Source organism: Lissotriton vulgaris, chromosome 6 (assembly GCF_964263255.1).
Source record: "Lissotriton vulgaris chromosome 6, aLisVul1.2, whole genome shotgun sequence".
NCBI classification, from domain to species: domain Eukaryota; kingdom Metazoa; phylum Chordata; class Amphibia; order Caudata; family Salamandridae; genus Lissotriton; species Lissotriton vulgaris.
The window spans coordinates 1,385,790,818-1,386,079,175 of NC_141694.1; the positions used below are offsets into that span (position 1 = coordinate 1,385,790,818).

The following is a 288,358-nucleotide window of genomic DNA, read 5'->3' on the forward strand; positions in this document are numbered from 1 at the left end:
CACCCCATCCCCCCATATCTAGGCCCAAAAAGATGGGCCATCACCTACGACGAACCGACTAGTTTCTCGCGCTCACGGGTAGGCACAGAACCCAGCCCTCCCAAAGTGTACCAAACAAATGAATTAAGAGAGAAACATTCCAGGACCATTCAAGATAAAAGACCCAAAGTGAGAGAGTACCCCCACTTGTGTTACTAGCATGGAGGCAATATTATATTCAAGATTAGAAAAAAATCCCTACCCAATTGAAAACAGGAGATATTACACAGGCCCCCTGCAAATTGTAATAGATGTGACCAACAAGGACAGTATGTAATTTCACAGGCCGCTACTTATGAAGCAGCTCAGAGACCTTAGCCCCTATCAAAACAAAAATACTGTTGTTCATCGTATTTCATCCATGAGAGAAACTGCTGCCTCAATATTCTGTGGAAGAGAGACATGCTCCCGCAGCTGCCACCGTAGCACCACAGTTTGATGGCAGAACGCATGAAAAAGTTCAAATCCACAGGCTCTTATCAGTGACCTGGGACGGGCCACCCAGTAGACCTCCTGCCGCAATATGAAGTTATTGGCATAAATGAAGATGGCAAGGGGATGATGGACGTACCTGCCCTGGTTGGTTAGATGGGATGGAAAGTGATGCACCCTTTGTATCATGCTATCCATATCCCAATCATTTAGAGCAGGGAAGGATTCTCTAAAAAGACAGACAATGTATCCTTTGGTTCGTCTCCTCCTGACCCCTCTGGAATGCCCAGAAGTCTAAGATTGTTCTTTCAAGATCTGTTCACCAGGTCTTCAACCTTGAACAAAGACTAGCTAGCTGGGAATCATGCTGCAGGATAGAAACCTGTTTTCACTTGTTGATGTTTGGAGTGCAGCCTGAGACTCCTCAACCTCGCTGAAATGAGTGTGAATGATGTCCATATTCCTTGACAGCTTTCTCAACACCACCTGGATCTTCACATGAGCAGATTGCAGTGTGAGAGAATCCTTCCTGCCCTCCCCCCTGTGCTGTAGAAGAAGATTTTAAGTAGCAGACAATGTGGGAGCAACATTATCTGTTGAGTCAACCACTTCAGTTCCTGCACTGAGAACTGAGTTGAATTGCAGTCACAGGGGAAGTAGGAGTAACTGATGCAGGAGGAAGGGGATTTGTAGTCGTAAGTTCAATCCCATTAGAGTCCCAGGGCAGACATTCCTCAGCAATTGAGAGTGCAGGATCGAGGACCTCATGGTTAAAGACCATTGTAACCAGATCCTCCAGTTGAGTAGCTGTCATATGAGCAGCGGCAGTCATTGGCCTACTGCTTTTAGTGGAGCATACACCGGAGGTGTCCTCAACACTGTAAGACTCCTGGATCTTGAGGACCCCCCAGCAGCATGTAGCAAGGCCTCCGGGTGGCACTGGGTCATTGATGTCAGACAGACTTCCAGAGTCAGAAAGCGAGTAAAATGCCTCAGGGATCATCTATGCAATGGTGCCAAGAGGCAGGGCCGGATAGTCCAAAGGGGCACTTTTCCCCTGCGAATACATCTGAGGGGTATCCTCCAGAGACACCCCAAGCCTAGTTGGTTGACCGATCAGTACTCCAGACAGGTTAGACATGATCACCTGGGATGTCAGACCCATGGACAAGTGAAAGCTTTTCAACCTCTTGGTGAAAGGCTCAACCAGTGTAAGGTTGGAGATTGATGGCACAGGTTTACCAATCATGGTTCTTCCACTGCATACATTTCCAATGTTGCAGGAAGATCCACAGAACAACCTTCACTAAATGCATCAGGGAGAAGCATTACTTTTTCATGCATTATCTCTTTCAACAGTAGTGAGGGGTGAAAATGTAGCGATCAATAGTCCTCTGGGAGAAAGTTGACACAGAACCTGAACTTACCCCAGAGGGTTTTTTCATCTAGCTTTAACAAGCCAGGTTCAGTGGTGGCGCGCCGAATGTAGGGAATGGCCACACCAACCGAGGTACCGGGTTTGCGAAGGTTTCAGAATTCTTGTTCTTCATGGGCTAAGGAAGCAGGCAGAGGGAGTCTGTCTGAACCCACCCACCTCTGCTGCCCCCTTTACTGGCATTCTGAGGCAAGTGCAACAGGCTGGCACAGCAGAAGACAGAATGAAAATCACTGTGGCACACAGATGAATCAAGACGATATAGTCCCCTTTAAGACACCGGGGCTGCAGTCGAGGGTCTCTGAGAGCAATGTTTCATTGACATGTCCAAGGCTCGCATAGAAACAGTGTATCAAGTAGCAATATTGAGGGTTGAGAATCCTATCAATACTGCTGAAGGCAGTATAACCCTACCACTGGTCCAAGGAGCACTCCCCCAAGCGCAGCTGATGCTGGGCTTCCATTCCGGCAGAGAGACTCTGATGCCCGCTGCGCCGCTGCAAGTGTAATCATGGAACACTGTGGGCTCTCTCCTACGGCCTGTGGCCTGCCACCTGTGCAGGTATATCCGACTCCCACATTCAACCATGGGGTGCAACAGCACTTTGAGGACCTCTAGACCTCATCTGGGGGGCAAAACCACACAAAGACGGAGGCCCGGCGCTCAGATACGACTTCGGATGGCTAGTGTCTGCCCGTGAACAGCCGTGTGCTGCCATCTTACCTAATTTGAAATTTGAAATTTTCCTATCAAGGCATTATATATTAAACCAGAAAAGTGATTTTCACTTTTTACACACGGAGGCCTTATGGATCATTCTTAAACAATGCATTTATGATTGCAACCAATTTTCAAATGGAGAACAAGATTTTGATTTCATTGGAATGCTACAGTTTTATTTACTTGTATATTAAATCATAATCATTTTATGTTTTTCGAAAGTAATAGCAAGCTTTAAATATACATAAATATACAATGCATAAAAACATATTAACTCATACTTATCCTAAGTGATTTATTGGTCTGCTTATGGGCCTAAGAACATAATACACTGGCTTAAGGGGATTATATCTGTCTTTACAGAACTTTTAATCAAGTACGGCGAAAAATCCAAGTGAGTTAGGCGATCAAATCTGATATTTGTGAGCCCCAGCAGAGTTTATCCTACCTATTATGATTCTAGGTCAATTCATTAAGCTTATTTTATAATTAACACTTGTTATTTACAACCCTGAGCAATGGAAAAAGCAAAACGTTAAAACTAATTGCTGTTTTTCTTGCAATTAATTGGTATTGACAGCAATAGTCTCTATCATATGGCTGAGATACCCGCCACCCCCTCTCAACACAATCCCCAAAGGAGGGAAACCGGAAACAGCTCTTAAAGTTTTTGGAAGAGGGAGGGAGTGACCCTCCCGGCCGTATTTATTAAAACAAAAAATTAAAACATTAAACAGTTCATATTAATGTACAATTTCATTACCACATTGCGATGTTTGGCTAACCTTAACAGATTCTCTAATACAGAGGTTCTCCTAGCCGAACTAACATCCTACAAAACATTTTCTTGAAATATTGAAATTGTACATCCTAACGTTTAAGGGCCAACGGCAAGGTCGTAACCGGTGTCAAGATCCCTAACCAGAAATACCCCCCCCACTTGGGAGGGGCGACAGCACTGAGGCGTACCTCAAGTGCAAACTACCAATTTCCCTTGACTTGACGGGGGCACCAATAAACTCGACGCCAGTTAAAGGTCGTTCGAGGACTCGTGTGAGGTTATCTAGAAGGTATCGTAGACCTCCCCCCAAACCCCGCACAACTTACCACATCTGCCGTCGCAGACGTTACTGGCCCCGGGAAATTCCCCAGGAGGGGGCTGTAACCCCTCCTACACAGGAAGGGGCCTTGACCGCCTTTCCTTTTCTTTCGGCGACCCATCCTTAGAAGGGACCGCCTCCCCGTTGAGGGGCCAAAGGCCACCTCTCCCGAGCGCTCCCATCCGTGTTGGGTGACGCCCACTCATAGGGATCTTCCAATTAGTGCTCACCGATCATGACCTTACCGCCCGACCAAAATAAATACGACAATTCTAACTAAATTACTAAATGACTCAATTACTTGAAAGACAGTAACAACAACCACTTTATTAAAACATGCTTACTGATGAACACTAAAGCAGGATTACTTTATTTGCAAAACATACCACAAATTGACCATTCTTTATTGCATATTCAACGTTATCACGATACTAATCACACCTGTAAACAAAGAATTAGAGTTACCACATCAAACTTTATTCAAAACAACTTGCTGTCCTCAGGGGCTGGTGGGTGGGTCAAAATTGGCTCTTTGTTCCGTCTCGAGCTCTCGTACAGCGAGGAGGTGCAGCTTCAGAGCACAGGAACAAGAGGATGCCTTCAGGTCTTGCGTCCCTTTTTATCCGTCTTCAGGGCGGGCGTAAACCCGCCCCTGCCTGCCCCGAGGGCGTGGCCAGCCGCGTCAGTGTCTAGGCCAGCCCACTCTAGGGCGGGAAAAAGCGCGCCCCGGCTACGCCGCTTCGGGCATACCAGCCGAGACGCGCCTCCCGCCCAAAATGGCTTCCCGGGGGGATCGAGGTACTCTGCCATACGTTCGGGGGGACCGAGTGGTCGCCCCTTTCCATATGGCTGAGATACCCGCCACCCCCTCTCAACACAATCCCCAAAGGAGGGAAACCGGAAACAGCTCTTAAAGTTTTTGGAAGAGGGAGGGAGTGACCCTCCCGGCCGTATTTATTAAAACAAAAAATTAAAACATTAAACAGTTCATATTAATGTACAATTTCATTACCACATTGCGATGTTTGGCTAACCTTAACAGATTCTCTAATACAGAGGTTCTCCTAGCCGAACTAACATCCTACAAAACATTTTCTTGAAATATTGAAATTGTACATCCTAACGTTTAAGGGCCAACGGCAAGGTCGTAACCGGTGTCAAGATCCCTAACCAGAAATACCCCCCCCACTTGGGAGGGGCGACAGCACTGAGGCGTACCTCAAGTGCAAACTACCAATTTCCATTGACTTGACGGGGGCACCAATAAACTCGACGCCAGTTAAAGGTCGTTCGAGGACTCGTGTGAGGTTATCTAGAAGGTATCGTAGACCTCCCCCCAAACCCCGCACAACTTACCACATCTGCCGTCGCAGACGTTACTGGCCCCGGGAAATTCCCCAGGAGGGGGCTGTAACCCCTCCTACACAGGAAGGGGCCTTGACCGCCTTTCCTTTTCTTTCGGCGACCCATCCTTAGAAGGGACCGCCTCCCCGTTGAGGGGCCAAAGGCCACCTCTCCCGAGCGCTCCCATCCGTGTTGGGTGACGCCCACTCATAGGGATCTTCCAATTAGTGCTCACCGATCATGACCTTACCGCCACAGGCCGGATAGTTGACCGGCTATCCGGACCCCCCCACAAAGCTCCTACCTAAAGGTCATGTTGTAACGTTTTTAACCATGCTAAGAAGTCTCCTATGAGTAACTCATTCCCCACCCGAGACAAATGCACACCATCCCCCAAATACATACTGTCATCATTAATACAGCCATGCGAAATAGAATGCAATGTCCTGGAACGGAACAACCTACTCACTTTGTTGTTAAGTTTTCTAACAGAATGATTCAAAGCGGAAATAGAAATAGCCCCCCGCCACACCTTTCGTGGGATCATATGGGACCATGCAATTGTGCACCCCGGAACTCTCCTCGCCAACCAACTTACAGTGGAAAGCATTGCCTCCAGGAGAAGTCGTCTACCGGTGGTGACCAAATCATTGCCCCCTAAATGCACTATAACTATAGCCGGCGGTGACCTCGTCCGCCCTAACAGACCCTCGAAAAATGACTGAAACTGGTCAATACAGAGACCGCCTCTTCCGTGGAAGGACACCCTGTACCCGTATTCCCCAGCTACGTGAATCATATCACCTGCTTTGAATACGTCCGCGGCACGCCTCACGTATGAGTGGCCCACGACCCACACCTCCTTTTTCACAGCCGGTGATGTCTGACCGCTGGCCCGGTGTTGGGTCGACTGCATAGTCCGCCCCGCCTCGTAGGCTTGCGTAACTGAAAACCAAACAAAAACAAGAAGCGTGAGTACATTATTACAGCTTCACAACATGTGCAACCGCACGTATCTCTTATAACAATTGGAGGACCAACGCCCCACTCGTTTCACTTGTTCAACATTAAGACCCCTGGCTGTAGCTTCCGTAGCAGCCCCTATCCGAAAGGAATGGGTCCCAAATTCGCCCGGGTTCAAGCCCGCAGCGGCAATTGACATCGCAAGCACCCGCTGAAACTGAAATTTCGTCAGTGGGGTGGCGTCTGCGTGTCTTAACAAAGTCCCCCCCCATGATGCCACCCTTCGTGCTAGGTAATCTTCTAAACACTTTACCGGACACATGGAGGACCCGGGAATCCTGCGTATGATTACGCAGTCACCCATCCCATCTTGATCAGTCTTGGACCTTACAAAGGAGACAGTCATTGTTTCTCCCCTGATCTGAACGTGTTCCTGGCACAAACCCCCTGCCACATCCAGTTTGTTCCTTGCAACTAGTTCGCTTACCCGCATCGCCCCGTGAAATGCTAGCGAAAAAGCGGCTCGGAACAGCACCGCCTCAAACTGAGATGAACATGTGGCCGGGAGTGCGGCCAACAACTGGGACAATCTATCCAAACCTATCGGGCGCCTTTCATCTAATCTGCGACCCTCAAGGCGTTGCCACCCACGCAGCGCTTTCTGTACAACGAAAGACGCTGTCGGGTCCTGGATAGCGTGTGCTCTGGCAACAAAGGAAATGGCAGCACGATGCCTCTGGGCCGTAGCCACCGATTTCCCAGCCCTACGTAATGACATCAGAAAATTCACTACCCATTCCTCGTGACCCCAAAGCCGCTCTCTATCAGTCCCCAAAAAGGCTAAATAGGACCGAAACGCCCCTTCGTATGCCTTCCTCGTCCTTGGTGCTAGACTCTCTCCCACGAGGTGACGAAGTTCGGGGCACCGAGAGACCAGAGAGCTTCGGGAAAGGGTGCCGGCTCTGGGTCCGCTGAGGGAAGGAAACCCGAGAAAGCCTGCATTTGAAAACGAGACAGTGCATCAGCCGCCTGATTCATTACCCCTGGGACATGTTTTGCTCTGAATAGCACATTCAGTTGCATACACAGTAAAACAATTTCTTTGAGCAGTCTTAAAATCAGTTTACAACGTGCTGCCTGACTATTGATGCACTCAACCACGGTCATATTGTCGGACCAAAATATGACAGAGTGATCTTTGAACCCTTCGGGCCAGGTTCTCAGGGCCACCAAAATGGGAAAAAGTTCCAGGAAAGCAATATTAGTTGTCAGACCACTGTCATGCCACCATGTCGGCCATCTCTGTGCCGACCATTTCGTGCCAAAGATGGCACCAAAACCTATGCTTCCTGCTGAATCTGTCCATAGCCCCAGCTCGTCAGAGGACACGGCTGGTTTGTTCCAGACCACTCGACCATTAAAATCCGCCAGAAATGCTAACCAAATACGCATGTCCTGGCGGACCTCAGCTGATAGTCTCGTGCGATGATGGCCCTCCTTTAGGCCGCCCATAGCTTGGGAAATTGACCGGGAAAAGGGGCGGGCCATTGCTATCACCCTCAGGGCAAAATTCAACTGTCCCACCAACTGCTGTAGTTGATGCAGCGTAACTTTAGATGCATTTATACATACTTGCAGAGTTGCCCTGAACTTCCCCACTTTGTCAGCTGGCAATCGAAAACAACCCTCACTGGAATCTAACTCGATCCCCAGAAACTCAAGGCAAGTCGCAGGACCCACCGTCTTACCTGGTGCCAATGGCACACCAAACTGTTTCATTAACACACAAAATTCGGCCAAGGCCTGGCCACATTCGAGATCCCCGGCTGCCCCAAGGAACAAAAAATCATCAAGGTAATGCATTACATGTTGGAAACCCGTCTTCTGTGTGAAGACCCATTGTAGGAAACTACTAAATTTCTCGAAATAGGCACAAGATATAGAGCACCCCATCGGCATACACCTATCCATGTAATAACAACCCTGAAACATGAATCCCAGGAGACGCTGGTCGTCTGGGTGTACCGGGAGCAGTCGGAACGCTGATTCGATATCTGATTTCGCCATCAGCGCCCCGGGCCCCAGGCGATTCAAAATGGCTACGGCCTCATCGAAGGATGCGTACCGCACCGAACACACTTCTGGATCTATTGCATCGTTTACAGAAAGACCACGTGGAGCTGATAAATTATGAATCAGTCGGAACTCGCCTGGATCCTTCTTGGGGACCACCCCTAAAGGGGAACAAACAAAATTCTGGACCGGGGGTACACTAAACGGGCCGGCGACCCGACCTCGAGTCACCTCTTTCCGGATCTTATCCTGTACTACGGTCGTATGCTGCAGGACGGAAAGTTGATTTTTACACTTTTCCACACCCTGAAAGTCCCCTACCGGGATGCGGAAACCATACGAAAAACCGTTCCGCAGCACCCCAGCAGAAGTACGATCCGGGTATTCACTGAGCCAGGGAATCATCGCCAAGGTATCAATCGGGGTAGGTAAAGGCGCCCCTCGGACTATATTAGACCTGTTTGGCGCCTCCTCTCCCCCCATTATCACCCGTTTTGGCTCTGCACGTGGACTCAGGATGGGACGACCCGCATCCACTACACTCATGTTTAAATTTACACGATCCCTGTGGCCTAGTACATTTACCTCTGTTGAAATTAAAGCAGAACCCCCTTTTTCCTGTATTGCCGGCAGGTCTCGAGTAATCTTCGGTACCCGTACCTGAACGAAAGGGCGTTCCCCCATAATGGCGGGAGGATTCGCCAACATTACTTCCTACCAATGGCATTTTCAACATACCCGTCTCCTTCATTTTATCCCATGTCAAAGAATCGTAACAATCCCAGGTTAAGCTTTTGTTATGCTCCTTCGCCTTTCTAAACAGATTATCGTAGCAGAACCAATGGTTACCCTGGTGTGATGTCGAGTACCCCATGATTCGCGACTGATAGGTTGGCAACTCGGAAAGCAACTCAGGCCTACGTTCCCCTAAGATCGACGTAAAAATTCCCCATGCCTTGCCCCAATTGCCAATATTCTCGTTCACTTTAAAGGCGGCCATTTTCGCGCGCCAAACACTCGGGTGCATGAGATCCTTCTGACCCTTAACATGCTCCACCTCATAATGATCAACAAGCAACGAGAAGATGTTCACATATTCCCCTGCCCAAATTTTTTCCTTAATCGCCAAAGGAACATGTTGACCCAATCTTTCTCTACGAGAGGGTGCTGACTCATCCCTCGCAATCGGCAATGGCCGCTTACCTGCACCGGACGCTGCCTCTGCGGTCGCACCCGTCCCTGGTGTCTCGTCCACTACTGCAGCCGGCACGGACACCTTGGCTGCCTCCCGTTTCTCACGCAGTTGCTTCATCAGCGCCTGCGCGTCGACAGCCGTGGCGCCCTCGGTACCTTTACCCAACCACGCTGCCAATTGTGCTGCCAGCTCGGGCGGCATATCGTCCTCGGACACGGGGGTGACCACAACGGGTATCGGATTCCCCTCCTCCGGCACGGGAGTTGGTGCCTCGAGCGGGGCACTGGGACCCGGGATGTCTTCTCCCGCTGCTCCCCTCCTGGGCCTCTTGTTTTTCCCTCCCGGGGCTGCTCCCGCCAAAGGACGTTTTGGTCCCCCTTCCTCGTTCTTATCCACCCGCTTCTTTAGTTCGGACATCTCCTTCATGAGAACACGCAGCATCTGTTCAGTAGTCATGCGTTTTCCCGCCTTCTTCGGCATTCTCCAACAGAGTAACTGTAAAACAAACAAGAACGATTAAAACGCTCAAAATTGGCTCTTTGTTCCGTCTCGAGCTCTCGTACAGCGAGGAGGTGCAGCTTCAGAGCACAGGAACAAGAGGATGCCTTCAGGTCTTGCGTCCCTTTTTATCCGTCTTCAGGGCGGGCGTAAACCCGCCCCTGCCTGCCCCGAGGGCGTGGCCAGCCGCGTCAGTGTCTAGGCCAGCCCACTCTAGGGCGGGAAAAAGCGCGCCCCGGCTACGCCGCTTCGGGCATACCAGCCGAGACGCGCCTCCCGCCCAAAATGGCTTCCCGGGGGGATCGAGGTACTCTGCCATACGTTCGGGGGGACCGAGTGGTCGCCCCTTTCCACTTTGCTTCTATCCAACACAGAGCAAAAATAATTCTCTCCTGTCCAAGGCTCCTAAAACTCATCTTCATGTTAAAAGTACAATGGGAGCAGCTGTGTACAACAAAAACTTTTGCATTATAATGACCTCTTTGACATGGGTTGTTTACAAGTGTAAAATATCTATCTGATCTCACTGTGCAGCATTGTTTGACCTAAATGTGCCCCTCCTGCCTCTAGGTTATTAGTTGTTTGTTGCATCTAATCAACAAATACGTGTGTTGCCAAATTTTTGTCTGGCCCATCTATTCACTTTACAAAAAAGACTGCTGTGCGACCTAATGAAATCAGAATCCCTTTCCGAAAGAAAACTGTGATAAGCAACCCTTTGAGGAAAAAAAAAACTAAATAGAAGACTGAGTTTGGATCACGGGATTTGCACACATAAGGCCGTGCTCCAGCAAGAGATATCTAGATAATATCCTGACTCCCCACAAAAGGTCCGATTGCCCAAAGATCCATGAAATATAAAATGTTGCCCAGGGCAGGGCAGTAAAATGTTGCCTAGATTGAGGTGGCAAACAACTTAGCATCAGCCTTCCCTTTTCCCTCTCTCTAGGAATTGCACGAAATCCTGCAGGTGGAGAACCTATTATATACTCTTTAATATAAGGATAAATATGCACAGAAAAAAAACGCATATCAAATTTTTTGGGTTCAAACTTTTTTCATTAAATTTCTGCTTTTAAGATTTAGGGCCTCTTTTTTAAGAAACTGATGTATGGCAGCGCCGCAGGTCTTCCTCAGTGCTGCCCTATGCCAATGTGAAAGGGCAGGAATGCACCATATTTATGAAATATGATTCATTCCTGTCCTTTCCTCCTGCGCTGGCACACAATTTGCTGCCTAGGGCCAATAAAGGCAATCTTGCACCATGGTGAAAGGGTGCCTTTGTTGCAGGCAGGATTGTTTCTGTGCAGGAAGGGGCGAGAGGTGTATTCCTCTTTCTCTGTGTGCTGCAGAATCCAGCACATATGAAAAGAGGAACAAACAAAGCAAAATACAAATATTTCTCCTCATTATGGCTGCTCTGGGAGGCGTAAGGTTGTGCCACTACCCCAGGTTTATGTGATTAAGTCAATCTAGGGCAAGGTCAAAAACCCATGGGTGCTACATGGGAAAACCCACCACAATGCCCATGGAACGCCTCCTTGAAGCAAAGTAAGGCAAGACAGTGACTTGCGCTGCTTTGCCTTACTCCATATCTATAAGGCCTGCAAAGCCATGAAGAGTGGCTTTGTGTCTACTCATAAATATGACTGATAGGCTTACGCTGCCAGAGCATAACAAAATGATGCTCTGGCAGTGCAAGCCCCTCATAAATAAGCACCTTAGTAAAAACAAGGCATTACAACCATAGTACAGTGAATTTGCCACATATAGAACAAAATGTATAAGCCCAAATCGGACGCTGGTGTTCATGTCATCTGTTATAACATAGCATCACAGAAAAAAAAATTGAAGAAAAAAATAGAACAAATGCAGAGAAGGAAAGGGAAAAGAGAGAGTAGGGAAGGAAAAAGAAGAAAAGGAAAAATTGAAAAGTTAAAGGAGACTGAAGACATTCAGAGAAACCATATGTACACATCAGTTATTGCAAGTGATGTGTAACTAATCCCGCAGGACGACTACCAACTTAGATTGTACAGATATTAATGTGGCCTTTTACCAATGTGTGTGAGTTGTATAAAGTGTGGTATTTGGCTGGGGAACAAATGTGAGACCTATAGTGATACAACAGTCTCAAAGTGGGAGAAGATGTCCACCCAGGACAGGGAGGAAAGGGTGGGACATCATGCTGCTCTGTTATGTACCGGCTATTTACACCCAGGTTGCTCACCGCATGTTTCTCCAACTATTGGTGCGCAAAGTTGAAGGAGGCTTTCTGTCATCATTTTAAGGAAAGTTTAGTATCAATGTATCCCAGATGGTTATTTCAGCATGGCCATGTCATAGCCTCTGTTTATTTGCGATTGCATAGTGCGCAGCTTCCACTCCCTGCTCCATTGCTCTCATGAAGAGTGAGCCACAGCCTTCCATTTCAAGCTACATGGTCAATGTTTGGTTTAATATTTTTACTTGCTGGGGATGGCATTTGACCAGGGTTAGCTTTAGTGTGGTGCAATCGGTGTAGCCGCACCTGGCGCTGACTTTGGGGGGAAGGGCCGTGTTTAAAAGTGACATGGATTTGAAAGTACATGCTGCATAGTCACTTGTGTGTCTAGCAGTTTTCAGGCAACAATCAAAATATCAAGATAACTCTGCCGGTTAATGTTCCTGCTGGTGAGAGATTAGAGTTTCGTCTAGTGGTGGCTTTGACTCATCATAAAGTAGTGCAGAGGGTTAATGTGCCTGCTGCAATGAACATGTATTGTGTAGATCACAGAACTGAGTGTAAGAGAACTATGAATTTATAAAGTTGTTCCTTGGCACACCCTCCACCTTACAGTCTCTCCAATAGATTATCCGACCCTGGTGAATGTTACTGATGCCAATGCAAAGCCTCCCCTTCATATCTTGCTTCAGTGCTTTACCTTCTGGATAAGTGAACTGAGATAAACATGATATGGGTTACAGTATGCTTTTCTTTGAAGGAGTTCAACTAGATGGTCTTTTTCGTGATGACCTTAAGTTGCTGCTGACAAATAGTGCCAGCAGCCACGGTTTTAGACACATCTCGATCCACAGGTCCACTTTTGGTTCTTTGCTGTCTGTGTGGATTGCTCGTCAGCAACACTCGGGGCAGATTTACAAGTTCTGGCGCATCTCGGCAAATCATCAGGGATGTGCCAGAACAGACGCAATTCCCTCCCTTCGCCACCACAAATGCATCGCATTTACAACGCGGTGCACCGTGGCGCAAGGATAGGGCGATGCGTGTCGCATCCTGTGGTGTAAGGGCGGCGCATTGCTGGAGTCGTGTCGCAAGCGTGACGCGGCTCCAGCAATGCTCAAGGGCGCCCTATGACTAACATGCTGCGTCACTTCTTACGGCTGCTTCAAGCAGGCTCAGGGTATTGACGCAGCATGGACGTAAAAGTGACTCAGTGAAATCTTGTAGATTTCACTGCGTCACTTTTACGAGGCATTCCTGCGATGGAACGCCCACACTGCAGCGGAACGCCCACATGAAACCTAATGCAGGTTTCATGTGGCGCAGAGCTTTACAACGTGACACATCTCTCTAGATGCGTCACGTTGTAAATAAGGCACAACGTGGTGCATGGTTTACGCCTCTGCTGCGTCACAAGGGTGATGTAACGGCGGCATAAATGTGGCGCATGGGGCTTGTAAATCTGCCCCTCAGAGTCTCCAGTGAAAGAGGAGTGCCTGTAAATCTTTAGCAGACTACCTCAATGCTCTTTGATATTTCCTTAACTGCAATGGCAGGCTGTGGTGTGGCTCCTAGGGTAAATGCGTACTTAAAGACCCCAAATCATAAGCTTTTGACTGCATCTCCAGTGCTTGGTTTGTTGATATATAATTAAATCTGGAGACACTTCTGTATCCTCCAACACTACTGCCTTGTGGCTGTGAGCTTTTCTGATCTTAATGAATCCAGGTTTCACCAGCAGGTTACTACTCTGCATCACTAATGTGATCCACAACCTTGCTACTAACTCAGTGCATTTTCACCTCAAACTAGCCAAGGACAGTCAAAAAACAGTTACTGATGCCAAGGAGTGTGTTGCAGCTAATCAGTGCTCACTTTTTACTTGGCGTTTAGAGATTGGGGCCATAATACCAGAAACGTTATGCCTCCTGCTGACAGCATGAAGCATTTTACAAAGAAACATTTAAGAATCTGTGAATTAAACAAATTGCCCCAAGGCTGCCCAGACTGTCTTCCAGGGCCATAGGGCATCTGTCTCAGCAGACAACAAATGGGTTCTGGGTACTGGCCCTCTCGTTGACAACCAACTGAAATGGACAGGGGATATTTGATGGAAGAAGATGCTGGTTACTGCATTATTAAAAAGAGATGAAGTGCTTCCAAAGTGGAAATCTGATAGCTTGATTGTAGCTGCTACCTGTGGCTGTAGGTTTCTGCATGGCATCACCAAACATCATTGAATCCTTACAAAGCAGTTACAACCAAACATACCCAGGGCCCTAGTAACAAGAGGGTCCTCGCCACACAATCCTTTGTGTTGCACTACAAGCAGGCTCACCCACGGCACAGAAAACGATTCACTAACCATTGCGAATCAGCGCAGTGGGACAAAATCAAAGTATGCCAGCCCCTCTACACCCACCCATCGGCAGAATGTGATGAGGGCCCCTTGCGTCACCTATATTTTGTAAAGATATTCATTGTCCTTTGGTTGACCAGGAAACCCCCTTGAAGAGTTGGGGGCCACCTGGAGTGTCGGGGGTCCCCACTGGATCACAGGGGCTGCAGAGACCTGCGCTACACCCCTGAATCAAAGAGGCTATGCACCTTGAGGTGCTTTGCACACACTCACAGGATGGGACATCAATCGTCTGTGCGCTTCATTGCATCTGTAATGTTAATGGGATTTATTGAGCGCACTGTTACCCTTAGGTGTCCTGGCGCTAGTTCACTGATTTGGGGATGAGTGGATCCCTAAGGGAAGTTCATTCCAGATCGCCACTGTTCCTGTAAAAAAGCTTCTTCCGCCCCAATTCATTTTCTTGAACCTTGGTACTACCAGAAGTGTAGTGTTAGCCGATCTCAGTGATCTATTGGAGATATACCAACTGAACTTCTGAGCCATGTAGGAAGGTCCCTGATTCACATAGGAGTGAATACTGAGATGTAGGCCAGCATTGCACAGCAGGCCTTCATGGTACAGGAGCCACAACTCCACAAGATGCACCACAGCGCTAAAGGAACCTGGAACGAGCAGGTAGAAGTCCAACAACAACAGTGACTGCTCTTGCTACCTAGAGCCTGAACAATTGAAGTTGAAGCAGTCAGAAATCCACACCTTACAGTTGGTGAATGCTTCCCATCTGCCCTCGGCATCAATAATCATTATATGTTGCGAGACCTCAGAAGCGATCTCAAAGCATTTTTGTTCAACGAGTTGAGTAGCAAAAAGGAGGGAAATGTCCTTTTGCATAAATGTGATATTTAGCGCCATAATGGATATTTTAAGGTTTTGCTATTTAATTTCATTATTCGAGTCTGTCAATATTTCTTTGCGGTAGTAAAAATCTATACCCACATTGTATATCGGTACCAAATACGAAAATTGTTTTCTGCTGTTCAAAAACTGTATATGCGGTGGTTAAAAGCTCTAAAAATGTAGGGGGAGATTTACAAAATCTCCATGCAAAGCGGCGCAGCCCCCGCAATGCTGCGCTGCATTGTGCGACAGGGAGAGGGAGCTATTTTCAAAGAATTGGCTCTCTCCTCCCCTTTCCTTGCGCCGGTGCTGATTTCAGCTGCTATGCGCACACCTTAGCTCCGTAGCACTAGAGTGTGTGCGTGAGTGTAGCATAGGTTTTGTACAGTAGGGGTACGCTTCCTGTTCCCAATACTATGCTAATTAAAGAAAAGAGGATGCCACGGTATTTACTTCAGAAAAATTATTTATCAAGACAAACACTACTAATTATCTGTCTTATCACAACATAAGTTGTATGATATCTATCTGTCATCAAATATAACGTTCATCTACTGGATTATTACCAACAAATTAACAAAAAAAAATAATACAGAGACAAAAAACAAATTGATTCGTAATTTTCTCTTAAAGATCCTTCTTCATTGTATACATCATAAATACAAAGCAGTAAAACACGCAATATTTAGTCTTGTGTGAAAATACTTTTCAAAATTCAGAAGACAAATTATTTACTTCAAGGTCCACGAGGTAAAATATCATGTTATTGTGGACCCTTACTCCAAGGGTTATGTAAGCAGCCCAATACGCTTCCTGTTCCCAATACTATGCTAGGCAGGCACGATACAAACCTTTCCCCACTTTGCATACGTGCTGCTCAGTGCAGCACATATTCAAATTCGGAAAAGGAAGGAGAAATTAAAGCATTTCTCCTTCTTTGCGCCTAGTTTAAAAGGGCGCAGTTTTCTCACGCTAAACCCAATCTACTGTTTTTAGTAAATTGGGTTTAGTGTGAGTAACCTTGGTTGGTTGCATGGGAACGCCCATGCACCACCCTTGGTACGCCCCTATGGCGCAAAGTAATGTGAAGCAGTGCAGTGCGCTGCTTCGCATTACTTTTACGTTATTTCCAGTGCTAAACTTGTATAGCGCTGGAAAGTTAATTAGTGAAAAAAGATTTTGTGCCAATTTGCCTCACTTTTGTGAAGCTAACTCAGCGCAAAATCTTAGTAAATCTCCCCCTTAGTGTAAAATAGCACTACCGGACGGTTTGGTAATCTGGCCCGAGGTTTGACATCTGCAAAAAACTTGTATCACAAAATGTCTGCGAAAAATCCTCGAAAATTGATGATTTTTCGCATGTTTGACAATTAACATTTTTTTCAGTGATGGTTTTGCGCCTCCTTTAGAAACAATTGATTGTCTGCGCCCTGGAAACCATGTCTGAAATATTATGACAACGTACAGGAAGATCTTAATGTTAAACCTGCTGGGAGAGTCAGAGTTGCACCCTGCAAGCTTTCCCTAATGCTGCCATGTTTTCATGCTACTGGCAGGAAAGCTGTGTCATCTTATTTACACATAATTGTGATTTCGGGGATGTTCTGGGCTTGCTGCACACACACCAATAACCGCAGGAAACCTAGTCATTAGATTAATGATACTGTATTGCAAGAGGAAAAAACTAAAAGCACCACCACTCCCCTTAATGCATGAGAGCAGCTGGAAACCGCTATTAAAAGCATTCCTTTCCTGCTGGCATTAAGAATTGCTTAGGGGGAGAGAGAAGCAGGAAAAAACAATTTCCATAACTTCCTGTATACAGTTCGACTTTAGTTTGTGTGCTTCACAGGCAGATTGTGACTTCAGAAGAGGTTTCATTAAAGCTTTTTAATACATTTTGACACATACCTAGTTGGATTGTGCAATATTTAAATAAAGATCAAAACTGCTCTCCCTGGCTAAGCAGATGAGATCAAAAGTCAAAGTGTGCCTGTGGGTGTGTGTGTGTGTGCCTTTTTTTACTTTGACATTTTATATCTTGTAGGGTTATAGGCATCAGATTATCTTATAATTTTGCTAGAATAATAGTAAAAAGGGCTGCCTTACTGCAACATAGCTGAGTGCAGTGCTTAATTTGTAAAAACTTAAATGTCAGGGCCCTCATCAGGAAGCTAATGTAGTCTACACCACACATTGCCCCTGCTAGCACTACCAATGACATTACCAAGCTAGCTACTAACCATCACACTCCTACAAGTGTGATAGTTCAGATCATTCCAGGCCCACAAAGCTATAAGATTAGCATGGACAGCAGGTAATAGTAATTTTTAACCTCATCGATCCTCAGGACGGCTCCCGGCCATCATGAGTCACGGTAGTCGTGTGCTCATGACGGCTGGGAGCCGTCCGACCGTTGCCGCTCCGCTTACACGCGGTTAATTCCCCGCCTGTGCGGGCAAATAATTGGTGGGTGGAGTTCGGACGGCTACCAGCCGTCATGAGCACATGACTAACGTGACTCATGACGGCCGGGAGCTGTCCTGGGTACCTGAGCGCCACGCCCAGCCCTGCCCCCCCCTTGCACCGTGGCAGAATTTGCCACGCGGCAAAGGGGTTAACATATATTGAATTAGTAAACAACTGTTGTTTTGCTCACTCTAAATCAGACAAACAGCCCACCATGTGGCTGACGGTCATAAGTGCATTTACCGAGCGCCAGAAACCACTGGCTCAAATTAAGCACTGGCTGCGTGTAATTACCACTGTTTGTTACCGATCTCAACAATTCTTCAGCCTTTAAAGAAAGAGTGCTTGGCCCACTAAGGCAGATACACCCGCCTTGAACAAACCAGTGGGTGACACAAGGGTCTGGGCCAACCACTGTCCTATACTAAATGCACCTTAATTCAATTCAGTTCTTGAAGAAAAAGTCCAGTGGCAGAAATAGCAAGACGTGAACTGACATGCCCTGCTCCATGACCACCAACCTGGTTTCATGCTTTAAGAGACTGGTAATCATCAGAGCCATTCATAGAGGGTTGCTTTAATATCTCAGTGATTAACGCCCAAAAGCCTTGGTTCTTCTTGATCTGTCTGGAGAATAATAGACTATGGCATTCTAGAAAAACTGAGTGAAAAAAGTGAGGCATAAGCTTTTCCTGGGTTTGGATCTGAGCATTCCTCTGCAATCAGAGTCCGCATATGTGAATAGGAGTTTTTGCATGCTTTAAGAGTGGCCACTATTTAGGGTCAGATGTATCATTCTTTCCTGCAACACGATGCAGCAAGATAATTTGCACCACTGCATGAATGGGAGAGGGCAGGAATGTTCCATAATTAGCAATATATAGCGCATTCCTGCTCTCAATCTGCGCCAGTCCACAAACTGCTGCCTAGCGTCAATGCAGGCACCCTGGTGCCATGGTGCAAGGGTGCCCGCGCTGCAGGCAGGCTTGTTTTTACCTGCACAAAAACAATCTTCTCAGGCTTTTACCTCTTTCTTGTTGTGCTGCAGAAAGCAGTGTAACAAGAAAGAGGAAACAAAGAGCAGAAATAAAGATATTTCTCCTCCTTGCGCCTACCTTGGGAATGCTTAGCATTTTGACGCCTTCGCAGGTTTACCAGTGTTGGTACATCTGGGAATGTGCTCAAATCCATGGGTAGATGCATGGGAACACGGACGCTCCACGCTTGGAATGTCATCCCTGGGCAGAGAATTGCAAGGCAATGAATTTCTCCGCCTTGCATTTCTCTGGATTTATCAAGCACCGCAGAGCAATGGAAGGTGACCTTGAGTTGCTTGGTAAATCTGACTTAGGGATTGCAATGCCCATGTGACACTCTGCATGACTCAAGGGCAGCCGACTCCCCTGAATAATCTGGACCTTAGACTTTAGAGATCCTCCACAAGACAACTTTTCAGCATATACCTGTGGTCACTGATCCAATAAGTTAACCAGTGTAAACTACTGTTCCAGACCCATACATTTTTGTAGCAGTTTAAAGCAATGCTCCTTTTTGTGTTTTGAGTCAGGATCCAATTATAGCATCCGAGTGGAGAAGTAAGATCCAGCAGCCATGTAATATCAGTGACCAACCCGTAACCACATAAAATGAGTAATTAAATGGATTCAGAAAGAAAGAGGGATTAGATATTCTCCTTCTGGGTCTCAAAACTGGGAAATCATTTATTACCTCAAGTTTGAAAGACCAACAAGCTAATGCGTTTTTTTGAAAGGGATGTAAATGTAGCTGTTTTAATTCTTCTTTCTGGTTGCCTGGCTGTAGCACTTGGTTGCTTTCAAATAGATTTAACATTATGCAAACACTGCGGAAATGGAAAAAGTGTATCCTTGCCTAATGAGAGGATAATGATGCATGAGGTGAATCACAATCAGTGGATTACCCTGCTGATATAAAAAGTGAACCATGTGTAGATGGTGAAAATTCTGGGATGAAGCTTTGAATCCAATCCCAGTAACTGATATGATGTTACTCCTTGTATTTTGAAAGGCTAATAAATCACTTTTTATCCTCATCAGTGATTGGATGCTGTTCTCAGATTTGCCACCGGCACAATACAAACTCTTCAAAGATAACATTGATGATAAGATGCTGCATGGATATGAATTTATGAATTCATCACAGTTGTGGAGATGATGAGTAGCTGGGAGCATACCGTTTTGGTTGAGTGAACATGCACTGAATGGGAATTGTGTACTGACACTATCATGTGCTGAAAATGAGTGCATTTGTTGCTCTTTGAGTTGGTAAAAAAGACAGAAAGCCAGGAAATGGCTCTGGATTACACACAGTATTTAAATTACAGATAGGGCATAATTGTGAAATTTAGAAAAATTTCCCATGAACACATGTACAGAGAAGAAGCAAATAGCTCAATTTCTTTGAAAGAAGCTTGGATTTTTTTTGTGAAAAGTTATGTTTCTCTGGCGAGAAATCTCTAAATATCCCAGAAAAGACTGTTTTCGTTTTCAGCAATTTTTAGCACTTAGAAAAGTAACATTAGAAATTGACAGAATGGAGACAGATACTAATCATGCAAACAAGCACGTTTAAAACAGCTTCTTAAAGCAGCTTTTCAACAAAAAAGTTAACAACAAATAAAAGAGCATACGAGATAAGCTTGAACACATTATTACTATGCCCCCCCCTTGTAAGGTCAAGAGAGAAATGAAAAACGTGGAAATGTTTGTCAATGGAAAAGAGTCATAATAGATACAATAATGGTATCCAATGTTGTCCATTTTCAAGACCATGTTGGATGCTATTTCCCAAAACTATTCTGTACACTGATTCGGAATAGCTTAAATAACTATCCCATTCCCTGTGCAGTGGCAGTGCATTTTACATTAATAACCTATTTTAAAGTTTAACCCGTGAATTAATTAGCTTCTCCACATGGTGTTGATGCATATTCCATTTTTCATGAAAGAAGGCAATGTTTCCCTGACGGCCATTTTTAAAAAAGCATCTGCTGCACTGTCAATTGCTCTTCATGTCATTTTTTCTCCGCTGACATTCTTAGCCTTCTGTTCAGCTGATCCGCACCTGCTCAATATCTATAAAATTGCCTTTCTGTACTCTTAAGAGTTTATGTTGCTTATCTACACACAGTTTTATATGTGGAAATCTGGACCTGAGAATCAGGATAACCACTTATCCAAGGAGGATGTTAGACCTGTCAGCAATCGGGTGGTCTTCCCCCATACGTTTTGCCTTCCTCCCCTTATTTTTGCTGATCACCTTGTTGATGGCCTCAATACTTTGGGCACTTTACCACTGCTAACCAGTGCTAAAATACAAGTGCCCTATCCTTAAAACATGGTAACATTGTTTATCCCCAATTGGCATATTTAATTTACTTGTAAGCCCTTGTAAAGTGGCACTTCCTGTACCCAGGGCCTGTAAAGCAAATGCTACTAGTGGACCTGCAGCACTGGTTGTGCCACCCACTTAAGTAGCCTAGTAAACATGTATCAGACCTGTATGTGCAGTTTTAAACTTTAATTTTGACCTGGCAAAATAAACCTTTGCCAGCCTGAATCGTGGGTTTGAATACATATAAGTCACCGCTAGGATAGGCCCCTAACAGTCCAGAGGGCAGGGTGCAATGTATTTAAAAGGTAGGACATGTACGTTTAAGTTTCTTATGTCCAAGTATTGAAAAATACGTGTTTTATGTCCTAGTAGTGAAAAGTCCATAAATTCACTTTTTACTACAACAAGGCCTATCTTTCATAGATTAATAATGGAGTAACATTATTACATAAGTGGAATTTCTAAATGGGAACAGGTAACCCATTCATGTTTGGTGTCTCTGCAATTGCAATTTAAAACCCTAACTTATGGTACAGTTGAATTTTTAATTACATCTTTGTAAATGCCACTTTTAGAAAGATAGTTTTTTCCTGCCTTAACTCTTTAGTGGCTGTAAATTGTCTCGGAGTCACATGACTATGTGCAGTTGACAGCTGAGTTTTGTGTATTCCTCCTAGACAGCCACACACAATAGAGATCATAGGTGTACCTGGATGGGCCATCACTGGCAGGATGGAAGGGAGGAGCTGGTTCCAGCCCTACTTACACTCAAATAGGCTGTATCTTACCTCCACACAAAGGGCTGCATACCCCTTGTAGTTAGTTTGGAGCCGGGGGAGCTTCTCACCCACTTCAAAGGCAGAACTGGATATAAATATTGGACCTTAGACACCAACTTTTGGATACACTTTTGGACGTGTGGATACTGTGCCAGGAAGAAAGACTGCTGTGCTGCGGAAGGGACTGACACAATTTTGCCTGGGGGACTGGGCTGTTTCAGGACTCCATTGCCCACAATTGCCAGCGCCAGGAGGCACCAATGTTGTCCTCCCGCCTGAAGCACTGAGAAGCAGGCTTCCAACCCGTTGTGTGGTAGGCCACAATTCTGCCTGGGTGACCAGGCTGTTTCAGGACTTCATTGCCCATAATTGTCTGTGCCAGGGGGAGGCAATGTAGCCCTACCACCTGAAGCACTAAAAAGCACACTTCTAAATCCAACCACTTTCGATCGGTGGGACATGCGCAGGCTGTGCCCAGGCAGAGCCCAGGCCAATGGCGGGCCCATCCTGGGCCCATTCTGTGCCTGTGAGCACCAGGAAGAGGCAGGGCCACCCCTTGGCCATGCGGGGGCTTCTGCATGACTAGTAAGACCTTCAAGAAGCACTCCTAGCACTCAGGGTCTTTGCAGACTTTGTATGCCAATCCTCTTTTCTGCATTGTTTGGTTGGGCAGGACAGAGATCAGAGTGCTCAATTTCCACAAGTGGCTATGAGAAACCTTCCTGTGCAGTGTGTTACTTGTGGAGAGCTCTGCTAGGGGTCTGTGTTCTGTGATTGTGAGCTTGATTTTTATCGTAGTTAGACTCACTAATATGTCAGTGCCTCAAGGAAGTGGGGAGTCCCCTGACAACAGTCTGGTTGACTGACTGCGAAGGCTCCCTAAGTCAACCTGTTTATCCGGCGGACTCCAGTGGGACACTTCTTTTTGTTCTCTGATGCATGATTTAAGGCACTATACAAACATCTGTTCTTCTATTCTATTGATTGGGACCATGCAACAGTGTATTTTGACATCGCCTCTGACTACCTCCTCTGGTCAACAAGGATTCATCATGTTTGGTTTCTGAAGTTTTCAGTTTTTTTGTGAGGCAGGGAGTTCTCCTTGGTGCAGGCCTCAGAGAAATCATTGTTGTTCCCTGATAGTCTGTTTGTTATGACTGTGTGTGCTCTCTTGCTGCAAATGTAGTTGCTACAGATAGTAGATACCCACATCCCAGATACAATAGGGGAAGGGAAAGTAGAGTGACTTAACGTATCGGACAAACATCCTAGCACTGACAACACAATGTTGTCCTTCCTTTATTACTCAGCTCTTGTGCTGAGCCGCTTATCCATTCAAACCGCCATCGTCCGCATCTTTGCCAGGTCATAGACGTGGACCATGGCGGTTTGAATGGATATGCGGTGCGGCCCAAGAGCCGAGTAATATTGAACTTACCCTGTATACAAGAGGGATCAGTTCAAACGAAAGACATACACTGTGGTACAGGCACCTAACAGTGTTGTTTTAAATACCAGCAATAATTGAAGAACATAACTAGATATTATGCCCTGAGGAAGCCCACAGAAGTTGAATGAAACTTGTTGGATTTTTGGCTGTTTTAACTAAATGTTGAAGTGAAGAATAAAGACATTTTGCAATAATAATTATTGGGTGGACAGAATCATTTTGGAACTCGAAATTGGTGGTGCAATCCACATTTGTGATTGATTCAACATAGGTCTTGGTGACTGCTCTCTGGAAACAGCGGGAGTGGTGGAAGTGCACACCACATTAGTGTAATACTTGAAACATTGGACTCATTGTGTGGGATTTGTTACATGCACATTGGTATGTAGATGTTTGGCTTGATGTCTTGTCTTGGTATTGAATAGACTATAACTTTGTCAATCTGCTTAGTAAAAGTACCCTAGAGCTAATTGATGGTTTACCAACTGTTAAGGATCAAGGGTAGAGTTCTATTATTGATTATATTTTCATATCCAAGAGCTTTTTCCCTACTCTGTTTAGCTTTGCAACAGATGGGATGCCCATAGTGACCATAATCTCCTGGTCGCTATTTTCTAATGAGAAAATAAGCAGTCAGATAATTGCGTTCTATAAAAAACCCTGGCCATCACCAAAGACAAGGTTGGCAGACTTGAATGTGATTAGATCATCCCAGATGCCTTTAATGCTGATATGGTACAGGCGTGTCAGACGGACTTTCGTACCTGCCACGAGGACTCAGAAGATTATATCCTGATGGAGTTTGACTCAATTTTTGAATATATTAAACTAGCTGTTTCTAAGCCAGGGGTGGAAGGTCCGCTTTTCCCATTAGATGGTTCAATAGAAAATGTACAAGGGACAGGCAGCTATTTCTGGCAACCTAAAAAAATATTCCCAGTGATAGCCTAAAGGTTAAGAGGTGCAGGGCTTGTTATAGAACCGTTATCAGAGATAGGAAGCATCAGATAAAGAATGAATCCTGGGAGGACTTGGTGAGAGGGAGCTATCTGAAGGACTGCTCCATGTTTTGGAAGGTTTTGAATTACCCATTTTTCAAGAAGACCAGCTTTCTAATCAGGCAGTAACAGTCTCTCCACAGGCCTGGGTGGACCACTGTTCCACCCTCTATAATTATGAGTACCCAGAAATGTCGACCCAAATTATCCCAAGAGTTGATAGGCTTATAATTCAGTGGGTTGAAGTGAAAGACTCTATTTTATCTCTACCCTTGCAAGGAACCAGGAGCCAGTGGTGTTCCGGGAGACTTGTTGAAGTCTCTAGTAGATCTGTGGGCTCCCGCTATTACCCTCCACATAAATGCTGACATCAGAGGACCCTTACCTGATGTGTGACATTAGTTTGTAAAAGGCCCAGTATATAAAAAAGGAGTCAGAGCTGATCCCACCTGCTACAGGCCTATCTCTTGTGGATGTAGAAGTAAAAATCATAGGGAGTGTCACCCAGGAGAGACTGATTAGCTGGGATAATGAGACTTACAATATGGGTTCGAGCCGGAAGAGGAACGGTAGAGCAGAACTTCAATTTATAACTCCTGATCTCAAAATACACTAAGGCCCGCAGAGGTGCTGGACATTTGGCCTTTATGGCCTTTAACTCTGCCTTTGACAAAGTCAACAGATATAAGCTCTGGGCTGAGCTGGGGTCCATCTGGGTTTATTTGGCTCTAAGAAAACTTCATAGTGGTTTGACAGGAGTGGATAGAAATGGCACCAATGGGGAATGAACCCAGCCCTTTCGACAGAACAGCATTTTCGCGCCATTCATATTTATTATGTATTTTAATTGACAGGAGGGGGTATTGTCCAATTGTGACCTTGATGGCCCTAGAGTAGGTGTTAGAGCGATTCCCCCACTTTTATACGCTGATGATGAAGTTCTAATTGCTTACAAAGCCAGAAGTCTTAATGGTTTTTTTAACGTATTTTTTATTTTGATGGATAGTTTAGACATATGTACAAATTTAAAAAAAATCTAATTTCATGGTGGTTGGCCCTAAGAATACAAAAACCTCCATTTTGTCAGCATTAGGCCATACCTTGGTAGTCTACAAAGGGTAATCTCTAGCCTGAACAACTTTGCCAGTTGCCTGGGGCGCAGACCTCCAAACTATTTGACAGATATACACATGGCCAAATGTATCCCTATAGCAACATTTGGGTACAAAATCTGGGGATGTGCAAGATCCAGGTGATGGAAAAAAGTTTTTGAGGGGCCTTTTGGCCTTGGGACAGGTGACCCCAGCTGAAAATATTGATGAACAATTGGGTATGAATTTGATCACAGATGTGTTTCGTCTTGGTCCACTTTTACATTGGTGCTCAGTATGGTACAAGGAAGAGCTCATTTAAAACAGGCTAAGTCTCCCGGACTGTTTGTTCCTGGATAGTGTATCCCAAATACCATAGCTCCAGTACATGCAGTCCACTTTTAAAGATCTAGGGAGATGAGGCCAATTATCAGATCCTGAGGGCATTACAAAATAAGATCTTGTCTGGGTGGAGCAGACTCTCTCACACAGCATGGCAGCTGAACAGGAGGCCACTGCTTTTTCTAAACAGTTGATGCATAAATACATAATGGTTAAATGTGTTAGTGGGATTGAGCCATACCTCCTCTTTGAAATGCCCCACCACCATTGTCGCATTTTACCTATTTTACATTGAGTATATTTCATCAGCCAATGATTCCCAAGGGAGACAGTTCCAAATCATCTAATTTACCTCTTTGCATTGGTGATAATGCATCACTCTGTGAAACTATTAACCTAGTACTTATCTGTCCCAGATTTACTACCCTTCGCCATAAATATATAAGGACCCTATGGGTTTAAAATAGATTAGACCTGCATTTTTATATCTGCAACTTTTATCCACATGTTAACTGTGTTTTTATGAATTATAGTTTCTGGCTGGTGTTAGTGCAGGTTTTTAGTCTTCTTGTGCACTGACATTAGTTTAATGGCTGTCATGATTGATATTCTTCTCTGTGATCTGATCTCTGCTTAGGTGTGACCGTAAGTGTCCATCAGGTTTTCCAAAGACTTTTTGCCTTTTTGGTCTTCTGTTTCTGACCGGTTTTTGTTGGTTTAATGATTCTGAGCACTTTACCACTGCTGATCAGTGCTAAAGTGCATATGCTCTCGCTGTAAATAGTTTTTGTGGATTGGTGATTTGGCAAGTTTGATTTACTGGCAAGTCCCTAGTACAGTGCACTGTGTGTGCCCAGGACCTGAAATTCAAATGCTGCTAGTGGACCTGCAGAACTGATTGTGCCACCCACATGGGCAGCCTGTAAATGTAACGCAGACCTGCCACTGCAGTGTCTGTGCGCAGTTTGGTACTGCCATGCCTACCTGGCAAGTGCACCCACTTGCCAGGCCGTAACCTTCCATTTTCTTACATGTAAGACACCCCTAAGGTTGGCCCATGATACCCCTGTGGACAGGGTGCAGTGTATGTGAAAGGTAGGACATGCCCTGATATGTGTGTCATGTCCTGATAGTGAAGTACCGCCAATTTAGTTTTTCACTATGGAAGGCTTTCTAGGGCGGGGGGTAGTAATGGATGGATTATGGACCTTAACAGGTAAGTTAACATATATATAAATAAAACGAATTTCGTTGCGTGCACTGCATCACCAAATGCGATGCAGTGCGCACAGCGAATTTCGTTTTATTTATTTATGTTTACTTACCTGTTAAACTCCGTAATCCATACATTACTACACCCCACCCTACCCCTCCCCCTCCTCACGTCACCGCCCGCTGGTATTCCCACCACCAGCCACGGCTGCTGCCCCTGTGTTGTGTGCTGTTGGCGTTGGCTTGCAGTTGTGGCTTCTGCCTTGGACAGGGAAAGGACTGGGCTGTGCTTTCATTATCCTGCTATTAGAGCTTTCTCCAAGGGCTTAAAGTAGATCTTGCCTCCTGCTGGAAGTCTCAGGGATAGAAAAGACTTTAGGGATCACTTCTGGGAATCAAGAGGAACCTTTGCAAAGGAGAAGAGCTGTAGAAACTGAGGACGAATACTGCCCCTGTACTGTTTGTTGTCTGGGGTTGGCCTGCAGTGGCTATTTCTGCCAAGGAAAGGAGAAGGGTTTTGCTGTGTGCTAAGTCCCCTGCTTGAGGAATATCTCCAAGGGCTTGAAATAGAGCTTGCCTCCTGTTCTGAAGCCTCAGGACATATAGACTTCACCCCCAGTCTCCACTGAACTCATTTGCTGGGAGTTCTGACCTGCTGAGAGGTGCCTGCCAGTGTTCTGAACCTCTGGAGGTTGTTTTGGGACTGGAAACTGCAAGCACTGTGAAAATCGATGCATCTCATGTTTCCGACGCATTGCAGCGGTGACAGAAGAATTTTCTGACACATCGCAGCCGCCGAAAAATCAAGCAGCGCCTGTTCGCGGCTGAAGTGTCTGCCGTGGGATGAATTTTGTGCACCGAAGTCTGAGATCACTACACCGATTCTGATGCAGGCCCTGTTGGAGAAGAACCAACGCATCGAGAGGATGCGGCTGAAGTCATCGTAGCCCATCCTGGGTCATGCATAAGATCTTACCTGATCTTCACGCATCGCATTGAGCGCCAAGTCTGATGCATCACCTCCTCACGCAGTAAGAAACCGAAACATCACCTCCTCTCCGGTAAGGAACCGATGCATCACCTCCCCTGCGCAGCAGTAAGGAACCAACACATCACCTCCCCAGGAGCAAGATACCAATGCATCACCTTCCCTGAGTGTAAGGAACCAACGCATCACCTTCCCTGTGACCCTTTTTGCTTGCCTTTTCCGACGCATCCCAGGTACTTTGTGTAACGGTGTTGCATCCCACATTTTCTTGGAACAGAACTGTTTCTATCTTTTAAGAATCATATTTTTAGTACTAGATTTTTGTCGTTTTTGGTTTTGCTTGGTTTAGATAAAGATTACTTATTTTTATAAACTGGTGTGGTGTCCATTTGTAATGTTTTCACTGTATTGCAGGATGTGTTCAGAAATGCTTTACCAACAAGCCTATCTGCTCATGCCAAGCAACCAAGGGGGTGAGCAGGGGTTATTTTAGAAGTGTATCCTACTTACCCTGACTAGGAATTAGGGTCCCTACTTGTACAACTGTGCAAACCATTGCCAACTAGAGACCCCCATTTCTAACCGTAATCAATTGTATTTTATTGATATTGTTTGATGATACAATTTTCATTGATTAACAGGTTTTTATATATTTCTGTATCAATATCTGGGTGATGACATTATAATGTATACTTGTAAGATTTTTGCCCAAAAAATAGAATAAAGGTTTGATGATGGTGATGACTGCCACTCTGCTGGACTGCTGTTCGAAAGGAACTGCTGCTGTGCTGCCCTCTTGCCTGGGTGCGAAGGTCTGCACCTTCATCTCTTGAGCCCAGAGCCAAGAGTTACTCCAAAGGCTAGATGGTTGTCCTCCAGAACTGAAGCCTCAGGTACAAAACTAGTTGTGGCCAGTGCAGGTAGGAGCGGTGAGGCGAGGCCGGGGCCGGGGATGAGTCAACAGACAACGACAAGGGAAAATCACATTTAAAAAAAAGAAAACCACTTACCTTCAGTTAGTCAGATTTCCGACACGGCAAGCGCAATGAAGTGTTTTTTAAAAATTTTATTTTCCCTTGTTGTTGTCTGTAGATTCGCCCCCGCCACATTCCGCCCCACCATTCTTACCTGCACTGGCTGCAACTGGGCAAAACAGGCTTCCAGCAACCTTGCACCTGCACCTGGACTCTCACATCTTTGAGTCTACTCTGCCAAGTGGTGCCACCCCAGGCACGGACCCTTGGAAGTGGGCCTAGGGTAAATGCCAGCCTCTGTGGATCCAGCAGCACCAATGCATCTCCTCTGATGCATGGCACACTCCCAAGCAGAACCAGTGCATCATCACTGCTGCATGGATTGGAGCCATCGCAAAGACTTAAATCATATCACAACACTTTGGAGCCCACGCATCACCCCAACTGCATGACACATCCTCAGTGCAGGCCCTCGCATCCTTCATTGACGGCAGTCTCGACGACAATGCCAGTACTTTGGAACCGATCCATCGGCCCAACTGCACACCACTACTGCTACCTCGACACCAGACTTTACATTGCAAGCCCCATCAACGGAATCATCGACAACAGTGCAGGTCCTCGCATCGGAGCCTTGCTACATCTCAGAATCGACGCATCGGTTCAGCTGCGTGACACATTTTCTACACAGATCCCGCAATGCTCTGCAAGCTAGGATTTAAGGTACTTTGTTCAGAAGGCCTAACTGGGACCATGTACTCAGCCCTACTGCATCGCGGTCAGCCTGAACTTGTGACTTTGTCCTGGTCCAGAGTGACCAGGTATCCACAGTTGGCAGTTTGTGCTTATTGGCACAATGTTACCCAAATCTTTACATTTTCATACCTCTGGATCTAATAATATAATTATTGTCATTTTGGTCTTGATTTATTTATTAACCCCTTCCATGCTGGTGACGAACCCCAGCCGTCATGCACTACGGTGCTCGTGTGCTGATGACGGCTGGGGTTCGTCATGACCCGCCCCTGTTCGTTTGTTTACCGCACGGGGGCGGAATCGGGCCAGCAGGGAAGGGGTTAAAGAAGGGACTGTTTTTCTAACTTGGTGTGAGATTGATTTTTTGGGTGGTGTTTTCCCTTACTTACTGTTTGAAGTGTTGCAAAAATACTTTACATATTGCCTCTAAATTAAGCCTGACAGCTCTGTGCCAAGCTACCAGCTGGTTGAGCACAGGTAAATTTAGGATTGGCTTGTATCTCATCCTGCTAAGTATTGTGGTTTCTGCTTGACCATTTCTTACAGAGGAGTCTTTTTTTAAAACAAAATTTATGTATTGAAATTTGCCTAGTTTAGAAGACAACCTACAACTATGGCTTATGTGGAGTGCAGTGAAATTAAAGGTCTTCCTTGCTGAATTGGACCGAAGCAGCTCACTCCAAAATAGCGTAATTTTGGAATTGTTTCTAAATGAGAATCACAGAAGGAAACTGCTTTCCTTCCATTGTTGTCTTGGAAAATAATTCACTCTACCAGATTGCAGCCTGTTGTCCATAATACCTATTTTTTGGGATCCTAGAGAATAATAATAAAAAGGTTTTTTATCGCTATGTTGGTAGCTCAATTTGTTACAATGGAACACTGGAGAAAACTCAGGAATATGCCCATATGATATGTGGAAAAACAAGTTAAAGGAGAGAGGAATTAAAGATGGGACATACTTAAAAATATATAATTTATTGTGCAAATATGAAAAACTATTGACATTATATTTAATCTTTAAAACTCTGAATAATGAATAGCAGATTTTTAAACGTATTTGTAAATTCAATGAGACGGTTAATTTATTGTACTTTTGTATTCCTGTATTTTTATACATCAAATGAAAGCCAAAATTACAAAAAAAGAAAAAAAAGAAATCAAATTGCAGTCTTAATATTTCTGTGTTACCATTAACACCATTGTGCAAGGGTGTCTGTGTTTTTGGCAGGATTGTTTTAGTGCATGAAGAGACACCTTCCTGCACAAAAACAATAATTGTTTTTCTCGTTCCATGTGAGCTGTAGAATGGAGCACATGTGGAAAGAAGAAAACATGAGGAGAAATGTCAACTTTATTTCTTGTTACGCCTGGTCTAAGTAGTCGCAAGGTTTTGGCACTGCACCAGGTTTACGAAATATAGCAAATCTGGGGCGCCGTCAAAGTCCCTGGGCGTTGTGTGGGTAAGGCAAGGCAGCGACTTGCACTGCTTTGCCTTACTCCATATCTACAAGGCCATGAAAAGCTATGCAGCATGGCCTTTTCAGATATGGTTAAGCCCTCTGTGCCACTTGAGCGCCACAAAATGTGACATCCTGGTGGTGTACAGGGCTTGTAAATATGCACCTTAGTTTGTGAATACCAAACAAATTGTAAACTTACACAAAAGTGTAAGTTTACCTTTGTGAATCAGGCCCATAGCTAATCGAGTCCATAGCATTTGTCACTGAAAATCCAAACACATCCGAGTGGGTCTTGAATAAGTTCAAAACCTTAAACAACTGCGTCTACCTGAAGGCCATGGTAGATATGGTAACTGCACTTTGAGGTAATGAAATGTGAATATTTTGTTGTTTATTGTTGAAGTAGAGCTACCTACAATAAAAAGACTCTCTTCTGCAAAACTCTGATTGTTCGGACTAATGCTAATGGCATTCAACAGGTCACATCAATATATTTATATGGCACCAGCAGAAATGGGTGGAGAAGCTAATGCGTTTAGCTAACACCTCTTATCCCTATGATGCTATGTCAAACCCTTTGGTAGGACAATTCATTATTGTGACTCCCTTTTCTTGTAACCATTGAACCCACAAAATTATTTTGATAAAGTCCTGTTTAACTGTGTTTTGCACAGTGGCTTAGCAAGAGTAAAATGGGACCCAGAGCAAGCAAGGAAAATTGGTCCTCAGACTGCTGGGTGTGGAGTAAAATGCAGCATTTATCAGGTTGCATGCCCCTCCTGAGGCGACTGGGGCCAGGCACCACTGCACCACCTGCGGCATTGATAGCTACCATTTTGCATCAATTCCACACTTGTTTTTGCCTATTTAAACTTCTGTGAGTAGGGGAAAAGGTTTTTAAAAATATTTTTAATTTAAACTTTTGGGATAAGAACAGCAAATCTGTACTACTATTATAAAGAGAGAACTTGCACCTTTAGGCAAGGTAAACTCGGGAACCACAGCGCCAATCTACACACCCGATACACCGTTGAAATCGGCAGGGTGTGTAGATGGTCATAGGCTTTAAAATTTTTAAAAATAAACGTTATTTAAAAAGTTACATTTTTACAAAAAGTAGTTCCCCCAAAGTAGCGCCGGCCGCGACTGTGCGTCGTCACGTCAGGAGCAGGGGAGGAGCAGCGTCCCAGGAGCGGCGGACATGGCGCGCAGGGGAGGAGCGGTGAAGTGAGGCCAGCGGCGGAGCGGAGAGGCAGATATGGCGCGGGGAGGAGCGGCGGCGGACAGGTGGTGAGTGGCAGAGCGGCGGAGCGGAGAAATATGGACCGGCGATGTGAGCAGCAGAGGCAAGGTAAGAATCCGGGGCAGCCAGGGTCGGGCGGGTGGGCGGGGCACGGGCTGCTGGGGAATGTCAGGGCAGGCGGGGGTAGGGGAAGTCAGCATTTCAGGTTTGCGTGCTCTCCCACCCCGGCCCCCGCCCGCCACAACATTGTCCGGGACACAGACAATGTCGTGGCGGGCGGGGGCCTGGGCGGGAGAGCACGCAAACCTGAAATGCAGCCCCCAGCCCCCTTCTACCCAAGGCAATGCTGGGTCGGGCTGCTAGTAACTGAATATAGCGCTTCATGTGGACAATCAACTAACAGGAGGGCGTTTTTTTATTTTTTAGAAACACATATCAAGACCATACATAAAAGAGGAACTGATATGTCAAGAATTTCTTTATTTAATTACGTAAATTCTGGTTCCTATTTTATAAAAAGCTCTTTAATCAAAAGAAAAATGACAGCAGTTTCATGAGAGGTGCATTGTGATGTATCTTACTAAAGATTTTAATATATCTTAGTTCCAGTACACTGCAGCAAACTGTCTCACTTTGGAACCAGAGGCATAGCAAGGGGTATTGGGGGGTGATCTCTATCAACTTCCTGCTCTTTAATGCGGCCACCATGGGGCGCAACGCAGAGACCGCCAGCACCAACACCCCCCCCGCTCTTTCACCTGGCCACCATGGGCAGCAAAAGCAGTGATCGCCATGGGTGGTACAAGGGGTAGCAATGCCACTACTTGGAACAAGCACCACTTTCTACTTATAATGACTACACACAGAAAACCTAAATACATTTGGGGAAAGTAATAACAATTGACAAGTAAACCAAAAACTCCATGAAGTCAGGCCCGTTGCCTACGCTGCATCACATTTGGCGATGCAGCGTAGGCAACAAAATTCATTTTTTTTTTTTTTGTTACTTACCTGTAATGGTCCATGTTCCGCATTTTAAAAAACCCTACCCTGCCCCTCCCCCACCTGACGTCACCGCCCCGGTATAACGCCCTGCACGGCCCGGGCCTGCATGAAGTTACTCTAACTGGATATTCAGATGAAATTGACAGGAAGGCGTTTCATTCACATTGCATATGCTCATCTAAAATCTTAAGAGTGAAATTACAAAATATAGGTCTTATTTGGAGTATTCAGCAATGTAGTAACAGAAATGTCGGCAGTGCACCACAAATGCATGGTGACAGCCTACAATTTGAGCTATAGGCTCAACATTAGAAACACAACTAAAATAACACACCACCTATGTTGGTCAAAATGTATTCTCATGTCTCTGACTTCAGCAGCTTTGATTGTGGTAATAATTGAATCCCAGGCACCAGGGGCCATATCATGATCATGGGCACGGACTCCACACAGAGCTGAGCACCTTTTTTTGCATCTGAGGATTTAAAGTTCATACATATAATGCAGACATTTTCAGAGTTAATAGAAGGACTTTAGACAAAACAAGTCGCAAAGGATGGTTGCCTGTTTGTTTCTGATTTCCCTGGCAGCTCATTATGATACAACTCCAAACCTTTTTTACTACAACGGTTTAGAACTCATTGAGAGAATGAAATGAGGGCCATATTTTTTACCCCATTTCAATCGCGTTTGCACCACGCAATGTGGTACATGCATCATGCAAACCTTAAGTGAGATTTATAAAGCCACGCAAGACCACTTTGTATGACCCTGAGTGGTACCAGAAATCTGGAGTAAAGCATGACAGCACAAATCACCATACTGCCTCAGCCCTAGGAATGTCTTCCATTGGCATTGCATGGGTGCTCCCACACAACTCCCCTGGATTTTGACAAAATCCCAGATTTACCACAAAAACAAACAGGGCCTCGGCCATTGTAGGCCATGGAAACATGTCCCTGGGTTCACATGTTGTTCCCCCACTCTCCTCTGTGCACCGTGTACCATGCACAATATGGTGCATGGCATAAGGTGCACGTACATGCAGGCGGTGCTGTACAGTGGCCACAGCATGTCCCCACCATGGTACCACTACCAGCCAGGTAGTCACATCAAAATACGGTGGTCAGCCCGCCATATGTTCGTCAGGCGGTCTCCCAACCGCCGCAATATCGTCAGGGAGTCCAACCGATGCCCTTGTAATGTAATGTAATGTAAGGGACATTTCTACCGCACGGCTTTCACTCCAAGGAGTATCTTGGCGCTCACACAACTCAGGTGGAAGAGTTGGAAGGGAAAGGGGTGACCTAAGTTCTACACAAACATTACACCAAGGTCCTACAAGTAGCGTCAGGCAAAGAGAAAATCCAAGTTTTTAATGCCTTCCTGAAGGAGGCTTCTTGAGAAAATGACCGCAAAAAAAGAGGAAGCTTGTTCCAGGCCTTAGTGCCCAGTACAAAAAGGGATTTGCCACCCTTTGTGGCCAGCTTGAAATGAGGGAGGGTAAGTAGGTTCTGGCTTGCAGATCTCAGACAACGCGTTGGATGATATCTTTTAAACCTGTTGCGTAAATAGGTTGGGCCTCGTTGGTGAAATGCCCTAAAAGTGATTAGAAGAAGTTTAAACAAGATTCTTTTACCTATTGGCAGCCAATGGAGAGTGTTTAGTGCTGCTGAGGCTGATGACTTACGGGGCAGACGCAGTACAAGGCGGGCTGCCGCATTTTGGACCATTTGTAATTTGTGGAGAACAGTTTTATTAGCTCCAACGTGTAGTCCATTACAATAGTCCAGCCTAGAACTTATTAAGGCCACTGCAACTGTTTTCCTCGCCGACAGTGGGAGCAGATCGAAAAACTTCCTTAGTGCTTTTATGATCTGAAAGCACATGCCTGCTACTGCTACAGCCTGGGGTTTGAAAGATAGTAGGTTGTCAAATTTGATGCCCAGATTGCGGGCGGAAGCAATTGTATTGGGGGGCGCTTCGGCTTCCGCTGGCCAGCACATTGTTGGGGAGAAAAGATTGTGATTCCTTATGGGTAGAATTTCGGTTTTTCCGGTTTTCCTTGATACTTACCTGCAAAATACTTACATTTACATTTATCTTAAAACCCATACCTACCCTTAACCCTAAAATTGCCTATATATATGTACATATATATTAAAAAATACACTTCATACTTTCCTGAAAAATGCTTACATTTACATATGCCTTCACCATTCATGCCTTTGCAATGATATTCATTGAAAAGGAATCCGAAGTAAAGACATACTCGTGGTCAAAAATGTTGTTGTATAAACAGTACAAAGGTAAGTCACATAGGGCCTGATTACAATGGCGGTCAGACGAGCATCTGACCGCCATCGTTTCGTGCATATGTCCGTCCGACAATGTGTCAGCGGTCCCACCTAAATGCTTTTTTCAACAGCGGCTTGTTCTGCGACACAGAAAAATTGTTGAAACACGAGCATCTGTTAAAAAAATGCACTTTGTGCACATCCATGCACCGTGTGCCAGGCACCATGTGGAGCCTGGCACACAGTGCATGGATGTACATGAGAGTACCACGGGTACCCCCTGGGACACTCTACAGTGAACCACAGAGGACAGGGGGCCTTCAGAGGTTCCCCAAAGTCCATTTCTGACAGCCTGTAAATGGCAATCTAACAACCATGAACAAGATGTCAGAACAGGACATCCTAATCCCTACGGCGGTATCTCTGCAGGCACTGCCCTCATTGTTAGAATAACAATTTGACCATCGACCATGTGGGATCCTTGATCCTGCCGGAGGCGGCGGTCTTTCCCCTGGACAGCCAAGCTCTGACTGCCTGCATCTTAATGTGACGGTTGGAGCGATGGGCTAGATGTCGATGGGACCACCGCCGATGGCCAGTTGGTGGCGGTCTCACCACCATCATAATCAGGCACAAAGTCTGACAGCAAAATCAGGATGAGGCCCACAGATTCCAAAGTGTATCATCTTGGTTGTTAGTGCTTGCCTAGCTCTCAGGCTGATCCATCTTTATATTTGGATCATGATCCTTGCCGTATGGCACACTGATGTAATCAAAAAAAGAGATGCAGCATAACATTTAATCAATGCACCACAAGAACTTATATCCCCATGTACCTTCAGTCAATATACATTGTGTATATTTTTCACTTTAATTTAGAAAATATTTTACCCAATTGGTAGGGGAGAAAGTGGTGTACGATAAAAGTATACTCTGTAGAACTTAAATAAGACCCTGAAAGAACACATTGTTAATACCCCAAAAGGAATTTCCATTCACGAAGACCTGTTTCAATACTTTTTCTTTCTCATATTTTTCAGTATTTATCAATCATCATTATTATTTACAGCTCATCTAATATCCATATGGACCACCAGCACATCCTTTTTCTAGTTTAGTTTTGAACAAATGCTGCAAGATAGCCTTTACATTCATAGATTATTTTTGCATGAATTTAAAAATCCCTGTAACTCAAGGGATTTAACAAAGTATGTTTGATGCAGGAAGTCATATTCCATTGAAGCCAGTCGTCCTGTAATCTACAATCATTCACAATTTGGCTATGTCATTCAATACATTTTACTACACCAAAAAGCAAATCTATCATCTGTGATGTAGAGAGTGAAATTTGGTTTCTTCTACAAGGGACTGCACAGATCAAACTCAAAGACAAGAAGATACTCAGAATGTTACAGAAATAGCCTCACAATAACTGTCATTTATTTTGGTAAATAACCCTTGGTGATATCCCTTTAAACAGATTTTGAATTATTTATATTGCACAGACATGTATCTTATGATAGAACAGAAATAGGGCTTTGCAAGCATGAGGCCATTCACCTCGCTTAAGCCCTGCTAAGACTTCTCCCTGCAGGAAGTGAACAGGGGTGCAAAAAGGAACAAAAGCAATGGAAATAGATAAGATAGTAAGTATATAATGTACAGAAAAGTAAATACTAAGATTAATAAGAATGTATTTACTAATTAGCACAAACAATAATGATCTAATCTACATAGAAATAGGGCCATTTGTCCAAAGAGAATTTATTTCTGAAGCCATATAAGAAATGTTGTTCTAGGAGCCTAGTAAAGTCTATACAGTACACAATTTTCAAAAGAATAGTCTAAGTGTTGGTATGAACCTTGATTGCAGGATAAAGTTCGGAAATTAGCCAGAACAAGGGAGGCCTGCCTGGTGTGCAGTGGAGGATGGCGACATTGGACAACCTTGTACATAGAAATATTTACCCAGATCTGTTCTCTCAAATGATGTTTGATGAAGTGGTTGTCTCCAAGCATTGGCTCGATGTATGCCAGCCATGAAGAACTTAAAGAAACTGCTTGGGTTAGGAGCAGATGGTTCCAGGGGCCGAAGCAGAATGAGGGATGCTTGGATTGTTCCATCAGTCTCTCCTAGTCAGTTCTTTATGGATTTTCTTTGTTGAAAGAAGTTCTCTCAAGTGGGAACTGGTTGTAGGCAATCTCCAAAGCCGTCTTGATGCCCTCATCTTTCATTCAGAAATTGTGCTCTCTATTATGACAGCAATAGAAAACGCTTAGTTAAGTGTGGCTGAAATAGAAATGACCAAAGACGCTTTGATCAAAATGGAGCATGGGAGAGCAGGTGGAGTGCTGTGGGGTCCTTACAAGCATTTCCTATAGAGGTCCTCATTCCTTTTTTTTAAATTGGCCATCTCTTGTATCCAATGGCCTATTGACAAAAAGTCCAATTGAAGGTAACACCAATGGACAGTTGGCACAGCATTCCACCACATCCCATGGCGGCTCTGCTAAAATGCGGGAGTAGTGAGTTAATGTAATTTCTTGACTCTGTACATTTGAGAGGTGTTATCGCTGCATTACAGAAGAGCAATTTTATCCTCACCTGCAAAACAGATAAAGGATGTCAATCAGTCTCTTATAGGTATAAATGTTTATTTGATATGACAAATAACTTATCATTCTTTTTGATACAAGTTTGTATGCAAATAAACAAACATATTTCTGTATGTCAGACATGTTCTCACTGGGAATATTGTGCTATACATGATTCGTGTGCAATTGAATCCATTGTAGGCTCATATGAGTCAGGGCTCTCTATTTTTTGAGGGACTGATGCTTTTATATCTCTGTGGCAAGGTATGTCAAACTATTCAACATTAGCACTCCCCATTGTCTGTTTTGCTCACTAATTTTTATATTTTCCTCTGCTGGAAGTCAGTAAAAACATGATTTTACTACAAAGAAAATTCAGAGGAGCAACTACATTGTTAGCATTTCATTTTAATATTCCAAATATAAATTGATGGCCAGGTTAGGTAAGTAGATTTATCATTACTCATATAATTCTTCATGTAAGAAATAATAAAGCAGTCAAAATACACCTTGACTAATCAGCATCTTCATGGAAGTGCATTTTGGCTGATTTCAAAGTATCCAACTATCAACTGTCTTAGCTCTTGCTACTCAGTAGATACAAGGCCCCATCGGTGGGATTGGAGGTTCTGTCACCTCCACTGCCTAATGTAAACAGATTCTTCCAACTGATTCTTGTGAGCCACCTATTTAGATTTATATGGCGAACAACAATATGGTCTGAGCAGGAGCTGATGGCACTGGGCCACAAAGTGATATTTTATTGCAGCTCACATTCAAGATGTACACTTGCTTAAAATGAATGAAGTGTCATTACATTTTGGATCCACATAATTTTACTGGTGGTAGAAGAAACCATAAAATGATTTGACCAAGGTGCATGGGAAATGGCTCAGATAAACTTATGAGGAAATTGACTATGGCAGAGGTTGACTTCTGTGCATGTAGATGATGGATTAGTGAAGAAGTTATTGGGAAGGTTAAATCATAATACAATTGAACAGCGTTGGAAGTTGAAGCCTATGTAGTAGGCATATCTATGCAGTAGGTATTTATTTTTTTCTTCTTTAGCATTATCTCTGAACAACTTTATAGAACATCTACTCAACACCCAGCGAGTGAAGAATTATTCAAGTATTGCGCAAAGTCTGGTTGACTTAATTCAGAACATATCTAATTCTGTAAGCAGCGTATCTGTTTTTATGAAAACTAATAGACAAAGTAGAATGTGTACATTTTGGCATTGTAATTCAACAGTATGATTGAGAGGGATGATTTGCAACGTTTGGGATCTATGTTAACTTTTAATAAAAGTGACAAAGTGAATTCCAACCTAGCTAAGCCTCACTGTTAAAAGGAATTTAAAAAAAATTTCAGTGTCCCTTCTAAGGGTCTGGAAAGCTTTATTGAAAGAGGCAGTAAAGGCATCTATTTTGAGGTCCTTTTTGTTCAGCGTCTGGGAAATAGCACTGCACACCTCCTCTTTGAAGAAGGATTCCCTACAAAGGCTAAGCTCCCAGGTCCATTGTCTTGGAATTTACATCTTGGAGATATGAATTCTCCTTTTCTGTGTCACATCCTTTAATCTGGTACAAATCTAAGAGATTGTTTTGAAATATTTTGCCTAAGTCTTTCGAAATTATGCTTAACTCCTTGGCTGCGGGGCACATTCCCCTGCTGTGATGGGGGGAGGGGAGGCGCGCACAGCGCCCCGGTGCTCATGACGAGATCAGCTAGTCGTGAGCCACGGTTCTCGTGTGCTCATGATGACCAGAGCTTGTCACGACCACGCCCGTTTAATGGAACGGTCAGCACAGCAGGGGAATTAGCCCCGCATGTGAGTGTTTCACCACTCATGATGACCTCAGCTCCTCATGAGCACACGGGAACCGTGGCTCATGACGAGCTGAGCTCGTAATGATCATGGGAGGGATTAAAGAGTCTTTTCAACTTCTGATTTTGTTAATGTGACTTCAGGTCCTGTCTAATTATATAAGTTAAAAGCATGGCTGCCTTCCTCCATTTTAGTATAGCTGCCTCGAATTTAGTAATTTCTGTGCTCTGTCTTTCAATAGTAGGGCCTAGGGCATTGTTCCCTAGTTCTGTATATGTTTTCCATGACCATGTGGCCTTATATTGAGTACCTAACTGTAATATTTGATTTTCATGATGGACCTTTTTCTGCTTTGCATGTCTGACAAACATTGATGTGTAGGCTAGTCACTCATCACATGCATGGCAGCTCATGCTCCATGTCATCCACTCCATGGGGTTCTCTTGAAGGAGTGTGTTTTGATTATCCCTATATTCTTTTTTAACACCATCACACAATATGCTACTGTAACAAATTTGCCTTTTCAGCTTTTTGAACTCTATTTGGACTTTGTGACCTGTGACACTGCTAACCAGTGCTACTATACTTGTGATCTGACCCTAAAATGGTGCTTGCAAAATTGGTTTCAACCAATTGGACTATCAAATTGTCCTGTAAGAACATTGTAAACAGCACAGAAAATGTGCCTATGGTATGAAAGTTAACATATATGGACTGTGTATTTACACCACCCACATATGTGAGAAAATATGTTTGACAGGAGTAGCAATGTGCTCAGGAAGGGCTGAATTTTAAAGCTACTGCAGTGATGCACGGCAGGCAAAAGCTATATTTTCCAGGTCTAGAGGGCATTACATTTGTTGTTTCATATCTCTGCTGGCAAATGCTAGAAAAATGCTTCAACGTTATTTCCTACTTAATTTTCAAAATCTGGTTTATTGGTCAAATCTTATTTTTTATAACTTAAGTGGAAAAGTAGCTTTGTACAGATGACATTCTCTTCCTTGGCTGACCAGTTTCACAGTGTACAATAATCGTAATAGGATACATTTATCTTATCTACCTCTAAAATCTAACCTGATATTAGATGGCATTTTTCCAAGCAGGCTCTTCAGCTGTATAAAATCTAATATGTCATTAAAATAGTAACCTTTCACTGGGAAGGGATTTATAACAGATTTTTAGTGTGCAGATAACCAGGGAAGCAAACACCTACAGCGGAGGTAAATTCTTGCCATTCAGCACAGATTTGTTGTGTACAGGTAAACAGAGAAGCAAAAAAATGCAAGAGAGGTCATTTATTGCCATTTAGCACCCCTATGGTAGGTGTGAAAGGATAATTTATATTGGTCTAGCCCAGCTATGATGTCTAGCAAAAGTTATGGACAATTGTGTATGAAATTTAAAAAATGCGTAGCTTGTGCTTACACTATTCTTCAGCTGACACGTAAAAGTAATACTCACACCATGTCCAGGATGTGAGGAGATAATACCGACAGCCTGCATGGTGGAGATATATGTATCTGAACAGAACTTGCAGCATCTTGCTGCTTCAAGGAGGGAGGGCTACAGAATCAATTGCCCCAAGAGCACTGTAGGAGAGATGAGCCGCATGTTGGCTCCTTGTAAGGGATTTCTTTTGGTGTGTTGGGGGCTGAACTAGGTCGGTCAGAAGTAAAGGTGGAAGGATGGTAGGAACTCTTCTCATCTGGGACAGGGGGTTACCAGTTTGGATTTTGGTATATGGGACTCTAGAATAGTTATGATGCCAGAAGGCAATAGCAGAAAAGCCTGAGTATCTTATTAGGATTAGAAAGATCACGTTTGCACTATGCAAGCATAATAAATCAATCTTAGTACCAATGATTGTGTCGTTTATGGATACCCAGCTTGACAGTCTCAAAAGAGAGAAGCTACCTGGATCAGAAAATGAGGGGAAACTCCCCTGCATGGTAAACTGAAGATTTCCTGACTGCTAACTAGTACTTATTCTAAAGAGTTGCTCTTGGACTGATTGCTGGATGACTCACAAATCCAGAGAGGGCCAAGAGCTTAAAGGTGACACCTTCTTGTCCCCCCAGACTTTCCCTCTTGTGCACTTACCTCCTATAGCCCAAGCATGCAAAAGCCTTGAGACAGCTGAAGTTGTTGCCCGCATAGATTAGGTTCAGAGGAACAGTTGGAATTGGACACTTCTTGCCAACTGTGAAGTAGAGCTGTCAGGACTTGTGCTACCACAGAACCATCTTGGTGTCTAGGGACACCAGTCATGAAGGCTTAGGCATTTTCTTTAGACAGGAAATAGATGTGTTCAAAAGGAGCCAAAGGCCAAACCCATAATCACTGCCCAACAATATGGCCAGGATATACATTTTTAAACCAGTTAACCGTGGTATACAAACCGTTCACGGACACTGCAGTACCTCCTCAGTGCAGGGAAAATGAACAAACTGTTGAAGTGTGTGTCCACTCTTGTCTCAGGTAACAGGCTAAGCCACCCAAACTGTGAATTGTTTTTATCGGAAGAAATGTGGGATTGTTGGGTGGTAGCATTTTTTAGGATCCCTGCAGATTTCAGATTTTTGGCTCACAAAAATGTAAGGAAAATGTGAGATGTTAGACAATATTTGAGGGTTGTAGGTTATTCTACAAAATAACTTTTAGTGGGGTATAAACAAGTCACACCACCATGGACTCCGCTGGGTGTATAATCTTCAGACATTTTTGGGTTTAGTAGGTTTCCCAGGGAGGCAGGTGAACCTGGGCCTAAATAATTCAGCTACCCACATCATCAACATTTTCAAGACAAATATTTAATGCCTCCACATTGCATTTTGAGTCTTTCCAGTCATAACGGAGAGGCCCACCCACACAAGTGGGTAGTTTTTATTGGGATACCCTTTGTAACACAGAATAGTAGAACATTTGTTATTATCTATTGAATTAATCTCCATTTTTGCTTCCAAATGTATTCCACTGGGCTAATGAGAACATATTTCAAAATGCCTTCCAGATCACATGATAGTATAGGTAGCCTTGAATTCAGGGTTGTGAAAAAAGACAACTATTCTAATCTCAGTATCTAGAGCACATTAATCATGTTCATTTTTCATTCATTACATTTTATCTTATAAATTAATGCTTCATTGATATACAATGAAATATTATTTAAAGCTGCAGCTCAATTATTGGCTCCCGGTATTGTCTGTTTTTGGAAAACTAACAAACACTATATATTCCTGCAACTAGAAGGGCCTGACAGATGCACTGGTCTATTGCTTTGTAAATTGACCATCAGGACAAAGCATTGCTGATGAAAATGTTGTCACATGTTGCTATTTTGTCCTTATTGTCAACATCTTTTGAGTTCAACAATTAGTTTCTTTAGGAAAGTCTTGAGAGAGCTACATAAATGACCCATTGCTAAATGTTGAATTTTGTCTACTTTTCCAAAACAAACAGCTTTCCAAGTTCACCCATTGTTTTCATATATGTATACACAAAAAACTACAAGTAGGTAGTAATCCTTCAAAAATTCGAAAAATGGACTTTAACTTAGAAAAATTCAAACAACCGGGAAATATAAAATGTGTTTTTACAACCCTGCTTGCTACTGAAACCTGGGAAGATTATGAACCTGGCACAGTACACTATGTGGCCCTATTATGATGTTGGGCGAACTTAAGTTCAGCCAACACCGTTTCAGTGTGGGAACCGACCCACCATAGGTCGGCGGTTCCGCACACTGTATTATGATGTGACCACACATGGTGTGGACACAAACTTCCAATTCTCTATGGGAGCTTGTGCTGCTGGCAGTTTCTGCCCGCAGGACAAGCTCCCATAGAGAGAGTTTGTGTAAATCCCTGCACTGTTTTGCAGGCACCTGACCGTGCCGGCCACACGGTGAAGGGATTTACAGGCGGGCACCATAGGTACCCCCAAACCGGAGGCTGCAGAGGATTGGGGGCCCTGCTAGGGGCAACCAAAGTCGCTTTCCGACAGGCTTTTCATGTAGGTAAGCCCAACATGAAAAGCCTGTCAGAAACCGACATCATAATCCCGACTGCAGAAATGCCGTATTTAGGGGATTATGCATGGCATCTGACTTGTCGACAGACTCCCTGAGTCCGTTGGAAGCCAGTCGGTCCAACCAGCCAGTTTGAACTCCGACCGACTACATTGTAATTAGGCTTTCCGACCGACATCCTACTCAGCCCCTCTGTGTTGATGTCATTTTCAAGAAAATGTGCATTTACTTTCTTGCACTGCACTGTTTACAATTTTGCCAAAAACTAAATACAATTTTGACATACTTTGGCTATTTTTCGTGATATCCTTCCTGAGAATCCAAAAACCATGGGTACATTCAGATTTCCCAACATGTGGGAAAATCAAACACAAATTTGGCCTGGATTCCTTTTGGGGAAAACAGTTTTGAAAGATTTTGTGTGTGTCACACCCCTGTTTCACGACCCTCTAAAATGTTCTTACACTCTTAGCATCTAAGGGGTGAAGCCAGGGCTTAATTTGTGCTGGTGGTTTCCGGTGCTTAGCACCTGCTCATATTAGTGAATACCAGCTGTTCTGACAGACCTCCACATGGGGGCGCTGTTTCTCTTAATTTGAAATGAGCACAACAACAGTTATATAATAATTTAATATGCAATAAAAATGAAAAATACCTGCCGCCCAAGCCATTGTTATAGCTTTTAGTGGCCTGGAATAGTCTGAACTGTCACACTTTTAGGAGTGGGATGGTTAGTAGGTGTACAGCCATTTGCAATGCCGGCAGGAGCAATGAGTGATGCAAGCTGAAGTGGCCTCTTGATAGGGACCTGGTACGTATGTTTTTTTTAGCAGATGTTGCTGTTTGACATACACACAGGATGCCCACTTTGTTTATGCAGATAAAACCATAACATTGGAATGCTTTAGTACCTAAACGATCCATTAGTGGATGAAATGATAAATAAATAAAGAATCCCTGACTCCTTACCACTGTTTCCCCATATTAACTTTGAACCCAGCTGCAAGTTTTGTAACACAGTGAAATGACCGAGCAAGTCCATCTTTTTTTTAAATCTGGAGGCCATGTTTGATTTCTGGCAAGCTTTCCATCCTTCCGAGGTCGGTAAATCGAATATCATTAAATTGCACAACAAAAGCATAAGGTATTCACAGCGCTTAGAAAGGGATGATGTACTGTGTATAAAACACATTATTATTATTATTATCATACCTTCGCCCCCTGCCCCCACATGTATGACGCTCATTTGGCTACAAAAAATAGCTAAGACTCACAGGTCATGTACAAACACGTGTTTCCAAATTCAGAAAAGAACCACTTTATGTCAAGGAAGGGGAATAGAAAGTATAGAAATATGTCCACCGCGGCTGATAGAATATGCTTTAAGCGGCAGCCAAGGTGAAATTAGTTTATTAGGTAATAGTTTATGGAACACGGGGTTTCTTTTTCCTTGGATGTTAGCTGTCAGGTGTTTTCAAATGTGAGTAGTAAAAGGCAAGAAAGGAAGAAGCCATTCTCACATTTCGAAAATCTGACGCTTATATCAAAGTTAAATAACAGAACAACTAAGTATGATTCGTTATTTTTAAGCTGAGTAGAACAAAGGCCGCCTGTCAGATGCAGCAAATAGTAAGGTGGTGCTCTTGTAGTTTTCCAGGTACTATTTTGACGAAACCCAGAACGAGTCCTGAACTTCTCTTTTAACGAAATACGCCCATTTACTAAAGCAGTTTTCAGGAAAATGCTTCAGGAAGAGACTCACCAAAGTAGGAACATTTGTTTTTGATATGTAACCATTGCAGGCATGATGACTGAATGTTTGCCCTATTTTTGCCCAATTGCAGTATTCATCAATTTCAGCAGCAGCACTGCTGCTCTGTAGATTGGTCTAAAAACGTGACGTAATGATCAAGTAGGCACTGCGGTTGGCTTACTGGATTGATGCAATTAGTTAATTTTACTGTCAATTGCGCATGTCAAAGTACTTTCTGTAAACCTAAAATTATGAAAGCTTAACACTAGGAATATAAAGGTAACTAAAAGGATAGTGCAAAACATGTTTACAAATGTACAATATATTCTAAAATAGTTACATGAATCCCTTTTTTATTAATCAAGTGCATTCTGCTTTATCAATTTTGACCCAAACTATTTTCAATTATTACAGGGTATTCGGTCTTTGCTTATCTTCCGCCTGTTCGATCCTTCCCCCTGAGATTAGGGGTAGCAAGTGGAGTTCCAGGGGTCCCAAAGGATGAGCCATGGGGAGCAGTTGCTATCTCAGTCTAACCTTAATCAGGGCCACTGGAACTATGCGGCAGGGAGGGCCAAGATATACGGCAAGGTTGACTGAATTATGCGTCAAGAAATGGCAAATTTTGTAGCCTAATGCGGCACATTTTGTGATAGTATCACTTCATTATTTCCCCAATTTTACAATTGTTAGCACTATCTGGGGATAGGATGCTCCTCAGTAGTACCTGTTTAACACCCAAATATAGCAATAAGCAACAGAAATGTGATCAGTCAACTTTTGCAAAGAGCCTTCCACTGCGCCGCAACATGTTTCGCTGCGTTTTTGGTAACGTTTGAAACCGTTTGAGCTAGAAACATATTTTTTGTTAAATCTGCAGATTGTGAGGCAGTTGATGGATTACGTGGCAAATACGGCAAATCCATAATTATGTTCAAAATGCCACTGTGGCCCTGCCCTTAATAGAAGTCCATTTACTTAAGCTAATTATTGGCTTATCAAACAGCCACAAATCAGCCATTAAAAGTTCAGTAGACACATGCTGATTACCCTCCTCCCCTTCCCCAGCAGTGCATAGCACTATGTTTTCAAAGTTTCTGCTTAGACATCCTTGGTACCTTTTACTCTGCAAAGTGCTATACATTCTGATACAATAGAGGAATATGTTTGTTGCCTGATTTTGGTTGTTTTATTGCTGGGGTTCTGTGGGCACTTAAAACGCTGATTTTCCTGCAGCGAACTACTCACTTTGAGACCTCTCAGTACTGGGGCCTGTTGGGATTGTCTCCGGTTTTGACTTGTACCTTTTTACATTTAATGGATACAGACGATTGTAAAGGGACAGTTTTTTTCTGGCTATTTCTTTTCTCCATAGGATCCATGATTCACCACTGCCACCTATAAGTGGCTTCAAACCAGAAAACAAACGTTCAGACGCTAAACTCCTGAGTCTTCAGGTAATCATCTACGAGGTGCACCTCATCATGCAAGTGATTGCAGCTGCAATGTACACTGAAAGCCAGGGTCAGCATGGGGCAGTAAACAGGCCTGGTCTGAAATAAAAGTGTCTCCCATTAGTGATTTAAAAAGCGAATAAAAGTGGCCTGCGTTGTACACGGTGGTAGTTTTTAACACTGTTTATGTGTTTTGCAAGGCATGGAAGACTACATGGATTTGATGTTGCTGCAGACAATGTTTGCTTTAATATCAGGGAATTCAACAGTAAAAACCGTCTCAGCAGATCTTAAAACAGACCCATAAACAGCCAAGACATTGGCTCAGACACTGTCTTGTCAGACCAGTCCGTCGGGCACTGCTGATTGCCCTATATGTCAGAAAGACCCTGCTGGACTAAATACAAGTAGTTATGCTGCCCATGGGAGGTAGTGACTTTGCCATCTACCCCCTATAGTGCCTTTCTGTCGGCCCTTCTTCTCCCACACTAGATTTAGGGACAGACAGCTTTTTCCAAAAAATAACTCTTACTTACTACCTATTTTATGCTATATTGATTTGTATAGCACAGTAATCACCTAAGAGGGTATCCAGGCACTTGGGCAAGGTGTGTAGGTGTGTGGTCCCCAAAGTGCTTATGTGAGGAGCTAGGTCGTCAGCTTCTTGCGGAACTCAATATGTGAGGACGAGGCTCTTATGTGTCGAGGGAGGTCATTTCATGCTTTGGGTGCGATGAAGTAGAATGATCAACCTCCAATTTTGCTTTTGCAGATGTGGAGTCTTTGTGCGGGTGAGAGTGTAGGTGTCTGGTGGGTTGATGAAAGTGTATGGAGCTGTACAGGTATTTTAGTCCTGTGTTGTGAAGGGCTTTTTATGTGTGTTCTGAGGTGCTGTGTGAGGCACTTATGCCTACTACCTCTTCTGAGGTCTACAGCCCAAAGAAAAGTTCTAGGTCTTAGCATGAATTACTTCTGCCCGCTATTTACAGAACATCTTATTTATTTATTTTTTAAGAGTTTTATGAAGCATGGACATGACCCATCCGGGTATCAGAGAGCTAAACAAATCGCAGACAAGTTATACAAACAAAGTAAATGGCAAACAGTTATAAGAAAGAATGCAAGAACTGCAGAGCATCCATCTAGCAGGTTGAATCATGATCAGATATATTATCAACATTAGATTCATCATGAATCTCTCATCAGGGTTGTTATTAGAGATATTTGTTAATCATAAATCTTTTCATTTCTGTTTTGAAGGTGGTAGTTGAGGGGTTGATTCTGATTGTGGGTGGCAGTGAGTTCCATATTCTCGGGGCTAGGCCAGAGAATGAACGGTTGTATGTTGTCTTTTTATTGAGCTTCTGCAGTTTCAGCAATAGGGATTTGGGACTTCTGAAGTAGCGACTGTCACCTGACCATTCTAGTGTATTGGCCAGGTAAATGGAAGTGTTGTGGTATAGACCCTTATGAGTCATTTTGGGAACACAATTGAGATTTGTAAGTTGTTTAACCACTTCCATGCTGATGACAGAACGGTTCCGTCATCAGCGCCGGTTGAGCTGTGCTGATGACGGAACCGTTCCGTCATGACTCCGCCCGCGCAAGGCGGAGTCAGCACAGGCGGGGAATACGCCCCGCACGCAAGGGGTTAAGACATTACTGTACAGGAACAGAGCAGTTGTGGGGGATGATCAAGACGAATTCAGTTTTCAGGGTGTTGAGCATGAGGTTGCTGTGAGTTAGCCATTGCTGGTATTTCAGAGGTTAAGGGCCATATGTATGAAACAAAATTTTGTTCGCAAACTCTATGCGAATTTCGGCGTTTGCGATTGCAATTCAGGTAAGTGGGATGTGACAGCCTCGCAAAATAAGGAATCGCAAAATAGCGATTCCCTATTTTGCGATTGCATTTAAGAATGCAATGTAAGAAGCACAGAAAATGTGCAATTTGGCCATAAGGAATCGCAAATTACCACCAACTTCAAGTTGGTGGTAATTTACAATTTCTTTGAAAAATGCACTTTTTTGCATTTTTCAAACTGTCATGTGGCACACATACATGCCCTTAGGGCATGTATGTGTGCCACATGCGCACATATGTACATTTCAGGGGTGCAACAGGGTGTCCTTTTGGCACCCTGGCACCCTTGAATTTGCATTCACAATTTGCGATTCTCTAATTGAGAATCGCAAATTGTGAATATCTCCCCATTCATTCCTATGGGCCTCTAGGCTCATAGGAATGAATCGGGAGGTATTCCTTAATTGTGAATCGCAATTTGCAATTCACAATTAACCGCATCGCTGCTGCGGTGATATTTGCGCTGTGCGGCTGTTTTCCCTTTTCCGCGTTACATGACGAGCTCAGCTCGTCATCAGCACACACCACCCGTGGCTGATGACGAGCTGAGCTCGTCATCAGCGTCGAAAGGGTTAAGGAATATGTAGGATTCGCACAAATATTTGCTAATCCTACATACATAGCATTTTGCGATTCGCAAAATGACTTTTTGATACATATGGCCCTAAGAGTCTTAACGTCCTCTGGGGCAGAGATTTTCAAGTATAATTGAATGTCTCTTAGCATACATGTGATAAAGAATATTTTAGTTCTTTAAAATTTCAGTGAGGGGTTCCATAAACAAATTGAATAGCGTAGGAGAGAGCGTGGAACCTTGAGGTACTCCAAGGTAGACCAGAGTAGAGTCGGAAAAGGTATGATTGACTTTTATTCTTTGAGATCTGTTATATCGGAATGACGCAAACCAGCTTACAATAGGTCCAGATAACCCCATCCTTGCCTCCAGAAGGCCGATCATGCTGTCATGTTTGACTGTGTTGAATGAAGAGGTTAGATCCAAAAGTAAAAGTAGGCATGATTTATTCTGATCAAGCAGTCTCGGGGCATCATCAACAATATGTGTTAGTGCTGTTTCAATGCTATGTTCCTTTCTGAAGCCAGATTGGCAATCGTCCAGAAGATGAAACTTTACTATATGGTCACAGAGTTGCAAGTGCACACATTTTTCTAGGACATCTGCTAGTGTGGGAAAGTTGGTATTGAGGCGGAAGTTATTGAAGTCAGACTGATCTGTATAAGGTTGTTTGAGTATAGGAGTGACCTGTCCTATTTTTAGACATTCTGGAATCGGGCCCTGAGATAGGGATGCATTAATTATCCTAGTCCAGAGCGGTAGAATGGAGGATTTCAGCTCTTTGGTATGTTTAGCGGGCATAGGATCAAAGAAATGGTTGGAGGGTTTTAGCGATATTATTATGATGGTTATGTCTACTTTGCCTGGAAATTTGAAGGCATTCCAGGTAGCATTGTTTTTTTGTGGAGAAGCTGGATTGGGGGTACTCCCAAATTGTTGAATGGGGAGGAGATTGGAAAGGGAATAGTTTAGTAGATGTTGGGAGGCAAGATGTAGTTCTGATTCAATCGCCTTGATCTTTTCCTTGTAATGGGCAGAGAAGTCGTTTCCACAAGGTGGTGATCCCTTATCTCCCAAATAGGAGTTACAGTTGCGGTTTCTTGTTATTTGATAAGTTCAAATAGTTTTTATGATCCATTTTTTACTTCATCTAGTTGTGTCTTAAAGTATTCTGCTTTAGATCCTTGAATGTGTTTATTGTAAGCACTTCTAGTCGATCTTAAATGCTTGAGTTGACAGAGGGAGGGAGAGATTCTCTAAGTTCTCTCAGCAAGTCTTACATTGCGCCTTTCTCCATTAAGTTTGCAGTTATACCAGCTTTTTGGATTTTTTGCAAGGGGGTCTAGTTAGCTCTTTCAAGTCTGACATAGATTGGAAATAGTGATCGGTGAGATTGGTAACATTCACCAGATTGCTCAGTTAGGTTAATATTTCTATGGTCTCTGGTCCATTGTTTGGTTTTACCAAGATGAGGAAGGAAACTAGATTGTAATTAGACCAGTCGCAAGGGGATATGGATTCCAATTGTGTGATATTGTCTTTGGAGATGATAAGGTCGAGGGTGGCTCCTCTATTATATGTAGGGCCATTATATGATTGGGTGAGGTTGAGGTCCAAAATGAATGCTTTGATGGTGTTCAGTAAAAGATCATTAGTGTCATTCAAGTGAATGCGGAAATCACCAAGGAAGATCAGGTTGATGTCTTGGTTTGAGTTGGATAGATGTTCTCCAATAGTTGTTCAATGAAAAGAAGAGTGTTGCCCTGGGAATGGTAGAGTGTGTGTAGAGTGCATACTGTCTTATTGTTGTTCCATATATCGATACCTGGGTATTCACAAGAGGGCATTGGAGCAGGTTGTGCTTGCTTCAGGGTGAGCAAGGAGTGGAAAATGCATGCTAAGCCCCCTCCTGTTTTTCTTGGTCTGTCTAATCTGATGATGTCAACCTTAGGTGTAACTAGAATGTCCGTAATGGGTGAGGATGTATAATTGAGTCAGGTTTTCATAAAGATTAGGAGGTCAAGGTCTTGTGAAAGGATGAGATCAGTGATGTCTGCAGCGTCTTTAACCACTGACCTGCAGTTGGGAATCATGGACTTGATGTGAGAATTGGTCGTTAGTGCCTTTTGATGAGTATCTGATGAGTATCTTTATGAACATCTGAATTTTCTCTCTTTTTGGGGTACAAGTTTGAAAGTCACACTTAATAAGAAGAGCACATGCTCATCTGTGTAGTACTTGTACCGTTACTGTACAATTACAGCATAATATCTTGTTGTCTTCCAAATACGACTCAGAATGTTGTTCTCCTATGGATTTACCTATGGCCCGGAATAAACAGAAAGGAATAGCACAAATGCTTTGCATTTAGTAGACATCAACTGGGAAGGGTTTACAGGGAAGGTCAACGTAAATCTGTTAATCCATCATAAGAATATATCATCTTTGGGCTCTGTATTAACAAATGAAAACATCTCAAGCTTAAGTCTATGTTGTCAAAGTTGTGTTTTTACAATTACAATAGCTTTGCTTATAATATATCAACCAGTACGCAACAACTTGGCATAGTTCACCATGACACACTGCATCAGGTCATTCGGGAGGCTGGAGAGGTGAAGTAGCTCTTCAAGTAGAAGGTGGTGGTGCTTGAGGGTTATTTTGAAAGTGCTGTGTTGCTGGTGCCATATTTCATGACCACAGTTAGAGGGTGTTGTAGTGTGAGATGCTCAGAGAGAAAGTTAGACAGTCTTGAGAGCAGAATTAACGAACTATGGGGCAGTGTTAGGTGTGTGCTGCGAAGGTTATCTTTGAGTGTAAAGAAGGTATTTGTTGGGAAATGGTAAACATTAGTAAAAGGAACTTGGATAATGATTACTTCCTTTTGGAAACCTACTCTGTATGCACATTTTGATGCATCAATTTAGACATGTGTGTTGCTGTGTTACACTTAGGTCCTACTTATGAGTTATGATTGGCTTATTAAATTCTGTGGCGTGTGTAAACTCCTACTTATGCAGGGAACGGAATTGTTTGGTTTTATTTATAATTTTCGGATGCCTTAAATAATCCAACATTTGTTAAATTTCAGCAAGTCAAGCCAGCTGAAATTTTGCAGGGGAAAACATGCGGATGCGGATACATTACTGTATCATGTGGATTTTGGTGCGCCAGCCACCAAAATCTGCATGTTAATTCTTAGCCTTGGCACTGCTCTCACCCCCTGGTGCCATTTCCCCCAAAAAATAACAGCACTTGTCCAGCATACAATGAAGTACTTGATAGGTCTCTCTCGGATCTGCGCAAACACATCACCTGCAATTAAGATTATGCTGTTTTCAACCCCATTAAGTGGGTACCATCTGCTGTCCATCCTGATTGACTTTACCTGAGTACACTGCTAAAGAAGTAATGATCATCAATATAATTTGTGTTCCTCGGTTGACAAGTCTATTTAACTCTACCTGCTTCCTGACACCGAGAACTTGTTAGCTACACACAATTTTTGTGTGTAAAGTATTTCCATGTGTCTCCCATGCATAAACCCACCTCAATCATTCTTCTCAGAGGTTGAGTGGATGGATCCTGAGCCATTCCCAGCCAAGGTTGGCCTGAGATAAAAAATGGCCCCAGGTATCAAATAAAAGTGACTCCAATTAGCAAACCAGATAGCTAGAAAGTAACCTACATTTGTAAATTAGACCAGTTTTGAGCTTGTGAAGGCACAATGTATGGGTATTTCACAACTTATAGGAGGTTGCATGCATTTGTGCCTACTACAGGCAACATTTGTGGTGGCATCTGGAAAATCAACTTTAAAAACCCGCCTACTTGGCTATAAAACAGGTACACAAACTGCTACAAATCAACAAAGATCTGTCAGACCAACCCATCGGGCACTGCCTGATTGCTCTATAAGTTAGTACGACACTGTTCCCGACTCTCCCATGCATCCTATCAGCACTTGCTTTCTCAAATCCACACGTCTAATTTAACATGGTCCATAGATTAACCTGAATACGTTTCAAAGATAGATTTGTGCAGTCATATCTAAAGTTAAAAAATATTCAAGTTCACAATGTGTTAAAATATCCAGCTACAGGAACTATTGATAAAGAAACCAGTATATCTTTTACATTGCTTCGTTCTGTTCTTGTAAGATTGATGGTGGGTACCGTTGTGGGGATTCTATTCTTTATTTTCTGTTATCTAGCATTGTTTATCCCCTACATTTGTGTATTTGTCTCACGCAACAGTTTATAAATAAAGACATTTTATGATAGACTGTTAAAGTGCAGAGCTGCAATGAACGGTCTGAACCTACAAAACCCAATAAATCACATGCTACAATAAACACTAGTACAGATAAAAATAAAAAACAATCAATTCCTCTTTACAGCTTTTCACATGATTTACTGGGAATGGAGATAGTTTATGATTTCTAAAAGGTGACTGCTAAAAGAAATTCAACACATCAACAGAATGCCAGGTAAATGTCAAATGAGCAGAGTCTAAGGAGCCTAGCATGGGCTTAGATTAAATGCATATTACTAAGAAGTCAAACCCATAGCTGTTTGCGCTGCTATGTGAACCCCACAAGAACAAATAGCGGCATTCATGAGAGCAAAATCTCAGTGATGTTTTGCTCTTAAAAATGCATTTACTCACATCTGAAATTTCTAGTGCTTGTGAGATTTTAAGCATCAGTAAATTTATTTGAGAGAAAATGGTGAAATTTTAAATGTGAGCAAATCAGCCCAATGGGGCGCGAATTGGGACCTGATTTTTGGAATACATAAACATTTTGCCCCTGGTTTTCAAAACTCAAAAAGATCAGAGTTTTACTCTTGTTAAGAGCAAAATTAAATCAGTTATTATGGCAAGAAAGCTGAGGGAGCAACACAAAAGTAGCGGGGATAGCTTGGTGAATTGGAAAATGTGTATCTCCATGAGTACCTTTTCTCAAAGAGAATTTTTTCAAAAAGTTAATCACGGCAAACGCACTTGAAATGTACATATTTTCATGCAGCAATGTGGATATTCTTCTTTTCTGTGTGCGGGTATGCTTACTAGTTCAGTGATCTTGAATGCTGTCAGCTTTTGCATATGTTCAGAACTACACCAAGAAACTTGCTCCAAACGTTGAAGTACCCCTACTAGAAGTATCTTTGTTAGTTTCCCTTCTCATCTATACTACTATAATAAAGGAAGAACTTTCAGCATTTGAGGCGAGTAAACTCGGGAACCACAGCGCCAATCCACACACCCGATACACCATTGGAATCATCAGGGTGTGTAGATGGTTATAGGCTATATAAATTTAAAAAAAAACGTTATTTAAAAAATTTACAGTAAAAAAAAAGTAGTCCCTCCGAAGTAGCACCGGCCGCAACGTGCGTGCTCACGTCAGGAGCGCGGAGAGGAGCCACGTTCAGGAGCGCGACGAGGAGCGTCGGACATGGCGCAGGGGAGGAGCGGTGACGTGAGGAGCAGCGGACAGGCCAGCGGTGGTGCGAGCAGCGGACAGGCGGGAGGAGCAGCGGCTGAGGTAAGGGGACCCATGTCGGGGCAGGCGGGGGACGGGCTGGGTGGGGGCCCGGGCTGCAGGAGAAAAGAGAATGCAGGCGGGGTTGGGGTAGGTGGGGGTCGGGGCAGGCCGGGGGCGGGCCGGGCGGGAGCCCGGGCTGCTGGACAATGTCGGGGCGGGCGGGGGTCGGGGAAGCCTGTTGCTCCCAGACAAGGTCGGGACGGGCTGCTAGTTAGAATATATTATTTTTATAGGCAACATTGCCTGCAATACCTGCGGTAATGATATTTGACTGTAGAAAGCACACATTATTTTCCCTCCATAATTCATCTTTTTTAATTTAAAGTAAAATGATTAATAAAAAATAAAAACATAGTTTGTAGCATCGCCTTTTGATTAAGAGGGTAATTATCTAGACTTGTTGTGGGACTGGGCATGTTAATCAACCAAAACCTAATGAGGCAGATTTCATAGAAAACAAATTAGTTTTCATTCGCTTGTAGGTTTGTTTAAAAAAAATCATTTTTGTGGGATCTGTATGACTCACTGATGAAAAGATATATGCATCAGCCCAAAAAACATTAACACACTAAAATAGCCTAGGATCCAATCTAATAAGCATTTCAACTGTTACAAATGCACCAATTTGCAGGATGCAACAGTTAAAATGCCTTTCCGACTCCTAAAATGGGACTGCAAAGGGATACTGATTCAATATCTGTGAAAGGCATGTTGGTGGCGTCCCTTCCAAATACAGAATGGGTACCTAACGTATCAATGTTTTGACACCAAAATCCAGTCGAGAAAATTGATATTTTACTGACACCTCAAAGGAGGCAGTAATGCATTTGTAAAAGGGAAGTAATCTCCTTAGACACCTTCTCCTTTGTGAATGTAAAAAATAAAAGTTGGAGTTGTAGGCAATTGTCCACAGGACAACTGCCAATTCAAAAACAAACACAAAAAAGATTTATTTTTAACTGCATTCCCCAAAACAAAGTAGCAGGCCTTTTCTATGTATGCACCCAGGATCTGGAACACCATCCTGTTATCCATGAGGACTGCTCCAATTTGGTAAAGAGTTGAAGACACATCTCTTTGAAGAACAGTACATCACGATGAATGACTTGTTGACTTTATGCTTGCCTTATAGCCTCTCTGCTGCCTTTTGACTAGGTTTGTGCTATAAAATACCAGATATATTTCTACATACAAGATGGGGAAGAAGTTGGAAATTAGAGCAATACCTTACAAAACAGTTGCATATTTGCTATTGAGTACATATGGCTGAATGGAGATTTAGGGCCTTATTACGAGTTTTGAAATCTATGAACTGCTGTACCCGTGGTTGTGCTCCAACCACTTTGAGCTCAGCTGTCAGACCACTGTATTACGAAATTGTTGGATTTCCTAAGCAAAATACGCGGTCGAACCGCTGACACCTACAGCACACCGCCTGGGTCATAGTCAGAGACAAGCAGCTGCCATCGGGTGGTACTGAAAAGTCTCACTGCTGCCTGTATTATGAGTTGGCTTTCCGATGAGCCGACCGCAGCGGTTGGACCACCGTCTTCAGGTAGGCGGGTATTAAGGATTTGGGGTGCATACTCACCCCTTTCCTGTACTTCAAGGCACAGTTCAATGGATCCCTATCTCCAGGTCCCCCCTTCACAATAGCATCTTCACCCCAAGGAATACGACCCTGTTTGCGGTGAGCTACAGGTAAGTCCTTTTTGTACCATATACACATTGCCTGGACTGCCCACATATGGGCCAGAGTCCGGCAACAGGTAGGTGGTATTTTTCCACATGTATTATGCATATGTGTCCATTCGACACCCATGCAGTCAAAATGCCCACATAGGCATTGATATATACGGAAAACCATACCCTGCCGCAAGACCGCTGCAGCCACACCACTGGCACTGTGATCAACATGTAATACGGCAGTCAGAAGACTGCCACCACTGCAGTCTTCTAAAGGCCATAGCATTTGGGCGGTCGGACCGCCAAACTTGTAATCAGGTCCCTAGTGTACAAATTGACTGAAAAGGTGGGCCTTGAGATGCTTCTAAAAAGTGGGGGTCAAACTTCAGAAGTTGGTGCCATATAGTTTTGTGCTATGGTTTCTGCACCAGAGGTGGCCGTTTTTTGTACTCTAGAGATTCTAAATTTGGGAATTTGGGGAGAAGGGTAATATGAATTCTGACATCCCTTGAACCTATAGAAAAGGCAAGTAGGTTCACCATGCTCAGATATTGCAATGGATAGCTTTGTGAACAAGGCAACAGATTTTAAATTGGATTCTGGCCTTGATGTGGAGAAAAGGGACATCTCAGAGTATTGAAATTGCGTATTTGAATTTCCTTGCTGAGTGAACCTGCTTCACAGCAAGTGGAGTACTACTTTGAGTCGTGTAGTCGATTGTTAGTGGCTTTTGCTCATATGGCATATGACAATTCCAATATCTCATCTCGAGATGACAAAGTTTACAGCTGTTTTGAAATTATCTTAGCTTAAATGAGGTGACATTGTTTTCAGGGTGTGAACATAAAATTTGCTGATTTTGCTATATTGTTGATATAACGGAAAATTGTGAGCCAAATCAAGAGTAAAAATGAATGAATTGAAAAATTAGGTTGATGTGGGTGAAAAGCCATCCTGTTAAAGCAAGTTCAGTAGATAGGGGTCATATTTATTCTTAAGGCGGTGGTGATAGAAAAATGAATTCCATTTTTTTTTCTGGAGGTTTTGTTGAAGGAGGTCTTTATGCATCTGTTTGTAGTTAGAATATACAGTTTCCTAGGATGCATATTTTGTTGATTATCTACCCTTATTGACAAAGATGTTATATTCAAGGACATAAGGCTTCAGTGACTCAAAGTTGTTATGAAGCAGAACAGTTGTTATGAAGCAGAACAGCTCCAGGCAGTAATCAGCCCCAATACCCCTAAGCAGTAATGATCATGACTGGCTCTGGGAAGTAATAAGCATCAGTAATGGTCCATCATTAATATGCATTAGTATTGGTCCCAGGTAGTAATGAGCACTTGTGCCCATGGGCAGTAATGAGCATGAAAATGTGCCACAGACAGTAAAACGCATTAATAGTGGCCTTTAGCAGAAATGAGCATTAGTAGCCCCATGCATTTATGAGCCATAAAGGCCCAATTAAGAAAATTGCCTCAATGGTCCCAGGCCATAACAAAACTCAATCCCCCCAGGCTGAATAGTCATCAATGGCCCCAGGCACACGGTAAATCAGTATTGCAATGTGGTAAAGAGCATCAATTGCTCCAAACAGTGATAAGCGTCAATGGATCCAACAGCTAATGTACAATGGCTGCCCCAAGACATAATTAATGTAAATGGCCCAAAGGTAGTTATAAGAATCAAGATTGGCCATAGGCAGTAAGAAGCATTAAAACTGGACCATTGTAGAAATGTGTATTTAATGACAATATTGAGCCTCAATAGGTCCAATGAAGTAAGGTGAATCAAAGGCCACAAGCTCTAATGAGCTTCAATCACCACACACATAAATGATCATCAATGGCATGAGGCAGCAGCAGAGTACACCAAGAAATGAGCCTCAATTTCACCAAGAAGTAATGATCCTGAATGGTTGAAAAAGTGATAAACGTTAATGATCCCAATCATTAATGAGTATTAATAGCTGTAATGAGCATCAGTGGTCAAAAGCAGAAAATGAACCTTAAAGTCCACAAGTAGGAATGATTATCCATATCTGTGTTGATCAATGGATGCATTTAGTAAAGAGCCTCAATTGCCCCATGCAGTATTACATCTCAATGGCAGCAGACAATAATAAGATTCAGTGGCCCTAGGTAATAATGAGCATTAAAAGCCACAGTCAGTCATGAGGCTCAATGGCACCAGACAGTAAAGAGTATCAAAGGCCCGCACAGTAATGAATGTAGATTACCCATAGCAGTAGTGAACCTCAAGGGCCACAGGCAGTAATCCCCATTAATTGCCCCTGGCAACAATGAGCATCAATGACATCAGGTAGCAATGAATATCCATGGACATATAGACCACTGCAATATAACACTTAAATGCACTGTAAATAGGAAAATGTCACACTTAAGCAGGCTGAATCTTGAAAGCCTACACTTGTTTCAATACTGAGTCTGTGTGCAAGTGCTGACTTCTTGCACCCTGGTTACATGTGCAGGCTACATTCTACACAGGGATGGGAACTTCAAGTTCTCTGATATTTATCACACACTCACAGGTTTCCACTTACTAATTCCAGCTGGTCAAACCTGTTGACATTTACCAGGGAAAAGGCTTGTAAAACACCAAAACATGGAATGCGGTGTGTTTAATGCTGCTTCTGCATGTTATGCTTCATTTGCAAGTTAAAAACTTGGAAAAGGAGGTATTTACCACACATGGTAAATACTTCACGAGTGCTAAATACCTCACCTATTCCACCTAACCTGCAATGAGGGCCAAAGTGGGCTATTGCACCACATTCTCGGATTAATGGCAGCAGGACAACACTGTGAGAGCCACACCAATGTCCCCAAGCAGCTGTCTCCGAGCAGCCTGGACCACTTATTGCACTGCTGTCCTATATGTTCCCTGTGCCAACGGAAGTCAATGGCTCTGCAGAGCTGCCAGTAGTAGTCACTCTCTGGCTATCTGTTTAACCCCTTCACTGCGAGTGCAATTCCGCCGCAGAGCTAGGGGGTAGGGGGGCGCGCGGCGCTCGCTTGCTGGTGACGGAATCGCTCCGTCATCAGCCTCGGTAGCGCTGTGCTTATGACGGAGCGGTTCCGTCATGGCCCCGCCCGCTCAATAGAACGTGCCGCGCAGGTGCGAAATCAGCAGGCGGGGCGAGCGGGCCATGACGGAACCGCTCCGTCATCAGCACAGCGCTACCGAGGCTGATGACGGAGCAGTTCGGTCATCAGCGCGGAACGGGTTAAGGAAGACTCAGGCCTGTACGATCTCTGAAAGCGCATTCCGGGGAAGGTGGTGAGGGAGAGGCAGCACAGCTCAACAATGCTGTACTCTGCAGTGGTGAGCTATCTTTTGGACGATCCGTGATCAGGATGTGTTGCTCCTGATTGTGTGTGGGACAGGCTCCTTTGTGTTACGGTGTTTGTTGCTTCATATAATGACTCATGCAGTGTACAGAAAAAAATCCATATGTTATGACTGACAATTATCATAGCCTAAAGCAGATGAATGTAGGTTCATCCAAATGTGGTTGACCTAAATATTGTGTCCTACATATCATTTATAAAGATATCATCCAATTAATAATAGAGATGTTATTATAAAGTCCAATGGGCGGTATTTCTGTAAACAATATTTAGGGCACAATATTTATTTTAGACAGTATTCTGCTAATCATATTCGGGTACCATACTCCACCACCTAAGATGGAGTGGAAATGATGACAGTGCCATTACCCTACTGATAAACGTGAATAGAAACGTTTACAGCTACTACTGGGTTCAAAATGTGTGTGACCAATCAATTTCATTCTTTGTACACGTTCTTGTTTTTCAGACATGATAGGTGCAGGCTGCTGGGGTTATTCCTCTAAAAGCTTGCAGAGAGTCAGAAGATTTGTAAAGAGGACAAGTCACCAAAGTGATCAGCAAATCCACCCACACATCTGGACTGTTAGGTGTGATCAAACTAAACTTCTGGAGGCCCAACTCTTTGATCTCACTTTATACGTTCTGAAAGGTCTTCAACTGCCTTACAACCCTAAGAGTGATTATCCTATATTTTTAGTATGTCTGGGCTCGGATGCTCTACTTTTATTACACACTGACCATATGCTAGTATCTTTGATATTATGATGTGTATTGCATGTTTTATACATTATCTGCCATATTTTTGGAAAGATAGCACTCATTGTGTTAGGAGATAGACATGCTATTTGCATCACAGGCTAAAGTTAAATAGCCATATTTTTAAATCGTGTCTGCCGATACTTGTTGACAACACCGATGGAATGAAATTCTGCTGGGCCATGATATCTGATTTAAAGAAGGAATCGGAGAACAGGAGGGCCAATGTACTATTAATTACAGAGCTTTATTGATTAATTAGGTAGCATTAGCACATATCTAATTGTTCCAGTACTTGGTCTTCACAGAAAACGATCAGCGTCAAATACACACTACGTTTTACCTCAACACAGAGCAGCAACCAGGCTTGACATGCTGCATGGTATGAAGGTGAGAAAGCAGAGCAGTGCCTTTATTACGATATGGTGCTGTATCTCCCTCCCCCTGCACTGGCGCACTTCAGGCTGCCTTGCGCCAACGCATACCGCCTTGCACCCTAATGCAAGGATGTGTGTGTGATGGTTTTGTACAATCCTTCCTATACAAAATGCCATGCTTGGTGATAGTTGAAATGATTTCAAACATTGTATGTAGGTGCTTGAAAGCATACCTGCAAACTGAGAAATATATTGAGAAAAGAAAACTCCCACACTTTACCCCTGCCTCAAGGAGATGTAATGTTTGGTGCAAAGCCTTGTCTACCTTTCTCTAGACAGGAATTTGAATAAAAAACTAATGGAAGGTTACATGGGAACGCCCATGCAAGACCCATGGCATGCCTCTGAGATGGAAATTACAACAAAGTAGTACTTAGAGCTAATTTGATTACTTTAATTTTACTTTTAAGTGCAGAATACCTTTTGTACTGGAAAGTAAATATCAAAGAAACACTTTCTGCCAGCTTGCACCACTTACGGGAACCGAACCAGACACAAACAATTAGTAAACCTGGGCTTCAGTTTCTATCAATCTAGTCACCTTGGCAGAATTCCCACTTACTTACAGTGTCAATGCCCAGGGTCAGGGAGGTTAGAGGTGCTTGGTACGCCTTTCAAAGTAATAGCTAAGTAATAGAACATCTTGTGGTTGACTGCAGATCCCTTTTCTCCAGCAAGGGTGTAAATTATTCTAATTTCCAGTGTAATAGTGGCATTATTCATTCTTTCAGCAAAATACCAACTGGCTTTGTAAATATGGCCCTTATGTATATATGTAACATAAAACAAGCACCAGTGGTTTCTCTAGAGGAGGGCCAGATGGGTACAGCGCCAGATGGGGACTGTCTCAAAGTTCCATTTGTTTTGCCCCCCTCCTTGTGCCCCACCACGGCAACTGTTGAATTTGCTGGGAGGTGACATGGAAAAAACACAACAGACAATGCACCTTGCCACACACAATTTGTCTAACTACCTTTTTCATGCAAAGCAAAGACTGTCTGAGGAAATACTTGAGGCCACATTTCCTTAAAATGTTTAAATCTGAATTTGAATGTAGTATGTATACCTGTATATAGATATACGCACACATACATATATCACATGCACACACTCTTTATGAGTATCCTTTGTAGGTGGTCCCCCTAGTTTTATCTGTGGCCCCATTCCTGCTTCCCTAAAAATCACTTCTAGGGATGCCCTTTTATAAGGGCATTTATCAATATAACCGAGATTGTAAAATCAGCGGAATTATTGAAGCTCAGCGCTTTCTGGAGAGATGTTTATATTCGGTTCAAGAAGAAGAAGAAGCTAACGTTGAAATTAAATCCAAAATCTATTAGCACAATTTTAAATATTCATGCGTGAATTAACAATGTTTATTTAACACAAGCGAAGTTCGACCGCCCAGTGAAGCAACAATACTTTTTGTAAGCTTCATTTCATAGTAAACACGCCTCATCATTTCTGGACTCACTTTGCATTTAATAAGCCCCAAGAAATAAAAGCTGCATATGAGCCAGCATTAGACATGCCTGCAGGAATAAGTTGCACATTTTTGAGACATAATTGTAATTAATCACTGAAGCTAAGTTGAACTTGCACTGATAAGATACACAGAATTTACAGTCTATGGGGCACAAAATAGGATTTCTACATTGTATTGGAAGCAAGTCGATAAATGTATGGGGTGTTACTTGCAGCATTAGCCTGGTTCATGGGAAGGATGTCAGAAGTGACTTCTAAGTGCCAATAAAAAAATAATTCTAATTTGTATTTTATTTTCATCAAATGGAGAGAGTGATTGGGTTATTGCAATGAGGTAAAGGTTTCAGGATAAAGTCTGGCATAGTGGCTAAAAAAATGGCTGTGATAGGGCGTACAATTAGTAGTGAGCCCAATCAAATGAACAACTCGGCCAAGTTCCCACTGGAATTCTACAACACATGCCCCCAATACCTAAAAAAGGTATGACCTGAGAATGACTACACGCTTGCAGACCCCTGAGCCAACTAATCAGCAACAACTGTCCTCTCTCTTGGACCAATATGGAACCCTCTCTAAGGGGTCCATTCTGATTAGGGTGAAGCTGTATACTGCCTGCCTTATTCCAACTTTTACTGGATGCAGAAAACCGCCATGTAAAGCCACGTGGGTTTCTGGATATTCTTTCCTCCTTCTAAATGAAGGGGGAAAATTTGTGCAGACAAGGCCCTAAGTATGGGGAAAACATGTGAACCAGGTCTGGTAATTCCAGAGAGATGCTGGCTGGAATCATTTCTCCAGCCGTGTCAAATCCGCCTCCAGTAACCAGTCCACCTAGAATAGATCCTAAATAGATAATTGGACGGTTAAAAATATGATGGGAAGAGGGACTTTTAAGTTACAGCATCGCAAATGAATTACAAAAAATGTATCTTAAATAACTACTTTTTCTGCGTGAGAGGGAGATGAGAGAGAGAAAGAGGTGCAGTATATTTACTCTCATCACAGGTTTTATCCCAAACACATGCAAAACAAGCTGAGAAAAATGTGTTCCCTGGTAGAGGAAGGATGTACTCAAACAGTCAAAAAGCAGGTTGAAACCTATATCCTCCATGGGTGTGCCAAACATAAGAATATGGAGACACACCATTGATTCAGGAGCAGGGGATTGAAATAGACACAAAAGCCATCCAATCTGAAGCAAAAGGCAGATCCAAAGCCCACTCTAAGCACATACATATTGCCTGATACTCACAAGACGAGATTTGATCAGCAACTGGGGGAGAAACAAGGTTCCAATGGTAAAGGAATGAGAATCTAATGTGGATTGATGTAAAAAAATTGGTATATCAGTCCTGGATGTTTTCCAAAAAGTTTAAGAAAGTCTGGGGTCCATGGAGAGACACCGAAGGCCTAGGTTCCTAATAGTCACCAGGTTATGTTATGTTATTCAAACTTGTTGAGCGCACAAATACCCTTGGGTGTCTTGGTGCTGAAGCTCAGAAAAAGAACACAACTAGAACTAGGGATTAATTCTAGAAGAGCCACGTTTTAAGCCCCATCATAAAGGAGAGCAGTAAATGAGATTATCTAATATGAAAGGAAGAGTGTTCCATAGTTTCACTGTTGCGCAACTCAGGCTTCATCCTCCGCAATTATTTTTTTAAAATCTGGGGTGAGTCATATATTTGGCTTCGGTGGCACGAAGGAGTCAACTGGGAAGCTACCATTTACAGACATTTTAAAAAAAGTGGGGCCTGTATTGTTCGGAGCTTTGTAAGCCAGGCATTAAGCCATAAACTTAATGCGGATTGCCACTGTGAGCCAGTGCAAATTCTGAATTTCTTTGGAGACCGATTGAAATTTGAGCAGACGAAGCAAGACACTTGCAGCTGCATTTTGTGTCATCGTTTGTTTTTTCTTATTTTTTTTATTGAAGTCCAGAAATTGCAATACATTAAATCCATTAAAACCATTACATCCATAAAAAGAGATTATCTTAAGGCAAACATAACATTTCCAAAGGTTCATAGGTAATACATAAAGCACTAAGAAGTCAGGGACATATACAAACAAAACAAACAGAAAATAGTTTTTTGACCACATACATAAGGTAATCACCCCTCCTAATCCTAATCAAAATACGTAGCCCATATTTTTTCAAACTTCCTAAGAACCCCCACACGTAGGGCATAAGTGCGTTCACTTCTTCTGACTGCTTTCATTTGATGGGCCCACTCCAGGACAGAAGGAATCGAGTCGGTATGCCATTTTTGCAATAAAAGAGATCTAGCTACGGCCATTGCAATGTATAAAAATATAACCAATTGGTCAGGGAGGAGAAGGTTTGGATGAAGGCCAATAACAATTAACAAATCATTCACTGCTAATTGAATACCACAGTCATTCTCCAGATAACAAAAAATTTCCTCCCAGAACGTCTGAATCCTGGGGCAATGCAACATAATATGCGACCAATTGGCTGAAGGATGATTAATACAGCGAAAGCAGTGCGGTGAATGATTGGCATACATTTTCGAAAGGGAAAGAGGGGTTCGGTAAAGTTGCCATTTACTAACCAACAGCATCCTTCGCCAATTTTCACCTCTAAGCGTACTGGAGTTAAGTTTATTGATAGCTGACCACAAGTTGACATAGATTTTTAGATCTTCATAATTTATCAATTTTTTAATAGCCTTCTACCCAAGATCCAGACCCCTAACTGGCGCTAACCGCTTTTTCCATGCCCCAGGTTTTCTGCCGGATGCATCCTCTAAAAGTTCATTGGCTAGCTGATGTTGTTCGCTAATTTCGGAAACATCTAGCTGAGCAAGAAATTTAAGGAAGATGTTATATGATCCCAGAAGGATAAAATCATTGGCAATCAAATGCGCCATTTCTGTTATAGTCAGCCATCTTCCATTCCTCAGAAAATCTGACACTTTGCAAAATCCTACTTGTAGCATCCTGCTACAATAAACACAGACACCTCTTGCTATTAACTTGGAGCTTTATTTTGTACATCTTACTCCTACCCTGTCCCTACTCTAAATGCCCCCTTCCTGTGTCCGCTCCTCCTCTTCCTCTGGCCCCCTAGCTCCACCCACTCCCAACTACTAGTATGCTAACATCATAACATCTCCCCCTTTTGTGACAAAAACAAACAAAACATACTGACTTCTCAGTCCGTCTCTACGATCAGTCTCTTGAGTGGATGTATGTCACGATGAGGTCGTGGCGACCTGGCTCTCGGACTAATAGTACTTAGTGTCTCAATGATCGGAACAGTGCTTTCACGATCATCAGGATGCAGTTCATCCGAACTGAGAGTGTCCATTTCACTCATCAGGGTTCTGGAGGTGCCCCGTGACAGATCCTTAAAGTGTGAGATGTTTCTCGTGACTAGCCTCTGCTCGGACTCCGCAGTCAACATGGTTCCTTTCCTCTTCATGATCACCACTGGTTCGTCCTTGAATAGACCAGCACTGCTGCTGAGGTCTGGACAGATGGAGCCGTCAGTGTCTGAGGTGCCTACGGAGAGCTCAGTTTGACATCGGCAGTCTGTCCTCCTTTGTGACTCGTGCTCACGTGACGCTCGGCCTCTTTTCCAAGAGGATGTAATTCTAGTTCTCTTCCGAGTGTCTGCATGTATTTTTACTTCCTTTTGCCTTGTCAGGTCAAGAACAACACTGTCTTCCTGTTTCGAGTCTGGGATGCCAGCCGGTGGGGTATGAACTGGGGAGGTCATCTTGGTATGGCTTGGAGATTGATTGGCTGCCTCAGGTTGCCTCTCCCACTCCTGCTCGCGCCTAGAACAGGCAAACCTTGGAACCGGCTGGGTATTTGTGTGTTTCATTCTTATCCGATGATGACTTGGCTCTCCTGACATGTCCGGCTTCCTTTGCAGATCGACTGGTTGGTCCGTCTTTATTTGGGTGCTAATGGCCACGATGTCTGTTTCCATTTTATAGGACCAGGACCAGGACCAGGACCTTCGAGTCAACCTTGCTGCCCCTACCCGGGGAGGACGGTGTAGTATTTGTGTCGCGATGTACCTGTGATCGATGTGACAGGTTGTCGGGTGGAGTGATCGAGTGTGCATTGACATTGGTATGAGACATGTCGCTCTTGACGGGAAGAGAGTTCCTTGGTTCACTGATGTGTTCAGGTGCTTGGCGCCATGGCCGTTGTCGGGACCACGACTCTGTCGACTCAAAGGATCGGACCAAAATGCTATCTGAATCAGAGGGGTTCTCCCTCTCTTCCCTCTGAGAATGTTTCTTTAAGAATGTTGCGCGTGGTCGTTGTCGGGACCACAACTCTGCCGACTCAAAGGATCGGACCGACGTGCTTTCTGAATCAGAGGGGTGCTCCGTCAGTTCCCTCTGTGAGTGTTCCTTTGGGAATGTCTTACCAGGTGGTCTTCGGAACCGGGTAGTTCGTGACGAGCTGCTTTCCACCTCAGAATTGTCTTTGAAAATCTTCTCTGTGTGTCTTTGTTGGAACATCTTCAATGTTGTCTCATTTGGGAGATTGTTTGAAGATTCCGTGCTTGTTCCTTGTGCTTGATCCCAAGCTTTTGCCTCTTCGTCCTTCTCGCCTGACGTTACCCATCTACGCTCTGTTTCTTCGTTGTCGCGGGGCCCATGGATGCTTTGGGGCCCATGAATGCATGGATCTTTTCTTGCTTGTTGTTGTTGTGAGGGACCAGTCCGTCTTGTGTGATCTGGTTCTCCTTCCCAATTGTTTGGTGCTCTAGTATCTCTGATCTGTTGGTGGTGTGTTCTCCTGCCAGCTGTTTCCTCGGACTCATCTTCACTCCTTGGCGATTGATGTTCCGGCGTCGATTTCCTGCGTTGACCACTGCAGCCCCTTCTTCTATGATTTGTCTTTCTCCCCCACTGGTTGTGCAGTATGCCATTTTGTCCAGGAGTGCAATCTGTCCCACTGGACGCTCCCTCTTTATCAGAGTAGCGTGTGTTATGCTTTGACTGACTTCTTGAGGGACTCCTGGGGGATGAATAATTCCGGGGAGTTGTTCTTTGGATGGTTGACTCTGAGTAATCTTTGGTTGTTTCTGAGTGGTCGGACGCTGAGTAATCTGACTCTGAGTATTCCTTGTCACTTTCCTTGTCACTGTGTCTCCCCCGCTGTCTTTTCTGTCTTTTCGCTGGTCTGCCTTCTCTCTCTCTCCTTTTGTGTTTGTTGGATTTCTGGGTTCTCTCTTCCCAGGTATCTCGAAGTGTTGTACTCAGATGCACGCCCCTCAATTTGTCTCTTGTTTGGACTTGCATTCCAATTTCGGCTTTCTTGATAATTTCCTTTAGCGACCAATGCCCTCTCAGTATTTTGTGCCTTGTTTCGGGGTTTTCACAGCCTTCATTTATTCGGAGCCGAACAGCATCCTCATTTGTAAACGTGTTGAAATGGCAGCCTTGTACCAGACTTTGCAACCGAGTGATGAAATGCGGCAATGGTTCGCCTGGTTCCTGCCGTGCTGTGTTGAAGACCATGCGATTATGATCCACCTCTGCCTGTGCATTAAGATGGTCACAGAGCTCCTCTTGGAGTCTATCATAGATGTCCGCTTCTTCTTTGGAAAATGTTCTAATTGGGCATCGGCCCCCGGGACCCACCAGATGGAGGAGTAACACCAGACATTTTCTTTCTCTTTGCTCACCGTTGGCTTTCAAGAAATTGTCCAAAGCTTCCAGCCACCAGTGCCGTTTGAGGCCCTGGATCCAATCGTCAATCCGCGCTGCTGGGGGCGATGCTTCAAGGTGTGGATTGAAACATTGAGCTACGTCTCCTCCCGCCATGAGAGAAGAAGGTTCTGATCTGTCGTAGACGCGGGGCATTGCGCTGTACGCTTTTCTTCGGGTTTCAGTTGCTTCTGCTTGTGTTTTAGCTTGAGCCTGATTGTCAGTTCTTTCCTTCAGTTCACTCGTGTTTGGTCAACATTGCACCCTTGACGTCATCCGTGGTTAGTGACAATGTTGGGTTTCACTTGCTTGATGTGTGTGTTCATTAGCTGCTTCACACTTGCGTTGGCTCGTGCTCGTTGCTGAGTCCGTTGTGATTATTTGTGCGTTGTCTTTATTTATGTTTGCTTGTTGTTTTCTTTATTTTATAGACACGCGTCACTTCATTACATTCGCCATTGCGCATTCGCTTGCGTTTCTTACTGCTTGCGTTTCCACCCGTGCTGACCTTTGTTTTGTCAATGCTTGTTTGTTAAGTCACTCTTGTGGCTGCTCTTACTGGTTAGTTGATTCACTCTCGTGGTATCATGTGCTTATTCTGTTTGGTTGCCAAGACTTGTTCATTGTTGTCCACGCGCCATTATCCACGCTTATTTATTTGCCTTACCAACGCTGGCTTCTTTGCAGTTACCAGTGCTTGTTTATTTGCACATACCAAGGCTCGTTGACTTGCACGTACCAACGCTTGTTTATTTGCATGCACCAATGCCTGTTTACTTGTCTTTGTCAGTGTTTGTTTGGTCACTACCAATGCTTGTTTATTTGCATATGTCAGTGTTTGTTTATTTGCTCCTATCAATGTTCGTTGGTTCTTCGCCAATGCTTGTTTGGCTTTCGCTAACGTTTGTTTGGTCTTTGTCAATGCTTGTTTGGCCTTCGCCAATGCTTGTTTGGTCTTTGTCAATGCTTGTTTGGTCTTCGCCAATGCTTGTTTGGCCTTCGCCAATGCTTGTTTGGTCTTTGCCAATGTTTGTTTGTTCTTTGCCAGTGCTTGTTTGGCCTTCGCCAATGCTTGTTTGGCCTTCGCCACTGCTCGTTCGGTCTTCGCCAGTGCTTGTTTGTTCTTTGCCAATGCTTGTTTGGTCTTCGCCAATGCTTGTTTCTGTTATGTCCGCCAATGCTTGTTTGCTAAACTCAGCTCGCCTGACTTCAAAATGGCCGCCTACAGTTTGCACAGGGAAGGTGTCCCAGAAAATGCCTGACTCAAAGATGGCCGCCCAGCTCTCACGAGACTTGGCCACATGCAGCTTTTCTCACCATGCATGCTTCACAGCTCTTCACAGGGACTCAGCCCGGTCTTCATTTCAGTCCCACGTCTTCCTTCTGGAGTTATTTCTTCACCACCACCAGGTAAGCTCACGGAATTCACTCCGACGCGATCGCCGGACACAGATGCGAATTCCCACGCATCAGGGGTGAGATTTGCAACAGAGCGGCACAGTTCTACTTTCATGTGATGGCGCTTCTTCTCACAGCGCTCAGCCAGTCCCCAGCATTTACTCCAGCAGTGCAGCAGGGTCGGGGTGGGCTCCCGAGCCCTCGCTCAGTCCGTTTTAGCCTCACCTCACTCGGGCACTTTCGGTTTCTTTTGGCGCGAACAGCGCTCTTACTTCAGGGCACATTCACGGGGCTTCCGTGGTATCTCAAGCGCCTTCTGGTCACCGGAGCATCCGGCAGAATCGTGGTAGGCTCCCGATCTCTTCTTCTTCTTTATTTTCAGTTCCCGCTTTTCTTCTGCACCGACAGCGTGCTAACGCTCACGCATCGCGCATGAGGTTTCCCGACCTCTAATCTCCGGCGGGCACCGGTCTCAGCGCGCTCAGCCGCGCTTGGCAACAGACCTTCGTGGGGCAATGTCCTCTACGCCAAGGTGTCTCTGTCTTGCTCTGGGGCACTGGGCAGGGTCGGAGTGGGCTCCCGACTCCTGCTTCTTCAAGGGTGCCAAGTCTCACGCATCCGGCGGGACTCGCGCTTTCAGCTCGAACAGCTTTCTTTTCCTGAGCATTTCAGCGCTCGATCCAGCGGCTCCCTCTGGGCTCCCACAGTCGCTGGGGGGAGCAGGGTCACCGGCTGCTGACCTCTTTCCTCAGGTGGCAGCACTCCCAGGCAGCAGATTCTTTACTTGATGCTGCAGGGGACAGGGCACTCCGGTTGGGTTCTGCAGGCTATGATCATGCCTATCCCACCCTCGTCGCCAGTTGTAGCATCCTGCTACAATAAACACAGACACCTCTTGCTATTAACTTGGAGCTTTATTTTGTACATCTTACTCCTACCCTGTCCCTACTCTAACTGCCCCCTTCCTGTGTCCGCTCCTCCTCTTCCTCTGGCCCCCTAGCTCCACCCACTCCCAACTACTAGTATGCTAACATCATAACACTACTGAAACCCACCTTAAAGTGAGTTCTGAGTTCTTGAAGTGATCCCTGCTAATGGTAAAATGTCAGCTAGTAAAGTGGCTGAGTTGATTACAGGAATGGAATATCTTTCATAAAGCGCCTGTCGTTTTTTAAAAAGCCAGTGAAGACACTTATTACGGACCTGCTTAGGGGATCAGAAAATTGACAAGGGGGAGTGGATTTGACTATCCTTACACATTAAATCCATGAAACTATTAATAAAGAGATTTGACTGTGGTTAAGGTTTAAATCTAGACAAATACTGTGCAAAATAAGCATAGTAATAATCCCTGAGATTCCGAAGAGCTAGACCTCCTTGTTACAATTCTTCATATAAAGTGCTAAGTGCAATACGTGATGATTTTTTTGCCCAAAGAAAAGCTGTAAACATAGACTCTGCTTGGGTAAAGAAGGTACCTGATAGAATGCAGGGGATGGTTGAAAACAAAAAATTAAACAGAGGAAGAACAGACATTTTAATCAAGGCAACCCGACCCAAAATAGATAGAGGCCGAGAGTTCCAGCATAAAAATTAGGCCTTAATTTTTAGAAGGAGCGGTGCAAAATTCAGATGGCATAAATCAGAACCTCTTTCAGAAAAATATACCCCAAGATATCTTTTCGGTTTGGTGTTGGCGCAAGCAAGGATATCAGGATACAGATCCAAGCTTGCACCACCGCATTGTAAAATGTTGGTTTTCCTTTTATTAACGCGATTCCCACCTAAAGCCTCAAAATCCTCAAAGACCTGGAAGAGTTTAGCCTGAACCTCTATCTCAGGTTTGATAATAAGAATGATATCGTCAGCTTCTAATTTCAATTTCAACATAGATGGAATTAGGGGTCGTACATCAGCACGTTCCCTATTGCTGTCGCAAATAGTTTGATAAAGAAAGCAAACAAGACCGGCGATAAAGGGCACCCTTCCCTTGTGCCCCGTTTTACTTTGACCTGCCCGGCCACCGAGGTGTTAATATCTAAGTTGGCTTCAGCATTATTGTATAAATTATGAATCAGGGCCGTGATCTTTGAGGAAATACCAAAGTAACCTAGAATCATGAACAATGTCTCACACAGAATAAGGTTAAAAGCCTTATTGGCGTCAAGTAGAAGGACTAACGCAGGTATCCTCGGCGTATCGAGATAGTCCAACGCCTCAGTTAAGTAATGAGTTTTGGAGGCTAGCTGCCTACCAGCAATAAAAACATTCTGGTCCGAGTGGATCAATTGTCCCGCATGATGATTAAACCGAAGTGATAACAATTTGTTGACCATTTTATAGTCTGAGTTTAACAACGTTATCGGGCGATAACAATTCGGATCCTCACTGATCTGATTTGCAGCAGCTTGCTCCCTGGCCTGTCAAGCTAATAACCTCCCCGTAAAATTATGTTCCTCATATGTTTTTTGGCGAAATTGTTGAAAGGAGGCTTCTCTCTGAGTGTAATAGTTCACACTTAGCCTGCTCACACAGAGGGGTTGTTAAGAAAAGCAGAGTTGGACACTTGGATTTTCGGCTCTAAAATTCTCTTATCTTCCCTGACTTTTCTAACAGTTTCTGCGTCTTTTCCAATAATTAACCCCCGGATAAAGGCCTTAAGTGTGTCCCAGGCCAAATTCAGAGGGGCAGACTCACTATTTCGTGATAGAAACTCCTTGATCTCTGTCCCAATAAACCCCACCTAGTCCTCTTCATGAAAATATTGTCTATTCAGCGACCACCGTTTAGGGGACCTAGTGCAGTTTCCCAAGTAAAGCTCAAGCACCAACATGACATGATCAGATAATCCATTATATAGGAATCTTTGCTGGCTAATACTCAAACTCCATTAACCAAAAAAAAATCCATACCTGATGAAGAGCGAAATCTACCTGACCAACAAGTTTACGATATTTTGGTGGTAAAGGCCACAGACAATGGGTCTTGTAAGTCCAAGGCTGCTCCATAGTGTTGCAAGGTTCTTAAGGATTTAGGTTTCAACTGCTTTTTAGCCCGCACTGACGAGTCTAACTTAGGATTCATTAGAATATTAAAATCGCCCCCCAAAATCTGCTCCCCAGGTTCCTGAATTAGGGACTGAAACAGATCCTCATAGACCTTAAAGTAATCCTCCACTGGGGCATACATGCTGACAACGGTTATCGGTCTCTGTCTTTTGTCTGAGAGAGCAGGTAACCCAACACCAATGACCCAATGCCATGCAGATCTTGATCAAACTTGACAACCTCCTGCTGAAGTTTTTTACTTAAAAATATTGCTGTCCCTCTATGGGAAGCGGAAGACGACGAGAATCCCCTATAGACTGCCCAGGACCTGAACAAAGAAAAATCGGGCAGCTTTGCAGCTGGTATATGGGTCTCTTGTAATCAAATCACTGCCGGGTTTTCTGTTTTGATGCATGATTCAATTGCCCCCATTTTCTTTTTATTGTTGAGACCGTTAACATTAAAAGAAACCACTTTCAGGAGTTCTTTACTAGCCATAGTTAAGACCTGACCAAGGCTTAAACCCCTTAGACATCTTACCCAGAGTCAAACTAACAAGCGGATGCTGAATGGATTTGCAAAAATAGGACTTCATTTTTTCACCCCTTAGGCTCCCGTACCACCCCACTTAACCCCTCCCCCTGAAATGTGGAAAAAAACCCACCAACCACACTAACCACATTTCACCCCACCCCCTCTAACCTCCTGGGTGTCATGCAATTCTCAAATTTGTAAAATATTAATAAAGTGTGTAAGCAAGCATATATTATAGGTGCAGAGCCCCGATTATAATCAATTATAATCAAATAGCCAATTAACAAATATTGCTACCTTCCCGGAACAAGAACGAGGTGAAGGAAACCCACCCACCTAACCCCCCAATTTATACCAATGACAATGACCAATATAATACATCAAGCAGATCGTTTCTAAGCCTTGGAGCCCTGTGAGATCTCTTTTAATAATTCCTGGGCTTCATCCAAATCGGAGAAAATGAAAAATGTGCCCTTCACCAATACTCTTAAATGGACTGCTAGGTGATAGAAGCATGCGCCCCATTGGCCTTAAACAGGTGGAGGATCTCTACAAATTATTTTCTCCGATGTGCCACCACAGCAGTCACGTCTGAAAAAATACGACATTTTACAGTCTCGTTCACAGCAAACTGTCTTTGTTGGATTGCCTTAGTCAGTATTCTCTCTTTTACACGATAGTCAGCAAAATTTGACAGTATTGTTCGTGGCATCGTAGAGTTGAGAAACTGGCGGGCAGGAACACGATGAGCCTTTGTGATGGTGAGATCACCCTCAAACTCTGGGATGACTTTTTGTTTAATGAATGAGTTGACCCACTGCAAGGTTTGGGAGCCCTCGATACCTTCCTGTATTCCAACTATCCGGAGGTTGGATCTCCGAGATTGATTTTCTAACTCCTCCAGTTTGTTCTTGAGGAGATTCTTGCTTTTTGCTGCTGCTTTAGCTTCTCCCATTACGATGGTCATCTGGTCGTCCAGAACTGAGATCCTAGCTTCATCCTCCTGGAGTCTAATTGAGAGGCTTGACATAGTCTCTTCGATTTTCCCCAGTCGCTGATGAAGAGAGGAAAGTTCAGCTTTCTGTGATCTCTTCAGCTCACAAACTTCCTCCAAGATTAAATTCAGCATATCTTTGATGTTCATCTGAAATTCATCTGCGGCCTCCATATTTGGCTGGAGAAACTATGAGGAGAGTCCACGGCGGGAGAGAAATCCCCTGCCACATCCCTTCCGAAGACCTCGGACCAGTCAGGGGAGCCTGTGCCTGTGGCGAAGCCCGGAGCTGTATCGGAATCCCTGCTTGGATTTGGGGAGTCAAAGATATACCGGGGACACCGGAGATGGTAACAGTCTGACCATGTGCTTCTGATGTATCTATTTCCCCCACATGTCTCCCGGACTGAGTAGTTGTCGAAATTAAGGAGGTCGGCTCATCTTGACTAGGAATTTGTCCCACGGGTGTCTTCATGATTTTAAGAGGATTGGCTCTTAGGTTACCTTGCGAATCTTCCTGATTCATAGAGACCACATCTGCTACTAGTACCAGAGCTGATGATATTATGGCAGCTGAGGTCTCCTTTAAGAGATTTGAGGCCGGGCTAGAGCCTAAAGAGGGTGATGGCAGCGTTGCCTTTTAAACAATAGTGCAAATTGTTTGGCTTCTTTTGTCGCTTTCACCTTTTTAGGACCTTCAGACCCTGCATTCCCCTGCTGGGATGCTGCAGGAACAGCTATAACAGAGTTCTTGTCTGCCACGTCTGCTGTGCCCGCCTGTTCCGAAGAACCGACAAAAGATAAATCCTCCTCCTCTGAACTTTCAAGTGTAGAGTCGAGGCCAAGCAGATTGGGGGCTTTCTCCTTAATCGCCAATCGGACTACCTCCTTTGCTGTATTAGCAAGGGCTCGGCGGGTTTTGACTTTAAGGCAAGCATTGAGCAGTTTTGAGTTTTCCCATTCTGGACCTCCTTTCAACTCCCAAAAATAGTTTTGCTGGCACTTATGACTTTTATACTTCTTTTTATTGATATAGTCTCTCCCAAGATAAGGTATGGAGTTGGTATAAACAGAGAAGAGACTCAGAAAGGCACCTTATGGGGACAGAAAAAAAGGGTAAAAATGTATCCAAATCGCCAAATCAGTCATGTGCCACAGTGCCTCTGTATGCCAAAAATTTCCTTTTTAATACTGGTATGGTAAATACTTCAGCTCTAGTTTTTTTACATCGACCTGCCTCAGAATGGGGGCAGGCACATGGGGCAGGCACACACAGCTCAATCTGCAACTCAATCCACCAGCAGCCTACTCAAATTCACTTGCTACGGGGCTCCGTCCGAGCCCGTCTGAGCCAAGACGTTGAGGCAGGAGCTCTCAGGGGCAGGTGCGCATAGCTCAAATTGGCGCCAGCAATCTTCTTCTCCAAGCGAGACTGCAGCAAGGAGCCTAAAAACCTTTAAGTGCCTAGAAGCACCCAGGCAGGAGCGAGAGTGCCGACAGAAGTGGAGAAGATGAGGAGTGCACCACAGCGGTTCAAATGTAGAGCCGCTATCGCCGCATTCGCGGTAATCACCATAGACGCACTTGCTCAACCGGGAACGCTGGTTTACTGCACGCCAAGTGCGATCCATCATTGCTGGGGGCAGAGCAGTAATCACCTGGCTACTCAGAGGTGTGGAACTCCGTAGCCATCCCATTTTGTGTCATTGTTAACTGTTTTAGGTGTTGAATTTGAATATTCAGATACAAACTGTTACAGTAATCTAATTTAGATAGCACCAATGCAGTCACATCGGTCTTCCTTGAGTTAACTGGCAGATAAGGGAGAATTTTCTTTATTTTTTTAAATCCCTCTATCTAGGCGCCAACAATTCCTGTATTGCTCGTCTCCAAAAAATCCAGAACGGGGCGGCTCGCACCTTGCTAACTCTTCCCAAATCATGTTCGGTCGCGCACCTTTTGCCTAAGCTGCACTGCCTGCCGATACCGAAAAGAATTCATTTAAAGTCTCTGTGTGTGACCCATAAAATCTTGACTCGTCAAGGACTGCCGATTTTAGCGGATCTGCTATTCCAATATGTACCGAATCGCCCTTTGCGATCGGCCAATTCGGGCTCGGTTTGTACTCCCTGTTTTCTCAGAGCCAGAACAGGCGGTCGATCATTCAAAGTCCAGGCGGCGCGCCTTTGGAATTCTCTTCCAATCCCCATTAGAGGACTTCAGAAACACCTGTCCTTTCGAAAGGCTCTAAAGACCTGGCTCTTTCCAGCTTAGGTTGCTCTCCTTCTTCCGAGTGATCTTAGCCCTTGCTTAGGTAGTGCTGGGACGCCCCTTCACTGGGGCAGCTATGCGCTTTATAAAACTTAAAATAAAATAAAAATACGGAGCAGATTTAAAATGGTCCAAAGCTGCTCACTGTGTTCTGTCCACCAGAAAACAGGAAAGCAGTGAATATGCTGACGCATTAATACCCAATGTTTTTAGACGCTGTCTCATCAATCTGGATCCACTGTATCAAAAGCTGCCGACAAATCAAGGGGTATTGAGACAGGAGCCCTGCCCCTATCCATCACTGCTCTAATCTCCTCGGTCACTTTATTTAATGCGGTCTCAATACTGTGTTTTGAGCGGAAGCCAAATTGAGTGGGATCAAGTAGAGAATTATCATGAATAAATTGGGCCAGCTTTTGGTTCATCAATTTGTCCACTAGTTTTGCAGGCAGAGGCAAGCGGGAAATCGGGCGGTAATTATTAGTATTGGTGGCATCTAGATCTGTTTTTTTTAGAAGTGGTAAAATGGAGGCATTATGAAGTTATTCCTGGGACCGGGTCGAGGGAAGATGCATGGGGTCACCCTGGGTGGTACAGGGAGTTTGGATATGTGTAACTATGGCCTGTGGGTACATGTGCCTGCCAACCTGTGCATGGAGACTAAAAGTGAATTTATTGGAGCCGAACATGTATACCTCATGAAGCAGTGTACAGCTAACAGTTCTTAAGATACTTGATCATGTACTGCAATCCTAATAAATATATGTTTTTGTGCGTGCCGGGAGCGTTGAGTAAATCATGATGCAGCAGTTGGTTTGGAGGAAACAAAGAGCTTTCCAAAATAAAAACATGTGAAATAGCAGAGATGGTGCCTTTGGAGTTCTACTGATTACATCAATGGATTTCACCTCACTTAAAATTGGCTTATTTTTTAGGCGAATAGAATGCAATGATGATTTCAAAGTGGCTGTAGGTAACAGAAAATTGTCAGAGGGAAAGAGGTGTGCTAAGAATCCATGATGGACATATTCAAGCATAATTGATGCATTATGGGTTCTGTGGTCTAAGCGATTAAAAAGGCATAACAAAATATTAAAATAATCTGAGATGCCAATTAAAGGACATTAATAAAAAATCTAAATAAGCTACTAATGACTGAAGTTTAAGAATTTAAACTACTACTGTAAAATGAAAATTGAGTGTGTGCTGATAAGGCATTTGTAGTCCATCTTCAGTGACTATCACTAACAGCCTGATTCATGAACGGTCCGTTTTGTGAGGCTCAAATAGCGAATCATAAGGAATCGCTATTTGAGACTCGCAAAACGGTATTCATGTAGGAATCGCAATATTAATTGCGATTCCCACTGATTCCTTATTTGCGATTAGCTAATTGCTAATCGCAAATAAGGAATAACTCCCCATGCATTCCTATGGGCCAAAAGGCCCATAGGAATGCATGGGGAGTCATTCCTCATTTGCGATTAGCAATTAGCTAATCGCAAATGAGATTGCGAGTACAAGGGTGCCAGGGGTGTCCAAAGGACACCCTGTAGCACCCCTGCAATGGTAATTAACACAGGTGTTGCACACACACATGTCCAAAGGACATGTGTGTGTGTAACATGCAACTCAGAAAAATGCATTTAAATGCATTTTTCTGAGTTTTCGCAATTTACCACGAGGTTTGACCTCGCGGTAAATTGCGGGCCGAAATTGCGATTTCGCAATTGGAAAATGGATGATGAATTACATTTAAGGAATCTCAAATTGAGATTCCTTAAATGTAATTCCTCGCAAATATGCGAATTAGCAAATAGCGATTTTTGCATTTGGGATGTTGAATCCCAAATGCAAAAATCGCACTCGCAAAGGGCCAGATTCTCAGAATCTGGCCCTTTGCGAGCCGATTTAGGCTTCATGAATTAGGCTGTAAGAATTTAAAAGTCGAACAATTGACCACATCACTTGGTGCATATGATTCAGACGCAGGAATGTCAAAATGTGTTGTGCAACAAACCTTCTGCCTATTAAAGAGAGATGTGATGCTACTTACCGGCTGGTGGGCTTGTTTTATCCCCGAACGGATGCGGGGATTTCTTTGTTTGGAATACGGTCCGCTAACAAGCACCGATCCGCTAGGAAGGGCGTCCTTTTCAGCGTCAAAACTCATTTGATATGCATGCTTATGTAACTGATTGCGTGCCACTCAACAGCAATAAAAAATAACAGCATAAACTAGAAGCCTACATCAGAAGGTAAGACATATAATCAGACCGTGAGCTAAGACAAATAAGAAAGGGTCTATGATTAGCAAAATTAAAAATTGCGCATAAAGATGTCCCTTTCTTCACAAAGGAATTTATTTTTCAAAATGTGCAACTCATTTGTGGGCCCTGGTGGAACATTTGGCTATACAAGATGTTCTTCGAAGTGGAACTGGAAACCGCAGAAATGCATGTGTTATCTCCTTTTATACTAACAATATATTTTACACGATGACAAAATGCAAGAATGTACTCGGAGTGCACCTCTGAAGATGGCGCCTGCTTAAACCCTCTTGGAAGTGTTTGAAGACTGACGACGGACTGATTATTTTTTTAATGAATGAGTAAAATGAGTTAACCTACACTTAAGATTTAATTATGCAGTCTGAAATTAATCTCACCCCTTACATTTTTATGAGTTTACTCGTTTGGCCTACGAGGCAATCGAATAAAAGGTTAGCGTTCTTCGCTGCTTATGATAGACATTCTCAGACCAAGATGATGTAATGTCCTGAAAGACAGTCTATATCAATAAATGGTGTTGCTGCCTTTAGAACGTCAGTATAGTACACAAAAAACCTAATGAACACGCGGAAAAAGCAACTAGGGGAACAAAATGTAGTTTAATTGTTAAGCTCCTGACTTTGGAATCTGTGTTTGAATCCCAGGCACTTGATGGCAATGTTTATTCTGGACAAATCACTTTTATTCTACGATAGTAATACATTTGGATAGCACTTATTACCCCTATGTGGGGCGTTGAGGCGCTTAGCCACTCCTATAGAAGCTACACTGTGTAGGGTGTGTGGTTAGAAGGGTGTTCTTTTAGTTTCGAGCCTATGTGGGGGTGTTTTAATTTTGTGTGTGATGTCAACCGAGCTGCGGTTACTGTGTTATGGAGCACCCGGCGGTGTGACCAATGAGGGTGTGTGAGATTCAAACGTTAACATTATAATTTTAATAAGGGCTAATACATATTGGCAGCTACACAGCACTAGCTTAGACATACAGGTAGCGAGATGCTGTGTACATCTATACAAAAACTGTGGGGCATTGGAGAAGGCACAGTTATCCATATGGCAACACGCACCAATCAAAGACGCTGTTGAACGACTAAAATGATGCCCAACAGGCAAGAATGGTAATTAGTGATTGAGTAGTAGTCATCCACCTTTTCAGTTATTTTAAAGGCAGGGATGCTACCTACTTCCAAACAAATGCACCCCATGAATAAGGACGGAAAGGGAAGAACAAGAAGGATGGCTACCTGAGCAGAAAGCATACAATCTTTAAAAGGCAAAGGAAGCTATAATTCTCATGCCTCAAGCTCATCGCACGCACTCGAATGCTAGCAAATGCAGATGAGCACCAATGAGGCCAGCCCTAGACATGTTGTGGCTCAGACCATAGCCAGATTGGCACCTTGCACATGGAAGGGTGAGAGACACAGTTCTTGGAAGGTTGCTGTCATGAAAGTGCAAGAACATTATAACCTGCCTCATGTTACCCTTCATTTCTCACCCTTGCTCTTTTTAGCTCACATAAGGAGGGATCCCCCTGGTCTTCAAAAATTTCCTCCCAGACTATTATTAGTACTGAATGACATTTCGGGGTCAAAAAGAGATAATGGAGTGAAAGGAGACTTACCCTCCTTCCATTGTTTTGGCTAGGACAACAGCTGGCACAGATTTGGTAGTTCTCATTTTGTTCAATCTTAACCTAATTCTTCTCCAACCTATAAGCCTAGTGAAAAGCACATTCCACATATATATGTGTTTTTCTATAATGATATGAGTTTCCTTACACAACAAGAAATGGAGTTATTGAAAAAGTAGGGTGAATAAATAACCCCACCACCAAAGGAATATAGTGTGGTTGCTGTTTTTCAAATTAAATAGGACACCAGGTGTTTTCGTGTTTTGCATTTATAAATGGCCCTACCTGGGTCCTGTCCGTTGGGCATGACCCCCTTCTTTGTTCATCTCCCATTGACCGGCACTGCCACCTGCACCATATCCTGTCAGCACTGCCCCACTTCACATTACTGCACTGGTCTGACACCTGCCGTTGGACAACTGTTACCGAACCGTTGCCTGCACTACAACCTGAGGGCACAGCACGCTGCCCTCTTACCTTCACACCACCCTGCTCCACTTCACACTGCAACCTAAATTGTTTCCACAACCGACCAGCACTGACGCGGTCGGCCTGAACCAAAGGTACTGTTTCCAAGTCTTTTGACACTGACCCCGGTCCGCACCGACGTGGTCGACCAAAGCTGTTGGATTTGGTTATTTTCAGTACTGCAATAGCACCGGACAGAGCTACCGGCTCCAATAAACTGCATTATTAAGGTTATTCTTGCAAAGCGCATATTTTGATGTTGGATTTTTTTCATTTTCATCTTGTTTGGTTTAGATAAAGATTAACTATTTTTCTAAATTGGTGTTGTGTCCATTTGTAGTGTTTTTGCTATGTTACTGTCTGTCTGCACAAATGCTTTACATATTGTCTCTGAGATAAGCCTGCCTACTCATGTCAAGCTACCCAGGGGGTGAGCAGGGGTTGTCTAAGGGAGTAAGGGGCAGATGTATCAACTTTCTGTTTTGAGTCCTTAATAGCGATTTGTAACGAATCGCAATTAAGGAATCGCAAAATGGTATGTAAGTACATTCCTGCAAAAAAATAGCGATTTCTTAAAAATCGCTAAAAATTCTGAGAATAAATTGCGATTTCTTATTTTGCGAATTTCGCAATTTAAGAAATTGCAAAAAACGTGAAAGTGCAATGCTGGAACAGGCTGATGAGATCACAACCAGGAAATTGTAGTGATTGCCTGCACCTGCTTGCCTGAGCCACACCCAGTGGCAGTTGGAACACTGTTGGGAGGCAGAGCACACCTGTTTGGAGTGCAATGGAGTCACAGAACCCACAGGAGGAAATGTCTGGAGACAAGAGGAAAAGGAAGCACAAATTTACAGAAAAGGAACAATAAATCCTCATAGAAGAAATGGTGTGTAGCCATGAGTTACTTTTTGGAAAGAAATCCTTAAAAGTTCCTGAAGCAAGGAAGCGAAAAATTTGGTTAGAGATCCAGGAAAAAGTAAATTCAGTAGGAGTGACCAATCGAACCATTGATGAAATTAAAAAAAGATGGTAAGACATGCGTCAAAGATCTAAAGAGAGGGTTGCAGAAAGGATCAAGGGGCAAATAAAACAGGTGGTGGTACATCAACATCAGACCAACCAACACCCCATGAGGAACTAATTGAAACAACCCTGCTTCCAGAGAGTGTGGGTGGAGTGGCTAACATTGATAGCTCTGACCCTACACCAACAGCAGAAGGTAAGATACATGCAAAGAAGTGTATTACTTGTTTGAAATGCATGTGTTTGTGTCCTCTGCAAGTTGTAAGTGTGAGGAATGTGGTAGTCCAGTGAGACTGTGGAACATGTAGTACACAATGCATCATGGGATATGTAGTGCAATCACAATTATGTACACATGTACATCATAGGAACACAGTAAATAATTGAGAAGCAATTATAATGGTAGAAATGTAGTATAGTAATAGTGATTATTTGAATTCAACAAACTTTATTTGTCTGAAAATGCACATACAAATACATACTCATATGTCTCTCTCTACATCCACAGAACAATCAACGGAATCCATGGAGCTTGAGGGTGATGATTCACCTCCCATTGTCAAATCTGATACTGAAGGAGGAGTCACTGATGCCACTGCCCTTACAGAAATAGTGCGCAGAAAGCGCAGGCATGTAGCTCCTCTGCCACCATTGGAAGAGGATGAAAATGTAGATGGAGGTACAGTACACAGTGAGCCTGACCCAGTGTGCCCTCATGACTCACAAGACCAACCCCAAAGTCACAGGAGTACACGGTCAAACAGATTGCAGACATGTAGGAGCAGCAGTGGGCAAATGGAAGCAGGCACAGTTTTTGCTGGTCTTGAGCAGGATATGCTTCACGTGCAGCGCCTGCAACATAAGGCCCTCAGATCAATAAACAGTCAGCTTCTAAGATTGAACAGAAATCAAGAAGGCATGGCTGCATCAATTGATAAACTGTGTCTGACCCTGGAACGTACAGAGAATGCACGCAACAAGGCTGCCAAGCATGCACATATCAGGATGCAAAGCTATACAAAAGCAATCAACCGGCTATGTACTGTCACAAGCAACTTCACCAGGCGCAGCATTAACATGCAGCGTGAAATTAGCCAATGCACCCAGACAATGGCAAACAGCTTGGACAGAGTGACCTCTGCTGTAGAAATTTTGCAAACCTCAAACTCAGGCGCAAACGCTCTCAATGCCTCAGCTGAAAGTGAGGACACCTCCAGCAGGAGCAGTAGGAACCCCACACCAACTATTCACTTGATCCAGCGCAGAAGTGGAAGGCGTGCTGGCACAGCACATGATGAAGAAATCATACAACCACAGGAACATCCTGTTTCAGGCCGCCAGCGCAAGAAGTGACACTTTAAAGACCATTTCATTTAGCATGACTGTATTGAGGAAACATGGCTACATGTCACATTTGTGTTTCTTTTCATGTACTTTCTTTTAAGATGAACATTATGCAAATTGCACTTTATTTTGTGTGTTGTGAATTAAAACAACACTTGCATAAAAAATTAAATATGTAGTATTGCTTGTCTTACCTAAAAGTAATTCTGTGTAATCTCAGACCGTCTCTGACGGCCAGCCACAGCTCCTACGTCTGCAGCAGCCCTTCTAGGTGGAGGTATGTCATCAACATCAGATGTGTCAGACTCACTCACTTCAATGGCTGTGCCTTTGCGCATAGCCATGTTATGCAGCATCGCACAGCTAGTTACAATTTTACAGCAGGTTTCAGGACTGTATTGCAATGCGCCTCCACTTTTGTGTATGCATCTGAAACGGCTTTTCAAGATGCCAAATGTGCGTTCAATGACCCCACGTGTTGACTGGTGTGCCCTGTTGTACCGTCTTTCTCTTGCAGTTGTAGGGTTCAAGTATGGCGTTAAAATGAAGTCACAAACTGAATAGGCACTATCACCTGCATGGATGGGAAAAAAACAATTGAACTGTATGTTCCATTTACAATTAATGGATGCATGGATGCATGCATAAGTGTCATTTACCTAGCAGGTATCCCTCTCCAAACCATCCAGCACTCAGGCATCTATGAATTCTGCTGTGTCTGAAGATAGAGGAATCATGTGTGCTGCCTGGGTACTTTGACACTATGTCATTGATGATATATTTAGCATTGCACACAATCTGTATGTTGAGAGAGTGGTAGCTTTTCCTATTGCGAAATACATATTCTGTGGCTGCTGGTGGAGTGATGCTAATATGAGTTCCATCAATGCATCCAATCACATGGGGGAAGCGTGCAATTTGATAGAACTCCAACTTGGTTTCCTGTAAGGCTTGTTGGGGGTTTGAGAAGTAGATGTGATGTTGAAGCCCGTTCAGCATTGCATCCAGGAACACAAGAAAAAAGCGTGATAGGGCACTTTGTGACACACTACCAACCTCTGCAATTACACTTTGAAAAGACCCTGAAGCCAAAAGGTGCAGTGAGCACAACTGCACATGAGTTGGAATTGATTGAGTTCTGTGTGTTGGATGCTCCAAAAATGGTTTAAATTCATTGATGAGGTCCAGGATGGTGTGTGGATGAAGTCTGTATTTGTCATAAATGTCCTCTTGAGTCTGCTGGAACAGCGTTATGCGCAATCTGAAGATTCTCTCCTGTCTCTGTCTCCTCTTTGCAAGAGCTTGTATGCGCAGCCTCCTGGCTAACTAGTATAGTCCAGCCATTTTGTAAACAAACCAATTCTGTGCATTCTGTGTGACGTTTTAAATTTTTTCAGGTTACCACCTAATTTTACTTGGTGTTAAATGCGATTTCTTAATTTGCGATTTTCAGGAATTCGCTAATTGCGATTTTTTCTTACATACACTTGCGATTTCTTAATTTGCGATTTCTTGTTTGCGATTTTCGCAATACAGAAACATGCAAAATAAGGATTCGCAGAATAATTCTCAGAAAACCATTTATCGCAAAATAAGAAATCGCAATATTTGCGATTTCTTATTTAGCGATGCAATTTTTTTCATACATTCCATTTCCAGTTTCATTTGACGCAAACTCTGCTATTTTGCGGTTTTGCAGCGTTTGCGACAAATAAAAAGCTTGATACATCTGACCCTCTCTCCCTTACCATCACTAGAAGCAACCACTTGGGCAAAGGTGCAAACCATTGCCAACTATAGACCCCAATTTCTAACAAACAGTAGTTGATGTTGTATGTTGATCCAGAATGCACTAGAGGTATCTTTTTTGTGTGTATATTTCTTTTAACTGACTTCCCTACCTACTTACCTATTTAATAAAGTAACTGTACCCATAAAAGATAATTGACTGTATCATATATATCTGAGAGTCTTACCCCTAACCACACATTAGAGCAAGCCTTACTACTCGTCCATATTACCTAGACAGTGTTCATTGTGGAAGAAAGTAACTGGTTATTGAATTGGAAAGGAATAGCATTGTAATTGCATGTATGTAGCGCTTACTACCCCTTACAAGGTGTTGAAGCTGCCCTAAAATCACAGAATGCCAGAGAATTCCAAGAGCAAACCTTAACACCCTCACACAATTTCAAGCACCATAATTGCATAGCATAGTTCAATTTTCTCCAATGTAGTAAATTAATCTAAGGAACAAGAGAGAGAACCAATTCCAAGTTGACCACCCTATACAGGCACAAAGAATGAATTTAGGCAGTTAGGGGCAAAGAGTTTGGGATTGGGATTGAGGGATTGAGGGAACGTTTTGTCACAAGCAAGAATCAATAAGATTGGCAGGAGTTTACGGATAAAAATAGTAGTAGAATAAAGTTGAGTGATCCCCTGAAACCATGCTTAACTTGAAAGGGACATGGAGGAAACAAAGACATTGGCTCCCATTCAGGATGCTTATGGGTGGTCTTCAGAATGCAATAACATTAAATAATAAAAGGGGTGGTAGATAAATGACCGGGTGCAGGGGAGGCAAAAAAAGCTCAACTCATCTTCCTTGAAAGGCATCATTTATGTCACAGCAGGGCGATTCACTGTGAGGAGACCAAAATTACATGTAAACTGTGAGGACTGATACAAATAATCGTAACTATAATTATTAGGCATAAATTATTACTGATACGTGTCTGAGCCATTTTGTGAGCATTAACAAGACATGCCATTTCTGGTCCTAGCAGAAATTTTAAGGCCTGGTTTTTATGATGCCACCAGTTCCACGCCATGTAGCGGCTTTTGATCAGTACTCTTCATCCATTGTCTGTTCATGTGTCATTCACATTATTCCTATGCCCACCACAGCATACTGCATAGGGTAACGATTTAACCCACTGCAAAGACTGGCTGTTTTCACTGTGAGTGACAGCATTTGTCTTTGGTACATGTGCACATCTGCCTAAAAAGTAAACCCCATCGGTGCGAGGGCTTTTCTTTCTGCTTTCAGGTCCTGATTTTTATTTATATATTTTAACGATGAGTCTTTATTTATTGTGTTTACATATGCACACCATGATTAAGTAGCAGTATTTTTACTGTTTATGTAATTTAGAATTATAATGCCTATTGCATATGTTTGCAAATAAATAAATACAAAAATGCAGGCTGGTCAAGGCCAGACCAATTGGCTTTGCCTCTATTTGTTACCTATGAGGAAAAAAGTTTACAACTAAGAAACTTCAGATCAGTAAAGAATCTGCAAAAAAGGTTATTTCTAAAAAAAGGAAACACTGGGACAGGCCTTTATTTATTTAAAAAATATGTATGACTTCATATCCACTGTAGTGGAGACCAAGAGTAGCCATCACGCACAAAACATGTCTAAAATTAAAGGATTATTTATAAAAATTATCATTGAAATCAGGACCAACACACAATCTCAAATCATGGTCTGAATGTGAAAAAATAATTGTCTCAATCTTTCTGCCAGATATGATTGCAATTCCATTCTGATATCCCTGGGCAGATTTGATTAATATTATATGTGTGTATTACAAATAACTGGCTAAATGTCATATTTCAACTATGTTTTAGAGGTACTCATTTTAAGGTTGGCCTAGAGACAACTTCAACAGCCTTAGCTCTCCTCCCAGTTCTCATGGTTTCCAAAAAAGGCATAATAAAATGCATAAATATATAAAGACATTAATGGGATTTCGGTCTGTATTCTGCATCCGTTGGTCTGTTAAACTGCCATTAATATTTTGTTTCCACATTCCACAGAATACACCATGGGCACTTCATCCATGCGCTGTGAGTGACAGCATTTCGCCTTATCACAAGTACATTCATTTCCTGAAAAAGAGTGTAATTTAGTGCCAGGCGTGGTGTTCCTGGAGTCCTGGGCCACTCCTCCAATGTATATATATATGATTGCCTATGATTTCAAAAATGAATAAAGAAATTAATGGAATTACACTCCTGGTAAGGCCAGACCTGAGGACTATGCCAAAGCTTGATTTATTTTGGCGAGCACCTTACAGCACTCTCTCTTTCCCACGCTCTCTCTGTACTTTGCGATTGGCAGTAGCACAATGTACCACTCTAAGTCCATTAGCAGTAATTTCATAATAGGCTCCAAGTATTCATGGGTTCTTTTCTTCTTCCATGTTGATGAGGATCTCACAATTCAAATAAATCAGCCACTAGCATAAAAGACTGGCTGTGTAGCATGCTGGAATAATTTCAATATATCTTCAAGGTGGACAAGCATTTTTTACTTTGCTTCGATGAGAGCAGAATTGCGATTGAGTTTGATTTGCTGACATGGCGCTACTCACATCTGCTTTCTGGGAAATAGAAGCATACTGTGGATCAGCATGACTATTGCTTATGAAAAAATTAAATGGCTTCAATTAAATGGACAGATGGATGAATGGATGGATTAATGATAACATGATATGAAATCTCATCTGTAATTATTTCTACCATTAAGTTCTGTAACACAGTGGATAGTTATAGTTAGGGTCTGCGTTTCCATAGGAACAGCATTTTTTAGTTTGCTAGTAACTTTGATGTGTATGAAAAATCTTCACGAAACTAAAAACAAAAAGTTAATTCACCTCTGCTCCTTTGTGTAAAGTTGTGCGGTGATCCGTATAGCGAGGGCCCCAGAAAAAAAGGGGAGGATCCCAAAACCAAATGTCCCCAGGCATTTTCCGTAGATGTTTTGGAAAACAATACCTGTCCGACACTGTAGTGCCTGGCACCACAAGGGTTTGTTAACAGAACCCTCACACACCAACCTGGTTGGTGTTGTGCTTCATAATCCGGTTCCCAGACGAGTAGCCAAATGCTACTCATCTATGCTACGACACCTGGTTACGGTGGGCTGATCATAGCCCCAGAGAACCCATCACTGGGGAACCACAACAATATTAAAAGGGGGGCACACTGCCCCCCATCCCAAGCCTCACTGAGGCCTCAGGGACTGACTTAAAATTGAAGGGGAGGAGGAATGTAGCCCCCATCTCCGAGCCTGTAAAGGCCCTTGGACCCCATCCACTTGGACCAACATATGTCCTTTTTGGGGAGGGAGACACTTCCCCATTCCTTTCGGAGCCTCCACTATTGTGTCCCAGAGAGCCAACTCCTGGGAAATCCTTTCCTTGCCCGCAATAGCACGGGCAGGGAAATGTGCTTCCACCTGGCAAGACCTTTCAAAATGCTCCTGCCTCGTGGAGCAGACTTTTGTTTCCCTCTCTGCATTCTTGGAGGCCGGAAAAATTAGATTACTCCCCCTTACTACTTATTTAAATAGATTCAAGTTGGAAATGTACAGCATCTATGAGGCTTTCTCACAATCCATTTGATTTGTTTTTCCACAGTGTTTCATGATGACTACTACCATATGATCACATTGAACTGTATATGTTCTAAAAGATGACATAGAAATGTAACAGAAAATGAAGTTTTGCCCGAAAACAAATCAAATTAAAAGCAATGATAAATTGACTTTGTGTTATGTTGGAAATACATTTTTTAAAACATACAAATTCAATGAAAAAAACGAACGGTTTAAGCTTATTTATAGTAAGGAAAACGTAATGTATTATTTCTATACAAAACCAACTTAAACTAACCCCAACCCCCGGGAATCACCATGTGAGGAGATAACTGTGGCCACAGGGGCCCTGGGGCTACCTGCACAGTAGCACCAAGGCACTCACCTATTATAAATACCTGTCAGGAAATGGGGTCCCTGGGGTCATAAGAGGCTCTGTGTGGCCCCCATCCCCATTTAACATACATACATCCCTGGGGATGGGGTCCCCAGGCCCTAATGAACTCGGGAAGTGGGGCCATACAGCCCGACCCTTTTTAAATAATTCATGGCCCAGGGGATGAGGTCCCCTGAGATAAAATAGGCTTAGGGAGGGGACCCTCTTTCTTTTTTACAAAACACACTGCCCCTGGGGATGGATTACCCAGGGCCCAAAAGCCAACTCTACACTACACACAACCAAGGTTTTTCACAGTGTGGGATTGGCTGCCTGTGGAGAATTGGAAGCAAGGTCTAAATGCAAGACAGGCCCTGCAGCTAATCCCATGCCCAACCAAAGGCCATGCATGCGTGGAGTTGCTTGACTTCGAATGGCTGACTTCACCAGGCCCTGCAGCCAACCGCACACCGCTCATGACAAAGGCTGTGTACAGCGTTGGATTGGCTGCCTTCAGGGGGTCGACTGCTTCTGTGTGGTAGGCCACAGAGCCTGACTGCATGTCAGGTCCTTTTGCCAACTCCCTGCTGCGCACTGCCAAAGCAATGTCTTCAATTATGTCATTTAAGATGTCATCAGTGATGTCACAAATGATGTCATAGAACATGTCATGAACTATGTAGTATGTGAGATCATAAGCAGAGCAAGATGGGGCACAAGTTATGGTTAACTCAACTAACTATAACTGGTAAACTTCTCTGTTCTTTTTGAGTTCAAAATGTGAATGTTGTCACTGACATATCCACCTAACCATAACCATAACCTTACTTTTTTTTAAACAAAAACAGATCTTTTTATTACTCCTAACTGTAACATTACTTTAACCTTTGTTTTTCATTGATTATATATATATAAATTAGATGTAATTTGGAGGTGATGAGATACCAACACAAATATTTTTTGTAAACAATAACTTATTTTGAAATATAGTCCATCCATTTCTTATAGAACACAGAGAAAAATATTATCTTCACAATGTTTAATCTTCTCAAATTGCCATCAAATAATCTTCACAGGCAGCCGACACATGCTTCACGGACACATCGATTTTTCAAGGCCTCTTATCAGCCCAAAAATACGCAGTGCACAGCCTTATTGATGCCAATCACTATATTATATCAGCAAACTCTACTTCAATCTAAATCTTCAGTTTTGTCCTCAGATTATAATAATTCACTTTTAGCTATTAGAAAACTGTGACTTTCAGGAGTCGATCTGGTTCAACTCAAAGATTATATACAGGGGTAACACGCTCGCAAAAAAGCAGTGGTACGGTAGAGGGATCACAACACCCGCTCAGCTGGGGAAGGAGGGCACACCACTAACATTTGAACACTGAAAGAGACACACAATCTACCCGACATCGAATTCAATGAATTCCTGAAGATTAGAACAGCCATCACTAAAGCGAACCTCAGCAAAGGGAAACCCTCCATCATAGAGTACTTGCGCAACCTAAACAAGGTAGGACACCAAACAGCCCACCTATACAAACTCATAAGCCCACAGACATCCACAACGAATACAAGACGATGGAGTTCTGGGAGTCAATACACAACAGACAGCTCAGCGAGGATGAGAAAGCTAGTCTATGGGTCTCGGCCTCCAAGAATAAAGTCTCCCCTCAACTAGCACAAACAAAGTTCTGGCTATTACACAGAATGTTCTGGACGCCAGCCCGGCTAGCTACAGTGGGCGCAGTAGAGAACGATACATGTTGGAACTGCCTTAAAGCAAGGGGTGACCTAGCCCATCTCATCTACGAGTGCCCCAAAGTAAAGATCTTTTGGGTCAAAGTTTACAATTTCATCAACACAGTAGTAGGGGGAACCATTAAACAGGGTCTAGATGGAATAGCCACTGCATTTATGGCTCCAGACCTAGAAGGCAGGAACAACAGAGAGCTGGTAGACCTCCTACTTACGGCAGCGGTCAAAACTATCCTAGCGAACTAGAAATGCACAGGCAAAGCCACCTTTAAGAGATGGATAAACTGTGTGACATTTCCTGAAAGGCGCAGACAACATCACAGCAACATACTCACCCAACCACACAGCCAGAAGTGAGATGTGGAGCGCACTGGACAAACACTTAGAAATGGGTAAACCCCCTTAAACTGACTGACAACAGGATGCACACCACGGTAATGGTATGCCAAGGTCAGCAGCAATTACCCCCCCCCCCCCTCCCCCCTCCCCCTCCTGCTTTCTTCTCTTCTCCTCTTCGCTCTTGGGGCCTACAGTAACGACATTTACCAGAATCAGCAACATAATGAAACATCGCCTATCATTTGTAGAACCCAGTAATCATTCTGTATGTGCCCCCGCATCACTACTGTACTGTATTTGTATTATATCTGTATTATATCTGTTAACTTTTCAATAATAAAAAAATCTTGAAAAAAAAAAAAAAGAAAACTGTGAATTTTCTCTTATTATTCTATATCTGTGATTCAAGCAATGTAACGCCTTACAGCGACACAGCCTAGCAGCGAAACAGACTTTTGTCTTCTATAAGGGTCACTAATACCTTATAGCACACCGTCACATCCATGATTATTGATGTGATCAGTGATCCCATCAATTATGTCATTCAACATGTCATGAGTGATGTAGTATGTGGGGTCATTAGAAGTGCACTGTAAGCGTGCAAGTTATAGTTAGGTCATTAAAGAATAACTGGTGAATTTGAGCAGGTATTTGTTTTTTAAACATTAGCTTTTATATTATCACAAAACCTAACTATAACATCTCTTTAACCTTTGGTTTTTCAGGTAAAGTATATGCATATATGTGCACTGATTAAGAAGCACGGAGTGTAAGATGCTAATTATCACCATCACTGTGTGTGCGGAGGGACCATGATTCACAAAACAAAGCCTCGATGGATCATACTAAGGATTCCCTCCCTCACAATGGTATTAAATAGCATATAACTCTCTGTGTATCTGCATGTATGGTTTACATCATTCTGTTTCATGTGTATTTCTTTGCCACTGGCACCGGGTTCATTCAAGATAGCTTACCCTGTCACATCCATGTCACACTTTCGAATGAATCATAGCCATTCAGAGTAGCGCAGGTACAATATTGAAGTCGTCCATGTCATTTACATTACAGGAGACGACATCTCAGGTAACAATTTCATTTTTTTTTTTTAAATGAACACTATATTCAACATAAAAAATAATATTTTTATTTGCAATCTTTTGTGTTGAAGTAGCAATTCCCCTAATACTGAACATGTTTTAGACTGGCAGAAGATACACAAAGTTATCCTGCCATAAGTGGAAAAATTGTTTCAAAAGTTATATCAGAATTCTGCTTCTGTTTGTGAATGTTTAATTTATTTTCAGGCAAATTGCGTTTGTATTGTTTTGTGCAGAGTGATGTATGACTGTAGACAAATGGAGATTATATTTACGACACAGCTATTTGATTGAAAAAATAGCCAGATGCTTGGCTCACTGAAGTGAACAATATTCAGGTTTTCTAAACTTTTTCAATAAGACTTATGCCTGTTTGTGTGTCAATAGGAAAATATGAGTTGTGCCCCAAGGTACAACAGTCCCACTTTAAAGAAGACATAAAAAACACAAAATCCATACTCTCACACCTCGTGACAACTTTAAAACACATAAACACGTTATAGACAGCATGGCTATTCAGACAAATAGCATAGAGACTGCATGCATAATGCCAACAATGAGTCTTAGTCCACCAAGGACATCAATTTCATGTTATCAAAAAGTGAAATTGATTGTCTGAGTATTAAGAAGCATTCAGAGCGCTGAACGTATGCAGGTACAACGTTATAAATGCGGGCGAATCTAGTGAGAACAGCACATCAGCTGTTTCTAAGGGCAGTCTCCCCTTCACTGTCTCCCGCCGCTTGAATGACGCATCTGCATAGCTGCACACTGCAGGCCTGTGTCAGGCTGCACGAAAGAAACTGAACCACGCTTCCGCCGTCAGATATTCAGGCGACAACAAAAAACGAATGTACCTAAACCTCGCTGCCTTCCTCCGATATTTTTAACATTTATAGTGCCTTGTGTCAACCACTCGAAGCAGCATTAAGCTCTCTGGGGGATACACTTTGTTGGCAGCCGCCAAATGCGCTGCAGACTCAAGATGGGAGATAAGGTGCTGTCCCTCAAACTATCTCTCGCCAGTGCCTTTTCTTTGAGCTTATATTTCTTTATCTCACCTTATCACTCTCTTCCCTCTCCCCTATCTCTGTACATTCATCTGTCGCCATAACTCTCAAAAGCAACTGTCATGATAAAAATGACGGGCACCATTAAAGCGCTGCAGTTATTTACATCGACATGCACTTCCTGTCAGAAACCAGATACATCATGATGGCTTTTTGGCGAACATTGTAACGCTTGACACAATTTATTTTCAGTTCTGCCCAGGCGCCCCTTATAAAGGTACTGGCTTGATGCTAAATTAAAACAACAGCAAAGTGTGTTATAACAGTCATTACTGTTATTATTAGCATCACAGTTTTAATATCATTAGTAATAATACTACTGTTGTTATTATTACTGTTATTATTGTAGTTGTAAGTGGCTTAATTTTATTGGTGGTTTTTAGACTCTGGACACATGGCACTGCTGTCCAGTGCCAAGTATATGTTGTCTGACACCTAAAAAATGAAGTTATTGGTTAATTCCGATTGACATATTTAACTTTCCTATACGCCCATAGTATATGGAGCGCAAATACGTATATTGCATGGGAAGTTAATTTTCACCTGTGGACTGCACTTATTGTGCGATCTACTAATATGACAGAGAAAACATGGCCTCAGGCTTACCAGACCCGCCTGACTGCTAAAGGGTTCACCTGCAGTCAGATACGTCAAAATAAACTCATTTGACGGGGAAATACACAAGGCAGGGTGTATGTAATTAAAAGTGGAACATGTAAAAGTTAGTGTTAACGTCCCTACAGTGACAACACCCCAAATGCTATTTTCGCTGTGGAAGGCTCTTGCTGTTGAATAAGGAAAACTAGAGTAGAACGTTTCCTTTTCCCCTGCTTGAAGGACGTGGAGTCTAATTTGCATTAACTCTTCAGTAGCTGCCCAGCAATTGCTTGACCTTATTGAGGTGTGAAAAAACTGCTCCATGAGAAGAAATGCTAGCCTGGGTGGGGAGAGGTATTTTTCTTTCCCTTGCAGAAAGTAAAATTAGGATGGGTTCAGGAACTTCATTTAATTGGAACATGCCCTTTCACTAGTAAATGTAGGGTGAGACCTGTGTACCCCCAACCACGCTGGCACTAAAAAACAGTGGGAGGGGAGTGTAGTATCCTCTGTCATTCAATAATACAATCAGAAGAAAGATTAAATAGTTGCTTTAATCCAAGAAGAAATGTACAGCCAAGTACCTCCGTGTGTAGATGTAGAATGACATCATGTATTCAACAGAACTCTAACCGTGTTCACTAGAACACAGAACACTAGCAATTAAAAGGATACACAAAGGATGAAGGCATGCAAGCACGAGAGAATTAAAGGAACATACAAGATACTACATATCCTCCCTTTTTCTGAAATAACAAATACCTACCATCCTCCTTTTACCAAAAAAAATAAATAAATAAATAAACTTCTAAATTATATTCTACAAAAACATAACATTTTCTTTTTTTTATCTCTATAGTCAGATGGAAGATCTCACTATCTATAACAAGCACAGTATTTAACAGTAGCTTTTAACATATTTATCACTACAAATCACCATATTGCATTGAGGCTTTTCAGATGTAGATAGAGAGTCGAAATCAGAATCATAATCAGAAGAATCAGTATCATTAACATTGAAAACTTTAGATGGCTGTGAAGAACTGAAGAACTTCTATTGCAGACTTTAGCATAATGTCCCACAACCCCACAATTAGAACATTTAACAGATCTAGCGGGACATTTCTCAAAACCTGCATTGTGGTTTTTATCTCCACAACGATAACAAGCAAAGGAAAAAGAATCATTGTTATTATACGTTTTCTTGGAGAAAGATTTCGAGTTATACAACTTCCTCTGAGAATTCCTATCAGATTGAAACTTCCTATCACCCTTCTTGTCCGGTAACTCTTTATTAGTCTTTGCCATAATTTTGTTAACCGTAGAAGTAGTAGCTCCAGATTGATCAGCTAAAGCTTTAGAGCTTCTATCAGATAATTCAGCTTTTTTCAATAAAGTTATTACATCCTTCAAACTAGACTCTCCCTCAATCCATAGTCTGTCTTGAATACTCTTGTTCCTAGAACAAACAACAACTTGATCACGAATAAGTTCATCGTGCAGAACTCCAAATTTGCAATGCATGGCTAGCAATTTTAATTGTGAAACGTACTCCTCCACAGACTCATTCTCTAGTTGTTTTCTTTTAAAGAATGCACGTCTGGTAACACCAATGCAAACAGTAGGAGAGTAATGTTCAGTTAAGTCAGTAATCGCATTTTTGAAGATGTCAGTATCGCCTGCTCTATCCGGTTTCTGCATCTGATTATAAACTCTTAAACCTTCCGGACCCAAGCTATGTAAAAGCATAAGCATTTTACGTTCAGGAGATAAAGATCCAACATTATCTTCCAAAGTAGCAATATAATTAAGAAAGTATTCTTTCCACTCAGACCATTTTATAATTGGCTCTCCAAGTGATGTCAAAAAGTCTTTAGGTGTACTAATGTTTATGTTAATACATGAAGAAGATGAAGGCGCAGAACTATTAGAAGCATTACCAGTAGAAGCAGGAGTAGTGTTGTCCATAATGCCAGTGAAGAACCAGTGAAGAAAATAAGTAATTGATTGAGAGAAGAAAAACAAATGGAACAAAATAAATAAAATAGAATAACTTACAAGGATGCTTCACTTTCTCAGAAGAAAAATACGCTGGAAAAAATAATGAGGATGAAGAAGAAAACAAAGTACTGATGTGCTTGTATGAAGATGAGCGCAGCGTGACTTTTCAGTAAATGCTTCTCAAAGTGTTTGTATCACGCGCGATATTTGCATTAAATATGCGAAGAAACTCGGAGAAGAAATGAAGCCAAACAACCTTTCCTGAAGAAATCCAATATGGCGGCACGTACACGTAACGTAGAGTCACGTTGAATGACGTCTGACGTGGTACCAGTGCGTGGAGAACGTAATCCAGAAGCGTTGCTAAGCGCTAGCGCAAAGAAGCACTGAAGCGCGAGGCAGCATGCAGCAACGTTTGAAGGTAAACACCGTAAGGCACAGTGTCACAGTGTGAGCAAAAGTCAAGTAAATGCGATAGTTCTTGAAAAAAAATATCTCGAAGAATTACTCACATTTCACAAATAGTTTAGAATAGATCCGCCAGCTGTTATTCTTTCGTTCTCTTCTTTTTTTTTTAAAAGTCGTCAAATATTCCCAAAAAGAAAATATTACATGGCTTACTGGAGTAGAAGAATGCTTCGTAAGTAAGTTGAAGTAGAAATACACGATGAAACGTTTGCAGCAACGTAGTTTGACTTGAAGATGTTCTCATGAAGGGAAAAAAAATGGCAATAATAAATGAAGAGCTGGTATTATAAATCCACAAGAGTTGGTTCTTTGATCCCGATCGTCGCCAAATTGTAGTATCCTTTGTCATTCAATAATACAATCAGAAGAAAGATTAAATAGTTGCTTTAATCCAAGAAGAAATGTACAGCCAAGTACCTCCGTGTCTAGATGTAGAATGACATCATGTATTCAACAGAACTCTAACCGTGTTCACTAGAACACAGAACACTAGCAATTAAAAGGATACACAAAGGATGAAGGCATGCAAGCACGAGAGAATTAAAGGAACATACAAGATACTACAGGGAGCTACCCACAGAACTGGTTATGAGTGACCACAGAGGAGGAGACTGTTCATATCTCTGGTCACACCTCTGGATGGGCTCGCAGACTCTATACAAGGCAGGAAGGGTTCCCCATTGTGGATTTTGGGAGTAAGGTGCACCGTGGAATTGTTATAATAGGACAAGCTGCACAGCTACAAAAGTTGGTATGGTTGCCCTTGGAAACTTTACTCCATTAGTTAGGAAAGAGCCAGTAGTCACCGCCACTCACTAGCTGGTGCCAATGTGGCACCACAATGTTGACTCCTCACAACGTTCTCTATACTTGCGAAAGAGCAGAAGACAGAGGGCTCCTGCTTTTTGCGATCTGTTAGAAAACCAGAAAGACTGTATCTGCATCCACTTCTACTCAGGACAAAGAAGTATACCTCAGGTTCAGTTGACTGACCTACTGTATGGCTACATGAACACAACAAGCTGCCAGACGCCTTTTCCGTTGAGTGCTCAGCTGACCAGTAGTAACTGGACCTGGACTGGACCCTGCTGGTGGCCTCTGCTGGAGCGCGTCTTGGCAGCCAAGGGCTATTCCTAAGGTCCTGTAACCCATTATTGTGTCTCTTAACAACTTTAAAAAGTTGGGACTTGGAATTTTTGGACTTTCACAGCTCCAGAGCACCAGGGCCAGCCACCAAAGCTAATCTGCACAAGGTGTGCGTTCGCTGGTGTGAAGAAACAGGTTTCTCTAGCTTGGTGCTTCTCCCCTGCAGCAAATCCATTTAGCGGGCCCTCAGTGAAATGGTATCCGGCTATATCAGATACAGCCTACAACCTTGTTCTGCTGGAGGAGTCTGAGCTCATAAAGGAGACTAAGGCTGAATGCACAAGTCTTCACTGGACGCCAAAAGTATCCTGCCAACGTGAGAACATTTGCTACTCAGAGATTTTCCCACAAAAACCAACAGCTTCAGTGGTATATCATCCAATGTCTATTGACTTCGAGATGACTTCCTTCGATACAATCTGCACCTTGCCCCGCCGAAGGATTCCAACTTCTACTTTAGAGAGGAAGTCCCAAAGTAAAATCGCAAACCAGCACAAAACTGATTAGTGTACCTGACCCATGCTCCATTATGGTCAGCCTGAAATCACACCTAGCTCACGCTCTACCACTACCTATCATTGGTGCTTTTTCATGTTAATTTCCATTCATTCTTCTAAAAGGCAAATTTCCTGTTCTCCTTATTGGATTTTTGTCATTTAAGTGTCGTTTTGCTTATTAAATTTTACACTTCTCTAATTGGATTGGGATTTTTATTGTGTTATGGATATAAAATGTTAATGGTTTTTATATTCTTGAATGCTTTCTTTAAGTTAAGCCTGTCTGCTCTGTGCCATAGATATCAGGGGTTGATCTCAAGTACAAATTACTAAAACCTTTGACTGGACCTAACAAGTTAGTGACTTATTACTTGTGGTGGACTTCCATTCATCCCAATTAATATTTAACTTTCATACAAGTAGTATTAGAATGACTACATTTGATGGAATATTAAGTAAGTTGTCTTGATAGTGAGAGCTAAGCACATTAGTTTCTTTACCTGAGAGATCTATGTGAAGGCCATAGGGATCCAATTTCTTTGCTTTGGCTTAGACACCTAGATTCTGAATTTCTTAAAAGGAATACTACCTCTGAGCTGAGTGCTGAAATCATCTGCTATGTAAATTGCTATGAAGCCTCTAATCTCGTGGCAGTAAGTGCTTGATTATAAATAAAACATATATTTGTTTACAACAAGATACACTAAATGTAGTTTTTAAAATAAATGCTTATAAAACAGGGAATGTTCTGCATCAATCCATTCTCACACTCATTCCTGTGCTCACTTACTCCTTTAGCTAATACTCATTCTTTCACCCATTTTACTTTGATCTTTTCTTCCCTTCCCTTTCCATTTTTTTTGTTCTGTAAGCAAAAGATCTTTACCACCCATAACTTGACAGAACTTCTAGTACTACATATAGATGGCTTCAGTCTTTAGTAAATATGCGTTATTATGACCACTTTGTGCATTTGTATCACTAGTTCAATCAGACTGTTTAAAGAAAGAAAAGAAAGTTGAGCAGTGATACATTTGTGAGCGCCCTGAAGGATTGTCGTCTTTATAAGGTCGCCTGCGCCAATTCTTGGTAGAGTGAGCAGCGGAACCCCTGGAAGGAGATTGCTTCTTTCTTTCTGGCCTACTTTAGTATGGCTTCCTTGACCTTGAATGAATGGAGCTTCTCTAAAACATCTCTGGTGCTCCTTTTCTCCCCAGGGGAAGTGGGTCCAACCCTGTACACTCTTTCAATCTTAATCTTCCTTTGCTTGGCGCTCAGGATCTCCGCAAACAGCTCTTCCACGAGGCCTCCAAGTCAGGCCCTTCCGCCGCTCCCTCCAGGTCTCTAATACGGATACTGACTCTTCTTGACCTGTTTTCCAGGTCCTCATTTTTCAATAGGGCCATTTGCTGGTGGGTGTGCACGCGCTGTACCTTATTGTGTGTGTCCGTCACTCTTTTTTCTAGATCATGTAAGCATTTCTCCGTCTCCAGCAGCGTCCCAATAGAGTCCACATCGTGCTGCAGGGAAGTCATCTTTTCCGACAAATCCGACTTCAATTGGTCCATTGGTGCTTGGATATCCCACTTTAGCTCGTTGCGCAATTCTATCTTAAAGTCCTTAAGGGACGCCAGCAGGTATTCCTTGGTTAATATCATCCCTGCATCGACACTCCCCTGTTCGCCCATCTGTTTTTTCTCTGCCGGTGTAAAGTAATTTGACACCTTGGAGACTGCTGTTTAGGTGGCATAGATGCGGTCACTCTCCACTACAAGGTGATCTCGGTCCCCTACGTTCGCCAGGGAATCCTTCTTGGCGATGGTGAGGGGCAGATGCCCTTGTAGGGATGTGGCCTGATGTGTACCCCGAGCCTTCTTAGAGCTTGAGCTGGTGGGACTTCTCGAGGTGGGAGCAGCTCATGGCGGCAATCTTAGGGTCAGGCATAGGCTGTGTGCTCTGGTGACTCACTGAACTTAGAGTGTCCTCAAGTTCTCCCAGGACCTTTCAGATGCCTCAATATTCTTCCCTTGTCCCTTCAGCAGCCTCGGGGGAGCCCCTTGCATTGTCACTCATGTGGGGATGCACCTCCTCCATCTTAAGGTCAGGCGGGCCGATGTGAGAGCTGTTTCTGCCTCCCTGTGACCAGATTAGTAGTCCCCCTGTATTCTGACAGCCAGGTACCAGTGTTTACAAGTCCGGGCGGGCCCACTGTAGCCTACTCACCACCACAGGGTTGGTGCGGTACTCGGCTGGTGTGCCCCCAGTGCTTGTAACTCCTGCAGTGTAGCGATATACTCGCTCTCAGCGGGGAGCCCAGAACTCCTCCACTGGCCATCCCGGGCACATCAAGGGCATCCTTTCTGCCTCTTTTCCTCCTTGACTTCTGCTCCTGGCTACTGTTGGGTATCTCGGCGAACCGACACCAACTTGATTCACGTTGAATGAGCAGCTGACCGGTGAGTGCAATGGGTTTGCGCGATCGACGGAGGTCCGATGTTAGATCTCCTCCTCTCCCGGTTGATGCGCCCTCGTTTCAACAAAAAGCAGCTTTGTAGCACATACGAAAGCGCTAGATTTCAACTGGCGTCCGACGGAGCTCAGACGGCTCATGCCCGTTCGGCCATTTTACTTGGCCACGTCCCCCAGTGGTACGTTTTCAAACTCTGTAACATTGGTACCAATAACTACTCTAGTACCCTATGTACCCACATCCCGATTAAGGTGGTCTCATGGACATACTGAGGAGTACAAAAAGCACACCTGCATTGCGGATGCAGGTCTCAATAGTATTGCTTCCTAAACTCAGTGTTGAGCTAGTGAACATAATCTAAAAGACTTTTGGGACAAATAAAGGCAAAGCAGGACTAAATAGTACCCACCACTTGATCACTCTTCTATTCTTAGAAGGTGTGATTCAATGCAAGACTCAATGGTAGCATCTAAATTGATTGCTGAAACCTGGGTATTCCTTTGATAGCCAGAATGCATGAAACCATGGTTGCTAGTTGTAATTTTTAGGCACGGAGCTTGAAATATACGAGCAAAATGTAGGCTTCTCAAAAATATTTTTTTTACTATTAGGGCACTTGTAAATATGTTGTTGCTTTCTGAGAAACATCCACACACGGGGAGATTAATTTCGTAACTATAGTTATGCCGGTGAGTCATCACATCAGTAAACATTTTCTAAGATCCATAGTGAGCTGCAAGCAGAGAAACACTAGGGATCCAAACAGCACAGAAAGGTTAAGCCATTTCTTGGGCGATTGTTTTCAGGACTTTGAATTTTGCTAAAGAGAGATAAGAAGGTGTTCAGAATACACAGACAAAGCATGTGTAGGGAATTTAAGTGCTATGCTACGGTGTAGAGAGGCCATAGTTTTGATATGAGCTGTCAGTAGCTCCCACAAGGTCTAAATAATCTTGCCCGCAAAGGTAAAGTTGTTTTGGTGAGAAATCCCTGTTCAACCTTAGTAGTTTTGCTGAAGAAGCAAAATGTTTCTCAGAGGATATGTATGTACTGGATGCTAGATGAGTAGCCAAAACAGCACTACTGTTAAGAAACAGACAGCTTAAATGCCCATACCATGCTAGATAATGTTGATTTATTACCAATAAGACACAATGTTATTGCCAACCAGCCAAACCATCATGCACACTTAGGAGCCGATTACGATGTGGCATGTAAAGGCTCCGACGTATGGTCGCTGCTTTTACAGCCCGATCGTAATGGCCCATTTGGTTTCCTTTTCGACTGCCTCATTTCGGTGGATGCGGTCAGAAAGGAAACAGGTCGGTCATTCTGACTGGCTTCCGATGGGCTTGGAGAGCCTGTTCACCAGTTGCATTGTGGCCTATAATCTCAAGGGCGGCTCTTTCTTCCTTGAGATTACGATGCACGCTTTCTGACATGGTTTCCATGCTGGTCTGTCCAACATGGGAACCATTTCAGAAAGCATGTTAGGGGGCCCCCAGCAGGACCCCCTTTGGGGCATGGTCTCCGGTTGAAGGCCGAGGGGGGACCTATGGTGCCCCCCTGATGATCCCTGCACGTTATTGCAGGCAACTTGAGGAGCCTGCTACGGGGTGCAGGGGTGAACTGCACCGCCCATTTTACTATGGGAGAATACATTACAGCCAAAATGCATGCTTCCATAGTAAAACATAGGTATCACATCTTAATGGGGCCGTCCGGATCACTGACCACGTTTCAGTTGGTCCCTTGACAGATGCAGTGTTAGGAGGAAGTGATTCCGCTGGACATCGTAATGACCCCTCTATTGTGCACAGTAAACAAAAAATAAAATGATAATAACAATGCTATTATTATTTTATGTTTCCTTTTTTTACTGCTCTGAGAGCAGTGGGGTGACACTCCTCCGCCTTAACAGGGGAGCCGCCCTAAACAGTTTGGGATACTGAACCCAATTACTGGAAAAATACTCTCACCCTAGGACGGGCATAAGCAATGATAGTTTGCACTTGCGCTGAGAAGAGCACATCAGTGAAAGATAATTGCAAACTCCTTTGCAGCCAAGGGTTGCTTATGTAATACTGCTCTGATGTACACAGCCATTTTCCTTACTCTACACATGTGTACTCTGTGCACTGCGTACAGCAGGCTTAAGTACAACTTATGTCCTTTGTCCGATTTTTATTTTTTAAGCCGAACCCTTTGGTTGGATATTTCTCTTCCACTATCATCACCTAATATTTGTGTGCAACATGTTGCACTTTGCACACTGTTTATAACTCTTACAGTTGGGTAATCAGCTTTAACTGAAATGTTTAGAGACAAGTGATTGAAATTCTTTGTTAAATACAAGTGAATTGGAATCAAGTTCAGACTAAGGAGTTGTTCGACTTGGCCATAGAAGTCCCCCTCCTGCACTGCCTAGGGGTGTTCTGACAAAATGTGGAAATAAAAACATTCATTCGCAAAGATATCAAGTGTTTAATATCGTGATACACAAATATCGTGATGCAGGAATATTGTTGACAAGAATATCGAATTTGTAAGGTAAGTAATATCAATGTCTAAAATATCTGTATTGTTAATATCATTCAGAAAAATATCCATGTTGTTAATGTCAATGTTAAAAATATCTATGTTGTTAATATCATTGATAAAATTATAGTTGTTAATATAATTTTTTAATATTTGTTATATATATTTTGTATATGTTATAATTATATGTTTAAATTGTTTGTATAATTGTTGCTAATGTCCGTAAATATAATTTGTGAATTTTTAGTTTTTAAAATGTTTTATTTAATTGTTTATTGCAATTTTTAATGTAGCAGGTTGTGACTTTGTGAGGGCATAGAGTGGGAAGTAATTTGAATACAATTAATAATTCATGTTTAATCATTGTATAATTAATCTATTTGTTCAGTTATGTTTTAGGTGCAGGTTGTGGGCTGTGTAGGGCTATAAGGTGGGAAGTAATTTAATCATAATTAAATAATAATTAGGTATTTATTTATGAATACTTTTTAAATTGATAATTAATTATGTTAATTGTGTAATTAATGTATTTTTTAAGTTATGTTTTAAGTGCAGGTAGTGGGGTTTGTAGAGGTACAAGTTGGGAAGTCAATTACTTTAAAGTAATTAATGATTTATTTTATATTTTGTATTATATAATTGAAAATTAATTATGGAAATTATTAAATTAATTTCTTTTTTACAATTGTGATTTAGGTGATGGGTGTGGGCTTATAGGAGTAGAGGTGGGAAGTAAATACTTACAATTAATTATTAATTCATTTAAATTAGTATTCATTATTTAATTGATAATTAATTAAGTAAATAGTGCAATTAAGATTTTCTTAAACTATATGTTAGATGTGCATTGCTGGGTCTGTAGAGGTACAGGGTGGGAAGTTTATTACAATTATTTTTTTTGATCAGTATTAATTTGTTATTAATGTTTTAATTGATACTTATGTTTATTGTAAACTTATATTTGTTAAGTTATATTTTAGGTGTGTGTTGTTTATTTTGTAGAGGAATAGGGGAAGTTATTTAATTAATCATAAAAAATATTAATTATTTAAACAAATATTATTTAATGTGGTAATTATGTTACACTTTGTTTATTTTGAATACATTTTAATTGTTAGGTGCTATGTTTGTGGGAATATAGTATGTTTTGAAAATGTTATTAATAATATTTGTATTAATCGATAATAAGTTTGAAAAATGTTAATATTTGTATTATTATTTTAAACTTTGTTAAAATGAAGACATTTCATTTTTAGATTTACAGTTCTATATTTTGGTTAAAATATGTTATTTGTTTGAAGTGAAGTACTCTCTCTGTACTGTACCCGTGAATGCAGTTGGAATAGTAAATGTCACCCCTTCTGAGTCCAACGCTTTCCCTACTTTTTCTCAGATTGGAGTGGGAATACTAAATTTGATCCCTCCTGATCCAATGCTTTCCCCACTGTTGTACACACTTGAGTGGGAATAGTAAGATTTATCCCTCCTGAGCCCAACGCTTTTCCTACTGTTGCACTGACTGGAGGAGGAGTAGTAAATTATACCCATCCTGAGTCCAACCCTTTCCCTACTGTTGCACACACTGTGGTAGGGACAGTACATTTGAGCCCTGCTGAGTCCAACGCTTTCCCTGCTGTTGCACCAACTGGAGTAGAAATTGTTAATTTTACCTCTCCTGAGTAAAATGCTTGGCCTACTGTTGCATGGACTGGAGTGGGAATAGTACATTTTACCCCTCCTGAGTCCAACGCTTTCTCTACTGTTGCACCGACTGGAATGGGAATAGTACAATTTAACCCTACTGAGTCCAACGCTTTCCCAACTGTTGCACAGACTGGAGTGGGAACAGTAAATGTTACCTCTCCTGAGTCCAACACTTTCCCTACTGTGGCACAGACTGGAGTGGGAATAGTAAATATTACCCCTCTTGAATTCAACACTTTCCCCACTGTTGCACTGACTGGAGTGGAAAGAGTAAAATTTACCACTCCTGAGTTCAATGATTTCTTTGCTGTCCCACCGACTGGAGTGGGAATAGCAAATGTAACCCCTCCTAAGTCCAACGCTTTGCTTACTGTTGCACAGGCTGGAGGGTGAATAGTATATGTATTATTCTTAGAATTTAATAGTTCTGTTTATATTCTTTATAGTTATAATAATATTATGTTTTTGTGCATTACAAATTATATTTTGGGGGTGGCCTGGCTTGGGCAGCCAACATGGCGAACGCTGACTACCTGAGCTCCGCGCTTCCACGCTGGTAATCCTTCATAATCCTGCTCTAAAATCCTGCCCAGTGCAGCTAACTAGAGGCCAGAATGATTGAGCTTTAGCCCGTGACAACATCAGTGGGCAACGGACCAGAGCAGCTGTCGCTGGCCGTACATCATACGCTGCCGTACCTGGCGCGTACCAGACCTGATGCTGCTGGCCACTTCCCGCCTCTGACGGGGTGCCACTGGGAGCCGTGGGGTCAGACAGGGGGCTGCTGTATGCGGACAGATGGCATGGCTCGCTCCTCGGGCCCCCTCACTTACGTGGCTGCCGTGGTGTCTGGTGCTGTGCCCGGGCCGGGGCATTGATTGTGGGACGGCTCCCGGACGGGGCTGGCCACTCCTTCCTTGGTGATGGGCCTTGATCTGGGAGCCGACCGGTGGTGGTGGGCTTCGGCTGGGGCCCCCCTGAATATCGGGCGGCGCTGTACGCCAGTCCCGCTTGCCCTATTCCCCTCCGTTTCCACGAGGGATTTCCCCCACCCAGGGGATATGGCAGTGCTGGAACTCTAATCAGAGGGCCAAGCAGTAATCAGCTGAGTAGGAAGAGGTGGCACTGTCCCTTTTGGCCGCCCCCCTGTCCACCTTTCTTGGGACAGCCACTGCAGGCCACACTGGAAGTACATCATAGGAACCACTGCTGGGCCTGAACTGCGCTGCGGGCTGCGGGGGTAGCCACACGCTGGGATTAAATTCAGAGGTGCTGCCTGGTCTGTGGGCGGCGTTTCTGGGTATGTGGCGGGCTGGTGGTCTGGCGAGTCTGGTCCCGGTAGGGGGGCCTACAATGCTGGCCTTCACTGGCTGCTGAAGCAGCTGGGCTAGACTCAGAGCAGTTTGTGGCTCAGGGACGGCCTGCTTCCGTATGGACCGACCCGCAGTGCCTCCCCAGGAGCCCCCTGCAGTGACAGATCCACAACACATCTTGGCCTTTGGTCACTATCCCTGGGGTGCAGGGAGCCCCCGCTGAGGACAGCTTGCATCACTTGATAGACCGTCCTAAGGCCCAACAATGGGGAAAGACAAACCTGATGGGACAGGTGCAAAACAGGGTACTCTCGACCACTATGCTACAACAATAAGGGGGGGCATGGGTGGAGCCATCCCAGATAACACAGCACTCTTGCAAGCCATCACGGAGGCCGGGGACACATTGGATGCCAAAATTGGCGCAGTGGGATCCAATGTCTCCTTCCTTCGTCAGGACCTACGAAAGGCAGTTGATCTCATCACTGAAGCGCAGACACAGGTCTCATCTTTCGAAGATAGGGTGACCACCCTACAACAGGGCGTCAACAACCTAACAGTGATTTTGCAGGTGATGGCGTCCCGGGTTGAAGACGCGGAGGGCCGCGCTAGACACAACAACCTCCATTTTGTTGGTTTTCCGTCGGGTTGTGAGGGCACCTCCATAAACCGTTTCCTTACCCAGTGGCTCAGAGATCTCCTACCAGATGATATGTTATCCACCTGCTTTGTGGTCAAAAGAGCTCATCAGGCCCTGATGAAAAAACCTCCCCCCAGGGGAACACCCACGACCGGTCTTCGCCAAATTGCTTAATTATGCCGATAGAGATGCCATACTGCAATTTGCTAGATTATACAGGGTCAAACTCATCTTTGATTCTAGGCCCATAATGATATTCCCAGACTACACCCACCTGGTCCAACAGCAACAGCAATCCTTCATAGTAGCAAAGCGACGGTTGCAAGATATTAACATCCAATATACGCTCTTATATACCGCCAGGCTAAGGTGTTCTTTACAATTCCAATTCTCATTTCTTGGATACACCTGAAGCGGTGTTTGCCAGGACTGACAAACAAACTCATATGAAACCTCGTTCTCCGCCGCCACTGGAGTCTGAATCCTCCCGAGGTCCGTAGCGAAACCGATCCAGAAGGACAAAATCGAAGCGGCGATATAGATCCGGATCTGATCGACACTCCTCCAGCCTGGAGCGGGCATCTTGAGTTGACCCATTGCTGGAATCGTGGGGTCTCGGTCTCTGCTAATTGTGTAATGCTTTGCCTATATCACCTACACCTGCACTGGGTCAGCATGGCCAACCCGCTCAGTAATTGTCCTGTCCTTGACATTTGCACCCCATGTTGAAGTTTCGGGGACACATTGGGAACAATTGGGGGGCTCTCAGCTACCCCATTGGGGGCCGGGGGAGCTCTTTCCCACGACAGATACTCCTTGTTTTAGGTAGCATTGAGGGGGGAGGGGGGTTGAGGGGGTTACACGGTTATTGTTCATGTTACTTTTGGTTCTTACACATGCGCAGCCATGCAATTCCATTAAACTTAGATCTGACACTCGTAATACGCATACACACAATAGATGGCGGCTCAGGCTAGTATCCCCCCACTTGGAAATTTGACAGTGGTAACATGGAATGTTAGGAGGTTACTCAACAAAATCAAACAGGGTGCCATTCTTTGTCAGGCCAAGCGATATAACTCTGACATTCTCCTCCTGCAGGAGACCCATTTATTGGGTATCAAGGCCCCCTGCTTGGCCAGGTTTGGATACCAGTTGATCTATCATGCAGGGTTTACAAAGGGTTACCGGGGGACAGCTATACTCATTCACCGCAGTATTCCCATTCATTGCCGTGAAGCAATGGGCGCATCCCGGGGAAAGATATATCTTGATATCCAGGACCATCTACGGTGAACACATTAGCATTGCCAGTATCTATGCACCATCCTTGGACTCTAAATTTGTTGACAAAATCACTTGTCTATGAGGTGAGCTTCTGGATGGTCTGACCCTTTCGGGGGGACTGGAATGACGTTATGTCATCATTGGACAGAAGGCACGGGTCCGGTTTCGGACCCTTAACGGAGGCCTTCAAATTGTTCCACTTAGCCAGCACATTGGGATGGTCCGGCTTATGGCAGGAATATCACCCTGCTGAGGCAGGTTACACTTATGTGTCAATTACTCATGGCTCCCTATCTCGGCTGTATTATCTGTTTACGCCACGTACATTTTCGCAGGTATTTCACCTTCCCAGGATACTGTCGGACCACTGCCCAGTTCTTGTTAAACTCCATCTACTTTTCTGCAAGCCTCCCTTTAGGTGGCGAAGGTCCCCATGGCATCTTCGGGATCCCGAGTATCACGAGACACTCACCGGGACAATCCGGGAATACCTAGATATAAACGTCACCTCTGCCCCATCCAGGATAACCCTGTGGGAAGCCTTAAAACCTACTCTCCCTTGGGGGGGGGGGATCTCCATGACTCACCGATCTGATGAGAGACCAACTTGACGCTCCCATCACAATGGGCAAATTAAATACTGCATTGGTAGCAATGCACTCGGGACGGGCCCCTGGCCTTAACAGATTCCCCATGGAATTTCTCCGGTCGTATATGACTACCTTGGGCCTGCACCTGGCAGGGGTAATAGAAGGCGCCCTCGTACAACGCATATTGCCACAGAGTTGGCGGCAAGAAGAGGTTGTCCTCTTCTTAAAACCAGGGTGTGCGCTCCTCCTATATCCCCATTTCCTTGATCAATTTTGAGCCTGAGCTCCTGGGCAAGGTCCTAGCCAATCATGTGTGGGCCTGTGTACAGGGTCTGATCCATTTGGACCAGTCGAGCTTAATGCCACCCCAGGCCACTCACCACAACATCCGTCGGGTTCACAATGCCCTGGCTTTGGCCCCAGAGTTGGGTCTTCCTGCAGCGATACTTCTTGCCTGTATTGATAAAGCATTTGACTCCCTTAGTTGGGAGTATCTTTTTCAACTGCTTGAAGCAGTTCATTTTGGCCCACATTCCTCGCATACGTTTGTTCATTATATACAGAACGGACGGCCTCGGTATGTATCGCCAGGCACCGCTCGGCCCCCTTCTTTATTGGTCGTGGCACAAGACAGGGTTGCTCCTTGTCCCCTCTTTTATTTGCTCTTGTGATGGAACCCCTGGTGGTATGGGTACACAGAGATCCTGTGCTCCAGGGATTTGCATGGCCGCTGTCGCACCCGACCGCATTGCATTATATGCTACCGACGTCCTTTTCTTTAAGACGGAGCCATGGATTTCAGGGCTGTGTATCCTGCAGATCCTCCGAGTTTTAGGTCAGACTTCAGGGCTGCACACCAACCCCTCGAAATCTGTGTTGTTTCCAGTATAGGGTAACATGGGCAACCCAGTTGAAGTATGCGTAGGAGGGCTTTATATCTGGGTATTTTCAAGGATCTCATGGACTCATAGCATAAATCCACTTTTAGCTGGACTCCGGGACGAGACAACTATATGGTCACTGCTTCCCCTCTCGCTCTTTGGGCGTGCAGCAATCTTTAAAATGGTTTCCTTACCTAGAATATCATATCGGCTGCAGAATTTCCCATATCATATATCGCAGGCATGGTTTGCACAGATCAACGATATCCGTAATAATTTCCTTTCGAGCAGAGGGTCAGTTCGAGTGGCACTTCAAACCTGTTTACAATCAACATGTTGCAGCGGTATCGGGGAGGCAGATGTGTACGCCTATTATGTGGCTTCTCATTTATTAATCATTAATGAATGGTGGTACAGTACGGCAGCAGATCCAGCTTTTGCATTGGAACATGCAAAAATGGAGGGTACTCCCCTCCTTTGGGTATTATACAGCACCCAGAAACTCGACTTCCTCCCCCATGCCAGCAGAACAGTGATTAGGCTCTAGGAGCATACTGTGGGGCAGATGAGGTGGTGTGGGTGCCTGACCCAGGCGACTCCCCTTTGGCACGGTACTCATTTGCGCCAGGTGGCAGCTCTCCCAGGATTTCGTAAATGGGACCTTATAGGTATCTCCATCCTTGGAGACATTATGAAAGGCTCTACGTTGAAGTCCTTCCAACAGTTGCGGTGGAATTTCAACTGCATAAAACTCAATTCTATAGGTATCTTCAACTTCGCCAAGCTCTTACTCCCAAGATTCTTAACCCTGGACACCCTCCCAGAAGTTCATCCTCTCAAGGGCTGCCTTCTCATGGGGGACCTAGGGTCTCATAAAATCAGATAAATATACCAGACTTTGACGATGAATGCAAAAACGACACTGCATAAGACCAGAGGGGCATGGCAGGCACACATACCAGACTTTACTGATAATGATTTGACCGAGGCTGTGGCTAGCCCCCGGGGTGCGGCCGTGTCCTGTCGATACCACCTCATCCAATTCAAATACATACACCGTGTGTACTATAATCAACTTCATCTCTGGAAGATGGGGGGTCATTCAATCTCCCCAGTGTTTACATTGCGGAAGGGAAGAGGGGACATTTATGCATACGGCAGTTCGGTGCTTCTGGCGTAGGGTCTCATCTTGCTTGGGTGAGGTATTGGCCTGGGATCTGTGGTTATATGCCTTTTATATAGCGCAAAATCACCTTTAGGTCTCTAAGCGCTTATAGAGAAAAGTGAGCAAGTTACTAGAGCAGATGGAAACATAAGCAGCGATAACAGAATTACACTGTAGTTAGCACCTCTCTAAATAGGAAAGTTTTTAGTTGTTTCCTAAAAGTGAGGTGGACCGGTTCCCTACAGAGTTACTCAGGTAAATTATTCCAAATTTGCGGATGCAGGACAGAGAATGCTCTACCCCCTTTGGATTTAATAGTGTAACGGGGGGAGCTAGATGGCAGGCTTCAGATGATCACAAGGTCGGGCTGGGAACATATTTCTCTAGGCGTTCTTTTATATACCCTGATGCCTGACTATAGATTGCCTAAGCCCTTGAATTGAGCTCTCTGTTTAATGGGGAGCCAGTGCAATTTGTGTAGCAGGAGGGTAGCACTGGTCTTTCTGGGAAGTCTAAAAATGAGCCTAGCCGCATCATTCTGCACCACCTGCAATCTCTTGATAAGTTTCTGGGGGAGGGCGATGTAAGGGCATTCCCATAGTCCAAGCTAGAGATGACAGTCGCGGAAACAATTGTCTTTAATGAAGATGTTGATAAAAGAGGAGCAGGTTTCCGTAGCTGCCTCAGCAGTCCTACATGGGTTCCTACTTCCGCGGTGACCTGGCTGGACATAGATAGCTCAGAGTCAATTTACAAACCCAGGCTTTTTACAGCCGGGCCTGGTATTGGGGCAGCCCCCAGTTCCGGTGGCCAAAAAAGTTCACACCAGGGGCTAATATTTGTTGGAATGACGAGCACTTCGGTCTTATCAGGGTCTATATTTTAAGTGAATTGGCCATCATCCAGTTCACTGTGAATCTGAGCAACTTTTTGGCCAACTCCTGGGCCTGACAGGAGTTGCTTATCCGGATGAGGAGTTGGGTATCATCAGCGTAATTGAAGACATGACAATCTCCAATATAACCCCAAATTGTTTCTATTACACAGCACCGATGGGATGGGGGAATCGGAACAAGCAGCACTTGCTTTTCCATGCCCTCACTATTGCTGAGCGTGGTATCGCTCAGCTGTGGAAGGGGACCCCCAACATTAGGGAAATGGCGAACTGAATTAGACAGAAGTATGGGTGCAGAAATTGCGGTTTTCCAGGCGCAAGGTTGTCCCCTGAAACATAGGAAAATATGGTCCTGATGTGTGAACCCCCCATTCGTTCATAACATGTCACGCTAAATATCTTATCACTGCTGAGGTCGGCACTCAAACATACCCACTCACATACATAGAGTGGGGGATTGTTTGCGCAAAGTTGTTGTTATATATGCAAATTGTTATAATTTTGTATACTAATGCGGTATTCTTGAATTATCCTTTATTTCAAACTGTATATGCAGGGCAGCTGCCTAGATGGCACCTTATAAAGTCAATAAAATATGTTTCAGTTTTGTAAAATATATTTTGTACTGAAACATAAATTTTAGCAAAATGTTTTTTTTTCTATTATTTATTTTTTATGTGTAAATAAATTGGGATTTTTCTTGCATTTTTTCTAATTAGTTTGTTATGTTTTTTAACTAATTGTATATGTGTATATATATATATATATATATATCTGTGCGAGCCCCTTCCACGAAATAAAACCAGCGTGATTGGCAAATAATACCCCTTCGAGTGCTGTTTGTCTTCTTGACTAATCAGGAGCGCAATATATATATTTGAGATGTCATCAGTGATGTCACTGACCATGTCATGAATGATCTAATATGTGACATCATCAGCAGTGCATTGCGGGTGCGCGAAGTATAGTTAGTACAACTAACTATATAGGAGAAATTTCAATGGTTTTGTATGAGTGAAATGTCCAGCTAACTATAACACCCCTAAAACTTATAGTTTTTTTGAGTGAATTTCAAAAGTTTTTTAAATGCTAATTCCTAACTATATAAGGCCTGAAACCTATGTTTTTTTCAGTGAATATATATATATATATATATATATATATATATATATATATATATATATATATATATATATATATATATATATATATCCACACAATTTTGAAAGATGGGACACACACATAGGAAATAAACCAAATATGTTTAATGGATAATGCGTTTCGACAGACAAGCTGTCTTGTTACCAAATAAACGTATTTGGTTTAAAATAAATAAATAAATGTATTTTTTTTAAAAGGTGTGAACAAGACAGCTTGTCTGTCGAAACGCGTTACCAAATAAACGTATTTGGTTTATCTCCTGAGTGTGCGTCTCATCTTTCAAAATTGTGTCAATATCTATTTCGCCGGGAGGCTTCCCTGGCGCAACACACCAATTGCCTACAGGCCCGTACTCCGGCAAAATGAAGTTCTTGTGTGGACATTGTGTGTATATATATATATATATATTTACACCATACCAATCTTTACCATCAAAGAAGGCGCTGACTCCGTGTATCTTAATTCAAACGTTTATTTCACAAATCAACTTCTGCTCAGACGCGTTTCGGCGGCTTGCTCCCGCCTTGCTCACTAACATCTGACCACTGAGTAATGCGCTTTATATACATTTACATCGTGTCTTGGGCTGCAATTAACATAGCTAATTGGCATTCCTTGTTGTCAAGGTAACGTGGTTACACCCTCGTGTTGACGTGACTGTTAACATGACTTGGCACATTACATTTATGGCGGTCTTGTTTCACTTTAATTCACGTTTTTTCACACTTATTTTAAACATTAGCCTCATGTCTAAAATACATTTATAAGAGCATTATGTTTCTTACTTTGCCACACTGGACGTTCTGACACATCTATATCATAACTTGATAGTCCCTGTATTAATTCAATTATATTCCCCCGCTTTAAAGTTGTGTACTGTTTCACCTGCGCGGTCTCTCAGTCGTCATGGAAATCTGTGTGTCAGAGGGAGAGAACGGGCCACGTATGTGATTGGGTCTCAGTTACGAGTAGGTGATGTAAGGCTCGACACTGCCGGTAATCGGTTTGTCGGCCTGTTGGCAGAGCCAGAACATGTTTCGTTATTCTCAGTTCGATCTCCTGCACCCGATGGTGGTAAGCTCCCAGTTGGTTCGATCATAAATGTTTGTCTCCCCATGGTTTGCCTTGACTATATTCAATTATGCCAATTTTAGTACTCGCCTGGGTTTCTTAAGTTTAGCAATAACGCGCTGTAGTGCGTGTGCGCGCCTAATATAAATTTATTGCGGTGAATCGCCACTAGAAATGTGGGGGTGGCGGGGGTTGGGGATTACAGGGTCTATGTTAAGTGTGTTAAGGTGATGGTGTCAGTGTGGGCTTAGGGATGTAGTTTGTCCCAAAGTGACACGCAGTGTATAATTATTTACAGTGATAGCGCATAAGGGGTAGATGTTATTAAGGGTACTCGGGTTGAGAGGGCTGCACTAGATATGGACACTTAGGGCTTCATCAGCATTCAGCCCTGAAGGAATCTTAGAATTCAGAAGAATAATATATCTAGATTCCAGGTGGCGTAACGCAAGTTTGCGATTACCGCCCCTCACGTTCTTGGGGATACTGTCAATGACAAAATATGTCAGACCTTTTGAATCACCTTCATGAGTCTCATGGATATGGCGTGCTACTGGGTAGGATGGATCCCTATTCGTAATCGCTCGCAGGTGCTGCAGGATTCTTACATGCACTGGGTGGATGGTGAACCCTACATATTGTTTGCCGCACACACATGTGAGTACATATACGGCATATTCTGTCTTACATGTGTAATGGTCTCTGATGGAGTAGGGTTGTCTTCTAAATGGTACTACTACACTCGTTGTGTTGCTCCCATGACTGCATGCCTTACATTTGGCGCACTTTTTAAAACCTTTTTGGGATTGTAGCCAGTTTTTTTGTTTTGTGATAACAGGAGCGTTGCGTACCAATTGTTGACGCATTGATCTGGCTTTCCTAAAGGACACTAATGGTTTTTCACCCATTCTATCCCCTATAGTTGTGTCATTCCGGATCAAAGGCCAGTGCCTTCTGAGTATTTTCCGAAGGTTCGCATGGTAGCGATTGAAACCTGTGATTAACCTGGGGGGTTGTCTTTCTTGTGTCGTAGTTACTGACTCAGTTACCATTGGGAACAGTAGTTCATGTCGGTTTTTAGTGCTGCATTTGATTTCGGCCGTCTTGCATGTTTTATCTGTGTACCCTCTCCTTTTCAGTCTCATGAATAGGTTATGTTTTGCTTCTGATAGCCCTTCACTGGTGCTGCAATTGCGTGTCATCCTGAGGCATTCTGCGTAAGGGATTGACTGCTTGAGTGGTGTCGGGTGGAAACTATTTGCGTGTAGGATCGTGTTACCCGCAGTGGGTTTGCGATACGTGCGTGTTTGTATTTTGTCATGTTGTACAAACAGTTCCACATCCAGAAACTGTATACTCTCCCTGCTCGTGTTACAGGTGAATTTGAGGTTTAGTGAATTTTCATTCAATTGTTCAGTAAAACATGTCGCACTTTCAACACTGCCCTCCCACAAAATGAAGATGTCATCTATGAATCTCCTATAAACAATAACATTCTGGTTCATGGTTTCTTTGTGTAGTGTCATAAGTACCTGCTCCTCCCACCAGCCCATATGCAGATTCGCATAGCTGGGGGAGAAGCAAGTACCCATTGCCGAACCCTGGATCTGTTTGTAAAACAGTCTGTCAAACATGAATGTATTGTTTGTGAGGCACCACTATGTCATTTCAAGTAGCATCTTTGTGTGTTCAAATTGGTTTATAGGTCTTTTCCCCAAGAAATGTTTTATGGCATTAAGACCGTCCTTGTGCCTAATGCTCGTGTATAAGGCCTGGACATCTAATGTCAAGAATAAATAGTTCTCTTTCCACTTGACATCGTATATTTTTGTCAGAAAGTCTCCTGTATCTTTTATATACGCTGGGAGTTTTCTGACTTCTGGTTGAAGAAAGGGATCTATGAAGACACTAGTGTTCTCAAAAAGGCTTCCTATTGCCGATATAATTGGTCTCCCTGGTGGCACTTTCTCATTTTTATGTATCTTTGGGATCAGATACATTTGTGCAGTGACAGGATAATCATTCTTTAGGAAATCAAATTCGTTTTTGCTGAGTAGGCCTTTTCCTCTCCATTTATACAGTTCATTATGGTATTTTTCTTGAATGCCTATCAGATATGTGGGACTGATTCTTGCATAACATTCTCTGTCTTGCAGTTGACTGAGCGCTTCTTTATTATACATTTCAAGTGGCCAGAGTACTATATTTCCCCCTTTGTCGGACCATCTCACCACTATATCTGATCTTGATTTCATTTTTTCCATTAGTGCATTGTACTTTCTATTGTGATCTTGGTTTTGCTGATATTGCTGCCTTGTGCTTGGAATGGAGAGTTCTTTCAAGTCTTTTATCACATATTCAGCAAACAGATCTAAGCCATCTTTTGGCATTGTTGGCACAAATATTGATTTTGGTTTGAATCCTGTTTGGACTGTCTGCCAAATGTTTATATCAGAGCTCAGGGCTGCCCCACTTGGTGTGATTTCTTCATTAACACTTTCGTTTTCCAGTTCCAGGTCTATTTGGTTTTGTAGCGTTTCCATGTGTTCTACATTCAGCATTAGGTTCGGATCATTGGTAGTTGTTGGACCAGCGTTACTTGGGTTAGAGTTGGAAAAATATTTCTGAAGTTTTAGTTTCCGAACATATAAAAACAAATCAATCCGCGTTTGAGTGTAATCAAAGTTTGTGTTACTACAAAATGTTAAGCCTAACGATAAAATTTCCAATTCATCTTGAGATAGCTCCATGTTGGTCAGGTGTATAACTGTGTTGTCTTTGTTTGTCATATATATACACGAGCAAAGCTTGAGAGCCAAAACATGTTGTGAGAGGAATAAACCCCTTATTTCATCCTACTTGGTGTGGATTATTGGTTGTCGAGAGCGCATGTTATTTTGAACTTTGTTGTCGATATATATATATAGTTATATTATTAACTTTCAAAATATAAATGAAACATTATTTTATTTTGAAAATAGTTTTAAATTATATATGTGCACTTAAATATACATGAATTCATATGTATTTGAGTGTGTTTGTTTAAATAAGTATGTTCTGATATATATTTTATATAATATTTAAATATTTTTAATTTACATTATATTACTGCTACATCTTAATATATTTATTATTCTCTATTTTTAACTATCTAGCTCAAAAAACAATATTTTTGTATATATCTTTCGATAATAGTGTAAAAACAATATATTTTTTAGATATTTTGTAATTTACATTATAAGTATAGGAAGGCAATATTTTTGTGATCGATATTTCTGACACAATATTTATGTATCACAATATTTAGGTTTTCAATATTTTGTCACTGAATCCTGCCTTGGTAATGCCTAGAGATGCCGAGTAAAATGAAATCAACATTCCCAGGAGTAGGCAGTCTGTACAGGTACGTATCACCTGCATTTATGCACGCTTTGTGTACCAGACACACATTTTTTGCATGTGTAATTTGATATGCTCAAGGCCTATGTCTGACTTACACCTAAGAAACTCCTTTGGTCCGTTGGTCTGTAGGTGGACAAAGTAATAACATATGTGGAGGTCTCACTAATCTCGTATGCAACATAACATTTAGTGACAAAACATCCTGCCAATGTGTGGTACACAGGGCTGTAATTTGCGTGTGAACAAATAAGGCAGCAAACTCAGGGCGCCACCAATTGGTGAAGTCAAATTACAGCAAAAGGCAAGAAAATTGTTGCAAGCGAAAACAAGAACATTTTGCTTGTGCTGTGAAAATTCTTCCGCTGTTCCATTTCTATTTTCAGTATGGCATGATCTATTACACGTCCTGACATATTAATTTTGACAGATGCTAAGACCGTCCTTGCCACACACTTGAGTTTGCACCAATTAGGTTTGCTGCTGATGTTACTTCCCAATCTCATTTGTGTCTTGATGCAGCAAGTACAACCACCACTAGCTAGTATAAGAGAAGAGTACAGATGTCTAAAAAATGCAAGAGATAAGTGCAAGGAGAGAACACAGAGCTCTTCAGCTGTCAAAATTAATGCCTACATTATCAAATTACAAGCAGCATGCCCTATTTGAGCTTCATTAAAACCTGCCAGAGTAACAAGAACAAAAACTGCCAAAATGCTGTGATGCATTTCACACAATTAATCCCTCCGAGAATTAGATATTCTCTGCAGTACCATGTTTTAGTAATTATGGGGATATTTATATTCCAGTGGCCTTGGTACTGGAGCAGATTGTTATAAAGTTACGGTTAAATGTTCAAAATGCTTCATCATGTGGTTATTGAAGCTCCCCAAGGCATGCCAGTTGTCCAACTATATTGAACTACCCAAAAGACTTCAGAGTATTCTGATTATCAACCAACTAATCAGTAGTTCACTTTCTGAATCAGTGTGAGGAACAGGAATGTGATGGACAAGGGCATATTGAAATTTGTGACTTTAAAGCTTGCTTTAGAGTATAGCCTTGTTTTCCTGAATCTCAGTTCATGCTATCCTTACTCCTAAGAGACCGGCCCTGGTCTCCTAGACTGGGTGTAGGTGGTTATTTAAGCTTCCTTTGTTGAAAGATACTAAGTCAGCATTAGAGATCTTTTTCTATGATATTTATTTTTTCATTTATTTTGATGTTTTATTTAATGCTTTTTGTCACTGAATGCTAACTTTGATGTGATGACTGGTGTGAACAATAATAATAATAATAATAATAATAATAATAATAATATTAATAATGAGGCTTGTAAAGCACATAGCTACTTCAGAAATGAAGTGTTGCAGTTCTGCGGGCGAGGATCCCATGTGCTACCCACCCGCAGAAAATAACAGATCGATTGAAGATGAGGAAGATTATCAACAATGCAGAGCAGATTATAGGTAGGATGACGGGTTTCAATCAGGTAGGTGGCTAACCCTTCTGATATTCTACAATAGTGGTTTAAGGGAAGCCTTAGGCTATCTTGAAAATGTCAGTTACTATCTGAGGTAGTTAGGTTCAGCTCTGAGTTGGGGGTCCAGGCCATTTCACATAAATAACGGTTGAATTGCACCCATGTGCAATGTATGACCAGGCCTTTGTAAGCATGAATCTGACATCACTTAAAAACCCAAACCTATGTGCTGATCATCTGCTGCATGATGCGACTTTACAACTCAAAACAGATTACTCCCAAAGTTTTGAAGAAGGATAATGCTTTAGTCCAAGACTTTCCTCGTTCTGCAGTCTACATAAATGGCATACCTAAGATTGAATTTTGAGTTTGAACATTGAGCTCAATTCACAAAAAGACACCTGTTGCTTAAATTGTGCTTTCATTGATCTTATGTTACATTGGTTAAGTAGATTTAAAAAGTTTCAAACTTAAGTAGACATAATTTATAAATAATATAAAAAGACACACATAAGGACTACTCCTAGGGCTTAAGGACTATTAAGGGAAAACAGTCTATTTTTCCAACTGTATGTGTGTGTGGTAAGCACGTTCAATTGAGTACGCCTATCTAATTTTAATAAGTTTGTCATTTTTTATTATTTAACTTTTATTTTTATTTTCTTGCTAAAGCATTTTGTGTGAAATGTTTTACACTGAGGGCTCCCACTAAGTTAACACAGTGCACTCTAACTGTATCGTCTCAGTACAATGTATGCCATTACATTTTCCAAGGTAAGTTATATGAAGTATTTGAAGGTTAAAAGTTAATGAATTAAAACAGACTGAGGATACAGTGCCAGGTTATGTACTAACAAACTACTGTTAAAAGAAAGCATGTGTTTACCTATTTAGATTACGTTTCTGTGACCATTCTTCTCACTAAAACCCACAGGCATATACTAAACTGAAACCTTGTCTCTTAATATTCTCATCTGTGAGTAGGCCAGGCAGACATATTGTTAGACCTGACATTCTTGGGGTAGTATGCCCCCAGATGTTTTGCTTTCACTTTATGAATTTATTGGCATTAGAACTCTGAACCCTTTCCTTCGCTAACCAGTGACAAAGCGCTTGTGCTCTCTCCTTTCTCCTTTAAACATAGTAAAATTCACATACACCCAATTGGCACATTTAATTTACTCATAAGACCCTGGTAAATGATATTACATGTAGCCGGGGCCTGTAAATTCAATCCTACCAGTGGGCTGCAGAACTCATTGTGCCACCCACTAAGATATCATTGCAAAGCATGTCTCAGGCCTGCCACTGCAGCCTCAAGCACTGTTTTATACTGCTATTTCGTCCTGGCAAAATAAACAATTTTGCCATGCCTAAACCTTCCTTTTTAATATATATATATATATATATATCGAAGCTCCAAAATCCTAAAAATGCCCAGCCGGGTCATAGGAAGGAAAAAGCACTCGCAAGCACGGCACAGCTCGTTTTCACAGGGCAGGTTTATTCAAGACAGACGCGTTTCGGGAGAGCCCTCCCTTTCTCAATGTTTTCATCTCACAAAGCGGGCGCAGCGCCATTATGAATGTTTACAAACACATATGAAAACAAACAAAGGACTGATGCTTTTTCGCAGCAAGGGGCGCCATCTTAGAGTGTATCAATATTGCATATATTATACTGTTTTGCTTATCGTAAAACCACAAACAACAATAATGCCGTGTATCGGCTATCCTACTGTCAACGAAAAACCCAATACTATTCTCATATAGTATATCACAAGGCTAAGACAGTAGTAAAATGTTGGAAGCTGACCAACCTACGACATGAACGCCGTGTTTATAATGTGCACAGGTCGGATAAATCTTGCCGTGGATCGGCAATTGCAGCCCCTGAGTGGACTGCAAAACATATAATGTGGTTACCTATTTAAGCATATCCTCCAGTATAATTTCAGTGGTGATGAAGGCATCCATCACACAACAGAAACAGAGAACAAAAACAAAAACATACAAAACAATTCCAAAGAATCTTAGCACAAATTAACAGAATGTCAAGTCTATGTTGGAAATTCAGTACTCAACTTGACGGGAAGTCATAGCATAGAACTGCACATGTGTTCAACCCAGGTGAGAGGCCAGTTCCTCTCCCATATTTAAGCCTCCAGGTGCTTTCGTCTCAAGGTCTATGATATACCGGGACTCGAGTCTCCTGAGTGCAAGTAATCTATTACCCCCTCTAGGATTTTCCTCGACTCGGTCCAGACAGAAATATCTAAGAAGGTTTCTATCACTGTTATGTTTCAGGGAGAAATGACGGGCCACTGGATACGTGATGTCCTTGTTCACAATGGCCCGCATATGTTCCAAAATTCTCAACTTAACAGGATTGATGGTACTCCCAACATACTGTAACTGACAGGGGCACATTAGGCAATAAACAACAAAGTCAGACTGGCATGACATAAACTTTGCTATTTTCCTACCATTCTTTATACCTGGGACTTGGTATGTTAAAGTCCTTTTACTTGAAGCGCAAGCTTTGCATTTTCCACAAGGAAAAAAGCCTTTGGCGTCTTTCAAGGTTCCTAGTGATTTTTTCATCGGTGGTAAGTAGCTATGAACCATTTTGTCCCTGAGTGATCTGGCCTTTCTAAATGTGATCAGTGGGGTGTTGGGAATATCCGGCCCTACAATTTGATCCGATTTTAGAATGTGCCAATGTTTGGACAGAATGGATCGCAGTTTACATGAGTCGGCAGCATATGGTGTTATGATGCGAAATTTACCTTCAGAATCAGGGCCTTGTTCTTTGACAAAAAGACTAGCACATGGTATTTTTCTGACCCTGTTTAGGGTGTTTTGCAAAAGGGAAAAGCTGTAACCTCTTGTTAGGAATCGTTCCATGCATTCACCAGCTGCTTTCTCGAAGTGGGTGTTGTGGCTGCAATTACGTTTTAACCGCAAAAACTCCCCGTACGGGATGTTATTAATTAATTTACGGGGATGGCCGCTGGAAGCGTGTAAAACGCTATTGCCGGCCGTAGGCTTGCGGTAAAGTTGCGTGCAGATACGTCCCTCACTAACACTCACTTCTAGGTCTAGATAGTTGACCCTGTCCCTACTGATTTCACTGGTAAACCTCAGATGGTACTCATTTTCATTGAGCAGTTGGATGTATTGGTTAGCTTCCTCAACCGTACCATTCCACACCAGGAACAGATCATCTATATATCTGCTCCAGGTGACCACCCTGGTGTTCCAGGTGGCCAGTCTGGGGGCCCAGGCTACCTGCTCCTCCCACCAGCCGACGAAAAGATTCGCGTAGCTGGGGGCGAAGCAGGAACCCATGGCCGTACCAGAGAGTTGGCGGTACATAGTATCCTGGAAGAGAAAGATGTTATTATGCAGGCAGTATGAAATCAATTCCAAGAGCATCTTATTATGCGTCGCATATTTGAGTTCTTTTTTGTTGAGGAAGTATTCGACTGCCTGTAACCCCTGTTCGTGGTCAATACAAGTGTATAAACTCGTTATATCCATGGTAATCAAGATGTAAGATGATTGCCACTCCAACTGTTCCACCTTTTCAATGAAATCAGTAGTGTCTCTGATATTTGATCTGAGGGACAGTACAAAGTTAAACAGGTGGTGATCCAGGAATTTGGACAGATTTTCGGTCAATCCTCCTATGGATGAAATAATTGGTCTCCCTGGAGGTTCCTTGATGTCCTTGTGAACCTTAGGTAGGTGGTAGAAGCAAGGTAATATAGGATTCGTAGTTTTTAGAAACAGATATTCCTCCAGCGTTAGCATTTGTTTATCATACCACTTCTTGAGTAAGGTATGAAGATTGTTGATGCTGTTGAGATATTCTTGTTTTTTAATCACAGCATAACACGACGTATCCTGTAGCTGGCGCATGGCTTCTGCGATGTATTTAGGCCTTGACATGATTACAACATTGCCTCCCTTATCTGAGGGTTTGCATACAATATTCTTGTCCTCCATGAGTGAGTTAATGGCATGTTGTTGCTCCTTCGTGGTATTGAATTGCGTCTTCTGGTTGCTTTCGGCGTTTCTTAAGGACATCAGATCCCTGATGACCACATCAGAAAAGACGTCAATAGGATCCACTGGTGATTGGGGCACAAATTTGGATGCCAACTTAAAATCACTCTTTGGTGCAATCTGATCTATGTCGACATTGGCCAGTCTTTGTGTGAGTGTATTTTCTACTAGACTGGCTTCTAAGTCGCCTTCTCTTCTCAGATTGTGTAATACTTCGCAGGCTGTCAGGTCGTTAACTGTGAGGAGGTCGTTGCATTCCGGTTCAATCTCAATTGTTGAACTTCTTTTGCTGTGGGCTTAGTTTTGTGAAACTTGTGAAGTTTGACTTTCCGAATAAATTTATACAAGTCAATACGCGTTTGCGTATATTCCATGTTCCTATTCGGACAAAAAGTGAGTCCTAGCTTTAATACAGACTCTTCAGTTGGCGTGAGGTGTCTTTCGGAGAGATTGACGATAGTGAGTTGTTCTGACAAATTTACCGTCTTCCTCTTCTTTGACTCCTGGTGACCCTGGCTGTCGGTTTGGTCTGGTTGGTGCCTCTGCCTTTTCCCTTTTCTTTTCCAGCCTCCCCGTCAGGTTTGTCGGCCACTTCTGGTGGCTTGTTCTTGCCGCCCCTTAGCCAACTTTCTTGGATGACCGTATACTCCTGTTGAAAAGGGGTCTGTTCATCCACTGCCTCAAATGAAGATGCCGCGCCAGATGTTTCTTCGCCTGACAGTTCACTGGCATTAACGTCGGAGTCTGAAGTTTCCACTCTCGTGTCGACGTTTGATTTGGGCAGTTGCCTTTTTCTTGCCACCTCCTTACGTGGCTGGTCATATTTTTTAGAAAAGGTCAGAACCCTTCCCATGGCATAGTCCCGTTCATCTCGGTCAAACTTTTCTTGTTTCCGTAATTTAATTTTCGTTTCATATTTTTGGAGTCTTTTTTTCATATTGGCCCTCGGCGTGTCTTGCTCCTCTTTGTCAGTGTTTTGTGCTATGACAGATTCCAATTCTTCAATTTCTTTAACCACTTTGTCGCGATCACTCCAAGCGAACTGGATTAAGATCTCCAGCATGCCTTTACAAGAGTTCGCTATGTGGGCCGCCCAGGCTTCTAGTAGGAGGGGGTCTGGATTTTCATATGCAGGGACGGTAAAAATTCTCAGACCTCTAGGTACTCTCTGTACCTCAACGTAACCCTGCAAAGACGTGCCCTCCCACCATTTACGCAATTCACGTTCATATAGTTTTTCCAACTTCTGGAACTGCGTTGTCAGGGCATTAGGGGTGGTCACGTTGGTGGTGTGTGCTGGTTTGGAAATGTCCGGGTTCTTGTTTTTGAACATGCCCCCAGCGGCGTCTGTGCGCTCTGACATGTTGAACATGTCGCTTGTATCTCAATTGGAGCCTGGTCCCAGGATCCAAGGAGTTGCCTTGCTGTGAGTCTGCTGCCGGCTTTCGCTAAGCCACCAAATCGCTCAACTTGAACAGTCATACACCCAATTGGCACATTTAATTTACTCATAAGACCCTGGTAAATGATATTACATGTAGCCGGGGCCTGTAAATTCAATCCTACCAGTGGGCTGCAGAACTCATTGTGCCACCCACTAAGATATCATTGCAAAGCATGTCTCAGGCCTGCCACTGCAGCCTCAAGCACTGTTTTATACTGCTATTTCGTCCTGGCAAAATAAACAATTTTGCCATGCCTAAACCTTCCTTTTTAATATATATATATATATATATATATATCCTGGAAACTCAAACCACTTCCTGATTCCACACACGGCGGCAGGCGAGGAAAGAGACACAGACCTCCGTAGTTTCTTTGGGCAAAGATGTTATTTATTTAGAGACCCAACACAACGTGTTTCAAGCCTGTAAGCCCTTGTTCACGTATATATATATATATATATATATATATATATATATATATATATATATATATATATATATATATATATATACGTGTCACCCCTAAGGTAGGTCCTAAAGGCTTATAGACCAGTGTGCATGGTATTTTTGAAAACTAGGACATGAGGGTTTACGTTTTCTTGGAAATGAAGTTGCAGACTTCTCAGTTTTGCAGTTCCTCAGAGTTTAACGAAAGGAAGGAGGATATGATTGTTATATACCACTAATCCTTGTCGCCCAAAAAGGTGGGGTGTCCAGTGCCCCAAGCTTCTCAGAATTTTGGGAGGATAACTCACACAGAGAAGCAACAGGAGCGTGGTCCACCAGTTTCCCTACTGGGGGGAGTCTTTTGGAAATCTCACATTTGTTTGATGTAGGGTCACCTGACACTCCATGAGGCATTTGCCTTTTATGCCTATGGCGCTTGTTTTATCCAGTGTGGCCACGAGCATACTGAAACGTCAACCAAGCGGATTGTTGCTCACTAATTGTATGCCATGACAGGGTATGTAGGGGGAATACATTTTGCACTCTCTCACAGTCAAAATATTCCAGCAATCCAGTCATATAAAATCATAATTTAGGAGTAGGTCATGTGAAAATGTGACCTTTCTCACAAAGGCCTACTGGAATAAATAAAGTGTATGTGACAAAAGACTGCCTTTACCAACTAAGAAGTCTTGGCACTGATAGCACCAATTGAAGTGGAGTGACAAACATGTACAGCTGGCTGAATAATCTGTACGCACCGTGCAAGTGTATCCCTATAGTGCTCACAGCTATTGTATAGGAATGATATGACTAAATAGAATTATTTTACACACATATATATATATATATATATATATATATATTCATCCATATATATCTATATCTTTAAATATATATAATATATATATATATATATATATATATATATATATATATATATATATATATATATATATAGAGAGAGAGAGAGAGAGAGAGAGAGAGAGAGAGAGAGAGAGAGAGAGAGAGAGAGCGAGAGAGAGAGATATAATTAAAAAAAATAAAGAATCAGTTCAGCCAGTATGATTAATAGTTGAGTGCTAGGAGAGGAGAGCATTTTACTTCTGCAGGCAAAAGCCAACTATTAGGGCCATATTAAATAAAAAGTAACGCAACACAGTGCAGCAAGTCACCTTGCTGCGCTCTATTATAGAAAAAGGCAATAATGTGCCATATTTATTTTAATATGTCACATTGCTGTCCTTTTCCCAGCGCTGGCACATAATGGGCTGCCTAGCACTAAAGCAGGCACCCTTGCACAATGGTGCAAGAGTGCCTGTGTTGCATGCAGGATTGTTTTTGTGCAGGAAGGGGCACCTTCCTTCGCAAATACAATCCCCTCAGGCATATTCCTCCATCTGTGTGTGCTGCTGAATGAAGCACACATGTAAAAGGAAGTAACGAGGAGAAATAAAGATATATCTCCTCATTGCGTCTCACCTGGAAAGGCGTAGCATTTTGAAGCATTCTCAGGTCTACCAGCAATGGTACACCTGGGAAGGTGTCAAAATCCATGGGAGTTGTGTGGAACACCCACGGAGTGCCCATAGAAGGCCTTCCCAGGGCAGAGTAATGCAACACAGCGATTTATGTTGCATTGCGCTACTACTGATTTTTCAAGTCACTCAGGGCATGCAAAGTGGCCATGCGTGGCTTGACAAATCACATTTTATGGTTTGCGTCAAGCATGCACCATGTTGTGTGGTGCAAACACGATGCAAACCCTTGATAAATATGCCCCTTAGTGTGTCTGTATTGGACATGGGAACACAACCATGGGGTTGCTACATGCCTAAGCAGATTGGTTACAAGAAGATATGACTGGTACAAAAGACAGGGTGAAGTCACTGTAGGGATTGGAGAACATGTAGTTTGGTTGGTGTCTGGCGTGACTCTTCTTGCAACTGGAGTGGTTTATGTTTTTGTGAGTTATGATGATGATGAGATAAACTTATATCGCGCAACTTAGCCCATCGGGCGTCAAGGCGCCTAACCAAAACATAATCAGAAAAATATAATCATAGGTCCGAGAGCATGTCTATGGGTAGGCCTCGATAAAGAGCCACGTCTTTAGGGATTTCTTAAAAAGCGCCATGGAAGATTGTGCTTTTAGCTCGGAGGGGAGGGCGTTCCACAGTTTAGGGGCCACAGAGGAAAAGGCCCTTCCACCCCATCTGGCTCTGTTTGTCCGAGGGACGGATAGAAGGTTCTTGCCAGCAAAGCGTAAGTTTCTACTGGGGGTGTAAGGGACCAGAAGGAAGCTTATAGCTTCAGCACAGCCGCCAGACAGAGCGCTGAAAACCAGGCACAGGATTTTAAAAGAGATCCTGGCCTGGATCGGGAGCCAATGCAGACTCTTCCTGGCGAGAGTGGCTGAGGAGATGTTAGGAACATCCAGGACAAATCTAGCAGCCGCGTTCTGGATGGTTTGAAGACGTCGGATAAGTCCTTTATTGATGTCTGCATAAAGCGCGTTGCAGTAATCCAACCATAATGTAACTAAAGCAACCACAGTCTGTTTGCGGGCTTGGGGGAGAGGTAATGGGAGATTTTTCTAAGAATCTTAATGACTCCCCAGCAGGTGGACACAGTTCTATTGACCTGCTGTGTCATGGTAAGCGAGGTGTCGATAATCACGCCCAGATTTCGGGCGGATTTCGAAGGCAGAGGACAGGCTCCAAGAGAAGGAGGTCACCAATCGCTTGACCATGTGTCTTGATCCTTACCAAAGATCAAGACCTCGGTTTTCTCTCCGTTCACCTTCAGAGAGTTTAAGATCATCCACTCAGAGACTGCTTGCATGCGGTTCCTGATGCTGATCACGGAGGTACTCACCGAGTGGGAGATGGACACCATGATCTGGGTGTCATCGGCGTTTGACACCACCTCCTTCCCATGCGATCTTACTAGCCTGGCAAGTGCGGCCACATAGATATTGAAAAGGGTCGGGCTCAAGGCCGACCCCTGTGGGACCCCACATTGCACAGGTGTAGCAGGGGAGAGGTACTCTCCTAGCTTGACCCTCTGCTCTCTCTGAAGGAGGTCAAAAGGCTCAATGCTAGTCCCTCCACCCCTATCTCCCTCAGACGAGCTGTTAAAGTCGAGGGAGATAGGGTATAAAAAGCTGCCATCAGATCGAGCAGGACCAGAAAAGTAGTCTGGCCTCGGTCGACCTTTGATCGGATGTTGTCTACCACTACCGTAAGGGCCGACTCGGTTATGGAATGATTACTGTGAGTGCCTTTTAGCCGATTTATATCTATTTTGAATATTATGTATGTGTTAAGAGTCCGAGAGGGATTAACAGTCTGGTCTCTCTCAGGAGGAAAGTTTTGCTTCTAGTTTCCCCTTTGAGTGTAGTGGAATATGTTCCTGCCTATTTTCTATCGGTGAGGATTGATGTTCAAGTTAGAAGTTGTTCTTGTGTTTCCCACCTTGAGGAGGTTGAGGCCCTGATTGCTTCTTGTTTTCTGGCTTTCCCAGTCAAGGACAACCCTGCTCAGGACCCAGTGAATGTTTGTTCTATGCAAGGGTGCACACAAATTTCATAATTTGTTTAGTAGTAAATCATTTATAATTTCTATAAAATAATGTATTCGCTGGTCATTATTAGTTGCTAGGTACATTTCATCCCCATTTTCTGTCCTTACATGTTTCCATGTGAAATTAGACACTGTTCATTAAAGTACTTATTTTGTTTTAATATCCTGGTGGCTTTCAAGACAATTCTGCGGTACACCAATTCTCTACACTGACAATTTACATGTTTCCTTTTGCTTGGAGCTATCACTCGTTCGCATGTATTTGTTGAGTGTATTTTAAATAGTTGACTACTGCATTAATTTTGCTTTGTATAAGAGACTTAATAGAAATGATAAATATAGATTTCATAGAACAGAAATGCAGATGCAATTTAATCAACAATATACAAGTCAAAGTCTTATGTGAAGCAGCACTTTGACAAATCTCAAGCACCTGCAGAAAAAAAGGGGTAATTGGGTGGTTAAAATGAGAAAATGTGTTTTTACTAGAGCATACCCAAAGATTTCTGTAACTGGCAGTTGAAATTACATCATAAGCAGTCATAATGTTAGAGTCTGTTACTCCCATATGCCCAAATATGTTTAAATTATGGGTCACAAAAAAAAGAGCTTGATTCTAATGTACTTGCCATTTTAATGTCTCTTTCAATTCCCCTTAGACCTTATTTGACGTTCATATTCAGTATTCTACTATTTAATTAAATAAAGAGATCAATTACCAGCAAGCCAATACTTATACGTATGTGATAGATATATGAGCTCTTATTTCCTACATTAGTAAGTGAAAATAAATGTATTTCAACGTTTTAGCATGGAATCCATTTTCCAGTCCGTCGCTAGAAGTGTATTTCAGATTAATCAGAAATATTAATTCAAACGTTCATCAGAAACCCCTAATTAATCCATGAATCGAAATTTCCATGAAATATGTAGGATATCAGACCGTAGTGTGCACATAGAAAAACATACAAGTCAATTATCCATGCATCAGCTATACTGAGTTTGAGAGACTGATGAGGGAGGCGAAGTTGCAGGGCGCAAAACTTGTTTAAAAATTTGAAAAACCTCACGAAGTGAACACAATTTGCAAAGCTTAAATAAGTGTGTGAAAATTTACAAAAAAAGTGGATTTTTGTTTCAGACCTGTTAAGTTACTCTCTTGAGCATGTGTTATTAGATAAGAACGCACAGTGTGATATATAGAAAAGGTGTATATTTTCTTTTTTGCATAAGGAAATGTGTTTTCAAACATTGTTACTTCTGGCTTTGGAAACAATATTTATGCACAAATGGACAAAGTAAAATATTAACTGTAGCAAATGAGATCCACAGATTCAGCCCATCTAGATTTTTACCTTTAAATCACTCGTTTTTAAAAATGAAAAAAAAAACAGTTTTTATTAAGTTTTGTTTTAATTTAAAAAAACTATAACAATACCAGGCCATTCATATGACCACCAACCATCCATGGGTTACGTAAGGCGATACATTTCAATTCGTACAGGCATATCAAAGAATTGTGTGAATTAATTGTGGATCCACATACAATATAATTTCTGTGGTACAGAGGAAAGGGTTGGCAGGTAAGAGGGAGAGGGGTGTAGAAGGAAGGGCAGCGAATCCAGTCCTACCACCATCTTCTAGAATGAATGTTCTGCACCTTTCTGGCATTGGCTCTTGACCTAGCCCACCACCTGTGCATTTTCCGTGTTATCTAATCCCCACCTCAATATTTTTGGCAATTTCTGTGCGCAACCATGGCCTTCATACAGTGCTTTCAAGTGAGTCCTTTAGGCTTGCACTTTTCTTAAAGACGACAATGGTCTATCTAAATTTGGGCCCCCTGAGTTAAGAATCCGCCAATTGCTGTTCACTATTGTCTTAACATAGTTAGAGTCAGTACTGAATGTAGTGACACAGATGTTTTTGTCTTCATCCTATGAAATACATTTTTGGGAGGTAAGGAAATGGGATCTATATCCTGAGGAATGTCATAGACCCGTAGAGGGCTAGAGGATTTGGTAGGAAACATGTTGATATAAAGCAGAGAGGGTGACAGGGACGTTATTTCCCTAAGTACACCCGCAGCATACATTTTCTGACCCTATCAGGAAGTACCCAGGAATAATGTCAGATAGAGTGTACCCTACAAGATAGTTTTAATTGATTCAATGCCTCTGGAAAAATGGATCCCTAGAGTGTTTTTTCAAAAAATAATGTTTATGCTCCACCCTGTATGTTGGCCTGCAGCAGGGTGTAGAAACAGCCCTATGATGAAGCATGCCACTAACTGGCAGGTGAGGGCAGTATTAAAAACCTTGTGGGTTTTCTCCAGACGCAGATTATGAAAAACTAACTAAACTCAAAGGCTTTCCCTTCTTGGTCTGCGTTGATAGTCCTTTTTTACGGAGGTCTATGGAAGGCTTTTTTCCTCTAGTCCCTTTCTCTTTAAAGTGTGATTAATATATGTAAACCTGGGAAGTGCAATTATTTTAAAGATCGGCGCCCTTCCGAATAGTGAAATGGGTTGGTGTTGCCAGTGTTCAATGTTTGTTTCGAATTTAGCAAGTAATTGGATCAAATTGTCCTCGTAGTGCTTTCTGTCATCCTCAGCACTCCACAGGCCTAAGTATTTGAAGGGCTGCATCTTCACCCTTAAGGGCATTAGTAGGGCCTTCCTTGGTTGCAGCCACTCATCGGGAGCAGGAGGGATTTTTCCCAGTTAATGGTGAACCACAAATATATCTGGAAAGTGGCCAATATTTGTTGCAACCTGTGTAAAGATTCCATGGGATTAGCTATATACAGTAGGATATCGACAGCATATTGTGGGATGCGGTACTCCCATCCCCCTCCCAAACCCACTCCCTTAGTTGTACATCCTTTCTTTTCCAAGGGTTTGATGGCCAGTGCAAATAGCATGGGTGATAGCGGAAATCTCAGTTGCTAGTCTTTTCCAATGAGGAATGTCCAAGATAGCGCACCATTAACCTTTACTCTCTCCAGGGGATTTGTATACAGGAGACGTACCCATGCAATACATCTGGGAGCCCTGTCAATCTTTTTAAGAATGGTAAGAAGAAAGGACCATTTGATAGATTTAAACGCCTTATTTGCATCTAGGGAGATCACTGCAACCAGTTCAGTAACATTTGTTGCTAGGGCCATATTGTGGTACAATTGTCTTAAGTTTGATTTGGTTGATCTGCGCGAAATACAACTGGTTTGATCTTAGGTCCATAATTATGGTTTGCAGCCTATTGACGAGAACCTTAGCCAGGATTTTAACGTCTGGATTAAGCAACGATATTGGGAGGTTGGGTTTGCATTGGTCTCAGTGATTTCCATTTCTTAAGTATTAGTGTTATTGTCGCTGTGCATAGGTCTGTTGTTAATGTTTGAGCTTGGCATGTATATTTGTACAAAGCATGTAGGGACATGATCACTTCCCTACTGGAACCTCTCTCACTATTTCTTACAAAGTTCTATAGGTAAGCCATTGAGCCCCCATGTTTACCCTGATTCTAGATGTATGATCGCCTGTCTTACCTCCTCCTCTATGAGGTACTCTTATAGGTAGTCTCTCTGTAGCCTTGTTAGGTGTTGTGTGGGGAAGTCACATAGGAAGCCTTCTAGATCCAGCCGTGTCAGTGCCTGTTGTGATGGGGAAAAGGTCTGGAGATAGAAAAAGGTTCCGCTCTCTCTTGAGCACCTGTCAGTTCTTGTGCGAGTATCTTACAAATGTGCCTTAGTTTCCACTATGGACTGTTCAGCCAGACTAGCAATTTACAGGCCTTGTCTCTGGTTTCATATAAATCTTTGCTTGAGGAGTTCATCTGCGACAAACCTGGCCCCCATCCCCTCTGGAGAAGGTTGTCTTAATCGGGAGTGACTCATGTTCACCTGCTCAGATCTATGCCGCTGGTGGCTCTTCCGCTGTATTTTTTCCAAATGTGTCCAAATACTCATTGCAGCTCCATCATTCTTTAACCTAGGTGCATCAATCTGGGCTGTTTTTGGGAAGGTCGTTCCTCTCGCCAGGTCCATGCACTTTCCGGAGTGTTGAAGAATAGGGATTTGTCTCTATATATGACTTTCAGATGTGCCGGAAAGTGTAACAGATACCGGATGGCCATGATGCACAGTTTCTATTTAACTTCCAGAAATGATTTCCTTTGTTGCTGTGCTATCAGCATATATTCCTGAAAAACCATCACAGCTGAGTTTTCGCTTTGAACAGTAACTATTTTGCAGGCTGCCAGTAGGATCACGTCTCTGTCTGCATAATTGAATATTCTGACTCATTAGTCGTGGTAGTGCCCCAGGCAGCGGGTGCGAGCCCAGTCAGTGATGGGCCCTCTCCACCAGAAAGATTGGTGACAACTCTCCTTCTGGGATCCACGACTTCAGCCATGTTGAGTTATACTGTGTCAGAGTCAGGCCCTCTCTGCATTGCAGGATGCCCACTGTCCTGACCTTATTTAGTTGCAAGCGTCCTTCAGCATTCTCCGCCAGTGCTTCCAGTGCATTTACTCTGCATTGGGGAGCTGTGATCTGGACTTGTGCAATTTTGAGGGAACCTTCTGTTTCTGATATCTATCCTTTGGCCTCTGTTACTCTCTCCAAAGTATTCCATGGGTCTTGCCTTAAAATTAAGAGTTGTGTGCTCAATGGACTGATGCATGCAAGTGGAGAAGGTGGTGCATGAGGGAGGGGATGCCCACAGACACGGACAAAGGTGTGTGACGAGTGGAATAAAAATATGGGAATACTATGTACTCCTGTCAGGAGACGAGACTTGAACGAGGTGGGGCTGCAGTTGCGAGGTTGATGAGCCTACTGGGGCACGACATAGAATTGAGATTACCTTCTGAGACTTTCTGATGATGCTTGTAGAGAGTGACACGTTGTTATGGTGGTAATGCAAGACGATATTCTGATATGAATGTAAGGTGTCCTTTTTCATTTCATATCATAATAATAAGATTTATAAATAAAAGAGTTCTGTGCTCAGGTCGCCAATTTTCTCTTCTAATGATTGCTTGATTCAGGAACTGGGAAGGGTCCAATCCTTGTTCATATTCCGGTGGCCCCTCCTGCTGTTGGGAGTTAGCAGTGGGCTTAATAAATATGTCTATTTTCCCCAGGGCTGGCTGTGAAGCCATTTTGTCTTTCACCATGGGGAGCAGTGAGAACCTCACTGTCTTATGAAGTGTGGGGATCCAGCGGTGAAAAGAATCTTACATCTTCTGGGAGGAGGCTGCAGGGGTTGTCCCACCTACCCACTGTATTGCAGCTGCTGTCTTCCTGCGTGCAAAGGGTTTGGGGAGGGAAACATCACTGGTTTGGTCCCTTGAGAGGCACTGTGGGGGGCTGTGGTAAATGTCTGCGGTGTGTACTTTTCCTAAAATGTTGTTGTGGGAACCGGATTCGTTTGCTTGGATCCTAATCAAGTGTTTGCTCTTTGCTGTTAAAATGTTGTTTGTGTTTGTTTTATGCAATAACAGGAGGCGTCACTTATAGTGCAGTCTTAGTATTGCCGACTGGTGTAATGGGGTAAAACAGTCACCACCAGTAACAAATGCATTCCTCACTCGGTTCGCACCTATCTCGTTCACTTAGCTGGCAATGCTTCCCTTAGGTTTTATGGGCTCTTTTTGCATAGTCATTTTGAGTGCATGCCCCATGAGCGCTGGTCACCCAGTTAAATCTTCTCACCTCCTCTCATCATGATGTGCTCTACCCGTTTGGCCCCCGGTGCGGGCTCATAGTCTCCTCTGCTATGTAACTAACCAGCTCCGGTTAGGCCTTTTTGCTGTCTTGTGGAATGGGGGGAAGCATTGATCTTCCACCCCATTCCATGGCTCCCAGTACTCTGTCAATACTCATGGTGGGCCACTGAATACAGTGGTCTGCTATTTGGGGAGGTGGGGGAGGCACACTGTTACAATGCCTTGGCCCCCAGCTGCCTCAGGCATTTTTCTTGACACCGCCCTGTAGGCCGCAGGTGTCCTCCTTAGCCCCCGGCCCTCCTAGTCAGCACTCTCTGCAGGCTACAGACCTCGGCCCCCGGGTAGGATCCAATACAACACAATGCAGGCCAGCAATGCTGCTCTTTTTCCCCCCACAGTGTTTTGACTTCCAGTTCAGGTGTGCTCTTTTGCCCATCCTCACCCTGTGTGTTTCCTCCATTGTGTTCACTGAATTTTCATAGGAACTTCAGTTAGGAGTCATATGAGGGTCTTCGTCACTATACTCTAGTTTGCTGCTCGGTTGTGTACTGCTAAGCTTAGGATGTTGTTGGATGGGTGAGAGAGATGCAGCAGAGCTCAGAGAGCCACATCTGCCATCTTGAATCACTCAGCTCCTTCCCGAACACTTGGTTTTTTGGACCCGTATTGTGAGTGAGTCTCACTACCTGAGTCACACTCACAAGAATTTTCTGGCAATTGTGCTGAGAGTGTTTTGTTCGGCCCAGGCCCATTGAACAAAGGAGAAAGCCCCATCATTAGAGCAACATAGAAGGGAAATCTCCTGTGAAGTTGTGGTGGGAAGGGAACTGGCAGTGATGTCAGCTTGGGGTGGAGCTGAGGCCCACGAAGGAGTTCTTCCAATAGAAAGAGTGAAAGTGCCATACTGGATTAGCCAAAAATACTGTGCAGGAGGGTTGGGTCAGAGGTGGATGGATGATTTGACATCGTAGGATTGGACAAGGGGTGCCTGCCATCTAGAACTTCCACCCATACTTACAAACCCCTGCACAAGGGAGAGATAGTGAGCAACGCCCTGGACCTGACTGGCACCTATAGCAAAATCATGGACAGCTGGAAGGAGATACCACCTAATGCCTTGTTGGTCTAAGGACTTTGCCTGCAGCTGGCCCCCACTACTATATGGGTCTCTCCAGGGCCAGTGCAACTGGGGAAGATCTGGCTCCTTTTCCACCATGTGTCCTGCAAGACAGTCAGGAGAATCTGGGAATTGTGAGTGAAGGCAGAAGCATGCTCTGCTGGCTGAAGACAGGGGACCTTCACACAAGACCCCCATCAGCATGAGAGGAGCACCAGGAGCGGAAAATGCTGGCACAGAAAACCAGTAAAACCAGCTCTGTGCAAAGTGTGCTCTTTAGAAGCTGAAAATCCTCCTGGTGGCCATAGCTCTCCGCCAGGGGAAAAACAAACCCATTATTGAGGAAATTTGCCCAGTTATAAGTTTGGGAAACTATACAAGTTTCATCGTCCCAAATATTCAGGAGATGGAGCAGAAAATTATTTAATCTAGTGTTTTTAATCAATCAATCAATCGATCAGCATTTGTATAGCGCAGCACTGTCACCCTTAGGGTTATCTGGGCACTCAGGGTGCCATGTCTCTGTTGAAAAGCCAGCTCTTGAGTTTATTTCTGAAGTTCGCCAGGGAGGGTTTTGCTCAGAGATGGAGAGGCAGGTTGTTCCAAGTCGTGGCAGCAATGTAGGAGAAGGAGCGGCTCCCACAGTGGCTACAACAGATACGGGGTGTGCGAGGACAAGAGAAAAGTAGCGCAGGTGTCTTGGGGCAGAGGGAAGGTGAGTCAATGGTTGATGTAGGATGATGCTTGATCACTTAGAGCTCTTTAGGCATGAGTGAGGACCTTGAACTGACATCCCTTCTAGATAGGGAGACAGTGGAGGTTTCTTAAATGGGGTGTGATGTGGGTCTGTTTGGGGAGGTCTAGGATGAGTCTGCCAGCAGTGTTCTGTATAGTCAGGAGTCTTCTGAGAAGCTGTGAGGAAATTCCAGTGTATAGAGCATTGCTGTAGTCGAGGTGGCTAGTGACAAGGGCCAGCGTGACGGTCATTCTGGTGTTGATTGGGATCCATCTGAAGATTCTACAGAGCATCTAGAGGGTGAGGAAGCAGGATAAGGCGACTGCGTTGACGTATCATTTCATGGTGAGTTGGCTGTCAAGGATGATGCCACGGTTGCGTGCGTGACCTGATGGTGTGATTGTTGTTTCGAGATCTGATGGCCACCAGCTGTGTTCCCATATGGAGGTGTTCTTCCTGAAGATCAGTACTTCCGTTTTGTCCAAGCTGAGTTTGAGGCAGTTGTCTCTCATCCATTTGGCTACTTTGGTCATGGGATGGCAGAAGTTGGTTTTGGCATTGGAAGGGTCCTCAGTGAGTGAGAGGATTAGATGTGTGTTATCTGTGTAGGAGATTATGTTGAGTTTGTGGGATCTGACTATGTCAGCGAGAGGGGGGTCATGTAGACGTTGATCAGGTCAGGGTAGAGGGATGATCCTTGAACTACACCGCATATGATGTCCTTGGGTGTGGAGGTGAAGTGTGGCAGTCGGGTTCTCTGTGTGTGTACTGTAGGAAGAGTGGCTATGTTGTGGAGTCTGTCGATGAGGGTGTGGTGGGAGACAGTGTTGAAGGCAGGCCGAGAGGTTGAGGAGGATCAGGGCCACAGTTTCTCTGCGGTCAAGGAGATTTAGGATGTCATCTGTGGCAGCAATAAGCGTGGTCTCAGTGCTGTGGTTGACACAGATTCCTGATTATGAGGCTAGTAGATGATTTTATTCCAGGTGATTCGTGAAATATTGATTGATGGTTTTCTCAAGTACTTTGGTTGGGTAGGGGAGCAGGGAGATCAGTTGATCATTTTTTAAATCGCTGGTGTCTGACAGAGTTTCTTTAAAAGGGGTTTGATATCTGTGTGTTTCCATTGGTCTGGGAAGGTTGCTTTGGAGGTGTTGAGGATGCTGGTGAGTTTCATGCTGATTGAGTTGGTTCCGAAATTGAAGAGATGGTGAGGAAAAGGGCGGTTGGTATCCTGGAGTGGATGACGACATGATGGAGGTGATGGACTGAATGGTGAGTGGAGACCATGTGATGATCAGTCGGCTGTTGTTCGTTGGTTGGTTGAGGTTGTTATGGCTGAGAGTGGTGGGTTGAGGGTCAAAGTTGTTGTAGATGGTGGCAATCTTGCTGTGGAAGTAATCATAGAGGGAGTTGCAGAGTTTTTGGTAGGGATGGATGGTGTTCTCTGTGGATGTTCGGATGGAGAATTCCTTGACTATTTTGAAGAGTTACTTTTTGTGGTTGGCCACAGTATTGATGCGGGCAGTGAGGGCTGCTCTCTTGGCTTCTTTGATTTGCAGATGATAGTTGCTGAGGTCTGCTTTGTGACTGGCTCTATCAGAGGGGTTCCTAGTAATGCGCCTTCGCTTCTTGAGTCTGTAGTGGTTCTGAGCTCTGGGTGTACCGGTCAGCTTGTTTTGGGGTCATGTTGGCCTTTGCTGGTCCCAGCGGGCGTCTCTGTCAGCGCATTTGTTGATGAGCAGAAAAGGCAGAAACTAGCAGAAATAGGCAAAAACGAAGGCAATAACTGGCAAAAACGGCAAAAATAGAGGCAGAATCTAACAGACAAAGGCAAAGGCAGAATAGACAGAAATTAGCAAAAAAAGTCAAAAGCAGAGGAAGAACGAGCGTAGAAAGGCAAACAATAGCAGGCAGAATGAGCAAAGAATGGCAAAGATAGAGGGCAGAATGAGCAGAAAGCCTAGCAGAGGAGGCACCAACCGAAGATAAAAGAGGGTGGCGGTCAGCGGGCAGGCTGGAGAGGAGACTGTCTCAGAGGGAGCTGGCATGGAGACCTGGCACGAGGAGGTGTTTTAAAACAGCAAGCAAATTAGTGTTTTTAAAAACATTATGAATGTCCAAAAAATAAGGTTCGCTTGCTGATCAGTTATTGATCCTCTTTGGGAGACAACCACAATTTTAGATTGAGCACTGAACACTTGAGGACAGATTTATAGACACTTTGAATTGGATCAAAGCCACCAAAAGAGATGCAAACAGGTGCATAGCATTGATTTTCGATTTGCTATCAGCACACAACTTGTTTCGTATTGGAAGGCTGCTTAAGAGTAAGAAAAACTACCTCTATGCTCCACTGTGCACTACTTTGTGAAAAAGACATCCCATGGGTAGTACATGGGGGTTTCCATGTTGTCACCCATGGTTTCTGAAGCAAAGCCTTACCTACTAATATTTGTAAACAGGACATGGCACCAAAGGTTAAACCTTTTTGAGTTAGACACGAAGGTGATTTTTTGGTTCCAAACCTTTCTAATGTTGTATGCGAGTCTAAATGTACAGCACAAATACAAAGTGGGAAAAGTTTAAAAGTAAGTCTAAGCATGGTATTTTGTACTAGATGGGTACTCTTACAGTACAACACCTATGCTAGACTAATGTTTTTGCACTATGGTACAAAGGTGTATGCATGCTCATAGACAGCCAGGAAGTGCACAAGCACTAGGGAAGTGAGCTATATAAATATGATGCTGTCCTGCATCTTTCAGGCAATTCAGTGCAGTAACTTTGCTTACTTGAAAAAATTCTACATTTGGCACTTCATTTTACGTGGAATATATAGAAAAATTGTGTAATAAGAAACACATTTCCAGATGGTGAGTAAGTACTATTATATGGTAAGCTGATATTAATTAAGTATTTAGCAGGGATATATTAATTTATAATTGGGTAGTAGTTAAGGGGATGAATTGTGCAGGGCGGATGGTGAGATGTAATAATTTATAAAAACACAAGTTTATAAAAACCTACACCAGATAGTTGAGGATCAACTACAGGGAGATGTTTTAGATTTACTTATGTCCTGCCAATGTGGTTGGTATGTTTTTGCCATCGACAGAAAAAGCAGGCTTTAATCAAGGCTTTATTAAATTATATGGAATTCATACCTTCTATGGATTCCAGAAGTAGGGTATGCATGATATGTAAATACTACAGCTGATGCTGGAGTAATAATTGTACTCTTACACTTATATCCTAAGGTGTTTTTAACTAAAGCCTATACATTTGAATTCCATATGAACACTGCCTGAATTATTCATATGCAATTCATTAGAATGCTTTTGAAAGCCAACTTCTCCTGCTTTTCAAGGATGTAATAGTGTATTACAGTATGTAAGAAATCATTGGAGACTGTCAATTCAGCTAAATACTGTCATACTCTGCAATATGTGAATTCACACAACAACTTAAAGGCAAAGCACCACTTAACACTGTGACATTCTTCTTCTTTATCTCTTGCACCAACTGAAGAAGTGTCATGCTTCAGGTTCTTCCTTTTGTTTGACCAATGGAGTCACATATATTTTGACAAAGTTAATAGTGATCCTTTGCAAAAACAACTGCCTACACCTGACTTGAGTGGATGATGGGACGAACAACAAAATTGGATTGGGAGGAAATGTTTTTCCAGTGCAAATTAATGTAGGATATCTTAATAACCAATTTTTCTTTTTGAACCAAAAAACATTCCAGCTACTTCACATTCATTATGGTGACGTGCCTATTTTACTTTGGTGGAAAATTCCAAGATGCAAGAACAATTACCTTTTCTATTTATTTCCATGCAAGTCGTTTTTTAAAAATGTCAACTGGTTTGCTATTAAGTTCATTAATCTAATTGAATGAAAGGTCCATTATAAGTTTTTAGATTTCACATGTTGCCTCCAAATTAATTACCTACTAAAAATGCACTCAAGTATAACCCATTTTGAGGAAATTATTTTCTTTGTACCAACTAACTTTGCTCATGCATGGAAAATTATTTTTAAAATTAACTTCTCAAAAACGTAACACATTGTTTCCTATACACTGTGATTGCTCGGTCGCATCCTGTAATACGTGCATTTCACATCACAGTTACCTCCATGTCAAACGCACTAAACATGCCCACTAAGGATATCCCTATTCACACAGAAACAGAAACACACCACTATGGGCCCAAAAGTACTCTTAATGAATAGAGCTTTCATATGTTCTATTCTTCTTTTTAAATCCATATTTGCTATGAATAGTAAAAGAGTGCTGTTATTAAGGGCCTCTTCTCTCTAAGCAAATATGTCACATATGGTCTGTCAGTTTTTGTGTACTGCTTATGTACTGGCATTTAAATGCTGGATAAACACATATTTTCATCAGAGTATAATCTAAGTCAGTGCATGTTCACAGTTCATAAGACTTTTTTTCAGCAATCAGATAGCATCTAAGATTAGGTTTTGGATTTGATGAACTAGACATCCTCAGCAGGGGCACTATATTTATAAGCATGCTCAGTAGAGCAAAGGTTGCATTCATTTCATATCAATTTACCAAACAAGTTTAAGAAGTGTATTGCTTAGATATAGCAGATTCACGGCTCATAGCCTATATTTCTAATGCATGGTTGTACTTGTAAATTGACAAAATAATGACTGATTATTTAAAAAAATGTAGGAGTTGCTTAATAGAAGGATTATCAAGGTTCTCTTGAAATGTATAAAATCAAACAACTATTTTGGAAAGCGTTTGAATTCTCTTAATAGCATCAAAAGAAGAAACAGCTTTGAATTCCAAATGTATAAGCATCCAGCAGCAAACGTGTCATTTCTCCATACAACTGAAAAAGATAAACAACGTGTAAACAGAAAGTGACAAATATGCTTTCCCTTCACAATTAGGTGAATATGTCTGAATTTAATGAAAACGTCAACCCAACAGAAATAGAAAAACAGATTAGTAGTAATCAAGTCATAAAAATAATATATTTCAGATTCACATTCATAATGAGAGTTATTTGGTAAACACATGTTTTATTAGTAAAACTACAAGACAAAATAGTTGAATGAATGAAACCCCATAGTATCTGTATTTAAAAGTAAATAACAGTACTATGAAATTAATCAATCATACACAACAAGGTTAAAGCAATAAAAAGAAAAAGAAAAACAACTAGGAAATTAAATAAGAACAACAATGAAAAACTATTTGAAAAACAAACCTAAACAACTGGAGAAACGTTACAGCCAGGGAATGAATTTACGAACATAATTCATGTGGAGATTTGCTCAGCAAAAATAAATTCATGACAGGATTTCAGGAGTACTCTGAGGAACATTGTAACAGTTGCAGTTTCCCAGGAATGCTCCTGGAAATATTAAGTGAATTTTAAAGGAACTGTAAATCCACTCCAAATGGAGTAGATTCAAATTTTTTTCAATTCGTCAATTGATTTTGCTGCTGCAAACAGCTGACGATTTGAAGTATGAAGTTTAAATTGTAGCATCAAACGCCAATGCTTCTACTTCAGCCACAAAAACTAGCTACAAATATTACTTTTGATACTGAAAAACTCAACTTGCACCATACATAGAATATTATGGAAGATGGAATTTAATGCCACATTGCGCAAATTAGTACCATGTGTAAATGTGCAATTTATCCTCTTAGTCATATAGGGAATTTGCGTTAGCACATTTTCATTTTCTCCAAATAATATATATTAATTTCTGTTAATTCAAAATACTTGTGTGAATTATAGCTTAACCATTTTGGTTCCATTCAGTTCTGCAATTCTATCCCTGCTTCTACTTCTACTATGTTCAGTAGAATAATTTGCAACAAGCAATATTTGTGCCAGCTGTGGTACGATTGTTGGTTTGATTTTACATAGGCAGGAATATTCATATTCTAAAAAGGTAATTGGGATTGGTTTGCCCAACTATATTTAGGACAGAAAGTAGCAACACTGATTAAATGTTTGCCCTTTTTTTTAATTAATTAATTAAATTCCTTTGCATACGGTGTTGCCAGAGGGAAATGTTTATGTGTCAGTAGCTTAAAAGAGCATCTAGTTCACTTTACCTAGTGAGAAATACACAATAAAAATCACCTCAAAACAAAGAGTGTGATTCTACTTTGTTACTTTGAACACATTATCAAACACAAAGTGAGCTCAGACTGAAAGCAATGTAGGACCATAGAAATGGCATAAATCCAATATATGAATGCTGGTAACATAACATAACATAACATCACATAACATAATATAATATAACATAACAACATAACTAAGTAAGGACAACAACTTTTTTCAATGTAAGGAGCTGAGGACATTATTTTTTTTTCCTTTTGGTAACGTTTAGATAATTTGACTTTGTGTTTTGTTTTATGAGAGGGAAATGGAAAGCTACCTCAGGCGAGTTTCGACACAGGCTATTCTGGGCAACCACAAATATTATGACAAGGAGTTATATGTTGGTAACACATTAACAAATAAACCTTCATTTTTTAACCTAAGTAATGTCAAAACTTCGGAACATGTTTACTTTTGATGTGCTTTATTATTTCTATATTTTTATTTTTAGATGGCCCCACGGGTTTGCTGTAGATCAGTTGTTCTGAAACTTTAGACTGTTGTAGGCCTCCACTCAATCATTATTGGAATCGGGGGACACCTACTGAGTCACTACTAAAAGCCATGGATCCCTGCTTCAGCATTTTCGAAGATTTGAACTGCAAAACAATACACAAAAAATACAGAAACATGCATTCATCAAATAAATATGCAAATAATGAAATATGTTATTTAATTCACAAACAAAATGTAAAAAAAAATCGAAAATGTAATTTTAATGGGAAGGTTGGAGCTTTTCTAAATTCAATTGAGGTCACTCATCATCCCTACTATATTATGTTTGATGCCCTTGCACTGTTCCAACAAATCAATCTGAGGATACTAACATATTTTTTAGCCTCCAACTTCAAATACCTTCACATTTGTATAACAATTTTAAAATTTTAAATTTTTCTTAAAATTATTCTTTATTTATATACACTACTTTATTCTTCTGTTAATATATTTAATTTTCTAAGCAGTGATGGATCCCCTGAATAGGCTTTCTGGACCCCCAGGTGTCCACGAACCACATGTTAAGATCCACTGCTGTAGATGAACTTTAAAACAGAATTTTAAAAGATGTATACCAGTTTTGTTTAAGCCTCACTTGGACACGTGCTGATGGGTTTTAGCTGAGTTTGAAATGAAGGAGAGCATCTCTTGAACTAGCTCACATAAATGACACTGGAAATGGTTGACCTGATGATTCACTGCCTCCTGTGCCACAGGAATAGATCATAGCAACACACGGAGCCGTTATTTGAAAAAATCAAAATGCCCTGGATTACTCTGCTTTATGAAGCAGACAGTACTTATTAATGCAGTAGTTTCAATAAATGCTTTGGTCCCAAAATTCTAAAGTTTAAAATGTGTGAATTCTTTTTTTTACCCCCAAAGCAAGTTTCTAGCATTGAAATCTTGGGGAATCCTCCCAAAAAATCTTAAGTTCACAAGCAGACACACAGTACACTTCTGCAAGGTACATTCAGCCCTGTCAGGCCTGGTGGGGTCTGTCTGTCCTAGTACCAAACATCCCGGTCAAATGAAGGAGCTTTTGTACATATGAAAAATGTTACAGATGGTTATACAAAAACTGAAAACAAATATAAAATCAAAAATCAAAATATATTTGGGCATCATGTTCCAAAGAGGCATGAATTGATATGGTATACCCATGCACTGTAGATCCATGAATATGCATTGTCAAATGTTTGCAAATTAGAGCATGGTTAGCCAGCTGTTTGTGGTTTCCATAATCCACATATTTAAACAGGAACATTTTTTTCCCCAATTCTAAATCTCTGAGCATTTAATTCAAATTATACACAAGAATATACAATGCAACTCTAATGTACCTAAAAATGTTAACGAAAAAGATGAGTTAAAACACACTTTCATACATTTAATGATGGTGCAGAATCAATTATTAATGACTGTTTAAAACGTATTTTGTAAAAAAGAACAGTAAATATGTATGTGTATGAGAACATTTTAATGGGAAGGTTCCTGCAACTCTTAACTAAGTATGCTTCCCCATCTTTCAGATTTAAATTATCTGGTAAATTATTTTAATATTCATAAAAATTAAGCTTTATAGGTGTAAAAACATCTTCTCTAAACTTGTGATTAACGCCCTTCTTGTGCTCACAGACCATTATATTTAATAGTATATGAAAACATCGTTTGAAAACTATTGATGTCAATAATTACTTTTTGGAATTCCAGAGGAGGATCTGTTTTTCTATCTGTTGGTCCACTTTTATTTATAAGCAGTGTTCTTTCCCCATGATACACTTTATTCCTTTCATTCCAATACCCCCTCTTCTTTTGAGCCATACCATAGTCCTGCAATATCATTAATAAGGAGTTTAGTGTGTGCATTATTTTCACTGTACCCTCTGTAAGAATGACTTGGGGATCCCGGCAGACAGACATACATCCCCGACAATTCTAGTCTAGGGTGTTCCTGTTTCCTCTACCAGACGAGGGTGCAGTCAATAGACTTTATTCTGGGTGGAACAGTTCTCAAAAGGCTGCCAATTAACTGGTTAAAAAATGGGCAACACCAACCATGTACAAGAAGCAGGAATTTTCTTCCAATTCAACCCTATCACTTGCTTCTAAGGGCCTAAGGGCAGCTCTTGTGTTTGTGTCCTTGGACTAGCAACATCATTTACACCTGCACCCAAAACAACAAAAAAGCTGCAATGGTTGGAAGAAATAGAGAGCCAAAGAGTGCCTCGACATACTCAAACACATCCTTCCGAAAATGGCATTGAAATTTCTATACTTGCACCCATTGGACTCAGGAACCATATTCAAAGTTCTCTGCCCTGTGATTAAGGCTAGCCAGTATAGAGTTTACCACATCACACCTGATCAGTCAACAATCAAGTTATGAATGCATACATATGGATCTTGGAAGCTCAGGCCCTGAACACGAGGCAAAGGCAGAGTCTAACCAACTCCCCTTCAGGAAACTAAAGAAAGTTGAACTGTTCACAATTCACAGCAGATTCACAACTGGAAGGGTTGTGACTGAGGAATATCGAATGGGATTATCACCTCACATGCAGTTGAATACTAACTACATAAACACACCCAGTCTATAAACTCTACTGAATATTCCAGCTTTCTAAATATGCTGGAAGGTAAGGTGCTGTGCATTCTAAAACGGCAAAAACATAATTTGGACACTCTAATACTGGGCCCTACACAAAAGACAATGGAGAGTAAAATGACTAGTACAGACCTTTCGCTCAGACATAACAATGTTAGTCTTTCTGTTTCTCCCTGTTAAATTTATAATATCTGGAAAACACAGGACTATCAGGTGACAAGGTGAAATCCTACCTTAAATAATAATCACAGTCCTTGTCGGGGTAAACCACAAATGTAGCCAAAGAAACCTCTCCCTAACCCTCTGATAGCTTGGCTTAGCTTAAGCCGTCTGGCTTAATTTAGAGGCAATGTGTAAAGTATTTATGCAGCTCCAACAGTAACAAAGTGGGAATATAACAAAGGACCTCTCCTAAACCTAAACACTCCTAAACCAATTTTGAAAAATAGAGTACATTTAAATAAATATAACGACACCATAATGACAAAAATCCAATAAGTAGAACCAGAGATATTAACTTTTAAAAGTTGCATTAAAAATAGTACCAAAACACGCCAACCACAGTTATCTGGTCATGCCAGACTAGGTCATAGTCCAAAGTTAAGGCTGACCATGATGGAACACAGATCAGATAAAGGGATCAGGTATGCCCAGTGGAAAGATTGCCCTCTGAGCTTAAAGAAAAAAAAGTGCCCATCAAGGAGTCTGTGGGGCAAGCTGGATCCAAAGTGGGGCTATGCAGCAGTAGGTTGTTTAAGAGCGGTGTCGCAGTATGGTCATTGACAAAAGCAGGATAGCTCTAAGCGGGCGAAGTCTGGGGTCTGCATCCAGGAATGCCTTTACATCGATGGATTGCTGCTTGGCATCGATCTCGATGAAGCCCTCCACATTCGGACATAGACACTTGTCTGGAAGTCATATCTCTTTTAGCATGGTGAACCAGCTAGCTGAGGCCAACTGGTGATTCAACATCAACAGCTGCAGTTTTGACAGCAGTCCCAGCCTCCAACAGTTCCACAAGCAGATATATGATCACGCATTTACAATGCAACAGGTCTCTAGTTAATTAAGTTTGAGCTATTAGCATTGCTAAATATTGCAATACCAACTTCAACAAAAGTCTATAAATTGTAGGCCAAACAAATGTTTTTTTATTTTTGTAGCAATGGTGGCATGCTGCGCTTTAGATGAAAGGAAGATGCGCCATACTGCGATTGCTACAATAGTTAATTGTGGATGCGTTAACAAATGATGTGTGCACTGATGGCTGGTGGTGTGTGTGCCTGTAGAAATTGTGCACTGATGACTGGTGGTGTGTGTGCCTGGTGGAAGTGTGCACTGAAGGCTGGTGGTGTGTGTGCCTGGTGGAAGCGTGCACTGATGGCTGGTGGTATGTGTGCCTGGTGAAAGCGTGCACTGACGTCTGGTGGTGTGTGCCTGGTGAAAGCGTACACTGACGGCTGGTGGTGTTTGTGCCCGGTGAAAGCATGCACTGACAACTGGTGGTGTGTATGTCTGGTGAAAGCATGCAGTGACGGATAGTGGTGTGTGACTGGTGAAAGTGTGCACCGACGGCTGAAGGAGTGTGCCTGCTGAAAACGTGCGCCGCCTACATCAACACTCAACCCGAACGCCTACATCACCACTCAGTCCCCACCGCGTTTAGCACCGCTCAACCCCACCGCATACAGCACCACTCAACCTGCAATGCCTACAGCACCACTCAATCCCCACCGCGTACAGCACCACTCAACCCGCAATGCCTACAGCACCACTCACTCCCCACCGGGTACATCACCACTCAACCCACAACGCCTACATCACCACTCAACCCGCAACGCCTACAGCAACACTCAATCGCCACGTGTACAGCACCACTCAACCCGCAACGCCTACATCACCACTCAACCCACAACGCCTACAGCACCACTCAATCCCCACTGCGTACAGCACCACTGAACCCACAATGCCTACAGCACCACTCAATCCCCACTGCGTACAGCACCACTCAACCCGCAATGACTACATCACCACTCAACCTGCAACACCTGCAGCACCACTCAATCCCCATCGTGTACAGCAACACTCAACCCACAACGCCTACATCAGCACTCAACCCGCAACGTCTACATCACCACTCAACCCGCAACGCCTACAGCACCACTCAATCCCCACCGTGGACAGAACCACTCAACCCCTACAGCACCACTCAATCCCCACCGCGTACAGCACCACTCAACCCGCAACGCCTACATCACCACTCAATCCCCACCACGTACAGCACCACTCAACCCGCAACGCCTATATCACCACTCAACCCGCAATGCCTACATCACCACTCAACCCGCAACGCCAACAGCACCACTCAATCCCCACTACATACAGAACCACTCAACCCCTACAGCACCACTCAATCCCCACTGCGTACAGCACCACTCAACCCGCAACGCCTACATCACCACTCCACCCACAACGCCTACAGCACCACTCAACCCGCAACGCCCACAGCACCACTCAATCCCCACCATGTACAGCACCACTCCACCGGCAAAGCCTACACCACAACTCAACCCGCAACGCCTACATCACCACTCAACCCACAATGCCTACATCACCACTCAACCTGCAACACCTGCAGCACCACTCAATCCCCATCGTGTACAGCACCACTCAACCCACAACGCCTACATCACCACTCAACCCGCAACGTCTACATCACCACTCAACCCGCAACGCCTACAGCACCACTCAATCCCCACCGTGTACAGCACCACTCAACCCGCAACGCCTATATCACCACTCAACCCGCAACGCCTACATCACCACTCAACCCGCAACGCCAACAGCACCACTCAATCCCCACTGCGTACAGAACCACTCAACCCCTACAGCACCACTCAATCCCCACCGCGTACAGCACCACTCAATCCCCACCATGTAAAGCACCACTCAACCGGCAACGCCTACACCACCACTCAACACGCAACGCCTACATCACCACTCAACCCACAATGCCTACATCACCACTCAACCTGCAACGCCTACAGCACCACTCAATCCCCACTGTGTACAGCACCACTCAACCCGCAACACCTACAGCACCACTCAATCCCCACCATGTACAGCACCACTCAACCCGCAACGCCTACAGCACCACTCATTCCCCACCGCCTACAGCACCACTCAACCCACAACACCTACAGCATCACTCAACCCGCAATACCTACATCACCACTCAACCCACAACGCCGACAGCACTACTCAATTCCCACCATGTACAGCACCACTCAACCCGCAATGCCTACAGCACCACTCAAACCGCAATGCCTACATCACCACTCAACCCGCAACGCCTACAGCACCACTCAATCTCCACCACGTACAGCACCGCTCAATCTTCACCACATACAGCACCACTCAAACCACAACACCTACTTCACCTCTCAACCCACAACGCCTAGAGCGCCACTCAATACCCACCACGTACAGCACCACTCAACCCGCAACGCCTACAGCACCACTCAACCTGCAACGCCAGCAGCCAGACACCTGCAATGCCTGGTAGGTTTGACCTAAAAAGGATGCAAATCAATCCACAGGAGTTGCAAGCAGTACTACAGAAGGCCCATCTGCTATTCAGAGCAATCTATGAATGATGCCCCTGTCACAATTCACTTGGGGAAGGAAGTCTGTACCATCCCAACAGCAGGGAGTGGGGGACGTGCTGTACAGGGTCTCCGACACAGCTCAATTCTTTACTAATGTGTTTTAAACAGAAGGAGATCGTTTGTCAGTGGGGGGATGGCATGCAATTGAGGTGCCAAGAAATCAGGGGACCCCAGGGGGAAGCACAGGGAGAGGCTTGGTGACTTGAGGTCGGAAGGTGGACAGCAGTGCATGCTCTCATTAGCAAGTGTGGACACAGCTGTGAATGAGTTGTTTCACAGTCAACAGAGATGGGAACAGAGGCCAAAACAGGAAGGAAGTTTGCACATGTGGAACAGGGATTACACAAACAATTCAAACTGACCCATGAGACTGAAGGTGAGGGGGTGGGAGATACTCTCCCCTGCCACAGTGTCTGCCGAGACACTGGGAGGTAGAGCCCAGCCGGGGTGGTTGGGGGTATAGTGGCACTCCCCGTGCCCCTGCGCCTCTGCTCTCCGTGCCTAAAAGAATGTTCTTATTTGCTTGTTAAATAAACAAGCAGATAAAAATACTATTTTACGCCGTCCACAAAACAGGCTACATTGTCCGGAGGAGCAGTGCAAAAAGCGGACATGATGGCACCCAAAATCCCTTTTTTCCAATGGGAAGCCAGAGTTTACCATGAACGCTGACGCTACCCAATGGAAAAGGGGGCGGGGCTGACAGTACACTTTTTAGAAACAATAGCTCTCATAGAGGCCAGGCAGTAGCTTTGCTGCTCTGCCCACACATCTCCGAGACCTAAAAAGAGTTTCTAAGTCCCTGATCTGGCAGCTTGGGGAACGGGAGAATACACTCTAACATCAGCCAAGGGTCCAGGTATAGGGCCACCCCTTGAGGGTTAGGACTCACCCAGCAGCAGGGTCCAGGGTAGGTCCAGTTAGAACTGGTCAGCTGGGCAGTTACAGGGAGAGAGGCATCTGGAAGCTTGTTGTGTCCCTGTAGCTCAGACAGGAGATCTGACAACTGGGTCTAGAGTCACTTCTGAGGTCCTGGATTCAAGGCAAGCAAGTCCAGTCTTACTTCAGGTTTTTTCAGACAGCAGGGCCATCCTTCTTCTGATCTTCTAAACTTCACAGATACAAATGTTCCGAGGAGGGTACTCTGGATGCCACACTAATGCCCAGTGCCAGCCTGTGTGCTGGGGAAACTCCTGTGCACTGCCTAGCCAACGGGGTGAATGTTCCCATGGTAACCTTACCATATTTTGCTGCACTTATTGTCTGTTCACTGTAAACTATCCCACAGTGTCCCTCTCTACCTAAATCCAACATGGCAGAACCTTTCTTCTTCTTGGTAGAGCTGAATGTGCTCATCTGGCGTTATGTCTATGATAATGGTCAACCCACCCCCTCTTGCAGATACTCAAAACCAGTTCTGGAGCAGTTGCCCACTCCTGTTGGGGTTATAGCCAAGCTGACTAGCAAAACAAAAGGGAAGCAGGCCTAGTTGTTAGTAAGCACCCACTGAAGCTCAGGAACGGGATGGACACAGACCTCAGGCCATACTGTGCATGGAAGAAAAATACTATGCCACACACAAGCCCTTTGTCCAATGTCTGGGAGCAATCCACATTTCACCACAGGAGAGCCATCATGAGAGAGACTCGCAGATAGGCCCCTTTGGGTTAGGCAGGTCAATGACAACTTAATAAAAGTTTCATTTTCAAAAAGTCATTTAAAAACTGACTTGACCGCTAAGTTTGATTTTAAATTACTATTAAAATGAGTCCTTTTTCTAGCTGCTCCCAAACTGAAATTAAGTATTATACATTGATATGGTGTAACCCCGAATGTTCCTACTTGAGAGCCAGTCATGCCGCAGTAAAAAACGACTTTGGAAGTTTTTCACTACCAGGGCGTGTAAAGCACTAAATATGCATGCACTATATTTTAAATGCCATACACCCTGCCCTATGGTCACTTAGGAAATACCTTAGGGGTCACTTAAAATGATTAAATAAAAAGGTTTAGGCCTCGCAAATGTTTTACTTTTCTAGGTCCAAACAGCAGTTTTAAAACTCTCCCCCTTAGCGGCCGGGCAGAGCCTGAGACATGTTTTACAGTGCTACTTTAGTCAGTGGTGCAATGATTGCTGCGGCCAACTAATAGTATTTAATTTACAGGCCCTGGGTACAGGTAGTACCAGAAACTAATAATTTGTACGTAAATTAAATGTGCCAACTTGGCATAAGCAAATTTTCCCAGGGTTAAAAGGGGTGAGAGCACACTTACTTTACCACTGGTTAGCAGGAGTAGTGTGCTCAGATTACTATGGCCAACAAAAATAGGTTCTGCAAAAGAAGGCAAAAATCTGGGAAAATACCAACCAAAATATGGTCATTTCTAGCAACCACCCTGAGAGGGTGCAATGTTCTAATAGCATTGTAGCAGGAAAGAGCCATTATAACTCATGCGTTATAACACATGCTTTTACCCCGCATGCCTTTACAACGCACAAGCCACTCCTCAGAGTAGTTAAGGGTTGTGAAATGTATTCATAAAGTGCACTTGGTTCTGAGGAATCCCTTGGTGCTGAGTCTAAAGTCTCTGTGGTGGGACCCACAATTTCAAATTGTTTCTTTTTAGATCTCGGCTACAGTCCGGTTAAGCTGTGGGTAGGCCAGACCTATTGTATCCAAGATATATAGAGTGTTTTATTTAGTCAGGTCCTTTTTACTCACTGGATGACTTTGTTACCTATCTCAGCTGTCTGCTCTTAATTCAATGGCTTTTTGATTTATTGTTGCATTGGTCATATACATGAGTAATCTGGTCTCTTGTTTTGAGTGGATGCATTGTAATATTTCACTCCATGCTCGAGGGACTTATTATTTGTGTATTAGGTACTCCTTGGGTGTGTATGGGTTTCAATGCTCTCTTCCCTTTTAATAGATATAACGCGCCAACCGCTGGACATTATTTTCTCCACCGTGCCTCACTTCCGGACGCTTCCTGCCCCACTCCCAACCATGCTCCTCAGCCCATTGTCCATAGTTTACTTTTGTATTCTTTTTTCGCTTAACAAGGGCCTAGGAGCTGCCAACTGCTGCCGGGCTGCTCACCTATTTTTCACCCTCCGTGTTAGCTTTTACTTTTTATTTTTCACCATTTAATTTACCGCTGTAACATGAAATTCTGCCACGTAATTGGGTGCGCATCTCATGACCCATAATGTAGAGCAGGTGCAACATGATTCATGCGTCATGAGCACTGGGCAGCCTTAGCATTGGTTTACTTTCCAAGATTGCCAACCATGCATTTATAAGCACCTTCACGTATTAATTCCCATGCAACTGCAAACAAGCAGTGGAAAAGCCAATAGCTTGGTCATTTTAAGCTGAGACCTATTGGTTTTGGCAATGTTTTCTACATAACTGTTAAACATGGATTTATTTGTAGCCATTTACGTGTCAGGCCACTATTAACTCTTACAAAAGCAACACGCTTAATACATAACAGCTAGAACTTGGACAGAAAAGTAAGAAAGAAGCACTGTAGTGTAAGTTGCTCAACTGAATTGTCTTTTTCACTAATATTGACGAGATTTATTACATTTCATTAATTTAATCAAGAACCTCACCGTTTATTTATAAAATATATTTCCAGTTAAAGATTCCCTATATGCCTGGGGTTTCTGGAGATGCCTTCTTCATTTACAAATACTCTGTTAACCTTCTCTTCTTCTCTTCCCTTATCAGTTGTGGATTGATTAAATTGTTATTTTCAATGTTATCTTTCTGGAAATACTGCTTGAGTGATCTAACTGTTGCTGCACGTGTTTCAGCTTCCAGTATCCATCATTACATTAGGGCACATGGAGCAAAGATCAAAGTCAAATTGTGAATAGTTTAACATGACCCCTCCCCATACCACTGGCACTGCATCAAATGTGACGAAGCATGTGATGAACAACAAACACAGGTGCAGATTTACAAGAAAGTGACGCATCCGTAGAGATGCGTCACTTTCCCTGCGCCACCCCGAGAAATCCTTGCGCCATCATGGATGCACCATATTTACAAAACGGCTCACCATGGCGCAAGGATTGACAGATGTGTCAGAAATTCTGACACATCTTTTGGGGTAAAAGTCACGCATTGAGTCGTGTCGCAAGCGCGACGCAACCCCAGCAATGCATTTTGAGGCCTATTCCCACTACACTGCATCACTCCTTTTGCCTGCTTCAAGAAGGTGTAAGGTTTTGGTGCAGTGGCGTCTTAGAAGTGACGCAGTGAAATCTTGTAGATTTTATTGCGTCACTTTTATGAGGCTTTCCTGCATGGGAACGCCCACCCTGCATACATTATACCTGACACAGGTATAATGCGACACATGGCTTTACAACGTGGCGCATCTCCCTGGATGAGTCAGGTTGTAAATTGCCTACATTTTGTATGCCGCCGCTGCATCACAAAAGTGACGCAACGCGGCGCAAAAGTGTTGCAAGGGGCTTGTCAATCTGCCCCACAGTTTCTATGTTGCCTGCAATAAGAAGGGTAACCAAAGTTCAGAAACAAAAGTGTCCAGACAGTAAAGCCTCCAAGAAAGCAATGACATTTACATTGCACGCACACCTTCAAATCCACATTCTTAGCTGTGCATCTTAAACCCTTAGTATAGCGAGTTTCTAAATGGATATTAAATGACATGAAACAAATACTTTCCTGGTTGGTTTGCCACTGATTTAGCGACATAACATAACATTAGAAGCAGCAGAGTGCTTTCAAAGATAACATGGTAATTGTACCTCTCGGGCCCTCCTGTTTGCTTCCCATGCTGGCTTCAGGGTGTTTCATTGTACTGTTAACAGCTGATTTGTTTTAGAAACCTATTCGACCAGATAACCTCTTTTGTCTAGACTACGAGGAAATGTTCTGACGTGAACAATGATAACAGTAATTACAGAACAATGTTCTACCCTTAAGTGGTATGTGAGAGGAACAGTGTTTTCGTTGTGACTGTGTCTCAGTCTCACAAACCCAACCTGTTTTTTTTAAATACTTGAAATTGTAAACACTGGAGGACACTTCCCAGCAGACTTTGCTGCAGCACCACATTGAAACTGTCTTAAAACATGGTGTTATTGCAGCACGCCCGTTCTTTTAGTACTCCCAAAACTGATACTCATAAGTGGAGGAATACACTTAAGGACTACCAATGAAAACCTGTCAAAGTTTATGGGGTCTCTGTTACAAGACTAGCTAACAAAAAGAGTACCTGTAAAAACATGTGAATAGCTCAACTGATAACGGGCTCACTATTAAAATGTGTACCAAAGTCCACTCAGTAGCAAACATAATTATTACGGTATGCATGAGACATTTGAGCTCCTGTTATCAGTGCCCTAGATGATTAGGTTAGAAAAGTGCATTATAAAGCTGTACAAAGTAATATTATTATTGTTAATATTAGTATTATTAGTGTTACTGTTATTATTGTTGGTATTATTAATATTTTATTGCTGTTATCCTGTTCACTTCATCTGCATGACAGAAATCATCAAAAATCTTAAGTCATTATTTCACTTCAAAAAGACACCAGTGGTGGTACATTACTAACCCCCAGATTCATCATTGTCATGTTTTGCGAGTCCTTAATAGCGATTATTAAGGAATCGCTATTAAAGACTCGCAAAACAGGATTCATGTAGAAACCGCAATATTTATTGTGATTCCTACAGCTTCCTTATTTGCGATTCGCTAATTGGGAATCGCAAATAAGGAATGACTCCCCATTCATTACTATGGGCCTAAAGGCCCATAGGAATGAATGGGGAGTCATTCCTTATTTGCGATTAGCAAATAGCGAATCGCAAATAAGGAAGCGATTTCAAGGGTGCCAGGGTGTCCAAAGGACACCCTGTAGCACCCCTGAAATGGTAATGTACACTGGTGTTGCGCACACACATGTCCAAAGGACATGTGTGTGTGTAACATACAACTTAGAAAAATGCACTAAAATTCATTTTTATAAGTTTTCGCTATTTACCACGTAGTTAGACTTCGCGGTAAATAGCGACCCCAGATTGCGAATTCGCAATTTTCAAATGGTTGATGAATTGCATTTAAGGAATCTCAAATTGAGATTCCTTAAATGCAATTCATCGCAATTTAGCGATTTCTATAATTGCGATTTTTGCATTTGGGATGATGAATCCCAAATGCAAAAATAGCGCACGCAAAGGGCCAGATCTCAGAATCTGGCCTGTTGCAAGACGAATTTCCTTTGATGAATCTGGCTGTAAGTCCATTATTGGCAGCTGATTTACAGAATCATTACAAACGGCCACAAGAGGGCAACAGAAAACTGTTTTCTATTACATATTTTGTAAGGGAAGTACTTTGGCTAAGTACTTCATTCCAACCTAATGTACATAGGTTTATACTACACTACAATAAACTGTGAAATTATCACTGAAATAATAAAGCCACTATCACACAGTACCTTTCACTAATCATTTAGAAAGCTGCACAAGATAAGTAATCAGTCTTCATTCAAATAAGGTTCAAAGCTTTTATCTACCCTACCTTTGAGCACAGGAAAGCTTGAACCAACATTGTATGGATTTGAGGTTTGACTTGGTTCAAACACATAACGATTATGTTGAAGAGAATTGGAGGAGAACCTTACATGTAGCTAGCTTTAAAGGTGAATGCACTGATGTGTCCAGCCATTGGAACACATATGCAGTCTCTCTTGATCCTCAGAACAATGCTTGAAAATCCAGATCTCTGTCCTTTTTTTCAACACATAACCACAGGTGGACATTAGTGATGCATTACAAATGTCAGCAATGAGCTTGGACAACTGTGTTAAAAAACTTTGCCATTAAGTGCTTAGTGGTAGTCTTCAGCTTTTGGGGCAGAGAAATTCCATTGAGAGGTTGGTTCAGAGGGATGATTTCACCCGAGAGCCCGTTGCTACTGAGTGACAGAGTTTGGTTATGAGGTGTGGGAACTGGGATTGTGAATATGGTTGCACTAGGCTTGATGGGACTGTCTCCAATCTACAGACATACAGATCAGAGGGGAATTCTTGGCCTCATTTTTAAGTCAAAAGAGTCAGGAAGCTTCGCTGACAAAGTTCATTGGTGTGGTGAATGGAGGAAGAGATTTGTTTACTACAGGGACATAGATATCCTTAGCGCAGCAGGCGAAGGAAAACCAGAGCCCTGGTGCAAGAAGATCTATTAGCAGTAGCACCATAATGAAGGCTATATTTTACTATCAACGGTTTGGGTCATTGCACAGTGTAAATAACTTTAGCTACCTGGGAGTTTTCTTTAATACCTCATTGTCCTGGCAGCCCAGCTGAACAGTTCATGTCTTAGGCTGAGTAGATCAGCTGGAAATGTTCAATCTCCCATGCACGAGGTGAAGGGTAACCATTTGGTCACTGATAAAAGTATATAACGTTCAGTGTTTCCCAGGTGCCATGTATGGCGCAGCGGTTTGGGGATGTCAGAAGAGCAGCCCTTTCCAGCTGGAGGAACATCGTATATGATGGAGGCTTTTACACTTTCCACTGACAGCCTCCTTTAATATCATGCACCTGGAGCTAAACAAGTGATAGATAGCCAACAGGGTTCAGTAAGCCCCACGCTTATCGTGGATCAGCGTGAGGGCTAATCGGCATGCCCAACTCTCTAGAGGCATCATTTTGAACTGTCTCAGCTTTACTAAATGGAGCACCATTCCCTGGTTAAATTATATCTCACGCACATTTCAGTAGCTGGGGTTGGCTTCTCTTTTTCTTTCCCTGAAGAATCACTGGTTAAAAGCCACTTTTGGGATTTTTGTGAAGCTAGAACACCGCAAACTGACTTAACGAAAATCACGGCGTTGGTCTTTTACAGACACTTCGCTAGAGCAGTGCCCGTTTTTTATTTCACCCTCAGCCTTACTCCATGGGAGAGGTCTCTCCTTTTCCATTTTAGGGCTGGTGAGGTTTGGCGGCTCATGATTGCAGGTAATCCAACTGATATGTTGAGGAGACATATCTTAACCTGTTCCTATGTTGGGGTCTCCGGACAATTGCTACTACACTATATGTTTTTCTGCAAATTGTTTAGATACCATCGCAATGTTTTGCTCAAACCTCTTTTAAAATCATTGAGCCATTGCAAATGTAGAGAGGCTTTGTTCCATCTGCAACTATTGAATACATCTGCAATTTGCTTAAGGGTATGCTTTTATTAAAATCTGCAGTTAGAAAGAGGAAAACAATGGAGGGACAACTCTGCTGAAAATATCTGTTTGTTGCTTTTCAACTCTGCATTTTACGTTTCTTATCATTGGTTTTAATATGTTTTACCTATTTTATTCAATACTTTACACTCTATACAAATGTTGACTAATGTCAGCTTGCTTTGTGTCTTTTATGGTCATAAATTAGCCGAATATAGATTAATTGATAATATTGATACCCCACACTCATATATATGTTTACATCACATATTAATTAGGCAACGCTCACATGCAAGTAGTTTACAGCAGCTTGACACCAGATAATCTACTATTCAATCCAAAAACAGATTCGGCACACTGCAACAGACACACAAGACACTAAAATATCTCACATATTCTATCTCACATTACTTTCACAAAGCCTTCAGAAACCACTTCAACTTTATATACTGAACAAAATCTATACTAACCTCACTCGATCAAACACATACTATCAATTAATGGCGTGCCTAGATCTACTAAAATGGTACCCAGTTTATAAATGAGATATCATGCCATAATAATGGTGATAAATGCTTTATGCAATGCCATCTACTTAAAACATAAGCACTATATCCAACAATCACAACAATGCCATTTTTTAAATTCATCCCTCACTTTACCCTTTTGAGCAATCTATACATCAGCCCCTGAAAAATCTTTCTTTCTAGGACTCAATGGCCAACGGCACATGACTCTCCGTAAATCATGTACTGCGCTGTCTGTGTTCACATGAGCTTACCCTCAAGCTAAAGCAATGATTTGTACCTCTCACACTAATGTCCATTTCCAGCTTCAGGGTGGGCTTGTACATCACCCACATAGTAGGTCATTCTCAAATAACTCTGGCTGTGCACCAGACAGTCAAGTTATTGGGTGATCATTTCACAACATACCCCAACTTTCTGGGCTAGAACTACTACCCTGCAATGGCACTCCAAGAAGGCCATACTGCTTGCATGTATGTCTCTTTTCCCCACTAAAGAAGTAGCTGCAGGAGGCATGATACAAACACAATCTCTCGCATCCTCAAAGTGCTGTGGGATACTTCAACACTCTGCAAACCACCATAACTGCAGTATGCCACAAATTAAAAGCAATTGAATGGTCCCAGTCCTGAGAAGGAATCCTGGGATGCACTATACTAGGGGGCTTGTTCACTCCTTGTAACCAAATGAAGAAGGATAATGGAGATGCACCAATTTAGCATGGCAAGTTTATCTAGAAACCCCACGTTGCCTACTTTAAGATATCTGGCAACAAACACACACTGGTGGAATTTAAACATGTCAAACCAAGAAAACATCTTAAGCATTTCAGGGCTGATACAATACAGGAGACATTCTGTGGAAAATTAACAGACAGCCTAACAGTTACATAGATGAGCTTGCACTTCGTTCACACTGAGGTTTTTACTACAAGAGTACTGTAGTATTTGGCCCCACTAACCACTTACGCTTAACTAATTTCCTGGTGCTGCTGGTAATGGGAGTTACAGGCTGCATCAGGAATTAATGTTGCACGTATACTGCTGTTCATAAGTTTTTCACCCAGACCAACTCAACGTGAATGAAATGACGAAGGGCTAGATGTATGTACAACTGGTCACAAAATACTGGTTGCAATGTGTGGCCAGTATTTTTTTGACCAGTGTGGTAAATTTCGAGGGAACCTATATATTAATAGGTCAATTTGCAAATTACCAATTATTAGTGAGGCCCAATTTGACATTCCTCATGAATATTAATGAGGTAGGTCACAAATTATGATTCACTAGGAATCGCAGCAATCACAAGGAAGGTGGCTTGCTGAGGTAAGCAGACACCATGTCTGTAATTGCTTTTAAATAATGCAACTTTTTTTTCTTTAAATGCAACCCGTTTTCCTTAAGTAGGAAAATGGGATTTATTTAAGCAAATAAAAATTCAAAGTGTATTTTTTCTTTTTTAAGAGTAGGCGGTAGTCCATTGGACCACTGCCTACTGTCAAAAATATTTTTCTTAACATTCACAAACGAGAAGGGGTCCATTGGGAACCCCTTCCCTTTTGTGAATGGATTACTACCTCCCTTGAGCTGCTGGTAAAATAATAATGTTTTGCAACAGCATTTCAGTCTCAAAACATTCATAAATACCACTACAATCGGTATTTGGAAGGGAAGTCCCAAACACGTCCCTTCCAAATACCAAATCATTATTAGGTCACAAAATCAAATTGCGATTCAGTAATGTGTTACATAATTGCAAATTGGATTTGATACATTAGAAATAGCCTTTTTACGGTCGCAAACTGCCCAACTCTGTGTATCAGGCCTTTTGCGACAGCAAAAGGTTTTGCACATCTTGTCCTGAATGAAAAATTGCTAGTTAATGAAGAACATGTGGCACACCCTGTGAAACACTGATTCCGACATATTGTTCCTTATTTCTCAGGGATATTCCTATCATAGGCTGGTCTTCCTGAAACCCAGAAGTACTAATTCCGGCAACATCAGTATTTCTGGGTTCAGAAATACCAATGTAGTATTCATACATCCTTTGTAATGAGGACCTCAGGTGCTCATTCTGAGAGGTGAATTATTTTGCAAGGTAAAACGGCACACCCTATGCGCCTCAATACGATGGCAGTCTGACTGCCATCGCCTCGGGCATGTGTCCGACCGACTATATGTTGGTAGTTCCACCTGCCCAATTACAATGTGACCACTGTGCAGGCGGTCCGAAAATAAGGGCCACAGCACAAGCCTCAGTGGAAAAGGGCAGTTCTATAACATCCATGCACCGTGTGCCAGGACCGCCATATAAAGGCACAGGGAAGAGGGTCCTCGTAATCCCTATGGCGGTGCTTCCAGAGGCACCTCCCCCATTGTAGGGATTACGCTCTAACTGACAACCTGACCGGCTCCTTGAGCCTGTTGGAGACATCGGTCGGTCCCTCTGCCAGCTGTGCTTCTACTGACTGCATCAATATGCAGCAGTCGGATCGCAGCCTGAGATGTCAGACGTACCGCCACCGACAGCCTGTTGGTAGCGATCCACCCAACATCGGGCCCTAAATATCAATACAAAAGAGTATGATATTTACCAGGTTTGGCATTCATCTTCATTCTGAGTTCCACATATCAAAAACGGTGATAATCCTAGAATACTATGTTTTCCCCTATGACAAGCTGTAAAACTTGGTATGTCCACACACCTCCCAGATTTCACTCAGCAGAATTTGTTCAGGGTAAACTTGTGAAATTTTAAAACATTTATATCATGATTCGGTCTCAAAATCCCATTGCACCTCAATTGGGATTACCCACTTTCATGGACAAAGGCGGAAGTGATGAATAGGTCTTTGGTGGCATAGTAATTAATATTCAGATATAGTGCGAGCAAAATAACTGTTAAACTGGTGTTCAGTGCAGGATTACAACTATGTTTTAGTAAGTGTTCTGTTCAGTATACATATGTGCAGCTGAAAAGTGCAAACTTAACTAGTCTAGTGTTATTAAAAAAAAAGACTTTCTAGAAGGCATTAAAACTCCGTGGCGTCTGAGTGGTTTAATTGAGACTTGTTCACACTTCATGCTGAACTCTCAGTTTTTGTTCAACGTTGCATAGTTCACAATTTTAAGGAAAATGTAAAGCAAAACCTAACCACCTCATGATGAGATAATTAACAAAATAACATCTATAATGAGCAAGAGTAGTTCCCACCTTCCTATGATTTTGAGAAATAAACCAAATGTGAAATAAAATTAATTGTCACACTGTGAATCAATCAGCAAAACATTATCTTCTTGGCGCCTTTTCACAAAGTTTCTGGGATAAATCTTTTCATCTGTTATAAAGTAAAATAACCACAAATATAAACCTTAGCAGAGCGCAGGCAATTACTGTGGGTGAACAACAGCAAGTAGTCTATATGTCATTGCCTTTGCTCAGCTTGATGCCCTGACGTCAACATCATGGCATAAGTAATACATCACTTGCAGTCTCCCAGTTTAGCTACTTATTATTATGGGGATAAAAGTAAGCAAATCTCATTTTAAATTGCAACTGTCCAACTGTTCTGCTCTTCCGAATACTAAAATTAAAATCTACTTTTTCTACCACAGCCTATAACAAAAACATGGCCTTTCACAACAGTATCGCCTTGCAAAAATACAAGGAAATACAAATATGTGCTAACCTGGTTCTAACACAAGGAAATAGAAATATGTGCTAACCTGGTTCTAGGGTAACACGAAGGTTAGTCTCATAAACATTGTCGTGACCATGGCTGGCTTTTACTGTGGGCGCGATGGGCCCATACCCAGAGCACTGCCCTTCAGAGGGGCATAGGGGCTGCATGAAAAGTCTCACTCTGACCTGGCTGTAGAGAAAAATGTGTATACACGGTCTCTTGGGCACACATGTCGATTTTTCTTCTGAAGGCCCTTCTTTGTCTCCCCCCCCCCTCTTGGTGCACCTATCCCACTAATTTTTCCAACACACTGACAAATGGTGGGAGGGTGCGCCATATTTGATTATGCCCAGGGCACTATCAGGCCAAAGGCCACCTTGAATGGGGACATTGGTTCAGTAGGTCGAGCACTACTGAGAAGGCCTCCAGAGGTGGAATAACAAGATTGCACATACATTTAATTCATTTAATTGATGGAAATCGGACCACTGTCAGAATCAAATAATATACCTTTTTAAAGGTTCAAATGGAGAAAATATTCTGGATTAATACTATAATCTTGTACATAATGCAACATTCTAAAGACTTTCTCATTCTTGTCTATCAAAATATAGAGGAGGAGCACATCGGATTCGCAGAATTCTTCTAAGAAAGCCCGAAACTACTTCAGCAGATATCAGATTCAACTTTTTAAAAAAAAATTATTTTCAAAGGCTTGCTGCAGTGGCCAATGCCCTACAATAGAAAAGCCATGATCAAGCAGCGTATCAACGTCATGACCAAGACGCCAATGGGGCAGGAGAAGCTTATCAAGCCTATAGCTGAGGGCACGAGCTGGGCGCCTGCTTGTGATGCACATTCCTGCTGTGCCACTTTGCTCACTTGAACTTTCAGTTGTCGTTTATTAGTGTAAATACTACAGGATGTGAGTGCCACTACGCTTGTGCTACTTGATTGATCTACAAAAGGGTAGATCACTATATCCTCCTTCATGGTGGCGCTTAGTACAAGTAGAAAAGATACGCCCTCTTTGCTTATAGGACCTTGTGCACAAAAAGTAGCTAAAACACTGGCGTAGTCCTACTTCTAGCAGGGCGCCATTTTGAGGTCTCAAGGATTTCTTACATTTAGCCATGGAACGGAACCTTGTAATAGTTTAATGGCAATGGAGAGATACCGCTCCCCCCCCCCATCCCTGTTTGTAAAGATTACAGAAAATATTTTCCCAAAATAAGTGGTGCGTATTGAAACGAGGGAAAGAGTGCCACCAGATCCAGATTTACAGGTATGAGCTTGTGCCGTTTTGTACAAGAGGTGTAGCTCGTATTAAATGCCGACTCTGCACATCGCTCCTTAATATTTTACGCCCGTGGGCCATGTACTTTGACAAGACAGAATGCAGGAGAAGGTGCTAATGAAAACATTTTCAAAATCCAAGAAGGCTTGGAGGAGTGGGCCCCACACCCCCTTTCATGTATGGTGGACAGGAAGGTGGTTAATGTAGCCATGTGTATTTAAGGTAACTTGAACTTTATCTGTATTGATTGCGAGAACATTGCGCTTCGTAATTGTCTTTTTTCCCGACCTGAGGCCTGCGTGAATAGATCTGTATATCCTGAGGAAAAGAAATCTATATTTCCTAAGGGTCTGGAGAACTTGCTGCCTTGGCATTTTCATTGGGAAATTGTGGCAACATATAATGTTTAAGGAATAGCAGTGCAAACTAAGGCCCTGATTCCAGGAGCTACTAATGGCATGATCTTGCAGGTGCACATTGCACACCTTGGGCCACATGTATCAATATTGGAAATAGCGATTACCTAATTGAGATTTTCTGCGAATCACAATTAGGTAATCAGTATTCCTAATGTATGAAACCCCATGATTTTCATTTAGCAATTCCTAGTGGGTTGCAAATCGACCTACCTCATGAATATTGAGGTAGGTCATAATTTGCGACCTATTGGGAATTGCTGAAATCACGGGGATGGTGGCATGCTGGGGGTCAGGAGATCACCATGTCCGTGATTTCTTTTAAATAAAGCAATAATTTTTTGTATGCAACCCATTTTCTCCGAAGCAAAAACAGGTTGTGTTTAAAGAAAAAAAAAGAAAGTTTTCTTTTAATTTCTAAAGAGCCGGAAGTGGTCTGTGGGACCACTGCTTGCTCTGGAAAAAAACGTTTTCACTACCATTCCCAAAGGGGAAGGGGTCCCTTGTGGGCCCCTTCCCATTTGCAAATGGGTGACCAACTACTTGCACTAGGTGGTAAAATGCTAATGTTTTGCGACTGCATTTCAGTCCCAAAACATTCCTACATTCTGCTGCAATTCAGTTTTAGGAAGGGACGTCCTGAACAAAGCCCCTTTCTAATACTAAATCGGTATGTATTCGTAATTCAAAATTGTGATTTGGTAACATGTTACTGAATTGCAAATTAGAATTCATAGATGCCAAAATCCATTTTTTTGGTCACTAACGGCCCGATTCTGTGAATCGGGCCGTTTGAGACCAGTAAAATGCATGATTCTTACAGAGTTCTTAATATTTAAACATACATACTTTGTGACCCTTCTACCTTACATGCATACGAACGGGGAATTATGTTCACCTATCCGAGTTCCATAAATAGAGGAACATTCGCTATTTGCTTAATCAATTTAGGCTAGGCTTGACTCAGAAAATCAGGCATGCAAAAATCCCTCAGACTTGCAATGTGCACTCGCTTTAAATTAAGCAAGTTCCGTTGGGATAATACATCAGAAAGTCTTCAAGAAAATCTTGATGATTTACTGTCTATTTTTGTCAGGAAAATATTGAAGTCAATCACTCAAAGAAAACATCTTGATGTCTCAGTGCCTGTTCTTGTCAGATGGATCTTAAAGTTAATCTCTCAACGAAACCTCTTGGGGTCTTCATTTTGATGGAAGTTGGGCGACTAAAAAAAAAAGCATTGGTTTAGAACAGGAGTCTTAACTGGCAGGATATTGAGCTATGGTCTCCTTACGAAAACTAAGAAGGCATCAGAAGCTGTGTTAGTTTTGCCAGATTTCATAAGAGCTACAACAGGTTGTCACTGCTTCCTCTCAGGAAAGTTTATTTTGAGAAGCTTTCCCATCTTTCCCGGCACGTATTCTTAAAACTCTCTTCACTAACTGTCCTGCTCCCCCTCTCGCTCTACTCAACTCTTCTCTGGCTCTTGGGTCTGTCCCCTTATCTTTTAAATCCGCTATCGTCTTCCCAATTCTAAAAAAAACTGGACTGGATCCTTCTCTTCCCTCTAATTTCCGACCCATCTCCCTTCTCCCCTACCTCGGCAAGATCCTTGAGGCCCATGTCACCTCCTGCCTCTCCTCGTATATCGAGGATAATGGCCTTTTGGCATCCCATTAGGCGGGCTTCCGCCCGGGCCACTCCACGGAGGCAGTGGTCCTCGCGGTTTTGGATGAACTCAAGGGGAAAGCCGACTCTAACCTCCCCCAAGCCCTGGTCCTTCTCGATCTGTCCGCTGCGTTTGACACGGTTGACCACTCCATTCTTCTCGACCGTGTCAGCGCAGCTGGCATCAGGGGCGCGGCCTTTTCCTGGCTCGCGTCCTTTCTTCGGGACAGGGCCCAGGCTGTCCATCTCTCCGGTTTTTCCGCCCCTCCCCGTCCGGTCACTTGTGGTGTTCCCCAAGGTTCCTCTCTTTCCCCCCTTCTTTTCAATCTTTATATCCACCCTCTTATCTCTTCCCTTCTCGAGCTGGGGGTCTCTGTGTATAACTACGCCGATGACCTCCAGCTCGTCTTCGATCTTTCTTCTTCTTCGGACTCTCTTCCTAAATTTTGTTCCACCTTAATTTTCATTTCCGAATGGATGAGTGCTAACCATCTTAAGCTCAATCCTGACAAGACGGAACTTGTCCTCACTGGTGGTCCCTCTAACCCTTGGTCCCCTGCACACTGGCCCCTTTCATTTGGTCCCCCCCCTTCACCCGCTTCCTCTGTTCGCACCCTCGGTATTAAAGTCAGTCATGACTTATCCATGCACAGTCAGATCAGCTCAGTCGTGTCCTCCTGTTTTCTGTCCCTCCGTCTCATCCGGAAAATCTCGCGATTCTTTTCTACCGACGCACTCAAAACCATAGTCTTGGCTTTAGTCATCTCACGCCTCGACTATGGGAATGGCCTGTACGTGGGCATACCCGCCTATGAAACCCGCCGGCTCCAGGCCATTCAAAATCAGGCTGCTCGTCTCATTCTGTCCCTCCCCAAATCGTCCCATATTACTCCCGCTCTCAAATCTCTCCACTGGCTTCCTATTCGATTCAGATCCTTTTTCAAATTGGCTTGCTTAGCCTTTCGGGCTCATTCTCGCTCTGCCCCCTTCTTCATCACTTCTCTTATTTCCTCTCACGCCCTAAGCCGCACCCTTCGTTCCTCATCCCTTTCTCTCTTGCACATCCCCCGCTTTCGCAAATCCAGAACGGGAGGTACTCGATTCTCGGTCCTGGCCCCCCAGTTCTGGAACAGCCTCCCACTCTCTATTCGTTCCATCCCCATTTACACTCACTTCCGTAAGGCTCTTAAAACTTTCCTCTTTTCCCAGGCTTTTCCTTCTTAGTTCCCCTGGTTCCCCTCTGTGAGCTCTGATCAGGTCCCCAGCGCCAGGAAGCCGCTTGGCCGCAGCGCGCTTTATTAAATACTTTTTTCATTCATTCATTCATTCATCTCTTGTCTCTTTGATCTACGGTGTACAAGCCCAATTCTGTACAGTGAAGTCGAATCTGAATGTGTTGCATGGGTCCAAATGGAGGCAGATGCTTAGTAATCAAAGCATAAATCAGAAGTAGACATTCGGGTTGCACCTAGGAGTGTGGGTGTGAATAAAATGTACAGTGCGTTTTGGCATGAACAATAAACTGCTCCGTACTAGGGTTGGTTTACTCTTGATTCCCAAATGAGCTTAATGAGCGGCAGGTGTAAGTAACTGAATACATAGGAACAAGTCAATACTAGTGGGAAGAGATGTGGCTTGGGGATAAGTCGTTATTAGTTGATCCAGTATAGTATGATCAAATGGGGTACTTAATTCATCTGATAAACGCTAATAGGTAGGACCTGCTAAATTACTTTTTTTAGACACTTCAATGTTGCACATGGTACAAAGAAGTGCTATTTTGTATGATTTTAAAATCCAAAATAAAATCATGCATTGATGCATGTGGTAAAGAAACGAGGTCCAACAAAAATAGTAAAAACGTGTTCAATAAATATCATCTGGCGGTCCAAGAATTAGGATTGAGCCCTCCCTCCCCCACTTCCGCCCGAGGCCCTGACATTCCACAGACTGCTGACAGACTCCACGGACGAGACACAATATGATGTTTAGTTTAGTTAGGCCACTGTTGAATTGTCATTTTCCCCCTGCCGGACAACCTTTGTTGACCCCCTAGTGACACGACACGACTCCACCCCATACTTTCCTGCCCTCATGTCTAACCACCATAGTGCTTTTTCTCATACTTTCTGCATTGAAGTGGGACACACCCGCTTATTGTTCCATTGTTCTGTTGTTTGGTTGAGCTGTGGCATTGAATTTACCTATCCTAGACATCTTGTCATCCCGCTAATTCACATGCCCGATTGATGCATCTGAAGGAATGTTGATATAAACCTGGACCTCTGCATACTGTTCCCACCCAAATGTCTTCCCTGCACTCTACTTTGTTAATTGCATAAATGAAAATGAATAAAGAATCGTTGCGAAAAAGAACGAGGTATACTAATCAAGCAAAGTATTCATTTTCAATTCAGTTTGGGGTCCCCTGGAATAGGTTGATTATAGGAGCCAATTATCTCGATTGTTCTGCAAGAGTTCCAAGCAAAATATTAGCACGGTCTCTTTAAGACCAGAAGAAATTCAAATGAGGTTTCAAGAACCAAGTTATCAAAAGTGATGATTATGCAAGTGAACGCGCCCATAGAATGAACAATCAAAAAAGCGCGACCTCAGTCAATGACAAAGCTTGGAAACTAACATTGTCAGCTTTATCAGTTCGAGCAGGACGTTTTGTCCTGAAAAAAATAACTTGGCGTTCTGCCTTTTAGGGAGACTCTAGTTTGACCCTCTCCCTGTCAAGAACTTTAACTTTAACCAGAATGGATCGAACTAAGACGAGCTCAGGTACCGAATTCCCAATGCAATCTATTCATATTTCTAAAATGTGGCATTGAAATTCGTGGTTTCCAATGCTCTAGGCATTTCTACAATACAGCAAGCGAAGGTGATGTTACAGCCGGTGCAGTCCCACAGTCCACTTCGTAATGCAGAACGAGCAGTTATCTTAAATTAACACGTTAAGACGAATAAGATGCTAGAAATATTATTTGCTATAGAATTCTCTTTTTGATTATCAATACCAGATGTCCCTTTGTTAAATGTGCATCTCAGCCTCTTTGCTGATTTTTAACTGTTGGCTTTTTGGCATAAATGCCTAGAGGCAAAGGACCAAATTTACTAATATTTGTGGCAAAACCCATTGGTGGTTGCATGGTGATACCATGAGCCACCCAGCAAAACGCCACTTTAGTCAAAGTAGCACATAAGGCAACTCCTCATTACTTTGGGATGCTTTCCAATGCAAATCCTGGTTTGCGTTGGATAGTAAATCAGGCCCCAACTGCGCCTGGTTTGCATCACAAAAGTAATGCAAACCAGGCGCAAAGGATTAATATATCTGGACCGAAATGTAGCACAGTGATATTGTGTGTGGGTTGAAGAGGTCTGTGAAACCAGTCCTATGTAATGCCCTCTCTGTGTGTAACATCATTAATAAGTACCCACCGATCCATTAGTATGAACTACCCATCATTGGCAAGACAGCTTTTTTGCAACCATGTTAAAGAGGAGTACCAGTGGAGTCATTGGGTAGTGCCAACATACTGGGAATAGAATAGGGCTGTGTTTAGAGAGCGTGAGAGCGCAGGTCTCAGAAATGATGCAGTAACAGCCTTTGGGAGTCTCATGCAGGTCATTTCTGGTAGGTGGAGGATATTAGGATGGAAAAGTCCCTCACATTGTGACAGACCTGCACCCCTGCCCTGATTGCCCAAGCTGCAACGATGTTTGGCTCCCTGGTGCTGATTTTTGTTGTCATGGGCAAACGGGGACCAATCATGTGTGTGAGCCATGGTTTAGGCCTGTCGTGTGGATTGTGGTCTTTTTGGACCAGGAAGGGAACCCAAAGTGCTACCCTCAGAATAGTGAAAGGCAACCAACTTTGCCAGGAGTTAAGTAGGAAGAGTACGGTGGTGACAGTATACCGTGTAGTGATCAGTGACACTGGAGTGAGGCCCACCGGCTCACTCAGTAAAAGCTCTGCTACTATGAGCTTAACTCGACCTTGGCCTACATCAAATTAGTATGTAGCGTTGTGCAGCACGAGTGTGGTTACATGCATGTGCTGTGTATATGTGTCCCTGTGAATGGAACAGTACTTGGAAGACTCTGGGTTCCAGTTTATGAGACCCAGAACTGACGAGGAGGAAACATCTCAGGAAGGTGATAGTCTGATGAGAAGATCATAAAGAGTAGGGCTGGGAACCTGGGATAACCTTTTGATGCATATATCACTGTGGCTGACCGCCAGGTGTGAACCTCTAGTTACTCTCATGGCCTGTGTTATGGGATTGCTCCGCTGTAACAGACTGCTTTCTGGAGGAACAGCAGGGCAGAGGAGTAGGGACTTCAAAAGGAAGCAGACCCCATCACAACCTCAAAGCCCAATACCCTAAATCACATTAAGTGCCTGGAAATGGACTATTGGAAAGGGAGTTTGAGGTCCCTAAAATAGTCAACTGTCTATCAGCCAGTCAGGCTGTCCTAGGAGGAGAAGCTGTGTAAGACTTTTGCCTGTGACCAGGCCTTGGGGCCACAGCCAGCCAGTCTCCCCATGCAGTCTGAGGGGACGTCACCCAGGAGAATCCAAGATCACCTGCCCCTGTAGCCTAGAGCACCAGTGCCTACCTGCTTGCAAAGACCAGAGTACCCAGTGAGGAAGAGGAGAGCACTTGGAGGGAGCGAAGTGCAGTGGGGGATCCTGGTGAGTGGATCCCTGTTGCTTGTGTGGGACGACTGCTGCTCCCATTGGGTTATTGCCTGTATACATTTTTAAATCTGTGCTCCTGTATGCTAGAGGGGGTACTGTCATGAAGTTAGCCATGGTTGCACTGATCGGGCCATGGCCCTATGCAAAGTGAAGTCGACAACCCCGTAGGACCGAGGGGAGGATGCAGTTAAGAATACTGGCATGCTGAACAGGTCATAGCCTATGTACAGAGTGAAGTCAGCAACCCCCTATGCCAGAAGCCTACCATCAAGAACAATGAACATTTCCTGATTCAGGCGCTGGTGCAAGGCGAGGATGCCATACAGATTTGTGCATGTCCCAGTCCTCGACTGAGGATTGAAACCCAAGCAATCATTCCTCCGCCTGTGGTAAAGATTAGAGGAACTTACTGTCTCATCGAAGGAAGCGCCATGGAGTTCTCGTCGATTCCCCCTGCAGAACCAAGAGTGCCACTCTCCGTCAGCAGCTGCTGCACCCTTAGCAACATCTGGCAGTGAAGCGCTCCCAGGGAATCTGGTAGTGCAAACCCTACAGGAGTGGGTAAGACTGATCGTAGGGCAGGGAGGCCCCAGCAGAACTTACTCTTCCATACAGCCCTTGAGTGCTGGAACACTTTGACTTTTTGAAGAATATGAATGGGATTCCAGAGACTCGGGCTACTAGTAGGACTTAACCCGAATGTTGCCTATAGTGAATAGGTAATAACCACTGCCACTAGTGAGAAGGAAGTAGAACTTAGGGACCTACCTATTGAACACTAGAGCCCTGGCCTTAGGGGACTATGTGCATTATTTGTGTGTGCTGTATTTCACTTTGTGCACATATATAAATACAGCTTTTTTCATAAAAGCAAGTATTGGACTGGACAATCATTTATTGCTGCTGCTGAACTTATTTTGAGTTGTAAGCCTTTGTTCACCCTCTGTATCTACCTCCCCCCGAGAAGCCTTGCACTGCTCAACCCACGCTACTACTGAGAGTCAAGTGTTGAAGGGGTACTTGGCAGAGTTGCTCAAGACCCATTATAAGCCGGGCCCCAGGATACCAGAAGTAAAAAGCCTCAACTCCCACAGTTATATCCAGTAGCTCCTAAAGAATGGGTTTCCTGTGAGAGGAACCTTGTTCACAAGGGTCTTCCAAAGCACAATGTGGAAGTCTTGTGGTTCATTGTGGCATTACCATCAGCCACACTGCAGGAAGATGGTATGAAAGACACATTCAAACAGGAGGAGCTTGCTGGGCAATGGTTGGATTCTGTATCCCGTTATTCTAAGGCCTTTGGTTGCAGTCAGGATTTTGAATAGCTGGTTCTTACAATCTGCTTATCTGGTAATGCAAGGTTTTATTCTAACTTTTAGATTGGGCACCTCTCCCCGTTAGGGATACTATTGGATAAAAGAAGTATTTGCCAGTATAAGTTCAGAGTTTCCTCTTCAAAAATCAGTAGGAGAAGAATACCAAGAACACATAAAAATGCCTTCAGCGATTGGTGTGGAGCTTTTAAGGGTGAGTTTGAACTTCAGAGGCAGAAAAGCTACGCCTTCCATTGTGGCATATACACACTGTGAAGACTATTGAGGACCCGCCAAATAAAAAAGGCTATTTGATCTGTTAAAGCTGGGCTACACCATTTTGGAAAGAAATTGTTTATGCAATTTAATCAATGTAAATATTTTCCCTTTTTGTTGTTTTGAAAACATTTTGCTGTATTGATTTAGATGGATTGTATATTGCAAGATCAAGGTTTGTAATGTCGGCCAGAATCTACATTTACTGCAAAATATGTGCTAAAAACAGAGTTTAATGTGTGATTAAAAATATGTGGGGGTATGTAAAAGGGGCATGGTCTATGTAGTTACAGGTGTGGCTTAAACACCTAAACTACATTTTTGTGATTCTTATATAGTCCCACCCGACTGTTGTATTGGCTTCCCTCTGAGCTTCATGTTGTTCCATCCAGATATATAACACTACAACTGACACACACGTTAACCCAGCCTGGACAGTTGATATTAGACCTGGCATCCTTGGTGTTGTTTCCCCTGACATTCTGTATCTACCTCCTGTATTTTTTGACTGTAAGCTGGATTTTGTTTTTGCTGGTTTAGGCACTCTAGGCACTTTTCCACTGCTGATCAGTGTCATTGTGCAAGTGCTCCCTGTGCAAATCCGGAATATGATTGGTTATCTGTGATTAGAATATTTGATTTACTGGTAAGTCACTAGTAAATTGCACTGTAAATCAAATGCTACTAGTGGGCCTGCAGCACTGATTGTGTCACTCACACCAGTAACCTTTCAAATGTGTCTCAGACCTGCCACTGCAGAGTCTGTGCATGCAGTTTCTAACTACCATGTCGGCTTGGCTAGTGCATCCACTGGCTAAGCCTTAACTTTCTCTTTTCTTACATGTAGGTCAGCCCTCAGGTAGGCGCCAGGTACCTCCATGGGCAAGGTGCAGTGTATGTTAAAGGTAGAACATGTACTCGTGTGTTTTACATGTCATGATAGTGAAATTCTGTGAATACCGTTTTTTCACTATTGCAAGGACTAGCTCTCCAGTGGGCTATCATTGGAGCTGTCTTGTAGCATTGCACAGATGTAACTTTCAATTGGGAACCGCTAAGAATTTGGATTTTAGGCTCTCTGAACTCAGAATTTAATAACACATCTTTTAGTCAAGGTGGTTTTTAAATTATGTTTGAAAATTACACTTTTCAAAAGAGGTCATTTTCTTGTTTAACCATCTTGTGTGCCTCTGCCTGCTTGTGGATTCACCGTCTAGTTTTCGACTGACTGGGGCTGTTTATACATTCAATCTAGTCACTCACACAAATTGAGCTGAGGTGTACCATGCATATGCTGATGGGCCATCCTGGACTAGAGTGGTCGGAGGAGTTGTCACCGACTCCTGAATAGACTGTGGCTGCTCTGCACAATGCGGTCTCCACCTCCTATAACGAAACTGGACCAGAGAGGACAGAACTGGTGTTATTGAGCAAGAGAGACCCTCTGAACAAAAACTTTAAAGCAGAAAAAGGGGCATAAGTATTAAACCTAAAACCCCAGAACTTTAGATTACTTCTGGAATCAAGAGGAACCTCTGACAAGGAGAAGAGCTTAAGACCTGTGAGGAGGAGAAATCTCCTTTGCTGTGTTTTGCTTTGATGGGCTGGCCTGTCATTGCTGCTTCTGCCAAGGAGAGGGCAAAGACTGGACTTTGCTGTGGAACCTGCTTGACAAGAGTCTCCAAGTGCTTGTGTGTGCTTGCCTCCTGTTCTCAAGTTACAGGGACACAAAGACTTCCCCTACAGTCTTCTTGAACTCCACTGCTGGGAGTTTTGACCTGCCCGGGGGGGCCTATTCCAGTTATGACCCCTCGAGGTTTTTTCCTGCTACAAAAAGCTATGAAGAACTGAAGAAACTTCAAAATCAACACTTCGCCCTTATAGCGGATGAAATTTCCGACGCAGCACCGCAGTGAGGGAGGAAATCCCAATGCATAGCTCTATGCGACTGAAGGAACGTATGCAGCCCCTGTCCAGAGCCTGAAGAACCACCGCACGCTGAGCTCGACACACTGATCTCTGAAGTCTGAGACCATCACACTGACTCCAATGCAAGACCTACTGTGTGGCTAAAAGAAACTATGCATTGCTAGACCGCTACTCAAGAAATTGACACAGCACCTGTTTGCTGCTGCCACATCGACCTCCAGCACATCCCGGTTTTCACACATCGTACCTGTGTGCTATGTATCGCTGACGCGGCACCTGCAGACCAGAACTGACTTGGAATCGACATCACTTCCCCCTACAGTTCGTATTCGATGCATCACTTCTCCTGCGTACAGTAGAACTGTTGTTTCGCCTCCCCAAGGACTCAGGAACTGAGCATCACTGTGTTTTCTGACACTTCCCTTCTCTGCAACTGCTTCGCCTTGTGGATTTTGATGCGTTTGAGGTACTTTGTGTAAAAATCATGCATCCATAGTTTTCTATGGAGAGAATAGCTTGAAACCTTTTAAAAGTTATATTTTGAGTTGTGTATATTGGATATTTGTCATTTTGGTCTTGTCTGGTTTAGATAAAGATATTTTATTTTTCTAAACTGGTGTGGTGTCCATTGCTAGTGATTTCACTGTGTTACTGTGTTTTATGTACAAATGCTTTACACATTGTCTCCGAGATAAGCCTGTCTGCTGTGCCAAGCTACCAAGGGGATGTAACTCCCTTAACCTGACTGGAAGGAAGGGTCCCTACTTGGTCAAGGTGCATACTACTGCCAACTACAGACCCCCATGTCTAACATTTGGCTTTGTCAATGGTTGTCTGTGTGCATTCTGTAGAGAGACAAAACATTGGATGACCCTGAATTCTGACCACCTTTTTGACCAACTGACAGGCACTACAAGAAACTGGCACTGCCTTGAGCCTCAACACCAGAACTCGCTATCATGGCTGTTACAAACACCTGGAGGCAACTTAGTTCAAAGTAGGCACTATACAAGAGTAATATGCTGAATGGAAAAAACACAACATTCTAGGAATAATGTTAGAAACAGGGTTTCTGGTTTGCAGAGATATGCACCTTGTCCAAGCAGGAACCACACTCCTAGTTAGCCTAAGTCACAACTGCACTTTAAATTAACCTGTTCTCACCCCCTGGTAGCTTGGCACAGAACAGTAAGGCTTAACTTAAGAGGAAATGTTAAAGTATGTGTGCAACACTTCAAACAGAAAAACAGTGAAAACAACACACAAAAAGATACCACGCCTAGTTAGAAAGATAGAGTGAGCATAATTGAATTACCAAAACAAGACCAAAGCTACAAAAATCCAGTAACTTGGACAAGAGTTATCTTTTTTTGAAGAATATCTGTAAATATAGTGCTTAAAAGTGTAAAGCACCAACCAGGGTTAACTAGGCCAAAAGTTCAAGCCGACTGCAATGGAGCATAGGTTGGATACAGAGACCAGCCTTAGCCGGCTGGAAGGTACCTGATTTGCGTCGTCAATGGAGCTATGATAAAAGACCATGTCATGTGTGATGTAATATGTACGGTCATAAGCAGTGATTTGTGGTGGCAGATTTTATAGTTAGCTCAGGTAATTATAACTATTGAATTTCACAGGTTTTGTATGAAGGAAATCTGAGACAATCTATAATGTCCCTGTTATATGCACGCCTGCACTTCCCTGGTTGTCTAGTTTCCAAAAATGTAAATGTTTGCCTAGGTGCCAGATAAGCGAGAGCCCAAAATCCACAGCTACCCATAATGAAAATGGAGAAAAAAAAATAAAACTAAGGAGTTCTTAGTAAGGGCCATCTTACTGGTGCAGATATAAATCTGGCAGCAATTTCTTAAAGTTAAACCACCACTCACATTGGTTGGTTTTAGCACCTCCAAAACTACTGGCTTCATAGCACAACACTTATCAAAGTATCTGAATATCGAAACCAAGCGTTCTGAAGATAAGCCATAGAGCCTTTTCATGGCACCAACTGCATTATGGTCTATTGAACGATATTCATGCACCACACTCAAGACTTTCATACTGCTGGCCATAAGCCTAATCCAACCTATCAGCGCACTCACATCATCTTGCCGCCGTCATGCACAGGACCATCACATTCATAAGCCACAGGACGGACTCAGTTTGACTGCATTTTACTACCTACAACGTAACCGCTACCTTCTTTCTGAATATTAACAAATGCATGCCTATTGAACTTTTACTAATGGCTCCCATGACAGCCACATGAGGCTCAGGAAGACATGTCTTTCATGTGCCATTAGCACATTCACTGTGCTAAATCCAACTCCTTCTAGTTGAAGTGTATAGATAGATATGTAGAGATTTACTATTCTTAACTTCACATTTACTTACCTTGATGATACGTTGGTAGTCAGTATTGTGGAGTGCAATCAACAAAGGTGCCGTAGTGAGAAGACCGCTTTAAAAGAAGCAGGAATTTCTTAGGTTGTTTGACTTAGTTGCAGCTTTATTTGCATTTCACATTGTTACAGTTCATTTACTCCTATTTTCCTATATATAACTTTTTATTCTCTGCGTGTAGGGATCTTGAAAAATGACTTACACCTAACTTAACCTCTAGGTTGCATCATCTTTGCATCTGACCCTATCACTCCATTAAGCTTAGACTCGCTTGTTCTTTGGTGCTGTAGTATGCACTAGAGAAATACTCAAACTGGGGCGTTCAATATCTATCCAGTGTGGTACGGACACATTTTCATCATTTTTCAGCTATGAATTGTGAAAGACAAGGTAAAACTGCATGTATTAATTTACTCCAAGAGGCAAACCTGAGAATCTTGCATGCTTCACCTCACCTTTATTGCACATTTTAATCTGGTGAAATATGTGTAGGATAAAATGGTGCTGTAATTTCTTTCCCACAACGTGTAATCTTGAGTTAGGTTTCCATCTTAATCAGGGGCACAACAGTACCCACGATGAGCCCTTATGTGTTCTAGCACCCAATTTCCCGTCTTCCAGGCCAAGCCTTTTAGGAGATCTCATTGGTTAAGTGGGTTGTGGGGTAAGGGTGTCAAGCAACACTCCTGTGATTATTGGGTGAGTGCTGGGTACCTGATTTGAATAGTAGTTTAGGTTGAAGATAGTCTCCAGTATTTTTGCAATTCTTCAAGGACTGTCCCCCTGTGGACAGCCTCCCCCTTGATCGAAGAGGCTTTGATATCAACTTGATGGGTAGTGACAAAGTGAAGTCGAATCATACCAATTTCCCATCAATGTGTCATAGTTAAATATAGGGATCAAAGTGCCCCCTTGACATCTTGCACACTGAGTTGAATTTTTACATCCCTCTTTACACGTATTGCTTGTCTCTAGTTATAATACATGTACGTATTTCTTGAACGGGATTTCCAGCCTATGACTGGTGGTAGAGACCCGGCTTCTCAGTAATTTTCAGCATTTATACCAGGAGTTGTACTCAAATCCTCAGCTAAGTTTGTTCTTACAATTCACACTGTCCAATGTGTGTGACAATTCAGCTCTGAGGTGCTGGATTCACAAATGAGAACCGACTTCAAAGTTCATAAATGAAATGCCCTTTATAAACCGAGGAAAAAGACTCTTGCTGCTTTCTTGTGGTCACTCATCTGCCCCCAGAACTCCAGTAGATTTCATTTTAATTGTACACTGAACATTCACAGGACATCCACCATTAATGCAAAAGGAGGACAAGGCTACAGAACATGCCTTCTCGCTCTTTAAGGCCATATATTTGTTCGCTCAATAATATTCCAGAGCTACATTCTATGGTATATGTTTAAAGCATTGTAAGTCCATTTCTGGGGGAAATATAAAAACACAGAATACTGAGGAACATTGGTTAGTGCATGAGCCAGTTTATAGGTAGCATGGAATCTGAATGGAGCATGGTAATGGTAACAAAGTAACTATCAACCTCTGCATCCTGTCAAGTTAAGGATCAAAACCAGAGGCCCAATTCTTTCCCAGCAACGCCTTTATCAGAAGCCGCACAGTGCCTAATATGTGCCGTGGGTGCAGGTGGTAGGCAACTACAACATTTTTGGGAACTGGGACTTATTTTTCATAATGAAACATTGGCCTAGAACAATAGGGAGAATAGCAAAAAAGAGAGGTAGAAGGAGGAAGAAAAAAATTGGAAAACAGTGGCAATGTGAGAGAACAGAAATGATAAAGAACTTCAAAAGTCAGAAAAAAGAACAAGAAGTGTAGGATGGTAGAAGGAAAAGGCATAAGCTAGAAAGGAGTTGAGGCTGCCTTCGTATTCTGCAACTTCATCATTTGGCGGTGTGTGCTGTAGGCTCCTAAGAAGAAATATGGGCCCCAGCACTTATATTTTACAAACAAAATACAGAGCAAACGTAGGGCAGTTTCTTGAATATTACCTCTGTAGCATTGTGTGAATTAAGGTGAAGTGGATCTACCAGGGCATCCCTCTCCTTCTGTATTCTAGGAAGTGATGTGTCAAAGCACACTGATCTTTTCATGTTTTCTAAAGGCAGAATACTGTCTGGTGAAGTAGAAGAACTAGCCCACTCCCATATGTTTCCTTCCTGAGACTGGTGTTGCCAAGGAGTGAGCCAGAGCCCATTGAGTGGTTTCTGGAACGCTTTACAGTGTGAAGGCATAGGAAACTCAAAGCCTGCAAATTAGTATTCTTAAGAGATGCCAGACAGAAACATTCACTCAGAAGAGACCAATGGTGTGTAACGCTCACGTCTGTAACAAGTAACACTCAATGCAAAAGTACAACCCACCAGTGGCATCTGTCCTATGTTCCTCATCCTGAAATGTGACCTAGGGTGCAAAGTACTCTGTAACATGTCTCCTTTGATACATATTCATGTCCCCATTTTGAGTACCCTGGTGGCAGCCCCATTTTCCCCATTCCACTCCAGCCTCTACTGCTCCTGGAGTTTCAGTACTAAGAGCATCATAAAATCAGGGATGTGGGCGGAGCTAACAAGGATTACAAGTGAGACCCTGAGGGTCCCCAAAGTTGTGCATCAATAATTGAGTGGGTAAATCTGGTCTTATTTTCCCTTGTTATTCCTCATTACTCTTCAGTATTTTACCACCAGACTCTGTGGCTTTCAGCAACGAAAGAATTGGGGTGACATGCACAGAATCTGCAGATTTATTGTGGATCTCGTAATCCCTATAGGTTTGGTATCTATTGTTGCCAGTATCAATCTGACTTCCAGGGGTGTTGTGATGAGACAGTCACAGAGGTTCCACAGGCAAAATAGGATTTCAAAGCTTCTTTGTGGTCCTTAGAAGATAAACTGTGAAGTTGTTATGATCATTGTAATGTTTTCTTACTTCAAGTGATACTGCAAAGGTTTGAGGTTCTAGCAAGAAGTGGAGTTACATTTTGCCAAATCACTATCAAAGGAAGGTAGGATTTTTGCACCATTTCTCTCTGTGGTGTTCATTTCCGATTTACAATTTTGGCAATATATTTATCGGTAGGAAACCTGGAACACAGCACATTACTTTATAGCCTTGATAAAAATATATTTTCTGTACTTGTATAAATGATGGATCCTAAAGAAACATGGTCATTGTGTGAAATACCATCAATGTACTTGGACTCTCCAAAATGTTTTGGGGGATTAACTCTTATTTTTGGACCTCTTGTGAAGACAGAGATATGAACACTTGCCTTGGTCTCATAGACTTCTGTGTAACTAGGCAAAACCTCACCCAAGCAGAGAAGTCTAGCCTCATACAACTCAGCCCAGTCAGTATATATGTGTTGATGTTTTAGGCCAAGTATATATACAACAGCGGTCCAGGTGTATGTGGTCATGACACCCAGCACAGTAATGCCAAGCTTTTAGAATACACTAGGCTTTTTGGATTCCCATCCATTTGTGCGGACTTCTTTTGGGGGGCATGCAGCAGAAGACCAATACAAAGGCTGCTAACTACTATGTAATTCAACTTCTGAGACCGCAATGATAAAGAGACTCATTATTATCTCACAAGACTGGCTGGATTTTGGTGGAGGCAGATTCTGGTTTTATTTACCTTGCTTGTGGACAGATAACTACTGAATGTGAGGATTGAATCAAACCAAAATATGTACAAAATTACTAACATTGATTAGATAGCTAGTTAACCCATGTATTAGTGAATTTGCACGGAGCTTTTGTAAGTGCTGTGGTGAAAGTGGACATCACCACTCCTCTGACGCAGATGGCGCTCGTAGGAGTTGCCAAGTGGATTACATCAGACCATTGAAACTTGTGCTTATGTGCAAAGAATAATAGATTGATCAGCATTCCTAAAATAAATCTCTTAAATCAAGTGTTTGCGTTACTGAGAAAAGGTGCACTTCCTATGTATGCTTGAAGAGATACCCTTGGCATGAGTGCCTGCATCTCTTTCTTGATTGGCAAAGTATTTCATGCCCAATTCAGATCTCTCCTTGCCAAAAAATTCTAACACATGTATGTTTTGCCTCATTATCTGCTATTAAGTGTTTTGCGTGGTGAGGCAATGCTGTGCAAGCTCTCCTTTATATTATAGCCTCACGCTGATAACCAGCAAATTGAAGTTGTATAAAATCACCCAGTTCTTTGAGATCTCAACTACGCCTCAGTGGAAGTTCAGATATATTTTAAATATGTCTATATGGGAACCAAATGAAGACCTAGCAGAAATACAGACGCCAGCCCTGCTCCCTTTTTCCCCTCTTTCTATCTCTCTCTCCTCTATCCATTCATTTTTTTCTGTTTTCACTGCTAACCAGTGCTAAAGTGCTTCTGCTCAGTCCTCTAAACATGGCTTGATTGGAATATACCTAATTGGCATTTTTAATTTACATGTAAGTCCCTTGTAATGTCCAGTTGTCAGATGCGATAATTATCTCACTCATTAAAATCCGATACTACTCTTTCTATTTTATGTGTATTAATTATTGCCCATTCCAATCTGTACCCACCAGATGAGGCAGAACATTCGGATTTTGCGTGTACCTCACCTGAATCTACATGTCCTATTAATTACTGTGGCATTGATCCACCCCGGCAAATACTGGCTGGTTTGACATGCCAAAAGATCAAAATATATCTGGGCAATGCGGATTTTATTGCACACAGTAATTATCATGAGTGATAAAATCCAGACAAGTAGTAATCCCATTATTTATGTCAGAACTCATGCTCAAGGCCTAAAACCCTGCCCCAAACAATGTTGTATTAATTCTTAGGTATTCCCAATATACGCTTAATGTGGGCAGAGTGGTAGAAGGATTGAGCCGGTCGGTGGAGTTTTGGAGACTAATGCCCCTCTCGATTATGGGTAGGATCTCTATGGAAAAGTCGGTCTTCCTGTCTCAACACGTTTCAACAACTGGATAACCTGTTATGTGCCTTAACGTGAGTTGGGAGGCGCAGCCATGTAAAAGCAGCCAGCTGAACCTGCCTTGGGTGTAGGAGTCCTGGGACTCCCAGATCTATTCCTGTATTATGAAGCGGCACAGATACAACATGCAGTATACTGGGACGAGGAGGTACTCAATTGGATAAATGAAGTGCTAGCAGGCACATATGATCAACACACACTATAGGAACAGCCTTTGATTAAACAGGGGTCATGAGAGCTGTACCCTACCTGTTCGAACAGTCTACAGAGAACTGTAGCATAAAATGGCTATAATGGTCCTGAGCTGACCTCTGTTTGCAAAGAAAATGACCATATGGTCCCTCAAACCATTTGGCAATATGGTAAGAGATACTTCTTTCCATAGCTGGCTAGAAGGTGTCTGCCTAAAAGGTGGGGACTGTTGGGTTAGGAATGTTTTAGGGTTTCTAAGAATGTTGGGCCTTACGGCCTTAAGCGCATGCCAAGTTCCATGTGTAAGGTGGTAGTTGCCAGCAGGAGGTGCAGGACCTGCGATGCCCGGGGGTTTGAGCTTCTCGAATAATACTAAGTAAGGAACTGAAAGTGTGGAGCCATTTTTAATACAACCGGACACAACATGGGCTTGTTCTCCAGTAACAGATCTTATATTTGAAAAGGCAAAGGGCCATGTTGGTGTGGGGCAGCACAATTTCTCCACTATGTTACACTGGCTGACACTACGTGTACAATGTGGAATAGGTCCCTAGAGGTTCTTGCAGAACATGCTGTCATGTCATGCATTTAGGACTTAGAAGGGTGTAGGAGGCAGATCACAGTTTTATACGCACCCCCAATGCAGGACACGGGGCAACACAAAGAAAGAGCTAGAGAGCAAGTAGGCTATGTGGTGCACTTGTAAAAGATTTTTTACGCAAGACATGGGTGCGACTTGGGGTGGATAGATTCTGGAGTACGGTGTTGACCACTCGGATTTAAATAATTGGCCTGAATTTGGAGGAATATTCCAGGAAATGCCTGCTTGGTGTATGGTGCAAACAAAAGCATTGTATAATGATGTCGGCCTATGGGCCTGTCTTATCAAAAAGTTGAATTGCCATTCATTAGGTTCCCCTGGGAAGCTCTTGGTTGGACATGCTGGAAGAATGACCCACAGCAATGACTCTCTAGGTAATAGGCCACCATTTCTGGGGAGGGAATGCATCAACATGGTAGATAATGTACTGGAGAGTGTGGTTGTGAACCACTGACATAGCATTAGGGATAGTGGCATTACATGACTATCTCCGAAATCTGAGGGTACTATGTGATATGTAACTGTACTATAATTACTTTTTTTAGATAGTTGTGACAACGTTAAATGTTTTCGAATTATCATTATCCAGACCTGTGCCTTCATCTTCCGTAATCATTTTCAGCTAAAATGTTCTTTCATTTTAAGTTTTGGATGATATAAATTTGTATTTGCTTTTAGATCTTGACATTAATTTTGGTTGTTTAAAATGTCGTTTCTTTTTAAGGTCAGGAGTTATGTATGTTAATGTTTGGTATACTGGTTTCGTACAAACAGGAAAACTCATGCCAGATTAAACTGAAAAAAGAAAACCCCAAAGTTTATGAATAACTGAATCCATGAAACGTGTCTTGGCTTGTAATTTTCTACTTTTAGGTATATGTATCCTGGAGTTCGCTACAGTCTTTGATGAATGACTACTAAAAAAAAACACACGCATGCATATTTACAAATAAAACATAATATATTTGTATTCAATTATTTATTTTTATTTATAAATTACTTTCCATACAGCGATCTGGAAGAGAAATTATACAGTGCATATGTACATTAGATTACAAACTTTATGTATAAATAATTGAAAGAATTGATTATGGGTTGCAAAAGCATGGGAATGGCCAGCGAAAGTAGTAGAAGTAAAGTGATTTTTCAGAAAAGAGAAAAAGTTGAAGACAGCAAGAGACTTGGAGACGTTCATGGTAAAATATCAAAAGAGAGGTTTAGTAGACGTTTGTTCAGGGATTAGGTGGAACGGAGAGGAAGACCACATAAAATGGGGAAGACATTTTTTAAAGAAGACATCTGAAGAAGTATAGAGCTGTGAATGCCTTTGCTAAGTTTAACAAGTAAATAGAGTTAAAAGAAGGCATTGAAAGAGAGTGCCATTCAATATGGAGATATGTGGGCACAGATAATGTATCTAGAGGAGCGCAATACCTAGTTAAAGCTAGATAGATCAAAAGAGTGATGGTGGCACAGTAAAAAATAATGGATAAGTTGCAATGAGGATCATAAAAACAAAAGTTTCACTACCAGGAACAGAAAAATTGTATAGATATTATGAAGTTGAAAGTTCCCTAGTGTAGTCTCACCCTGGCAGCAAGGTTTTGTGCCAGGAAGGGGAACAACGGATCACACTAGATGAGTAATATCTCTGCTAGATATAGCTGCTGCAAGGGGGATGGACTGGCTGTAATTCTTTTGGACGCAGAGAAGGCCTTCGACAGAGTGATGTGGCAGTATCTGTGGGGGGCTTTAGCGGAGCGAGGGATTGGTCCGAAAATGATAACAGCAGTGCAAGCGATGTACCATAAACCGTTTGCTAGACTGCAAATGATGGGAATGGCATCAGGCCCGATGGAGGTGGCAAGGGGCACTCGGCAGGGATGCCCATGCTCCCCAATCCTTTTCGCCATATATCTGGATCCATTTATTAGGCAGATAATTGAGAACTCACTGATTGAACCCTATAAAATCAATGGATATGAGACAAAAATACTTGCTTATGCAGACAACATTGCGGTAATTACATCGAACCCAGCAACAGAAGAAGTAGAGAGAATGGCAGAGAAATTCGGGAGCAGGTCAGGCTACTGTCTGAATAAAGGAAAGACGCAGATAATCTGTACCAGACAGGGAAATCTTCAAGGTCAGCATCAGACAGATACTGCAATTTATCTTGGGGTCAAGATTGGGCCTGATATGGATACACTATGGGCAAATAATATATACCCAGTATTGCAGGAGATATCCACCGAGCTCCGACGGTTGGACAACTTGCACTTAACGATAGTGGGCCGAGCCAATGTCCTAAAAATGAAGATCTTCCCTAAAATACTTTATTATTTTCGAGCAATCCCCTTACTCATTCCAGAAGATGAACTCAATATTTTACAACTTTTTCTGGAACTATCAAAAAACTAGACGGGCTCTGAGGACACTAACTTTGCCAAGAGAGAGAGAGGGGGGGTTGGGCTGCTCCAAATCTATATTATTATTACTAGGCAACCTTTTTGCAAGAATTGGGAGATCTATTGGGAGCATATAACTGTGTGAGCGAGGATAGCTTACCATCTATTTATCAATTAGCTGTGGGGAGAGAAGCAACAGGGCTCCTCCTCAGTCAGCTAGCACCTAGCTATTATAAAAAAAAACACTCTAAATGTTTGAAAGCAGATAGATCGGTTTGGAGCAAAATAAGTAAAATTATAAAAATTCCAAAATGTAACAGATATACCCCACTATGGGGAACATCGATTTTCCCAGCTGAATTTTTGGATAACATGGCTAGAGAGTGGGCACAGACGGGCATACAGTGATTTAGGGACTTACTTAATGATAATCTCGACATGCTGTCATTCACAGAACTGGTTCAGAAATTTGAGGTTAGTAATAGAACATACTTGAAATATATCCAAATAAGGGGGTGTATAAAGAACCTAGCCGGAAAACAGGAAAACGTCCAGGCATTACCGCTAATGGCTAAGGTATATCGGGGAGATGGGAGGTTTGGGGAATGTTATAAAATATTATTTGTAAACAATACCTGACGATGTGGAAACGGAGTCAAAGTGGGCATCAAAACTGGGGGACGATGATATAGATATTGATATGTCATTAAAATTGGGTGAAAGTATATTTCTGGCTGCAAACTTTCAAGCCCAGCATTCTAAAACCCTGTTTAACCTATATTACACTCCAGCAAAACTCTTTGGTTGGGGGAAACGAGATAACGATCAGTGCCCCAGATGTCAACATAGCCCTGCGGATATTACGCATATGTTTTATGAGTGTACATCCCTGATTCCTTTAAAAAAGGGCATAGAAAAATTTGGGTATGAATTGATGAATTGGACAACCAAGATAAGTGCTTCGCTGATGCTTTTAGGATAGGATTGCCGATGTGAGCTAGTATCTGCACATAGGGATTTTGTTTTTGTCTCAATAGCGGCGCAAGGCTACTAATAGCTACAGCTTGGAAAGACTCGGAACCACTGGTATATACCGCTTGGCTTCATCGCCTTTTGAATATATATAATATGGAAATGGCTCGTTATAAAAACAAGGGTCACCGTGCTAGTAAAAAAGGGGCTAAGATCTGGGCGTCTTTGTCAAAATGGCTGGGGAAAAGTCAAGATGAACTAGGGAATAGAATAGGTGTAGGGTAAATTAAGTTAATAAAAGTAGAGCGGGGCAAACAAAAAATAAAGTAATGTTTTACGAATGTATTTTGTTTTGTTTTTTTCTTCAGTATATGTCTGCTGTCTTCTCTTGCTCTCTCTAAAATGTATGTATGGATAATAGTAATATGTATACTTATTATTTGTCTTTATAATCTGTTAGTCTGTTTAAAAATGTACCTAATGGCATATAAGATAAAAAAGTTCTCTAGTGTGAGATACAAAAGAAATGTTGGAGGAAAATACTATGAATGAGTCAAAATTGGGATTGACTTACAAAGCTATTAGAATATGTACATCTCTTCCTTGCTTTAAAAGAAAATTTAAACATGAGATGTCACCACGGACTTTTGCCATTTACTAAAGTTGGTTGCAAAATGATTAACGGATTTAGCCATAAGATGCTTCTGTGTGAATAAATCTCCTCTTCTGTATGGAGAGTGGTCATTCCAGGGAGAGGGAATTTCTGGATGTTTGTGACCATAAGTATTTAAAATCCAGTTTCTGACCCTTTCCCACCTTGGAAATGGTCGTAGAGTTTGTGCTGACAAGCACAACAGTAAATGCATTTCTGTGGAGGTTGGTGGAGGCTGAGGGGGCGGGAGTGAAGGTCTAAGTGACACTCTCTACCTCCCCAACCCCCAAATAAAGGTGATGTGCATGTCGGGAAAGAGTGTCTTTATGGGGAAATATATTTTTCCCACTGAGAAAGAAATAGAGAAAAATTAAAAGCCTCTGCATTTGCTTGGTTTAATTTTGTTGCACACAAAATAACATACTTGCATAGTTTGCTTGCAAAAAAGGAATTCACAACAGGTTTTTCATGTCGGGAATTACGCAACTGTTGCAAGTTTCTACCCATTCCGTGAACAACATTTGTGAAAACTGAACATTTTGAAATGTGCACCCATGCAAGTTCGGAAACTCGCAGGTGCAGAGCTTGGGATGTTTCTAAAGAATCAGGCCAAAGACAGAGTGTGGAAGCAATGAAGTGAGGAAGAAAGTAGTAGGAAATGTGAAAGACATAGGGAAAGGAACATGGAAAAAGAGTATTTATGCCTCATTTACGTTCAGCGGAGGACAGTGATTTCAAATCCCATATTTAACATAGGTGATGAATTTGAAATAGTATCATAAAATGATTGTGAGAAAGCGGAACAAATGTGTAAATCATCAGTGAAAACATGACAGAATAGGCAATGAAAATGTGATCATGGAAGCCAATGTGGTGCTTGCTTCTTCAGAAAAGAAAACCCTCAGTAATACCATAGTGAAGAGTTAGTTGAAAAGAGTAGGGTCAACCCTGGATACCATAATAAACACCACATAACAGATAAGAAAACATGGAAAAGCATGGAGCAGAGGGACCAATGACTTAGTGTTTCTAAGAATAACATGAATAGCCACATTGAATGCTGCAGATAGGTTAAGAAGCATAGGTAAGGCAGGAACCTTGGAGTGTGGGGAAGAGATTACATTGTTGATTACAAGGAGTAACGCCAGTTCACTGAAATAACAAGAGCATATTTAAGGCTGAAGCAGAAATAGAAAGGTACTTCTGTTCAGAAATTTAGCTCACATAGAGTAGAAGAGGAAAGGTAATTGAATTGGAAATGTTCTTCAAATACCAGGATGAAAGCACATTCTCCTCAAAGTAAAGAAAAGAAGCACAAATGTAAACACCTTTTAGTTTCAACTGTATGTTCATGTTAGTGTTTCAAAAACTTTTGTCTCCAAGTCTCAGTGGCTCTTCAACACATGGACTTCCGGTCATGTTGTTCCGCAATTTACAGATTTGACAATGCAGCGGGCGCAACAAAATTTGTTTTTATTTATTTATATGTCTACTTACCTCTAATTGGCCATAATCTGTAGTTTACTAACCCCCACCCTGCCCCTTCCCGCCCCACGTCAGCACCCAGCAGCCCTCCCACCATGGGCCGCTACTGGGCTGATTTCAAAATGAATGTTTTGAGCTTAAGGGGAAATGTCATCACCATCACCATTTAATGTTGCAAACACTAGTATAATTGCACTTTTTTCTGCAAGTGAAGTAAGGTGGATTAATTTCTTGATTCTGTTTAGTGCTTTTAAACTGTTAATCAAAGTAAACAAATCTATTCACAGATGTGATCAGACCAGTTTGTCTTAGCCCAAGGAATTCAGCCTGTACACATCACGTGTGTCAGTTTAAAACTAAGCTAACTCGTTGTCTATTAAGTGAGATAACGATCTGCCTCCAGGAATTGAAAGCTGGAGCTTGAAGATTGATGATGAAAGTCGTTAAGACCAGGAAAGATGTTTCACAAGTCAGTGAGACAGATGCTATGGTTTGCAGGTATGGCTATTTGCACCTTCACACAATCAGCAAATAAAAGAAGACTCCCAAATCAGTAACAGTATGTTTTAATACAGTATAATACTTTGCTGAGGATTGTGTTATGTCAGGTTGTACTATATTAACAGAGATTTGTATACCACAATTATTGACAATAGTCTGCCTTGCTTCACCATTTGATTTAAGTAAAGTTAGCTCTATTAAAGACAATCTAAAAATGTAAAACCATGCACTGCCATAATTGGTGCTTCCTCAAATAGCAACTGAAATCATAAAACTAACTGAAGGCAACATGGAAATACTAAACGGGACTAGCAAACAATGTAGCCAAGAAAAACTGCAAAGCAAGAGTTTTTTTCCTGTCAGGCCAACAAAGAAAGACCACTAAAAGTTTTAAACAAAATCAAAAAAGTATAAAGCGTAACAAACGTTCACTCAAGATTTCAAGAGATTGTTGCGTTCTAAATAAACAGTTAGAAACAAAAGTGTAGCCATGTCATGGAAGAAATACTTTAAACATCTTTTACTTTAGGGCTAGGGAAAAGAGAAGAAACCATTATAATCAATGGAACAGTGTACTTCTACAGTTTAAATTTAGTAACAAAGAAGGGTATTAAAAAAAACTTCAACTAAGAGTAACCAAAATATCAATAGGTGAAGGCACATGCCCGTCTACAGTAGTGAAAAATATGCACAGTTCTGGCCACGGCTCACCAATCTCGGATGGCTCAGTGACAAAATCTTCACTAGTACCTTATGACCTGCAAAACACAACTATCGCTGTACCTAAAACGTCTCTTTTCCACTGACATTCTTAGAAAATTAGCAAGCATCCAATCTGGAAATCACTTTGAGTCATGTAGTCTACTCAGTTACTGGCAATTGGAATTTAGGCCACAAAGGCAACTGAAATAGCCGATCCATTGGTGCTCAAGTAGGACAGGGAGCAGAATAAATGTAATAAACGCTCAATGTGAGGACCACATTTATCACTGTGAAGGACAACATTTCCCTATACTGGCTGACAGAATCTGGGCAAGCCTCTGAGATTCACAGAAGAACATTCTGGGAATTTTTAATTGGTCGTACATATGAAGTTTGTCTCAACCAATACACACCTTCCAAGTATGGTGTCCAAGAGGAATCTAATACCACCTTTCATATCATTCACTTCATCATTAATATTAATCTTACTTCCAGTCAGGTTATGACACCAAGACAGCTACCTTTCTGGTGGTGGATGATCGCATGCACATGCTGGATCCCGGGGGTGTCTGCTTGCTTATGTTGTTCGTTCTCTCAGTGAGTTTTGATATAATTTACCATTGGGCACTGCTATCAATTCTTATCTAATGGCAAAGGGCATTTTTGAGTCACCACAATTTTCTCTGGAAATACTCAATTTGTATGTTTCGAGATCTCTGGGAAATGTGCAATACCTACGTGGTGTCAGAAGAAGTAGGTTTGAATTTTGTTACTACATGGGCCACTGTTCTTAGTACTGACAGCATTATACATCATTATATAAATAACAACAAGCGGTTTCTAATGTTTTCATTATTGGTAGGTATCCACCTTCTCAGGGAAATATGTTCTAAACCTATGTTTTACTCTACAGTACAGGTAGTGGCTTGTTTTTAGACTTGTAAGTACATTTCTCAAACTCTTGCTAATCTGCCTTTCAGCTACTACCCTAATTCAAATCAGAAAACCTGAAATATGTGAAAAATATTGCATTTCACCCATCCAAAATCACAATCCTCCCCTGTTTCGCAGGAAAGCTTTCTACCAAATTCCGGACCTTAGAAATAATGAGGCTTTGTCATGTATGCCTAATTCAACTTCCCAAGCTCGTTAGACATATAAATGCCTTTCCAGATAGCAAGCAAGAGTGCATGTACTTCACAAGTCCTCTACAACAGCCTGAAGCATGGCTTCAGCAAGGGTTTGGGATGGTTACTGTTCACCTCGGGTCTGCTTATCTTCTTTGTGGTACTGTTTGAAATATGCATGATGGTGCCTCGGGTGTGTCTCAAATACACTTGGGCGAGAGACATGAGTGAATATGATCCTGTAATGTAAATTAAAAATGTAAACAAAATGAAAAAAAGCAAAACAAATGACACACACTATCAGAACCCTTGCTGAAGCCATCCCAAACCCTTGCTGAAGCCATGCTTCAGGCTGTTGTAGAGGACTTGTGAAGTACATGCACTCTTGCTTGCTATCTGGAAAGGCATTTATATGTCTAACGAGCTTGGGAAGTTGAATTAGGCATACATGACAAAGCCTGAAATCAGATTCCCAGACCTGAGGCGGAAGCCGGGTTCTGGAGGTACGCGATTGTTTTTAAAAACTGTGCATTTTGCTTTTAAATTGTGTTGACTTGATAACCTGTAAAAGCTTACTGATCTCTGCATCCCACCTTCTTACCACGCAGCCGATTGAGCGCTGCTGCGGTAATTGTTTGGTCTCATCCAGCGGCCGCCATCGCAGGCGTGCTCACTAGCCACGCCCCCTTGAGGCCACGCCCCCTGCCCCTTTATAAAGCGCCGCTTCAAAACATTGTCAGAAATCAGATTCCCAGACCTGAGGCGGAAGCCGGGTTCTGGAGGTACGCGATTGTTTTTAAAAACTGTGCATTTTGCTTTTAAATTGTGTTGACTTGATAACCTGTAAAAGCTTACTGATCTCTGCATCCCACCTTCTTACCACGCAGCCGATTGAGCGCTGCTGCGGTAATTGTTTGGTCTCATCCAGCGGCCGCCATCGCAGGCGTGCTCGCTAGCCACGCCCCCCTGAGGCCACGCCCCTTCCTTTTCCTTTATCATGTGCCTGGGCAGGAAGCGCAGCGGACGAGCGCAGCGGGAGCGCCGTTTGCGCGCCGAAGGCGCGCCTAAGGCAAGCCCGTCTGCGCCCGTCCGCACCTGGACGGGCCCAGGGACCAGGCAGAATGAAGAATTCATCAGGTACTCCTCCCTAGAGTTGCATTCTCTGCACGATCCCGTTCTTCAACCACTCGACCTGTCCACTCACGCCCGCCTAAAGGCAAGCAACATCCTTGCTCACCATCACTCACAAGAACCGACTCCTATCCTCTCTCTAAACTCAAAAATTAATAATCCCCCCCTAAACCTAATCTCCGGACCCTCCGATGTCTCTATCTTAACACCAGATCCCTGGTCAAACACCAACTTGACATATTCCTGCTCCTGAAAACGGATAGCCCTGACATACTCTTTGTCACTGAGACATGGCTCACCATAGACTCCTTGCCAGATATACTCTCGGCCTTACCATCAGACTATTACATCCTGTCTGCAAATAGAAAACCAGGTAAAGCTGGGGGAGGTGTCGCCGCTATTATTCATAAAGACCACACGTTTACCTCCTCACCCCCCCTAGACCTACCAGACACGGATAACCTAGTTATCAAATCTGATACCGAGACAGGCACCATGGTGCTAGCATTGATATACCGTCCACCCACATCTATGCCTTCCTTTCCCGCCTCCTTGTCTGAGCAAATAGCAGGTCTAGTCGTTGACTACGACAAGGTTATGGTCATAGGAGATTTCAATTACTGGTACAACAACGCAGATGCTGGACCTCACGCCACAGAACTGTTCGAACTCCTCTCCAATTTAAACTTCCACCAATATGTCTCGATCCCCACCCATGAAAAGGGACATATCCTAGACCACATCTGGTCTCACAACATCTCTACCTCCTGTCCCACGGCCTCACCATGCATATGGTCCGACCATCACTTATTGCAATTCTCTATTACCACTCAGGGTCACCAAAAAAACCACGCGCCCCCGGGAGGATCAGTCAGGAAATGGAGATCTCTAAACCTCCAAGACTTTCTCTCCACCCTGACCAACTCCATCCCTACCCAGGGACCAGACATCAATCTGATGGACAAAGCGCACACCGAGTGGCTCTTCTCCGCACGCAATGAACATGCTCCCCTCACCAAGTTCTCTCACGCCCGTCGCATGGACGCCCACAAATGGTTTTCCGCTGACTTAAAAGAGCGGAAACTAGAACTCCGCCAACTCGAAAGGAAGTGGAGACATAGCTACCACGCTACAGACAGAGCACTCTATAAGACAGCCCGCAAAAACTGCAAGGACTCTATCTTATCTGCCAAAGCTACTTTCTTTTCAGATAAAATCTCCAACGCCAAAAACAAATCACGGGAAATCTTCAGAGTCGTCAACGACCTCTGTAATGACGCCAGAACCGCCCCCTCCCAACCTGCATCACAAATTTTGTGTAACCAACTCAACGACTTCTTTAAGGAGAAGATCGACAACATAAAAAACAGCATTCAAACCAACCACCCTGCAGCAGACGATTCGGACATCTGTAGAAACTCCAATATCCTGCAAGACATCCCCCCCATTGACCCACCTAAATTATTGGAACTAATGAACCGAGTAAAATCGGGCTCACCCAACGACCCCTGCCCCCCGCATATTCTGAAAGAGGTCTATACCATACTCCCTCAGGGTATACTCCCCATCCTGAACACTTCCCTATCACGAGGAACAGTACCCGATTCCTTCAAAAATGCCACCCTGGTCCCTCTTATCAAAAAACCAGGTGCCGATCCCTCCAACCTCTCTAACTATCGCCCCATCTCCCTTCTCCCTTACTGCGCAAAACTACTGGAAGCCTATGTAACCAGCTACTTATCCAACTTCATCGAAACGTCAGACTATTTCGAACCCAACCAAGCGGGATTCCGCCAGGCACACTCCACCGAGGCGGTGATCCTCGCCGTGCAGAACACCTTAAGGACCAACGCCGACAATGGAATTCATCAGGCCCTCGTACTACTCGACCTATCGGCCGCATTCGACACGGTGGACCATACTATACTATTACACCGTGTCGAACAAGCCGGCCTCAGTGGCGCGGCTCTCTCTTGGATTAAGTCCTTTCTGACGGACAGATCCCAGGCGGTAAAGCTGGAGAACTTCACAGCCCCCACTCTCCCAACCACTTGCGGTGTCCCACAGGGCTCCTCATTGTCTCCCCTACTTTTTAATCTTTATCTCAAACCCCTACTGCACTCCCTGAAAAACAGAAAAGTAATTATATTTAACTACGCAGACGATTTGCAGCTGGTATTCCCCCTCAACTCCCCGGACTCCGTCGAGGAATTCCAAAAGACCATGCTGCATATCCAGAGCTGGATGGATCGGAACCACCTTAAGCTAAACCCAGGAAAGACTGAGTTAGTACTTCCTAGCGACAGCGCACTCAGCTGGGGGCCCCACTTCTGGCCACCCTCAATGGGCACACCCCCATTCCCCTCCCAGTCAGCTAAAAGCCTCGGGGTCACTCTTAGCGCCGATCTCTCTCTGAAAACCCAGGTTGGAACAGTGATCTCCTCCTGCTTCTTTCAACTAAGAAAGATTTAAAAAATTGCTCATTTGCTGTCCCACTCTGCTCTCATCCAGGCAGTACTCGCACTAGTCTTCTCGCGATTAGATTTCTCCAACTCTACCTACCTCGGCCTCCCCCTCACCATCTCTAAACGCCTGCAGATTGTTCAAAATCAAGCAGCCAGATTAATTTTCAAGAGCAATCGCAGGAAAAGTCAGCCAAACCCCTGCTAACCTCCCTCCACTGGCTCCCCATCACCCATCGGATCACCTTTAAGACAGGCTGCATAATTTTCAAGGCTCTTCATGGAAAAAGCCCTAGGTTCATCAACCAACTCATCAACAAACACGTCCCGACCCGCGAGCTTCGGTCTGCACACCTATCCCTTCTCACGGTGCCGACATTTAAAAGGAAACGACTCGGAGGATCCAGTTTCGCATACCTCGCCCCAAAAACCTGGAACTCTCTGCCCTTGTCTATCCGGAGCTGCTCCAAGCTGACAGAGTTCAGGCGAGCATTGAAGACATGGCTATTCAAACAAGCGTACGGCTAGAACACTACACCTCTGACCCCTCACTATCCATCTCTCATCTGTTTTCTTCAGCGCCATGAAACCCCTGGGTGTCCGCGCGCTTAACAAATTCCGCATAGAAATAGAAATAGAAATAGAACATGAATGTTACATTGCAAAAACATAGTAACTCATCTTAAGTTAATACAAAATATTAAAAGGGTAAAATGCAGATGTTATTCTGTTATTTCACTTGAAAATATTGAAAAAACTAGGCTATACCTGCAAAATGTTACCTTGGGAATCCTGTTTTACGTGTCTAAAATCCATCAACTCCCATATTTCGTCTTGCCAAGTCGTACTTTAATAACCGGCCTTTGATAGCGCTGGCTTTGGGTTTCTGATAAAATTATGAGAACCAGCACTTATTCTTTTACAAATTATAGGGAGCTAACAGAATACCTGCACCCATAGAGACATTATGAATTCACTACACAAAATGGGAGTCTAGAGGGAAAGACAAACCGAACTAGGACGCCCTCCACTCTGAAAGCTAGTCAACAACAACAGTCCTAGTTCTCGTGGCAATTTTCCATTGTGACATTGTAAAACATCTCTGGCCCACGTGCCTAGTCCAAGGGATTTCTTTAGTCTTAAGGAAATCCTGTGATGCTTCAATGTATTGCCTTTTAAAACAACAACCTCTCTGATTAAAACAAACAGGACAGCACAAACAAAAAATGTGTGAAGAAGCGAGATGGCACCTCACGGGCGCACCACCAATGGGGCCCCTGATTGGTACTCACCAGGATGGCCCTGTTCTCATCATTGGTGCCATCAAGCTAAAACCAAAGAAACGTGTCTCGAACCTCAAAAGTAAAAAGACAGTGAATGGTGCAGTGGACACAACTTATATGTGACAAAACTAACAACATTTAACATATAAATCACTGTGCAACTGGGACCATAAACTTTACTTTCATTCCCTTCTTTGTTGCAAACCAATGAACACACATATACTAAAAAGGAAGAGAGTAAATACTACCTATCGATTTACTCTCTACTCACTGTGAGTTTCTTTGGTTTTAGCTTGATGGCACCAATGATGAGAACAGGGCCATCCTGGTGAGTACCAATCAGGGGCCCCATTGGTGGTGCGCCCGTGAGGTGCCATCTCGCTTCTTCACACATTTTTTGTTTGTGCTGTCCTGTTTGTTTTAATCAGAGAGGTTGTTGTTTTAAAAGGCAATACATTGAAGCATCACAGGATTTCCTTAAGACTAAAGAAATCCCTTGGACTAGGCACGTGGGCCAGAGATGTTTTACAATGTCACAATGGAAAATTGCCACGAGAACTAGGACTGTTGTTGTTGACATTATGAATTCAAACAATATTTAGGACGCAATATGTATGCAAGATGATATTTCTGAAGATGTTATTCAGACATAGTCTCTCGACTACCAGCACTGTCTATCAAGTATTGCATAATGTATACAAAAAAATAATATTTTGAAAGTTTGTGATGCAGCTATATTTTTTTGAACACTTCACTATGCTCAGTGTATGTCCAACTTTTGATTACCATGAAATGACTACTACCGAAAATTGAGTTGCTGAATTTCTTTTACAACATTCATTTTAGATCATTAGGCATCTGAACCACAAATGACCACACAAAATAACAAGGAGCAGCAGACATCATAGTTGCCACAGATAAGTCAGGAACAACTCTAACCACACTTCCTCAAACACCTCCTGGTATCTCAACCCCCAATCTTATGATCAATATATAAGGAACACCATGGAGTCCTCAAATATGTCAAGTATCTTCTCTGAACACCGCAATAGAAGTCATAGCAAAGAATTTTTACCAGGAGAGCTAAAACAGAGGCATATATTTTGTACACGTTTAGCCCTTGGTAGTACAGTGAGTTATGCCACAACTACAGACAATTTTAGAGCACATTTGTGGAACTTTAGTGCATGCAAAGTTTCAGTTATTTTCATGTTTAACTCAACAACAAGTCGACCCCTTCTGTGAATGCATTTCTCAGATGTGATATTTCCTAGAAGTAAACATGTTTCACAAATTGCTTTTGACAATATAAAGCTGGGGGACATGTTAAGGAGCTGTGTAAAGCTAAAGCCAAAGGGAATTTTCCTTATTTGTACAATGTGTTCGAGAGTGTCATGTCAGATCACATGCTGTGGCATTGCAAATAATCACTGTTGGTTTCATAGCCTGCTGTAATGCCACAAGGCACTATGCAACCCAGTAAGCAAGGAACGATTACAAATATATTGTTGGAAAGGATTTTACTTTTAATATAGAACAACGAACGCTCACCAAAAAATACTCTTTTTATTTGCTGCTGCTGTGTGAAGTCAGCTTTCCAGTTATAAGCACATCCTTCATCAAAGAATATCACACTTCTGTAGTCATGATTACATCAGCAGAGTTAAGAAATTGGCAGACATTTCTGTTTGAATTATCGTATAGGAATGTGGCTTATTGCTAACATTCTTGAGATCAAACAATATCAGAATTTGTGGATAGGCACAATGTGAGATGAAACCCGGATTTAAAAGAAATGCATACCTTCTGAAGGTATTCCTGAATTTGAACACAAGTGAAAATGAAATGCAAACAAATAATAATACAACAAAAAATTTAACACAAACTTTCCAATATAAATTGACTATTAAAAGCACATCGCACGCAAATTGTTCAACAAAATATTTTATATTATTTAGAGAACAGTTTTGACAAAAGTCAAAAAAAGAAAACAAAGGTGTGTTGCTATGGATAGGAAGCACATAATGTATTATCAATCAGTTTTATATAGCCTTGTAAATTTCTGAATTATTTGCAGCTGTTAAAATTTGTTTGGAGGTTTCTTTGCTGAAAAATGTGATTGCCAACTTACTACACATACCTATGTGCATCTATCTTAATTTGAAATGCTAGTATCAGGATTGCCTGCATTCTAAACCCAGTAGTTGAATAACATATAGCCAGCCTAAGGGAACCCATTAACAGTCCATGGCTACTGGGGGCATGAAATAGGTAGCCTGGCTCTTAATGTGTTCTTGTATGTATGCCATCAGAGTCGAAACAGTGCTACGGGCCCTGCTGCAAGGAAGGACATTTGATGCCCAGCTCTACACCTGGGGAGTAAAAGACAGCCATAATTTTGGTGCAGAGGCCCCCTCATGCCCCTGGGTCCCAGTGCCCCTGCACCTGGCTAATCATAGCCAAAGCACTGAATGCCACAGTCAAATATCATAAAGATTCGTTCAACTGTATCTCCAAACAAAACAAACACGTAACACACCTATATATATATATATATATACACACATACATTCACACACAACATAAAACATAAATCAATAACAACCTACAGTAAAGTTGTCTTTGTGCACAAAACAGAACATGATCAATTTAAAATTCATAAAACATACATCTTGTTTTAAGCAGAGTATTCTGCACCATGAAATATGCAGAAAATAAGCTATATATAATATATCTTTATGTAATTACAAATGGGCATATACATAAATGCATATATACCTACACACACACATACGTATATATGTGCACAAACTACACACGTTTGCAATTAATGTTGCATGTGTATGAGTGTGCAGAGAGACTTTAACAATAGTAATTGTTTGTATTTTCTAATGTGCACTCTTATACATGTGTGTTGTGGTTAGCAAACAGCATGTGTTACCTCATCAGTTCATTTGCAGGTCAACTCCACACCACTATGTGCCATTTACCATTTAGCCTTTAACATTCTCATTTGACACAAAATCAAAGCTCATTGCTAATCATAAAGTGCCCCAGGTACAATAAACACAAATTCGACACCTCTTAAAGCTCCCAGATTAATCAATGCATAGAGCGTGACAGCTGTTTCTCGCAAGTGCGTCATGAAAAATTCTGGAGCGGTACACACATACCACAAAAACCTGCTACTCCAAAACCAACATCTCACTTTACCCACTTGTGTAATCGGAAATGGATCCGACCATCACTGTAGAGGTTACCTTTGTCTCTAACAAGTGGTCATAACTGTGTGCTTCAGAGAAATTGTAACTATGCCCTTTGGTTGAACCTCTTGAAGGTAAAAATGTACTGAAAAGTAAATCACTTTTGCAGAAAGCCCATATTTCACCAAAACGCCTGCCTCATGATTGAAGCTCTCATTCTCAGGTGAAGCCTGACGATATTTTATTTTAGCCTGAAGTTTACTCGTTAGTGTGTAGGTAAATGTTCATTTGCAGGTTGGAAATAGTTTTTAAAAATATATGCTGTGTCCTAACTAGATGAGACTTCCTGCTTTAAGTCACCACATCTCCCAAGACCCACCCACTCTTCTCCTTTTGAATAAAAAATATCCCTCATTTGGACCTATGCTGCTATTAGAGTATGCAAAAATATCCAATTTTTAAACACAAATTTCTTTAAAGACTAAAAAAAGTTTATCTTTGTGTCAAGAAATAAACATACAAGGCATAGACACAACACCTTTTCAGTTTCTATGACACGCTTCACTGAAGAAGGGAGATTTGCCCTGTAGATGCCCTGCTACATTCAGCTTGTGAAAAAAACATAGAGCAATTGGTGGGATAAGAGATGACAGAAATCATATGTCCCAAAAACTACTACTTCCTAGCAGAATCCAAATAGTCACGCAAAGAAGGGCGAGATTTGTAAATGTGATCAGAACGGCTGTCCTAAATTGACTCTTGGCAATGGCTGGACGCAAAATGATGCCCGCCCCCGCCGGCCGGCAGAATATGAAGAGGGGGCCCTGACTCTTCAATGTCTCAGACATTCATTGGCCTTGGGTTGCTTTGGGGACATTAAAGGTTTGGGACGCCTGCAGTATGGGGCCCCTTGTGATGCAGGACCCTTCAAACCCCCTCTGACTCTGGAAATGACACCCTCTACACACAGCACATGAGGTGAGGAAACATTGACCGTGCCATTTCAAGCTAACCCCTTGAATACATGATGGAATACATTCCACTAACCTTGTAAACATGTTAGCTTTATTAGACTGAGTTATGTCTTTGAAAACTAGTTTTCAGTACCAAAGGATTTTTCCTAAGATGGTTAACATACAACAGAATTAGATTTTTTCCTTAAATGGAAGGTGCTGCCTTACTTTTACAGCTATAAAATGTTCATAGGCAGTTGAGAGCCCACCTCTACTAAATACTCCCAAAAAGGCTTACGGTGCTTAGATGTACTGTTCAGAATTTCAGCACTCTGTAAAGTGATAAAATGAATATATTTCTAGGGGTTAACATTTAGCTTTCATAAGGAGAAAAAAACTTAAAGAAGCGCTAATTTATGATAGGGGCACATGTAAAGAGTTACTGCCTTCAAAAAAAGATCACTGAATTGCATGTTACCCTATGACAGAAAATTACACCTTTCTGCAGTATTCATCATTTAGTATTTCCGGTAGTGAAAAAGACTTTTTCTACCTAGACAACAAGAATGAGAAATGCACTCTTTACTGTGTCTCTATGCGGTTTGTGCAAGTTGTCTGATAGTTGGGAAGTGAAAAGTAGGCAGAAAGTCTTCAACCTGAGTAGAAGGACATTACTTCGTCATCTCATTTGAAGCCTGTCTCCCCAGCACTAAGTGCTTGAATCCTTTCGAATTCACAGATTCTCCCGTCCGTCTTCATTTGAAATTCCTATTTGGTATTGTCACCTAGCTGTCTTTTAAGTCATGCCTTAGATCACAAAATGCTTTAACCTGAGACGTGGAGGTTCTTGTGAAAATGGTCCCCAGTCATTGTTTTTTGTAGGACTGCCGCGCCTTTTCACATTAAAAATGGCAGTCTGACATTTTGTTCATATCACTAGTTAAAGCAGACTGGTGAAGTTGTGGTCTAATGAGCTGGGACTGTACCTCTAGCGTGGCACTCATTTTTATTATATAAACAAGCAATCTTTTATAGACACACACGATTGTCTATGATTTTACAAAGCGAAAAAATAATATACTGGTGTTCCAAAAGTTACAATGCAAGGGGCACTGGCACTGGATAATGCGGTACATGTTCCTGGACCAAGAGCACCCCTGTAGGTTCACCAGGTGCAGATTGGGACCAAGCATCCGATTGAAGAAAAATGGTCGCTCTCTCCAGAGCAGGTCTGAACTGGGCAGAACACCACAATGAACGACTCAGCTGTGGCAAGAAATCATGGTTCCATCTTTCACAATCAGTGGACCTTTCCTGTTTTAAAAGTGGTGTGGAGGCTCCGCACACAGGTGTAGTGTGTGCCTTCATCCTCTTATGCAGAGGATACTTTGGGTTTCTGGGATTCTCAATGCCTCCTTACAAGGGGAACTCATGGTGTCACTAATTGGCACCATTTCTTCTATGGTGCACAGTTAGTGTGCCTCCCTAAAGCCTTTTTTCACCTGCCCCTATTTGGTTAATACAGCACATGTGCAGAGCAAACAGATTCCCTCATTTGCAAAGGAACACACCTACACGTAAATGCACCATCACAAAACATGTGCGAGTGAGTTGAATTACAAAAAGAGCCGCACAAGCGTTTGTGGCACATTCAACACTATGGAAGTACCACAGTGGTGCAGACCTGTGTGGAATCCCTGGGCTACTTAAGAGATTAGGCCTGTAGAGTTTGAAATGCTGACAACCCCATTTCACAACTCTTATCAATACCCAATTAACAAGTAGCCTTTATCAAAATTTCCTTTAAGAAGTAAGACAATTTTTTTGCATACTTGGTGTGGAAAAAATACTTTCATTGCGGCTACTGTGTTGTTTATTTTTTTTAATGTACTAGTTATTAGGCTACTCCGCCCTACTCCAGGACAAGCATGGTAAAATAGGCCTAGAAGCCAAGAATTTTGATTCTAATTACACGCTTGCAGTTCTTTCATATCATGTATAAATTTGATCCATATTTGTAGTAACCTAAATGTTCAATCAACTTGAACTAGGTCTTGGAGCAATAATGGATCCTGGAAAACATTTAAACATTTATAGTGATTAACAGGGAGACATATGCTGCCATACTATCCCACCAGGGCCATGCGGTGTGGTGGTTTCCGCAAAATGAAAATTTTGCAGGCAGGCATACCCAAACCAGAAATAAGTATTTGACAGGGAATGGGCTGATTCCAGCATAAAACTGTATGTTTCCATATTGAACATTACAAAAAGGAATTCTAGTGTCATTGATGGATACAGATGGTATTTTGATAAAACTTTGTTTATTACTTTAGTTCGGATAAAACAGAACATGAGCACATATATTGTCTGCAAATGTAGAGAACGAGTGTTCTGGTAGGAGAAGCAGATTACCACATGTGTGGCAAATTCAGTGTTGGTGTCCCCATCTACACCTTTGCCTATGTATTGTCACTCACCTCTCAGGCACCAGAGAGGCATGTACCAATACCCCACATCCAAGGCACCATGACAATCTCTAGCGTACCTTCCCCAAGATGAAATAGCATCTTTGGAAAAAAAGGATAATTCAAAGGTAGCCCTTGGCCAATAGCAGGCACATGGAACCTTCAGGCCGTGTAGAATTCTCAAGATTCCCGCCACCCTTCCCCTATAATACATATGCGCATAGTACCAGGCAGGAAATTCGTGGCCTATCCCTTTAGTTATGGGGTACTTGCTCACACAGTAAAACTGAACAATACTATGTAGCCCTGGGAACCCAGGCACTTTGGAATATTCAGGATCCCAGCTAACACTGCTGGGGATTTGCAGGGCCCAGTATCCCGGCCAGGGACTCCTGCATGGCACTACTGATATCTGCCATTTTCTCATTCGGACGTGTCTGAAATCAAGGACTCCGGCAGTTGTCATGCGGCAGTGGTGGCAACAATATAATTGGGTGGCAGAAGATCGTCCAACCAAGTCTAAAAGGAGGGCCTACATGTCTAAAACATTGTATTAATTTAGTTCCTTGAAGTTTAATGCAATTATGTATTTCCCAAAACCCCGCTCTAATAGCATAGTCACAAATGTGAAGAGGTTTATATCATGAACTCAAACACCAAAGGGCAATAGTAGAGAGTCTTCAGCAATTTGATAATCTCTTAAGAATGATCAAAACAAGCAAGGCTTTGACGACAGGGGCCTATGCTGGCCAACATAGAAACACAGCTCGCCATGTTACCTCACCGCGACCCAGACATATCCTGAAAATCTCAAAAAGGCAAACATCCGGTTTAGCAAAACTTGCCATCACACATACTAAGAGTGAGACAATGCATGGAGAAGGCAGCTTAGGTGAACAAAAAATAACTTATTATGTGAAGCAGAGATACTATTCTAATAGTTCTAAAATTGTGATTTTTGCTTCAGTACAAAACTAAACGTATTGTATATACATGGCAAATCCATACGCATAGCAATTCTAAATGTAAAAGTTAATTATTTCAAACATTTCCTGAAAAAATATTCCTTTTCAGATTTCAGGCATCTTACAGCAATGACATTGCGTCCTACAAAAAGATTCTCGTGGAATGCTTAAGATTTCCGAGTCAGACCCCTGCCCTTGTTTTTTATTCTTTTTTCAAACATGAAGAAAGTATAATTTCCAAAAACAGAATTTGCTAGCAGACCAAAAGTACCCGCCACGTCCAGTCTGACCATGATCCTGTCACATCATATTACGGGCAAAAAAAAAAAACAGGCGACCCAGTTGAGAATATTCGTAATTAATATCCATCTAAACATTAGCCATCAGACACTCCATACAAATAGCATCAAATGTCAAGTCACCAAGTTAGCCCCTGTTGGCTGACTCGTTTGCTACAGTTGCAACTTATCATCTAGCGAAGCATCTCTTGGAAAAGGAAACCTAACACCACTGTGGTTGAAAACATAAGGCAAGCCAACAAGTCTGTAAAATCTCTCTTTCCACACACAATAAAGTGCATAATCACCTCAACCATTGGATCTGCTTTCAGGTCCAATGTGATCTTCTGTTTGAAAAGACAGAAAAATATTTCTGTGGAGCAAAACCCGAAGTCTGCCCTTTCCAGTATTTATATTGCAAACACGGCAAGTATATTTTCAGCCGTATCTACAGAAGGCATCTTTTTATCTTGCGGAAATAGTCATTGCAGTTCTGTGTTGCCCTAAACAACGTGGCATCTCTCATGAAATTTAGGGAGGGGCTAGGCCACTCCTGAAGCATTTTCAGCATATTTATGATTTACCACTTTTGCCGCACAATCCTCCATTTTCTGCATTATTTGGATATCAAACAGCTTAAAAGTTGCTGTAAAAGTGCCACATGTGAGGTGGACAGTGTCAGACCCTTTGCAAAGGTTAAGCAGTGCTTAATTTGTAAAAAAAAAAAAAAAAAAAAAAAAAAGTGGAGGCCACTCCAGCTTGTACCACATATTGCCCCAGCCAGCGCTGCCAATTACAGTACCAACAAAACTACTACCCCTCACACTCCTACAAGTGTGATAATGCAGACTGTTCAAGGCCCCCACAGCTCTCACAATGGTGTGAGAGCTGGTATTAGCTGTTTTTAATACATATTGAACAAATAAACAACAACTGTTTTACTTATCTTTAAATTACACAAACAGTGCCACCATGTGGCAGCTGTCATAAGCGCCAGTGTTGTTATTTAAGTGCCGGTGCCGGGCGCCGGAAACCACTGGCTCAAATTAAGCACTGCTAACTAGTCACTTTTACGTAACTTATTTAATTAAGTGTTGCAGTGGGTCTCATAGATATAACTTCTGGTAAGAGTATTAATGTGTTAAAATGAAAAAATAATATCACACTGCAGTATTTGCCGTTTTTTACTGCAAAATGTAGTCGATCCTGTCTCATACAGGTTTCCTTCATTACTGCATAATTCCAGTGGCCTTGGTATGGGGCTTGCTAGGTGAACATTGTTGTGTGTTCCCAGTAGTGTACTGCAAAGTACATGGAGGTTCCCCTTCCCCCCTCCCCCCCACCCCTTCCTGCTTGACCTAAACGGGAACTCTCTAGCCATGGGCCCGATGCCCATGCACAGTACCGAAGGGGACACCCCTGGAGCTCATCCGCCACCCCCCACAAACCGCGAGAGCCGCTGGCGTTATTGTTACGCCACTGTGGGCTCCATATAATTAATAGTGCCACAAAGTTGTTCGCCACAGTTTTAGAAACAGCTGTGCTTCTTTTTTTTACTGTAATTTGATGTGGTTATTAAATCAGAGACCGAATCGCATAAAAATCAAAACATAACACAGATGCCCACAATGATGATCGTGTGTCTTCCTCATAAATTTATGTTTTTTTGTTTGGAGTATCGGAGCGCATATTAGTTCTTTAAGAGCATGCTATTCCTTCACTAAACAGGTTTGATGTTTTACGTTATAATCAAGTGCACACTGTTTCATGGTGTTTGGTGCTCAAATTGCATTTTGTTGCATAACTTCCTATGTATATCAAATCAGGAAAACGTAATTGTAGCATCAAATCGAAGTACGACCAGGAATTGACCTATGTTGTCATGTTTTATTATGGTACATCACTGTGACACAATGTGTACACTTTTTTGCATCCAACAATATGAGACAACAATGGGGAGACCTATAAGATCACATTGACATTAATTAGTCACTTCCAGATCTGTAGAACAGGGACAAAGACTTCAATTCTACCTGTATCATTGTCCAACAAACATAATAAATGAGAAAAAGTAGGGATATTTCAGGGTAAAAAAATCTTACTTTTCGCAAAGATAGGTGTAAGCCTTAGCTGAGATTCATCTGAGCTAGACAATATACCAATTAAAAGTCATGGAGTGTTTCTAATTGCATTGACCCAATTCATACCAAGCATCGAGCCATTTCATCAAACCAAACAGTTTAGAGAACCTCAAAATATTTGGTCCATATAAAAAAACAAATGCCATGACTTCCATAAAAGAAAGGGAAGCAAGTCCTCCAAAACTCTTCTGACCACACCATTACAGATCACATTTGAGCATCTCTAACTGGTCTGTCTTTCACAATAAAACGAATTAGTTTATTTCACAAATTGATAAATGTGTGCTCCTTTAGAATCATTGCATTTCTACAATTTGTTTGGCAGGTTTTTTAACTGAAAAAGTGTTCCGCTGTGTTTAAAATGGTGTACATGTCGTGTGGATGATGCTTCAATCTCTCCAAACGGTTAAACATGCCACAATAAACTCTAAACGTAACACAGGATCGAACCACGTTTTGCCAAATACCTTTTATAGAAATGTCAGCTTGCTTATTATACAAATCCACAGGTCTTACTAAGTAGAACATAATTAAAACTGAATCTAAGAAACACACAAAAGCCACAGTAACTGACACACAAAAGCCACATTTGCTGACCAACGTTAAAAAGCACCTGATCCTGGTGACAACTAAAAGGAATTGTAATTTGCAATAAGACCTTTAAATACCACACAATATTTCATTGCAATGAGATTGCACTTAAATGATTCATTCAAATACGTATAAAAATAGCATATGGTGCTAAAAGCTTCATTACCGGATGGATCAGTTTGGTCTAGTAAACTTAAAACAATGTTAGCATGCCGAGATGGCTACAAATCAACTCAGTTTGTGATGCTGTAATCTTCCTTTATAGTTAAAACCAACAGTTTACTAGTAACGAACGAAAAAATGAAATACACAAAAATATAGTGGTGCGTAATTGATGGTGAACTGAACTGCCAAATGAAAAATGGGGTTAATGCTCTGAAAGTTATGATGCATGCTCTATCCTTACGCGTGAAACCATGAAATCATCCTTCACGTCAAAGGTAGCATATGACTTCTACTTGAGCAGTCTTTGCAAGTGTGGTTTCAGCAGGCTTATGGACCCACCATTCATTCCATTGTATACACTCCTGTGATGAGCCGACATGTCGTCTGCTACTGGTCTCCGTAGCGTGCCTTCTCTGCTGCCCCCGCCGAGATGCTTGAGATGTTCTGGACTGCCTGCGTAATGCTGTTTGAGATGTTCGGGACTGCTTCCTCTTGCTTTCTGAAGATGGTCTGTGCTTTTCTGAAGGTGCTCCGGGCTGCCGCTTCTGTGCTTTTGAAGTTCTGGACTACTCACAGGTCTGTGTTTTTGAAAATGCTCAGGGCTACTCATTATGTGCTTTTGAAGGTTTTCCGGGGTACTAGCGGTGTGCTTTTGCAGCTCGGGGCTACCTTTGACCACCACAACTTTGTGATGTTCTGGACTGGCGCCCTTCAGGTGCCTCTGTTGATCAGGGCTCGCCGAGCCTCTCGGCTTTTGAAGATGTTCAGGGCTTCCACTCCTGTTCTTCTGCTGCTCAGGACTTCCTTCACGCCTCGGTTTCTGAAGGTGATCGGGGCTGCTGTTCGGATGATGCTTATGATGATCCGGGCTGTCTGTGCTTCCAGCACTAGAGGTACTACTCCCATCACCCACATCCCGAAGGAAAGTACTTGTGGTTGGATTTAATTGGCTTAGGCTAGTTTGACTGTCAATTGAACTCCTGCTGCCCCCTCCACCGCTTTTCTCCTCGTCCAACATCAAACAAACCTCCTTCAGCTCCACGTTTTCTTTGATCATGTCCTCTTGCCTTATTTCCAGGTCCTTCAGTTTCTGTAAATACAAGGCAACCTCTTTGTGCATTACCCCGGATGTGAACCTGCCCAGCCTCTGCCACTCACGGGACACTTTCTTCCCTTTCTGACGATCATCGTCCAGAAAACAGCAGAGGTCTCTCAGCTCCTGGTTATCTTCTTGCAGCTTCTGGTTCACATCCTTAAAAAGAAAAGAGATCAGCAAAATCAGAAATACGTCTATAGGCTTAAGTTTAATGTTATTGCTAAAACTGTCCGGTTTTAAAAAGCCTAACTGGTCTTTCTGATGCTCTTACGTTATTTTATGTACTGCATATTTTCAAGTTTTACATTTGGGACCCACTTGGGATTACCTTATTAAAATATTCAAGTACTCACGAAAGGGTAGCAAAATAAAACTTTTAAATGCTTGAAACACGCGTGTGAGCCGCGAAAGATACATTTTTAAGACAAAATTCCTTGTATATATCGATATACAAAGTTGCACCTATTGGCATCGCTTATGTGCAGTTGAACAAATATAATGCAATATTATATCTGCCTGTTTCTTAAATCTCTACCTTTGGTGCATGTATTGTGTCGCACTTGTTTGCTGTCAGCTTGTTTTTTTTTATTACATGCCTGTGCATTTTGCCTGCTTTTTTCGACCTATACTCAAACTATAATAAAACCGAGGATGAAAGTCGGATGTATTTAAACAATATGTTAAACGTCTGTAATTAAAGTTTCTTTTAATGTTAAATTTAGTGAATTCATCGACATCATAAACATACCCGGAATCATAGAATATGCTTCTATTTTAATCCAACGACTATTTTTTTAAACAGCGTTAGATTATGCTTTCATTTATGTTTAAAAAATGATAGAACTTTGATTTCTCTACCCAGAAGTGTGTGAAAGTATCAGTAGAAAGTTATTTTCCGGTAACAAACATCCGGAAAAGGCATATAAGAATACTACAATGAATTTGTGATTATAGAATAAAGACTTGTAGATGTGAATGAATTTTGCAGAATTGCATATACTATATATACATAAACTATAAAAGAATCAGACAGACTGGCCCCTTTCCTATATACATGTCATATAAAAGCATCAAACAGCCTCTCCCCATTTCTTAACATTTGTGCAAGTCAGCTTTTTTGTTGCAGGACCACCATAATCTACACAAAAAATGTATAATCAAACTCCGATGAGCGTGCACATCTGAAACGAGACGCCTAACTATCTTCCAGATACGTTTAGGGCCCTGAATTGACTGAATTAGGTCATCCAAATAAGGTATATTCTGTTTCTACAAAGTAGCGCATCAACCTGCTAACATTCACTACCAGATTGCTGTATTTGCTCAAAACTTCACACACGATATTACCTACGTGCATATGTAAACTGATCCCTTTATAACAGCGATAGGCAAGGAATTTGACGTTTAATGTATTACTCCTCGTTGAGGGGTCTCACAATATTCCCGTTTTTTCTTAGGTACTATACATATGTGTCAAAACATGACATGATATGACAAACATGGTTGTATCTGGATTAGAAATTGGCCCTGGCACGCTAAAAAAAGTGGCCCACATTTGCATATTGCCTTTCCTCAAAACACTGCTTCGGCGAAGTTTTATATACACTGGAAAAAAAGTGACACTTCTGCTCAGGCCCCCTGCCCCACTCAATCTGCATACATTAATGGGCCGGCCCAGCGACAGAAAGGGAGTGACACCTCTGCCCGTTGATAAAAAGGAGGTGATGGACGCCCATCTGCCTCCACAAAGGCCACTCAGGGCCCCACTGGGCCGCTGGCGACATCCAAGCACACCAGACACAGCCCAAATTGGCCACCCAGGCAGCCAGAAAAGCAGCCCACAGCTGGAGCTTCGATACCAGCCCCTCGGCCATTGCCCGAGTGCCCGCCTTACCCATCCGACCCTGTTGATAAATGCTTTTAACCAGTACTCACCCAGCTCGTGGTTGTGATACCAATTGTCAACAGAAACTGAAACACAGATTCCGTTAATTTTATGTTTTGGTAATGTAAGCCCTATTGTTCACGGATTCATACCATATGTGAATTGTGTGGAGTACTGCGTCTCTCCTTGGTACAGAGAAATCTGCTATACACAACTGATGTACCTGTGCACCGCCTACTTCAACATTCAAGAAAGGAGTGTTGGCTTTGCTGGTGGAACTGGCTCTCGGGAGGCCAAGCCTAACCCACAAGGGAGCCCAGGTCGTAGCCCCCCTCCATGGACCAATCAGCAGGTCGGACTGGTGTGGGTATTCTACCATTGGGGAAGGGTAGCAGCTTTGCACCAGAAATAAAGTAATGGAAGTATGCCCTCTGGTTTGTCCTTCGCCCTTCAAACTGACCAATGGTAACAGAGGGTTCGTCTGGTCGAGAACCTAAATGGCAGAATTGTGGGGATAGTCTGGCAAATCAGGAAAAAGGTGACCCACCTTCACCACCAACAGATCTACAAGGGCGGTTGCATACCTGCCAACTAAGACAGAAATCTCACCCTGTGAGGATGGGGATGGGCCTTGCAGAGGTGTGGCCTTGTGCCGTCTAAGCACTTGAAAGGAAACCAATCACCCTCCTGCAAAACAGCGAAAAAGCTTGCAAAGAGGCTGGTGCCAATTTCCTGGGTTGTTTTCACACCCCTTAATGGACATTGGCAATTTAAAGGCACTGTAAACGGTGGATTTCTGGCTTGTTTTCCCTGCCACCTCGTGATATAGGCTCCTTACCAGGTGACCATGTGAAGAGAGACAATATTGTATGTCACACTATGGCACAGTATGAGTTGGCAGGTATGTGGTTGCTCCATTCAGCAGGCCAGAGCAGAGACAGCTGCTGGAAGGGATTTAGGTGGCAGAAACAGCAGTAATTGCTAACAAGATAAAATGTGAAGGTCAGCTGGTAGACATTGGGAGTTGTAAAGGTTGCCATTGCCAGAGTCTTCATTTGCCTGTTGGGAGAGCCACATGGGTAAGAAAGAGAGAGGGCATAGCTGCAAAGGAGACATGGCAATCAGTGGTCGCTGGCATCTAAGGGGAGCGGTGGGCAGGGTCACGCACAATATATTATTAGAAAATAAAATAAAACTTACCTTACGTGATGCCCTCCCTCCTGACCTCTTCTTTGCAGGATCTGGAACTCCCTTGCCAAACCCTGGCAATGCTCACATGAACTCAGGAAAAGTAAGCCAAACCACCATTGTTTGTAGTTACAAACTCAGTGGTGTTAGGTGTGGGAAGGAGAGTGGGAGAATTCCTTCTTTCGGAACGATGGTCCTCACATAACCAGCAAGCTAGGTGTCATGCTTCATTGTATGGACCTGCTCCTCGTTGGGTCTGCACTGCAATACCCAACGGGCACTTGTGAAGGGGCTCTTAAGTGGAGAGCTTTTGTTCCTTGCCATATGATGCAGTGGGAGTGTGTGGGCCAAAGCGTGTAGATATCGTGCAGTGGTGATTTAAAGGAAGTAGGATAGTCCTAATTGTACTTTTATTCTGGCTGGCTATCCACCTCGTCAAAATAAACAGAGTGGCAGCCGATCTAACTCTAATGTTTAGTTTAGGCTATGCTCAACTCTACAGGTCAACATGTTTCATGCCTGTTGGTCAGATTGATCTGTGGAAATTCTTCAGGACCTACTCAGTGAATCTACTTACACAGGGTGGTGGGGTCCAAGTACTTCCTACCACGTGTTCACACTATGATTTCAAATATTTCTGTAGTGTCGTCCATTGACCTAAAAGAAAACGGGGATACAGAATGGAGTCACAGCTGTGTCACATGTATTTAGGTCACACAGTGTCCATTATTATCTCTCCAAACATCTCCTATATACTGATGGCATTCTTAATTTGTGCAAAAACCTATGCATGTGATGAATAAAAGTGGGGCCTAATAATAGAATGTTACAGGTGTCCTCATACTACGCCAGACACCGACTGTAGTGACTCTCTCACTGTAGAGAGGTGAATTATGTATATAGTTGGTCCACCACAATCACCGAGTCATAATGAATAAGGGGTTCCCAAGAGCGAATTTTGAGACAAAGTATGAGACAACATTAATATGTATGAATGCCATTCTCTTGGCTGATTGCAACTGGGGAGGACAGTCTTCTGTGTTTTTAGATTTTTAACTTGTCACATAACTGGGTGTCTAATATTAGGTCCCACTTTTATTCATCACATGCCTAGGTTTTAGCACAAATTAAGAATGCCATCAGTATATAGGAGGTGTTCGGAGAGAGAGAGTAATGCGCACTGTGTGACCTAAATACATGTGATACAGCTGTGACTCCATTCTGTATCCCCTTCATCTTTTAGGTCAATGGAAAACACTACAGAAATATTTGACTGAGTAGTGTGAACACGTGGTAGGTAGTACTTAGACCCCACCATGCAGTGGAGATAGATTCAAAGAGTAGGACCTGATGAATTGCCACTGATCAATCTGACCAACAAGAATGAAAAATGTTGACCTGTAGAGTTGAGCGTAGCCTACACTAAACCTTAACCTTAGAGTTAGATAGGCTGCCACTCTGTATATTTTAATGAGGTGGATAGCCATCCAGAATAAAAGTCTTATTTGTACTATCTTACTTCTTTTAAACCACCCCTGCACGATATCTACAGGCTTCGGCCCACAGTAAGCGTAGTCAGTTTCCAAACACAGCGCGTACTTTAGCATGCTCTGTGTTTGGAAACTGTGTCTACGCTTTTGTTAGTAAAGCGCGGGGCAGACTGTGGCCTTTTGTTTAAGTATTGCTGTTAATCAGAGCCCGCGAAGGGGCTCTGATTAACAGCAATACTTAAACAAAAGGCAACAGTCTGCCCCGCGCTTTACAGAGGGCAGAAGGGCACAAAAAAGAGGGGAAAACGAGTGGAACAGAGGGCAGAAAGGCACAAAAAACGAGTGGAACAGAAGGCAGAAAGGCACAAAAAACGAGGGAAAAACTAGTGGAACAGAAGGCAAAAGGGGCACAAAAACGAGTGGCACGGAGGGCAGACGGGCTAAAAAAACTAATGGCACAGAGGCAAAATACAGCTAGGGGAACAGAAGGGAAAACTGGGCAGAGACACGGGCAGGGAGGGGTACAGAAGGAAAGACCGGGCAGAGAGCACGGGGACAGTGAGGGGAACAGAGGGAAGAAAAAGGGGCACGGACCACGTACAGGCAGCGGGGAAGACAGACAACAGCAGTCAGAGACACAACATTGAAAATACAGGCAATAAAATAAATTTGCAAACTGCCCTTAGGACCCTTATTGTGGCTCTGTATGTGTGAAAATACACCATCTTTTCACTTTTTAAAGTAAACGTTTTGAGTGCCATTTGGCGCCGCAGACACGTACGGTTTGGTTCCTGGTGCACATAGCCATTGTTGCAGCGCACAGAGACCCTCCACTGCTGCACACAGAGAAAAAAAATAGAGGGAACATTGAGAAGGTGCATATGATGGAGCAGGACACCTAGCTTGCTGGGTGTGTGAGGGCCCTAGTTCCGAAAGAAGGAATTCTTCCACTCTCCTTCCCACACCTAACACCACCGAGTTTGTAACTACAAACAAGGGTGGTTTGGCTTACTTTTCCTCCTAGGCACCATTATAAGAGGAACTACATACCTTTAGATATCAGTATCTGACTGGGCATTTATGTTGGACCTCTATAAAAACCCCCATAGCCCCCTTTTTGTTGATTGAATGCTCACATGAAGCATGTTGTTCGGAGCTCCAGAGTACACTGGAGACCTGCACTGACTCTCAAATGAGTTGTCTTAAGACAGTTGGGTTGAGAGGTTTGAAGTGCACATGTGCGGCTAGCCATCGCAAGACGGACGGCCAAAAAAGACATGTGCCCTTTAAACAGTGCATTAGACAGTCCATCCTCCTCCCTACTGCTGTCAGTCAGCAGTGGCCCCGTCCCCTTTCTGGTGCTTGGCTCTGGGATGAAAAATAAAACGGTAATAAACTACCATTTTTTTTTCATCTATTGGGCTTTGGGGGGGATTTTAAGTGGGATGACACTCCTCCATTCCAACGGAGAAGCCGCCCCTTATGGCTTTGGCAGCCCCATCACATCCTAAATGGCTTTAAGAAGACAGACAAACAGTAGCAGGGGAAGCATGGAGGGTGCAACTGTGAATCTCCTGGATTTATTAGATGTAAGGTGCAACATGACAGTTAAATGTGCCAACAGAATTTTTGCTTCATGCAAGCGGTAACAGTGATTTATGGTGATAGCTAAAAAACTGCAGCCTGTTTTCTCCAACGAAAGGACAGCACGAGTTTTTGGAAGTGGGGTTTGTTGGTGAAGTATGATGTCCGAAAGTTTAGATGGCTTCACTGGGTGGGTTCGATATGTACAACAGGGTCACTCACCCAACAAAAGCAATTTAGCAGTTTTATTCTGCAAATGAGCCCATTTGATTATCCAGCCCAGGGTTCTCCAAAGTCGGTCTTAGAGGGCCCGATCCACGCCAGATTTTGAGCATATCCCCATTTAGATGAATGTAGCCATCTTTATAATTTGGCATGGACCCGACATTTGAGGTCAGGCTTTGGAGAACCCCGAACCAGTCCATAAATATATACCAAAGGCAGTTGGTAATCTAATTAAACAAGGAAGCTCAATGCTACCATTACCTTAAGATGTACCTGCTGGTATTAGTGTTCTTCACCATGAACTTCCATGGGAGTGGTTTCACAGGGTATGTGGGCACTGGGGATTGAGCCCCAATATTTTAGCTGAAGAGCTCCCTTCTTGAGGGGACAAGAATGTGAATCTTACAGTGCATCAATGAAGCACACACATCATCATCATGTAACATAAGTGATACATGTGAGGCACTTGAAAGCACGCCAAAGCGTTGCCCTGGAACAGACGTACCTGCTCAGACACTTTATTGTCCCCTTTAGCCTACAGACGTGTTCAATTGCTGTTCCAGTACAGTGTAACCAGAGATGTAGCTTCTGGGAGGGTTTTTGGGGTGATACACCCACTAAGAAATTCATTATTTAAGAGATAATTGGGTACAGGAGCTGTCAGTCGGGCATACTTAGGTGTCTGTTGGATTCCATTGGGATTTTTAAATACTCCCCAGACACAAACATACACACACCTGTTTTGAAGGTCTAAAAACATGGTTATTTCACAAAATACTATGTATTAGGTACTCCTCAGAATCTGCACTCCTTTCCCTTCCCTCTCGCCCTTAAGCCTCATCATGCGCTGCTTCACATACAATCATTAATAGGATATGCCAGCGTGATTGTCAGAAAATCTGAAGCTCACCCGCCCTCCAGTCTTACTACTGACCAAGCTATGCCCCTGAGTGTGACCACAGGAGGTAGTGATCATACCTAATGGTTCACATTCAACTGGGCTCTCTGTAAGAGGGGAAGAAAGATTTTTAGCAAGCGCCGTTGTTTTAGAGAAATGCAAATAGCACTGGGATTCACACTGATGCAGCTCCCATATTGTGCAGATAATAAACCCATTGAAGTAAAACAGTGCCCGATTGTGCGGCTTAGTGCTGGAATGCGTTAAACAAATCTTTACTGTGAATCAAGTTGCGGTATTTATTTAAAACTTTGAGGATGAGGGCGAAACGAATTATTAGGTTCATGCATTTGTATTGTGCCACATGTATTTGGTATTATGTCTGTGCATTTGCAGGTACATGTTTATGAATTCATTCCAGTGACAAAATATTCAAGTATGGTGCCCCTGCCATCCAGCAAAGGGCAGTGACTGTTCAGAGGGGGCGGTTGTGAGCTGTAGGGGAAGATTGCACAGAGGACAGTGAGTCTTCAAGTCCTACAGTCCAAGGATAGTGTGAGAGCACAGGGAGGGCAGTGTATGAGCAGATGGCACAGTGTACATGCAGGGGGGAAACAAAGATTTGGAAACTGAATTGACGATACATTTAGATCAAATTGAATACATGAACCTGCAACACTTCTGTGTCATCGCAATTCTTCTCAATTTATATTCAAACTTGGTCATGTGAACCAGGCCCTACCAATAACGGTAACCTGTCACATTGAGAATCTTAAATATTTTCGTAAGACTCCATGCTGATACCTCAGGTAAAGCCGGCAAGAGAAGAGGCAGGTGTCAAACGGCCGATCTGGTGGTGTTGGGTCCTGCATTCATAGGCCAACCACAGCTAGAGATGAACTTCTTCCCTCCAGTTGCAGTTACTACTTCTGATCGGAAAGTGACCATGAGATAATTTGCCTTGGCTATGATCTCTGCAAAATCTGTCTTTGCAAGGCTCATGTTTATGAGCCTCAAGATACAAATGCAACACGGTGATAATCTGACGTCATGCAACACCTGCATAAACTGTGCAGCCACAATCAAGTGGCTACTCAGGATTGTTTGGTCACTTAGCATTATAGGATGTAGATATTAAGTATGAACTAAGCCTTGGAATAAGTAGTATTAAAGCCACAAATGCATATTGAGAGTGTTTGCTTATGATACACGTTCTGTACGGAAAACAACCATTACAAAGCAGTCATCACAACCCACTACCTTTACATCGCATGCCATTACAACACAGGCATTAAAAAGCATGTCACTGCAACCCATGCCATTACAACGCATATCCTTACAACGCATGCCATTACAGCGCATTATAAGGTAAGTAATGGAGTTTTTTTTTGTTTTAGGGTATGTATGGGTTTGGGGGTACATGGGAACAGTATTTTGTACCCCTACATTATCCAACACTTACCCTACTGTTGCACTCACTGGAGTGGGAATAGTAATTTTACCCCTACACTATCCAAAACTAACCCCACTCTTACCCTAAAAGTATTATGCGTTGTAATGGTATCTGTTGTAATGGTATGCATTGTAATGGAATGCGTTGTAAAGGTAGTTTTTAAAAATGTGTTGTAATGGCATGCGTTGTAAAATCATATGTTGTAAAGGTAGCTGCGATGTAAAAACTGTGTTGTAAAGGCATTCATTGTGATTGTTTGCATTGTAAAGTCATATATTTATTTTGTACTGTATACTACATTTGTATTGTACACACACATACCTTTAAACAGGAATCAGAGTGAATACTTACTTTGTAAAAAATATAAGTGCAGGGGGCCCAAACTTTTCCTTATTACCTCTCCCTCTGGTGATTCGAAATACAAGGGTTCCAGAATTCCTAGGCTGTCTAGTTTTGATCCCCCCTCAAGGCACTTCTTCCACCAAACCAGTCTTCTGATCTCTACATCATTCTTGTTGACCCTTTTTATCCTACTGTTTCATATCTTTCTCGCCCTCCGTCTTTCTACATATTCTGTCTTTCTCTCTCACTGTAGGTCAAAGTCTGCTGATGAATGATAAGCCCCTGTCTACAACAACACTGATAAAGCCAATACCCCTCTTTTAAAAAAAAATGGTTGCAGACCTGAACAATCCCAAGAATTTCAGACCCATCACCAGCCTTCCCTTCTTAGCAAAAAATGTTGAGAAATGTGTTCTCTCCCAACTCAACCAGCATATGGACTCCAATAACCTACTCAACTAACACCAGTCTTGTTTCAGGAATGGATGCAGCACTGAAACAGCTATACAGAATACAACAGATGACATTCATAAATCCCTTGACATGAACAGATGCCGCCTGCTCATCCTCCTAGAACTATCAGCGGCTTTCAACATGGTGGACCATAAGTTACTTTTGGATGCCACGCAACAATGAATCAGAACAGACTGCACTGTTCTGCAATGGTTCACCTAATTTCTGCGTCCCAAATAATAAAAATCAACAGCTCAATGTCTGGCATTTCACCCATCAACCGAGGTGTCCCAGAAGGGCTCCGTCCTTCCTCCAAAACTCTTCACATGGAGCCCCTCACTGCAATTTAGAGATAAGCAAATATTTCCTATCACCTCTATGCCAATACCCAGCTCTACCTAGAAATATCCTCTCTGAACGACATTCACCAACTTAACGACACACTCAAAACTGGCTATCACACAACCACTTCAAACTCAACCAAGAAAAAAACTGAAATTCATGTCTTCTCTAACCACGGCCACTCACCACAGGTCTAAGAATAGATACATAACCTAGATGTCCCAAGCTGCAAACTTACTCTAGCTGACTCTGCCAAATCTCAGGGGTCCTCTCTGAACTCAAGAATGAACATGAGCTCACACATAAAGGCCACAGCAAAGGGCGCTTTCTATAGTTTAAAACTCAACAAAATCAAGCTCTTCCTACTTCCAAATGACCTACAAACCGCAATGCAAGCAATAGTTCTGTCCAGACTAGACTATGGAAATGGCACACTCACTGGAGTAGCCAAAGTACACATAGCTGTGATGAGACACCCTAGATGAAGCAGCAAGAATGGTCACAGGAGGAAAGAAACAAAATCATGTGTCCCCCTCACTGCAAAACCTACAGTGGTTACAAATCGAAGCAAGCTTCTGCTTCAAAACTGCCTGTCTCATCTACAAGCCCTTTGTATGTAAAGGAAATAAACTGTGAACATTTACGAGACTATTGCTTCAAAAAGTGTACTTCTTACATTTATTGTGACACAGTGTCTTCCTGGCACACTACCTATCAATAAGGTGTGAGAAAAAGCTGGATTTGAAGTCAGACTTTACAAATCCGGATTTCCAGAAGTTTTTAACAACAAATTCCACTAACTACATGGAAAATTCTGGGGGGGGGGGGGGGCATACGTAGACGCTGAGATAACGGAGGCCAGCCATAAACTTATGACTTCGAGAGTATTCCGAAGCATTACCCAAGGATTACTTTAAATGCATTTTTCCACACAGCTTTCCTTTCAAAAATAACTTTGGAGTATGGGGGTGGAAACGTTCTCCAAATCCGTCCATATTTTCTGTAAGGGTAGGCAGAGATTATGCAACATGTGAGATATTGTCAATGTGGAGACACAAATAAAGCTCTTTGTGTAAATATATGTTTCTTCCACACTTAGGGCCTCATTCCGTTGGTGGGAGGCTTTCCGTCGAACATGGCAGGTTTACAGTCTGACTGTCATATTAGACCGACGGTGGTCATAGTTAAACCTGCGGGAAGATTCCGAAAGCATCGGAAAGTTAAAATCATTGTTAGACTTGGCATCTTTGGCATGGTTTCCCTTGACTTTTTGTCTCTGCCTCCTGTATTCTTGATGCTATGCTGGATTTCATTTTTGCAGGCTTAGATACTTTGGGTACTTTGCCACTGCTGATCAGTGTCAAAGTGCAAGTGCTTCCTGTGTAAATTGTGATTATAATTGTTTCTCCCTGATTAGCTTATTTGATTTACTGATAAGCCCCTAGTAAAGAGCACTACGTGTGTCAGGAACTGTAAATCAAATGCTACAAGTGGGCCTGCAGCACTGCTTATGCCACCCACATCAGTAGCACTGAAAAGGTATCTCAGACCTGCCACTGCAGTGTCTGTGCGCAACTCAGCTGTCATGTCAACCTGGCATGTGCACCCGCTTGCCAGGCCTTAACTCTACCTTTCCTTAAATGTAAGACTGTTTCATAGGTACCCCCCTGGGCAGGGTGCAGTGTATGTGAAAGGTAGTATATGTACTGGTGTGTGTGGCATGTCCTGATAGTGAAATACTGCCCTTTTCGTTTTTCACTATTGCAAGGCTATCTACCCCATAGGATGGAATGGGAAATACTTTGTAACATCTTACAAGTATAACTTCCCATTGGGACAAGATAGAGAAATAAAATTTAGGCTCTCTGGACTCAGAAATCTTTCAGTAAAGATGGTTTTTAAATTGAGTGTTTAAAACTGCCACTTCTAGAAAGTGGACAGAATGCAGAACAATGTCATACATTCACCCCAGTACAAAGATCTGGGCCTAAATCCATCGTTTTTTTGCACTCCACACCACCCCAGTCCAGACATGGCCATATGCAAATCAGCCTTTACCTGTGCCTCATGGGAATAGTCCAGCACGAACTGCCAAGCCATGTCTTTCCTGGACCGGAATCAAGCATCCTAGGACCGGTTTCTGGCTATCAGTCGTCTTCAGCCAGGATAGCTTGGCTCCAGTGGTGTGGAGAGCATGGGACTAACGTCTGAGCATCCCTCTCGGGTGACAAATGCAAAAACCACAGTTGATGGACAGAATGCAGAACAATGTCATACATTCACCCCAGTACAAAGATCAGGACCTAAATCCATCGTTTTTTTTGCCTGGGGGTGAATGTTTTGCCATTGTGCAACATTCCATCCATCATCTTGTGTGGTTTGCTGTTCACCCTATGTGAGAAGGATATGCCCAGACGTGGGCCCTGTGCTCACTAAGCCACTGGAGTTAAGCTATGCTGGCTAAAGACGGCTGATAGCCAGACACCGGTCCTAGGATGCTTGATTCCGGTCCAGGGAAGACATAAATTTGCAGTTTGGGCTGGACTGTTCCCATGAGGCACAGGGTCAAGACTGATTTGCATATGGCCATGTCTGAACTGGGGTGGCTTGGTGAGCAAAATAACGATGGATTAAACCCAGATCTGTGACTGGGGGTGAATGTTTTGCCATTGTGCAACATTCCATCCATCATCCTGTGTGGTTTGCTGTTCACCCTATGTGGGAAGGGTATGCCCAGACGTGGGTACCTTGCTCACTAAGCCACTGGAGTTAAGCTAACCTGGCTGAAGACGGCTGATAGCCAGAAACTGGTCCTAGGATGCTTGATTCCGGTCCAGGGAAGACATGGCTTGGCAGTTCGGGCTGGACTGCTCCCATGAGGCACAGGGTCAAGACTGATTTGCATATGGCCATGTCTGAACTGGGGTGGCTTGGTGAGCAAAATAACGATGGATTAAACCCAGATCTGTAACTGGGGGTGAATGTTTTGCCATTGTGCAACATTCCATCCATCATCTTGTGTGGTTTGCACTTCTAGAAAGTAGGCATTTTCTTGTTTAACCATTCTGTGTGCCTCTGCCTGTTTGTGTATTGACGGTCTGGTTTTGTAATGACAGGGACTGGGGATGTGCATTCTCTGTAGACAGCCACTGGGGGGTTGAGGTATTCCTGGCCCATCCTGGATGATTCAGAGCTGAGCTGAATACACTTTGGCTAAATTTAGAGTAGTGGGAGGAGATTTCCTTGCACCTGAATAGGGCCTGTCTCCCTTCTACCACCCCCTGTGGTCATATTGCACCAGTGAGGACAAACTGGTTTGGACTGGGTTGCGAGACCCTCCCACAAAAAGAAAAAATACATTTTGTGGTATAAGTATTACACCTGAAACCCCAGAACTTTAGATTACTTCTGGACTCAAGAGGAACCTTTGCCACTGAGCTGAAGAGCTGTAAGGAAGAATGCTGCCCCTTTGCTGTGTGCTCTGTGGGATTGGCCTGCAGTTGCTGTTTCTGCTAAGGAAAGGACAAAGACTAGAACTTTGCTTTGAACCTGCTTGAAGAAGATCTCCAAGGGCCTGAGTTGGTCTGAAGTCTCAGGGACACAAAGATTTCACCCCTAGCTCCCCATCTAGGGAAACCAAACAAACCCAGACATTTCTCAAAACTAGATACCCTGGGAGTCCAGAGAGGTATGGTTTGTGTGGACCCCCACATTTTCCTATCTACAATCCCCTGCAAACCTCAAATTTAGTCCAAAAAAAAAACAATTTTCCTCGAATTTCTGTGGGGGAAAGTTGTGGGATTACCGGGCTGAAACAAATTTCACACCACCCAGCATTCCCCCAGGTCTCCCGATAAAAATGGTACCTCACTTATGTTGGCGGGCCAAGTACCCGCGATAGGCAAGGGCCAAAATGTATAGTGGAGACATCAAAATTACGTATCACAAAACGATCTGGATTTACAAGGGGGCATCTAAGTTTTTGGCCCCGGGCTCAGCGGACATCTAGGGAAACCTACGGAACCCACATATTTCTGAAAACTAGAAACCCAGGGGGAGTCCAGGGAGGTATGGGTTGCGTTGATCCCCCAAAATGTTCCTACACAGAATTCCCTGCAAATGTCGAAATTAGCTGGGGGAAAAAAATCACATTTTTCTCAAATTTCTGTGTGGGAAAGATGTGGGATCACCTGGCTGAGACAAATTTCCAACAACCAAGCGTTCCCCGAGATCTCCAGATAAAAATGGTACCTCACTCTTGTGGGTGGGACAAGTGCCAGTGATTGGCAGGGGCCCAAAACGTAATATGGAGACATCAAAATTACATATCACAAAACAACCTGGTTTTGCATGGGGGGGCATCTGGGTTTTTGGTCCCAGGCCCGGCAGCCATCAAGGAAACCCTACCAAACCATTTCTGAAACCTAGACACCCTGGGGAGTCTAAGGAGGTATGACTTGCAAGGATCCCCCAACGTTTTCCTACCAAGAATCCCCTTCAAACCTCAAACTTAGCTGAAAAAATTACTTTTTCCACACATTTTTGCGTGGGATCACTGCGCTCTTACAAATGTACTGCTAATCATGGTTCCTCTTGGTCTCCCAAGTAAAATGATACCCGAGATAGCTCCTGAGCACTTAGAAAGTAAAACTGAAATGAGGCCATTGGCTCATTTCAGTTTCACTGAAATTACGTCAGCGCGACGGGAGTGCTGATCGTCATTTCAGGAAAACCACACAAACGGCTTCCGGAGTTAGGGAAGCTCTTCCTCAGCTCCTGAGGCTGTTGGGTGGTAAAGAAAATCCCTCTGGTGCCCGCACTAGAGGGATTTCAAATGCCATGTGCGAGGACTGCTGGAAGCAGTCCGGCACACATGAGCACCATGGCACAGGGCGGTTCCCGGCTGTCCTGCGCATGGAAGGGGTTAAAGGAGACAGGTATCCATTTAAAAAGAAAAGTTTCCCATTTTAAAAATTGTTTTAAAGTTTGCAGAAGTCTCCTTGACCACTACTCCTCCACAACATTATTCTTTTTTACATTCCCAAAGCAGAAGGGGTCTGAGGGGAACATTTTTCCTTAAGCAAATGTATAACCACCCCAATTCGTAAGTCAGTGATTTTTCAACGTTTTGCAACCAGATTTTGGTCACAAAACATTAATACATTGCATGGAAATTCAGTATTTGGAAGGGATGCCTACAAAACGTCCCTTTCAAATATGGAATCAGTATGGAATCTCAATCTCATTTTAGGAGTCAGTAAATGTTTAGTGATTTCTAAAATGAGATTACTACATTTAAAAAAAAATCATATTTAGGGTTGCAAATCCAAATCAGAGTGTTTGTTTCCATAAAAATGCTTTGTACATCTTGTGGACAGCAGAACTAAACAAGCCTTTGCAATACAATAGGTCTTGCAATTGCTATAACAATAAAAGGCATTGTCATTTACAATAACAATAGGTCAAAGATTTGTAAATGCGTGACCTATTGCATTACAGGGAGTGTGATGTCCCTGAAGAGGGCGCCGCGCTCACCATTAAAGACAAAAAAATTTAACCAAGCGCGGTGTTCCTGAAGCAGACCCCACATTCAGATTAACATTTTTGAAAATAAAAAGCGCCTGCCATTGTCCTGTGAATGCAGTGGGGGCATACCCTCGTGGGCACGCTGCAAATACAAGAAACAGCCGCCATTGTCCCCATTATTAACTAATTAGTGCTCACCGACTTATAATGCAGACGGTGTAACTACACAAGTAAAATCCAGTTGTTATGGGATGTAACAAATGCAGACAAGGCGGTTCCAAGGAGGGACTAACAAGCGTCACAACGATTTGGAAGCCATGGATTACAAAGGACAATGACACAAGCCAATCAAAAATATGGGTGGAACTTCAAGTCCATACTCCAAAACTGCATGCCTCGCAGCAGCGCATGCGCTGCCCAGGCTCGACATAAAAAAGACCTACAGAGACAACTATATTTTGGGAGTGTCCATCCAGTGCTTACAAAGCTAGAGCATTCTGAGCACTGAACAAGCACTAATTGACTAACACATGATCGGTTCAGCCCGCTGCCTTTCGGTGACAACCAGAACCATAGTCTGATTGGTGCTAGAACACTGATTTTAATGTACACTTTGGAGCAGGCATTTAACTAAGTAACAGGTTAATTATTTCTGATTCAGCGGTAGTCACTGCGACTGTTGCATGCTGAACCAGTTCTAGGGACAATACTGAATCTGGCATTGAGAACATTGTTCATTCACCATAAAAAACCGTCAATATAAAAAAGGAAAATAATCTTAGAGTTTCTGCAGGAAAAAAAACTGTTTTTAGACCTTGTAAGATTTGTCTGGAGTAGTTAGTTACTCGTGAATGTAAGGGATACCAGTTCTTGGAAAAATATTTGGGATTTGGGTCTCCTGATAAAGCTAAAAAAATCTACATTACAACAAGCCAAAAAATTCTTTAAAAAAAAATCTAATTGTACCAACAACGGCAATGGCAGATGAATAACGACGCTTTACCTAAGTTGCAAACGTTATGCATTGCGTTGTCTTTTTGGGGAGATGGGGTGCTCGAGGCACACCATAAATCTGACAAACACCGTCAAAGGTCAGCATGCCCTTCAACATGCCACAAACAGCACTTGGATCTCCCGAACAACGCAGCCCTTTCAACCACCAAGCCAGGGATGCACTCCCGCTCACATTCCATTACAGTGTTTGTCAAAGGAGGATGCTTTATTCCTTTCTCCACTTGTTACTCCCTGGAAAAAAAACAGAACGATTAAAAATCCAAAGTAAAGTTTCAAAATTTGGCAGAATCATGAAAAAGATGCCAGTATGTCAGCAGTAAAAGGGCAAGTTGTTGCCGCGCCTCGGAGGGATTCATTTCCTTTCCCTTCATAAATAATGCAGGGCACTTCTCTACTTCTTGGCACGCTTCGGAGGCTGGCGCTGTAGCACTAATTCCAACATCTGTGCCAGTCTGGAGCCTGCTGGCTTCAATAGCAGTGAAGTGGGCTTAAGTTGTTCTCCTCTTGTGCCTGTTTCGTGAAAACAGCCACACACCGCGCGATCACATTTGCTGGCCTTATATCGTCAATTTCACGCCAGAACCTATGCACACACAAAAGAATGGGTAGGGTTTTTTTCCCCTCAATTACGAGCTGCCAAGTCTTTGAGGTGATTGGTGTCTTTTTTACATGTAAACACAATATCAACTGCAAGCAGCAACTGTACTACAATAAAACTCAACACTCACTGCTATGACCTGCACTCCATTCAATATGGCTCCTTGTTAACCGCTAGAAGTGGGACAGCCACTGAATGCGCGAGCTCGGCTCGTTGAACATCGAGCCCAAAACAAGCTGAGTTTTCACAGGAGGTCATGTGGTCAGGCAGGCTATGGTCGCTTACCAGTGGTGGCCCATGCAGGTAATTGCAGCCGGTGCAGTGCAGGGGTGGGAGGGTAAAAGTGACAAACGACGGTGCTAGGGAATTTTAAATAAATAAATAAATAAAACCAGTTACCTTGCGCTCGCCGCATAACCAAGTCGGCGATGTGGCAAGAGCAAGGCAGGTGGGTATATATAATTATTTCGTTTACATTCCGTATCCTGTCAATTGTCACTTTCACCATCTCCATCCCCGCCCCAGCCCAGCCCCACTGTGCTTACCTGCATGGGCCGCTATTGTTGCCAACCATGAGACCACGGGAACCAAGTTGGAATCCTGGCCAGGATGGGTGTCCTAAGAATCCTGGCAGGGTCAGATTGGGACTGAAAATCGGCCCGGGCACACAAAAAAAAAAAAAATTGGCCCTCATTTGCATAATGCCTTTCCTCAAATCACTGCTTCAGCGTAATTGCATTAAAAAGGAGGGGGGGGAGGGGTTTAAAAAAATGCACGCATTAGTTTACACTAGTGAAACACACCTGAAAACAAGTGAGGCCACTTCTGCTGAGGCCCCCTGCCTCGCTCTGTATGTGCACACATTAATGGGCCGGCCAGCGAGACAAAGGGAGTGATACCTCTGCCTGTTGCTAAACCGGGGGTGGGGGATCGGTGGTGTTGGTGGCGAGGGAGGGTGGTAATGAGCGCCCATCTGCCTGCAGAAAGGCCACTCAGCCACCCACTGGGCCGCTGGCTGTATTGCGAAAATAGAGACACCGCCCACATCGGCCCCAGACTGCTCAAAAAAGCAGCCAACAGCAGGAACTCAAGACACCGGCCCCTCGGGCATTGCCCGAATGCCCGCGTTACCAATCCGAGGCTGAATCCTGGTAAATGTTTCTGTGTGGAAAGAAATATAAGGTGCAACATAGTCCGCTGTGACAAGCTTTTGCATCTCTAGGTAAAGTTTGCACTGTGTAAAACTGCAGAAATCAAATGTGGAGTCTACTGCTCTCCAACAATCTAATCTCATGCTCTGATAATCAAGTGCAAAGCATTAACCTTTGATGTCAGAAAAACGTACTCCTCTAATGGTTGGATTGTACAGTGTGAAACTGGAAAATATGACATGAATCTCGGTTTCCCCGCTTGACCAAATTATGAGCTCCTAGACAAATACTTTATTCCTCTGACACACCTTTTTGTTCAATATCAGATAAGTGAGCACACTCAAATAAATGAGTTCAGGATATGCACTCTACAAAAACCTCCCTTGTGTTTCATTTAATAGCCTATAATGATGTTTCATCTATAAGAAGAATCTGCACCACAAATAAGCTGCATGACAACTGACTTGCTTTTTAGTTCACTAATACAGTGCGTCCCAAACTTTTAAGAAAAACAAAATCCAATGTTTCAGAACTACAAGTTTCCGTGACACACCTAGCTTTAATGGACATGAGGGAGGCAATTATTTAATGTAACTAAAGCATCATGCAGTAGTGCACCATCAATTACAGACAGCACATTTTCTGTTGAAATGGCCACTAAATTTGCACAGTCATACAGTTTTACTCACAAAACAATAGCACTTACATGATAATGTTTGGAAATTTGGTTTCAGCCAATAGCTATCATTTGTGCATCAGCAAGTTAAGTGTCTTGATTTAGTTTGATCCCATTAAAATCTTTGTTTCCATCACACTTTGAAATTACAACACAAATATTCTTCGTGTTTGCTTTCCTAACTGCTGAATGTCTACCGATCATTTACATTTTTGCATTACATGTTGTTGCATGTTACCAAACATGGATATCCTACAGCCTTTCCTTTCACACTCCATGTACCCCAGAAAAAGATTGATTTTAAAATATTCACTTTCCTTTTCTTTCTCTGACTGCAAAGTGTGAAGAGTCTGTAAACACCATGTTCAGTGTTAAAAAACATAAGCAGCAATTTGTCAGAAGACATAGCCTGACGTTTGACCTCTGTCTTTGAAGCACAGCAAATGTGACAAGATATATATAGAATTTAAATGCATCTATAGTTCTTGCTTGGACTTTCCCGACTCACCAAAAATCAGTTTGTGTCACACCAGTGGGAAGTGACCCACAGTTAGGGACACACTGTTCTAATAGCATTGTCGACAATCTGGGTTAGGAACATTTCTCAGTTCTGGTTTAAAAGCTCTCACTTTTAATAAATACTTCTTGATGCAAAGATATAATCTAATTCACTATGGTAAATCTGCATTGTAAATAAATAACTTTTTTTTAAATTTTGGAAGCCACCTTCTAATATGATGTTTGTTATATGATTTGCATTCCAAATATTTTCAAGGCTTGGCTCGTGCACGGTCTCTTAGAGTAAGAGCTGTTTGTTGGCTCGGCTCTGATTGATATATATAGATATATTTTTTTTGTACTTCACCCAAAAACTTTTCAATGCAAGTAGATGAACACGCGGACCCAAAGTTCTTCGTGCCAGTTTATTTCCAAACACCCTGCATCAAAGCCCCACCCCTAGTAAGCACCAAGCGTCTTTCCTAATCAGCCTACTCAAAACACAAATGCAACCACACCAGGAATATTAGTGATACAAGAGGAACATTGTTTGAGACGACACCCAGAAAGTTCAGGGCGCAGTATGAACATTGATCATAGGATCTGGGAGGAGAGAACCTTTCCTTATCATCCACAAGTGTCTCCACTGGCTGCCCATTCCCGCCAAGATCAACTGAAAAAAATCTTGGTTTTACCTAGAATGCCTAACTGGCTATGCACTCCAATACATCTGAAGCAAAATGATCCTTTAAATTCCTGAAATAAGCCACCGTCCTCCAATGACTGCCGTCTATTTGTTACCCCTCAAGATTTGTAAGAATCCGGAGCTTCAGGGTGGTTGCCCCAAAACTTTGGAATCAATTCTTGATTCATTTCCATTTCTTCTGGTATGTTGTAGTTGCTTTTGTTAAATGTACAACATTTATCATTAGTGGTGTGTGTGGCAGCTGTCTTTTGAACGTCCTGTGGTTAACCTTTGGGGTGACCCCCTGGGACGGCTCCTCCATTTGAGCAGTGGAATGTCACCCCACTTAAATAACCCGCCAAAGCCCAGAGATGAGAAATAAAATAGTAATTCATTAGCATTTTATTTTGTAGCCTCCAGTCCTGAACCGAAAGTGAGGACAGTGGGCGGGACGCTGCTGAATGACAGCCGCAAGTAGGAGGGAGGGCTGTATGTGCAATTTTCAAAGTGACCATGTCCCTTTGGCCCGCCGTCTTGCGACAGCCAGCCAGGCACACACACTTTGAAACCTCTAACCCAGCTATCTTAAGACAAGTGCAGGCCTCCAGAGCACTATGGAGTGCCGAATGAGTCTGCTCCCTCCAATCAGGATGCTGCACTCACAGCATGAAAGCAGAATCATGATTGGTCTAGGGAGTTTCTTGGTGGCAGAGCTGCAGTTGTGAGAGGTCGGGAGCAGGAAGTTCAGTCCTAAGGTAAGTTTACTTTTATTAAATTTTAGGTTTATTTCAGCGCCCCATTAATTTTTATTTTTGTTATTTTATTTGAGCGCACACGCTCGTCCCGCCTCCCCGTTGATGCCAGACACCACTGGTGACCCCATAACTTTATAAGCATTTGTAAAACATCAACACAAGCACCTTTTCTCTTTTATCACCTTTAATCGTGCTTTTTATGTCACTTTCATGCTTATTGATGAAGAAAACTTTGTAATGGTTTTACTCAATCTTACAGTAAATATCTATCTATCTATATCCACCCGTCAGCATTATTGGTCTTGCAACTTTACTTTTGGCCCGTATTGATGTTTAAGGTGGATCTTGTGTCTGCATAGTCTGAGCTGAGGAGGCTTTGAAAAGGGCGGGAAGGTTAGGCACCATTTGCCAAACCTGGCCGAAAGGATAAATTGGCATGGGTCGTGAGCAGGGTTGGATTGGTAAAGCGGGTAATGGCTGAGGGGCTGATATCAGAGTTCCTGCTGTGTGCTGCTTTTTTGGGCCGCCTGGGCGGTGTCTGTGTTGTTCAAATGCCGCCAGCGGCCCAGTGGGTGCCTGAGTGGCCTTTTTTGAGGCAGATGGGCGTCCATTACCTACCTCCCTTTTATCAACGGGCAGATAAGTCACTCCCTTTCTCTCGCTGGGTCTTCCCATTCATTTATTCATATTGAGCGAGGCCTGAGCAAAAGTGGCCTCACTTGTTACTCGTTTTCAAGTGTGTTTCACTAGTGTGAAATAATCTGTGCATTTTTTTCTTTAATCTAAGTAAAGTTAAGAAAACATGCCTCGGTCAGAGACACCCCCCCCCCCTTCTCTTTTTATAAAACTTCACTGAAGCAATGTTTTGCGGAAAGGCAGTATGCAAATGTGGGCCTTTTTTTTTTTTTGCGTGCCCGGTCCGATTTTTAATCCCAATCCAACCCTGGTCGTGGGTGATTTGCAGGTGTCTCATCCTGGCATTCGGGAAAGACCCGGAAAACATTCCCCGTTTGCCAATTTGTGAAAGCCTCCGTTTTCATCAGAATGTTTGTTTTTCCCACACCTGAAAAAGACGTACACACTCTGGCACCGGCACCTGTTTACTTTTTATTACTCGGTGTCCCTGGTAAATAGTCATCGCCAAAAGCACTGATCTTTCCAAAACGCTGAATCACTGCGTATCAAAAAGCTCGCGTTGTTTTCCCAACCTCCTACACAACAACTGCTAGATTGTGCTGCAGTTCGCTGAAATGTGTGACAGGGTGGTGCCAGAGCCGCGGGCGCTCCTTTCAGCAGCAGCGAATATTGGGAAAAAAAATAGCATAGTTTAAAAATATGCCAACGTCCCTCAGCCAGGCTGTCTGTTTTGGAGCTCACTTGTTGAACGGGGGTGGTTTATTATCACTGTCTGTCGGTTTTATTAGCCGCTCCCTGAAAGGGAAAACAAAAAAAAATGTGCGTCTTCAACGATGACATAATGGCAGTCTCGGCTGTGCCAGGCCTCGCGTTATGGGGCTCGTAAACAGCAATCTCCGGGAACCTCTCTTGGACATTAAAACCGACTGGATGCTGACCTGCGTTTGATATAGGACCAAGAATTGGGTTTCTTGCACTTTAATGCAATACGGATAAATCGTCCGCGATACAGAGCTGGAGGGCACTAAATTGGTGTGCGCGGGGTTTGAATCGTGGGCTGCAATTGGAAGTAAAGAGCTCCTGGCTGCCGTATAATCTGAGCGCGAGAGCCCCGTCTGCAAGCCATGTGCTAGATTTAGGACAGGGACATTCCACTTCTGTTTTGGAGTGGACTTATGCACATCATGTCAAGCCTTCCGGAGACCCCCCCTCCCCCCCTCCCAGGCTTGCAAAAATGTGCATGTTCCACACCATGACGGAGCGTGGCTGTCGTGCAGCAGGTGTAGTGGCACCGAGTTGCCGGTTAATGAAAACTGATTTCACTACCAAACCAGAAGACGAAGGAGGAAGCAGGCTTGCTTGCGCACCAGCCCATGCCACCTTTGCTAGCCACTGGCTTGGGGTGAATAGTCACCGGACCTCCTACTGAAAAGCCCAGGAGTGACGTTTACTGAATTTTACCTACTAGCACTTTAACAGAAAATTGATAGTCACAAAGTGTGAGACTATTAAAGTCAATGGAGCCACTCGGGCTAATGATGCCTCGACCTGGGGTTGAAAGGAAAGAAACATTAGGTCGGCAGTGGAACATCAAGGGTGTCACGGCTCCTAAAGCCAACAGGGAAAATGACCCACCCCGGATGAGTAAAGAAAAATATCCATCACCTGGCTCCTTTGGGCGCCGGTATGACTGCACCTGGTGCACTAATGATAGCCCCGGCCCTGCGTGTTAGCAGAAATGGCATTTCAGCTGCCCTTGGGGGGTCATCATCGGTACACATTGGCACTGTCAAAGGCGCAGTAGCTGCCAGTGCCTATGAGCTGCAGGGTGAGTGCCCGGTTATTTCTGCAGCTCCACGAACCATGAGTTCTAAGATTGTGGCACGAAGGTGGGACTAAGGTTTGTTTTGCCAATTCTTTGAAAACAGTACCCAAGTTCCCATTCAGCGTCCCCATTACATCTCACGCACTGCCCCACCAAACGTGGGGTGACGTGAGGCACGCAGTGGGTTGAGATAATGACGTCACGCAGGGCGCTTGCCCATCCCAGTTCAGACTATACGGCCACTTTCTTCTCCCATGCCCACCCATGCACGCACATTACCCCCAAACAGCCATAACCTAACTACAGATGTGAATGCCTCCATCCCCACACAGTTGTGACCGGAGGTCAGTGCCTAGGAATTGCGAGTCCTGGTGAAGCCGGTGCACTTCTAGAAAGTTGCACTGTTTGGAAGTCCATGGAAAACTGAACTTTTTTGTTGCAAATACACATTGTGAGGGGCGAGCAGGGATGCATGACCTTCCCACTGAGTACAGGACGAAGTGGTGATGGAGCGGAGTAGTCAGCACTACTTTCCTGACTTCTTCGCCCACAGCATTATTCCCTGAGCCCTTACAGGGGCGCCGGAAACGGCCGGCTTCACGTACCTTGAGCCCCCGGATCTCGCCCAGGTGCTGCTGCAGGCGGTGGTTCACCTCCCGGATCAGGTTGCTGTGGTCCAGCATCGCGCTCATCTTGTCCGCCTCGGCCCTGCGCAGCCGGCGGATCAGCTCCTCCTTGCTCCACTTCATCAGCTCCTCGTCCGGCACCTTGGCCAGGTCCTCGGGCGGGGCGGGATCGCCGCCCTCCCCCGACATGGTGGTGCCCTGCTCGGACGGCGGGTAGGCAGCCCTCTCAACAGGTAGCAGGCACACGGTGCGCCCCCATCGCCCCAGCAGTCATACCTACAGCCAGAGTACCCTGCCTGGCGCACGGCTCGGCAGCGGGCAACCAGCGATCAAACACATGAGATCCCGAACCAGAGCGGCATAGTGCGGAGAGGAGAAGGCGGCAGACCCTACCGGCTGCCCCGCGAGGCTGCCAGCTCTGCCCCCGCTGCACTTCTGACTGTGCAGGGCCGGGAGGGAGGCAGTGAGGCTGGCTCTGCTCTCCCCCGCATTCCGCCCTGGCGCTGCCCTTCCGCAGGGCTGAGGATGCACCCGGGGCTCGAGAGGAGGGAGGCTGCCGGCTCAGGCTCCAGCCCACAGTGACTTAGACCAGCCGGCTACTGTGTCAGCTGAAGGCGCCCATAGGGGGCGGGGAGAGAAGAGGATCCTTCAAGTATGGCTCGCCGTCGCCACCTGCTGGAGCCAACCCTGCCACTGCCTCTCCCAACCCAGGGAAATACCTTTGCAAAAAAAGTGTCTGGCGCGCGCCCACGGGGGCAGCCCCAAATAGCATATCTGTGCGAGAGTGGATCCAGGGAGAAGCGTTCATCTTGTGCACTCCGTAATTTACCTTTACAGTGAAAATTCTCACACCTCCTTCAAAAACCCTGTATGTTTCATTCTTGTGTGCATATTTAAAAAACCGATCGCGTGGATTTAAACACGTGACGTTTTTAAACACTTGACAGCGTGTTAATTTATGTAGCGCATGCACACATCATTCATAACGCAAGGCTTGCAGTATGAGGTGGGATACGGTCAGGACTTACCAGAGAAAGCTCTAAAACCAGCGTCCGCACCAATAACGGGTCATAGGTTCTTACTGTAGAGAGCTAATCAATACATATATGCGAATATTCAAAATACATCATGACAGCCTAATTTAGGGGTTTGTTCAGAACCTTAAAAATGTTTATCATCTAGCTGATTAAACAAACACCACGTACAAAAATTTTAAAAATGTGTAATTCTGCAACACGCAGAAAGGTTTAGCCTTAGTATATCAGATATATCACTACTTTGAGAGGCATTTATTAAAAGTTATAGTTTTTAAACATAAACTTAGAAATATTACTGGTGACCACAATTCCATGAGTGAACTAAGAGGCATGTCAGTTGTTATATTTACCCTATATGTGACCTAAATTTGCATTATAGACAGAGCAACATTATAGCATATTAGATCACACACAAGAGGTTTCTGTACAGCATGTGCCCCGACCTTACATATTTGAAGGTAGGTTCATATGTGATAATGAAGAAAATGAATGCTTGTGAAATAAACTATTTTCTTACAATCACACAATTTGGTCAAGCGGCGAAGCCCAGGTCCAGTGTTGCCCCGGTTTCCTGGTTTCACCTTGTGGAATTTAGTCACTAGATGGAAGTCTCTTTCTCTCTCCTTTATTACAACAAATGGTAATGTGTTGTCTTTAATTAATAGTGCATGTCAGGAATGGGGTCTCCAGTTGACAGAGGATTGCACCCTGTCTAGTGGTCGAAGTGGGGAAAAAAAAATAGGGGAACTGTAGGCGGGAATAACCTGAGGATTGGGTCAATGGGCGGAGTCAGAGGTGTGGTCAGAAGAAGAAAAACATCCCCATTTTTTGTATTTGTTTGGTATTTCACTGAGCAGTTGCAGCTTATTGTGTTATTTCATTCAACCAATTGATTCAAATGTTTATTTAAGGTTTAATATGAGTTACTGACATTAAAATACATTCACAAAGTGGGATATGTTTCCAATTACACAATGTCCCAAATACGCTCAAAAGTGGAATCACAAGCCATTTGTCTCCAAGCCATGCTGTTTCTGACATCAGCAGTTCTCCCCTTTTCCACAAGAGCAGTTTAAACACGAATGGCTAAATATCCTAGTTTGCAAATGTTTTCCACATAATTATGTCTCTGCCATATGTGCCACATAATACATCATCTGCTGCTTAATTTGACGATTTTAACACAAAAAACTGTAGTTCAAACGGATCAAATAAATGTGACTTCTGTTGCTGTGAAGTGGAGGGCCTTTTGCAAAGGTTGACTGGTTGCCTTTATTACTTCTGCATTTGCATATTACACTGTTACTACTACCAACGAGGCAACATCTTTTCAGAGACTATTAGTATATGTAAAAAATGTCAAGATAATTAAGTATCAGAAAATGTACTGTATTATGCTGCAGCCTTTTTTTGCTGTATAATTTAGTCAACACTGTAACATAATTTTTTCCTCCATTGATGCATAATTCAAGTGGCCCAAATCAGGAAGCACTTGTTAAAAGTGCTTGTGCATGAATCAGAGAGACCGTGAAGTTTGCAAACTTAGATTAGTGTGCATGCAAATCCTGCATTGCCAATCCCTGGTGAGTTGCACCACTACTGCTGAAAGAAGGCCAATGGAGGTACCAAACTGTGAGGCGGACTGGTCTCAAGGATCCTGTGACCTCAGTGGCAGAGTCACAATTGCTGTAAGGTGTGCTGCTTCATAGGCTTGCCTGCAGGAATGGAGTTGAACCTCAGTATGGATTGTGATGGACAGGCCTTCAAGGTTAACCCACACTTGCCACCGCTAGGGTCCACCTGCTGGTGTTAAGACACCAGGGCTTCTAAGGTGTAGTGTGGCCTTCTGACCTGTAGCATTGGAATGTGCTCCTTCAGGAGAGTGGTATGTGGACTGGTCATAAATGCTGAACCTGGTTACGCAGTTCCAAATTTGGCAGCTCAGGCCATAGTGCCACCTCCTCTCCCCCACAGAACACCATACAGCCCCACTGACAGAAATTCACACTGCCTTCAGATACAACCCAATTGTGCCCAGCTAGAAACAAACACCTGGATGCAACTCATTTCAAATTATGCACTAGACAAGAGTAATATAATGCCTGAAAAAAAGTAATAACATCCTGAGAAAGCCAACACTCATAGGAATGCAAGATTAAATAAAGCACTTGAAATGTGAGCAGGAAAAACATAATTAGCTTAATGCTCTTACACTCATTATTCAGAAATCTATGAGTGTTTTTGCCTGAAAAGTTAAGGACATGACTACAGGTCCCGGAAGGAACCCATTTCAATGTCTAGTGCTTATATGTTATATCCTTAGAAAACGAAAGCAGTATGGTGTAAAAAGTCCACATCCTTGAACAGGGAGGCAGGGTACGCATTTTATATACTAAAATAAGGAAAACAGCTGATAAGGATCACATTAAATGTTTTCCACTCCACGCATCACCCAGGTATTGCAGTACCTCCAGGAAGGGTGCACTTCCCCACCAGGGGGAAACTGTGTTGCTCAAAGAAAGACGCGAACGTAGCGATTAACTGGCAAGTCTGTAAAGTGGCTTTAATGAGTTGGGTGTGAATAAAACCAATCTGGCCACTTTGTGGCCATTTTGTCTTGCTTTATTTAGTTATATTTCATATTTTTAACCTTTTTTTCCTCTCCATCCAAAGCTGCACTTTGGAATAGAAAAATGTCAGAAAAAGACGACATTTTCAGCAAAAGTGTTTATTTCTCTTTTGGATTTTTTTCGCAGGGGAACAAATGAAAGAAAGGAGAGGAAAGCGAGGGTAAGAGCCGCTTCTTGAAGTCATGTTTTTCATTCAGCAAGTGAGTAGGAGTGAGACAGAGACAGAAAGACAGGCAATAAGAGGAAGAGGAAGAAAATGAGAGGGAGGGCAGCAGACAGCAGCAGAGCAGGAGAAGTGAACACTGTCATTGTCTTTTCTGGGCAAGAAGGAAAAGACATAGGGGCATATGTATCATTGAAATTCGCATTCGCAAAGGCCGAAATTCGCCGAATTTCGGCCTTTGGGAATGCAAATTCTCAATATGGTATGTATGAAGCAAATGTGGTTCAAAATAAGGAATTGCACAATTTGCGATTCCTTATTTTGCGTTTGCATGTAAGGAATCGCAAAATGTGCGATTCCTTACATGCCTCCTGGCCCATAGAAATGAATGGGAAATTATTCCTTAATTGCCATTAGCAGTTTGCTACTCGCAATTAAGGCATCTTAAGAAATCGCTAAAAAGAAGCTGATTTCTACATACATACCATTTTGCGATTCTCAAATAGCGATTAGCAAAAAATCGCTATTTGAGAATCGCAAAATGCTATTTTGATACATATCGCCCAAAGTCCTTTTCCTCCATTGCCCACCATTCCTGTCCCGGAACGGCCAAGTCTTATCTAAAAGCCATGGCTATTTCTGCCGTCCTGAGAAGCATTTTAAAAATTAAATAGGGGGGAACAGATTCTATTACCACCTTGCATGCTCATGACGAGGTCAGGTCGTCATGAGCCATGGTGCTTGTTAGAACGCTCGCACGCTGGGCAAATTCTCCTGCTGTGCGAGTGTTCTAATGAATGGGTGTGGTCATGACAAGCTCAGCTCGTCATGAGCTGATTTCCAATGAATTTTGGGACTTGTAAGTTTGTATTTATAAAGGTGAAAACAGAATTAAAAGTGCCAGAAACCAAACTAAAACCAGCACTTGGTAAGAGTAAAAATATGCTTTCTCGATATGAGGAAAAGTGGTGGAGAGATGCACATGGACCCATAATACAATTATTTTATTTTCCTATCTTGTGGAACTGAAAAGAAAACTCTGCACTCTATTTTAAATATAATGGCCTGCGTACCCAGGGATAGCCCAGCATTGGCAAATCTAGTATAAAATGTGTGAATCCCACAATTATTTATTTAGTTTACAATGGTGGCTGCTAGGAGAAATCACCCTTTTATTCGTGTAATCAGGATAAAGCTTTACAGACTTTCGCTGTGTCCTTGACATCAACAAGGAGTATAAGGTTTTGTGTGACCAGGCATCCTCAGAGCAGATGTTTCGATAAACACACTTTTCAGAAGCAAAAACGTGTGTTCTGTTTCTCAGGAACAGGGTAAAGGTTCAGGAGTATTTGTTTTTAAGAGATCCTGCATGGGTTTGAAATTGTTGCCATAACCTAAAATCCATGCACAACAATAACTTCCCATTCCTAAAAGCCTATATCCCTGAGAAACTTTAACTGTACAAGTTAAGTTATTGATGGCTTGGATGCGATCATGTTGTAACTTAGATATCAAAGACAGAGTAAACATAACTGTAAGCTTTCACCTAGAAGCTTTGTGCCCACTTTCTGCCAGTTCATTGAGCAGATAGAGGGATTAAAATTGAGGACTTGACATGTTGGCACCAGCATGGTTCCAGAAAGTGCTGGGATCTCCAGATGCCACTTGTGTTTAGTGAACATGGTGTGCACCGCAAGTCTTTACCAAATGCTGCCAGCTGCAGATGCCACACAACTCACACCTTGCTCTCTATATGAACACAATTTTGGCAAAATACACCACAACTGTGAGGCCCAAATACATCAAAAATAGCCATACTTACCTTAAGGCAACATTCATATTATCTATGGATATTTTTTCAGCTCTTGAAAAATAAGGAAAGGGCTGGGACTAAACTATATATGTAGGTATAAGACATCTAGTGATCAGATGAGAGGATTGCACGCCAAACAGGAAGTACAGTGTTTTTCTAGGTGTTTTGCTCACCATGGTGATGGGAAATTACTTCATGGGTTCGGAACCCAGCACTGCCTCCCTACATAAGGTGCCAAAGTCAGTGTATCTCATCATTCAAGGATCCTTCTTCATCACATTCTTTGCCCACTGCACTGCGTTCTCTTGTTTCTGCTTTTTTCAAGTTCTAGGGTGTTTTCCCTCCCTAGCTTATGAACTGTTTGTGTCTAGACTTTTAGCCAGTTGATTCTATGTCTGGTTTATGCAGTTTTGTTGTTTTTCCCTCACTGAAGATGCCTCCTACGTTGCCTGCGGTCTACCTTCAGTGCAAATCCTTCTCAGTGCCTTGCTTGCATCGCAGTCAGCTTGGAGGACAGTGGCGAGGCTTCTGGGGAAGGTCACCTTTATCATTCTTCTTTGAAGAATGGGAAGGTGAGAGACCTGCGACCTTCAATTAAGACCAGAGATGAAAGCAGTATTACATCAATACCGATTAACTAGGGGCCGATCAAAGGTCACACGGAAGAATAGTAGTTGATTTCGGCATAAAAGGAACATTTGGCCATATAACAACATTAATGGTGCACAAGTTCTGCAGAAAATGTTTGTTTCTTTACCATGTTTTTTTAATGAGTAGACTAGGAGTCTTACCAAGCTAAGCATCAGAGTTTCAATTGTACAATTTGGATACCCTAATTAAGAAATGATGTGTAGATGTTTGCATTAATGCGCAAAGCACATTAAACATTTGGCTCATGACTGTGCTTCACTAAGACAGCCCTTATGGGATGAATTAAGTTACCAACTTGGCTCACATGATGTACATATACATAAATAGAAGAGTATAAAGAAGTGTCACATGCATATATCAATACAGAATGATAGGGCAGATCTGTTTCTAAATGTAAACCAGATCCGGATACAGAAATATGAGAGACGCCATTACACACTGTATTCTGGCCAATGAAATCAGATTTTACCAGGTTCCAATTTTTCAGACATCAAGTCCGGCTTGAACTTTCCTTTTAGGAGCCAATTAAGGCCTGGCTCTGATACATTGAGATGTTTTGAAACAAAGGATACATTTTACTTACTATTTGACTAGCTGGGTACTTTAAAATGATACTTCAGATGAACGGGGCGCTAGGTGGTGCACAAGCGGAATGGGCGCTATTGTGTGAGGCTCCCACAGTTCGGCGCTGAAATCCTTAAATTATCCTTGTCCCGACGATGTGTTCTCCCCGAGACAACACGGGAAAGTGAAGCCCAAAGTGCGAGGATCAAGCGGAGCTTGTTTCAGGGGCGCCCAATGTGAAATGCGGCGGATATCAGCACAGAGCAGCGGAGACCGCGCTGCATTCCTGAGAAGCCTGGTACTGCTTTGGGGATAAGACATGCACACAAGTACCGCAGCGCCCACGAGGCATGCAGGCCGGCGCAGTGTAATGGTGGCGGGCAGAAAGTACTAAATGTCCCCTGGAATGGCGCGCCTTCTATCCAGAACGTATGACACATGCTGGGAAGCCGGGTGACCGACGGAAGGCATTGCGCTAAGGGATGCCCAGACGTGGGTCCCAGGCACTCCACACCACTGGAGTCAAGCTAGCCGGGCTGATGAGAGGTGTTACCTTGAAACCGGTCCGGTCCTCGGATGCTTGATTCCGTTCTGGGAAGGACATGGCTTTTGTAGTTCGGACTGGACTGTTCCCATGGGGCACAGGGTCAGAGCTGATTTGCATATCGCCATTGTCTAACCCAGGGTGGTGTGGAGTGCAAAAAAACGATGGATTAGGACCCAGATCTTTTGACTGGGTTGAATGTGTGACATTGATCCTCATTCGGTCCATCACCTGTTGTTTTTGCAAACTCGCTATAAGTGTACTGGGGATGCCCAGACGTGGGTCCCAGGCACTCCACACCACTGGAGTCAAGCTAGCCGGGCTGATGAGAGGTGTTACCTTGAAACCGGTCCGTTCCTCGGATGCTTGATTCCGTTCTGGGAAGGACATGGCTTTTGTAATTCGGACTGGACTGTTCCCATGGGGCACAGGGTCAGAGCTGATTTGCATATCGCCATTGTCTAACCCAGGGTGGTGTGGAGTGCAAAAAAACGATGGATTAGGACCCAGATCTTTTGACTGGGTTGAATGTATGACATTGATCCCCATTCAGTCCATCACCTGTTGTTTTTGCAAAGGCGTCAGAGAGAGGCATCTGCGGAGGGTGCTGAATCGGCCCTTTCAGCTATGCAGACAACAGGGCGGCCATGAGTGGCGAAACAGGAGCAAAAAGCACCCTGGCAGAGTGCTGACCCCGGGCTGGGAGTGGAACACGCAATATCTGGTGGAGGTACCTGGAAGGGGAGCATGAGTGATTGGCATAAGTGAGACCCTTCATAAGAGTGCCATCGTGCTGCCTTAAATACGGGCTGGAGGGCAGGAATACTGCTTATGGCGGACATATTGGAGGCAGCGAGACAGGCCAGAGGCAGAACGCCTCCTATGGCAGTATAACTGAGGCGCATTATAGACGCTACTGAGGCTGGGCTGTAGGAACTGTACAGTTTGCTGCAGGCCTGGTGGCATATGCACTTCTCACTGCTGGGGGCTCACACTACACAGTTATACATGCTGCAATAGAGAATAATGGACCAGGGTGAGCTCTTCAGATGGAACAACACATCACCACAGCCTCACGTCTGACCTCATACTACAGTCTACTACAGCTGCGTGCTTCAAGATGGGGAAGCTTGATGCGCCCCAACTGCGTCTTACCTTTGACGCAAAGAAAAACACGCATCAGCAGGTGGCGGATACGGATCATGAGGCTGAAGGACCGCAGCAAGAACAACAAACAGTGTTGGACGATGAAGTGAAATTGATTCTTTCGGAGGTGCGGCAGGGATTTGCGACTATTGCAGACAAGATGGACACCTTGACGACACATATGGATTCGATAGCTCGCAAAATTGATGGGCATGAGACACGCATAAAGGACGCTGAACAGCGAATATCGGAGGCGTAGGACGCTGCGGCCCATGTGCAAAGTGCAGTGACGCACATGGATAAGCTATTAAAGGTCATAGCCGCCAAGAATGAGGACATAGAAGCGCGCAGTAGAAGAAACAATATCTGCATACTAGGAATTCCGGAGAGTACAAACACTGGCAAGATGGAGGAGTATATCGAGAAGGCACTGTTGGCAGTTATGGAGCGGATTTGTTATCCCCTCACTTTATCGTTGAAAGGGCTCATCGTTCCCTCAGGCCAAGGCCTCCCCCTGGAAGCACACCTAGACCTATCGATGCACGCCTATTGAATTATAGGGACAGAGATGTGGCCGTATGGGTGGCCAGGGAGAAAAAGCAACTGGAGTACAACGGGGTGCCCTTCACCATGTATCCTGACTTTACTATGCACGTCCAGGAGAAACAACGCACATTTCTCCCTGTAAAACAAAAGTGGAGACAAGCCCAAATTGACTATGCCTTACTTTACCCTGCACGCCTACGAGTTACGCACCAGGGGACCCAAAAGTTCTTCACAAGACCTCAGCAGGTCGAAGAATTTCTAAAGCATCTCAAGAGACAAAAGAATGCATCACTCACAACAGATGTCTCGTCAAGAGCACACTCATTGGAAATAGAATGAAGTTTACTGACAAAAGTGGCTGCTCGTTGTTATTCCCCTGTCACTCAACATAGCCACAGCAAAGTTGCAACATGGCGTGCATCACATGACACAATCCATGTACTCGGGCAGCATGATGACCGAGACGACACAACTGTAGGATAGGACATCGAGATTACAGGCAGCCGGACACCCTCAACACCTATTCAGGGCCTTGGGTAATGAAGCAGGCCTCCTGGAATGACAAGAGGTACCCGTGGGCCACCCAGCAGAACTTCCCCTTACGGGTGTTTCCCACTTCTTTTCTTTTGTTGTATTTGTTTATGTTTGTTTCTCTTTCAGGTCTGCTCTGAAATGAGTTAGAGACACTTATTGTTACGGTTTGGGTTTTGGGTACCAGGGAGGGCTGATCACAACTGGCATAATTGTTTCAGTGGGTGGGGGGGACGGGCAAGGGGGTATAATGATTTAGCAAAATCGCATACAGGATATTTTTCGGAATTATGACCCTCTAATTGAATAATCGTTGAGTTATGCAGCTTCGCAATTTAGTCGATATTGCAGAATAGGATGGTTTGATGGCTCTGGAGGATAACTCCACACTGGGATTAATGACTTGGAATGTCAGGGGCCTGGGGGATCCGAGAAAACGCAGGCAGATTCTGGCCTATTTAGACAGGCAACAGATACAAATGGCCCTGCTGTTAGAGACGCACATTAATCCACATTCCCCAAACACGTTTGCAAGCAAATGGGTGAGCAACAGATTTTTCTCTTCCTATTCTTCATATGCTCGAGGAACGGCCATACTAATTAAAAAGCAGACAGCAGCAGCAGCAGTGACAGGTGTGATGGAGGATCCACAGGGAAGGTATGTCATAGCATGGGGGCGGCTTGGTAGAGACTCGGTCATGATAGCCAACTGCTATGGCCCTAATGGTGATACAACTAAGTTTTTACCAACATATGGGGCAAAATATCGTAGGATCCACCCATATCATCTGGGGGGGGTGATTTTAACATGGCCCTTAATCCAACTCAGGACAGGTCTAACGCTGCTATGCATCACTCTAACAACTCCCATGGGGTATTGAAGGGGATAATGGAGGAAGGGAGCCTAATAGACAGCTGGCAATACACACATCCACAGGTGAAGGAGGGAACACATTTCACATCCTACACAGGGACATGGGCACGTATCGACTACTGTCTGCTTTCAAGGGGGTTGGGATCGACTATCAGTACGGTCGTGCACCCTGCTAGAACTTTTTCGGATCATTGTCCTGTGAATCTCTGCTTATGGCGCCAGGATACGATAAATCCAGACTTGGCTGGAGATTACAACCTAATGCCCTGTTAGATATGGTCTTCCAAACTGAATTGGGTGAAGAAATAAAAGACTTCTTCCTCAGAAATAAAGGGTCAGTGGACAGCGTGGAGGTCATATGGGAGGCTTTCAAAGTCACAATCAGGGGGTTCTGCATTTCAAAGAGTTTCAGGGTACTTAGGGACATACTTGGAACGATCAGGAAACTAGAACAAGAACTGAAGAAGCTTGAGGCGCGAATGGGAAAGGGAGAAACAGGGCAGGTGCAAAAAGATTTCCTGGAGAAGCTGTCTGAATATGAAGATGCTGCAGCCAGGGAGATGAAATTTAAGGGGCGCTACTGGGTGGCCCGCTGATATGGCGAAGGTGAACGGCCGGGAAGGGCACTGGCTGAGGTGACTAGGTGTCCACGTTTCACGACTCATATACTAGAAATTGCAGGGCCTGGGGAGGTGACATAACGAGACATGCTCAGCATACTTGAAACATTTACCACACATTATAGAATGCTATATACTACTAATTCTGTGAGAAAATGCATCTTTTAGCATGGTCAACCCCAATTTCTTGCTATCTTTTATTGCTGATATTTAGACTCTGCCAAGTGCAGAGTGTAAGTGTTCCGATCCCTTAAACATATACAAATTTGGCTAATCCTTGATTGGCGCATTTAACTCTCCCATACGGCCATGGCATATGATGTAGAAACTGCAACCATGGCATGGAAAGTTAAATGTCACCTTTGAACTGCAGCACATAATGTGGCATTCACTAGTGCAGAGGTCCAAAAACCTTTTTGTTCTGAGCCCCCTAAGCAGAATGTCGTTAAGTCGGGCTCCCTCCAAAACGTTATGGCAAAACTTGGGGAAGAGGGAGGAGCAGGGCTGACGTCAGGGTTACTTTTCTGTAGCTCCCAAAAAAAAACAGAGCAAATGTGTCAAACAAAAACGGAAATGGATCAAAAATCACTACCCCCCCCCCTTTATGGGAGTGTTCTGAGCCTCTCACACTTTCAGGGCCCAATTCAACTGCACCTGCTGCCCTAATGATAGTTGCGGCCTTGAGAAACAAGCTGCCTTATGTCACACCTTTCTCACCATGCCTGGCCATCACACCGATCTTGTAATGAAGTCTCTGACCCCTCAGACAAAAATTAGCTCCTATGTGTTGCCCCCCTCCATAATTTTTCAGCAGGGCTTTCCCTGCATTTAATACCTGTGAGACCCTATGCCTCCTTTGAAAAGTAAGACAGTCATGATTACAATGCAGTTGGCCCCTCAAACCCCTGGGCCCAAATGACACTTTAATTGCTTCATTAATGATAGCTACTGCCGTGCAAAGCAGGCAGTCTGCTCTTTGTTAAAAACATAAACTCCGATCTTGCCTATCCCATCCCTGCCATCTCCCTGAGGCCCAAGCTAAAGTGTCTCATCTGCTTCAAGATTCCACTCCATTGGGCCTCTCGTATGAGGCCCAAAGCAGCACTGGCAGCAAACAAGGAAGGATAGTAAACAGTCATAATTCAGGTTTAGTTGTCCTCTTACAGTTTTGGGCCCTGATGACTCTTAACCTGCAACACCAATGATACCTACAGCCCAACTAAGCCAGCTTTCCCCTCTGTCCACTACACAGGACCATTACATCTAAGTTTGATGCCCAAGGTATGCTGTCTGCACCTTTGTACAACATAAAAAGGAAACAAAAAACCTATTTCCTTCCCCCATCCATTTAACCCTGTTTCCCTGCAAAACATGGGTGACCCAGGCCCTAATACTAGCAAGAACAATGGGCCCAAATTCACTTTTCCTAGAAAGACATTCATAATTGAGCTGCAGTTGCCACCCCAGTCCCTTGGTCCTAGTTCCCCTGCACCTTCTGTACTAATAGCAGCGAAGACCCTTTCTTTGAAAATGAACATGAGCCCCCATATCATGCCAGCTTCCTTAGGGCATCTCTCTGAAAAAGCTGTCTCTGTCAGTTTAAAGACAAAACAATTACTAGCTCCTTTCCTCTTTCTCCCGGGCCTTTATTCTGAAGCCCCAGGGGTCCGTATGCCCAGGGCTTTGCTTCTGAATGCAGCCCTGCTGGCCTCCCTGCCATCCTGCAACCCACCTGAAAGAACATCTACATGGCAAAATGGGCGGTATCTATGGGGACCGATGTGCCTATTGTCTTTTAATTTCACAAGAACAGTTCCCATATTTTTTGTTATCCCTGAACTAGAAAAGTGGACATTGAGGTGTTGACTGGTGAAAGTGAAGTAGGAGGGGATGGGGAAGGTCTAATGTTATAATGTTATAAAAACATTTATATTGCGCACTAATACTCTGGAGTGTCCTGGCAAGCAAATGGGCTATGGCAGGAAGGAGCAAAGATGTCAAGGCAACTGATTAAACAGAAACTTTTTAAGTTGTTTTTAAAAAATACGGAGGTCCTGGATATGCTGGAGATCCGCCGGAAGAGAATTCCACGCCATAGCTGCTTTAACAGATAGAGTCTGGCCTCCGATCCGTAACCTGCGAAACCTCGGGACCACCAGCCGACGTTGGGAGGCTGAGCGCAGAGGTCATCTGGGGGTATAGAACGCGAAACGTGCTCTAATGTAGGACGGACCTAAGCCATGAAGTGCCCTGTGAGACATGGTCAATGCTTTGAAATGCACCCGCTGGGCCACAGGAAGCCAATGTAAGTCACGCAGATACTGCTGAATGCTAGATCTCCTCGAGATATTAAACAGGTGTCTGGCCACGGCATTCTGTATGGTCTGGAGGATTTTTAATAGATAGCATGGTATGCCAATGTAAAGAGCATTGGCGTAGTCAAGCCAGGAGAAAATAAGCACCCGGGCCACTATTTCCTTGGCCGACCCCGGTAGCAAGGGGAAGAATCTCCTTAAAGCTTTAGGGGAAGCGAAACAAACTCCCGTAAGTTTTTTGATTTGGTCAGAAAACCGGAGATCTTCCCCAAATCAGACCCTTAGATTCTTCGCTAGCCCACCCTGTGAATTCGAGCGCGGAAATTCAGGGGGCCATAGAGTCTCTCTGAAGGCAGTGGGGAACTGACCATACAGGAGTACCCTGACTTATCTTCATTGCACTTAAGTTGTGCATGTGCAAGCCAGGAGAATACCGAAGAAAGACACTTTTGAGCAATGTCAGTTCGCAAATCGGAGTCCTTCCACATGAATAAAAGCTGAGTATCATCAGTGTAGGCTATTATTTTAGTGCCCAGCTCCTCGGCTAAGAAGATCCATGGTGTCAAATAAATATTGAAGAGCAGGGGGCTCAGTGTAGAGCCTAATGTGTTACCGAATCTCAATTTGAGTTTGATTCATACCGAAATGCTTTGTTTTCCGGTCACAAATGGGTCAATTCGGTAAATCCTCCCATTTGCAAATGCCAAAAAGCTTGATGCATCCTGTCCTAAATCATTTTTGGCAGTCTATCTTATACTGTTTAAAATACAGTGTTAAAAGGGAAACAGCCTTTGCAACTTGACCGTTACCACGCAATGCCATTACCATGCTTCCTTAACAATGCATATGCCTTTACCACACATGCCTTTACAATGAAAATGTAAGTATTTCACAGGAAAGTATAGATCCTTTATCTATCTATCTATCTATCTATCTATCTATCTATCTATCTATCTATCTATCTATCTATCTATCTATCTATCTATCTATCTATCTATCTATCTATCTATCTATCTATCTATCTATCTATCTTTCTCTCTCTCTCTCTATATATGTATATATTCACTGAAAAAAACATAGGGGAATTTCAAGGGTTTTGTATGAGTGAAATGTCCAGCTAACTATAACATGTGTGAAACCTATGGTTTTTTCAGTGAATTTCTAAGGTTTTTTAAATGCTAATTCCTAACTATAACGTGTGTGAAACCTATGGTTTTTTTCAGTGAATATATATATATACCATAGGTAACCATAGGTTATAGACCATATATAGTTAGGAATTAGCATTTACAAAACCTTGAAAATTCACTGAAAAAACCATAGGTTATAGACCATATATAGTTAGGGATTAGCATTTACAAAACCTTATTTTACTCGCACAAAACCATTGAAATTCCCATATATAGTTAGTTGCACTAACTATATATCGCGCACACGCAATCCACTGCTGATGATGTCACATATTACATCATTCTTGACATGGTCAGTGACATCACTGATGACATCACTCATGACACCGGTAAGCGCTCGATAAAAAAAGGTGGGAAAGTAATTTACAGAAAAACTACTACAGACACTTTCATCAAATATAGAATAGGGCTTACTACATAGCAGTCCCTACCATTTACCCAAATTTGATGGAATTCCATTGAGAAAATTATGCTGTAAGCCTGACTAAATATCCTGAGGTAAATTACCTAATAAAAACACTTATGAAGTGTTAGAATTGACAACCAATCAAAATGCTACTTTAAATATCTTCTATTATTTAATGACATTTGATTGGTTATGTACCTGAATATATATAAAGAAAGAGAGAGAAACACAGCCATTTTGACTACTACTTCCTGAAGTACATATCAAGTGCATTTCAACTGAGAACTTAAACTTATTTTTGATTGGTAAGATGATATTTTAAAAACTGAAGTATGTTCTGCACTTTAAGTTGATTAGGAAAACATTTTCTGATAGTTATATACTATCCCTCTGTAATAGTTATAGAATAAGATAGACTTCTCTGTTTTAGTTATAAATGGACTTAGGCTTGTCTTGTATAATTAAGAATTAACTTAGGCTTTATCACATACATTTTTTTTTATATTTCTACTTCCAGTCTGATACCATACACTGCCCAAAGATAAAATCACTGTTTAAAAAAACAAACTACCTGTCTGTACTTAAACCCAACAGTGCCCTACATGTACTGATATATTTTTTAAAAATTCGTTTTACAGCACAAAAATGAAAGGAGAGAACAAAACTAACTTGGAAATTGTTCCAGGAAGCAACACAGATACAGAAATTGACTCTGAATTCTATGATGATTCACGGGAACTTCTGCAATGTGTGGAATCTGTAGATTTCCTACTTGAAAATGAAAAAAAAAACTGACAATGAATTATTAGAAGTTCGTTTTAATTTTGAAAAAGAATCAGAAAAATAAATGTTTATTTAATAATTCAAAAATAGTTTGAGACATTATTCATTTTTATATGTATTTTGTAAACTAGTGGCAAATTGATTATAATGTAAAATCAGACTTTAAATATACTGTGCAACTTTTTTGTGTTACATAGTAACTTTGCTCATATTTACTTCCTTTCTTCCACTATATTACCCCCAAAGTGTATTTAACATCTCTTTATCATCTCCTGCCTCCATGGTGTTTCTGCTTTCCTGACAGACTATGGTATGAATTCCATATACCACAATAACTTCAGAAACAACATGCAACATATTTACAAAGAAAAAGGTGTATGTTTATTTTTAGACTCTGCATTGGTACCTACATCTTGGTACTTCAATTAAAAAAAAAAAAGAACAATCAATAAACATACAATATTTGAACATTCTTTCATCCCATTTTCCCAATATTACGCTTCCCGGACCGCTTCCCGGTGCGTGTACCGAGTGCTCCCCCCGAAAAAAAAATGATAATATTTTTTTTTTTGACCCGCGGGACCCTTTTAAAGCCCCCTTATCAAACCTAGGGGGTCAGGGAGGATGTACTCTGCCCCCTTATGCTAATTTCCCACTTTGTTTTTTGTACCTCTTGTATCTCGATCCTACCGAGACACAAGATGGCGGCCGCTCCGGACTGTTTAGAATGTTGACAGTCACCGGGGAGCCAATCCGCTTCTCCTCGCGAAGTTCCGTTACGCGTCAGGTACACGAACCGGGGCGCTAACCGGGACGCTGTCACAGATATATCTGTTTTTTAAAACGTTAATTTCTCAAAATCCACTGGAGCACATATATTGAGACATAGCAAAGGCACGTCGGGCAAACCAAATATACAATTTTGCAAAGTTTCCTGTAAATCCATTCAGCCGTTCGAGCTAAAAGTGATTCCAACCGCCCTATGGAAAACTCAATGTTAAAAACACGTTTTGGGACGACCCTTTTTTCTCGGCCCCCCCTTGACAAAACCCCCCCCAAATTTTCAGGGGCTGCTCAGAAACAAAATGTGCCATTTTCCTGAAAATTTCAGCCAAATCCGTCCACAAACGCCAAAGTTATTTGACATAGAATTTTCAGAAATCCCATAGGAAAAAAATCCTAACTATATATACCTACTGGCGACCGCCAGTAGGTAATATATATATATATATATATATATATATATATATATATATATATATATATATATATATATATATATATATATATATATATATATATATATATATATATATATATATATATATATATTTCCGCACTTGTGTTCTTGCTACCACGCCAGGCCATCAATCCTCAGCCAACCAACGAGTAAGAACACGGAAGACCCAGAGTGCAGGTGAGTTTTTATTTTGCAGTACACCACGCCAGGATAACGTTTCGACCTACACAGAGGCCTTGCTCACATAGATATATATATATATATATATATATATATATATATATATATATATATATATATATATATATATATATATATATATATATATATATTACCTACTGGCGATAGCAGCTAACCGGGCAGCTAACCGGCAGCGTGACGGGAGTCTGAGGAGAAGCTGATTGGCTGTCAGCATTGTAAACAGTCCGGAGCGGCCGCCATCTTGTCTCTCGGTTGGATCGAGAGACAAGAGGTGGAAAAACAAAAAGGTGTAAATTAAGGAAAGGGGGTAAGGTAGACCCCTCCTGACCCCCTAGGATTGATGAGGGGGCTATTAAAGTGCCCCGCGGGGCAAAAAAAAAACAACATTTAGATTTTTCGCGGTAGAGGCGCTTCCCGGTACGCGAACCGGGCAGCTAACCGGCAGCGTAACGGGAGTCCGCCATCTTGTGGTTTTGGAGCGTACGGTTCGCGTACCGGGTAGCGTTCCGGTAAGCGTAACAAGGGGAAAACCAAGAGAAACAGTAAAATAAAATTTAAGGGAATAGATTTCCACCAAACTTGGCAAAATTGTAGGGACTGTTTGTTTGATATGCCTTTGCAAGACCTCAAGATATGTGCACGTGTGGATTTTGTCTAATTAAGGTTAAAAAATATATATATATCTGTAAGCGTGCTCCGGCGCGCTTACGTTACGGGTTTTGTTTGCGCTGCAGAGCCGATACGTCACGGTTATGCGACGCGTCATGAGGCGTCTCACGTGGCTACGTGATACGTCACGTAATAAAGAATATATTTTACAGCTATAGATATTAGCTTTTAAAAAACCAATGAAATTCACCGAAAAAACCATAGGTTATAGACCATATATAGTTAGGAATTTACATTTACAAAACCTTGAAAATTCACTGAAAAAACCATAGGTTAGAGACCATATATAGTTAGCTGGACATTTTATTGATATAAAACCAATGAAATTCCATATAGAGTTAGTTGCACTAACTATATATTTCGCGCATCCGCAATCCAATGCTGATGATGTTACATATTACATCATTCATGACATGGTCAGTGACATCACTGATGACATCACTGATGACATCTCAAATGGCATCACTGATGACATCACTGATGACATCTCATTTAACATCAATGATCACACCACTGATGATATACTTCATGTGATAATACAATGCACCTCCTTACACTCTAATATAACCTCTGTTACACCTAGTGTAAAATACAGAGTATCATTTTTGAAACCATTGACACACGAATAACATTTACTACATACACACTCACTGATTCCTACGTCTACCCACACATTCACTCATTTACCCATACAATCACTTGTACATACAGTCACTCATCATTACAACACTATCATATGCACTCATACACCTATGCAGACACTCACACACTGCCACTCATCCATGGAGTTACTCACACACCTAGTCAGTCCTGTAAAGAATCATTCACACTTTGATTTCTTCATCTATACAGTTAAACACAGAACACCTTACATTTTTACACTTATACTAACACATACTTACTCACTGATACAATCAAATCCTTCATTCATACTCTTATACATCAACCCATTCTTCAATATGTAAAACATATTTAAAATTTAAAAAAACACACAGTCACTGGATGATGTCATCAGTGATGTCATTTGAGATGTCATCAGTGATGTCATCAGTGATGTCACTGACCATGTCATGAATGATGTAATATGTGACATCATCAGCATTGGATTGCGGATGCGCAAAATATATAGTTGGTGCAACTAACTATATATGGAATTTCATTGGTTTTATATCAATAAAATGTCCAGCTAACTATATATGGTCTCTAACCTATGGTTTTTTCAGTGAATATATATATATATATATATATATACTAGTCAACCCAGAACATGCTACTTAGATTACCTCAAGTAAGATGGATAAAAAGAGCACTCTTTCGTTATAGTCTTACAGCAGTCCAAAACAAGGAGTAAATAAAGACATGTGCAAGTTTGAAATGTTTATTTCTAACGTCGTAATCTCATGCGCAGTACCTTAGATAATATAACCAAACATATTATCAGAAACAAGGTTGTCAGCATTGTTACTATTTCATAAAATACAAAGGGAGAAGGCATCTTATATTGCTAACAGGAAACAGGTTTAAAATATACCTACATTTCATCCTCCCTACCTACCAGGTTAGTTTATAACTACAGAAGGTCTCATAGGATTACATGGACGGCCCCATACCTCTGGTACTCAGTAGTAGTGGATCACATTGAGTTCTGCACAAACTGTCAGGATACGAATGTCCTCAAACTGTGTGTAATTATGCCTCCACAATACATTATTAAACGCGCCAGTATAAGACGTGGCCACAGCTGCATATGTGTTATAGTTCGAACGTGCGAGGATCATTCCGAATAACAGACACAGTATCCAAGATAACCTTGATGTTCCATGCTCTCACTATACACACTAAACTAGCGAGGCAGTCTAGAAATGTAGCATAACAAATTATTCTCATGTGAAACAAAATACTCAGCCTTCTCTAAACAATATCACAAGTGCGTGTCGTGTGCAAAGTAGAGCAGGAAAGTAAAAATGGTGTTTAACCTTCTAATAAACCCATGCTAACTTAACACGGTGTGAGTGCAAGGCTCAGCCCACGACACCCTCCCACGATCGAAGCACGTGATATAAACATGGGCGAATTAGGAACGCAGAGTCCAAGCCTGAAAAGCAGAGTCAAGTTAAAATTTGCATAAAAAATTATTCGCTGTTTGATAGAAAACAGTAGCTAAATAATAAAGAATAGGTAGAAAAATCAAAGAGTCTTAATCCAACAGCGTATAAGCACGGTATGTATCAACAGCCTCCAAGAGGAAGTCTTTGTTCTCATCTGATAACATTTCAGCCATCCAATTCAATTGTGAGAATGAACATAGATGTTCCTCAGCGACCGGAGCCTCTATCACCATCGGAGGAAAACTCGGGTCATCTTCAATGTAACTGCATGCCAAGAAGTCATGCGCCGCTGCAAAAACATTCCAACGTCCCATTATTCCATGTATTGCTGCTAAGGCATAATCTCACCGCCAGACCAGAGCAAGTCATGAAGCACTAAGGGGCTCATCAGCTGGTCATAATCCGCGTTTGGAGACACCATACTGCAGTGACATAAATCCAGGGCTCAGTCAAAATCACAGCTCAGGCAATGGAAGACAGGTTGAACGCATGTGAAAAAGGAAAATTGAAACGATAATCCATAAGCTGCACTCAATGTAGCCAGAGACAGCGCTCCGTAATAACTAAGCATTTGGTTGTGGAGCAGCAACAGCTGGGACATATTGTCATATGCTGCAGGATGTGCATCCATATTTAAGTAAACAAATTAATAAAAGCACACCGGCAACCAATGCGAGTATTAAGCGGAATTCACCAAAGATGCTGGAAAACATCGAATGAAAAAATGCTGGGAAGACACCAAATACACTTTGAAAAGAAGTCACAAGGCCATTGCTTTTAACTTAAGAAAAATAAGGTAACCCCGTAGTCAAGGATGCATTAAAGATACTCTGAATTAACTCTCCAAAATACAGAGGCACGTCTCTATTTAATAAATCATACACTTCTGTGCGGGTGTTTGCTACATGAAGGACAAATGTTTCTCTAGCAGATGTAAGAGCAACCTCTTTTTGAGACAATAGCGCTCTTATACGGCTCATTTAGTTGACTCTTCTTTCAAGGTCGGAATCGACGGCCAGATGGAAATATCCAGCTTCCCATGCAGAGGAGTAAACACACTTTTTTTAGCAAACCACACGCTCAGTTGTCGTAATAATGTAACCGACGCCTGCTGACATTGCACAACAATCTGCATTATTTCAAATTAAATAACTCACGTTTCCAGTAAACTGAACGTTGGTATGATAGCAGGTGTTGGAGTGCCTTTCAAAACTCAGGCCAAATCAGGCGCATCTTGATTACAAGAGCCATGCATTTGTATGTGTCTACAAATTAAGGAGTGATCTGGTGCTATTGTGCAATCCTCGCCATTCACATAGACTTCTTTTCCCTCCCTCAGCCACCTATATGTAAATGATAATAACCACGCTTCATGCAGATAAGCGCTGCCTATAGATCCATATCTGCCTATAGCATAGTATTTCATGTTAACCTCAAACTTAAACAGGCTAAAAAGTAACGTTATGATACCATGGATAAACCACAGAGCTGAATCGGATCTCCAATGAGTGACCACTTCTAACCATTCTCATAGCGCGCCCTGTGCTCTGATTTGATGGTGAGAGAGTGATCGCACCATAGTTTGTACTGCTAATCATTCTCAGCATACGCTCCGAATCCGCTTTCACGTTACACGTCGCATCAAAGCTCCCGTGTGACGTCATGTACGGCGCCCGGTACGCAAAGACGCAAATGTTTTTATTTGTTTAAAACATATATTTATGTATTTATTGAACATACTAACAAAAGACATTATCAAGGATAATTATGAAAACATTTTTTTTAAGTTCCAATAATCCTATATTACTTTTAAAAGCAATTACACAAATCACGGTGAAACGTCATGCGTACTCCCATTGTAAGAGCACCGTAATCACAGCGTAAGCGTACGCAAAGCCATGTGACTTTAAAAGAAGAAATTTGATTAGTTCATAACACTTCCTATTACAACTGTTGAAACTTTTGTTCCATTTTAATAATTCTACTTTGACTTTCTAGGAAGAAGCATCTCTTCTGAGAAGCTTGTCAAATAGAATGAAGTTTACCATAATAACAGCAATGGACTCATCTTCCAGCCATTCTTCAGAGGAATATTTCATTCCTAAAGAACCTCCAAAGAAGAGGAAAGAAGCAGTAATTTGGCAGTTTTTTACTTTTCCAGATGTACAAAAAAGGTTAATGCTCCAAAAGTAACCTGTAAAAATTTCCAAACTCTTTCAAGGGGTGATCCTTCTCAAAAATACTCCTTTGGCACAGCAAAAATGGAGCGACACATGAAGAACTTACACCCCAACAACTTTGCACGAGCTGCAACACAGAGGTTGAAGAACAACCCACCTGCTGCTGCACCAAGCACATCAACTGCTGTACCAGCATTTTCAGCAAGCAGTCCACACCCACAAATTCATCCTGATTTTGCTCAAGTTCAAATTCTATACATTTATTGCAATAAACGTTTGTGTTATGGGAAACAGTCTATTGACCTGATAAAACGCAAGAAGCAGGGGCATCGCTGTCCTCGACATTACTTTTTTTTCATTCTTTTGTTCCTGTTGGACACTTCCAAGCCCCCCATTATAGAAAAAAATTTCCCCCGGGATTTTCCCCCCTCGGGAGCTAATTAAGAATTAAATGAGCTTCTAGTTTTTTTTCCTTTTCCACCGCCTACGAGTACAATACGAGTACAACACGTTTTTTTAATTTAATAAAAATAATAATTTGTGCCTAAAGATCCATGTGGGACCCCCTGAGCACGCCTAGAGGGTCAACATGTTTCTACCCTGCCCCCTTTCCTTATTTTTCAACTTTGTTTTACTGTTTTCTTGTGACTCGGTGCTACCGAAGCACAACATGGCTGCCAACACTTCCTGGTTTGGAGTGTTGACAGACAGTTGACATCCAATCAGAATGCAGGTCGTACTCGTAACTGTACGGATTTCGGTACGCGTACTGTACTTCCTCTCTAGATATCGCTATGATTTTACTTTTGATTTTCTCAGGAACTACTGAACGGATTTACACCATTTAACAAAAAGCTCAATCTGCCAACAGAACTCTACCTCTCTGCCAAATTTCGTGTAATTCTGTTCAGCCGTTCGGGCTGTAGCCATGGCTAAAGGTCTCTATGGAAAATTGCATGGGGAAAACAAATTTTGGGCCCCTTTTTTCTCGGCCCCCACTTGACGAATCACCCCCAAACTTCCAGGGAAGGAGCGGAGTGGAGCAGGCCATTTTCTTGGAGAAATTCGTGAAGATTCGTCCACCAGCGCCAAAGTTATTCCAAACAGAATGTTGTGGATTTCCTATGGAAACTAGGTCCTAACTATAACTACCTACTGGCGACCGCCAGCATGTTATATATATATATATATATATATATATATATATATATATATATATATATATATATATATATATATATATATATATATATATAGATATATATATATATATATATATATATATATATATATATATATATATAGATATATATATATAAGCTCCAAAGTTCCCCACCGGAACAAACAAACGCACTAGGACATCCGCTAGCACCAGGCTGTTAAAGGGTAAGAACGGAACCGTCATGCCGATGCAAATAACAGCTTTCGTGTTGAGTTATGCATGAATGACGCGTTTATGTGCTGCCGCACTTCATCAGAGGCTTCGACAGTCTTTCGTGCTGTTCTGACCCATACACACACAAGGAAAAATTTCACCCTTCGATGGGCTGCTCTGTTGAGCGTATTGACTTGTGGGTGTTGTAGTCTGGGTCAGCGAACTCTACCCTAATGGGTGCATGTAAATATTGCTGTTGCAAAAAAGTTTAGAGCCCACAGATGGGCCTCTGCATGTGGGTGCCGTTCAATATCCCAAGCAAATGTCCCACGTGGTGGCTCTGTGAACTACAAAGCCTGTGGCCCCCAACCTTAGTAGGGTGGTGCATCTTTCGCGGCCGGGGACGCCGCATATAATGAAAGCTCCAAAGTTCCCCACCGGAACAAAGATGCACTCAGACATCCGCTAGCACCAGGCTTTTAAAGGGTAAGAACAGAACCGTCATGCCGATGCAAATAACAGCTTTCATGTTGAGTTATGCATATATATATATATATATATATATATATATATATATATATTACTTACTGGCGGTCACCAGTAGGTATTTATAGTTAGGATTTTTTTCAATGTTAAATCTCAAAACTCTATTTGGAATAACTTTGGCGCAGGTTGACGAATCTGCCTGAAAAATTCCTCAAAATGGCCTCATCGAGATCCGGTCCTTCCCTGAAAGTTTGGGGGGGGATGCGTCAAGCGGGGGCCGAGATAAAAGGGGGGTCCCAAAACGCGATTTCCCCATGTTAATTTCCATAGGGCGGTCGACCTCACTTTTAGCCCGAACGGCTGAATGGATTTACACCAAATTTGGCAAAATTGTAGGGACTGGTAGCCCGATGTGCCTTTGCTATGTCTCAAGATATGTGCTACAGTGGATTTTGAGTAATTTAGGTTAAAAAAATATATATATCTATAAGCACGCCTCGGTAGGCGCCCTGGGGAGCGCTCCGGGCGCAACACGCGACTTGCGCGCAGAAAGCTGATTGGTTCTTTGGTGTCTGTAAACATTCGAAACAGTCCGGAGCGGCCGCCATCTTGTGTCTCGGTAGGACCGAGACACAAGAGGTGGCCAAAACAAAGGGGGAATTGACCATAAGGGGGCAGGGTAGACCCCCCCCGGACCCCCTAGGTTTGATGTGGAGGCTATAAAAGGGTCCCGCTGAGCAAAAAAAAATTTTTTAAAAATTCGATTTGCACGGGGGAAGCGCCCGGTACGCGCACCCGGGAGCGCACCGGGGAGAAAAGAGAATGGCAGAGTTTAAAAATTTAAGTCATTTTATATAAATGGGAGGTAGTTCTGAAAAGAACTGTTTTTTGGAACATTTTTTGGGGGGGGGATTTTCAGAACAATTTTATATTTTTTTGTAGTTTTTCTGGGGTGAAACATAAGACAGGAAATTGCAAACAGCTCAACTGGAGCAAAAAAATAGAAAAAAAGGAAGGTTGCTTGCTGCAGTGATGGTTGTCTGCAGCTCGATTAAGTATATAGTTTTGTTGCAATATATGCAAACAAATTAAAATTTGGAAAACATGGTTTGAACATTAGGGACCATCTCCCTAGCCTCTTCACCCGATGGAGTGGGTTGGTTGGAGGTGCTGGAAGTAGAAGGTTGGGGAGGGTTCAAGGTCAGTTGCCTGACTTCTGCTCTTGAATAATTGTTTGGGTGCTTCCTCTGCATGTGCCTTATCATCGTGTGGTTCCCAAACAAATATTTTTTATTTGGGTTCCCTCTTGACAGTTCTTGGTCACAGATGAGGCAAGTCACCTTTGCTGCATTTACTTTTTTGGCACCCCTTGGCATTTTGAAAAACTCCCAAATAAAATGTTCTTTGGGTTTGTATGGGGGAGTGTCCTCAGGCAGATATTGCCTCTCCTCCTGCTCCTCTTCGTCCTCCTCTTCTTCATGACCACCAATGTGGTCTTGTGGTGGTCGTTGTGGTGGTGGTGGTGGTGGTCCAGTTGCACCTGCAGCTGCTACTACTGATGCCATTTCTCACAGAATGCAGGTCTTCTTCACTCAAACAACAAAGTGAAAATGAGGAAAAAAGGTGGGGTCTTTTATTATTTGGAAAACAAAACTGTTGTGAACCAATCAAAAGTGTTATTTTCAGGTCACATGACCCGACGCGCTTACGCTACGCGCCCCGGGGCGCGTCCCAGGGCGCGCCCAGGGGCGCGGCGCATAAGCACGTCGAAAGCTTCCGGGTGCGTTTACGCCGTGCGTGTGACGCGGACGCGGCTACGCGATACGTCAAGATCATGTTTTCGTTCGCGACATTGGCGCTAACGAGACGCTTCCCGGTTCGCGCACCGGGGCACTTCAAACAAGTACGCTCTCCGGGGCGCTCACCGGGGCGCGCACCGGGAGCGCTCCAAGGCAAAATAAATAAATAAATAAATAAATACATTTAAAAAAAAGGGAAAAATTGTAGGGACTGGTAGCCCGATGTGCCTTTGCTATACTCAAGTGGTTTTTACGAAAATTAACTTTCAAATAAATATATATTGTGCTACATTTGGCTATATATATGTTAGAGCCCAAATGTAGCCCAATGTAGCCCAATGTAGCCCAATGTAGCCCAAAGATGGCCACCAGAGACAAAAAAAAACAAATGTAGCCCAAATATCAGCCATATGTAGCGCAACTATAGCCCAATGATACAATGTACCAGAGTGTTCTAAAGAACAACTAGAGCGTTAACAGTCTTACTTATAAAGTGAGACTTATAGTTAGGAATTAGCATTTAAAAAACCTTTGAAATTCACTGAAAAAAACATAGGTTTCTGTAGTGAGCTTGTCCCACAGGTCCAGGTGTAAATAGGTAGACACGGCAGACCAGAACAGGAGCTTATAGATGGTAGTTTATTAGCAGATAAGATGGTACAAGTTAAAAGCATAACAGCATAACAGCATAACAGCCCCACCAGGAGCAGACCTATTCGCCGCTCAGCCCATCCTCAACTGTGTCTCTCATGCGTCCAACATTCCACCACACCAAGATTCCAGAGAGAACTCTCACACAGGGCTGAACAGCTAGATGCAGGTATACAGAAATAACATGAGGATACTACAATATCCTCTCCCTATAATAATGGAAAACAAATAGAGCAAATAACTAAGGGGAAAACTATGCACATAAAATATACAACCTTTCCAGAAAACTGTAACCCAGAGATGGATAATAAAAATGCACCACAAGTTAACAGCATAAAAGCATAACAGCATAACAGCCCCACCAGGAGCAGACCTATTCGCCGCTCAGCCCATCCTCAACTGTGTCTCTCATGCGTCCAACATTCCACCACACCAAGATTCCAGAGAGAACTCTCACACAGGGCTGAACAGCTAGATGCAGGTATACAGAAATAACATGAGGATACTACAGTTTCACACCAGTTATAGTTAGGAATTAGCATTTAAAAAACCTATTAAATTCACTGAAAAAACCATAGGTTTCACACCAGTTATAGTTACCTGGAAATTTTACTGACATAAAACCATTGAAATTCCACGTTATAGTTAGTTGGACTCACTATAACTTGCGCGTGTAATGCACTGCTGATGACGTCACATATTACATCACTCATGACATGGTCAGTGACATCACTCATGACATCACTGATGACTCCATCCTTGTGACAGAGTGACAGACCTCCTTTCAGTGTAATGTAACCCTTGAAACACATATTCAAAAATAGAAACTAACATTTACAAAAAAGTGGAGATACCTATACCAGTTACAACAACCAATTCAGTAATTCCACCATTTATATACACATCCACTCATTCACCAACAGTTCTATAAAGTCATTCATACATATACTCACTTATCATATGTAGTGAGACACCTTTACATCCGTTAACACAACGACAGTCTTCCAAAAGTTACTCACACAAATACTCACACATGCAAATAACCTATTGAACATCCATTTATTTGTATATACAGCTATACACACACTAGCACATTACTTCTAATGAAACTTACACATACTTACTCTCTTAAACAATCACTTATAGAAACACATACTTTTTTAAACAGGAACTCTTTCAATCTCTCACTCTCATATATACTCACTTATATACATCAATACTCACATATACTAGATTAAAACATATGTAGTTACTCATAAAGACACTAGTGAGACAGTCATTCACTCACTAACACACACATATACACACTCTTCCACCCATACAGTCCTGCACATATGCTGTCTTCAAAACACATACAAACAGTGAGTTAGTCATTGATGCATCTATGTGCTAAGTAACACTCCCACCAAACCATACAGACACTCATACTGATACTAAAAAAACATCTAATAACACATATACACACACATGTAGCTACTCACCAACCCATGCAGCCTCTTATACACAAAGTGAAACACTGATACAAACATTTAAATATTTAAACAATACTCGCTAATATATGTATTCACTAAGATACACTTAATAAGCCAGTTAACCAATCATTTTTTTTTTAAAAACATCCATTAAGACACTTATTTAAACATTTATTCTTCCATCCACCTTTACATATACATATATAAAACATATTTATTTTTAGAAAGACACACATTCACTGGATGGTGTCATCAGTGATGTCATGAGTGATGTCACTGACCATGTCATGAGTGATGTAATATGTGACGTCATCAGCAGTGCATTACACGCGCAAGTTATAGTGAGTCCAACTAACTATAACGTGGAATTTCAATGGTTTTATGTCAGTAAAATTTCCAGGTAACTATAACTGGTGTGAAACCTATGGTTTTTTCAGTGAATATATATATATATATATATATATATATATATATATATATATATACATACATACATACATACATACATATATATATATATATATATATATATATATATATATATATATATATATATATATATATATATATAGGTTTCAGGGACGTTATAGCTAGAAATTAGCATTTAAAAAACCTTAGAAATTCACTGAAAAAACCACGGGTTTCAGGGATGTTATAGTTAGTTGGACATTTCACTCGTACAAAACCAGTGAAATTCGGCTGTTATAGTTAGTTCAGCTAACTATAACTCGCGCCCCTACAATGCACTGCTGATGATGTCAAATATTACATCATTCAAGACATGGCCAGTGACATCACTGATGACATCACTGATGATATCTCAAATGACATCACTGATGATATCATCAAGTGACTGTGTGTTTCTGTAAAGTTTAAATAGGATATATATATATATATATCCAGAAAAACAAGGTTACCCTCAAAAGGAAGAGCCTCCAGACATGTTGTGAGAGCACTTGTTCTTTCATGAGAAACAGCAGAGCAGGAACAGAAACGATGCTTAAAATTCATGACAGCCTTCGCCAAACGCGTTTCAGGTCTCCCCTTCGTCAGTGGTTTGTGGCATTCTGATGTTCCAGGCAACACTTATCAAGGGTGAACCACTCCCAGTGGGCGTTGCCATCAGCACAGCATGCTGGTTCACGTAGTTGCAGACACAAATGTTACTCAAGTGAGTTGTTGCCAAGGGACTGTCTTAAAACGTTATATCCCAAGTGGGTGAAAGCACAGTCTTGTTTCAAGCGCTGCTGAATAATGTTCCTAATAGGCTCGTGCCTCCTGTTTCACCGATGATTTCACATCCGAAATGATCACGGGTCCGTTCTGACAGAGGGACTTCTTCCGCGGCTGGGCTTGCAGCTCACATCCAGAAAAACAAGGTTACCCTCAAAAGGAAGAGCCTCCAGACACATTGTGAGAGCACTTGTTCTTTAATGAGAAACAGCAGAGCAAGAACAGAAACAATGCTTAAAAACTCATGACAGCCTTCGCCAAATGTGTTTCAGGTCTCCCCTTCGTCAGTGGCTTGTGGCATTCTGATGTTCCAGGCAACACGTGCTGCTACCTTATCAAGGGTGAACCACTCCCAGTGGAACATTATTCAGCAGCGCTTGAAACAAGACTGTGCTTTCACCCACTTGGGATATAACGTTTTAAGACTGTCCCTTGGCAACAACTCACTGGAGTAACATTTGTGCGTGCAACTACGTGAACCAGCATGCTGTGCTGACGGCAACACCCACTGGGAGTTGTTCAACCTTGAGATGTCATCAGTGATGTCACTTACCATGTCATGAGTGGTGTAATATGTGACGTCATCAGCACTGCATTGCGGGCGCGCAAGTTATAGTTAGCTGAACTAACTATAATGGGGGAATTTCAAAGGTTTTGTATGAGTGAAATGCCCAGCTAACTACAACATGTGTGAAACCTATGGTTTTTTCAGTGATTTTTTTTTTAATGCTAATCCCTAACTATAACGTGCCTGAAACCTATGGTTTTTTCAGTGAATATATATATATATATATATATATATATATATATATATATATATATATATATATATATATATATATATATATATATATATATATATCAATCAACGCTCCGACAAGCTTGCCATCCAAAATAGCACCTTATAGGAGAACGGACACTTAGCTCCGGTATGCGTGTTGCAGTAAATCTTCTTTATTGCATTTTTTAAGTGAATTCAGAGTGCCCCGATCCGGATGCGTTTCGGCGAACTCAGTCGCCTTGCTCACCAGACACCATATATATATATATATATATATTACCTACCGGTGGTCTCCAGTAGCTAGTTATAGTTAGGACCAAGTTTCCATAGGAAGGGCATTTTTTGTTTTGCTTATAACTTTGCCGTCGTTTGATGAATCTTCATATTACTAATTCTTTGTTCATATCAGCTCCTATGTTGAAAGTTTGGGGGTGATTGGTCAAGGGGGGCTGAGATAAAAGGGGAGTCCCAAAACGTGTTTTCTCCATGTTAATTTCCGTAGGAAACTTTAGACAAGGCTACAGGTCGAAACGGTGAACGGAATTACCCCAAATTTGGCAGGGAGAAGGGTCTTGGTCTAGAAAGCACACTTTTGTTTATTTGGTGTAAATCCATTCAGTAGTTATGGAGAAATATTGAAATATACAGATATCAATATTTGGGAATTCTGCCATCTGATTGGCTGAGGCGTTACGAGCACGAGCTTGCTGTTTATTAGTTGTGAGCGCACCGAGCGGTTGCAACTAGGAAGTGTTGGCCGCCATTTTGTGATTCTGTTGAAGCAAGTAAGGGGAAAAAAGGGCAAAAAAAGTAGGAAAGAGGAAGGTAGGTGCACTGTGAGCTCTGTGGGGGAGTGCAAAGCGAAGTAGTCACTCCTACCGGTCTGAAAGTACGGTGTTGCTCAGAGTGACATGGTGGTGAGATGATATGCTGCTACACTCAGTTATGAAATCGAGAGCACAAACCGTGAGCTCATTGCTGTAAAGGGATGTGCTCTGGTCTTTGTAGCATACGTGTGCAAGTAGTGTTAGTAGGTGTTTATACCATACAGGGAGTAGGATGCGAACTACTGACCGCTATTGTGCGTTTATACTATGCCTTAAGCAGGAAGCGAAGTACTCACGCCTACTGGTGTGAAGACTTGGGGATCAAACCGAGGTGATTGCTATAAAGGGATGGGCTCTGGGCGCTGTAGTATACGTGCGAAAGTAGTATTAGGCGTTCATACCATACAGGGAGTGCAAAGCGAACTACTGACCGCTACCGTGTATTTATACTATAACGGAAGCGAAGAACTCACACCTACCGGTGTGAAGACTCGGGGATAAAACCTAGCTGAATGCTGTAATGTGATGGCCTCTGGGCGCTGTAGGATACTAGCCGTTGTAGTATAACTGTGTAAGTAGTGTTAGTATGCGTTTATAGTATATAGGGAGTGGGTAGCGAACTACTTTCTCCTACTGGTGTGTAGACTCAGGGATTAAACTGTGAGCCTAAATCGGGAGCTCATTGCTGTAAAGTGATGTACTCTGGGCGCTGTAGTATACCTGTAGAAGTAGTGTTAGTTTGCGTTTATATAATACAGGGAGTGGGAAGCGCACTACTCACCCCTACCGGTCTGAAGACTCCTGGATTAAACCATGAGTTCATTGCTGTAAAGTCATGTGCTTCGTGTAGTATTCCAATGTAAGACATAGTTAGTATGTAATTCTACTAGAATCTAAGTATGTAATGTTAGAATATAGGGCTGTCATGAGGGGAAACTTGGTGAGTTTGTACACGGTGCTGGGGAAGACGGTTGCCTTGCTGTCTGCTACTGTTGCTGGGTGTTTAAGGTGTCTTGTTTTCCTGCAATAAATCTACTTATCGGATCCACTGCTGTCTGCTTCTTCACTACATAAATTTGGCGACGAGCGGGAGAAGGTAAAAAGAAGGCAGCACTCACAAATATTTCAAAGTTGTTTGCGTTGTGCTGAAGACCCGTTTTCTTCGTGTAGCTGTTTCTACTCTTCCCAGGGTCGTCGGCTCATTGAACCATGTCATCCGACCTCTGGTAGGATTTATATTTTTAGATGTTGTGCTTCCTCTGCCTCTTCACTACACTCTGGTCGCTGTACTACATATGTGTAAGTAGTGTTAGTATGCATTTATACTAACCAATGAATTATGGTCCTAGGGAGTGCGACCTCCCAGGTGCAGCTCATACAATGTCACGGGGTGTGCATCTGTGGGATATTTATGTTTGCTATTAGAGGGAGGGTGCATGGCTTCCATTCTGTGATAGCAAATTCTTGTTTGACTAGTTGAAGCGAGGGGGGGAAAACCTTGTATCGCTTTAATAGAACGGATCCGGATGGTAAAAATGGAGAAAAAAAGCGGGGTCTCACTCGTTGATTTAAATGAGGCTCCTGGTGGGTAATGTTCCGTGGTTAATCCTATTATCATATTGCAGGGTCTCTGTAGGACTGGGGATGTTAATGTTACATGTAAATTAGGCGCAGAAGGGCACAGAGACGTTTTGCAGCCTTGGGGATCGCCACCTTCCCGTGTATTGTTTACTAATTGTTCGGGGGCCTTCGAGGCCAACTGAAGTCCGGGGATCGCCACCCTGCGGGGCTTTACTTAAAAATGCAGGGAGGGCCTTGCCAGTCCCTGATGCCTCGGTGTTCCTAGGCAGTGACTTATTGGTTGTGTAATCACACGGGCAGTACTCATAGTGTTATAAAGTGATACACGCATAGTCGATTTTCACAATAAAGTACAGACAAGTGTTGTCAGAAAAAGAAGACGTATACACTCACTTATGTATTGGAAAAAAATAACCTTTATTAAAACAACACAAATAAATGGAAATGCAAGTTTATTAGAAAAAACAACAGTATAACATCAAATACGTGGGTGGGACTCCTCCGGAAGCAGCGTACAAAACCTGAAAGACAAAAATGAAACATAAGTATGTGTGCCATGTGGAACAGGAAACAAAAAGTAGTCCAAATGAAAGGAAGATAGTGAGAATAGGAGGGAGAGGGAGTGGGTGGAAGGGAGAAGGGGATGGAGAGTCAAAAGAACAGAGGGAAGAGGAGACAGAGCGTCGGCCTACTGCACCCAGCCCTCAGTGTTTACATCCCCCCAACCGTTTGTCTAGGATTCTGGGGTCCTCGAAAAAGAGTGTTTTCCTGCAAGTCCTTAAAATGAATCATATGAATGAGGCCAGTGATTACATTATTAGCTATGGGAACATCGCTTGTCTGCACCTGTGCACCCAGGGTTCTGCAACCCAGCACCCTACCCCGCACTGTGCTCAATTGTAGGTCCTGCGCACAGAGGCTTCACTGCTCTCCTGCCACCATCGGTGTGTCCAACGACGTGCCGGTACAAGCTCCTAATCCTGGCTACTTTTGTAGGATGGGAGAGCAGGTCTCCGGTCGGGGACGGTGTCTTGATACTACCATGGAAGACGTCAGAATCCTGAGGGCATCATTACGGGGTGAGCATAATGAGCACGTGTAATACGGTGGTAGAAACCTGTGTGCAAGTACACTTAGTAATGAGCTCACTACAGTGCCCTAAAAGCCAACGCCACATGTCTGTAGTGCAGCGCTGCCCGCTGGCTCAGGCCTACAGTCCAGAAGGTCCTTAAAATGAGACTGAGATGAGACTGAATCAGGTCAGAGATAACATCATTGCACACGGCCACATTGCTTGTTCGCACCTGCGCACCCAGGGTGATGCACCCCACCCCTCCCGCAGCACCGCGCTCTACACATGTCTGTAGGGTAGTGCTACCCGCTGGTTCAAGCCTACAGTACGGTCCAGCAGGTCATTAAAATGAGACAGAGATGTGACTGAATGAGGTCAGAGATTATTTCATTATGGACGGCCACATCGCTTGTTCGCACTTGTGCACCCAGACTGATGCACCTAACCCCTCCCGCAGTATGGCTAGAGATTAGATTATTAGCTACAGGAACATCGCTTACCTGCACCTGTGCACCCAGGCTGTTGCACCCCAACCCCTTCCCCCACACTGTGCTTAATTGTAGGTCCTGCACACCGAGGCTTCACTGCTCACATGCCACCATCGGTGTGTCCAACAACGTGCCGGTACAAGCTCCTAGTCCTGGCTACTTTTGTAGGATGGGAGAGCAGGTCTCCGGTCCGGGATGGTGTCTTGATACCACCATTGAAGGCGTCAGAATGCCGAGGGCATCATTACGGGCTGAGCACCCGCTCCGCCCATTTTTGGTCAGTTAATTCAGTGTCTGAAAAGGGAGAAATAATTTAATGGTGGAAACGTCTGGAGGTAAATGAAGTTTTATTTCAAGCTTAATAGAGAACACAAGTTCAGTGCATCCGTTGTTTTTGAAGTACGATCTACCAACTGTTAGTAGTAATCGTGGTTCAAAGAGGAGTTGGAGTGCACGACAATACACAAGGTTTAATAATAACATGTAATACCAAGGTTCACATACAAAGGAACAGAGCACATGCTAGAAGCATAATGTACACGTGTAATGCAGTGGCTGAACCCTTTTTGCATGTACACTTAGTAATAAGCTCACTACAGTGCCCTCAAAGCCAACCCCACGTGTCTGTAGGGCAGTGCTAACTGCTGACTCAGGCCTACAGTACGGTGCAGCAGGTCCTTAAAATGAGACAGACATGTGACTGAATGAGGTCACATCATTACGAATGGTAACATCGCTATTTCGCACCTGTGCACCCTGGCTGATGCAGCCCACCCCTCCTGCAGCACTGTGCTCAACAAGTATCTGTACGGCAGCGCTGCCCACTGGCTCAGGCCTACAGTACGGCCCTTCGGGTCTTTAAAATGAGACAGAGATGTGACTAAATGAGGTCAGAGATCACATCATTACGCAGGGCAACTTTGCTTGTTCGCACCTGCACACTCAGGCTGATGCACCCCCCCTCACACAGCACTGTACTCAATCGGAGGCGCTGTGCACCCAGGCCCCACTGCTCACCTGCTGTCATTGTTGTGTGCGCAATTCAGTTGCAGTGTTGTTTGCAGGATGGTGTACACCTCATGGATTCCTTTGAAAACACAACAGGCAGTAGGGTTCACAATTTAGAACCAGTGTTGATTGGCAGGATGGTGTACACCTCATGGATCCTGAGGCTGTGTGGAAAAACTGGGACATGTGGCGTTGTCGTTATCCTACTTATATGTATGCAAAGTGGGCTTGACTTGCGTACGCCAGGCCAGCATAGGGGTGTGAATGATTGTTTTGGGGATCTGGGCATTGTTCAGTTCCTGCCTGGCCAGGAAGTGTACTTATGTGTGTTTCTTTTGCAGTTTTGACGTCGCAGAATGAGCAATTTACATTAATGTAGCATGTATCGGGAGGGTGGCAACTATCACTAATGAGATGCTGTTCGAAAAGATTGGATGGCGAACATCACATGTCGTTGTCAAGGTTGTGGGTATGCACAGACATGCATGTCAATGGTGTGAGGTATTATCGAAAGTGTTGCTATCGCGACGCGTACACATATGAATGTGCTCGGATGGAGGGAGGATCAGCAGTGAGGCTACGTCATACACAGTGATAACGCTCATTACAGCCAAGAAATGTATGTCAAACGTGAATCTGAAAGTCTCACATATAACACACTACCATATTGGTAAAGCCTGACAACAGAGCGCACAGCAATACAAATCTACACATTACTGTTTACTGTTTGTCACGTGTGATCTAGGATGTGTACTCTGCCCGTGGCTGATGATACTTCTTAGAGCCACCAATACCCAGGCCGAGAGGCAGCAAAGTAATGTGCACACACACAAACACACCAGGGGCATCGTGCAGGACACATTTGTTTTTGGATTTAACGTTTGAGATGCATGACCATAACACATGGAAGGTTAATGTACAGGTCATGAATAATGATCAAGATGATCGTTGCATGTTGTGTGTAGTATGACGTATGTACAGCAAAAAACTTTTCAAAAAAGCTGTTTACGGTGAAGGGGTGTCTCTCATCAAACGCTGTAGAGAGAATGACTAAAATGGGTGGGGTTGTCCAACTGTTACAATGGTAAATGTTATGAAGCAATCAAATGCTTTTTTTTTAGGTCACATGGCAATCGCACATCGAGCATGCAAGTAGGCCGCACCCGACACGATTTTGAGAAAATATATTTATCATAATATAAGTTTATTACAGTTAGAAATATATAAATGTTTAAAATAGTTGACATTATCGTTTGCTGTCACATACAGTTTAAAGTTATTTAGATATACTTTTGAGACAAAAAAAGGAGGGAATGGCGTACCCGGCGCTACACCATACGTCTGTGACGTAACTTGGGCTGGGCGTAGTTTGCGAAGTAGCGCTTCACACTATGCGAGCAACACGTAGCACTACGCGAACTGCATAGTAGTATGTACGCACTGTGCAAGATGCCGTTTTCAATGATTGCACAGTGCGGACAAGCATCCGGCACTGTGCAATCATTGAAAACAGCATCTTGCACAGTGCGAGCTGTAGTGTTCTGCCGCTCGAGGAGATTTTTCCTCGAGCGGCAGCTTTCTCAACGCGGACTGGTAGTTTATCATCGCGAGCGGTCGCGAGCATACGCGACCACTCACAATGAGAAACCAGACCTCCCCGCTTTGAGAATCTCGCAGGGAGGTTTATTTTCCACGCTCGCGAACACGAAAAAGTCTCACCAGGACATCATTTTGCTTGCTCGCAGTCGCCAACTTAACATTAAGGACCGCGAGCAAGCAAAAAATGACCGCTGCACTGCGCTACGCTATGCTACGCGTGTTCGCATTGTGCTACGTGCAGTTCGCGTAGTGCGAAGTTGCACAAACTTCGCAAACTGCGCAAGCGTAGCGTAATGCTTTGCCCTAGGCCTAGAGGTAACACAGTGCCTGGCGGCATGCACTCCTCGCATACACAACGCACAGTGGGCGCGAACCCATACGTACATTACGTAACGCGTGGCTTTGTACTGTGTACCCATCAGATACCAAAGTAGCAGCTGGGGCTACTCCATGCGTATATGATGTTACGCGAAATGCGCATCATTTACGAGTTTAGCAGTATGGTGGATCGAATTTGCATGGTGATGAAGCTTGGTATGATACCGGTATGGGAGTGCAGTTTTGTAAAAAAAAAAAAAAGAGATACATATTTTTGAGGAAGATATAAAACATAACATAATTTTTAAAGTTAAAAAAAGAAGTATAATAGAGTTCCAAAATATTTAAAAATATAATAGAGAAACTATAAGTTTTATAAACATTAAAATATGAAATTAACATTTAAAAAACCTTTGAAATTCACTGTAAAAACCATAGGTTTTACAGACGTTATAGTTAGTAATTAGCATTTAAAAAACCTTAGAAATTCAGTAAACAAAACATAGGTTTCAGGGACGTTATAGTTCATTGAACATTTGACTCACATAAAACCAGAGAGATTCGCCTGTTATAGTTAGTTGAGCTAACTATATCTCACACGCCCGCAATGCACTGGTGATGACGTCACATATTACATCACTGATGACATGGTCAATGACGTCACTGATGACATCACTGATGACATTTCAATTGACATCACTGATGACATCATCCATGTGAAAATCTGATGCATATACTGTCACTAACCCATGCATTCAGTAAGACATTTTCAATCACTCACTTATACAGTCAGTCACACACCTACTAAATAATCCATTCAGGCACTTGTAAATCCACTCATTCTTCAATACACCTTGGCATAGATATTCATGAGAAATATTTAAACTTTCCAGAAACACTCATTCACTGGATGGTGTCATCAGTGATGTCATTTGAGCAATAACCATGTTAAAACTGATCATCTGAGCATGGATTATCTACCTTACAATCTCCTCACTGTGGTGCTGGAACAATTTTCAGAATGGGGGTGGTGGACATTCATGTCAGCTCTCTAAAATTACAGAGAGTTGCTAACATCCTATAGTTAGAAAATGAGCTGGTATGGCAAATGAGCAAAAACCTTCCGGCGTGAGTGTGTGCTTTTGCATGCCTCGGGAGGGGAGGAACAAAGGCAGCTCCCTAATACCTATTGTGTGAAAGTGTGGTGGATTGATGCATTTTTAAGCTCATATTGCTAACAGTGAAACTCTACTGGTGCATGGCAGTTTATGGTCATTACAATGAGCTGAGTATCCATCTAAATTACATATTGCTGCTGATGATAATTCACTGGGACCAACAAAAGTGCATTTGGTTCAAAGTCTTACATGCAGAAGAGACTAATTATGGTCCCAGGAGAAATGCAAGCCACCTGTAAAATTAGGTTATGGCAATAAAATGGTTAAAAAATACCATGGGAAATACTGACAGTCATCAAAAAATGTATGTTCAGTAGAAATAATGCCCATAATAGCAATGCATAATGGCATAATACCATTCAGAATTGTTTTTGCTATGGAATGAGAGCCTTCTGAACATTGGACCCTGATCACAAGCATATATTACTGCACCGGTGGTTCCTGGCAGAGAGCATTGGGGTTCTGCCCACCTAGTTCTCTAGGTTATATGGATGGTAATTGCAAGAAGCATTTAGCATCCACCTAGCACATAATAAAATAATCGAAGCCCAAAACGCCCTCTGTACCTGGTTGCCTCTTGTAACTCATCCCCTCTGACAGGAGAGTCAGGCAGCCAGGCACATTCCAGATAGACACTTGTGCTAGTGCGCATGTGCCAAGCTGCATTTACTTTTTTTTTTAACATAAGTACTGCAGGCCAGGGCTGACCATGCCAGCCCTGGTATGCAGTTCTCAGGGTCTCAAGAGACCTCCCAGTTATGATGCAAAGCAGGTACAATTCTTCCAAGGACCCTGGGTGTCTAGGGCACCAGCCCTCTATTTTACAGAGCTGCTTGCCGATCACTACACAGAGCAGCAACACCCTTTTCCAAGTTATCGCAGGGTGACCAGTTGGAAAAGAGTCAGGGTATTACATGCTGCCTGTGAGTGATCTTGTGGTAGTGAAAAGTCCCCATATCTGCCCCTTAGGTTGCTTCAGCTGCTAGCACAATATAAGGTATTAGTACAGCGTCACAGGCGCTGTAAAACAAAAGCAAAGGGAGTGATTAAAATAACCGTTATACATGCACAGAGCAGAGTCCAGTACAAATGAATGGGTGTCCTGGTTGAAAATTGAGTTAGTGATACCAAGTTACTGTACCAAAGGAGGCACAGGTGACAAGAGTGAATTTTTGATTAATGTCCAGCTGGCGAGTTGCTTTTTTTGATGGTGTATTAGCGGCCAAATCTTTGGAAGTGAGTGTTATGTTATGTTATGTTATAACGGCCTATAGAGCGCATGGCTGCCCCAGCAAAGGGGCATCCCAGCGCTGAAAGCAGAAAACTGCACAGCTAGTGGCCAGAAGGCAACTTACAGCGAAGGGAAGAGGAATGTTTTGATAGCTGTACGAAAAGGCAGATAGGTCTTTATACTGCGGATGGAAGAGGGGAGCGCGTGCCAGAGTTTTGAGGCACACGGAAGGAGCGCCCTTCAGCAGGGACCCCCCTCACCCTAGGGTCAGCCACAATATTCTGTCCCATAGAATGAAGTAGGCGGGAGGGGGTATAGAAGGTATGCAGATTGGCCAGGATACCAGGAGATGAAAAATTCAGCATTTTGCACGTAATGCAGAGGGCCTTGAATTCTATGCGCTTGGCCACAGGGAGCCAATGGAGGCGACGAATGGCATTAGAATTAGTACACCTCCTAGGCAGGCAAAGGAAAGCTTGGGCTGAGTGCAGGTTCATTCTTATAAGTCTCCCACTTGGAATGTACTTAGAGTCCATAAAGCTTTAGAGATTAGGTATGATATAAATGAGACACGAACAATAATGTGGGAACTTGTTGGGAAGAGGAGTGCAATTATTTAAATATTTATTATCCTTTGGCTGCTTAGATACGGTCTCAAAATAGAGAGGTTGCAAGTGTTCATGTTTGAATAGGACAGGAGAGAAATCACTGGGTTGGCAAGATTGCCTGGACATAAACATATGAACTAGATTTCGGTGATTTCCATCATGTGTCAATCAACTGGTATTTTGGTGCCTCTCTGAGCTTTGTGTTATTGCATCCAGATATACTTATTTCTGAAATCATCAGATTGTGAATTAAATATCACAGGGCCTGTGGGACTAGTAGTGGTCTACAGAGTGTCTCAGTCACTTCTGTTATGTTCACTCTGTATAACTCCCTTTTTCTCTTCACATCTCGGCAATCTACCTCTTATACGTCATATCTTTCCTTTTCAGCACCCTCTTTTCACTCTCTCATTAATGCACTTCCTGACATCTCCTTCACTTAACCACCCACAAAACACACAATGCATCCACTCATCTGCAAACACTACATTGTTTTACTTTTATCTTGTTGATATTTTGGCAACTGTATATTTCCATCATGTGCATTTTCACAGAAACATAAATGCAATTGGAATGTGTGACCATTGCTCTGTACCCTCTGCAGAGAGGCCAAAGATTGGATGATCAAGTTTTCTGAACACCTTTTTAACTACGTGGCAGGCATTCCGGGGAACTGGCACAGCCCTGAGCCCCAACTCCAGAGCTCCTGATCATGGCCTGCAGGTGACTCAGTTCAAATCATGCGCTATACAAGAGTAATAAGCTACACAAACAACAAGGAAAAAACAAAACACAGTTTTAGGAGTTTTCCTTTATAAATAGGGCTCCCAGTTTTATGTTTTTTTTATTAACATTTCTGTCTGTATTTATCCATATTTATTATTTGATCGTTTTATCTGTATTTATCCACATTTTTTTTTGTCGCAAGCAAAATAAGACGTTGTAGCTAGTATTTTTTCACATTTATTTAAATGGACAATGAGCTCTTGGTTGTTATAGGTTTAGATAGATTTATGTAAATGGGTAAACGGGGTACTGCTTTTAACAAAGATATCCTTTTGTTATTTGCAGTTCATAAATCCTTCAAATATAGCACAGTGAGCTATGAAGGACATGTGGCTATTACACCTTGTAACCCTCACTGTCTTATGTAACACAACCTACACATTGATTTACACACATATGATTTATTGTCAATGTGTACATGTAATTCAAAGTGCTCTGACACTCTGCATTGAGATGATCATTGCTATAAAAAAAATAGTGGTATTTAAAATGTTATTTGTGTAAATATTGGGATAGACCAAGACATCTAGCATTCCTACAGTGCATGCCTATCTTTTATATACAGGGACTGAAGAAAGTAAAAAGCATGCCTTTCCTAATTACCTGTGAAGTGATAAGCTGTGGGTATTTGTTTTCCCTCCATGTATTTAGGTGTGCGTGCCCACACCCCTCGCAACCATAGCTTTCTGCCAGGATACTCATGGCTCCCTACCAATTGCCTTTGTTAAGGCAACAACCTACTGCAGTACCTCCAGGAATGGTGCACTTTCTCCACCTGGGTAAAACAATGTTGTTCAAAGAAAGACGAGAAAATAAAAGTTGCACTGGCAAACTCTGTAAAGTAGTGCTAATATGTTTGGGTGTGAATAAAACCGATCTGGCCACTTTGCGACCACTGTGTCATGCTTGCTTTATTTATTTTTACATATTTTCTACTTCTTTTCCTTCTGTTTTTTTTCCGTCCCGAGGCTGCACTCTGGAAGAGAAAAATGTCAGAAAAAGACGACATCTAAAGCAAAATAATTGTTCTTTTTTGGATAAATTTCACAGGGGAACCGTAACAAAAAAATTGCACCCAAAGCAGCTGAAACCTGGCTGACCAATCCACAGAGGCAAACACGTGACATTATTGTAGCAACAAAAGATCCCTCGTTTAAACATATTTACTGCCATTTTTCTGTTTCTATATATTTGCGTCTGTATTCATATGCAAAAATTCGTTTAAATGGAAAACCAGGAGCCTTCACTATAAATGCCTATAAGAACAGCATTTTTGGTACATTTATCACAGGAATAGCGTTGAGAATTGCACCCAAATAAGGCAAGTTTTACAAATCTTATCAGTGGGTTTAACCCCCTAACACCCATTCTTGATAGTACCTTGAGTTACTCATAGATATCCTCTTTGTTTACTCAGAGACTTATTCTTAAAATTACCCTTCTCTGTCTGAACTATGCTATTGATAATTTCCAGTCACATAAAGAAACCCTCCTTTGCCATATCTTTTGCACTTATTATTTATTTATAATAAAACTGGTAAATGATGGTTCTTTTGTTTGACAAAGCTTTATGTTGAAGTTTATGCTTTTAAAAATAGTTTACTATATGTTTTTTGTGGCTCGTATAACTGTATTGTGTTTGGCAAATAGGGCAGGTCAAATTTTAAAGCAATTTGTTCCCATAAATCAAATGTAAAAGCACTAACGTCTGGATTTATTAGTGGGAGGTATTGATCAGAAGCAATGTTGTAGTCATAAATACTCCTGCAGAATATTACCCTACACCTGTGTAATATATAGCATATATGATATATAATATTATTTAATACCTTAAAAACGCATTCTGCAGCACACATAGAAGTAACAAATCACCATTATTGATTGTTTAAATGCAGGAAGATAGGCCTTCCTGCACATAAACAATCATGGGTGCCTGCATTGCTGCAAGGCAGCTAAATGTTAGCGCCAGAGTAAGGGAAACACAGGGATGCACCGTTTTGTTGTAAATACAACACATTCCTGCGTTTTGGAAATGTCATAGCGTGGCGCTGCCAAATTTGGCGCAGCTCCGCATGCCGACATTTCCTTGTACATATGCCTCAGGGTGTCTTAAACTTCTTTGCATTGCACCTTTGGAGATTTTCTGTTATATTTTCAATTGAAATATTTATGCAGATAAAAAAATAGGCTGGAATTTTGAGGCAGGGCATCCCTTCTGCAACTGTTCCCAAAGTCTGTATTTGCAGAATACCCAGTTCTGCCAGCAATGGTAGATAAAGAGGGTAGCTGAGAGCCCAGAAGCCTCATTCTACAGACAAGTTCTACTACTAGTTACTTCTAACAAGGTAAATTGCAGTACGTATGGCCAAGGCTAATTGTATACTTATGTAAATCCACAGTGGACCCTGTTCATGAACACTGTCTCTTACGCCGGGACCACTTTCTTCATTTACACCTCTCACTGGCACAGGGACATAATGAGGAGTCGCCACCATGGGTGACCACATGCAGATGCAAAACCACCATAGCTGGGTGCCCTGTGGTGCTGAAACATAATATGTCTACTGAGCCTGCCATGGCAACTGACCATGTACTTATGCAAAACTGTAGTTAGCAATGCAAGAACATACCCTGCATCATGGCACTGGGCTGTACTCTGTGCCACTGTGTGTGAAGCCTGCACTATTAATGTATCAATTCTGATGTCTTCAGCTGTACTTGTAGAATATAATTAATACATAATTGAATTCTGTTGCAGGAAGCTGAACACTTCTAACACCGCCCATATAGCTCAAAAATATTAACTTGGACCGTTTCTGAGTATTCTAGAGCTTGCTATATTCCTAACATAACCTTTAATTCTTCTCAACCACTAGAGCGACTTCTGTTCTATCATGCCGGCAATTGACATAAAATAACAACGTAGGAGCGTAACTACTGAGAAATGACTACAAAATGAAGCAAACAAGTAGTCTGGCATATAGTCTTAATTGCTTGTGAAAAAACCACAATAGGTTTGTTTGAAAGCCCTCACTCACCGACCTGGTCGGTGACATGCTTCATCATAGGGCCCCACCGGGAGTGGCCGAGTGCCACCCTGGTGTGCTGCAACGCCAGATTACTGCGGAGCTTGTTTTTGTGATTGTGAAGTGAAAGATAAAATGGCCAATTGAGTCAAAAAATGAATTTTATTAGTTTCGCCAATTGGTCAGGGAGAAAAAATAATTATGCAGGATAACGGACCAAATTACAAGTCCAATATTATCACAGCGTGAGGTCGGTCAACATGTTTCTGCCTATGTGAAATGTTATATCAGGCATTCGTCAGGACCAGTGAATTTAAAATAAAGATGTGTGTGTTTATATAACAAGAACCCGGTGGTATGGGCGCACTAAGGCCCACCCTAGCCTGAGGTCAAATATTCTATACAAAATTGTATGCATTTTTCACATATTTGACCTCAGGCTAGGGTGGGCCTTAGCGCGCCCATACCACCTGGGTCTTGTTATATAAACACACACATCTTTATTGTTAAATTCACTGGTCCTGACAAATGCCTGATATAACATTTTACATGTTGACCGACCTCACGCTGTGATAACATTGGACTTGTAATTTGGTCCGTTATCCTGCATAATTATTTTTTATCCCTGACCAATTGGCGAACGGAGGGTGGTGCACTTTGTGTTGGATTGCATGGATAGGGGGTTGTCGCAGACAACGATCGCTGGCAAGTTGGTGGGAGTGTCTTTCTACTGCATGGTGTATCTGGGTTTTGATCCGGCTAGTTCGGATCTGCTGAGCCGAATGTTGAAGGGTTGGGGGAGGGTGCGGGCAGAGTTGGGTGGGGGGAGTTGCCTAGGGAGGCGGTCACGTTTGACTTATTGAAAATGGTTTTGCTGGAATTGGACTTTTGTTGCTATGACGGGGAGGAGGTGGTACTGTTTCGCCTATGCATGATCTGGATGTTCTTTGGAGCGTTTCGTGTGTCCGAGCTGCTGGGGGCTCGGGGGGGCGCCGGGTCGGTTGTTTGCTGATGTGCGTGTGGATGGGTTGCGATTGGGCTTTTGGTTGGGGCGGTCCAAGACTGACCAGATGGGGCGAGGCAAGTGGGTTTGGTTGTCTGGGAGTTGGTGTGCAGGCGTGTGTCCAGTGCGGGAGTGGCTGAGTTTTGGGAAAAAAGTGCGGAGGTCGGAAGGGGGAATTTTTGTGCATGCTTCACGGAAGCGTTTGACGTCGGGCCAGTTATTGGCGGTCTTACGGATGGCTTTGAGGAGGCTGGGCAGGGATCCGGCTCGGTTTGGCACGCATTCCTTTCGAATTGGGGCGGCTACGGCGGCGGCGGGTTTGGGTTGGTCGTGGGAGGAGATCAGGAGGATGGGTCGCTGGCGGTCGCGATGCTGTGAGCGCTATGTGCGCACGTGAGGGTGTGGGGCGCAATGCTTGGACGGCTGCGCTGCTGGGCGTTTTTCTTGTAATGCCGTGGTACTAATATCCTTTTCTTCGTAGGTTGTGTTCGTGGACCGGGGGCCAAGACGGTCACTTGGGTCGTTGGGCACTCGTTTGTGCACTGGGCTTCGAAATACGCTGACAGGCAGGTTTACGGCCGTAGCCTGGGCCTGAGGAGCAGCCATCACGAAGTTCAATGGTGGGGTAAGAGTGGAATGAGATGGGGTGAACTGTTGCCGTGGCTAACAAAGAAAGTGTCGCAGCTGGGCTGCCTGGACATGCTGATCGTCCACTTGGGCGAAAATGACTTGGTGAAACAATCGGGGGTGTCATTGCTGCATTTGATGCAGAGGGACTTGGAGGTGATAAAACGCAATCTGGCTGGCGCCTGCATTGTGTGGACTGAATTTGTGCCACGGAGGATTTGGAGGGGTGCACTCAAGCCTGCGGCCGTGGAAAGGGCCCGCAGGAAACTAAACAGGGCAATGAGACTCTTTTGTGCGGATCGGGGGATTAAAGTGCTGGCTCATGTCGGGCTCCAGCTGGAACATCCTCTTCTTTTCAGGGACGACGGCGTGCACCTTTCTCACATGGGAAATGCATTTTACCTGATGGAGCTGCGGGACTTGATTAGTTTTCTATGGAATGAGTCAATCTGGTGTAGGAGGGACTGAGTTCGAAAGGTGCACGCTTGGTGGGGCAGGTAACCGCCCTCCGGGGGTTCCCTGGGTGGCGGGAACTGGGAGGGTTGGGGAGTCCATGACGGGCAGAATCACCCTTACAGGGAGGGGGTTACAGGCGCAGGATGGGAGAGAGTGGTAGACGGGAGTGCGATGGATGGAAATGACCGAGGAGTCGGAAAGTGGAAAGGGGAAGTGAATGAGATGCAAAGAGGTTGTGGTGTGATTTGGGAATGGCTGGTGGAGCACGTGAGTGCATGACGGTTGAAAGGCAGGATGTTGGGGGGATTGTTAAGTTAATAATGTTATGTTATTGTAAGCTGTCATGCATGTCCTAATAAATGGCCTTTTACGCAAACTGATGCGTGGAGTGGTTATTGCGCGATGCGGCCCCCGGGGGAATGCAGGTCGGCAGACTAGTCTTCCCCCGGGGTTTTCGCGCGAGGACACGGCAGGCAGGAAGTTAGGTTAGGGGGATAGGTCAGGGGTGGGAGGGGTTAGATAGGAGGCTATTTAGGGGGACAGGAGAGGAACAACTTCCTTTTCCTGTCCCCGGTGCCTCAGGGAAGAGTTAGGATTTGCCAGCCGCCCACCCTACATTGCAAAAGGGAGTTGGGGGCGGTGTTGTTGTAGTTGCCACGTTGGCAACATGCCAGTTTAGGACAGGATGGCACGTGAGGGGTACATTTCCGGGAACTGGGAGGGGTGGGGAGTCCATGACGGGCAGAATCACCCTTACAGGGAGGGGGTTACAGGCGCAGGATGGGAGAGAGTGGTAGACAGGAGTGCGATGGATGGAAATGACCGAGGAGTCGGAAAGTGGAAAGGGGAAGTGAATGAGATGCAAAGAGGTTGTGGTGTGATTTGGGAATGGCTGGTGGAGCACGTGAGTGGATGACGGTTGAAAGGCAGGATGTTGGGGGGATTGTTAAGTTAATAATGTTATGTTATTGTAAGCTGTCATGCCTGTCCTAATAAATGGCCTTTTACGCAAACTGATGCGTGGAGTGGTTATTGCGCGAACCGTGTTTGGAGTTGGGATCCTTAGACGCTGGGCGATCCTTGCTTCTCGACTAGCCCTGCGGTGTCTCTGGTTGCCCGCCCTTGGCGGAGGAGTTAGGAGGCTCTCTGTACTTCACTTTAGGCTGGGGGATGAGGGCCGCCTGGTACGTGCCTCTGGATCAGAACGGCCGAGATTTTGGGGTTGTGACTGCGGGGACGTGGAGCGAGAGCACGCGCTGCGGCCCCCTGCATGTGCAGAGGCCGCCGCACCTGAAATTTATTCAGACCCATCAGCGGGCGGAGCTGAAGAGCCCAGGCTGACTTCCTATCACCTGGAGGCCTCCTTCACTGCGTGGCTGGCGGCGCGAGGTGGTGGATCCCCCCCCCTGGTGCGACAGATTCACTGCACTGCTGAGCGGTGCCTCCTGGGACTGCTGGTAAGAAGCTGGTATGTGAAGCGACAACTTCAGGGCACGCAACACGGAGGTGCACACACTGCGCAGATGACATATTGGGGCTTCTCACTCCTGATCTGGCCTTGATCCGGTACCAGTGCGCCTTGCACTATATACACCAGTTGAGTCACCTGCAGCTGTGCCAACCGTTTGCACAAGCACTATACCCGAGGAAGGCATGTAAGCAGTGAACTGTGCTGCTCCAATGCCTGGGAAGGGCCACGCCAGTGTTCTGGGACACGTGGAAGGTCCGTCTCTCATCAAGGAGAAGAGTAGGATGTTCGCTGCACTCCATCTGGCCAAACTATCATTGTCTCTCACTGCTCTTTTACAATTGTGAACTTGGGTACACCTGGACACTGCTGTGAAATGTCGCTGCCTGTGCCGTGCCAAGTGGTGGGGACCCCTGACCCACGTGCAGACGTGAGCTGCCGAAACAGTCATTGGGTCAAGACGTTGCCGTGATGGGGAAACCTGACAGGAATCAGCCTAAACTCCATTTTGACCAGGCGAAGAAGGTGGCGGATCACGGCGGAGCAGACCAGGCGCCCCCCCAAATGCCGGCGTCGGATGCGAGCCCCCCTGCCATTGTGGACTTTCCATCCATGTTCACAACGATCCAAGCTACCCTGACAAACATCGATGGGAAAGTTGACTCCTTGACCTACAGAGTTGATCGCATGTCTGAAAGAATGGACAGACATACAGAAAGGATCGATATGGCAGAAAGGCGAATTTCGGATGCGGAAGATGCGCAGCGCCAATCGGAAACGAAACAAGAAAAATACGACAAGGCGCTTATAGCTCTTATGGCGAGATCCGAAGATTTGGAGGCGAGGTCCCGCCACAACAACCTGCACATTCTGGGAATTGCAGAATCGACGAACACAGGCAATATGGAGCACTACTTCGAAACTTTCCTGGTGACACTATTTGGGCGTGAGACTTTCTCGGAGGTCTTCTTCATCGAAAGAGCGCTCAGGTCCTCACTACACCACCACCACCTGGGGTAAAACCACGTCTGATCATAGCTAAACTATTGAACTACAGGGACTGGGATGTGGCCCTCAGGAAAGCCAGAGAGTTGGGGAGCCTCACACACAATGGAATGAGCATATCCATCCACCCCGATTTCACGCAACAGGTACAGGAAGCGAGAAAAACATTAGTGTCAGGTAAGAAGAAACTACGTGATCAGCAAAGTCCATATGCGATGATATATCTGCCCATCACAGATGGCGGGAAGACTGTGATATTTGCTGATCCTAAAGACGTGCTCAAATTCTTACAACACAATGATTCATAGGCGCAGCAGAGAAGATCACCCAGGGGGAAACAAGAAGTCCAAGGGAATACCTCGGATGTTGAGTAATACGAGAAGCTACAGTCATTTGCGCTATGTAGACATGCTCCTCACAGATCACCCTCATCTGGTGGAGGGCATTTCACTACTCCCTGTTTTTTTTTATCTTTTTAATAACTATGTTTGGAGACAAATTACGTACTTATAGGGGACCTCGTTGCTGATTGTGTGGTCAACGACATCATGGACGGGGCACTGCATCGTCACTACAACCTGGAAGACTGTATAGCATAACAATGACTCTTTGTAGCGACCCCCCAAGAGATGCTTTCCCTGGGGTGTCCGGCCGGCGACTCCCGCCACTCTGTGTGAACCACAACTACATTCAGTTTTTTTGTGAGTTTATTTTGGGGATGGGATGGAGGGACTGTTGGAGGTAAATTGAGATGGCTTTAGTGTTTGGGGTTTGCTGAAGTGGGTGGGGTGGGAGGGTCAGGAAGTTCTGAGTTGAAGTATGTTATTGTGATTGTACCAACAAGCCAAGTACTATTTATGTCTGCCATACTTACTAACAGTTGCGACCGAGTAATGGAACCTGCAGCTCTAATCAGTCTATCTTCAGATGTGTGAGAAATGTAATTACCTGACTTGTAACGTAAGGGGTTTAAACACTCCCCAAAAAATCAGGTAAATATTTGCCTACCTTAACAGGCATGATATTCAAATAGCGCTACTACAGAGACGCATCTGACTACAACCTCTGAGGCCAGGATTGCTGTTAGATGGGCTAGTTATAAATTAGCCGCCTCATGTTCCTCTTATGCTAGGGGGGTCCTCATTTTTTGCCTTTACACCTTTCTATGCATACACAGACAGGGAAGGGCGATGCACCAAGGTGCATGGCAAACTAGGACATTCTCTGGTTACTCTGATTAATGTATATGGGCCCATAACAAATGAGCCGGACACTTTCATGCGCATCTACACCATTGTGTGAGAATTGGCTGAGGCGACTGTACTATGGTGAAGTTACTTTAATGCTTACCTAGACCCACACCTTGATAAATCAAGCCCATTTGGTCTACGCACACCTAAGATAGCTCAGAGTGTGAACGATGCAATGCTGAATTCGGTCTCCTTGATATCTGGCGGCTGCGTCATGGCTCAACCAGAGAAGGCATGCACGCTACACCTAGCCATTGAAGCTGGCCCAGACTGGCCTATTGGCTAATAAGTGAGAGGGCAAATGATTGGGTCTGGAAGGTCACTACATTGCCACGCACACTGTCAGAGCGTAACCCGGTACGCCTCGAACTCAGGGCCCGAGAAACGCCCACCGCCCCTACACTTGGCATTAGGACAATATTTTGCCACTAGCACATGAACCGTGGAGAGTACAGCTACCTTAGGGGAAACTTTTAAAGTGACCATGCGCAGGGTATGCATCAGAACTATGGCTGGCTTTTTAGGACTTCCGGCGTCAACTGGAACAAGTGGAACACAAACTCGCAGGGCTAGAACGCCAATACACAACCACACCTTGCTCCAAAACACTTACTCACATTCACAACCTGCCAACTGAATAAGACGCAATAGCGGAACCAGAGGTAAAGTATAGGAATCGTAGACACACAGCGCGAACATATGGTGAGGGTGGTTGTCCGGGCCGAAGTCTAGCCCTTAAAATCAAGACTCAGGAAGACTACCACTACACAGCTAAGATTACAGATACCCAGGGAGCAGAACACTACACCTCTACAGCTATATTAGATCAGTTCCACAATTTCTATTCGGAATTATATGCTTCCCGGGGCGGCACATCTGACAAAGACCTAGCAGAGTACCTGTCAGATATAGCATACGCTTGGTTGTCAGAGGCTCACTGGAAATATCTAGACCTACCAATAGACAAGACGGATATAAAAGCTGCAATTTGCGCACTGCCTAACCAGAAAGCATCAGGGCCGGATGGACTCACAGCTGAGTTCTATAAGGAATATATTGATTTGGTCACACCTCCCCTGCTGGAAATGTATGCGGAGGCACACGAGACCGGTTCCCTACCACTGTTCCTTCGCAAAGCACTAATCATCACTCTGCTAAAGAAGGACAAGGCCCCGGATGGTTGCTAATCTTATTACCCACTATCTTTGATAAATCTGGAAGCAAAAATCTTAGCAAAAATTTTAGCCATGCGGCTGCAACCCCTTATGCCCAACCTGGTCCTCCCGGATTAATCGGGTTTCATACCGGAGCACTCTACGTTACACAATTTGAGAACTATTTTTACCATGTTTCATGTTTTAGATCCTGCTTTGCCTGCGGCTGCGGTGATGTTAGACGCAGCAAAAATGTTTGACTCCATAGAATGGGAATATATGTTACGTATATTACGACGCATGGGGTTTCCATTGTTATTCCTGGAATGGGTTCAGCTTTTATACACAGACACATGTGCATTGTTACGCGTCAAGGGTTTGAAGTCCAAACCATTTAAAATTCACAGAGGCACGTGGCAGGGGTGCCCGCTATCGCCCTTGCTGTTTGCATTGGCGCTGAAGCCACAGGGATGCATCATTCGACAGCGCCATAGGGAAACAGCACTTAACTTCCTACACAGACAGATGGGCATATCACTCTACGCTGATGATATGGCCCTGTTCATAAGAGATCCAACACAACATTTAGCGGAAGTTTTGAGGGAATACATTGGGTTCGGGCTTTGCTCCGGTTTGCAAATTAACTGGAATAAGTTGATCATGATACCCCTAACAGTCAATACATCAACACCGACTGTGGAATACCCTTTAGTGTGGACCACGGACCCGGTGAAATATTTGGGCGTCTGGGTACACCGAGACCCCAAAGTAGTGATTAAAGAAAACTATGGAAAAGCCTGTGCCGCCCGGACCAACAAATTGATAGACGGAATCGCCTTCCACGCTCTCTAGCTGACTGTATCACCGTTATTAAAATGGTCATTCTACGGCCTTTTCTATACTTATGTAGTAATATCCCGATCAAGCTGACACAACACTTGTTCTAGGAAATGTGATCATCATTACTTCATTTGATATGGGGTGGGGGTAAGTAGGCCAGGGTGAGCTGGTCCACACTGACTTTGGATTACGCTCAAGGAGGCTTTAACACTCCAGTTATTTTTCTATACTACTTATGTGCCCAAGCACAATATGCATACTATTGAATCCGACTGCATGCATACACGCCACATGTTGCAGTAGAGGATGGGGACGCCCATCCTGTACCACTACTCGGGGTGCTCACACACATGCATATCGGTATGCCGATAAACAGAAATAAACTCCATTGACACGACTATTGCTGCATGGCAAACTATAGGTAACATCACTGACAGACTCCCGCTATATGCACCAGCAATGCCTATTGCACATCATGCGGCACTCTCAGTGATACAGAAAGAGGGCTCCCTCAGGGCACTGAGGGAGGTGGGCATAGTAACTATGCAAGATATTTTTCTGGACTGACACTTTCTCAAGGCAGATGACTTAGCTCACATCTCCAATCCCTCTCCACTGTTCAATTTTACTGTGCATAGATTGAGACAAGCGGCTAAAGTGCACGACATCACGTACCCAATTGAACCACCCACATCGGGTGCCTTACAGATGATACTAGTTGCACCTTCACGGCATAAGCTTCTCACAAAACTGTATAAAGAGATAAGAAAAGACAAGGTCCTCAATGCAGACAGAAGCTTGGTTCACTGAAATCAAAGCCTAGACCCACCATTATCAATGCTGGACTGGGAACACATATGCAAACTGACTGGCGCTCTCACACCTAATGGAAACCTGCGCATTATCCATTTCGAATTTATACATCAAACTTACCACCCCCCGTTAAATTACGTAAGTGCGGCCTGAGGGAAACCAGCACGTGTAAGCGATGTGGTCATCTTGGGGCAGATTTTCTACATCTTGCATGGGGATGTGATAGAGTGAGAGTCTACTGGGATGCGGTTCTAAAACACATTCACGAAATGACGGAGATTGAGTTTCACTGTACTCCACAGATTTGTTTACTAGGTCATGTACCGCAACTGAAAGGGGCGGTGGGGAAACTTGTATGAATCTCGCTACTGCTAGCCAAACGATGAGTGGCTCTACACTGGGAGAGCAAACTAATTCCAAAACCTGATCACTTGTTAAAAGACATGGTGTACTGTACGGAGAACCTTGCCCTGTACGCAGAAGAATTACCTGCAACGTCAAGACCGAGAGACATTTGGGAACCCCTCCAACAATATCTGATAAGACTGACTGTTACCGGCTCAGACACTGATTGATAATATTGTTCAACATAATACTGAATATCTGTTATTGCAACTGTATATGCTAATTTAGATGGACAAATGAACATGTTGATGTTGGATGAGAGGTAGATTGCACTATTTACTCTGTTTTTGCTGCTACCTCGCTACCATACACGGCAGGTGAAACATGTACGTTACTTGAAATGCCAATAAACAGATAAAAACAATGTAACTTACGTATATACAACATGTAGCCCGTTTACATATAGCAAGACAAAAAAACAGAGGTCCTTACTAGTTCCTGCAGGGGAGTTCCTGTTTAACATTTTTGCAGCTTGAGTCCAGCCTCCTGTTCGTCTCTCTCTCCCTCTCTCTCTTTTCATATGTATGTATACCACTTCCACACTGTTTGCTTAAAAGTGGTGCCTACTTGGAAGCTACCATATCTTCGTTTATCAAACATACATGGTGGGTGTGACTGGAGCACCTCTTCTCTCCATTATACCTGCATACCGCTCAAAGGCCTTTTACTACTAGTAATCAAAAAAACGTACTCTAGCATCCCATCATCAGACATGGAATGTGAGGGCTTCCTAGTATGGGGCTTCGTCATATCATTTATCAGTAAGCTACCTTTATTATGCTGGATCTACCACCTGTTACCTTTACCACACTGTCTTTAAACGCAGATATATTTTGTACCCTTGCTTTTATGATGCATGCATTTACCACACATGCCTTTAACTTGCATTGTGGTAAGTAGAGGTCAGTAAGGATTGGGAAAAGTGAAAATGAGTAGATTATTAAGGAATAAAATGTAAGGCTGAAGGGGGTATTTTTATTTTTTTTAAGGAAATTTTACCACTCATAGTGAGAAGTGGGAGAGTATTATTTAAAAAAATGAGTTTGGTGAGGTCTACCCCCAATAGTAGGGAGTAAAGGAGTTATAATAAAAAAAATAAGGTTGGGTTTAACCCAACCCGATTGTAAGTAGTAAAGGAGAATTTTGCGTTGTATAATTTTTAGGGATGAGGGTATTTTATTTTCGGTTTTATTTGTTAATATTAGTGGGTGGTTGTTTAATAAGAGAGCATTTTTAAAAGGAAGAGTTTTTAAGTAATTTCATTTTTATCTTTTGAGGAGCAGAATCCAAAAGTTAAAGGGGAAAAAGTTGGGAATTGTATTCATTTTGAGATATTTCTTTTTTGTAAATGGATGAGGTTTCTTTTTGAGGTTCTGTTTTTTACAAAAATGGATTGACACTTTATTTCACAAGTATTATTTTTTAAAAGGATTGTAGGTGTTTTTTAAACAAATACAAAATATTTCATAACCAAATATGTCCTTACTTGTTCAAGTGTGGAATGTAAGGATTATAGGGGATGAGGGTAGGGTGTCGATAATTATGGGCTGTGTATGTTTCTTAGAGGTCAGAATATTTATTGTTTTTATAGGAGCTGTGGCAGTTTAATTCTTGAGCATGTACTTTTTAAAAGGCTTTTGATTTTTTTCAGAATTTTAAATCAATTGCTTGCACATATTATGGAAGGAAAGACATGCAAGGGTTTTAGGAGATAACAGTGATGTGTTTAATTTTGGGGTATTTAAGTTTTGTAAGTTGACAAGAATATTTATTTTAGAGTTAATATATAAGCAAAAATTAGGGTGGAATTTTAATAATTGAGTATTAATTTCTTAACAGTATTATTTGCAACAATAAGTTTCTCCACTTTTATCAAGGAGAGGGATGCAAGGGTTATAAGGGATGGGGGGTGCTTTAATTTTCGGATAATTTATTTTGAGGTTTTTTTTTTAAATAATGGGGTGGCAGTTCAATATGTGAGTGCTATTTTTAAAATGCCATGTTATTTCAATTGTTATTATTTTGCAATTATTTTCACCTTTTTTAGGAACAGAATATAAGGGTTTTATTGAATGAAGACGCAGAGTTTATTAAGTTTTGGAGATGTATTTACATTTTTGAGTGAGGGTATTTGTTTTGAGATTTTATATTTATAGAGTGCGGGGGTTTAGAAGCTTTTTGTAGATACTTAGACCTCGTTTTGGGGGCATCAGGAGAGAAGGCTGACACGCCGACACCGCCAAGAGTCATCGGAAGCAGAACCACTCGCACCGCGGCCCCGGGACTGCATTTCCCGGCGGGCTGAGCGGCGGCGCGTCCCTCCCACACCTCAACAGCGCCAGGAGACGCATTAAAGCAGCGCGACCCCGGCTAAGCGGGGGGTGCCTCTTACCTACTTTTGGGGGCAGCAGGAGAGAAGGCTGACACGCCGACACCGCCAAGAGTCATTGGAAGCAGAACCACTCGCACCGCTGCCCCGGGATGCAAGGGTTATAAGGGATGGGGGGTGCTTTAATTTTCGGATAATTTATTTTGAGGTTTTTTTTATTTAAATAATGGGGTGGCAGTTCAATATGTGAGTGCTATTTTTAAAATGCCATGTTATTTCAATTGTTATTATTTTGCAATTATTTTCACCTTTTTTAGGAACAGAATATAAGGGTTTTATCGAATGAAGACGCAGAGTTTATTAAGTTTTGGAGATGTATTTACATTTTTGAGTGAGGGTATTTGTTTTGAGATTTTATATTTATAGAGTGCGGGGGTTTAGAAGCTTTTTGTAGATACTTAGACCTCGTTTTGGGGGCAGCAGGAGAGAAGGCTGACACGCCGACACCGCCAAGAGTCATCGGAAGCAGAACCACTCGCACAGCGGCCCCGGGACTGCTTTTCCCGGCAGGCTGAGCGGCGGCGCGTCCCTCCCACACCTCAACAGCGCCAGGAGGCGCATTAAAGCAGCGTGACCCCGGCTGAGCGGGGGGTGCCTCTTACCTGGTCTTGGGGACAGCAGGAGAGAAGGCTGACACGCCGACACCGCCAAGAGTCATCGGAAGCAGAAGCACTCGCACCGCGGCCCCGGGACTGCATTTCCCGGCGGGCTGAGCGGCGGCGCGTCCCTCCCACACCTCAACAGCGCCAGGAGACGCATTAAAGCAGCGTGACCCTGGCTAAGCGGGGGGTGCCTCTTACCTAGTTTTGGGGGCAGCAGGAGAGAAGGCTGACACACCGACACCGCCAAGAGTCATTGGAAGCAGAACCACTCGCACAGCTGCCCCGGGACTGCATTTCCCGGCAGGCTGAGTGGCGGCACATCCCTCCCACACCTCAACAGCGCCAGGAGGCGCATTAAAGCAGCGGGACCCCCCCTCGCGGGACGCGGGCGGGCCGCCGGGCGAAGCCTGGGCAAAGGGCGGGCGGCCTGTGGCCGTCCGTGTCAGAACGTGGTTGGGTTGGGCCCCCACCACCAACGTTTGCTATCACCCATCTTATATCCAGGTACTGTGCCCAAGAGTTAAACAACATGGGGAAAAGGAAAAATATGGAGGTGCTAGGTGAATGCCCTACTACTCGTGTGAAAAGGAGAAAGTCAAAGAAGGCTAGCAAAGCAGTTAGGCATGCAGGAGAGAACTGCGTAATGTCACGTATCGATGAACTGATTGAGGACTGTAACATAATACTTACATCGAAACCCCTGGCTGAACATAGTGTGGGTACAATTGAGGGGGAATGATACAGACATTGCATAGAAATCTGATAAGCGGGGTTCTATTGTTGTTCCTCAAATGTTTATAAATAGAAAAAACAGGCCTAGTTCCGATACAATGTATGGGGTGGTAGAAAGCCCCACTACAATGAGTGTAGACGTGGGGCCAGATATAACTAGCGCAACCCCGCTTGATCCCATTGTGCTTTGCTCAAATAGGTTCTCTAGCCTTGCTGATATTGATAGTTTGTCCGGGGATAACATGGATTCCCAGACTCAGACAGACTCTTCTGCTTCCTATGGGTCTAGGGAGGAGGTACGTGTATCAGAAATAAATCCGATCACAGCTGAATCGGGTGGTAGGGGCGATATTAGAAACCTATGCAATCTTGTGTACCGTTTATATAATTTCATCCACCCCATTCAAGACAAGGTTGATAATTTAACTACCCAGGTACTCAATGTAATCTCTAATCCAAACATGTGCTCTGGCTGTAGGACATTTAAAGAACAGCAGAGCATTGTACTCCTTGAGAAACAAAGATCACTAGCTAAGCACCCATTATTGCAACAACCTAGGGATAGCATGAGGGGGAAGGCGGATGCGCCGTATAGTGCAGCCGTTAGAGGCAGAGAGGCACCACTGAATTCATTGCCTATAAAAACATTTAACCATAAGTCACTCGAAAGAGTAAATAATATTGGTAAAACAAAATCTGATGCTAGACCAACTAACACCCCTAATATCTACAAGCCCCCCAAATATAACCGCAGGTAGTGGCCCCGCATTATCCCACTGCATCCCTCCTGATCGATTCAAAGTATATATGGTAAATGTCCCAAAACTGAGCCTAGGGAAGGATATTGAAACCAAAGACTCCCTGACTAACAAAGCTATTCATTGGATCAGGCATACAAGAGGATGTCGTTCCGTGATAAGTGAAGACATTGTTAGGGCTACTAGGCTCTCACACCCAGGATCTACAACTGACTGCATTGCACTCACACTTAAACATGTAAACCTAGCTTACAATCTTACATTACTAGAGTTTAGATCCTGTTCCCCCGATCATTCACTCATTCAAATGAGATCCTCGTTACCACAACATTGGTCAAATACCAGGGGAACCCAACTACCAAGGATAAGTGTAGGTGGGTCTAGTCTGGATCACAATGATTGACTTTTATCAGATGTCCATGAACTTAACCCCTGTAGTCGCATAGCATCAGATACCTTAATTATGCCCCAAGGCCCCTTTATGTGTATACCCCCTGTGACATCAGATCACGAAGTGGCTATAGGGGATAATAGCTCTCTAGACCCAAACTATGAAGCAGATACCCTAGCAGGTTGTGATCCCTTTGGTTCTATAATATCATGGAATGTTGCGGGCTTAAGTGTCAAGATGCAAAGTCCGGAGTGGGCTTCGTTTGTTAGCCGGTTTACCATTTGTATATTCCAGGAAACATGGCTCCTTGCCCCCCTGCAGTTTCAGGGTTTCCTACCCTTTAGTGTCCCTGCTGAAAAGAGTGATCATGGAAGACCCTCTGGTGGCCTCACAATTTGGATTTGGATCAAGCAGGACTCTGGAACCACTGTAAAGGAGTTCTCGAAGAGTCATAAGGATATCCAGATACTTTCCCTTTCTTATAACCTGTCAGAAACACTGGATATTTATAAGTTTTACGCTAGGAGTACAGGGGGGCAGAAGTTTGGTATTCTTGTTGCACTTGATGATCTTATGGATAAATACTCCGCACACTCACGGATAATAGTTGCAGGAGATTTTAATGTTAACTTCGAACCCCTATCAAGTGACGACTCTTACCTTTTTGAGGACCAGGATAGCCAGTGGGGGGTTCCTAAACTCGAGCTGAACCCAGTTATGAGGTGGACCGATATGGTTATTCAGATTACCTCTATCTGCCTAAACAAAGTGTTAAGGGCTGTAAATGGCAGAATCCCTAAGATGGGTGCTGTCACG

General features: G+C 43.1%; 1 protein-coding gene across 2 annotated transcripts; it reads right to left on the reverse strand.

The window, feature by feature from the left end:
* Positions 1–37,206: 37,206 nt before the first annotated feature.
* CCDC85A (coiled-coil domain containing 85A) lies at positions 37,207–230,514 on the reverse strand. Of its 2 annotated transcripts, XM_086927495.1 has the most exons (3): positions 229,899–230,508; positions 205,313–206,225; positions 37,207–38,327 (listed from the first exon to the last, which is right to left on the reverse strand). In XM_086927495.1, the coding sequence occupies exons 1-3, from the start codon at positions 230,106–230,108 to the stop codon at positions 38,302–38,304; spliced, it is 1,149 nt and encodes a 382-aa protein (XP_086783621.1). In that variant the 5' UTR covers positions 230,109–230,508; the 3' UTR covers positions 37,207–38,301. The 2 variants fall into 2 exon arrangements, with proteins under 2 accessions (XP_086783621.1, XP_086783620.1); XM_086927494.1 differs by lacking the exon at positions 37,207–38,327 and having other exon boundaries at positions 203,944–206,225; positions 229,899–230,514.
* Positions 230,515–288,358: the final 57,844 nt, after the last annotated feature.

Coding starts and splice junctions, on each gene's coding strand:
- CCDC85A (XM_086927494.1), bottom strand. CDS start 230,108: ATGTCGGGGGAGGGCGGCGATCCCGCCCCGCCCGAGGACCTGGCCAAG. Junction 206,226..229,898: donor GCGAGATCCGGGGGCTCAAG/GTACGTGAAGCC, acceptor TTTCTTTTTAAG/GATGTGAACCAGAAGCTGCA.